Here is a 288,358-nt window from a genome sequence, read left to right as displayed (position 1 = left end):
AGGAAGGAATGCTGCTCTGCTGCTATGACTGCGTTCCCTGTGCAGAAGGAACAATGGCCCCTCAGGAAGGTGGGTGACACCAGCAGAAAGACCTGCCCTTGGGGAAGAGGACAAAGGACCTTTCTGGTGTCCGGGGTTTATTAAAGGGGAGCTCTAGAACTGATGCACTGCTACAACACAACTGGGCATTTTCCCTATTGGGTGTTCATACATGCTGTATTGACAGGATCAATGACAATTGGAAGCCTACACAAAATGGGAGAAAATCCTGAGATGTGGGAATTTAACAGCACTTGGGCTTTTAGCCAAACTTGGCACAAGAGGCACCATGAACTCCCAGATGATTGTCAGGCACAAATGTTTCATACAGTTGAGTCGAACAAGGTCCATTTTGAGTGTCATCTTAGAAGCTTTTGGCCTCGGGACCCTTATCCTAACATTGACATCCTTTCTGGAAAAGGGTTACCATGGCTTAGAATTCTTTTATTCCTGTCAGAAATATTATTGAGGGCCTTGTGATTCCCTTAGTATGGGGAATCCTCTCCCCATTGTTTTTACCAACAATTGAAGACATTCCAATTGCCTCGGGTTTTCCCTTTTTTATATAAAAAAATAATTTTTATTAACAGACCAATCAAATCAAATCAAATCACATTAATTCCAAATTACAGAGCCAAATTTTAAATTTTTGTTGGGGGTACCCATATTTCAAGTTCCGAAAAGGATCCGATCATCTTATTGCCGCTGCTGATTTAATATCCACAATTCTGTCCAAATGATGTTCACAGTTCTATCCAATCCTTTCTTGTTGTTTTCCAAATCTCTTCTTGTTGTTTTCGTATATTATTCCTTTCTCTTTGTGACCTCTGAAAATCTCCACAAGCGAGTTGAAAAGAGATATTTTTATAATCCTGTGTGGGTTTTTCCATTCGTCCAAGAGTCATATTCAGACGGCTGGCAAACTTCATCACTCCCAAAAACAAACAGTTTTACCGTCTACTCGTTAATCTTTGCAGGTCTGTCACTCCCTTTCTCACTCTTCTGAGGAGGTTCTGCTAGGAATCCAGTATGATAACGAGCCATAGCTTCCTCCTCCTCGAACATCAATCTTTCGATATCTTTCGACAAATCCTGCCAAGATGGCGACTCTCTTTTTATGACTGCGCCATTCCAAAAGCCCTTATTCTTTTCCAGATCTCCATACGTCAAACCTTTGGTTAATAATTTATTTCCACGCAACTTTTTATCATCCCGCTTATAGTCAATTATGCAACGGTTCTTTCTTGGGGAGGGGTTGTTAGGTAATCACATAGAGAAAAAAAGAAAAGTCCCCCCCCCCCTTCCAGTCCCGTTCCGACATACCAACACTTTGTTGTATCTTCTTCATGAATATTTTCCTGTTGAATCCAACCCGTTGCTCTACTTCACAGAGGTCACCTCAATTAGCAGTCTTAACTCCCGTTCTTCACTTGAAATATGTGCATTTGCTTCTCTCTAATTGTTTATTTTGAGCTCCTGCAACCAGTTTGTGCGATCAGAGACAGCGTCCTGGAGAGCTGTGCCACACGGGTGCTGTGCGCCTTTCAAACTCGCGGGTGATTTATGGCAACAGCAGGCGAGGCAGTATTACCCCACTCCCAGGGGTAACAAGGGAGGCTGCATACTCCCATATCAGCCTCTTAATTGCCCCGTGTGAGACAGAGAGATGGAATTGTCAGCCATCTTCCAATGCGCCCCTAGTGGCCCCCATTGCTTCAGGTTTTCCTGTCTCGTAATATCATTAATACCAATAAATACTCTCCCTATTTATATGCAGTGATTTTTATTGAATATAGTTAAGGTTCCTTTTAGTGGAGACCATTTGGTATTACTTTTTGTTAATGAAAAGCATTACAGTAAAGTTGATATTCTTTGTGTTCATTCCAGATGCAGAGCATTGCAACAGGTGTCCAGAAGATCAGCATCCAAACAAGGACAGAGATCAATGTTTCTACAAGATCATCACCTTCCTGGATTATGAAGAAGCTTTGGGGATTTTCCTAGCTTCCTTTGCCCTATTCTTATCCTTAACCACGTGTGTTGTGTTAGGAATATTCATTATATTCCGAGAAACTCCCATAGTCAAAGCCAACAACCGGAACCTCTCCTATAGCCTCCTCATCTCCCTCCTGCTTTCTTTTTTGTCCTCCTTGCTCTTCATTGGAAGGCCAAGGAAAGTGACCTGTCTTCTCCGACAAATGACCTTCAGCATCATCTTCTCAGTTGCCATCTCTTCCGTGTTGGCTAAAACCATCACTGTGGTGCTGGCCTTCCTGGCCACAAAACCAGGAAACACGATGAGGAGATGGCTGGGGAAGAGTCTGACCAACTCCATTGTCATTTCCTGTTCCAGTGTCCAAGTTGCCATCTGCATCATTTGGCTGGGAATCTCTCCACCCTTCCCAGAGTCTGACATGCATTCCCAGCCCAGAGAGATTATCCTGCAATGCAATGAAGGGTCTGTTGCCATTTTTTATTGTGTCCTTGGCTACATGGGCTTCCTGGCCTCCATCTGCTTCACAGTGGCTTTCTTAGCTAGGAAGCTGCCTGGGGCCTTCAATGAAGCCAAGCTGATCACCTTCAGCATGCTGGTCTTCTGCAGCGTTTGGGTCTCCTTTGTGCCCTCTTATCTGAGCACAAAGGGGAAATACATGGTGGCCGTGCAGATCTTCTCTATCTTGGCCTCCAGTGCTGGGCTTCTGGGCTGCATCTTCTTTCCCAAATGCTACATAATTGTACTCAGGCCTGATCTGAACACAAAGGAGCATCTGACAACAAAAGCTGGTTCTTAAATAACTCATTTTCAACAACTGTTGTCCAGCACAGTAATGTTGAAAAAAGCATACTTGACTTGCAAATGTAGCTTCTTAGATTTAAAAGCATGTTTATGGCTCCTTTTCTGATGGTTACTTTTCAAACCTTTAAGAAGTGTCTAAATGTTTACATTTTATTTTTAATTGTGCTATTTTAACTTGGAAAGCTGAATGTCTTTCTCTTAAAATTCAGGTTCTTTGGCATTTCCTGCATTTCAAAATATTGATTTAATAGGAAAATTGATTGGGACTGCTAAAACAAATAGAGGAGAAAAGTGTAATTCAGTAGTGAATTTCTTCCCCCCAGGAACAGTTAACAGAGGGCACAGAAGCAATACACAGACACACACACACACACACCACAATGGGAGGGTTCTTAGGAGGGGGGAATAAACATGGTAAGAATAATTTATTCCTTGTTGTAAAATGCCATTTAAAGCATGTTGAACTTTGAGATATTAATTGTTCTTCATTGTACATACAATTAATATCTGTATTTTCCTTCACAAACATTATGTTAAAAATACTGAGATAATTGTGCCCTGATAAATCTGTTGCTTTTCACCGTGTCTCAGGACTTATTTGCTTTTGAGCTGGCGAGAAAGAGTGCTGATTTGCTTCTTCTTCATTTCTGTTGGGAAATATCACGGCAATGATAGTTAAATGAAGGAAGTAGAAAGGAGAAAGGAAGATCATTTCTTCCAGAGAGCCCAATGCCCTTTGATAGTGACTTGATATCACTGCTCATGGTACACCCACTCATCCCATTTGCTTTGCATCTATTTTGCAGGCTTTGCAGTATATTCTAAAACGTCTTTGAGCAGAGGTAACAAGATGGGAAGGGCAGCCTCTCTAGTCTCAAAGCCACTGTCAGCTCCTTTGGGGGTGGGAATGCAAACCATATCCAGCATAAGTTCCTATTCCAGAGGAGGTTACCGGTATGCAAGCTCCGAGGACAGTGAGAGGGGCCAGCCTCTGTGGAGGGGGCTTGCAAACCAACACCAGCTGTAAGGCAGTTAGGCCTGCCCTGCCCCAAAGTGACTAGCAGTTCAAGTGAGGAGGGTTTGGTATCTCAGAGTAGGGAGCTAGAAAACTGGGAGTTTTCACGAACATCCCCCCCACTACGACCCCTGCACACGAATATCAATAAATTCTTGAGGATGTTGTAGAGCTACTGTTTGTTTCCTTTGTAATTATTAAAATCACAGTGGTTTTCCTACATCTTCTACTTTGATACTTGGGCCATGCCCACTGAAGGTTCAACATGGGTTTCTGTGGTTGTTCGTTAAAAAAAAATGGTTAGCCACCTCCTATTCAGCAGTGGTCTTTATTGGTGCAACATTTTACAGTGCAGAAGAATAGAAGTATGTGCTTTCGAGAGTTTACAACTATGGAAGGAGTATCATAAGAGGATTTATTGCAATCAGGTAGTATAGGAATTTCATCATAGCATTCAGTTTGTTAAACCAATCAAGTAAATTCACCATTCACCTTTTCCGTTTTCCATGCTGTGTTACCTGGAAGGTTGATATTTGTGGTGCTGCAACACCGAACATCCTGTTTCACGTCACCAGAAACATGCTATGCTAGTCGACTGAACTATCCTGCAGATCTCAACATTCACCATGGCAGAGATTGGGGGGAGGGAGTCCTCCTCTAAGAACTTGGGCTCTGATCCAAGTAGCGACATGCTGAATTGGGCTCAGTAGCTACAAAATTATATAAAATACCATAACAACTGGAAAGGTCCCCAAGAAGCTTTAAATATCAGATAACATAAAAAGATATATGGGAATGTGACTTTATCAACTGTTTGTGATGTATAATTTATGTTCTTGCCCAAAGTGTTAGGCTTAATGACTCCCAGCTAATAACGACTGAAAAAATATCTCTCTCTCTCTCTCTCTCTCTCTCTCTCTCTCTCTATGTTATGTGTTACAAAGTGAGAGTTAAATCTCTTCGTATTACCACCATACTTAAATATTTAATAGATTTGGAACAAATGTGGAACTGATAGTCCTTAAATGAATGGGTAAGTAAATTTTCACCTATAGGCACCAATCCCAATTTGTACCAGTTTATAGAGTTTTGTGAAGACATCTATCATCTGCACAAACAGGGAAGTAAAATGAGGTTTAGAAATCATCAGAATAATATCATCTGCATATGAAATCAATTTATATTTAACTGAATTGTGGACTACTCCATAGATCTCCCTATGTTGTCTAATAGCAGAAGCAAATATGAAAAAGCAAGGGTCAATTTGGACATGCTTGTCTAGTTCCTCTAAGTTGGGGTGCTCCAACTTCTTTGTTTCCTCCCAGAATCCAAGTGTAGGACATACAGAGTTTTTGCAAACATGTTTTTCTCCAGCCTGCACCTGCACATGAAGCCACATAAAGAGTTCAGGACATTTCAGTCGCCATGCTTGATCCCTTTATAATTATCAAAATCATCAAAATCATAGAGGGGTTTTTCTTTCATCTTCTTCTCAACAAAGCTCCAGAGATTTTGTCCAAAGATCACCTTTGAGTCCACTCAGGGAGATATCTGAATTGTCAACAATGTAAGGTAATTAAGATATATCATCAGAGCAGAGAGGAATTGGTGCATAAAAGCCTTCTGTATCACTGACAATTTGGGTTCAGATTTAGGACAGGCGAGTTGCAATACATGGGTGCAAGGCTGACTTCTATCCCTTCTAGGTGTGAAGTCTTGGTTGGATTCCATCAACATTATCTAATTATCTTCTAGTTCAGAGGAGCAGTCACAGACAAGGAAGGTGTTCCAAGCAGGCACAGAATGGTACTGCTTCTCCTGCTCTTCCTGCCTCATGCAGACTGTGGAGTGAAGGCAAAATGCCCCTTGACTTTGGAGAGAGACTGGATTGAGCCATTCAATTATTACAGGCCAGGAGACCAACTCATTAGTGGAATCATCTCTGCCACAGCTGCTGTATTAAATCCGTGGCACTTCAATGAGCGTCCCTCTACCAGCTTTAGTAGGTAAGTCAATTTAGGGGAATGGGGTTACTGCTGCTCCGTGTAATATAAATTTTTACTTATCATCCTTTTGGAGCTGTAGTGTATCTGTGTACTTTGGTCCTGCCAGGTTGTGGTGCTTTGGGGTATATATTTTTAATTCTTTATTTTCTTTCTTTTTTAATGTTTGCATTCTTTTTTAAAACAAATCAATAAAATTAATTAAATTAAATTAAATAACAGGCTTGAAAGGGACCAGAGCGGAAGGGAGGAGAGTATGAGAGAAGGGTAAAATAGATGTTCCATATTATTTAATGAGCCTCTAAAAACCTTTTCTATCCTATTATTCTTTGAAAGTCTGTGCCCGTCTAATTCCATCATGAAAAATTCACTCTATTTTAGTTTTGTTTTCCATAGGATAATGAGTATTGACTGAACAAGGCTTTCCCAACACTCATGCATCATTAAGTCAGGATTGGCTGTCAGACATCTGAACTTGGATCAGTGTTAGTATGATTAAATTCTAGAAATAGAATCCAGGACTTTAGATTATCCTTAGAAGCTTGTCAAAAAAAGCAAGAGTTGGAAGTGATATATTCACTGAATGCTGGAGCATAGGCTGTGATATGTACATTTTTTCAGGAAAATAGCAACAAAGTACTGGCTGCCCCTGTCCTTCTTCTTTGCCATTCAAGAGATTAACCAGAATCCCAGGCTCTTGCCCAACACCACTCTGGGCTACAATATCTATGAGAACTTTTTTCATGGAAGGGTGACGTATGATGCTTTGGTAGACCTGGTCTCTTCTAGACAGGAGAATGTTCCAAACTACAACTGCGGAGGACAGAATAACTTGATTGCTGTTCTGGAAGGGGCTGACTCTGACTCTGAGAACTCCATCCAGATTTCAAGCATGTTGAGCATCTATAAAATGCCACAGGTAGGAATGGAGATGGTGGGATCATCTGACTGTGGTTCTCAGCCATGAAGGTGTTGGGTAGTGTCAACACAGAATGAGGAAGACATAGGATGTCAAGGAATTGAAGAAAGGAGATAAGAAGTGGTCAGATGAATAGCTGTGCTCTTTTGGATATTACCTGTCCTTCCTCCCTTCCATTTGGGTCAAATGTGGATTTGTGTGTGTGTTTGTGTGTTTGTATGCCTGTGCATATAAAATGAGAAGGAAGGGAACTTCCCTCATACTAGTCACCATACCACTAAAAATTGAATAAAGCAGAAAGTTTTCCCCTGAGTGAAACTGTGAAACTTTGTTTATTAATTGAAAACTTTCATAACCCACTCAATGATTTAAAAACCTTTTAGTAGTGCACCACATAAAGCAGTAAGAAAATTGTTGAAATGTACAGTAGAATACTAATGTACAGTAGAATACCAGTAAAATTGAACGATAAAAGCTTATTTTAAAAGATGAAAACAGGAACTGAGGGACTTCATAAAGATAAAGATGGGGTGCAATCTTATGTTCCAAGGAAAGTCTTGGGAAAAAAAAGCAACGTGTCTTTATAAAGAAAATATATGTTATTGGGGGGTAAGAACTATTTCGGCTTTGATCCCAAACATTGCAAGCCAACAGTCCTTCTTTTCTTGCCAGGTCAGCTATGCTTTTGGCTCCCGTGTTCTGAATGACAAGAGACAGTTCCCCTTTTTCTATCGGACGGTCCCCAAAGAAGAGGCCGTTTACCCAGCGATTGTCAAGCTGCTCCATCACTTCAGATGGACGTTCATTGGTCTCATTGCTCCAGACACCGACAATGGAGAGAAGTTCATGAAGACATTGACACCTGTGCTATTAGAGAGTGGCATTTGCGTTGCCATCTCACTAAGCATCCCACAAATTTATACAAACCATGTGACAGTCAATGTTCCTCCATTAGAAAAGTGGGCACAAGTCCATGTATTTTTTTATTATGTAGAAACTACTTATTTCTTGGTGGGAATACGACTTGGAAAAATAATATTTGACCACCTGGTCAAATCCACAACAGGGAGAGTCTTCATCACAACATCTATGTGGGAATTGAGTGTAGATTTGATCGATAGTCTTTTAGATTTCCAGCACTTTCACAGTATTCTTTCTTTCTCTCTTGGGGCAAATAAATGGACAAAATATGATGATTTTTATGTCTTTTTCTTTGCAATCAAGCAGTTTTGGGAGGAAGCTTTTAATTGTTCCTATTCACAGAATACATTGTCAGTGAAAAGCTGGACAAGATGCAGAGAAAGGGAGGAACTGGAGATGTTGCCCCAAGACTATCTGGAAAGACTCTTATCTCTAAACAGCTACAGGATTTACAACACTGTCCAAGAAGTGGCCTGTTCCTTAAATGCTGCCTATTCCTCCAGATCAAAGTGGAGGTTGAAGGACAGTCTGGAAGTTCAAAGGCTGCAACCATGGCAGGTATTTCATTTCCCATCTTGGACATCTCAGCCAAACATGGCAATCAATTGTACAATTCCTGAATGGTTGCCTTGGAGATTGCTTGAGAACTTGGGGAATGTGGTGGGGAGGTGAGAAGCTCTATCCTTTGTCCAAAGACTGTGCATGTTGATGGAGCCTGTATCAAGTGTCTGAGTGACTCATCTTCTCATGACAATAGAGTCTGATACACAGTCATACTTCGGGTTACAGACGTTTCAAGTTGTGTTTTTTAAGGTTATAGACCCGCTGAAACCCGGAAGTTACTTCTGGGTTTCGGGTGTTGCGCATGCGCAGAAGCACTGAATCGCAACCCGTGTGTACGCTGACGCACCGCTGCAGGTTGCGAACGCTGCAGGTTGCGAACATGTATCCCACACCGATCACGTTCGCAACCTGAGCGTCCACTGCATACGGACATTTGTCATATTTCTGGCGTATTTTATTCTGATCCCATTAATATGCTTTGAACTAAATTTTCCATTTCATATAGAGAATCTTGAATATTTTTTATCTTGAACATTTTTATTGAGAGCAGATAATAGCTGAAGTCATCATCTGAGGCCTTTCTTCGTGTGCCGCCATCATGAGAAGTCTGGAGGGTGGCAACACGAGACTGCGCCTTTTCTGCAGTGGCTCCCCGTTTGGAGAATGCTGTCTCCAGGGAAGTCTGTCTGGCACCTTCATTGTACATCTTTTGGTGGCAGACTGGAGTAACATGCAGCTCGGAACACAGAGGCAGTCAATTGTTAACTATTTATTCAAGAAAACGGCATATGACTCAGCAACACTTCCCATATGGTCTTTTATCTTTTTTAAAGTTTTTGTTTATACTTTTAAAATGTATACATTTTATTAGTTATTACTGAAAACAGCAAAGAACTCAGCAACATTTCCCAAATGCTCTCTTCTTCTTCTTTATAGTTTTATTTATACTGTATTTTTCGCTCTATAAGAAGCACCAGACCACAAGACGCACCTAGTTTTCGGAGGAGGAAAAGAAGGAAAAAAAAATTCTGAATCTCAACAGCCGGAACAGCAAGAGGGATCACTGCCAGTGAAAGCAGCAATCCCTCTTGCTGTTCTGGCTTCTGGGACAGCTGCGCAGCCTGCATTTACTCCATAAGACGCACACACATTCCCCCTTACTTTTTAGGAAGGAAAAAGTGAGTCTTATAGAGCAAAAAATACAGTACTTTTCTAATTTATACATTTCATTAGTTTTACAATCATTTTAATATTTCAAAGACTGACTTCCTTCCTCCTCCTTCTATGCTTCCTTAAATTTACTTTTTAATATCTTCTGCATATCCAAATTCATTTAATCTGCTCTTTAAATTATCTGCTTTAAATATATATTCTTATGAAATTGCAGGATGTTACAATAATCCTGCCAATGTTTTTAGATATTTGAAATCTATCTGTAAATATTCAATAAACCATTTCAAAATTCATTTATAAAAAGTTTGTTATGATGGTTTCTTATTCTTCCGGTAAGTTTTATCATTTCTGCATATTGCAATAGATTTTGTATCCATTTTTCATTTGCAGGGACTTCTGCTTCTTTCCTTTTTTAGGAGATTAGCTGCTGTAGTTGCATACATAAAGAATTTTTTGTACAATTTAGATACTTCTGTCCTTATCATTCCCAAAAGGTCCTTGGATTCTCCAGCAGCCTCTTGAACCCTCTCCTCTGCTTCAGCCTCAGAGACTGAACTGCTCCCCATCACTGACTCTCCCTGCTCACTAAACCCTGTTGCCCCTTCAGCATCCAGCCCCTCATTGCAGTCTTCTTCCTCTGAGCTCTCCTCAGTGTCCCACCACCAATGCCCTGGCTTTGAGCCTTCCTCCCCTGGGGGTTCCCTGGCTGGTGCTTCCCACCAAACTGCCCAACCAGTCCCTGACACTCTGCAGCCAATCCCAAATGAGAGCAGATCCAAGCATGAAATGTGCAGAGTTGAATATTCAGTGTTGTTTCCCCTCTTCTATATGCGGCCCTTTTCTCTGCCATTCTAGCTCCACTCTTTCCTGGGAGACGCCCAGTTTTACAATTCTTCAATGGACGGAGTGTATTTGGATGAGAACGGGGAACTGGCAGCTGACTTGGACATCGTAAACTGGGTGGTGTTTCCAAATCAGACCCTCCTTAGAGAGAGGATTGGGAGCATAAATAAGCAGAAATCCCTAGACCTAAAGTGCTCCATCGACCAGAATGCCACTGTGTGTCCCAAATGGCTCAACAAGGTGGGGGAAATAATTTTATTTTATTAGATTTCCCATCCCATAAGTTCTAATCATGCCATCGTGTTTTGTGTCGCACTGCCTTCAAATGCTTCTTGTATTCCTTGAAAATCTAACTGTGGGTCCCTGTGAAACTCTGTATATGCATGAATCAGCTGCTATGGGAGTGTAATTTCAAGGTGGGTGTTTTAGTAACTAGATGATGTGGCCACTGGTTTTCCCCTTCCCCTGTCATATTTAAACCAATAAAAACTTAAAATCTGTAAGAGAGTGTGGCTTTTAGGAGCCTCAGTGCTGGCAATATTTCCTGAACTGCTCCTGTAAATCCATGTTCTATGCTGCAGTTTCCAGAAAAGTGTGCAATAGATTTGTTTGCCAGAAGAGATGGACTCCTAACTTGAACCCTTCTAGGAAATTTAACTATGGATCTCAAATGAATAAAGTTTAGCTACCTCTGATTAATACAGTGATCATGACACTTTATCATGTACAAGAGGGGAAACTGAAACAGAGCTGAGCAACAGGGGAAGGGAAGCAGAAGGAACTAGGGTTTGGATCAAACAGGAAACTGTTCTCATTAGAGGTTTTCCTGCAATCAAGCAGTCTATAAATGTGGTCAAAGATAATCAATTAATTAATACATTGCTCTCATCCTTAACACAGCAGCTTTAACACGTTTTCCTTGATGCCCCTTTATGCTCAGCCCCTGCCTACTTCCAGGTGTGTGGAAAGTTGCCAGCCTGGATTCTTCAAGGTAGTTCAGGAAGGAATGCTGCTCTGCTGCTATGACTGCGTTCCCTGTGCGGAAGGAACAATGGCCCCTCAGGAAGGTGGGTGACACCAGCAGAAAGACCTGCCCTTGGGAAGAGGACAAAGGACCTTTCTGGTGTCCGGGGTTTATTAAAGGGAGTTCTAGAACTGATGCACTGCTACAACACAACTGGGCATTTTCCCCATTGGGTGTTCATACATTCTGTATTGACACATCGAATGACAATTAGAAATCCTGAGATACGGGAATTTGACATTACTTTGACTGTTAGTCAAACTTGGCACAAGAGGCACCACGAACTCCCAGATGATTGTCAGGCACAAATGTTTCATATAGTTGAATCCAACAAGGTCCGTTTTGAGTGTCATTTTCCTATCCCGTAATATTATTAATACCAATAATTGCTCTCCCTGGTTGTACACAATGGTATTTTCTTTTAGTGGGGAACACTTTGGTATTACTTTTTGTTAAGGAAAAGCAGTTGTTATTCCTTGTGTTCTTTCCAGATGAAGAGAGTTGCACCAGGTGTCCAGAAGATCAGCATCCAAACACGGTCAGAGATCAATGTTTCTACAAGATCATCACTTTTCTGGCTTATGAAGAACCTTTGGGGATCTTCCTAGCTTCCTTTTCCCTATTCTTATCCCTAAGCATGTGTGTTGTGCTTGGAATATTCATTATTTTCCGGGAAACTCCCATAGTCAAAGCCAACAACCGGAACCTCTCCTATATCCTCCTCATCTCCCTCCTGCTTTCCTTTTTGTCCTCCTTCCTCTTCATTGGAAGGCCAAGGAAAGCGACCTGCCTTCTCCGACAAATGACCTTCAGCATCATCTTCTCAGTTGCTGTCTCCTCTGTGTTGGCAAAAACCATCACTGTGGTGCTGGCCTTCCTGGCCACAAAACCAGGAAACAAGGTGAAGAGATGGCTGGGAAAGAGTCTGACCAACTCCATTGTCATTTCCTGTTCCAGTGTCCAAGTTGCCATCTGCATCATTTGGCTGGGAATCTCTCCTCCCTTCCCAGAGTCTGACATGCATTCCCAGTCCAGAGAGATCATCCTGCAATGCAATGAAGGGTCTGTGGCCATGTTTTATGGTGTCCTTGGCTACATGGGCTTCCTGTCTACCATCTGCTTCACAGTGGCTTTCCTAGCCAGGAACCTGCCTGGGGCCTTCAATGAAGCCAAGCTGATCACCTTCAGCATGCTGGTCTTCTGCAGTGTTTGGGTCTCCTTTGTGCCCACCTACCTGAGCACAAAGGGGAAATACATGGTGGCCGTGCAGATCTTCTCTATCTTGGCTTCTAGTGCTGGGCTTCTGGGCTGCATCTTCTTTCCCAAGTGCTACATAATTGTACTCAGGCCTGATCTGAACACAAAGGAGCATCTGACAACAAAAGCTGGTTCTTAAATGACTCATTTTCAACAACTGTTGTCCAGCACAGTAATGCTGAAAAAGACATACTTGCCTTGCAAATGTAGCTTCTTAGCATGTTTATGGCTCCTTTTCTGATGGTTACTTTTCAAACTTTTAAGAAGTGTCTAAATGTTTAAATTTTATTTTTAATTGTACTATTTTAACTTGGAAAACTGAATGTCTTTCTCTTAAAATTCAGGTTCTTTGGCATTTTCTGCATTTCAAAATATTGATTTAATAGGAAAATTGATTGGGACTGCTAAAACAAATAGAGGAGAAAAGTGTAATTTATAGTGAATTTCTTCCCCCCAGGAACAGTTAACAGAGGGCACAGAAACATTATTTACATATATGGGAGGGTTCTTAGGAGGGGGGAATAAACATGGTAAGAAAAATGCCATTTAAAGCATGTTAAACTTTGAGATATGAATTGTTCTTCATTGTACATACAATTAATATCTGTATTTTCCTTCAAAAACATTAGGTTAAAAATACTGAGATAATTGTGCCCTGATAAATCTGTTGCTCTTCACGGTGTCTCAGAACTTAGTTGCTTTTGAGCTGGCGAGAAAGAGTGCTGATTTTTTTCCTTCTTCTTCATTTCTGTTGGGAAATATCACGACAATGATAGTTAGATGAAGGAAGTAATGGAGAAAGGAAGATCATTTCTTCCAGAGAGCCCAATGCCCTTTGACTTGAGATAACTGCTCATGGTACACCCACTCATCCCATTTGCTTTGCAACTATTTTGCAGGCTTTGCTATATATTCTAAAACCTCTTTGAGCAGAGGTAACAAGATGGGAAGTGAAGGCTCTCTAGTCTCAAAGCCACTGTCAGCTCCTTTGGGGGTGGGAATGCAAACCATATCCAGCATGCGTTCCTATTTGACTCTGGCTGGAGTTTCTGCTGTTGCTGCTCTTTTTCCACTACCATGATGAGTGGAAGGATTCTCCCCACTTCATCTGTGACATCTCAGATTCTCTGTAGCTGAAGACCTGTCTCCTGAATTCTTTAGACATGGCAGAACTTGTCATAGTGGAAGGAAATTCACCCTAGATCAGCTCCAGTTGTACCTCTGGCACATAAGAGGCAGGGGAGAACTGCTAAAATAAACACACAGAGACACATTTATTCTATAGATAACAAGTGGTGGGGAGACCTAGATTGTGGAGGGTGGGGGCAAGGTCACACTATCCGGGACACCCTCCTGCAAGGGGATCAAAAGAGATGCTCATTTGGACTCCCAGTGGAGCATGGCAAAGTGGAAAGACTCCATTGCTAGCTCATCTGCCAGCATGGATAAGTATTTGGTGATAAAAGGTGGTCGGAATATCTGCTAGGGTCAATGAGAGATTGATAGGCAAGCCTAAGAAGTTGAGAAGACACACTCTTATCAGGAGGAGTTTAAACCTCCAGAGACGGGGGGGGGGGGGTTTGTTCAGAACATGGAGTTACAGCAGCTCATACACCAAATAAGTGGTCTTAACTGTTAAAATAAACACAAACAAACACACTTTTAATCTATAGTGTGTGTGTGTGTGTGGGGGGGTTGAATTGTGACGGGTGGGAAAAGGTTGCACTGTCCAAGGGATCCTCCTGCAAGTGGGTCAAGAAAGATGCTCATTTGATGAGCTCCATTGTGACCCAAGGAAATGTCTTTGTAAAGCATGCTATGAAAATGTTCCAAATGCACGGAGAAAATGTCACCCTTTACTATGAACATCCTAGAAAGGTAGCTGACATGTCCCTCATTCCAGGACTAATCAAGGACCTCGATATTGTGTTGGCAGGCCTACTTACTATATAACCAAAGTGGTCTTTTTGCTACACCTCCTTCTGAAATGAATGACACCTCCTACTGGTTTTTACAGTTCTCCAGAACCACCCAAGGCTTATGTTTCTGCTGCTATGCCTTTGGGGCATGGAACTCCAAATGGATAGATTGGCACCATGTACAAGGCTACCAACTTAAAGGTTGGCTGGGAAATTATACACACTGCACCGATAGATTTTGGTTGCGGGGTTCCTTCAATACCACCTATCAAGGAAACACCACATCTTCAGATCTGTATCCATACTTTCCCCAATATACAGTCAATTTCACCGGACAGGGATCCATCTGTTCTGGATGGATGATCAAGGATCCAAATTTATGGTTCTTGTATAATGGACTTGCTACCAACTACCACCCTGGTAACTATCAGTGTGTGGGAATCATAGGTGCTGTTGGTGGAGGTTTTGTTAGTGTGCTAACGCTAAATATATTTCCAGGAGTTGTTTCTGAACAAAATCGTGAAGCCCTTTTTGCCTTAACGTGTAGGCTGCAGAAAACTATCAACGCCATGACCTATATACTCAGGCAGCTACAATCTGAAATCAAGGATTTACATCAGATAACTGCTGCTAGCCGAGGGAGCCGTAAAACATGGCAATAGACCCTACATTGTATTGCAAGGTGATCTCTCCAGCCTGGGAGCTGATGTCAGACTCTGGGAATGGTGGAGAGATTCCCAGCCAGATGATGCAGATGACAACTTGGACAAGAGAACAGGAAATGACAATGGAGTTGGCCAGACTCTTCCCCAGACATATCTTCCTTGAGTTTCCTGGCTTTGTGGCCACGAAGGCCAGCACCACAGTGATAGGTTTTGCCAATACGGCAGAGACAGCAACTGAAAAGATCTATTCTATGGTTAGCAGAACCAGATCCATTGAGTAACTGAGTTTGTAGGGAAGGGAGGGTTGTGGGAGTCATAAAGCCATGGCAGAGGTTTGTAAATACTGCAGGGTACCTCCGGACCTCATGACCAGCACTCTGAGCTTTACAATGTATTGGAATGTAATGATGGGGGCAATAAAAGCTTGACCGGATGAGGTAACATGAGATTGGCAAACGGCCATGCGGCTGGACAGAACAAAGGAGAATAAATCGGAGAAGGGCAGACAGAGGGGCTGCTCACTCTTACTATGGAAATAGTAAGCTTCTGTGTCTTTATTTTATACTAAACAACTGCCACTTGTGACGGCTGGCTCCAACAAGTGGTGCCCTCTTTGAGGCTCAATTAAAAGAAGAGGAAAACTTAAAAGAAAGCAGTGTGAGATAGACTTCAAAGAGAACCGTGAGAAGCAACTTAAAGGAAACAGTCTGAGGCAGACTAAGAGAATTTTAAGAGACACTGTGGGAGGACCTTCGATCCAAGCAGTGGATATCATCGGCTCACCACGTCCGGCAAGGATTTCAAAGCGCTTTTACATCTTTAAAAAAAGATCCCGGTGAGTTTGATCCCTTTTATATTGATTTTAGAAACATGGGCAGCTGTCTGACTACTCCCCAACAGAAATTTTTAAGAGATTTAAAATTTCTCCTCTCCTCCAACAAATTGGAAGTTCCAGAGGGTGATTTGATACAGCTTATTCTGTGCATTCATGAACATTGTCCCTGGTTCCCTTTGGATGGAACATGGGAAATAAAACATTGGGATAAGATCGGGACGCATTTTCATGGACATCCCAGCATAGGTATTCGAATTTTAAATGCTTGGTGCAAGATTCGTTATGCTATGGGCTCTTTATCACCAAAAAATATCTCCATGGCTGCATTGCCAACACAACCTTCAGCTTCTTTAATTCAGCCTGCTGTCCTGCCATGTGTTCCAGCACTTGTTTTGCCAGCACCCCCAGACCCCAAGCCTCCAGACTACAGTTCCTCACCAGAGGACCCAATCCTGCAAAAATACAGTGGTCTGGCTGGAAATGACCCTGCTTTTTCAGCGGCAGAACAAGCTACCCCTTTTCAACGTGCAGTCCTTGCCTGCTCCTTATCTCAGGATACCATGGCTTTCCCTGTTATTGTGCCCCCTGCTGGTGCTCCAGCAGGAACTCAAGCCCAGCACCAACCTTTTGACTTTAAAATCTTGAAAGAGCTCCAATTGTCAGTTAGGACAAATGGACTTCAAGCACCATTCACACAGGCTCTTTTAGAAGCCATATTAGCCCAGCTGTTGGTGCCAGATGACATCAAGCTTTTGGCACGTACGGTGTTACCCCCATCAGCAGGTGTATTGTTTGCCCATGAATGGGAAATCGCCTGTCGTGCTTATGCTCCTGCTTTACTGCAACAAGCAAGAGGGAATAATCCTAATCTTACCCTCGCAGATGTGATGGATGCTATGATGGGGCGTGGTCCCTTCGCTCAGGCTTCAGTGCAAGCCACACTGCTGCAAATCTTATTGAGGGATACTGCTCTTGCTGCTCAACAAGCAATGAGAAAAATCCCAGAACCCACCAGTATCCAGTCTAGGTGGGGTTCAATCAGACAAGAACCTAGAGAATCATATTCCTCCTTCATGGATAGGCTGCTTACAGCAGTGAGTCGCCAAATTGAAAATCCTGAAGCCAAACAAATAATTATCAAACAATTGGCCTTTGAAAATGCAAATGAGGATTGTAAGGTTGCGTTACAACCGATAATACACAATCCTGCCACAGACACAGCAGCTATGCTTCGCATTTGTCAGTCTGTAGGTACAGCAGCTCATCTGCTGGTAGCAGCGCAAAATAAAAACCAGCCTGTAGCCACCGATACAACATATTTTCAGTGTGGCAAACCAGGATCACCGATACCCCAGGGTGGGTAGAACAGCATCTACCAAAAGAAAAATCAGCAGCAGCAGCACCAATTTGTTTCTGAACAGCTTATTTCAGAACAATTGACTTTCGGCCACATTGAACTGTCTTCATCCCACTGGCTCCAGCAGACAGGAACGGTTTGCTTTTACATTGCCAGTATATAACAATTCGCAGCCCACCCAGCGATATCAGTGGGTTGTCCTGCCTCACAGCATGCGGAACTCCCCTACACTTTGTCAGCATTTTATGGATGAAGCATTGAAACCTTTCTGCATGCGCCACCTAGAGGTGCTGAACACCAGCTGCATCTGGCAGTGTTTGCTACACCATTGTTGCCAACAGGAATTTTATATACTCAGATGGACAAGAAGAAGACTATCTGCATTATAGAATGGTTACATTTACCACATACCCCTCCAAAGAACATTTATTCAGTAATTGAATCCACATCAGACATTGTGATTAAAGGACGTTCTCGCGCCATGGTCTTGAGCAGTTTTGATGTTGCATCAATTTATTTGCCTTTCTCATAGACTGAACAGCAGCATTTATTGATCACAAATGCTCCCGTGCAAATTGCTTTGGCTGATTTTATAGGTGTCACCATTTTTAACCTCCCAAAGGATGACCGTTTGACATTTTTGACACAGGTCACCTATGTTCTGGCTACCCCCTTGTCTCTCACACCTCTCCCCTCTGCACTAACCCTTTTCACAGATGGAACAAGAACTAGGGGGGTAGTGACATGGGAGGAGGGAGGAATATGGAAATGTTTATTTACCCCTCCACAGTCTTCTGCCCAGCGAGCTGAGCTAGCGGCTGTGATTCTTGCCTTTCAATCCTTTCCTACTCAAACTTTCAACCTTATTGTGGATACTCAATATGTATATCGCCTTTTTGCTATTTTACCAATATCTTATATAACTCCTTCCTTGGATTCTGACTTATTTTCCTTGTTTCTTGCCCTGCAGGCTTTACTTCAGAACAGAGAGTTCCCTTATTATGTTGCACATCTTCGCTTCTACACATCGCACCCAGGGTATTTAGCAGAGGGCAATGCAAGAGCAGATGCAGCGTTGAAGAACATTTCTGCCTTTTCTCTATTTTCTGATCCTATACTATGTCATAACACTTTTCATCTCCCTGCGAAAGCATTGGCTAAGCAGTTTTCTATTCCCTTGGCCCAAGCAAGGGATATAGTTTCCCAATGTGCTTCCTGTTCAAAATCTCAGCTGGCCGTTTCTTTTGATGCTGTGAATCCTAGGGGCACGTCTGCATTGGCGTGTTGGCAAGCCGCTGTCATCAGAATCCTACTCTGGCTGGCAGCATCCACGGCTCAGCCACTCTCGAACTATAAGAACAGCTTTGTTGAATAAGACTTTTAGGGGAGAAAATTGTCATAAGATATAGAAGTATAATATTTTTGTACAAGATATTATTATGTTTACCAGTTTATGGCATGCTTCTAGATGCTGGCTGTGTATGCACATGCCCCCTTTTGCCAGCCATTCAGGCTTAATGTTTCATGGTGTGCCTGTCAATGGATCTTTTCGATTTACAAATATTATATCCCCTAAGCAAACCTTTTGGCCTCCAGTACAATTGACCCTCCATGAGCCTACCCCCATTTGTTTTCAAATTAGAGAGGGGAAAGAATCATGGGGCATATATCCAAACTGTCAATATACATTGAAATTCATGTTTAATAGCTCTTGTTCTCTTACAGGAACATACAGTGACCAATCTCAGTGCTATAGGAGTGACATCAGTGCATGGCTAATAAACTAGAAAGGAAGCCTACCATGCAGCTTGGAATCAGAATTCTTATATTCTTGGCTTCCGGATGGAAGTTGGCTTCAACATTTATTGATTTTAGTGATTATTATAGTAGTTATTTGCATTATTTTGTGTTGCTATATACAATGTATTCCTTCTTTAATTTCTATGTGTACTGCATGGTTCTCCAGTCCGCGGCCCGCATCCGGTTTCACAAGACGCTTATCGCACTCGATATAACCATATTGGAATGGACATTTAGATTAATAAAATAAAGAAAGAGGGCATGTGGGAGTCATAAAGCCATGGCAGAGGTTTGTAAATACTGCAGGGTACCTCCGGACCTCGTGACCAGCACTCTGAGCTTTACAATGTATTGGAATGTAATGATGGGGGCAATAAAAACTTGACCGGATGAGGTAACATGAGATTGGCAAACGGCCATGCGGCTGGACAGAACAAAGGAGAATAAATCGGAGAAGGGCAGACAGAGGGGCTACTCACTCTTACTATGGAAATAGTAAGCTTCTGTGTCTTTATTTTATACTGAACAACTTCCAACTTGTGACGGCTGGCTCCAACAGAGGGTGAATGTTCAGGACATGGGTGTTGGTGTTGCAACTGGGGTGTTAGTTGCAAGTGTTTTTTGCTGATGTTTTGGAGGGCGTGTTTTTTTCGGCGGTTAAAGTTCTTTAGTTTAAAGTAAACTACTGGCTACTTCAGCTGCTCTAAATCTTGACTCAATATTTCTCTGACACAGGATCTTCTGTGCACCAGATTTCTCTCCCCAGGGCCCCAGCACAGTGTAATGAATGACACTGTGATGCTATTTATTCAGACGTTTGGACAATTACGAAAAATATCGCTTGAGTTCTGGGGAGAATAAATCACTATGATTCTGATAATTATGTGGAAAACAAAGTTCACACTACTTTGCTGGCATTTATGGAACATTAAAAGAGTATGTTGTCATTTAAAGGTCAAGCTGACCTTTGACCCTCCACAAGCTGACCCATGTAAAGACCAGGGAGCCATTTCTGTGAGTTCTTGTTCTCATGTTTTCCTCCAGGTCTGCACCTGTGCCTTGAGCCACACAGAGACTCAGGTGATGCATATCCCCCTTATAATTATTCTTCTTCTTGCCAAATCACCAGGGATTGAGACAAATCAGCCAAACATCAGAATCAAGGCTAAAGGGAGGTAATTTATTACACTGTGCCTGAAAAGTTTCTTGCAGAAAATATACCCTGTATAGATTATAGCCATTGGAAATGCCCTTTTATTTCTTCTGTCAATAATTTATTTTAGTATTTTAATAATGGTTGCCTTGACAGAGAAGTAGTATAGAAATGCAGTAAACAGGCAAATATTGTGCTGGAGAAGAGATATTCCTTCCTTGTTTGTATAGGAGCAGGATTTTAATCACACTTGTAATGTAACAAACACTATGGATAATATGGAAGGATACAAAATGTTATTATGGAATAATGTGAAGTTGTAAATGTTGGCAATAGGAACCATGGGGGGGTGTGAGGGGAAATCTCAAGATTCAGAGAAATCTCTTTATATGGGTATGTAATGTGATAACTTTTTAATTGTAAAATCAAATAATATATATTTTTTAAAAAATGTGTTGGTTTCCACATTCCCTTTCCAGAGCGCAGACTTGGAGTGTGACATTCCCCACGCCATGCTTAACCAGCAGAAGCCCTCTGTCCTCTTTCTCCAAGCCTGCGAGGAGCTGCTTCTCGAGAGGCATATACACGGAGGAGAGCTGCTCAGCTGAGTGAGAATAAGGAAGTGAAGCTATGGGGGCATTGTCTTGTCTGCTCAGAAGACATACTGAATTGTAATGAATTTTGGTTCCAGCTTCCCTGTGAGAGGGCAGCCCTCCTTCCAAGAACATGTCAAGTGTAAGGCAGTTAGGCCTGGCCTGCCCCAAAGTGACTAGCAGTTCATGTGAGGAGGGTTTAGTATCTCAGAGTTGGGAGCTAGATCTGGGAGTTTTCACAAACATCCCCCCCCCCCCACTACTACGCCTGCACATGAATATCCATAAATTCTTGAGGATGTTGTAGAGTTGCTGTTCGTTTCCTTTGTAATTATCAAAACCACAGTGGCTTCCATACGTCTTCTTCTACTTTGATACTTGGGCCATACCCACTGAAGGTTCAACATGGGTTTCTGTGGTCGTTCACTAAAAAAAATGGTTAGCCACCTCCTATTCGGCAGTGGTCTTTATTGGTGCAAGATTTTACAGGGCAGAAGAGTAGAAGTCTGTGCTTTCAAGAATTTACAACCATGGAAGCAGAATCATAAGAGGATTTATTACAATCAGGTAGTACAGAAATTTTGTCATAGCTTTCAGTTTGTTAAAGCAATCAAGTAAATTAGCCATTCGCCTTCTCTATTTTCCATGGTGTGCTACATGGAAGATTGATAAATGAATTTCCATATCTGTGGTGCTGCAACATGCTATGCTAATCAACTGAACTATCCTGCAGATCTCAACATTCACCATGGCATAGATTGGGGGGAGGGAGTCCTCCTCTAAGAACCTGGGCTCTGATCCAAGTAGCGACATGCTGAATTGGGCTCAGTAGCTACAAAATTATATAAAATACCATAACAACTGGAAAGGTCCTTAAGAACCTTTAAATATCAGATAACCTAAAAAGATATATGGGAATGTGACTTTATCAACTGTTTGTGATGTATAATTTATGTTCTTGCCCAAAGTGTAAGGCTTAATGACTCCCAGCTAATAACGTCTGAAAAAACCTCTCTCTCTCTCTCTCTCTCTCTCTCTCTCTGTATATATATATATATATATGTTACGTTGTACAAAGAGAGAGTTAAATCTCTTGGTATTACCATACTTAAATATTTAATAGATTTGGAACAAATGTGGAACTGATGGTCCTTAAATGAATGGGTAAGTAAATTTTCACCTGTAGGCACCAAATCCAATTTGTACCAGTTAATAGAGTATTGTGAAGACATCTATCATCTGCACAAACACGGAAATAGTAAAATGAGGTATAGATATCATCAGAAGAATATCATCTGCATATGAAATCAATTTATATTTAACTGAATTGTGGACTACTCCATAGATCTCTCTATGTTGTCTAATAGCAGAAGCAAATATGAAAAAAGCAAGGGTGAATTTGGACATGCTTGTCTAGTTCCTCTAAGTTGGGGTGCTCCAACTTCTTTGTTTCCTCCCATAATCCAAGTGTAGGACAGACAGAGGTTTTGCAAACATGTTTTTCTCCAGCCAGCACCTGCACATGAAGCCATGTAAAGAGTTCAGGACATTTCAGTCACCATGCTTGATCCCTTTATAATTATCAAAATCATCAAAATCATAGAGGGGTTTTCCATTCATCTCCTTCTCAACAAAGCTCCAGAGATTTGTCCAAAGATCAACTTTGAGTCCACTCAGGGAAATATCTGAATTGTCAACAACGTAGGGTAATGAAGATATATCATCAGAGCAGAGAGGAATTGGTGCATACAGGCCTTCTGTACCACTGACAATTTGGGTTCAGATTTAGGACAGGCGAGTTGCAGTTCATGGTGCAAGGCTGACTTCTATCCCTTCTAGGTGTGAAGTCTTGGTTGGATTCCATCAACATTATCTAATTATCTTCTAGTTCAGAGGAGCAGTCACAGACAAGGAAGGTGTTCCAAGCAGGCACAGAATGGTACTGCTTCTCCTGCTCTTCCTGCCTCATGCAGACTGTGGAGTGAAGGCAAAATGCCCCTTGACTTTGGAGAGAGATTGGCTAGAGCCATTCAATTATTACAGGCCAGGAGACCACCTCATTAGTGGAATCTTCTCTGCCACAGATGCTGTATTTAATCCACGGCACTTCAATGAGTCTCCCTCTACCACCTTTATCATGTAAGTCCATTTATGGTGATTTGGTTATTGCTGCTTCATTCAATATTTATCTTTATTCATCATCCTTTTGGAGTTGTGGTGTATCTGTGTACTTTAGACCTTCCAGGCTGTGATGCTTTTGGCTATAAATTTTTAATTCTTTATTTTATTTCTTTTTTACTGTCTGCACTTCTTTTTAAAAACAAATCAACAAAAATAATTATAAAAATAAAAGACTGGGGAGGGAGAGAGAGAGCAATAGATGTTCCATGTCATTTTATGAGCCTTTAAAAACCTTTTGTCTCTTATTGTTATTTTAAAGTCTGTGCACATCCAATTCCATCATGAAAAAATCAATCTATTTTAGTTTTCCCCCCAAGGGATAATGGGTATTGATTGAACAAGGCTTTCCCACCAGTCAGGCATCATTAAATGGGGATTGGCTGTCAAACTTCTGAATTTGGATCAGTGTTAGCATGATTAAATTCTAGAAATTGGATCCAGGACTTTAGATCATCCTTAGAAGCTTGTCAAAAAAAACAAGAGTTGGAAGTGATATATTCACTGAATGCTGGAGGATAGGCTCTGATATGTACATTTTTTCAGGAAAGCATCAACAAGGTACTGGCTGCCCCTGTCCTTCATCTTTGCCATTCAAGAGATTAACCAGAATCCCAGGCTCTTGCCCAACACCACTCTGGGCTACAATATCTATGAGACCTTTTTTCATGGAAGGGTGACGTATGAAGCTTTGGTAGACCTGGTCTCTTCTAGACAGGCGAATGTTCCAAACTACAACTGCGGAGGACAAAATAACTTGATTGCTGTTCTTGAAGGAACTGACTCTGACTCTGAGAACTCCATCCAGATTTCAAGCATGTTGAGCATCTATAAAATGCCACAGGTAGGAATGGAGATGGAGGGATCATCTGACTGTGGTTCTCAGCCATGAAAATTTTGGGTAGTGTCAACTCAGAATGAGGAAGACATTGGAGGTCAAGGCATTGAAGAAAGGAGATAAGGAATGGTCAGATTAATTGCTGTTTTCTTTTTGATACTACCTGTACTTCTTCCTTTCCCTTTGTGTCAAATGCTGATTTGTGTGTGTGTCTGTATGCCTGTGCATATAAAATGAGGAGGAAGGGAACTTTCCTCTTACTAGTGGCCATGCCACTAAAAATGGAATAAAGTAGAAAAGATTTCCCTGAGTGAAACTGTGATATTTTGTTTTTCGATTGAAAACAGTTATAACGCATTCAATAAATAAAAAACATTTTAGCATTGCACAACATAAAACAGTAACAAAATTGTTGAAACTTATGTACAGTATAATACTAGTAAATTAGAAGGATAAAAGCATATTTAAAAAGATGAAAACAGGAACTGAGGGAATACATAAACATAAAAATGGCATCGAGTTTTATGTGCCAAGGAAAGTTTGGGCAAAAAAGGTGTGTCTTTACAAAACAGATATATGTTATTGGGGGTAAGAATTATTTCAGCTTTGATCCCAAACACTGCAAGTCAACAGTCCTTATTTTCTTGCCAGGTCAGCTATGCTTTTGGCTCCCATGTTCTGAATAACAAGAGACAGTTCCCTTTTTTCTATCGAACAGTCCCCAAAGAAGAGGCCGTTTACCCAGCAATTGTCAAGCTGCTCCATCACTTCAGATGGACGTTCATTGGTCTCATTGCTCCAGACACTGAAAACGGAGAGAAGTTCATGAGGACATTGACTCCTGTGCTATTAGAGAGTGGAATTTGTGTTGCCATCTCAGTAAGCATTCCACAATTGAATGGATTAAGTTTGAGAGTCAAAATTCCTCAATTAGAAAAGTGGGGACAAGTCCATGTATTTCTTTATTATGTAGAATCTATTTATTTCTGGATGGGACTAAAAGTCACTGAAATGATATTTGACAAGGAGGTCAAACCCACTGTGGGGAAAGTCTTGATCACAACATCTATGTGGGATTTGAGTGTGGACTTAATTGAGTTAATCAACAGTGGTTTAGATTTCAAACATTTCCACAGTATTCTTTCTTTCTCTATTGGGGCAAAGAAATGGGCAAAATATGATGATTGGGATTCCTTTTACTTTGCAATTAAGCAGTTTTGGGAGGAAGCTTTTAATTGTTCCTATTTAGAGCACACATTGTCAGTGAAAAGCTGGACAAGATGCAGAGAAAGAGAAGAACTGGAGATGCTGCCCCAAGGCCATCGGGAAAGAATCCTCTCTTCAGACAGTCGCAGGATTTACAACACTGTCCAAGCAATGGCACGTTTCTTAAATGCTGCGTATTTGTCTAGATCTAAGTGGAGGTTGATGGACAGTCTGGAAGTTCAATGGCTACAACCATGGCAGGTATTTCCTTTCCCATCACTGACATCTCTGCCAAACATGACAATCAATAGTACAGTTCCTGAATGGTTGCCTTGGAGATTGTCTGAGAACTTGGGGAATGTATTGGGGAGGGGAAGTTTTGAAAACCCCTTTCTGAAGTGCCCTGAATTGGATCCTTTTTATCTCCTCTCAGACGATAGTCTCTCTGGTATCAGTTCCTACCACTGGCCTAATCGCTTCTTTGCCTTGCAGTGGCCCATTGACCCCCAGCCCCTCCGTAAGAATTCCCTGGGGCAGGGAAGATGGCATTGCACAGACTCTCTCTCCCAAAGCCTTCTTCTCTCCTGTTAGGGAGATACTTTGGCACCTACTGAGCTCCACTGAGCTCTATCCTTTGTCCAAAGATTGTGCGTGTGGATGGAGCCTGTATCAAGTGTCTGAGTGACTCATTTTCTCATTACGATAAGAGTTTGAGATATATGGACATTCATCATATTTCTGGTGTATTTTTATTCTGATTCCATTAATATGCAATGAGCTAAATTTTCCATTTCATATAGAATCTTGAATATTTTAATAGGGAGCAGATAATACCTGCAATCATCATCTGAGGCCTTTCTTCGTGTCCCTCCCTCATGAGAAGTCTGAAGGGTGGCAACACGAGAATGTGCCTTTTCTGCACTGGCTCCCTGTTTGGAGAATGCAGTCTCCAGGGAGGTTTGTCTGGCACCTTCATTATACATATTTTGGTGTCAGGCTGGAGTAACATGCAGCTCAGAACACAGAGGCAGTCAATTGTTAACTATTTACTCAAGAAAACCGGCATACAACTCAGCAACCCTTCCCATTCAGTCTGGCCCCTACAGAGCAGTTGCCAGAACTGAAGGGACCTGCCTTCTGCCCTTTCTAAGGCACCTCTGGTCCCTGTTCTGCCCTTTTCATTATCCTACATGTTCTTGGACACCAGGGAGGAGGGGAGCCTGTTACAGCAGGAGAGAATGAGTCCTTGGATTCTCCAGCAGCCTCTTACCCCTCTCCTCTGCTTCAGCCTCAGAGTCTGAACTGTTCCCCATCACTGACTCCCCCTGCTCACTAAAACCTGTTGCCCCTTCAGCATCTAGCCCCTCATCGCAATCTTCTTCCTCTGACCTCTCCTCAGTCCCCCACCACTAATCCCCTGGCTCTGAGCCTTCCTCCCATGGGGATTCTCTTGAGGGTTTGCTGCCTGGTGCTTCCCACAATTCCTCAAACTGACCAACCAGTCCCTGACACTCTGTAGGCAATCCCAAATGAGAGCAAATCCAAGCATGAAATGTACAGAGTTGAATAGCCAGTGTTGTTTCCCCTGTTCTATATGTGGCCCTTTTCTCTGCCATTCTAGCTCCACTCTTTCCTGGGAGACGCCCAGTTTTACAATTCTTCAATGGACGGAGTGTATTTGGATGAGAACGGGGAACTGGCAGCTGACTTGGACATTGTGAACTGGATGGTGTTTCCAAATCGGTCCCTTCTTAGAGAGAGTATTGGGAGCATAAATAAGCAGAAATCCCTAGACCTAAAGTGCTCCATCGACCAGAATGCCACTGTGTGTCCCAAATGGCTCAACAAGGTGGGGGAAATAATTTTATTTTATTAGATTTCCCATCCCATAAGTTCTAATCATGCCATCGTGTTTTGTGTCGCACTGCCTTCAAATGCTTCTTGTATTCCTTGAAAATCTAACTGTGGGTCCCTGTGAAACTCTGTATATGCATGAATCAGCTGCTATGGGAGTGTAATTTCAAGGTGGGTGTTTTAGTAACTAGATGATGTGGCCACTGGTTTTCCCCTTCCCCTGTCATATTTAAACCATTTAAAACTTAAAATCTGTAGGAGAGTGTGGCTTTTAGCAGCCTCAGTGCTGGCAATATTTCCTGAACTGCTCCTGTAAATCCATGTTCTATGCTGCAGTTTCCAGAAAAGTGTGCAATAGATTTGTTTGCCAGAAGAGGCGGCCTCCTAACTTGAACACTTCAAGGAAATTTAACCACCCCTCAACTTTTGCAGTTAGTTCCTCACCCAACATGTGGCACCTAGCACCCCTTAAAAACAAAAACAAAAAAACAAGCATTATTTTTTGAATATGGTTTTAGAGTGCTCCTGTTTGTCTGTGGCTGTAATGCTGTGATGCTAAAAGGTTTTGTAACCCCTTTCTCCTGGTCAAATATGTTTGTGCAAATACGTTTTTTTTAAACTGAAACTTACAATGAAATATAAAGTACTGGAAAAGAGGTGATGGGAAAACCTACTGGATGACAGACTTGAGAGCTGTGGTTCTCAATCAAGCCCACATTGATACTTTGGCCAAACCAGCAGAAGATTCCTCTTGGGTCACTATGGCCCTCAAATGAAAACAGTTTAGCTACCTCTGATTAATACAGTGATCATGACACTATATCAAGTCCAAGAGAGGAGGTCTATGCTTTGAGGATTTTACAAACCAAACTGAAACACAGCTGAGCAACAGGGGAAGGGAAGCGGAAGAATCTTGGGTTTTGATCAAACAGGGAAACATTCTCATGAGAGGTTTTGCTGCAATCAAGCAGTATATAAATTTGGCCAAAGATAATTAATTAAGTAATACATTGCTATCATCCTTAACAGATCAGCCTTAACACATTTTCCTTGATGCCCCTTTATGCTCAGCCCCTGCCTACTTCCAGGTGTGTGGAAAGTTGCCAGCCTGGATTCTTCAAGGTAGTTCAGGAAGGAATGCTGCTCTGCTGCTATGACTGCGTTCCCTGCGCGGAAGGAACAATGACCGCTCAGGAAGGTGGGTGACAGACCTGCCCTTGGGGAAGAGGGCAAAGGGCATTTTGGGTGTTTGGGGTTTATTAAAGGGGAGTTCTAGAACTGATGCAATGCTACAACACAACTGGGTATTTTCCCCACTGAGTGTTCATACATGCTGTATTGACACATTGAATGACAATTAGAAGCCTACACAGAGAGGGAGAAAATCCTGAGATACGGGAATTTGACATTACTTTGACTGTTAGTCTAACTTGGCACAAGAGGCACCATGAATTCTGGGATGGTTATCAGGCACTAATGTTTAATACAGTTGAGTCCAACAAGGTCCCTTTTGAGTGTCATATTAGAAGCTTTTGGCCTCAGGACCCTTATCCTACCATTGACATTCTTTTATTCCTACCAGAAATACTATTGAGGGCCTCCTGCATTGTGATTCCCTTAGCATGTGGAATCCTCTCACCAGTGTTTTTTACCACCAGTTGAAGAGTCTCCCTGGTTATATGCAATGATTTTTATTGAATATAGTTATGTTTTCTTTTAGAGGACACCAATTTGGTATTACTTTTTGTTAATGAAAAGCAGTACAGAAAGTGATAAAGTTGATATTCCTTGTGTTCTTTCCAGATGCAGAGCATTGCACCAGGTGTCCAGAAGATCAGCATCCAAACAAGGCCAAAGATCAATGTTTCTACAAAATCATCACTTTCCTGGCTTATAAAGAACCTATGGGGATCTTCCTAGCTTCCTTTGCCCTATTCTTATCCTTAACCACATGTGTTGTGCTAGGAATATTCATTATATTCCAAGAAACTCCCATAGTCAAAGCCAACAACCGGAACCTCTCCTATATCCTCCTCATCTCCCTCCTGCTTTCCTTTCTGTCCTCCTTCCTCTTCATTGGAAGGCCAAGGAAAGGGACCTGCCTTCTCCGACAAATGGCCTTCAGCATCATCTTCTCAGTTGCCATCTCTTCTGTGTTGGCAAAAACCATCACTGTGGTGCTGGCCTTCCTGGCCACAAAACCAGGAAACACGATGAGGAGATGGCTGGGAAAGAGTCTGGCCAACTCCATTGTCATTTCCTGTTCCATTGTCCAAGTTGCCATCTGCATCATCTGGCTGGGAATCTCTCCACCCTTCCCAGAGTCTGACATGCATTCCCAGTCCAGAGAGATCATCCTGCAATGCAATGAAGGGTCTGTGGCCATGTTTTATGGTGTCCTTGGCTACATGGGCTTCTTGTCTACCATCTGCTTCACAGTGGCTTTCCTAGCTAGGAAACTGCCTGGGGCCTTCAATGAAGCCAAGCTGATTACCTTCAGCATGCTGGTCTTCTGCAGTGTTTGGGTCTCCTTTGTGCCCACCTACCTGAGCACAAAGGGGAAATACATGGTAGCCGTGCAGATCTTCTCTATCTTGGCTTCTAGTGCTGGGCTTCTGGGCTGCATCTTCTTTCCCAAGTGCTACATAATTGTACTCAGGCCTGATCTGAACACAAAGGAGCATCTGACAACAAAAGCTGGTTCTTAAATTACTCATTTTTGACAACTGTTTTCCAGCACAGCAATGATGAAAAAGACATACTTGCCTTGCAAATGTAGCTTTAGATTTAAAGGCATGTTTATGGCTCCATTTCTGATGGTTACGTTTCAAACCTTTAAGAAGTGTCTAAATGTTTAAATTTTATTTTTAATTGTGCTATTTTAACTTGGAAAGCTGAATGTCTCTTAAAATTCAGGTTCTTTGGCACTTCCTGAATTTCAAAATATTGCTTTGATAGGAAAATTGATTAGGACTGCGAAAACAAATAAAGTAAAAAAGTGGATCTCAGAGTGAAATCTTTTGATTCAGGAACAGTTAACAAAGGGCATGGAAACATTATTTACAGATATATAGATATATAAACCACAATGGGAGGATTCTTAGGAGTGGTGAATAAACCTGGTAGGAATAATTTATTCCTTATTGCAAAGAGCCATTTAAAACTTTGAGGTATGGATTGCTCTCCATTGTAGATAGAATTAATATCTATATTTTCCTTCACAAACATTATGTTAAAAATACTGAGAAAATTGTGCCCTAATAAATCTGTTGCTCTTCAAGGTGCCTCAAGACTTAGTTCTTTTTGCGCTAGTGAGAAATATGAGAATGTTGTGGATATATTGATTAAGTATTATCCTTCCTTCACTCATGCTAGTGAGTGTTGTAGGAGAGCAGATTCCGCTCAGTATAGCACTCTTCAGCTGTTTCTGGGTGAGCCAACTTTTGTTACTGCGTCAACAGATCTCTTTTCTCTCTTGACGCAATAACAAAGTCTATTGTTTCAAGGACTTTTCTTTATTCTCCTTCTGATTCCCCTTGAGCCTTTATCTACGTTTCTCTCCTATAATCCCAACTTCCAGGTTCTGTGGCACAATAGTCATGACTTTTCCCCTAAGACCTTTCTTCCAAATTGACCCAAACAGTTTCAGCTGGTAAGAAGTATAAAATACCATAACAACTGGAAAGGTCCCCAAGAACCTTTAAATATCAGATAACCTAAAAAGATATATGGGAATGTGACTTTATCAACTGTTTATGATCTATAATTTATGTTCTTGCCCAAAGGCTTAATGGCACCCAACTAATAATGTCTGAAAAAATCTCGCTCGCTCTCGCTCTCCCGCATACTACTATTTGTTACAAATAGATTTGTAACAAATGTGGAACTGATAGTCCTTAAATGACCGGGTAAGTAAATTTTCACCTATAGGCATTAAATTGCACCAGTTAATATAGTATTGTGATATTTTAACAAAGACATCTATCATCTGCACAAACATGGGAATTGAAAAATGAGGTTTAGAAATAATCAGAAGACCATCATCTCCATATTAAATCAATTTTTATTCAACCAAATTACTCCATAGATATCCCAAAGTTGTCTAATAGCACAAGCTAAGGATTCCAAGCAAATGTGAAAAAGCAAGGGTGGAATTGGACAAGCGTAGGACAGATGGAGTTTTTGCAAACATGTTTTTCTCCAGCCTGCACCTGCGCTTGGAGCCAGGTAAAGAGTTCAGGACATTTCAGAGGCCATGCTTGTTCCCTTTATAATTATCAAAATCATAGACAGGTTTTTCTTTCATCTTCTTTTCAACAAAGCTCCAGAGATCTGTCCAAAGATCACCTTGGAGTCCACTCAAGGAGATATCAGAATTGACAACAACAATGAGGTTATTAATATATTTCACCAGAGACTGGTGCATAAATACCTTGTGTACCACTGAGAATTTGGGTTCAGATTTAGGAGAGGTGAGTTGCAATACAAGGTTGTAAGGCTGACCTCTATCTCTTCTAGATACCAAGTCTAGTATACCAACTCTGAGATGCCAGACCCTCCTCACTTGAACTGCTAGTCACTTTGGGGCATCCCATCAACATGATCTAATTATTTTCTAGTTCAGAGGAGCAGTGACAGGAAAGGAAGGTGTTCCAAGCAGGCACAGAATGGTACTGCTTCTCCTGCTCTTCCTGCCTCATACAGACTGTGGAGTGAAGACAAAATGCCCCTTGACTTTGGAGAGAGACTGGATTGAGCCATTCAATTATTACAGGCCAGGAGACCACATCATTAGTGGAGTCATCTCTGCCACAGGTGCTGCACTTAATCCACAGCACTTCAATGTGTCTCCCTCTACCAGCTTTATCATGCAAGTCCATTTATGGGGATGGGGTTACTGTTGCTCCAAGCAATATTGATTTTTACTTATCCTTTTGGAGCTGTAGTGTATCTGCGTATTTGGTCCTTCCAGGCTGTGATGCTCATTTATTTATTTATACATACATACATACATACATACATACGCCATCTGGCTGAGTTTCCCCAGCCACTCTGGGCGGCTTCCAACAAAGATTTAAAATACATTAAAACATCAGTCATTAAAACTTCCCTAAATACAGCTGCCTTCAGATGTCTTCTAAACATCAGATAGTTGACATTTGATGGGTTTAGGGTTTAAAATTGTACTTCTTCATTTCACTTCATTTTTAATGTTTCCATTTCTTTTTTAAAACAAATCAATAAAAAGTTTTTTAAAAATAACAGGCTTTGCAGGGACGGGGGGCGGCGGCGGAGAGTGAGAGAGAAAGAAAGAGAGAGCAATAGATTCCCCGTGTCATTTAATGAGCGTCTGAAAACCTTTTATCTCCTATTATTCTTTGGAAGTCTGTGCACGTCTAATTCCATCATGAAAAATTACTTCTGCTTTAGTTTTGTTTTCCAAGGGATTAGGGGTATCGAATAAACAAGGCTTTCCCAACACTCATGCATTATTATTTGGGGATTGGCTGAATTTGGATCAGTGTTAGATTGATTAAAGTCTAGAAATTGAATCCAGGACTTTATATTATCCTTAGAAGCTTGTCAAAAAAAGCAAGAGTTGGAAGTGATACAAGGTATTGGCTGCCCCTGTCCTCCTTCTTTGCCATTCAAGAGATTGTTGGGTGTAGTGAAGGGTTAACCTTCTGTGCCTTGAGCCTGAGAGGAGGCGCGTACAAGGGAAGTACGCCAGGATGTGACGAAAGCAGCTTGGAATGTTGTGAGCTGAGGGGAAAGCGAAAGCAGTTTCGTTGCGTCGCTGCAAGCTGAGAGAGAAGGACGCAGAAAAATGCAGCTACAGACTGATGGCTGTTATGGATTGTAAATATGCTGTTTTGTTCCCAATAAAGAGACTATAGAACAGAAGAAACGTTTGGGACTGATTTACTGCCCTTTCGACACACGACCGCTGTGCAACTTTGCTATCTGCTAATTGCTTTACGATCTACAGAGGCTCCCGGGGGAAGCGTGGCTGGGCGCCGAACAACAAAGCAATAAATCTACATTGAATAGAGATCAGCCAGGATCCCAGGCTCTTGCCCAACATCACTCTGGGCTACAATATCTATGAGAACTTTTTTCGTGCAAGGGTGACGTATGAAGCTTTGGTAGACCTGGTCTCTTCTAGACAGGCGAATGTTCCAAACTACAACTGCGGAGGACAGAATAATTTGATTGCTGTTCTGGAAGGGGCTGACTCTGACTCTGAGAACTCCATCCAGATTTCAAGCATGTTGGGCATCTATAAAATGCCACAGGTAGGAATGGAGATGGAGGAATTATCTGACTGCGGTTCTCCGGCATGAAAATTTTGGGTAGTGTCAACTCAGAATGGGGACATCAAGAGATTGAAGAAAGGTGATAAAGAATGGTCAGAAGAATTGCTGTGCTCTTGTTGATATTACCTTTCCTGTTGTTTCAAATGCTGATTCCTGTGTTGAAGGACAGTCTGGAAGTTCAAAGGCTACAGCCATGGCAGGTATTTCCTTTCCCATCACAGACATCACTGCCAAACATGACAATCAATTGTACAATTACTGAATGGTTGCCTTGGAGATTATCTGAGAATTTGGGGAATGTGGTGGGGAGGTGAGATTTTGCAAACCCCTTTGTGAAGTGCCCTGAATTGGATCCATTTATCTCCTCTCAGATGATAGTCTCTCTGGTAACACTTCCCACAACTGACCGAACCTCTTCTTTGCCTTGCAGTGGCCCATTTGACCCCCAGCCCTTCCGTAAGAATTCCCTTGGGCAGAGAAGAAGAACAGGCTCTCTCTCCCAAAGCCTTCTTCTCTCCTGTTTAGGGAGATACTTTGGCACCTACTGAGCTCCACTGAGCTCTATCCTTTGTCCAAAGATTGTGTGTGTTGATGGAGCCTGTATTAAATGCCTGAGCGACTCATGTTCTCATTACAATAGAGCTTAATATATATGTACATTGGTCATATTTCTGGTGTATTTATATTCTGTTTCTGTTACCATAAAGAAGCAATGCAGAAGCAAGCAGCAGCTACTTCAGCTGCTGGTGGCTGGAAAGCCAGACAGGATGTTTGTGACTGTTACCATGGCAAGAAAGGGGCAGTCCATTCTCCGTACTGAGCACCGGACGTTAGCTCAGTGTGTGTCATATGACCTGTACAGGATGTACATGGGTGGAGTAAAATTCTCTCTGCTGTTGTTGTAAAGAGTGCAGACATCTTTATCTGTATGGCTGCTAAAGACAGGAATAAAAGCATGTAAATACATCTCTGTCTGTCTGATTCCCCTCCCTGGGGGTAGCAGGGAGGAGAGAGAAGCAGTGGTGTGTTTTTCTCACGTCTGGGAAAAATCGCCGATACAGACCTCGCCTGTTTACCTGCCGGGAGTCGCAGGGGGAGGTCAAAAGGAATTCAGCCGGTGCCTGGAGAGGTAGGCACATTCCTCTGACCGAGGCAGAATTCCAACAGTTTCCATTAATATGCAAATATGCAAATTCCCACATTCCCCCCCACTTAGGATTGTACTCAACACTCTTTGTGAACTTAATGGACCTAGAGTCAGTCATCCATACTCTGTATGCACCTTTTTCGTACCCCATGAACAAACCTTGTGCCCCACGCTTCCCAAGCTTGTTGCTCTGTGGGGTGTGTACCCACATGTCAGAACCAAAGATTCTCATGTGCTTGATGTAAGGTTTCTTACCAAACATCTTCTCATAGGGAGTACAACCAATAGGTGATGACAGTCTCCTGTTATAGGAATAAACGAACGTATTCAAAGCCTCCCCCCAAAACTTCTCAGGGAGATTGGCATCATGCAACAAGGTTTTTAGGCCTTGAAGCAAAGTTTGGTTTGCTCGCTCAGCAAGTCCATTCATCCATGGCGATCTAGGCGTTGAGAGGTCATGTTGGATTCCCTTCTCAGTCAGGAAAGCTTCAAACTGCTGAGAAGTGAATTCCCTGCCTCGATCAGTAAACAAACAGCCGATATGTTTACTGTGAGCATTCTGCAACCATGCACAGAATGCCTTGAACCTAGAAAATGCTTCCGACTTCTGCTGGAGCATAAACACATGAATGTACCTGGAAAAGGAATCAATTAGAACCATGAAGTACCTTGCTCCACCCAAAGAGGGTGCAAGTGGACCAACCAGGTCTGCGTGGACTAGCTGGTAGGGTTTGGAAGCCTGCCTGCTAGACTCCTTGCCCTTTGGAGCAACCTTCACCTTGTTCTCTGCACAAGATACACATTTCATGTGAAACTTACAGGGCTTGATGTTCAAATGCAGAACCAATCCAGGCATCTTGGCCAGTGCCTGCCAAGACATGTGACCAAATCTTCTGTGTGCCTCGTGAATGCATCCTGCATGAAGAACTTTGTTAGTTTGTGCAACACAACAAGAATCAACATTAGACACAGCAACAGCATTTTCATCATGTTATACAGAATAAGCCATCTATAAACTTTGCATGCAAAATGTCCTCTTTGCCTTTCCTGATGACACAGACACTCCTCTTGAAGGAAATCTCATAGCCACGCCCAGTCAGCTGTGGGACACTGAGCAAATTGTCTGCAGAATCTGGAACATAAAGTACATCTTTGATGGTTGTGTGCAGACTTGCCAGTCTCACATTCCCAACTCCTGCAATTCGCAACGTCTTTCCATCAGCCTGGTGGATCTCACCATCTTGAGGCATGAAGGAGATGTTTAACGTTCGCCAAATGCCGTGTGGCTCCCGAATCTACAACAAATCTGGCTTTGGCCTTTGGAGCAGCTTTTCCAGCAAGCAAAACCTTGTCTTCCACTGGCTTGGGCTGCTGCTTGCCCCCCTGCTCCTGGCCATCAAACTTGCCTTCGGCTTTTGGAGAAGCAGTGCCTGCAAACAAAGCCTTGTTTTTCCCTGGCTTGGGCTTTCCACCCCCCTCTGCTTCTGGCCATCTGCTGGCTTCTTCCTTTGTTTATTTCCAGTCTTTGGACAAAACTTCTGAGTGTGACCTTGGGTCCCACAGTTCCAGCACTTCACAGCTGCCAACACTTTGGCTCCCCCTGGATGCTGTCCCACATTGCTCCCCCTGAAACATGCAAGGCGACTCAGCTGCATTCCTCCTATCATATTCATTTTGCAAGGTCGCCAAGACCTTTGTAGCAGTGAGGTCCTGTGCAGGAAGGGTCGCCAGCTGGCTTGCCACGGCATGATAGCTTTCATCCAGGGAGTCCAGGATAAGAATTGCAAACAGTGACTCAGGCATATTGAAACCTCTCTGAGTCAATTCCTGTCTGAGATGCTGCTAATGTAAAACGTGGGCTCTAAGGTCTCCCCCTGGCTCCAAATGCTTCCTGTGCAGCTTTCTGAAGTAAAGCAACACAGACCCAGCCTCTTGTCGGAGATGACAGGCTTTAAGCCCGTCCCACATCTCACGGGCACTGGCCTTGCCAGCCAGGGTGATTAACTCTTCAGGAGCTACTGAGAGAAAAATTATCCCCATGGCTCTTGAATCCTGTGCCTTCCATTCATCTGTCACAGGGGCTGGGGGGTCCTCAGAAATAGTATTCCACACACCAAGCCTTCTCATCTGGCCCTCACAGTACCTTGCCCAGGTCTGATAGTTGTGGCCATTTAGCTTCGGTGGACACGCAGCAGCTTCTGAGGATTGTAAAAGATCCATCTCAGCTATTCACTTGAGCCGTGAGCCTTTTTCACTTCAGAGGCTCCTTATCTTGGCTACTCATAAATCTCGAAGCCTGCTTGGCTCGACTCCCAGGCTAATTAGCTGGCCGGAGTTCAAAGTCTCTGCCGCGGCAACAGAAAAGCCTTACTTTCGCTTTTCCCCACATACCTCACAGCAGTCTGTCGCAGTCTTACTCTCCTGTAAGTGCCGTGAATCTGGGCCTGAAACCTGTTGTTGGGATACTGCCAGGGAGACAAAGGCCATCATGCCCCCACACTGTCTCCGGACGATCCATCAATCTCCCGTAGAAACGCAGTATCAGTCAATTAGCGACACAAGCCTCAGAAATAGCTTTCCACATTCCAAGGACTGGTGCACACTCTATCAGCAGAGTTCGCACAACGAAAGATGCACCCAGGAGAGCATTATTTACAACTTTATTCAGCGTTGGTCAAAACAATGAAAAAAACATGACTGCCTGCTTCGATGTCCAGGCACAGAGAGAGAACAAAAGCTATAAACAAACAGAAACTTCCTGTGAGCTGGAAGTATGCAGACTGTGACTCAAACAACAGCCTGCTCCCTGTTTAAGGTAGAATGGAAATATCCTAACAGAAATTCCTATACTACCTGATTGTAATAAATCCTCTTAGGATACTGCTTCCATGGTTGTAAACTCTCGAAAGCACATAATTCTGCTCTTTTGCACTGTAAAATGTTGTGCCAATAAACTGTTTAACCATTTTTTTAAACAAAAGACCACAGAAACGCATGTTGAACCTTCAGTGGTTATGACCCAAGTATCAAAGTAAAAGATGTATGAAAACCACTGTGATTGTAATAATTACAAAGGAAACAAACAGCAACTCTACAACATCCTCAATAATTTATGGATATTCATGTGCAGGGGTTGTGTGGGGGATGTTTGTGAAAACTCCCAGATCTAGCTCCCAACTCTGAGATGCCAGACCCTCCTCACTTGAACTGCTAGTCACTTTGGAGCAGGGCAGGCCTAACTGCCTAACAACTGACATTTTCTTCGAAGGAGGGCTGCCCTCTCACAGGGAAGCTGGGAAACAGACAAGACAATGCTCCCATAAATTCACTTCCTTATTCTCACTCAGCTGAGCAGTTCTCCTCCGTGTAAATGCTACCTGAGAAGCAGCTAATCAAAGGCAAGGAGGAGGAGGAGAGAGGGGTGTGGCTGGTTAAAGGAACCCCCTTCAGGAGTGCTGAATTAATTTTGAATTCCAAACATGGCTGAAAGTGAAACATGACATGGGGAATGTCACACTCCAAGTCTGCGCTCTGGAAAGGGAATGTGGAAACCAACACAAAGAACTTTTTTTTACAAGTAAAAAATTATCACATTACCAAATACATAACCATATAAAGAGATTTCTCTGAATGTCGAGACTTCTCCCCATCCCCTCCATGGTGCCTATGGTCAACATTTACAGCTGCATATTATTCCATAATCTACATTTTCTATCCTACCATATTATCCATAGTGGATGTTACAAGTCTGATTAAAATCCTGCTCCAACACAAAAAACTATTAACAAGGGAAGGTATATCTCTTCTCCAGCGCAAGATTTGCATGTTTACTGCCTTTCTATACTACTTCTCTGTCAAGGCAACCATCATTAAATCACTAAATGAAATTCTTGACAGAAGAGGACATTTCCAAAGGCTTATCCATACTTATCTTTGCCCCACACTTTCTAGGCACATGTCTGTCCTTTGAAGCAGGAGGAGGCCTGCATTGAATGGCTGCAGAAAGATCTAGTCCCCTTCTGAGATTTATGTTTGACTGGATTCACCTTGAATTGTGTATTGTGACCTGTCTACCCCACAATCAGATAACTCTAACACCCCCACAAAAAGGTTTTGAGTCTCAAACTTCCGTATGGGTCCTGAAAGGGTACAGGGAAAAAATACTTTCCCTCAGAATCATGGATGATGTAATTGGATCATGGAAAGGTTACAAGACATCCCAAAGCACAACAACAACAATTTATACCCCGCCCTGGCTGGGTTTCCCTAGCCACTCTGGGCAGATCCCTACAGAATATTATTATTATTATTATTAATAATAAAAGAGCAATAAAACATCAAACATTAAAAACTTCCCGATATAGGGCTACCTTCAGATGTCTTCTAAAAGTCATATGACTGTTTATTTTCTTGACATCTGATGGGACAGCTTTCCACAGGGTGGATGCCACTACTGAGAAGGCCCTTAGAGCTGGATGTCAGTGGCCAGGCTGAACAATGAGGGTGGAGCTGTACCTTCAGGTATACTGGGCTGAGGCCATTTATTCATCATAGGGACCCCTCAGGTTCGTCGTCGTTTAGTTGTTTAGTCGTGTCCGACTCTTAATGACCCCATGGACCAGAGCACGCCAGGCACTCCTGTCTTTCACTGCCTCCCGCAGTTTGGTCAAACTCATGCTGGTAGCTTCGAGAACACTGTCCAACCATCTCGTCCTCTGTCGTCCCCTACTCCTTGTGCCCTCCATTTTCCCCAACATCAGGGTCTTTTCCAGGGAGTCTTCTCTTCTCATGAGGTGGCCAAAGTATTGGCACGGCAGTTTCACGATCTGTCCTTCCAGTGAGCACTCAGGGCTGACTCAGGTTACTACAGTCCAATAGATGACAGACATGAAACCTGTTGTTTAGGACCAAGGCAATAGACTGCGCTCATAGAGAAGTTACATAACACCCCAAAAATATTTAGTTTCACTGGGCCTTTATATCGAAAATGCATTTCAGGGCCCACATGTAAGGTTAGGAGGAAGCCCAAACCCATTACTTCAGATCAGTTATGATGAGTCACTTAAATGCATCACAACCCACCAAAATCAACCTTTATGTTAAACGAGATCTTGAATCAAAATGAGGGTGCAGGGAGTGCATGAAAGATCAGTGAAAATCAAAACCCATTCTTTGTGTTCAGGATTAATGCAATGGTCACACAGAATGGTCACAACCAGCATTAAAAACAGGGTGATTTGACCTTTAAATGGCAACATACTCTTTTAATGTTCCACGAATGCCACCAAAGTAGTGTGAACCTTGTTTTCCTTAAATACCAAAATCATAGTGATGTATTCTCCCCAAACTCAAGCGGTATTTTTTGTAAATGTCCAAACCTATGGATAAATAGCAGCACAGAGTCATTCATTGCACTGTGCTGGGGCCCTAGGGAGAGAAATCTGGTGCACAGAAGATCCTGCATCAGAAAAATGTTGAGTCAAGATTTAGCCAGTAGTTTACATCAAACTAAATAACTTTAACAACAACAAGAAAATACATGCCCTCCAAAATATCATTAAAAAGCATTTGCAACTAATACACCAGTTCTAATACCAACAACCATGTCCGAACATTCACCCTCCCTTCCCTACAAGCTCAGTTACTCAATGGATCTGGTTCTGCTAACCATAGAATAGATGTAAGATCTTTACAATTGCTGTCTCACCTCTGTTGGCCAAAACCATCACTGTGGTGCTGGCCTTCCTGGCCACAAAGCCAGGAAACACAATGAGGAGATGGCTGAGAAAGAGTCTGGCCGACTCCATTGTCATTTCCTGTTCCATTGTCCAAGTTGCCATCTGCACCATTTGGCTGGGAATCTCTCCACCCTTCACAGAGTCTGACATGCATTCCCAGTCCAGAAAGATCATCCTGCAAAGCAATGAAGGGTATATTGCCATGTTTTATGGTGTCCTCGGCTACATGGGCTTCCTGGCCTCCATCTGCTTCACTGTGGCTTTCCTAGCAAGGAAGCTGCCTGGGGCCTTCAATGAAGCCAAGCTGATTACCTTCAGCATGCTGGTCTTCTGCAGCGTTTGGGTCTCCTTTGTGCCCTCCTACCTGAGCACAAAGAGAAAAATCTAACAGTGACTGAGAGAGAGGTTTCAGAAGGAGACAGGATTAACACTGGTTAAGAAAGTGAAATACCTAGGGGTTAATATGACTGCCAAGAATGTGAATTTATTTAAAGATAATTATGAAAAATTTTGGATGGAAGTGAAAAAGGATTTAGAAATATGGTCAAATCTGAAGCTATCATTGCTAGGCCGAATTGCTGTGATAAAAATGAATGTATCGCCAAGGATGCTGTTTTTGTTTCAAACATTGCAAATTTTGGATAAAATGGATTGTTTCAAGAAGTGGCAGAGAGATATTTCTAGATTTGTCTGGCAGGGCAAGAAGCCTTGAATAAAATTCAAGATATTAACTGATGCTAAAGAAAGAGGTGGATTTGCCCTGCCAGACCTTAAACTTTATTATGAATCAGCTGCATTTTGCTGGCTGAGAGAATGGCTGCTTCTTGAAAACACTGACATTCTGGACCTAGAAGGTTTTAATAATGTATTTGGGTGGCATGCATATTTGTGGTATGATAAGGTCAAAGCATATTAAAAACCATATTGTCAGGAAAGCACTGTTTAATGTCTGGATAAGATATAAGGATTTGCTTGAAAATAAAACTCCAAGGTGGTTGTCACCAATGGAAGCTAAGGCTCAGAAAAAGCTCAATATGGAGGCCAAATGGCCGAAATATTGGGAAATTTTGGAACAAGAGGGAGATAGATTAAAACTGCAGAGTTTTGAAAAACTAAAAAACAAAGTGCGAGACTGGCTCCACTATTACCAAATAATGGAGGCATACAATTTGGACAAAAAAATTGGCTTCCAGGTGGAAAAATCAAAATTGGAAACAGAACTGTTAGATCCTAAAACTAAGAACTTGTCAAGAACATACAACTTGCTGTTGAAATGGAATTCTCAGGATGAAACGGTGAAATCAGCTATGATTAAATGGGCACAAGATGTTGGACATAATATTATGATGGCTGACTGGGAACAGTTATGGACCACAGGTATGAAGTTCACTGCATGTAATGCCCTAAGAGAGAATATAATGAAAATGATTTACAGGTGGTACATGACACCTGTCAAGCTTGCAAAAATATATCATTTGCCTGATAATAAATTTTGGAAATGTAAAGAGACTGAAGGTACATTCTTTCACCTTTGGTGGACATGCCCAAGGATTAAAACTTTCTGGGAGATGATCTATAATGAAATGAAAAAGGTATTTAAATATACCTTTCTGAAGAAACCAGAGGCCTTTCTCCTGGGCATTGTCGGCCAATTGGTGTCAAAGAAAGATAGAACTTTTTTTATGTATGCTACAACAGCAGCAAGAATACTTATTGCAAAGTACTGGAAGACACAAGATCTACCCACCCGGGAAGAATGGCAGATGAAGGTGATGGACTACATGGAACTGGCGGAAATGACTGGCAGAATCCGAGACCAGGGAGAAGAGTCAGGGGAAGAAGATTGGAAGAAATTTAAAATTTATTTACAGAAACATTGTAAAATTAAGGAATGTTAGAAGGATGTTGGAATGAAATTATGTGGTTTTAGCAGAAATGTTATAAAGTATGAAGTAAAAATAGATTGTTAATTGGTGAGAATGTAAAGTTACATTATATTAAGATAAATTATAGGACAAAAACAAAGATGGAAAGGGTTTGCTGAAATAGCTAACTGAACTAGAATACAAAAAAGGGAGGTGTGAGGAGGTCAAGGAAACAAGCAAATGAAAGATAAGTTATGGGAAGGTTCGATTTGTTTTGTAATTGTTTTGATTTTTCTGTTTTTTTCTTTTTTCCTCTTTTTGTAACCTTTAAAACCTCAATAAATATTACCTTAAAAATAAAAGAGAATAAGGGACTTAAGTCATAGAAGCATACTCGTCTGCTCAAAAGATATACTAAGTTGGAATGAACTTTTTTCCAACTTCACTATGAGAGGAAAACACTTCCACCAGGAAAATTTCAAGTGTAAGGGAGTTGGGCAGTCGGGGTGGGCCTGGTATGGGCAAAAGTGACTTGTGGTTCAAGTAGTGGTGTTGACTTGGGCCCTGTACTGTGTGTGCCCAGCGTGTGCATGCAACGCCACAACATCATGACATCAAGCAGGCTCTGGTGCAGGCCCAGGGCCCAGCCCAGTTTCTAATGGGGCAATGGCCGTCGTTGTAGAGCCTGGCAGTGGCCGGCGTGCAACAGCAGCAGTAGGAGGTCGTGGCCGGACACCCACAGAAAAAAATAAATGTGGTTTTCTGGGCTCTCAGGATCCCCTGCAGTTGGTGCCTTGAGTTCAAGGGAGGAGGGTCTGGCATCTCAGAATTGGGAGCTAGATCGGAGAGTTTTCACAAACATGTTTTCCCCAACTACTACCCCTGCACATGAATATTCATAAACTGTTTAGGGTGTTGTAGAGCTGCTGTTTCTTTCTTTTGTAATTATCAAAATCAGAGTGATTTTCTTCTATCTTCTCAACTGAGCTCCAGAGACTTCTCCACGAAGCGCAGTTGAGTACACTGAAGTAAACATGAGAATCAAGAGCAATATGAGGCAACATCTTGCATTTGGAAAAGACTGGGGGTATAAATGCCTTTTGTTCCAATGAGAGTTTGGGTAGGAATTTAGGTCAGGAGAATTGGACGATGAAGGTGAGAGGTTGACTTCTATCCCCTTCAAATCTGAAGCTCCATCCACATTAGGAAAGCAAAGGAGTTTGGCTTCATCAAGTAATTCTCTGAGATGAGCAGTCACAAGGAAGGGAGCTGTTCCAGAATGGGATTGCTGCTGCTGCTGCTGCTGCCTTATGTGGAATGTGGAGTGAAGGTGAAATGCCCCTTGACCCTGGAGAGAGATGAGCTAGACCCATTCAGTTATTCCAGACCAGGAGACCACCTCATTGGTGGGGTCATCTCTGCCACAATGGCTATATTTATTCCACACACTTTCAAGGAGTCTCCCTCTACCAACTTTAGAGAGTAAGTCATTTTATGGAATGGGGTTAGAGATGTTCCTTTAGCTACCAAATGCATGAGTCCCAATTCCCAGGCTCTCTCCTACTTAGAGGCCTGTGGCTAAAGGGCTTCATTCTTGGTTTGCAAGTGGAGATGACCAGGGCACCGTCTGCATTGCTGCTCTTCGCTGTCCATGACCCTAAATTGCGACCAAATCTACTACAAACTTCAGCAACATGGTAGCCTGAAATATCTGAAGGAAACCGTTGTAAATATCTTCCGGATTTCCTCTATACTGAGCATTCAATCTGTTTATTTTTCTATTTGCTTTCTATTGAGCATTTGTACTGATTATTTGCATCCAACAACAAACCACAGGTACGGAAGGTTTCAAAAGATATGTTCCAAAGAAACGCTCCAATCTTATGACACTACAAAGTAAAAATAGGAAAGCGTGGAAATGGGGAAACTACAGAAAGGTCACCTTCATTTCTGTGGCAGACTTGCCCAACTCTCCTGTTTTGCTAAGCAGAGCTCTGTTCATGGATGGGCTCCTGTGGAAGGGAAAGGAGCTGAGTTTTCTCCACCACCACCAACAGAATTTCTGTCAGGAAGCTGCAAATTGTAGTTCTGGAAACAGTTTGAGGAAAGGGTCAGAAAGCTCTTGGGTTTCAAGGGGGATGTTGAAGGACCTGGGTCCCTACCTCCAAAAATGAATGGTGGAGCTGGATCAGTCAGAGGGCTAATGCTGTCAGACGTCTACTAAACTTCAGCCTGTATATATATATATATAGAAATAAACAATTGTTTTAAAAAAATGTAGCAAAATTCCAGGAACTTCCTTTTAGTGAAGAAAACTTGGGTGCATCTTAAGCAACAATATGAATGCTATGAAGGGCAAGGCTGCTGTGAAAGGACATCACTCAGACACAGACACAAGTGACTTTTCTTTTCATTTTTGATTTTTAAAAGTGAATGTTTTTGTTTTATTAACCTGGAAATTCTAGTGTGGCATTAGTTGTGTCTAAAGCTGTGATGAACCCTAGGTTTTACAGCATAAACTGTTGTAATCACTGATTTCAAATCAAGTGAAGAGAACCACACACTCAGAGGACCCCACAGAGAACATCAAGAGCACAAGGGGGGGGGGGAGAGAGACCTATAGATGTTCTATGTCATTAGTAAGCATTTTACAAATCTTTTCTCTCCTTTTTAAAATGAATTTTTATTGGTTTTACATAATTTTATACATTTTAACTTACAACATTTCAAAACATTACCAGTGTCATTTTATCCCTTCCAATGATTTTAACTGTTTACATAAAGAGTCTTTTATCTTCTTACAGTATCTCTTTACCTATTATACCTAACAGAAGAAATACTTTTAAGAAATACTTGATCTTCCTGCTTTCTGATCTTTCCCGTCAGTCTCGCCATTTCTGCGTATTCCATCAATTTAGTATGGCACTCTTCTCTGGTCAGCACGTCTCCCTCCTTCCATCTATGGACTAGAAGCATTCTTGCTGCCGTCGTTGCAGACATAAGGAGTCTTTTATCTTCTTATAGTATCTCTTCACCTATTATACCTAACAGAAAAGCTTTTAAAAAACATTTTCTTTAACTCATTATATATCATTTCACAGTAAGCTTTTACCACCCAACAAGACCACCACATATGAGAGAAGGTACCCTCTTTTCCTAAAAACCTTTTATCTCCTATGGTTCTTAGAAAGTCTCTGCATGTCTAATTCCATCATGAAAAATTCCCTCTACTTTAGTTTTGTTTTCCAAGGGGTAATGGGTAGTGATTGAACAAGGCTTTCCCACCACTCAAGCATCATTAAGTGGGGATTGGCTGAAAACCTCTGAATCTGGATCAGTGTTAGCATGATTAAATTCTAGAAATTGGATCCAGGACTTTATATTATCCTTAGAAGCTTGTCCAAAAAAAAGCAAGAGTTGGAAGTGATATATTCACTGAATGCTGGAGGATAGGATCTGATATGTACATTTTTGCAGGAAAGCAGCAGGATCAAGGTACTGGCTGCCCCTGTCGCTCATCTTTGCCATTCAAGAGATTAACCAGAATCCCAGGCTCTTGCCCAACATCACTCTGGGCTACAATATCTATGAGAACTTTTTTCATGGAAGGGTGACGTATGAAGCTTTGGTGGACCTGGTCTCTTCTAGACAGGTGAATGTTCCAAACTACAACTGCGGAGGACAGAATAACTTGATTGCTGTTCTGGAAGGGGCTGACTCTGACTCTGAGAACTCCATCCAGATTTCAAGCATGTTGAGCATCTATAAAATGCCACAGGTAGGAATGGAGATGGTGGGATCATCTGACTGTGGTTCTCAGCCATGAAAGTGTTGGGTAGTGTCAACTCAGAATGAGGAAGATATAGGAGGTCAAGGGATTGAAGAAAGGAGATAAGGAATGGTCAGATGAATTTCTGTGATCTTGTTGATACAACCTGTCTTTCCTCCTTTCCTGTTGTGTCAAATGCTGATTCCTGTGTGTGTGTGTGTGTGTGTGTGTGTGTGTGTATGCCTGTGCATATAAAATGGGAAGGAAGGGAACTTCACTTGTACCAGTGGCCATGCCACTAAAAATGGGATAAAGCAGCTAAGTTTCCCCTGAGAGAAACCGTGATATTTTGTTTATTAAATGAAAACATTTATAACCCACTCAATAAATAAAAAACCTTTTAGCATTGCACAATATAAAACAGTAACAAAATTGTTGAAATATATGTACCGTATAATACAATTAAATTATGATAAAAGCATATTTTAAAAGATGAAAACAGGAACTGAGAGAATACATAAACATAAAAATGGCATCAAGTTTTATGTGCCAAGGAAAGTTTGGGCAAAAAAGTGTGTCTTTACAAAACAGATATATGTTATTGGGGGTAAGAATTATTTCGGCTTTGATCCCAAACATTGCAAGCCAACAGTCCTTCTTTTCTTGCCAGGTCAGCTATGCTTTTGGCTCCCATCTTCTGAATGACAAGAGACAGTTCCCCTTTTTCTATCGGATGGTCCCCAAAGAAGACACCATATACCCAGCGATTGTCAAGCTGCTCCATCACTTCAGATGGACATTCATTGGTCTCATTGCTCCAGGCACTGAAAATGGAGAGATGTTCATGAAGACATTGCCACCCCTGCTATTAGAGAGTGGAATTTGTGTTGCCATCTCACTAAGCATTCCACAATTTGATAGATTAATTTTGACAGTCAATGTTCCTCAATTAGAAAGGTGGGGACAAGTCCATGTATTTCTTTATTATGTAGAAACTACTTATTTCTATGCGGGAATACAACTTGTAGAAAAAATATTTGAGACACTGGTCAAACCCACTGCAGGGAAAGTCTTGATCTCTACATCTGTGTGGGATTTGAGTGTAGATTTAACCCACAGTCTTTTCCACAGTATTCTTTCATTCTCTATTGGGCTGAATAAATGGGCAAAATATGATGATATTGATGCCTTTTACTTTGCACTTCAGCAGTTTTGGGAGGAAGCTTTTATTTGTTCCTATACAGAGCACACATTGTCAGTGAAACGATGGACAAGATGCAGAGAAAGGGAGGAACTGGAGATGCTGCCCCAAGACCATCTGGAAAGACTCTTATCTCTAAACAGCTACAGGATTTACAACACTGTCCAAGCTGTGGCCCGTTCCTTAAATGCTGCATATTCCTCCAGATCTAAGTGGAGGTTGAAGGACAGTCTGGAAGTTCAAAGGCTGCAGCCATGGCAGGTATTTCCTTTCCCATCACAGACATCTCTGCCAAACAGCACAATCAATTGTACAATTCCTGAATGGTTGTCTTGGAGATTGCCTGAGAACTTGGGGATTGTGGTGGGAAGGTGAGATCTTGAAAACCCCTTTGTGAAGTGCCCTGAATTGGATCCTTTTTATCTCTTCTCAGACGATAGTCTCTCTGGTAACAGTTCCTACCACTGGCCCAATCTCTTCTCTGCCTTGCAGTGGCCCATTGGACCCCCAGCCCCTCCATAAGAATTCCCTTGGGCAGGGAAGATGGCATTGCACAGACTCTCTCTCCCAAAGCCTTCTTCCCTCCTGTTTAGGATGATACTTTGGCACCTACTGAGCTCCACTGAGCTCTATCCTTTGTCCAAAGATTAATATAGTAAAGGTAAAGGTAAAGGTACCCCTGCCCGTACGGGCCAGTCTTGACAGACTCTGGGGTTGGTGCGCCCATCTCACTCAAGAGGCCGGGGGCCAGCGCTGTCCGGAGACACTTCCGGGTCACGTGGCCAGCGTGACAAAGCTGCATCTGGCGAGCCAGCGCAGCACATGGAAACGCCGTATACCTTCCCGCAAGTAAGCGGTCCCTATTTATCTACTTGCACCCGGAGGTGCTTTCGAACTGCTAGGTTGGCAGGCGCTGGGACCGAGCAGCGGGAGCGCACCCCGCCGCAGGGATTCGAACCGCCGACCTTTCGATTGGCAAGCCCTAGGTGCTGAGGCTTTTACCCACAGCGCCACCAACGTCCCATAAAAAAAAAGATTAATATACATTCAACTAAATATTACATTTTATATACAGTATCTTGAACAGAGCAGATAGTAGCTGCAATCATCATCTGAGGCCCTTCTTCAGGTGCCTCCTTCATGAGAAGTCTGGAGGGTGGCACAACGACTATGTGTCTTTTCTGGGGCTTCCTGTTTCCGGCAGTGAGAAATGGCTGGCTTTCACACGATCGGACTCCAGCCGTGCCGGTAATTCAGAGTTGATACAGGGGTAATTAGCCCTGGCAGACTCCCCAGGGTGGGGGTGGATTGTCTCGTAGACCTGCAGACCACCCAAGATTGTTAGCTTGCATCAAGGTGCAAGCGGCAGGACGGTAGGTCCAGAGCAAGACGCTGCTGGCACTCTCCAAAGTCACTCTCATAAGCCGGAAATATCTGTTTGATAAAATAATCAGATTTGGACAATAAACAGACATTGTCTGGACTGAAGAAGATTGAGAAAAACCTGCAGAACTGTACAGTCCCTGGTGTTTAAGCTTGGACTTCAAAGAGATTTTCATCATGGCGTTTGGATTACGGAGGTGATTGGTATGTCCTTTTTTCTCTTCTCAATATCTACAATTGGTTTTCTATGCCAAGCCTCATCAGAAAACCTTTTTTTTTTTTTTTAATTACAGATGGACTTCTATTTATAATTAAGTATTTAATTGTGCTGCTGGAGGAGCCCTGAGTGCTTACTGGAAGGACAGATCGTGAAGCTGAGGCTCCAATACTTTGGCCACCTCATGAGAAGTCCCATGGACTGCAAGAAGACAAGCCGGTTTGCTGCTACGCTTGTGTTCTGTGTGCGGAAGGGACCATATCTACGCAGGAAGGTGGGTGACGCCACAGGAAATGGATTTGGTTGGGAGAATATGAATAGAGCAACATATTATTCAGACACTTTCTGTGAAGAGTCTAAAGACATATTTGGATGCAGATCCAAATGTCTAGCAACCCCCCTTTTAGGGCCCAGAGGGGGGGATTGTGTGGTCTCCGGGAAGGCTGATTGATCTTCAAATGACTTATATCTGTGGAATACGGTTCATTTACATTGCAACATTGCAAACAGTATGCTCAACAATTTAACAATTAACAACGTGGAAGTTAAAACTTCAAATGATAGACTTGGACAACAACCCAGATTGGAATATTGGAATGAAGTCAGGAAAAGCTGCGCTGGCAAATAGACAGTTGAAAATATATACATACACAAACAAAGCTGTACTCGATGGATGGATATATGATTTCTGACATGACTGAGAATCGCATAGCCAGGAACGGAGAACTTTAAAGCGTTAAGATCGGAATGTGGAAAATATGAGAACAACAAGAAGAAGGCAGGAACGAAAATATTGAAGATATACTTCAGAGGTCCAGACTATGGGAAGCCTGGGGGGGGGGGGGAATTAATATTTTGGACTGTAGTTGGGTTGTTTTTTATATTACTTTATTGTTCTTAATTGAAATATAATTGGATTATGATTATGATTTGATGGATATGTTAACTGGCTGTTTTTATTGGAAAATTAATAAAAATGATTTTTAAAAAGAGAGAGAGAGAATGTGCCTTTTCTGCAATGGCTCCCCGTTTGGAGAATGCTGTCTCCAGGGAGGTTTGTCTGGCACCTTCATTATACATCTTTTGGTGCCAGACTGGAGTCACATGCAGCTCAGAACAAAGAGGCAGGCAGTTGTTCATTCATTCAAGGAAACGGCATACAACACAGCAACACTTCCCAATCGGCCTTTTTAAAGTTTTTATTTATACTTTTAAAATGTATATATTTCATTAGTTTTACAATCATTTTAGAATTTCAAAGTTTGACTTCCTCCCCCCTCTTTCTGAGGTTCCTTAAATTTATTTATTTATATCATCTGCATATCCAAATTCATTTAATTTGCTCCTTTAATTATCTACTTTAAATATATATTCTTATGAAACTGCAGGTTATTACCATAATCCTGCCAATGTTTTTAGATGTTTGCAATTTATCTGAAAATATTCAATAAACTATTTCAAAATTCTTTTATGAAAGTTTGTTATAATGATTTCTTATTCTTCTAGTAACTTTTGCCATTTCTGTATATTCCATTAGATTTTGCATCCATTCTTCCTTTGCAGGGACTTCTGCTTCATTCCTTTTTTTAGGAGAGTACCTGCTGCAGTTGCAGACATAAATCAGTTTCTGTATAATTTAGATACTTCTGTCCCTATCATTCCCAAAAGGTCCTTGGATTCTCCAGCAGCCTCTTCACCCTTCTCCTCTACTTCAGCCTCACAGTCTGTACTGCTCCCCGTCACCAACTCTCCCTGCTCACTAAACCCTGTTGCCCCTTCAGCATCCAGTGCCTCATCACGATCTTCTTCCTCTGACCTCTCCTCAGTGTCCCACCACCAATCCCCTGGCTCTGAGCCTTCATCCCCTGGGGGTTCCCTGACTAGTGCTTCCCACAATTCCTCAGACTGCCCAACCAGTCCCTGACACTCTGTAGCCAATCCCAAATGAGAGCAGATCCAAGCATGAAATGCTCAGAGTGGAATAGTCAGTGTTGTTTCCCCTGTTCCCTTTTCTCTGCCATTCTAGCTCCACTCTTTCCTGGGAGACGCCCAGTTTTACAATTCTTCAATGGACGGAGTGTATTTGGATGAGAATGGGGACCTGGCAGCTGAATTGGACATTGTGAACTGGGTGGTGTTTCCCAATCATTCCATCCTTAGAGAGAGGATTGGGAGCATCAAGAGACAGAGATCTCTGGACATGAAGTGCAACATCGACCACTGTGCCACTGTGTCCCCCAAGTGGCACAACCAGGTGGGGGAAATAACTTATTTTATTAGATTTCCCATCCAATAAGTTCCAATCATGTTGCCATGTTTTGTGTTGCACTGCCTTCAAATGCTGTCTGCATTTCTTGAAGATCCCTGTGGGTCCCTGTGAAATTCTGTATATGTGTGAATCAGCTGCTATGGGAGTGCAATTTCAAGGTGGTTGCTTATTTTGGTAACTAGAAGAGGTGGCCAATGGTTTCCCCCATCCCCTGACATATTTAAATCATAAGAAATCTAAAACATGTAGGAGAATGTGGCTTATAGCAGCCTCAGTGCTGGCAATATTTCCTGAGATGCTCCTGTAAATCCATGTTCTATGGAACAACTTCCAGGAAAATGTTGAAAGATTTGTTTGCTAGAAGAGATGGCCTCCTAATCTGAACTCTTCCAAGGAAATTTAACCATCCCTCAACTTTTGCACTTAGATCCTTTTCTAACCCTTTTAATGAATGAAAAAATATTTTTTGAAAATACTGTCCCAGCTCCTGTTCAAACACAGGTTGTAGGGAGAGGAACCACTTTACCAGCTAATTATTTTTCCTACCAGGGGCAGCTAATATCTGGACCTTCTTCCCTCATATTCTATATGGTACCTACCACTCCCTCCAGATCAAATATGTTTGTGCAAATTTTTTTTAAACTAAATCCTATTATGAAATATAATGTAGTGGAAAATAGCTGATGGGACAACCTACTGGGTGGCAGTTGGTTTGAAAGCTGTGGTTCTCAATCATGCCCACTTTGAAACTTTGGCCAAACCAACAGAAGGTTCCACTTGGGTCACTATGGCCCTCAAATGAAAACAGTTCAGCTTCCTCTGATTAATACAGTGATCATGAAACTTTATCATGCACAAGAGGCGAAACTGAAACAGAGCTGAGCAACAGGGGAAGGGAAGTGGAAGAATCTTGGGGTTTGATCAAATAGGGAAACATTCTCATGAGAGGTTTTGCTGCAATAAAGCAGTCTATAAATGTGGCCAAAGATCATTAATTAAGTAATACATTGTTATCATCCTTAACACAGCAGCCTTAACACGTTTTCCTTGATGCCCCTTTATGCTCAGCCCCTGCCTACTGCCAGGTGTGTGGAAAGTTGCCAGTCTGGATTCTTCAAGGTAGTTCAGGAAGGAATGCTGCTCTGCTGCTATGACTGCGTTCCCTGTGCGGAAGGAACAATGGCCTCTCAGGAAGGTGGGTGACACCAGCAGAAAGACCTGCCCTTGGGGAAGAGGACAAAGGATCTTTCTGGTGTTTGGGGTTTATTAAAGGGGAGTTCTAGAACTGATGCACTGCTACAACACAACTGGGCATTTTCCTCATTGGGTGTTCATACATGCTGTATTGACAGGATCAATGACAATTGGAAGCCTACACAAAATGGGAGAAAATCCTGAGATGTGGGAATTTAACAGCACTTGGGCTGTTAGTCAAACTTGGCACAAGAGGCACCATGAACTCCCAGATGATTGTCAGGCACAAATGTTTCATACAGTTGAGTCGAACAAGGTCCATTTTGAGTGTCATCTTAGAAGCTTTTGGCCTCAGGACCCTTATCCTAACATTGACATCCTTTCTGGAAAAGGGTTACCATGGCTCAGAATTCTTTTATTCCTGTCAGAAATATTATTGAGGGCCTTGTGATTCCCTTAGTATGGGGAATCCTCTCCCCGGTGTTTTTACCACCAATTGAAGACATTCAAATTGCCTCAGGTTTTCCTCTCCCGTAATATTATTAATACCAATAAATGCTCTCTTATATGTAATTATTTTTTATTGAATATGGTTAGGGTTTTTTTTAGTGGAGACCACTTTGGTATTACTTTTTGTTAATGAAAAAGAGTACATAAGGCAATAAAGTTGATATTCTTTGTGTTCATTCCAGATGCAGAGCATTGCACCAGGTGTCCAGAAGATCAGCATCCAAACAAGGCCAGAGATCAATGTTTCTACAAGATCATCACCTTCGTGGCTTATGAAGAACCTTTGGGGATCTTCCTAGCTTCCTTTGCGCTGTTCTTATCCTTAACAACGTGTGTTGTGCTAGGAATATTCATTATCTTCCGAGAAACTCCCATAGTCAAAGCCAATAACAGGGACCTCTCCTATATCCTCCTCATCTCCCTCCTGCTTTCCTTTCTGTCCTCCTTCCTCTTCATTGGAAGGCCAAGGAAAGGGACCTGTCTTCTCCGACAAATGGCCTTCAGTATCATCTTCTCAGTTGCCATCTCTTCTGTGTTGGCAAAAACCATCACTGTGGTGCTGGCCTTCCTGGCCACAAAGCCAGGAAACACGATGAGGAGATGGCTGGGAAAGAGTCTGGCCAACTCCATTGTCATTTCCTGTTCCATTGTCCAAGTTGCCATCTGCATCATCTGGCTGGGAATCTCTCCACCCTTCCCAGAGTCTGACATGCATTCCCAGCCCAGAGAGATCATCCTGCAATGCAATGAAGGGTCTGTTGCCATGTTTTATGGTGTCCTTGGCTACATGGGCTTCTTGTCTACCATCTGTTTCACAGTGGCTTTCTTAGCTAGGAAGCTGCCTGGGGCCTTCAATGAAGCCAAGCTGATTACCTTCAGTATGCTGGTCTTCTGCAGTGTTTGGGTCTCCTTTGTGCCCTCCTACCTGAGCACAAAGGGGAAATACATGGTGGCCGTGCAGATCTTCTCTATCTTGGCCTCCAGTTCTGGGCTTCTGGGCTGCATCTTCTTTCCCAAGTGCTACATAATTGTACTCAGGCCCGAGCTGAACACAAAGGAGCATCTGACAACAAAAGCTGGTTCTTAAATTACTCATTTTTGACAACTGTTGTCCAGCACAGCAATGATGAAAAAGACATACTTGCCTTGCAAATGTTGCTTTAGATTTAAAGGCATGTTTATGGCTCTATTTCTGATGGTTACATTTCAAACCTTTAAGAAGTGTCTAAATGTATCAATTTTATTTTTAATTATGCAATTTTTACTTGGAAAGTAGAGTGACTTCTTCTTAAAATTCATACTCTTTGGCAGCTCCTGCATTTCAAAATATTGTTGTCAGGGGTTCAGAAGGAGAGACACAGGAGGGGGAGCAAATGGAGAGTGAGGAGGAGGAGTACGAGGGGGGCGCAGGCAGTGACAGTGGCCAGAGTTATTCCACAAGCCTCTCTAGCGAATCGGAGGACTCACAGAAGGGAGCGCCGGTGGCCAGAGCAAGGGAGATTCCAAGGGAGAAACCTCAAGAGGGAGGGGCCAGCGGGGAGTCCCTGAGCAGCAGCTGGAGATCAGGACCAGCGTCTCCACCAGAGCGCAGTGGGGAGGGGGAGTCCCAGGAGTCGGGACCAGTGTCCTCACCACCAGAGGGAGGAGAGGAGTCAGGTTTGGCAACACCCACATCAGGAAGCGGGGAAACGGTCAGAAGGAAAGTCACCGGCTGGGCGCGCGCGCCAAGTTCAAATGTACAGGAGCGCGGCACAGCGGGGAACCCGGGAAGGGAGCCAGGTCCTAAAGCCCGCCGGAGGGAGGGGCAAGACTCAGGAGGCTCCGCGTCAGAGGAGTCCAGGAAGCAGGGAACCCCAGAGGGCAGAAGGACCCAACGCAGGAAAGAGCAGCGCAAGAGGTGGAGCCGGGCTAGAATCTTAAACTGGTGTGGGTGGAGCAGTGAGTCAGAGGGGACTTAGCCGGTCTAGCGTTAAGACGTGGGTCTGCGCGCCCAGAGCTTGGAAATGGAAACTAAACTTCAATAAAGACTTTTGTATATAATATCCACTGGGCGTTGGTCCTCTGTGAGGTGGGACCTAGCGGCAGTCCTGACAGTAAGTCCCCTCTCCATTTTCACCAATTTTGCAACCTCGTGGAGTGCGGGAAAGCAGCGAGGGGTGAAGATTGGTGCTTTGCGAGCTCACGAAAAACAGGGAAATGACTACGGAAGAGAAGATAGCGAGTTTGCAAAACGCAGTGACGCAGTTGACTGCAGAAATTGCGGCTTCCAGAAAGAAAGAACAGGAAGCAGCTGCTGCCTGCCAGGATCTGCGAACCAGGTTAGAAGTGCTAAGTACACAGAGGCTACCGGCCACCAGACCAGAAGGGATTGGGCTGGGGAACAGAGGAGGGAGCCTGGTATCTCACTTCAATGGGGACCTGCAGGAGTATCCTAACTTCAGAGCAGATGTAATTTATGCACTGCAGCTGCTTGACAAAGACTTTAAAAATGAGGAAGAGAGAGTGGGATTTATTATTTCGCATTTACGGGGGGAGGCGAAATCGTGGCTGCGCAATCTATGGAGAGACAAGGATCCAGCCCTCCAAAATGCGGCTGCCTTCATTAAAGTGATGGATGCGTGTTTTTTATCTGAGATTGATGTGGATATCGCTAGGAAGGAGATTCACGGACTAAGACAAGGTAGAGCCACTGTGAGGCAATATCATTCACGTTTTTTCGCATTGGTGAATGTGCTAGCCTGGGAGAAAGAATCGCCTGCCGTCAGAGACCTGTTCTGGGAGGGGTTGAGCGGAGCTGTGAAAGACGAGATCGCAAGGGGGGGAAGACCCCAAACCACCAAGGACGTGGTGGAACGGGCACTCTCCATTGGGGTTCGGTTGGAAGGACGCCCTTGGGGCAAGGAGGAAGGGCATTTGGGACGCACACCAGCGAGAGGACTGCCTCCCTTCCCCAAGGAGGCGGCGCGCGCTCGATCCATGCCTCCGCTGGGAGGGGGAGAGGAGCCGATGGAGATAGGTGGTGCTAAGGCTCACTCCACAGTCGGAGCCCTAACTCCGGGAGCAGTCAAGATGAAGCCTCCTAGAGGAACCAGGAAGTCCTACATCTGCGACAGTGCTCAGCATATGGCAAAAGAGTGTCCCCAGCGGTTTCACAAGCATACTGCAGCCGCAGCGACAGTAACAGACGCAATTCAGCAGAGGGAGTCGCAGCAGGAAAACTCCACTGTCTGGCTGGAGATGGCGTCTCTGGGGACCAGCCAGACAAGTCAGTGAAGCAATCCCCAGGGATCTTACAGCCCACCGACCCCCTCCCACCCAAACCAGTAGTGCAGCTCACCGCATCCCTTCAGCTCCCCAATGGGCTACTTGTGGAAATTCCCATCACCATAGACTCGGGGAGCAATGCAGACTTTATAGACATGCAGTTCATCCAGCAACATGGCATAGCCCTTCTGCCAGCGGCGGTACCTCTGAAAGTCGTCACAGTGGACGGCAGGGAGCTACTGGGAGGGCAAGTGCTACAGCAGACGCCGCCAATGGTGATGCGCATTGGAAACCACCGTGAGGTCATCAGCTTCAACGTCACCCGCCTGTCAGACACGCCCATAGTGTTGGGAATGAGTTGGCTGGATAGGCACAGCCCGGCATTAGCTTGGTACCAGCGGCAACTGACCTTCGGCTCCTCTTACTGCGCAGAACACTGCATCCTGGCGGACTTGGAAGATGAGGGGCACGAGGATGGACCACAGCTGAACTTGGGCATGTTGCAAGCGGTGCCTAACAAATACAAGGAGTTTTTGGAGGTCTTCTGCGAGAAAGAGGCGGATAAGCTGCCTCCCCACAGACCCTACGACTGCAAGATCGACCTCCTGCCCGGGGCGACGCTCCCGACGGGGAAACTGTACTCCATGTCGGAGGATGAATTGCAAGAGCTCAGGGAGTTCATAGATCACAACCTGAAGCGGGGATTCATCCGGGAGTCCAAGGCGGCAGGAGGCAGTCCCGTGTTCTTTGTAAAGAAGAGGGATACGCCCCAGAAGAGGCTGGTCGTTGATTTCCGCGTCTTGAACCTCAAGACCAAGCCCTCAGCCTTCCCTATGCCCAAGATCGATGACCTGCTGGCGACGGTGAGGAAGGGTCGCATCTTTACCAAGTTGGATCTGCGCGGAGCGTACAATCTCATTCGCGTACGGGAAGGCGACGAGTGGAAAACGACCATGTTTACGCCGCTGGGCACTTATGAATACAGAGTTATGCCTTTTGGATTAAAAAATGGTTCCCACTGCTTTCAAGCCTTCATGCATCATGTCTTGGCGGGTCTCCTCTACAAGAAGTGCGTCTGCTTCCTGGACGACATCCTGATCTTCTCGGAATCGCCGGAGGTTCACGAGAGAGATGTTAGGGAAGTTCTGCAGAGGCTGCGGGAGCACAGGCTGTACGCCAAGCTGGAGAAGTGCCAGTTCGACAAGACGGAGGTGGATTTCTTGGGCTACAAACTGTCCGACAAGGGACTGGCTATGGACGGTGCCAAGGTACGTGCAGTACTGGACTGGAAGAGCCCACGCAATAGGAAGGAAGTACAGAGGTTTGTCGGTTTTGCCAACTTTTATCGCAAGTTCATCAAGGGTTTCGCCATGCAGACAGCGGCCATCACCGACACCCTCAGTTCCAAGAAGAAGAGGTTCATCTGGACGGAGCAGGCGGAGCAGTCCTTTCAGAAGCTCAAGCAGCTCTTCGCTTCCGAGGAGAACCTACTGCACGTAAATCCCAGCAGGCCCATGAGAGTGGAGACGGACGCCTCAGACAGGGCCGTGGGAGCCGTTCTGTTGCAGCAAGACCACCAGGGGGACTGGAGGCCGTGCGCTTTCTACTCCAGAAAACTCAGCAAAGCGGAGCAGAACTACACCATCTGGGACAGGGAGTTGCTGGCCATACATGCAGCCTTCAAGGCGTGGCGGCACTTCCTCGTCGGAGCCAAGCACACGGTGCAGGTCCGCACAGACCATAAGAACTTGGAGTACTGGCGCACGGCGAGGTTCCTGAACCAGCGACACATCCGCTGGGCGGAGTTCTTTGCAGATTTCGACTTCAGAATTGAGTACATCCCAGGAAACAGCAACGTCTTGGCGGACGCGCTGTCCAGAAAACCGCAGTATCTGGAGGCAGAGGCACCGGCGGCGGCCAAGCACATTTTCACACCACAGGCGTGGGCATGCGCGTCAGCCACGGTGGACCTGGACGCGGTGCGCCGCGCGCTGCAAACGGACTCGTTCGCCCGAGCCAAGATGGAGGAGGTGTGCAGCGGCAAGGCGAGGGGCGACGAATTCCAAGTGCGCGACGGCCTGCTCCTACGCAAGGGAGTCCTCTACGTACCAGGAGACAGCCTCCGCGCGAAGGTCCTGCAACAGCTGCACGACGCGCCCAGCGGGGGCACTTCGGCAAGGAGAAGACGGTGGACTTAGTAGCCAGAGACTTTTGGTGGCCTAAGATGCGGGGGGATGTCGCGGACTATGTCAATAGGTGCGACACCTGCCAAAGGGCTAAGCCTGTGCACCAGCCGCCGGCGGGCCTGTTGGAACCGCTACAGACACCGTTCGTACCGTGGGAGAGGGTGGCCCTGGACTTTGTCACAGATCTACCCAGCTCGAGGGGCAAGACGGCAGTGCTCGTGGTAGTGGACCTGTTCACCAAGATGGCCCACTTCATTCCGTGCGCGAAGGTGGCCACGGCCGAGCAGACCGCTAAGATGTTTATAGACCACGTGTTCAAGGTGCACGGCCTACCACGGTCTATTTTGTCCGACCGGGGGCGCCAGTTCATCTCCAACTTCTGGCAAAAGCTGATGGGATTCCTGAACGTCAAGGTCAGCCTGGCGTCGGCGAGACACCCGCAAACTAACGGGCAGGCGGAAAGGGTCAACGCCATCATGCAGCAGTACCTGAGATGCTACGCGAACCAGCAGCCATCGACCTGGGTGGACTATCTACCGTTGGCCGAGTTTGCCTACAACAACACGAAGCACGGGTCCACGGGGGTGACACCATTTTTCGCAACTACGGGAGGCATCCCAGAACCTTCCCGGGTTTGGACACAGTGCGGGAGGGGGAGCCACAGGGAGCAGAGGACGTGGCAGCGGAGTTGCAGGAGATCCACGAGCAGCTCAGGAGGCAGTTAGAGTTGGCAAAACAGGCTTACAAAGTGCAGGCAGATCGACACAGGAGGGTTGGGGAGGACATCCAGGTGGGAGACTGGGTCTGGTTGGCAGCACAAGCAGTTCCAGCCAGATCGTTAGCCAAGAAGAAACTAGGGCACAAGCAGCTAGGGCCTTACCAAGTAGAGGCGCAGATCAACCCAGTGGCCTTCCGGTTGACACTCCCGGAGGGTTCCAGAATGCACCCGGTCTTTCATAGATCAGTGCTCACGCCCTACAGAGAGCCCCACAGGTTTCAAGCACCGGGGAAGGCGCCAGACCCGCTCAGAGAAGCGCCCAAAAAAGGGGGGTCGCCGAAAGGGGAGCCACTTAATGAAGCCACTGAGATTTTAGACTCAAGGTGGGGGGAGGACGGGATTGAATATCTTCTCGCCACAGAGGACACCCCGGCCAGCGCCAACAGGTGGGTGCCGGATTACGCAGTGGAAGAGCAGTTGCTCAAGGAAGAATTCCACACACTTTTCCCGCACAAGCCTATGCCGGTGGGCTTTTTCGAGGATTGTTTGTTCACACCCACACTCTCGGCCAGCACTTTCCGGGGTTTCTCGTCAGCTGAGGACTCGGCTCCGGGAGGCAGCTCCCCGGAGGGATCGCTTTCAGGTTTTGGCACGGGGGGATCTTATTGGTGGGAGGACCAACCCGAAGTGGGCTGGCGCAGAGACATGCCGAAGGGACCCTGGGAGGTGGACCCCCATCAAGCAACAGGGGGAGGAGGGCTCTTGGGTGATTTGGGGTCGAGCTCAGATTTCGAGCACACCGCGCAGGAGATGGAAGCGGAGGAGGTCGTCGTCGACGAGCCCATGGGGGACTTCCCGGACTTATCTCGATGGTTGCAAGCCTCAGGGGACGAGCTGTATCCTGGACTCACCCCTACAACAATGGAGCACCCGGAACCCGCACCAGAAGAGGGGGAGGGGGGAAGGGGGGGCTTCGAGGGGGGGATGGATGTCAGGGGTTCAGAAGGAGAGACACAGGAGGGGGAGCAAATGGAGAGTGAGGAGGAGGAGTACGAGGGGGGCGCAGGCAGTGACAGTGGCCAGAGTTATTCCACAAGCCTCTCTAGCGAATCGGAGGACTCACAGAAGGGAGCGCCGGTGGCCAGAGCAAGGGAGATTCCAAGGGAGAAACCTCAAGAGGGAGGGGCCAGCGGGGAGTCCCTGAGCAGCAGCTGGAGATCAGGACCAGCGTCTCCACCAGAGCGCAGTGGGGAGGGGGAGTCCCAGGAGTCGGGACCAGTGTCCTCACCACCAGAGGGAGGAGAGGAGTCAGGTTTGGCAACACCCACATCAGGAAGCGGGGAAACGGTCAGAAGGAAAGTCACCGGCTGGGCGCGCGCGCCAAGTTCAAATGTACAGGAGCGCGGCACAGCGGGGAGCCCGGGAAGGGAGCCAGGTCCTAAAGCCCGCCGGAGGGAGGGGCAAGACTCAGGAGGCTCCGCGTCAGAGGAGTCCAGGAAGGAGGGAACCCCAGAGGGCAGAAGGACCCAACGCAGGAAAGAGCAGCGCAAGAGGTGGAGCCGGGCTAGAATCTTAAACTGGTGTGGGTGGAGCAGTGAGTCAGAGGGGACTTAGCCGGTCTAGCGTTAAGACGTGGGTCTGCGCGCCCAGAGCTTGGAAATGGAAACTAAACTTCAATAAAGACTTTTGTATATAATATCCACTGGGCGTTGGTCCTCTGTGAGCTGGGACCTAGCGGCAGTCCTGACAATTGTTTTAATAGGAAAATTGATTAGGACTGCTAAAACAAATAGAGTAAAAAAGTGGATTTCAGAGTGAAATCTTTTGATTCAGGAACAGTTAACAAAGGGCATGGAAACATTATTTACAGATATATAGATATATAAACCACAATGGGAGGATTCTTAGGAGTGGTGAATAAACATGGTGGGAATAATTTATTCGTTATTGCAAAGAGCCATTTAAAACATGTTAAACTTTGAGGTATGGATTGCTCTTCATTGTAGATAGAATTAATATCTGTATTTTCCTTCACAAACATTATGTTTAAAATACTGAGAAAACTGTGCCCTAATAAATCTGTTGCTCTTCAAGGTGCCTCAAGACTTAGTTCCTTTTGAGCTAGTGAGAAATGCGAGAATTTTATGGATATTAGGAAAGGATATATTGATTAAGGATCATCCTTCCTTCACTCATGCTAGTGAGTGTTGTAGGAGAGCAGATTCCGCTCAGTATAGCAGGAAGCAAGTTTGCAGATTCGTTTGAATTTCTTCAGTTACATAATCCAATCTGACTTGCCCTGATGGATTATTCCTGGTGTTCCCTTTTATCCCTCTTAAAAGAATAAAGACACATGAGTCTTTCCTTAAAAGTAACAAGAAGATTACTCACCTTCAGTTCTATTCGATCCCTGAAAGGTAAGCTTTAGCTAGTAGTTACATAACAAACTGTGAGTTCATCTCATATGGAGATTGAGTTCATGTGATGGCTGGCTGAGAGCCAGCAGACAGCAAAAATACATTAATGTAACAAAATGGCTGCAGGAGAGCAGCATGGCAGCGAGAGAGAGACAAAATGGCTGCAGGTACTGGATGAGCGTCTGACCTGTGGTTCCAGGACCGCATAAGCTTCCTCATCCTCCTCCAACGGAGGAGTAAAATATAGCAAAAATACATTAAGAGAACAAAATGGCTGCAGGAGAGCAGCATAGCAGCAGGAGACAGACAAAATGGCTGCATGATTCGGCTCATGGAGTCAGACAGGGCCACGCCCATCTCCCAGGTCACATGCAGGGGGAGGATGCTCCAGACCAGTGGAACAGGAAGTTATACTGACTGGAGTAACATCCCCCTGCCTGTGCCCAATCTAGGGAAACAAGGAATGTTGTATTTGACTGCTCCAATGGATTACATCCCACAAGAAAGAGTGCTAGGTTTTTTGGCTTCATTTCTGTTTGGAATGATCTCGGCAAGCCTTGAGGCAGAAGAAAGGAAGATTATTTCTACCAGAGAGCCAAAAGCCCTTTGATACTGACTTGAGATAACTGCTTATGGTACATCCACTCATCCCATTTGCTTTGCATCTATTTTGCAGGCTTTGCCATATATTCTAAAACTTCTTTGAGCAGAGGTAACATGGGAAGTGCAGCCTCTCTAGTCTCAAAGCCACTGTCAGCTCCTTTGGGGGGGAAATGCAGACTATCTCCAGCATGAGCTCCTAATTGACTCTTGCTCAGTTTCCTGCTACTGTTTTTCCACTATCATGATGAGTGGAGGGATTATTCCCCCTTCATCTGGGCTGGCTCAGATTCTGTGTAGCTGAAGCCCTGTCTCCTGACTTCTTAGATATGGCAGAACTTGTCACAGTGGAAGAGAATCAGCCCAAGATCAGCTCCAGTTGTCCCTCTGGCACATAAGGGGCAGGGCAGAACTGTTAAAATAAACACACAGAGACATTTAACCCATAGATAACAGGTGGGGGAAACCTGCATTGTGAAGGGTAGAAACAACATCACACTGTCCAGGGGCCCCTCCTGCAAGTGTGTCAAGAGAGATGTTCATTTGAGGACAGGTGAGATGAGAGGTCACCTTGGGAAGAGATCTGGAAAGGGAATATTCCAAAGGATGTGACTAAAGGACCCAAACACTGTAGAAGACCAGCATACTGAAGGTGATCGGCTCGGCTTCACTGGAGGCCCCAGGCAGCTTCCTGGTCAGTTGGAAGACCTTTCTTCCAAATTGGTCCAAACAGTATCAGCTGGTAAGAAGTATAGAATACACACCCTACACCACAAATGAGAAGTGATTGGTTCCTGTCTTCATTTTCACTGGAAGCCCTGTCCATACTTTGGATCATGTTTATCTATAGGATTCCCCAAACTGAATATTTTAGGGTCTCACAAGAAACATTTGGGGGGTCAGATTGTAGCCACTCTAAGCAACTGTTTCACTCTAAGCAACTCGAACCGTCTCCCTCAGGAAGTTGTGGACCCTCCTTCCTTGGGTGTTTATAAGCAGAGGTTGGAAGTTGCTCAATAATGTATTTTGAAGGTATGATCCCACTAATAAAGAAGTTTCCAGGCCAGTTGCAACTGCGTGCTTTATTCTGATCCCTGATCAGATTCATGGGGCATTTGGCCTTCAGGTTCCCATAGACTCCATGGGGCATATTTGCAGCAGAAGCAACAGAAGCAGCAGGGATCTCTTTCTGTCTCTGCCTTCTACATCTCTTGTCAGTAGCTCCTCTCACCTCCAGAACCAGCACAGCAGAAGTCAAAAGCTCTTGCAAGACCCAAGCTGCAGTGGCTCTCCCAGTCTGGGTGGGGTTCAGCTAAGGCAGAATTAAATGCCATGCAGGCATCTCCTGCTCCCGTCCCATCCTTTACCTGCTCTGAATCTCAGCTCCGTCTGACTCCTACACAGGAAATATTATCTGCACCAAATTGTTTTTCAGGCAAAGTACAATGAATAACACCTTGCTCTTGTTAATTCTGATGCTTAGGTCATGTCCAGAGTTTTCTGAAGAATATATTACTATGATTTTCATAATTATACGTGGTAAAAGTTTAGTCTCTGCAACAACGGGAGCAGGAGAAGGAGAAGCGAGCTGGCGCAAGGCAGGAAGCAGGAGCGGTGAAGAGGGCAGAGGAATATGCAGAAGGAGAGGCCAGGCGGGACTACAATTCCCAGCATGCCGTGAGAGACAAAGAGAGACTAGCTCTTCAGAGAGAGAAAGGGCTGGTTTAGGTTTACTCAAATGGAAGGGGTAGGTTGGATCCAGGGGAAAGAGCTTCTACAGGTTTCATCCAGTTCTTAAGGTGGTGCTTGAAGGCTGCAGCTCAGTTTACCCAAGTTCTGTTTCAAACTATGGGGGAAACCATTGTGGTTGACATGTGCCGCTGACTCATTAGAAAAACAGCAAGAGTCCTGGAGATTTTATTTCGGGAATCTGAATCCCTAATACAGACAAGAAATCTGAAGGTAAGAGCAACAGAGATCAAGATAAACAGACACATGCAAAACAGCAAATACACTTCCAGAGAGGCCGATTCTGTCCAGATGTAGTGATTTCTGAGGAGGAGACAACCTCTTGGCATAAAAACACCAGCTTCTATACTTTCCATTTGCTTTTGCCAAGCATAGTTTCTGATGTCAAATTGTTCACGTTCCCTTTGGTGAGCATAAATACCAGGACATGTCTACATGCAGTGCTATTTTTCTAGAAAGAGAGGTGCTGGAACTCACCCTTCTTTCTCTTAGAATGGCAATGGTGCCCACCTGAGAGGTGCCAGAACTGAGTTCCTGTGAGTTCCAGCTGAAAAAAGCCCTGCTTACATGAGGTAAAGTTCCCCTTTCTTCATGTCTGACAACTTTAAAGGTAAAGGTAAAGGTTCCCCTGCCCGTACGGGCCAGTCTTGACAGACTCTGGGGTTGTGCGCCCATCTCACTTAAGAGGCCAGGGGCCAGCGCTGTCCGGAGACACTTCCGGGTCACGTGGCCAGCGTGACGAAGCTGCTCTGGCGAGCCAGAGCCGCACACGGAAACGCCGTTTACCTTCCCGCTGGTAAGCGGTCCCTATTTATCTACTTGCACCCGGAGGTGCTTTCGAACTGCTAGGTTGGCAGGCACTGGGACCGAGCAACGGGAGCACACCCCGCCGCAGGGATTCGAACCGCCGATCTTTCGATCAACAAGTCCTAGGCGCTGAGGCTTTAACCCACAGTGCCACCTGCGTCCCTACTTTACTTCTCCAACTTTACTTCTCCAAAAAACACCCATCTCCTCCCTGACTACCTAAAATGAATGTCACTGTCCTGTCCTGAACAAAACCAAAATTTCCAATAATGTCCTTCCATGTACTAACTTTTCTTGTAGCAGTTTTGCATCTCACCAAGACTCATTAGCGGAAAATATTTCTCTTCTACAAACTCTTCATAAATGTGTAGATTCCCATCAGACTTTTTAACTATTTTCTTGATTCTATGATATCCTTAGAGTTAAGTGTCAAAGGTCATGTTAAGTTTTTTCTTGTCAGATGCTCTCTCATGTTCAGATCTGGCCTCAGCACAAGAATGTAGCACTTGGGAATGAAGATGCAGCCCAGAAGCCCAGAACTAGAGGCCAAGATAGAGAAGATCTGCACGGCTACCATGTATTTCCCCTTTGTGCTCAGGTAGGAGGGCACAAAGGAGACCCAAACGCTGCAGAAGACCAGCATGCTGAAGGTGATCAGCTTGGCTTCATTGAAGGCCCCAGGCAGCTTCCTGGCCAGGAAAGCCACCGTGAAGCAGACGGCAGCCAGGAAGCCCATGTAACCCAGGGCAGCATAGAACATGGCAACAGACCCTTCATTGCATTGCAGGGTGATCTCTCCAGCCTGGGAATGCTTGTCAGAGTCTGGGAATGGGGGAGAGATACACAGCCAAATGATGCAAATGACCATTTGGACACTGGAGCAGGAAAGGACAATGGAGTTGGCCAGACTTTTCCCTAACCATCTCCTCACCCTGTTCCCTGGCTTTGTGGCCAGGAAGGCCAGCACCACCATGATGGTTTTGGACAGCAAAGAAGATACAGCAACTGAGAAGATGGTGCTGAAGGCCGTTTGTCGAAGGAGGCAGGTGACTTTCCTGGGACGGCCAATGAAGAGGAAGGAGGACAAGAAGGACAGCAGGAGGGAGACAAGGAGGATGTAGGAGAGGTCCCTGTTGTTGGCTTTGACTATGGGCGTTTCCTTGTATTTAATGAAGATCCCTGCAACAAAACCTGTGGTTAAGGATAAGAAGAGAGAAAGGGAAGCTAGAAGGCTCCCCAAATATTCCTCATAGGACAGGAAGGTGATCACTTTGGGGACACATTGATCTCGGTCCTCACTTGGATGCTGATCTTCTGGACAATTGGTGCATTCATCAGCATCTGCAGAGGAAAACACACTTCAGTAACTTAATATCAGTCACACACCTACAATGTTCTTTCGTTGTTTTAATACTGAGGAAAGGTGGGCATATGGGAGAAATCAGGAAAGAACATGGTTTTGTTAGGAAAAAGAGAGGGTATTTCATTCATGAGGTGCCATTAGCAACATCATGTTTGGAGTGGCTCGGAAATTAGCCCTCCTATCAAAGGTCCTTTCCTCTGATATCCTCCCCTACCTTCCTGAGTGGAGATGGTCCCTTCTGAGCAGGGAGCACAATCATAGCAGCACGGCGGCTTCCCTTCCTGAACCTTTTTGGCATATCCAGGGAGACAACTTTCTGTGCATCTTGAACGAGGCACTGTCTAGTCATAAAGAGATTGAGCACCAAGGAGAAAGTGTCAGTAGCATTTTGCCTTTGGATGAAATTTTATCCACGTTTACTCAAAAGCAGGTCCCATTAATCTCAGCAGGACTTAGCTCCAGAGAAGTGACCATAAGATTGCAGTCCAAGCCTTATATGTACTATTCGAAATGTTGTTAGAGCATAGCAGATGTAATAGGGAATCAAATAACAAATATAATTTCTCCTACCTTCTTAAATAGATTGGGCCATACAATTGCTTCCGGATTAATGGTGAACCTCATATTTGAGGACCCCTGTCTCTCTATTCTCCCAATCTTCACTCTAGCAAGAGAGTTGTTAGGAAACTGTACCCAATTCACGATATTAAAGTCAGCGGCCACTGCCCCATCCTCATCCAAGTACTGTCCATCAGCTGAAGTATTAGTATAGAAGTGGACTTCTTTCAAGAAAGGATGAAGCTAAAATAACAGGAAACTCCAGCATTAAGAGAACATAAAACCACAATGGGGACCCTGGAAGGATTTCTGCCAGCAGGTGAAAACAATGTGATTGGATTATTTTATCATTCTTTCCTATTTATGTTCATTGCATTCTTATGGAAACCACCCTGGGATCACGTTGATGTGATGAGATGAGATGAAGAAAGGTGGTTTAAGAATTTGTAGAAATAAATCAACACAAGTCATTGCTGCAATGTTTGACTCTGAATGCAGAATGATGGGGGAAGAGGCCCAGTTGGTAGAACATTTGCCTTGCACCCAGAAGGTCCTAGATTCAATCCCCAGTTGGATCTCTGGGCAGAGCTTGGAAAGTTTCCCTTCCAAAAACTGTGGAGAACCACTGCTGTTCTCTCAAGGTAGACAATAGTAAGCTAACTAGACCAATAGTCTGGCTCAGTGCAAGGCAGATTCCTGTGATCCTAGCATGGTAATTCCTGAGCAGAGACAATGAACTGCAGTTTGCAAGAGAGAAGGGACATACCATACTTTTCCGTGTGTAAGACTATGTTTTTCTACTCTAAAATAATGTTCAAAATCAGGACTCACCTTATACACATATATCTTTCCCCCCACTTTCTTAAATCAGAGTCCTTAAAAATAGGGACGTCTTATACATGGGGAAGTGCTATACACAGAAAAATACGGTACCTGCCATGCCCCTAGCCTTTGAAGTTCCAACCTGCCTCCTCCTCCTCCCACAATTGAAATCCGCTTTGATCTGGATGAATATGCTGCATTTAAGGCCTGAGCCACAGTTTGGATACTCAAGTAATTGACGTAGCTGTCTTGTGACTGGATTCTCTCAATGTCTTCTTGGGGCAGCAACTTCAGACTCTCCTGCTCCCTGCATTTTGTCAAACCCCTCACAGACAATTCCTGCATTGAATATGAACAATCAAATAGTTCTTCTGAGCAGTTTAGACTAAGTGAGGTCACTGGCCCATAATAGTCCTTGTTCATCTTTTTTTTGGTCTTCATTACAAAGGACAAAGAGCCATGCACAAATGGGAAGCAGTCAGTATCACATAATGAGAATTTGTTCTGAAGACCTGTGATTATCCAGACTTTCCCCTCGCTTTGTAGCCTTTGAAGTAAAGATTCCACTTCTATGATGATAAATAGTCCATATTGAGAGTCTGTAGAGTAAACAAATACATTGACTTCTCTCCACATGGCAGGTAGTTCATGGGGTATCCAGAGCCAAGTCTTATGTACAACTCTTTCTGTGAAGGCAATACAAATTTCCTTTTTGATCATCAGAGGCGTCAAGGTACTCAGGGACCTTTCTCCGTTGTCATTGTCTGGAGCAAAGAGGCCGACCCACGTCCACCGGAAATGCAGGAGGAGTTGGACCACCCCCTGGTGCTGAGTGTCTTGCTTTGGAGTCATCCAGTAGACAAAAGGGAACTGGGCTTTATCATTAAGAACAAAGCCATAACTGAGCTGGTGAGGAAAGAAAAAGAGACTGGTATTCTTTTCCCCCCGGACTAAGAGTGGATACTTCTAAGTGAAAGAGGAGGGCAAATCGAATTGGAGCAAACCTTACAGAGTTTTTAAAAATAAATTTAATAATATTATCTTTTAAATTTAATCTTTTTTTATAACTCTTAACTGCAATAGTCTCTAAATATGGCTCTTCATGAAAGACAATTTTTCAAAGCTGTGTACAATGTAAAGTCATAACAATAACAACAATAACAATGACTATAACAATAATAATTTATTATTTATACCCTGCCGATCTGGCTGCGTTTCCCCAGCCTCTCTGGGCAGCTTCCAATACAATAATTCATCAAATATTAAAAGCTTCCCTAAACAGGGCTGCCTTCAGATAACTTCTAAAAGTCAGATAGTTGTTAATTTCTTTGACATCTGATGGAAGGGCATTCCACAGGGCAGGCGCCACTACCGAGAAGGCTCTCTGCCTGGATGCCTGGAACTGCCAGAAGGTGTTGCTATCAAAGGGTTAAAGGGTAGCAGAAACGCTCTAATCACTGAGCAGCTGGAGGTCATTAGGCTTCCAGGAACATGAGTTTGTATAAATAGTCTCCTGTGTGTTTGTTCTTCCCTTTTCCCTTTTTGGGCGTGTTTGCTGAGATGTGTGGTTCTTCGCCAGGGTTGTTTTTTGTTTTGTAAATAAACCTTATCTTTGAGTTACAAACCGCATGCTCCAAGACTCCTCTTTGAAAAGATACTGCCTCTCCTGCTCTTCAACTGCTGTGCAAAATACTCTGCTGTAGTGGGACTTGTGACGATGGAAGCGCACTGGGCATTTACATTAAACTAATTAAAGTTTAATGGGACAGGTTATGGGTGTTTGTACGTCAAGAAGGAGCTAAGGAGTGCAGTTCAGAGTGATTTATGAAAGGACTGGAGCGAAGACAGAAGCGGTTGCCGACAACGAAAGCCTTCAAAGCAGCTTGAGTCCTGCAACGTGCTTAGAAAAGTTTTAAACAGGCACTGCGCAGTTTGTACTCGCTGGAAGACGTCTTATTCTTCAAGGAGCCACCTCAGCAGCTGGGAGACGGTCTACAGGTGTGTGAGTATCGTTCCTAAGCCCCAGGGAGGATGGCAGAGTCCCAGGAAAGTTTTTCTGTCCCGTTTACGCGACTCAATGGGAAAAATTGGCAAGATTGGAAGGCTAGAGTAAGGGTTTGGTTGCAAGCAAAAGAGTTGTGGAGTTGTACTGAAGCACCGCCTTTACAGGCAGCTGCAGACGCGTCTGCAGAAGACAAAGCAACAGCAGCAGCTTCACAGAAACGTGACAGGAAAGCCCAAGGTCTACTAGTTTTGGCAGTGGGACCAGAGCAAATGCCTTACGTTTCTGAGTTAAAGAACACGCATGAGGTCTGGACGGTTCTGCAGCGGCTAAATTCCAGAAACACTGCGGGGGCCAAGATCCATGCTACAAGATGTTTGTTTGATTTACGTCTCCAACCGGGAGCGTGTGTGAAAGAACATATTGCCAAAATGGTGTCTGCCTTTAATCAACTAAGACAGCTGGGCATTCCTTTCTCTATGGAGCAGCAGTCATACATATTGTTGTCTTCTCTTGATAAAAGCTATGAGACTCTAGCTCTAACTTTGGAAGCTATGCCTTCAACTGAATTAACCCTTGAATACATTTCATCTCGGCTTGCAGATGAACAGGATAAGAGGCAAAGAGAAAGAGGTTTGTCTTTAAAGGGGAGTTATGCTGTGCCTAAGAGTGTTGATGCTGAGTTTGAGCACACAGTAAATGCTTTTGCAGCTAGACACTGTTTTCGCTGTGGTTCCCCTTCCCATTTAATTAGGAATTGCACACGTGAACCTGGTCAAGACAGCACCAAGGCCGTTACCCCTAGTTACCAGACAAGGAGTTCCAGGGGACGTCGAAGAAGAGGAGGAGGTCGTGGCTACTCCCACAGCACACAGCACATGGCTTCAGTAATGGCGTTGATGCAAGGGCGTGGCCAAGGCAGCAATCTACGCTGGTTGATCGACAGTGGTGCATCTCACCACCTGGTGGCGCCATCTAGTGTCCGTTTCCAGAATTGCAGACATTTGCAAACCCTTAAAGTTGTGACAATGGCAGATTCAACTAAACGTTCCTTAGAGACCGTAGGCACAGTGTTCTTGAAATGTTTGCAAACAGAAATTGATGCCTACGTGCTAAAGGGATTGAAGGGGTGTATTTTGTCTGTGTCAGAACTTGATAGAAATGGGTTTAAAACTGTGTTTGAAAATGGGGTTTGCACTATTTCAAAGAATAACGTATCTCTTTTGCAGGTGGAATGCAGAGATGGGTTATATTATTTTGAGACAAGTCCAGATGAAGTTGAACAGGTTCATGCTGGTTGTGTGAACACGCCTACCCATAATTCTTGTGTCCATTTATGGCACCGCCGTCTGGGACATATTAATTTTCAGTATGTTAAAAGGCAACCTGAATTATCAGAAGGGTGCAAAATGAACAAATGTACTAAGTATTTGGATTGTACTGCATGCAAAAGGGCGAAGGTTCATAGATGCAGCTATCCCAGTTCAGATAGGAAATCTGACAAAGTATTCCAACTTGTGCATATGGACCTATGTGGCCCAATGCCTGTTGCTAGCATGGGAGGTTCGAGGTATGCACTGTGTCTCTCGGATGACAAAACAAAGGTTACATGGTTTTTTCCTCTGAAAACAAAAGCAGATACTGCAGAAACAGTTAAAAATTGGGTACATGCAGTAGAACTTGAATTCGGTACTAGAGTACTTGCTTTTCAGACAGACAGAGGGTCAGAATTTACCGGGTCTGTGTTGCAGAATTTCTTTAAGAAAAAGGGAATTAAGCATCGTCTGTCTACACCTTATTCCCCCCAAGAAGGAGGCGTGGCCGAACGTAAAAATAGGGTTCTGCAAGAGTTGGCAAACTCTATGTTGTTTGATGCTAAACTCCCTCAAAGTTACTGGGCGGAAGCCTGGCAGGCGGCTACTCATATTTTGAACCGAGTATATAATTCTGTAATTGGCACCACCCCTTATTTTGCTTTATATGGGAAGAAGCCCAAAATTAATTACTTTCGGGTGTTTGGATGTCCAGCCTATGTACTTATCCCAAAAGCGTTAAGGAAAAAGGGAGGTCCAAGGGCTAGGAAACTCATCTTTTGTGGGTACGAACCACACGCCAAATCTTGGAGGTTCGTGAACCCAAATGGGGATACTACAAGAGTGGTCCTCAGTAGGAGCGCTGAATTTTGTGAGCAGTCCGGATGGACTCACTTACATGCTAACCCTGACATTTTGAGAGATGATTTAGGCATTTATGCTGAGAATGAAAGTCCAGAGAGTAGTGAGCCAGAAGAGGATGGTGCACATGGTTCAGATGCAGATTCTGACCAGGCACAAGGTTCTTCTCCTAAGGTAGAAAAGCCAGAATCTAGGAGTGTTCCAACATCGCCAGTCAGTAGGCCTAGCAGACAGCAAAAGCGAAGCAGGTCGCCTGCAACACCAAGCCCAAGGGAGGTATCTAAACGGAGGTCTTTATCCCTAGAGGCACATCCAGGTATAAAGTCTGAGACAAATTCTGACAGCCAACGGTCAGAGGGGGCACAAGAGGAACAATTGCGCAGGTCAAATCGTGCCACAAAGGGCAAGCCACCAGAGCGGTTTAAGGTGACAAGTGTATACGTAAATATGGCACAGTGTGAGCCAGATAGCTATATGGAGGTACAACAGCTTCCAAGCTCAGAAGCCGTTAAGTGGCAGGAAGCAATGGAAAAAGAGATGGCTTCAATGAAGTCTCTCGGTGTGTTTACAAGTACAGAGCTTCCGAAAGGGCAACAAGCTGTAGGTTGTCGATGGGTATATCGTTTAAAGCCCACAACTACTGAAGAGTTGCAATATAAAGCCCGACTAGTTGCAAAAGGGTTTTCGCAGCGCAAAGGTGTTCACTATTCTCAAATCTATGCCCCAACTTCAAGATCGGAGTCATTAAGAATGCTTTTAGCCTCTTCAGCTAAGAAGGGAAATAAGCTGTTTCATTTTGATGTCAATGTGGCTTATTTAAATGCAGACTTACAGGAGGAAGTCTATATGACACCACCACCAGGTTTTGAAGGAGACAAGCCAAACCAGGTCTGGCGCCTACACAAATCCATTTATGGGTTGAAACAGTCTGCCCGTAATTGGAATTCCTGCTTAAACGATGCTCTAGAGAGCATGGGGTTCAGAAAGAGCGCAGCAGATGCGTGTCTTTATCTAAAAGGCTCGGGATGTGAACAAGAAGCAGTCTTGATATTCGTTGACGATTTATTATACAGTGGAAAGGATGATAAACTTGCACAACAATTTGCCACAAAGCTTGGAGAAAGGTTTCAGATAAAATCACTAGGCAATGTATCTGTTTATCTAGGAGTTAAAATTCAGCAAGATGAAAATGGGAACTATTGGCTCAGCCAAGAAGCTAAGATCCAGCAGTTGCTGGAAAGGTTTAAAATGGACAACTGTGCTGGTGTTAAAACCCCAATGGAGCTAAGTTACATAAAGGATGCTCAAGCCGAGCAACAGACAGAGTTCAGTAATCCCGGGGTTTACCAGTCAGCGATAGGCAGTCTACTCCACATTGCACAGTGGACTCGGCCCGATATAACATATGCTGTCAACATGCTGTGTAGACAAGCTGAAAAACCATCAATGCATGCTTGGCAAGGAGTAAAAAGAGTTTTAAGGTATCTCCAAACTACCAAAAGGTTTCGCTTAAAACTATCAGCAGAGGGCAGCACACAACTTGAATGTTGGGCCGACAGCAGTTGGGCAGATGCTGGACCAGATAGAAAATCAGTGTCAGGAATGGCGATAAAATTTGGAAATGCACTAATTGGTTGGAGATCAAGAAAGCAGTCACTTATAGCTTTAAGTTCAACTGAATCTGAGTTCAATGCATTATCAGATATATGTAGAGAACTGGAATTTTATAAGCAACTGGTACAAGAATTGTTTGGAGAATGTTCCCTACCTATCAGAGTGTGGGAAGACAATCAACCTTGTATTAAACTAGCTAAATCAGGTCAATTCAAGGCACACACAAAACACTTGGATATCCGTTATCAAAATGTATGCCAAAGTGTAAAACAAGGTTTAATTGAACTAAAGTATTGTCCAAGCCAAGAAAATCTCGCAGACGGTTTTACGAAAGCTTTGGGTCCGCAATCTCATAAATGTTTCTGTTCAGGTTTAAATTTGAATTAAGGTTGGTACAGCTCAGTGTTACGAGCGAGAGGGGGTGTTGCTATCAAAGGGTTAAAGGGTAGCAGAAACGCTCTAATCACTGAGCAGCTGGAGGTCATTAGGCTTCCAGGAACATGAGTTTGTATAAATAGTCTCCTGTGTGTTTGTTCTTCCCTTTTCCCTTTTTGGGCGTGTTTGCTGAGATGTGTGGTTCTTCGCCAGGGTTGTTTTTTGTTTTGTAAATAAACCTTATCTTTGAGTTACAAACCGCATGCTCCAAGACTCCTCTTTGAAAAGATACTGCCTCTCCTGCTCTTCAACTGCTGTGCAAAATACTCTGCTGTAGTGGGACTTGTGACGATGGAAGCGCACTGGGCATTTACATTAAACTAATTAAAGTTTAATGGGACAGAAGGCCCTTGGCGCTGGACTGAAGTGTCTGGGCAGAACACTGGTGTAAAATCAGTTACATTATCCTAAGTTTTCCTTACAGTCTGACTAGGTGGCATATGTTGCTTGGTGTGTTGGACCTGCACCCAGTTCTTACCTGTGGGATCTTGTAGATGCCCAACATGCTTGCAATGTGTGTGGAGATGTCGGATTCACCCGCTTCAAGAACAGCCAACAGCTTTTTCTGTCTTCCACACCTGTAGTTTGGAATATTGATTTTCCCACCAGCAAACAGGTCTATCAGGGCATCGGAAGTCATTCCTCCCTGAAAACAGGTATCATACATGCTGTAGCCGAGGGTGATGTTTGGCAAGAGCCTGGGATTGTCATTGATATCCTGAACAGCAAGAGCGAATGAAAGAACATGTGCGCTCCTCCCATCCACCCAGCTGCAAAAATAGTGTGTCACACAGTTACCCTCAATTCAGTGAAAATGAAAGTCACATTCTTTTTTGCATTAATCAAAGCAAACAGGAAAGGAGGCCAGATGACAGGGGAAAGTGTACCAGTATCTTTATCTGCAGTATCTTTGCAAGGAGGAGAAGAAGAGGAGTTTGGATTTCATATCCCACTTTATCACTACCCGAAGGAGTCTCAAAGCAGCTAACAATCTCCTTTCCCTTCCCCCCCCCACAACAAACACTCTGTGAAGTGAGTGAGGCTGAGAGACTTCAGAGAAGTGTGACTGGCCCAAGGTCACCCAGCAGCTGCATGTGGAGGAGTGGGGAAGCGAACCCGGTTCACCAGATTACGAGTCCACTGCTCTTAACCACTACACCACACTGGCTCTCCAGGAGGAGAAAGGAGGCAAAACCAGAACACAAATCTATCCCTTTTCTGGAGACCTTGCCCCCCCCCAACCCCCCTCCAGGTCGAGTGGTTAGCAACTGTTACTGTATCAAACAACCTCCCAGGCAATGTCTCACAAAACAGGTTCCCAAATAATGATTTGCATATTTCTAATGGGGACATGGGAAGAGCAGCCCCACAGAGCAGCCAAGAAGTCTTAGCTATGTTGGGCTGTGCTGGGCGCCAGAGGAAAAGGTCCTGGAACCAAACTGAGCCCACAAGCTGCTTTGCATGTGACTAAGCACAGTAGACATTTCCAATTTGCAGCTCCATAGATTTTGTTGTGCATGGGTGAAATAATTGTGTAGTTCCAATGTTGCTTACCACAGAATACCTGCAGCTCAAACACATCTAACAGCATTTCATACACTTCAGAGAACAAGTTATTCTTTGGAGAGCAACACACATCAAAACTACAACCAGTTACTTAAATTGCATTATAAAATGCTTTGAAACACTGTTTTTCAAAAAGGCATACGAAAATATTTAAACAAAGTAAAGTAAGGCAACAGACATTCTTGTTTCAACCCCCAGAAAAGACCCACGACAGCTTCAGCTAGTTACATATTATAGGTTTATAAGCAAAGGGAGTGTTTGTTGCATTGGTGTAACATATTGCTAGCCAGATATCCCAATTGTATTGCATCCCACTGAATGAGGTGTTTCTTCAACAAAAAAGAGGGACCAGTGATTTATCAGGGCTACCAGAAAACAGGGTTAGCTCAGGTACATCAAGCAAACTGGAGAGTAGCTAGGAAGCAGAAATATATCCCATCAATACATCATTACTTACTGCTCAATTCTGTTGAAGGGGTTGCTGGAAAAGGTGAAGGAATGTTGATTTTCAAAGAACCTTGGAGATATGATTCCACCAATAAGGTGGTCTGCTGGCTGGTAAAAATTCACAGCAGAAAGTGCATCGCTGATCACAATCGGTAGGCACTTTTCACTCTGCTGCATCCCGTAGGTTACGAGAGACATCACCAGAAACAGTGTTATCATTCTGGGTCTCTCAGCTACCCTTTGCTTGTGACTGTTCCTTTCCACACTTGCCACTGTTCAGAAGAAGCTCCACATTCTTGCAAATCTGAAGCTGCAGCTAATTTACAAATACAGGGAAGTGTCTGGCTCTGGCCTCAGGGTCAAAGGGGGATTGAGGGGAAGGGCCAAAGATTCAACAGACAAGCATCTGTTTTCCCCCCAGAAGGTGTGAAGTGCAATCCTGACTCACCTCTCCAGGTAGTGCTGAGGATGTCCCCTTCCTGGAAAGCTGCTGCCAGTCAGCAGATAGCACAGATCTCAAAGGCAACTTCCTATGTCCTGATTAAGCTCCGCACAAACTTAGCTTCCCTCTTCACCTGCCCTATATATTGGCCCCAAGGACTCTGTGGCACACGGGACAAGTGGAACAGACACAGTGGAATAAATAAACCACCAGCTGCCCTTAATTGTGATGTTACTTCATTGTTCCCAAATGCAATATTTGAGGGCGGATTGTGTGAGGATCCCTTGGACTCTGTAAATAATCAGAAGAGATCACAGTGGTTCAGAGAAGTCTAGAGGGAAGAGAGGAATCCTCTGGAACTTCAAAAGAGCAGGTGCAGAGCAAGAGAAAAACATGTTTACTGAATAGACTGACATGGGTCAAGGGAGGAGAAAGATGAGTTTGACTGATCTTTATTGCCTGCTTAAGAGCCCTAGAGCTGAACAGGCCAAAAACCCTTCAAGTCCAGCATCCTGTAATCACAATGGCCAACGAGTTGCCCCAAAGGGAAGCCCACAAGCAGGAGATGAGCACAGCATAACTTTCCCTACATGTGGTTTCCAAAACCAATTACACAGGTGCCTCCTCCTTCCACCCATGTTCAGTTGAATTTGACTGGAGTTTCCCTGCACTCACATTTGAGCTCTCTCTCAGTTTGGTTTCCTCACCCTAAGCTCTGGAGTATACCAAGGAGACCAGTGTGCTCCATGAAATGAAAGAGGGGGCTCAGGGTCATGGGAGTGATTCATGCTCTTATTGCTTCATACTTTCTGGATGTCCCGTGGTCCAAGCTTTGTTTTGTGTTACGATGTTCAAAATTAGCCAGCCTCCAGGCACATTTTGCACTTAGCTACTGGCCACTTGCGACCAAGTGAAGATTCCTGGGTGCCAGGAACCAAAAGGTGTCAAGATTAGATTTAAATCAAAATCTAATCTTGACAGGTTATGGCAGGCAGTTATGGATGGCAGTTACTGCAATTAGAGGAAGCTGTTTTGAAGCCTGCTTTGAAATGCTAGCTGCTGGTTTTTGCTGCCAGAAAAAAGACCTGCTTTGAGGCTTTGCCTGGGAGAAAGCAGAGAGACTGGCTGCAATGCTGTGTGCTGCAAAGAGCCACTGGAGGCCTCTCCTTTGAAGCTGGCTGGTACGCGTGAGTACTTCAAAGCCCCAATGGGAGCACTGGGGGAGGAGATGGCTGAGCTCCAGGACTTTTATGATGTCCCATTTGAAAAACTCACAACCCAGTCCTGGGATATCTGGGTTAGAAGAGTAAGGGGGTGGTTTTTGGCCACAGGGCTCTGGAGTATAGCCCAGAAGGAGCCGGCCCCACCCATGGCAGTTGCTGCTGAAGATGGCGCAGCAGGCCTGGAGGCTGTTTTGCTGGAAGACAGAGAGCAGAGAATGCAAAGAGAGCTCTGCATGTTGAAAGCAAGCGTGGACGCTTTGCTGTTGCCCTACCTGGAGGGCGTTGAGTCGGCTCAGGCCGCCTGGCAGGTGCTGAGGAGTCTGTGTGAAAGTTCAGCAGGAGCCCAGGGCCGGGAGAAAGCCGAGAGCAGGGAGGAAGCTGAGAGCCCAGAGGGGGCTGCTGGCCATGTTCCTGAAGTTACAGCTGGGAGTAGCTGCTTTGTCTCCAAGGGGCCGTGTGATGTTAAGGCCTACAACCAGAGTGCTGGGGAGCATGCAGGCCCAGGCTGTGCACCCAAAGGTGGGGGTGCTGGCAACAAAGGAATGGCTGAAGAGGGAGCTGTGAGAGCTGTTGCTACGCATCGCCACTGTTATCGCTGTGGCTCCCCCTCCCATCTGGGGAGAGACTGTCCAGTTGAGGCACAGGAACAGCCGAAGGCCGTCTCCCGTAGCAACCAGATAAAGGCCACGCTTGCTTTCAACAAAAGGTTGTATTGAAAATATGACTTTTGAGTCATCTGGCCCCCCAAGGGCCAGTAGACATCAGACATGACCTAGAGCTGTGGTTCCAATAACAAGTCCTGCCTCCAGATATGAAGTCAGATAGGAAGGCCATTCACATTTCCATGTCAGCTCGCATACCAGCTTGTAACCTGGACATGATAGAAATGGCTTCTTACACCCTTCACGGCATCTCAAAGCCATTGCACAAATGCCCTATCCAGGGAAATGACCGTAAGTGCAAAAACATAATGACCAATGAGCTCATAGAGCTGATGCAGTGTACATAAATCAGAAAGCTTGTCTACTGGCAACCTGGAGCACTGGGCAACTGTATAGAATTCTATTCCTAAAAAGGTTAGTTTAGTGGCTGGCCCTTCAGACTTTTCCAGGGTCAGTGGGTCACCCAAATAGTTTGTTAGGGCAGAGAAGATGTCGGTTAACTGTTGGCACAAGTAATTCTGTGATGCTATAAATGAATAATCATCTAAATAATGTACAAAACAAAAAATTCCTTCCAGTAGCACCTTAAAGACCAACTAAGTTAGTTCTAGGTATGAGCTTTCGTGTGCATGCACACTTCTTCAGATACACTGAAACAGAAGTCACCAGACCCTTCTATATAGTGAGAAGGTGGGGAGGGGTATTACTCAGAAGGGTGGTGGGAATGGGTGATTGGCAGATAGCTGTGATGAGCCTGTTGACGACTCTTAACGACTGCAATAGGTCTTACAGGAAAAAGCAAGGGGTGAGAAGGTGAAAAATGGCTTTGTCATGTATAATGAGATAAGAATCCAATGTCTTTGTTCAGACCAGGTCTCTCCATGGTTTTAAGTTTGGTAATAAGTTGCAATTCAGCAGCTTCTCTTTCCAGTCTATTTCTGAAATTCCTACACCCTCCAGCACAGTGTGATATGTATAACCTCAGGCTTCCTTGGCTTCTGATGTTTGGGCAATTGCCAGAGCTCGCTCTTGAGCTTAGGGAAAAATAAATCACTATCATTTTTATAATTATAAGGGGCAGAAAGTTCCTGGGATCTCTACATGGTTCAAGGGGCAGGGGCAGAGCTGGTGGAAAATATGTTTACACCAAATCAGAGATGTGGCTTCAAACTGCAACATGAGTCACTTGCATTTCAGGGATGAGTTTGGCTTGAACTTTGCTAAGAACAGCCCTGCTGGGTTACTCCAAAGTCCCATCTAGTCCTGCAACACAGTGGACAATCAGACATTGCTGAGAAGCTCACAAGCAGGGCATGAAAGCAATGGGCCTTGCCAGGCACAGGTCACCAGCAACTGGCATTTGGGGGAAGTAACTATGTACTGCATGATTCAATATTTTGTTTGCTCTCAATCTCCCAACCTTCCAATTCATTGGATGTCTATGAGTGCTGGTGCTATACAAGAGAGGGAAACAAAAAGGATGGATCCTGCCCTTTTCCAGCAGCTCAGTGCAAATAAGTGAGAGGTCTGCTCCATGGGAGTGGAGAGTGGGGACTACCCCACCAATCTCAACCGGCCTTCATGCCACCACCACTCACCTGCCTTCTTACTTACAAGTGGTGGTTCTTGTCCATCATTGTCTCTGGCTCCAGCTATCGTGGTGCCCCTCTCACTCCCACCAAACTGACAGCTGTCACATTCATTTGTTGATGCTGACCTTGAAAACCCTATATGACATTGGCCCTGAATATCTAAAGGAGTGACTTCACACACATCGTCCAGATCAGATACTGAGGTCTCGCTCCAAGGGCCTAAAGAAGGTTCCCTCAAGCATTAATACACTCAAATGAGATTCCGTTTTTCAGTTGCTGTTTTTAATACTAGAAGCAGAATTTCAAGTTACACTAAGTTATTATTTAGGCTTAGGTTATGAACTCAGGAAGAAACGAAGGTTGGTCATGTCAAAGTACAAACTGAATATGGTAGAGAACGATAATTACCGTATTTTTTGCTCTATAACACGCACCCGACCATAACACGCACGTAGTTTTTAGAGGAGGAAAATCTGTAGGCATGCCACCTGTAGGCATTCCCTCCATAACACGCACAGACATTTCCCTTTACTTTTTAGGAGGAAAAAAGTGAGTGTTATGGTGCAAAAAATACGGTATGTATGAAAAGGGAGGCTGCACTCCAGGAGACTCTACAGGTAGGGTTATCCCTAAAAATTTTGAAGGTCCAGACACTCTCCGGGCATGTGATTCAATGATTACCTTTCATCATTCAAGAGAATGAAAAATGAGGAGCAAACTTTATCTAAAGAGATGCATTCATTCCCAAGGCAACTCTGTGTGTTTCATTACAACTGTGGTGGGAAACGGTTATAAATATGTTAAGAATCAGGTAACAACTTTAGGTTTTGTGGCCAGGTGTTCCTTTGTGTTCAGATCAGGCCTCAGCACAAGAATGTAGCATTTGGGAATGAAGATGCAGCCCAGAAGCCCAGCACTAGAAGCCAAGATAGAGAAGATCTGCACGGCTACCATGTATTTCCCCTTTGTGCTCAGGTAGGTGGGCACAAAGGAGACCCAAACGCTGCAGAAGACCAGCATGCTGAAGGTGATCAGCTTGGCTTCATTGAAGGCCCCAGGCAGCTTCCTGGCCAGGAAAGCCACCGTGAAGCAGATGGCAGCCAGGAAGCCCATGTAACCCAGGGCAGCATAGAACATGGCAACAGACCCTTCATTGCATTGCAGGGTGGTCTCTCCAGCCTGGGAATGCTTGTCAGAGTCTGGGAATGGGGGAGAGATGCCCAGCCAAATGATGCAAATGACCATTTGGACACTGGAGCAGGAAAGGACAATGGAGTTGGCCAGACCTTTCCCTAACCATCTCCTCACCCTGTTCCCTGGCTTTGTGGCCAGGAAGGCCAGCACCACCATGATGGTTTTGGACAGCAAAGAAGATACAGCAACTGAGAAGATGGTGCTGAAGGCCGTTTGTCGAAGGAGGCAGGTGACTTTCCTGGGACGGCCAATGAAGAGGAAGGAGGACAAGAAGGACAGCAGGAGGGAGACAAGGAGGATGTAGGAGAGGTCCCTGTTGTTGGCTTTGACTATGGGCGTTTCCTTGTATTTAATGAAGATCCCGACAACAAAGCCTGTGGTTAAGGACAGGAAGAGAGCCAAAGAAGTAAGGAGAATCCCCAAATATTCTTTATATGATAGGAAGGAGATAATCCTCGGAATGCAGTGATCTCGGTCCTTGTTTGGATATTGTTCTTCTGGACATTTGGTGCAACACTCTGCATCTGAGGAGGAGAAAAGGAATGGCTTTGGCTTTGCTTACAGACACTATCTATTACATGTTGAGAAATGCACTCATGTGGGAGATATCAGAAAATGAGAATGTATTGTAAGAAAGGGAAGCTTTTTTGGTGCGTTTCCTTATGCGATAGTTTTCGGGCAGTAACACTACTTCATTTCCATATTTCATTTCACTTTTAATTTGTATACTGCCTTTCTATATTGCTATGCAGAAGGAGGGTTACAAGCTGAAGAAACAACAAAATAGATAGCAAAGATCACAGGCATAACACACACACAAAAAGTCATAATAAAAGAGGGGAGGATTGTAATAGTCAAAATATCACTAGAGGGGGAACCAATGGTAGAGGGAATTTATGGATCAAATAACAGAAAATCAGAATTCTATGTTAAAGTAAGATCATTATTAATGAGAATTATTGTGTTAGAGGTTTTAAATGGAGTAATGGAACCAGAATTGGACAGATTGCAGAAGAAGAGAGGGGGAAATGAAGGGAAGCTGCCAAAAAGCTTTGTGGAAAAGGTAAGAATTTTTGATTTAGTGGAAATATGGAGATATAAATATCCTGTCGAAAAGGAGTTCCCATATTTCTCAGAACCAAAAATTTCGTATAGTTGAATCGACAATATATGGATTATTAAGGATATGACAATTAAAGCAAAGAATGCCGAAATATTACCAAAACACTTACAGATCACAATCCAGTATCATTAATTCCTAAAGGAAAAGAGGAGAAGGGGGGGGAGTTGGAGAATGAATGTTTTCCTATTAAAAAACCAAAAAGTAATACAAGGAGCCAGAAAGTTGATGAAGGAATATTTTGAAAACAATTGGAGGAAAGGGACAGATGTAAAAACAGTGTGGGATGCTGGGAAGGCAGTTGTTAGGGGATATTTCATACAACAAAACTCAATAGCATATAAAAATAAAGAAAAAAAGGAAAGGGAGTTTTTAGAAGAATTTAAAAGGAATTTAAATCAAGAAATTAAATTACTGAGAGTAGAATACAATAAAATTATAGAACAGGAGGTAGAACAACAAATCAAATTTTGGAAATATAAAAATTTTGAATTATTGAAGAAACAATTGAAAAATTAATAAATACGATAAAAGTAGAAGAGAGGACAATAAGGGATATTAAAGAAATTTAAAAAGAATTTGAAAAATATTCTAAAAAATTATATCAAAAAGATGAAGTGTCAATAGAAGAAATAGAGGAATATATAAAGAAAAATAAATTAATAGAGATAGCAGAAGAAGACCATAAATTATTAAATGAACCAATATCAACCATAGAAATTAAGGAATCAATTCAAAAATTAAAAATAGGGAAATCCCCAGGTGCAGATGGCATACCAGCAGAATACCATAAAGAAATGTTAAATGAATTAATCAACCCACTAAAAGAAGTAATAGAGGAAGCGGTAGAGAAGGGGAATATTCCAGACTCTTGGACTCAAGCGTATATAACGCTCCTGCCAAAACAAGGTACGGACTTGGAATCTGTCTCAAATTATAGACTCATTTTGTTAAATTTGGATTATAAAATTTATGCAGGATTATTGGCTAACAGGTTGAAAAAATAGTAGGAAAAATAGTACATAAAAATCAGGCTGGATTTGTGGAAGGAAGACAAATAAAGGATAATATTAGAAATATAATAGACATAATGGAATATCTACAAGTAAGAAGAGATAACCTGATGTTGGGAAAGATGGAGGGCACAAGGAGAAGGGGACGGCAGAGGACGAGATGGTTGGATAGTGTTTTCGAGGTTACCAGCATGAGTTTGAGCAAACTGCGGGAGGCAGTGGAGGACAGAGGTGCCTGGCGTTCTCTGGTCCATGGGGTCACGAAGAGTCGGACACGACTAAACGACTAAACAACAACAACAAGAAGAGATAAACAAGCAGCCCTGATTTCGATCGATGCAGAGAAGGCTTTTGATAAAATCTCATGGGAATTTATGAAAAACAATTAAAAGAATTGTGTCTAGGTGAAAAATTCCAAAAAGGTATAAATGCAATTAATAACCAACAGAAAGCAAAAATCATTATTAATGGAGAGTTTGGAGAAGAAATCAAAATCTTTAAAGGAGATATAAATACAAGGATGCCCCCTATCCCCAATGTTGTTTATAATAGTATTAGAGGTTCTATTAAAGCAAATAAGGCAGGACAACCAAATAAGAGGAATAGTAGTTGGTGAAAAAAAGATATAAGTTAAGAGCCTTTGCAGATGATGTTATGATCACAGCAGAAAATCCCCTACAATGTACACCTAGAATATTGGAATGTATGAACGAATACGGCAGATTAGCAGGATTCAAATTAAACTATGGGAAAACCAAAATACTAGTGAAAAATATGGAAGAAAAAGATAAAGTGAAATTACAGGATTGGAAATTAAAAAGAAAATAAGGAATCTTGGAATAAATTTCACAACAAATATTATAGATTTAAGTAATGAGAACTATGGGAAAACATGGAATGAAATAAAAAATGATTTGCAAGTATGGGGGAAATTAAATCTTTCCTTAGTAGGAAAATATCGGTAATAAAGATGAACATATTACCACAGATGATGTTTTTATTTCAAAGTATCCCAATACTAGGAGGAGGTAAATGTTTTTAATAATTGGAAAAGAGACTCGGCCAAATTTGTGTGGTCAGGGGAAAAACCAAGAATAAAACATAAAATAATGATAGACAAGAAGGAGAGAGGAGGATTTGGCCTCCCGGATATGGAGTTATATCACGATGCGGTGGGTCTTTCCTGGCTAAAAGAATGGATCAAATTAGATGACTCGGATGTATTGGATTTAGAGGGAGTAGAGACGAGATTTGGATGGCATGCCTATCTAATAGATGAAAAAGTCAAAGTACATAAAGGCTTCCTAGGGTATATTGTCAGAAAGTCTATATATAAAATATGGGAGAAATATAAAAGACTCCTAGAACCCAAAACTCCTTGGTGCGCATCGCCGGAAGAAATTGTCACAGTGAAAAAATTAAATATGAAAGAAAATTGGGCTACCTATAAAAGTGTATTAAAGGAAGAAAACGGAGAATTGGAATTAAAGGATTATACAGAAATTAAGGATGCGGGTGGCGATGTGGGTTAAACCACAGTGCCTAGGACTTGCCGATCAGAAGGTCGGCGGTTTGTATCCCCACAACGGGGTGGGCTCCCGTTGCTCGGTCTCTGCTCCTCCAACCTAGCAGTTCAAAAGCAGGTCAAAGTGCAAGTAGATAAATAGGTACCACTCTGGCGGAAAAGGTAAACGGCGTTTCCGTGCGCTGCTCTGGTTCACCAGAAGCGGCTTAGTCATGCTGGCCACATGATCACCAAAGAATTGATGCTTTTGAATTATGGTGCTGGAGGAGACTCTTGAGAGTCCCATGGACTGCAAGAAGATCAAACCTTTCCATTCTGAAGGAAATCAGTCCTGAGTGCTCACTGGAAGGACAGATCCTGAAGCTGAGGCTCCAATACTTTGGCCACCTCATGAGAAGAGAAGACTCCCTGGAAAAGACCCTGAAGTTGGGAAAGATGGAGGGCCCAAGGAGTAGGAGACGACGAGATGGTTGGATAGTGCTCTCGAAGCTACCAGCATGAGTGTGACTAAACTGCAGGAGGCAGTGGAAGACAGAAGTGCCTGGGGTGCTCTGATCCATGGGGTCACAAAGAGTTGGACACGACTAAACGAATAAACAACAAACAACAACAACATGCATGAACATTTTTAAGGATTATATGAAATTTATGTTTGTACGCTTGTATATTCGCAATATGTGTGTATTAATGCTGAATTATTTTAACAATAAAACCTTTTCAAAAAAAAGTCATAATCAAAGAATAACTTTAAAATAAAAAACATATCAAATAAAGCAATATTCAATAATATTCAATCATAATGTTCAGGAATAGTAAACAGTAAAATTTAATATCAGCAAATGATAAACAGCTTACACTTGTCATGTACAATAAAGAATTACTAATGTATAATCAATTAAAAAACAGCAAGTCACAATGACTAAAATACCACAAAACATACAAACCATGTAAAAGGATCAAACTGAGAAACAAGGACACAAAACTTGTGATTTATTTATTTTTAATATTCTTGCTTCCAAGCTGCTATAGCTGTTCTCAAACTCCTTGTCTGAGATATCCAATAACTTCCTGCTGAAATGCCATAATTTTTAATTGTTCTACAATGCAATGGAATGGAATGTTCACATAATTTTTATTATTATTGTGCATCATGCTTTCTCTCTTTTAAATAAATATTTGCTATTTTCACTATTTCTTGTTTATTTTAATGACATTTTAAATTCCTTTTTGAGGGTGGTTCTGGTTCTCTGATCCTAGAAGGCTTGGCACAAAATAGCCAAAGCTGTGCCTTATGGGCAGGGCAGGCTGAACCCAATTTGCATCCCAGAGATTGCTTCCTGCAAGTCATTTCTTTCAAATAAATTCCTGGAAGGGGGTTAAAAATGAAGAAATCAAGAAAGGATCTGCATCCAAATATATCTTTAGAATCTTCACAGAAAGTGTCTGACTGATATGTTGCCCTATTCATATTCTCCCAACAAATTCCATCTCCTGTGGCATCACCCACCTTCCTGTGTAGATATGGTCCCTTCCGCACACGGAACACAAGCATAGCAGCAAACCGGCTTTCCTTCTTGAACCACCTTGGCATATCCTGGGCGACACCTTTTGGTACACCTGGCGTGAGGCACAGTCTAGCCATAAAGAAAAGATGCACATTAAAGGAGAAGTGTCGGCAATATTTGTGCATATGGAACTCAGAGTCTGGAAAGAACCCAACAGGGGACCCAGGTAAGCCGCATTACACATAATCGATGCCCATCAAGTTTATGGGGCCGCAGTACCCTCTAATATTTTATTGCGGGGGCCAATAGGAGTTCCTAGGAGTTGGCTATATGCTTGATGTAGAACGGAAACCTTCCTACTGTGTTTGCTTTTTAAACAATAAGAATAATAATTTATTTATACCCCACCCATCTGGGTGGGTTTCCCCAGCCACTCTGGGCGGCTTCCAACAAAAGATTAGAAATACATTAAAACATCAATCATTAAGAGGGCTGCCTTCAGATGTCTTCTAAAAGTCACAACACATAATCGATGCCCACCAACTTTATGGGGCCCCAGCCACCTCAAATATTTTAATGTGGGGGCTAAAGCCCCCACAGCTCCTAGGAGTCGGCTCCTATGCTTTATGTAAATGGCCTCGGCCCAGTATACCTGAAGGAGCGTCTCCACCCCCATCGTTCTGCCCAGACACTAAGGTCCAGCGCCGAGGGCCTTCTGGCGGTTCTCTCATTGCGAGAAGCAAAGCTACAGGGAACCAGGCAGAGGGCCTTTTCGGGAGTGGCGCCCGCCCTGTGGAACGCCCTCCCATCAGATGTCAAAGCGATAAACAACTACCTGACAGGGAAGTTTTTAATGTGTGACATTTTAGTGTATTTTTGGACTCTGTGGAAGCCTCCCAGAGTGGCTTGGGAAGCCAAGCCAGATGGGCGAGGTACAAATAATAAATTACTATTATTATTATTATGTAGAATGGAAGCCTCCCTGCTGTGTTTGCTTTTTAAATAATAATAATAACAATAACAATTTATTTATACCCCACCCATCTGGCTGGGTTTCCACAGCCTCTCTGGGAGGCTGCCCACAAAAGATTAGGAATACATTACAACATCAATCATTAAGAACTTCCCTGAACATGGCTACCTTCAGATGTCTTATAAAAGTCAGGTAGTTGTTTATTTCCTTGACATCTGATGTGAGGGCGTACCATGGTGCAGGCACCACTACCAAGAAGGCCCTCTGCCTGGTTCCCTGTAACCTCACTTCATGCAGGAAGGGAACCGCCAGAAGGCCCTCGAAGCTGGACCTCAGTGTCTGGGCTGAACGTTGGGGGTGGAGACGCTTCTTCAGATATATTGGGCTGAGGCGGTTTAGGGCTTTACAGGTCAGCACCAACACTTTGAAGTGTGCTCGGAAATGTACTGAAAAGAGTATTATTACATAGGTCTTTGAACTACTGGACTGAGGCACAGTCTAATAATAATAAAAAAGAAGGTACATACAGGGGAAGTATTTGTTTGCCACGAGTATTTGTGTCAATGGAGTTGATTCATAGAGTTTGGAAACAACCCAACAAGTTCTCTAGGCACAGGGCAAAAGATGCAGAAACAAAACAAAAGAAAAGAAAGGAAAAATCCCATCCCAGAACAGCAGCAATAAAACACTCTGGTGAAGAGCAGTATTTAAATATAGAGTATGATCACATCTTATGCAGGAGTTACATTCCGGGGAAGGAGCAGTATATGCCAAAATGTATATGCAGTGGTACCTTGGTTCCTGAATGGCTTGGCTCCCAAACATATCAGCTCCCGAACGCTGCAAACCTGGAAGCAAGTGTTCTGGTTTGTGAACATTTTTCGGAAGCCAAATGTCCAACACAGCTTTCAATTGAGTGCAGGAAGTTCCTGCAGCCAATTGGAAACCGTTCCTTGGTTTTCGAATAGTTTGGAGAGTTGAGCCGACTTCTGGAATGGATTAACTTCAAGAACCAAAATTCCACTGCACTGGAATGAGCCCCTTGGAACGGCTCCTGCACAACCATCCTGACCTTCCGGAACTGGCATGCCAAGTAGGCCTTACTGCCAAGCTCTCTGATTTGCTCACTGGGCTCCAGGATGCTCTTGCGTGGGCTCTGCGATGTTCTCATGAGATCTCGCAGGGCCGGGCTGGATTAGCCATTAAGCAGAATAAGCACGTGCTTAGGGCATCCTGGGAAGGAGGGGACCACAGGAATTTTTTCTGTTGCTGGATTTGCCATGGACCATATTGTGCAGCTCAATCAGGTTCCACAAAAAAGGCTCCCCCAATATATGAAAAAATTACATACAAACATACATACATACATACATAGTTACATGTGTGTGTGTATCTGCACATGAAGAGCATTATACACATTTAATAATTTACTTAATTAATTATAATGAAAGCATCAGCCAAACTTCCAAAAGATTATACTTGAATTCCTCTTGGAAATATTTAACAGATTACTAGATCTTCATGCGTATCATGTGGAATAAAGGGGCTCTTACCTGGTTGAACCACTTGGGCCACACAATAGCTTCTGGGTTAATGGCGAGCTTGAAGTCAGTGGATGCCTCTCTCTCTATACTCCCAATTTTCACTCTAACACAAGACTCATTGGGAAGCACCGCCCAATTCTCAATATCAAACATGATTGGCAGCTCCCCATTCTCACCCAAATACAGTCCGCCCATGGAAGTGTTCAACAACCGGGTTTCTCTTAAGAAAGGGTGGAGCTGGAATGACAGGGAAAACACCAGCATTTCAAACCATTTTGGAAATCTCATCCCTTCTCCCTTTGAGCTCCAAAGTCCTGGCATACCTGGCCTTGTTGGAATCTACAGAGGACTTAACAGAAAGCATTTTAGATGCCTCATCTCTGCTTCCTTGGAACTCAAAACTCCTGTTGTGCCACAACTTCTCCTACTGGCAAGACTAAACAGACACCCTTCAGGTGGAGGGATGTCTGCTTTTAACTTGTTTTGGCTACTTACGGTTTTATTATATGGTCTTAGGTTTTTTATTGCAGTAGACCACCTTGATATTTTATGAAATACACAATATATATATATATATATATATATATATATATGCAGGTTTTGGTGTCCTCGGGTGTCTTCCCGTGTAAAAGTTGGGGTGTCTAGGCGACGTTTCGACGAGGTCTCACTCGTCATCTTCAGGCTGGTGCTTTCGGCTTCTTGTTACTGGAACAGAGCGGGATCTCAATGTTTGAGTTCCTATAAATACTGTAGAGGGGGTGTGGTGTCTAGCCTCCAATGTTCTGGGCAGAGAGGAAGTTCCCAGGCTAGTGTGCCTTTTCTTCTTTTGTTCCTTAATTACTTGAGAGATACCTTGAGTGATTTCTTGAGTGATATCCTGAGTACCACTTAGGTGGGTCATTAGGTGTGGATTAGTTGCTAAAGTCTTTGTGTCTTGACCTCTTGAACTTTGTGAAGAGTTTACCTGAGAAGATGGCTGTATTGCACTTAGTTGTGCTTTGGCTTGGCTTCGTGTATAGGGGCGAGCTGTGGTTTTGTGGCTTGTGTCAGCCAGATCTGTGTAGGGATTGCAGGGGGGTGCAGCATCCGGAGGTGCCACCATGGATTGGCTACTGGATGGTGTCAGTAATTCATCTGTGGAGAGGGTCTGGGTTTGGGTCTGGTGTGGTTGATTGGTGTTGGCGTTCTGTGTGCCTCTGGATCTGGTGTCAGTTTTTGTGGGGAGGGCTAATTTCCAGATGTCTGGCAAGCGGGATGTGTCGTCACGCTTGTTCATGTTGTGAGGGTGTTTCTCTATCTCGATGGCTTCCATGATTATTCTCTTGTGGTGATGTTCCGTGTTAAAGAGCAATTTGGAATCTGCAAAATTAATTTCGTGTCCTGTTTCTTTCATGTGTTGGAAAAGAGAGGAAGTTTTTTCTTCTTTTTTGACGGCATTCTTGTGTTCTGCGATACGTGCATTTATTCGTCTGTTTGTTTGTCCAATGTACGTGGCTGGGCAGACTTTGCAGGGTATTTCATAGATCCCTTGGTTTTCCAACTGGATTTTATCCTTGGGGTTTCTGAGGATATTGGCTATTTTTTGGTTGGTGCAAAAGGCTGTTTTGATATTGTGTTTATGGAGGATTTTGCTAATTTTATCTGTAGTGCCCTTGATATAAGGAAGGAGGGCCATGCCATTGTTTTCTTCTGTGTCTTGGTTTTTGGGGGGTGTTTCCTTTTGGATTAGCTTCGTAATCCTGTTTTGCTGGTATCCATTGGCAATTAACACATTTGAGAGATTCTGTAACTCAGTTGTCAAGTGGTCTTTGTCAGCCAGGCGTTTGGTTCTGGAGATGAGAGTCTTGGCTACGGAGTTTATTTGTGCAGGGTGGTGGTGTGATTGTGCATGTAAGTAGCGGTTGGTGTGTGTTTTTTTCTGGTAGATAGTGTGTCCTAGGGAGCCATCAGGTTTTTTGTAGATTAGGACGTCAAGGAAGGGAAGTTGGTTGTTGGCTTCTATTTCCATAGTGAATTTTATTTTGGGGTGTAAGTTGTTGAGATGTGTGAGGAAGCTATCCAGTTTTTCCTTCCCGTGTGGCCAAATTACAAAGGTGTCGTCAACATATCTGAGCCAAAGTTTGGGTTTGTGTTCTGACTTGTCTAAAGCATTGGTTTCAAAGTGTTCCATGTACAGGTTTGCGATGACCGGTGAGAGGGGTGATCCCATAGGTGCTCCTTCTATCTGTTTGTATCTTTGTCCATTGTGGATGAAGTACGTGTTGGTTAGGCAGTGGTTGGTCAGGTCCAAGATGTATTCGGGGGGATTGTATTTGTTTTGAATAGCTGTCAAGGCTTCATTAATGGGCACTTGTGTGAAGAGAGATACAACATCGAAGCTTTTCAACACATGAAAGAAACAGGACACGAAATTAATTTTGCAGATTCCAAATTGCTCTTTAACACGGAACATCACCACAAGAGAATAATCATGGAAGCCATCGAGATAGAGAAACACCCTCACAACATGAACAAGCGTGACGACACATCCCGCTTGCCAGACATCTGGAAATTAGCCCTCCCCACAAAAACTGACACCAGATCCAGAGGCACACAGAACGCCAACACCAATCAACCACACCAGACCCAAACCCAGACCCTCTCCACAGATGAATTACTGACACCATCCAGTAGCCAATCCATGGTGGCACCTCCGGATGCTGCACCCCCCTGCAATCCCTACACAGATCTGGCTGACACAAGCCACAAAACCACAGCTCGCCCCTATACACGAAGCCAAGCCAAAGCACAACTAAGTGCAATACAGCCATCTTCTCAGGTAAACTCTTCACAAAGTTCAAGAGGTCAAGACACAAAGACTTTAGCAACTAATCCACACCTAATGACCCACCTAAGTGGTACTCAGGATATCACTCAAGAAATCACTCAAGGTATCTCTCAAGTAATTAAGGAACAAAAGAAGAAAAGGCACACTAGCCTGGGAACTTCCTCTCTGCCCAGAACATTGGAGGCTAGACACCACACCCCCTCTACAGTATTTATAGGAACTCAAACATTGAGATCCCGCTCTGTTCCAGTAACAAGAAGCCGAAAGCACCAGCCTGAAGATGACGAGTGAGACCTCGTCGAAACGTCGCCTAGACACCCCAACTTTTACACGGGAAGACACCCGAGGACACCAAAACCTGCATTCCTGTACCCGTGAAAATCTACGAAAGCAAATATATATATCAACACCAATCAACCACACCAGACCCAAACCCAGACCCTCTCCACAGATGAATTACTGACACCATCCAGTAGCCAGTCCATGGTGGCACCTCCGGATGCTGCACCCCCCTGCAATCCCTACACAGATCTGGCTGACACAAGCCACAAAACCACAGCTCGCCCCTATACACGAAGCCAAGCCAAAGCACAACTAAGTGCAATACAGCCATCTTCTCAGGAAAACTCTTCACAAAGTTCAAGAGGTCAAGACACAAAGACTTTAGCAACTAATCCACACCTAATGACCCACCTAAGTGGTACTCAGGATATCACTCAAGAAATCACTCAAGGTATCTCTCAAGTAATTAAGGAACAAAAGAAGAAAAGGCACACTAGCCTGGGAACTTCCTCTCTGCCCAGAACATTGGAGGCTAGACACCACACCCCCTCTACAGTATTTATAGGAACTCAAACATTGAGATCCCGCTCTGTTCCAGTAACAAGAAGCCGAAAGCACCAGCCTGAAGATGACGAGTGAGACCTCGTCGAAACGTCGCCTAGACACCCCAACTTTTACACGGGAAGACACCCGAGGACACCAAAACCTGCATATATATATATATATATATATTCCAGCTGGAGCCTAAAGATAGAATCTAAATCTAAATAAATAAAACAAAAACCTTTTCCTCACTGTTGCATTTGTGTCTAAATCAATGAGAATGATTATTGTAGAGTTGGTCGAAAGCATTTTAGATGCCTCATCCCTGCTTCCTTGGAACTCAAAACTCCTGTTGTGCCACAACGTATCTTACTGGCAAGTAGGGATGTCTGCTTTTAACTTGTTTTCGCTTCTTATTCTTTTATTATATGGTCTTAGGCTTTTTATTGCAGTAGACCACCTTGATATTGCATTCGTGTCTAAATCAATGAGAATGATTATTGTAGAGCTGGTAGAAAGAACTTTGTTTTCTAGAAAGGGAAAGGAAATACCTGCCATGGCTGTAGCCTTTGACATGCCAACTGGTCTCCTCCACCCGCCATCAACATCTGCTTTGATCTGGATGAACAGGCAACATTTAAAGCATGTGCCATGATTTGGAGACTGAAGTATGTTCTGTGGCTGTCTTGAGACAGAACAGTCTGCAGGTCCTCTTCAGACGGCACCTCCGGATTCTCCACATCTCTGCATCTTGTCCAACCTCTCACAGCGAGGACGTGCTTTGAGTATGAACAACTAAATGCTTTTTGCCGAAAAAGATAAAGAAGATGGGACTCTTTTTTACAGCAGTCTCGTTTGCTGCTCATTTTGGTCTTCATTACAAAGGAGAATGAACCATGGATATACTTCAAGGACTTGGGAAAGAAAAATAAATTCATGTTCATGTCTTGAAAAGCTGTTGTGAGCCATACTTTTGGCCCAATTTGTTTCTCGAGTTCTTGTTGTAGTGTCATGATGAAACCCAGTGCCGTCTGAATGTTTACATAGTAAAGGAATACATTGGTTTGTCTCCATAGGGCAATAAATTCAATTTGTGTGAACATCTTAGGTTCATTCTTTTCTGGTATTCTTACTGAAAAGGCAACACAAATTCCGTTGCTGGCCATCAGAGATGTCAAGGCACTCAAGAACCTTTCTCCATTCTCATTCTCTGGAGCAAAGAGGCCGATCCACGTCCATCCGAAATGCTGGAGCATCTTTACAATCCCCAAGTACTGAACTTCTTCATTGGGGACCGTATGGTAGACAAAAGGGACTTTGGTGTTCTCATCAACAACCCCAGATACAAAGCCATAACTGATCTGGAGTGGGGAAGAAAAAGTACAGTGTTTCATTTTCAAAGAACAGGATTAGCATGAAATACTTAATACCTAACAAATATTGTGCTGACTGGGGCTGATAGTTTTATTTGGAAACTTTGGGAGGCTGCAACCCTAACAAAGTCTCCCTGTTAATAATAATTTATTATTTATACCCCACTCATCTGGCTGGGTTTCCCCAGCCACTCTGGGCGGCTTCCAACAGAACACTAAAATTAAACATTAAAAGCTTCCCTAGCAGGGAAGAATCATAGAATCGTAGAGTTGGAAGCAACCCTGAGGTTCATCTTGGCCTCCCCCCTGCAATGCAGCTGTCCCATACGGGGATCAAGCCTGCAAGCTTGACATTGGCAGCACCACACTCTAACCAACTGAGCTATCTAGTTACAGATAGGTAGCCGTGTTGGTCTGCCATAGTCAAGACAAAATAAAAAAATTCCTTCCAGTAGCACCTTAAAGACCAACTAAGTTAGTTCTAGGTATGAGCTTTCGTGTGCATGCACACTTCTTCAGATACCTAGCTATCTAGCTTAACATAGCTCAGGATTTTCTCCCTCTTTGATGCCTCTTTTTGACTCTGCTGACGATAATGAGAATTTATTTTGCTGCTGAACCTCTTTTGTGTCCCTCCATGCCCCACCCTTCATACCTGTGGGATTTTGTACATGCCTGACGTGGCTGAAATCACTTTGGAGATGATGGAATTGGCTCCTTCAAGAACAGCCAAGATATTATTCCATTTTCCACAGCGATAGTTTGGAATATTGCTTTCCCCACCTGCAAGCAAGTATAGCATGGCATCAGAAGTGATCCTTGCATTGTCATAGTTCTCATAGAGGCTGTAGCCCAGAGTGATGTTGGGTAAGAGCCTGGGATCCCGGTTGATCTCTTGGATGGTGAACAAGAAGGACAAGATGTGCCAGTAGAACCTAAATGGCGCTCTGTATGAAATCAATCAAATAAAAAGTGTCAAACCATTCACCATTTAATGAAAATAAATCATGATCAGGCTCATTTATGCACTTGTTTTCTTCAGCAAACATCACAGCGGCACAGAAGGTAAAAATAGAGCACGTCTGGGAACATGCAACCCACTAGCTGCTGCGAAACTCAAGTTTCCTTCAGCCCCTGCCAGCATGGCCAGTGATCAGGGGTGATGGGAGCTGCAGTCCCGCAATATCTGGAAGACCACAGAGTCCTCACCCCTAAAATGGAGACTATTTCCCTAGAAAACAGGAGCCATTGGGGTGCAGTAGAAAAATGTGACATCCTTCTGCATATAATTACTTACTCATATTTAAACCTGGTTAATGGGGGCTGCAAAAAGATGTATGGAAGTTGTAGACCAAACACATTTGGAGATATTATCCCACCAATGAGGAAGTCGCCAGTCTGGAAATAATTCTGTGCTTTGATTCCTTCCCGGATTGGATTCAAGGGGCATTTTGCCTTCAGGTTTGTACAGGATTCAAGCAAAATGAGCAGCATCAGCATCTGGGATCTCATTCTGACTGACTGCTACACCTCTCTTGTGAGTGTTCCTCTCTCCCCCATAGCCAGCTACATCAAAAGAAGCCAAAAAACTCTTATTTAACCAATATGGGTGGTGGTCAGCTATACCTTCAGAGCCATTAAACCTCACACAGATACATCCCACCCTTCTTACTCTCAGTCATGATTCAGTCTGTCTCTGATCTTCTGTGCACCAACCTTTCCCTCAGGAACAAGGCAGAATAAATCATGATGATTTTGATAATTATTAGGGGAAGGACGTTCATCTCTGCAACAACCTGAAGTTTCTGTGTGGCTTGAGGGGCAGGAGCAGAGTTGGAGATAAACATGGTTGCGAGGAATCAAAGTCGCTGCCCCAAAGTTTGACATGGGTCACTTGTGGTGCGTGAGAATTTGATAAAATCAAACTGAGGTGTCTGGCTTAGCTCGTTTCTGACTACCTAATATCAAGTTTCAGTCATGTCCTTCCATGTACTAAGTTTTCTTTTTTTTATAATATTTTATTGCTTTTACACAAAAAAAGAACAACACAAAAAACAAATTTCCATAAACATTACAAGAAAAGAAAAAAAAGACATAGACAAAAAAGAAAAAGAAAAAAAAGATTTTAACATGAAAAGTAGACTCACTTTCCAATTTATAACCTTCAAAACCTTATTTTCCTTACTTCCACCCGCCTCCCGATCTTGTATTCTATGTAGTAATTAGTTCAGCAAGATCATTCCCTTTACATTTTAATTCTTAGTCCCTCCCTTTATATTCTTATTTAACTCAGTCACTAGAACCCCTTCTTTTCCTTTTCAATGTCCTCAACATTCAAAAATTTTACAGTGTTTTTGTAAATAGACTTTAAATTTCTTCCAGTCCTCTTCCACCTGCTTTTCTCCTTGATCTCGAATTCTGCCGGTCATTTCAGCCAGTTCCATGTAGTCTATTACTTGCATTTGCCATTCTTCCAGAGTGGGTAGATCTTGCGTCTTCCAATGCTTTGCGATGAGTACTCTTGCTGCTGCTGTCGCATACATAAAAAAAGTTCTATCCTTCTTTGGCACCAATTGGCCGACCATGCCCAGGAGAAAGGCCTCTGGTTTCTTCAAGAAGGTATACTTAAATACCTTTTTCAGTTCATTATATATCGTCTCCCAGAAAGCCTTAATCCTTGGGCACGTCCACCAAAGGTGAAAGAATGTCCCTTCAGTTTCTTTACATTTCCAGCATTTATTATCGGGCAAATGGTAGATTTTTGCAAGTTTGACTGGGGTCATGTACCACCTATATATCATTTTCATAATATTCTCTCTTAAGGCATTACATGCCGTGAATTTCATACTGGTGGTCCACAACTGTTCCCAGTCAACAAACATAATATTATGACCAACATCTTGTGCCCATTTTATCATAGCCGATTTTACCATTTCATCTTCAGTATTCCATTTCAACAGCAGATTATACATTCTCGACAATATCTTAGCATTGGGTTCTAACAATTCTGTTTCCAACTTTGATTTTTCCACCTGGAAACCGATTTTCCTGTCCAAATGATAGGCCTCTCTTACTTGAAAGTAATGTAACCAATCTCGCACCTTATCCTTAAGTTTCTCATAACTCTGCAATTTCACTTTGTCTCCCTCCTGCTCCAAAATTTCCCAATATTTTGGCCAGTTAGATTCCATATTAAGCTTTTTCAGGGCCTTTGCTTCCATAGGTGAAAGCCACCTTGGAGTTTTATTTTCCAATAAATCTTTATATTTCGTCCAGACATTAAACAATGCTTTCCTGACAATATGGTTTTTAAATGCTTTATAAACTTTAGCCTTACCGTACCACAGATATGCATGCTACCCAAAAACATTATCATATCCTTCCAAATCTAGAGTGTCCATGTCTTCAAAAAGTAGCCAATCCTTCAGCCAGCAGAAAGCTGCTGCTTCATAGTATAACTTAAAGTCCGGCACTGTACTAAGTTTTCTCCTAGTCTTGTACTTTTGATCCTCATCAAAACTCACGTGCCAAAATAGTTTAATGTCCCTTTTCTTCTAATTTAGCTAAGTTCATTTTGCACTTTAGCAATTCAGTTGACAATGTCTTAAGCAGCTTTAAGAGGTCTACTGTCAATTATCTGCTCTGCATCACAAGTGAGCTAAGGGAACTTTGACAACGATGCTTTTGGACCTTTCCCTCGCCACACACAGGGTTAGCTGGAATTGCAGTGAGAGGAAACTGCTTGCCTATGCAGTGGGGGTGGGGTTATTGGGGCATTGTTTTTCGAGTATGTATTTTGTGGTTTCATAGTTATACTTTGATATTGTTCTGTGAACTGCCCTGAGACCCCCCGGTATAGGTTGGTATATAAATTCAATAAATAATGATAATAATAATGTTTGTGGAGTTTACTGCAGCCCTCAGAAATATACTATCTGGGATCCAGATTATTTTTTAATCCCACCAACAATATGCTGTGGTTCCACTCAAGATTCAGAGGGGTGGGGACATTCAACTCTACAATTCTACAACTGTACAAAGGCCTCAGTTTATTTATAGCATCATTATCTTGCTCTTTGGCCAATCACCCACTGTAGCTTACAAATATCATTCCTAAGACTGCCTAGAACCTCTAGTTTATAATTTTAAGACATGGGTGATAGTAATAATAATAATAATAATAATAATAATAATAATAATAATAATTTATTTATATCCCGCCCTCCCCAGCCGAAGCCGGGCTCAGAGTGCCTAACAACAACAAAAGTAGCACAGCATTCTAAAATCATTTCATTTTCATATCAATTGAAATCAAATTAATGGCAACCACTGGGCTAGAGTTTTGTGATGATTACGAGGGGGGGGGGGACAGACTGTGCATTGGCCAAAGGCCTGGTGGAACAGCTCTGTCTTGCAGGCCCTGCGGAAAGATGTCCCACAGGGTCCTAGTCTCTTGTGACAGGTTGTTCCACCAGATTGGGGCCACAGCCGAAAAAGCCCTGGCTCTGGTTGAGGCCAGTCTAACCTCCCTGTGGCCCGGGACCTCCAATATGTTTTTATTTGAAGACCAAAAGGAGTAAAAGGAAAAGAGATTAGAAACTGCCCTCAGCCTTGGCCTCCAGAAACAGTGATCAGGATGATAGGAGCCGGAGTCCAGCAGCGCCTGAAACTATTTCCCTGTTAAAGGGAACCATTGAAGTGGTGATGGAGAAGCATGGTATCCTTGATGTATTTAATTATTTACACTTTAAGCTTGGTTACTGGGGGCTGGGAAAAGTTATATGGAAGTTGCTCAGCAAAGGTTCTTGGAGATGTGATTCCGCTAATGAGGAAATCTCCAGGCCGGGAGTAACACTGCTGCTCCATTTTCTTCCCTCATCAAATTTAAGGAGCACTTTGCTTTCAGCTTCCCACAGACTTGTCATGTGACAAAGACACATGAGAGCAGAAGCAGCAAAGCAGGCTGGGAAGTGCTGGGACTGCACAGTCATTTGGGCCTACTAAAGTTATTCAGGCCTAACTGCTAACTGTTGAGTCACTCTGACATGTGACAAAGTAGCCAGTTTCTCTTTTGTTTTTTTGTGTTTTTTTAATAATTTTTTATTAGTTTTCCAATTTTATCAACAAAACAACACCAAACAATACAAACAGCAACAAACACAAACAAAAACATAAATTTTGATTTCTTAACCTCATTTTCATAAGCCTCTTTTCCCGGACTTCCCCATACCTTCCCCTTTTTGCATCCTAGTTTTAGAATTTTTCAGCAACTTTTTTAGCCAATTAAAATTTAACTTATTCTCCTTTTCAATATCGCATTAAATAAAAAAAAAAAGTAAATCTAGCTGTAATTATACATCTTCCTTTCCCTTAACACTTTAACACTCCTCCATTTTGTAGTGGTTTTTCAAATATACTTTAAACTTCTTCCAATCTTCCTCCACAGTTTCTTTCTCCTGGTCACGGATTCTGCCAGTCATTTCTGCCAGTCCCATAAAGTCGATCACTTTGCAATTTGTAATGTCTGAAACAAAAATAACATTCTAGGCAAAACATTCATTTTAATCACTGCAATTCGTCCTAGCAAGGTAAGCTTCAGGTTCGACCATATTTCTAGATCTTTCTTAATCTCAGTCCAGCATTTATCATAATTGTCTTTAAATAGATTCACATTTTTAGATGTCATATTAATTCCCAGATATTTCACTTTTTTTGCCATAATTAGTCCAGTCTCCTCTTGAAACCTCTCTCTTTCCACATTTGTTAATTTTTTTTCCCAAAACCTTGGTTTTTTGTTTATTCAACTTAAATCCTGCAACCTGGCCAAAAACTCAAATTAATTCTAAAACTCTTTTTGTACTAGTATCTGGCTCCTGTAGGGTCAAAACTAAGTCATCTGCAAACGCCTTCAGTTTATACTCTCTAGCTCCGACCTGAACCCCTTTCACCAGCTGGTCTCCCCTTATCATGTTTAACAAAACCTCCAGGACTAATATAAAAAGTAACGGGGAGATTGGGCATCCCTGCCGTGTCCCTTTTTCTATAAGAAGTTCATTCGTAACCACATTATTTACAATTAATTTTGCCTTTTGTTCCGAATATATTGCACCTATACCATTTTCAAATCTTTGGCCTACCCCCATCCCATGGAGATTCTTCTTCATAAAATTCCAAGAAATATTGTCAAAGGCTTTCTCCGCATCCACAAAGATCAAAACTGCCTTTGTATTGCTATTAACTGTCAGCATTTCTATTATGTCAATTATGTTCCTTACATTATCCGATAGGTGTCTACCCGGGAGAAAGCCTGCCTGGTCCTTATGAATCTCCTCCACCAGATAGATAGATAGATAGATAGATAGATAGATAGATTCTTTATTGTCATTACACAAGTGCAACATTGCACAAGTGCAACGAAATTGGATGCCATCCCTTAAAAACAACAAAAGCAACACAACAACAACAACCAAACAAACCACATTCCAGCCACACCCACACCCACACCCATCAAACTCCCAGGTCACACTATCGAGTTACTGCATTTAAGAAGGCCACAGCTCTTGGATAGAAACTATTTTTCAGTCTATTTGTCCTTGACTTGATGTTTCTGTATCTCCTGCCAGAAGGCAGTAGTACAAACAGACTGTGTCCCGGGTGAGATGTATCCTGCAGGATATTATTTGCTTTCCTAAGACAACGGGAACCGTACAGTTCTTCCAAAGATGGGAGGGGATGACCAATAATCCTTTGGGCTGTGGTTATGACCTTCTGGAGCACCTTCCTCTTCCTAGCTGTACAGCTGGAGAACCAGGCACAAATACAGTATGTGAGAATGCTCTCTATGGAGCCTCGGTAGAAGGACACCAGCAGTCTCTCACTCAGATTGTTCTTCTTTAAAAGTCTGAGGAAATAAATTCTCTGCTGGGCCTTCTTCACCAGAGCAGTGGTATTTGCGCTCCAAGTCATGCCCTGATCGATAGTCACTCCCAAAAACCTGAATTCCGCCACCCTCTCCACCCGTTCCCCGTTGATATACAAGGGCTGAATGTCCGCCTTTTTTTTCCTGTAATCCACCACCAATTCCTTGGTCTTAGTCGTATTAAGAGCCAGATTGTTCTCTCCACACCAAGCACAAAGCCGCTCCACCTCGTCCCGATAGGCGGACTCATCCCCTCCTGAAATGAGCCCCACCACCGTAGTGTCATCAGCAAACTTGATGATTTTGTTGCTGGAATAAATGGCTGTACAATCATACGTATAGAGAGTATAGAGCAGGGGACTCAACACACAACCCTGTGGTGAGCCAGTGTTAAGGCTAAGGGCTGTGGACATATGTGACCCTACTCTAACCCTCTGAGAACGTTCTGACAAAAAGTCCAAAACCCAGAGACAGGTGGAGTTGGAGAGTCCAGTCGCCTCTAGCTTGGACACCAGTCTATGGGGGAGGATAGTGTTAAAAGCAGAGCTAAAATCCACAAACAGCAGCCTCACATAACTCCCCGGCTGCTCCAGATGGAACAGAGCAGCATGGAGAGTGGTAGTGATAGCGTCTTCCGTGGATCTATTTGCCCTGTATGCAAACTGGTAGTTGTCAAAAGTTGATGGAAGACAGGAAATAATGTGACGGCGCACCAGTTTCTCAAAACACTTCATGATGATTGGAGTCAGTGCAACTGGTCTGTAGTCGTTCAGACTACTGATTGTGGATTTTTTAGGCAGAGGAACAATAGTTGACGACTTCAGGCAGGGTGGGACAATAGACTGGTGTAAGGACTTGTTGAAGATCTTAGTAAAGACCCTCGCCAGCTGATCCGCACAGCCCTTCAACACCTTTCCCGTGATGCCATCAGGTCCAGCAGCCTTCCTCGGATTCACCATCCTCAATACCTGTCTCACCTCATGCTCCTCTACAGTGAATGAGGGGCCCCTATGGGCTGGTGGCTGTAATACCGGCGTCTCAGGTGGCTCCTTCTCGAAGCGAGCAAAGAAGAAGTTAAGCTCCTCCGCCAGCAAAGGGTCACCGTCGACAGCACCAAGGTTAGGTTTGTAGTTGGTAATATGCTGAATCCCCTGCCACATCTGTCTTGTGTTGTTACTCCTTAAATTATCCTCAATCCTCTGCCTATAGACCAGTTTTGCCCGTCGAATACCCCTCTTCAAGTTTGCTCTTGCCACACTGTAAAGCTGCACCTCGCCCGACCTAAAAGCCCTGTTCCTTTCCCGCAACAGGCACTGGACCTCTCTATTCATCCAGGGTTTCTGATTGGGGTAAAACCGGATGGATTTATTTACTGTGACAGTGTCTGTGCAGTGATTGATATAGCACAGAACTGCCGCCGTGTGCTCCTCCAGGTCTGAACGATCAAAAATGTCCCAATTGGTTCTCTCAAAACAGTCCTGCAGCTGATGGATGGCACCTTCAGGCCAGATTTTAACAGTCCTTGATATTGTGGGAGCCCGTTTCCTGAGTGGGATATATGCTGGTACCAGGAACAGAGACATATGGTCGGACTGGCCCAAATGTGGCAGCTGTAAAGCCCTATAGCCGTGATTTACATTCGAATAAACTTTGTCCAGTGTCTTGTCCCCTCTTGTGGGACATTTCACATGCTGATAGAGCGTTGGGAGCACTTTTTTAAGTTCAACATGATTAAAGTCTCCCGCAATGATGTGCACAGCTTCAGGATGCTTGTCTTGCTGGCTGCTGATAAGGCTCTGCAGGCATCCCAGCGCCAAGTTGGCATTGGCATCTGGTGGCACGTACACACCAGTTAGCATAACAGCTGTAAACTCCCTAGGGAGATAGGCTGGTCTACATTTAACAGCCACATATTCCAAATCCGGTGAACAGTAACTGCCAACAGTCTTAGAATTATTGGACCAGCATTTGTTCACATATACACACAGCCCCCCTCCTCTGGTTTTTCCGAAGTCCATGCCTCGGTCATGACGATGTACCACACAGCCTTCCAACTGAATAGCCGTGTCTGGTATGGACGGTTGAAGCCATGTCTCAATGACAAATAAAACGCAGCAATCTTTTACAAGACTGTTCTTTGCCGCCAGCAGCCTCAATTCATCCATCTTGTTGGCAAGAGATCTCACATTAGCAAGAAATATGCTAGGGAGTGGTGGTTTAGATGGACTCCTCTGCAATCTTACCAGGACGCCGGCCCGACAACCCCGCCTTTGCCTCCTGTCTCTACGCCGCCTTCGCCTCCTCCCTGGCGGCATAGTAATCCATGGAGAACCCGGTGGCCTGGCTACTCCCACAGGAGCGTTATCTAGGCGAAAATAATCAGCTCTCACAGCTTGTTCACACTGTAACCCGACCTTCAGGAGTTCCTGCCTGCTATAAATCTTTCTTGCCCGGCCAAACATACTCAGAACAAGTAAAAATAAAAAACAAAGAACAAGTAAAAATAAAAAACAAAAGGAGAGCACTGAGCCGCAGCGTCTCTGCGCGCCGCCATCTTAACTAGAGAAAGCCTGCCTGGTCCTTATGAATCTCCTCCACCAACACTTTCTTCAATCTTTTTGCCAAAATGTCTGCAAATATTTTGTAATCCACATTCAATAAGGATATAGGGCGGTAGTTCTTGATCTGTTTTTTATCAACCTCAGTCTTTGGTATAAGTGTAATAAAGGCTTCTTTCCACGATTCAGGTGCCTTCCTCCCCTCTAATATTTCATTACAAACCTCCTTAAACGGCTGTATTAACCATTCCTTTAACGCTTTGTAGTATCTGGAGGTTAGTCCATCTGGTCCTGGAGATTTCCCTAGTTTCATATTCTGAATGGCACCCTCTATTTCTTGCTCAGTTATTTTCTCATTCAAGATCTGCACACTCTGTTGCGAAATTTTTTGTAATCCATATTTCTTAAGGAAATCTTCCATTTCTCCTTCATTTTCTGGCCCTTGTGCATACAGTCTTCTGAAATAACTCTGGAAGCAGTTGCTAATCTCATTTGGCTTAGAGATGTTCTTTTCATCCACCTCCAAGCTTGTAACAGTGTTTAATTTCTGTCTCTTCTTCAATTGCCATGATAGGAGTTTCCCACATTTGTCTGCTGATTCAAATGTCCTTTGTCTCATTTGCTTTATCTTCCATTCTATCTCCTGATTCATCAGTTCCATATATTGCATCTGATAAAACTTAATTTCTCTCAAAATCTCATGAGACTTTGGTTTAGACCTCAATTTCTTTTCACCTTCTTTTATTTTTTCCAAAATCTTATCTTTCTTCTCATTTTGTTTCCTCTTTTTTAAAGAGTTCTGCTGTATTAGGAAACCTCGCACCACGGCCTTGCTTGCGTCCCAGATCACTCTTTTCTCCACTTCTGTCCTCAGATTTATCTCAAAATAGTCCTTCAAGGTTTTTTGGGCCTTTTTGTAAACTTCTGGATCTCTAAATAGGGTGTCATTCATTCTCCATCTAAAGGAACCAGCTGTTGTTACCTTCATTTCCATCTTTACCGCGTTATGGTCGGAGCGTGTCTTTGGGCAGATTTCCACTTTTTTTTATCATTGGAGCCATTCCACTAGTAATCCATATTTGGTCTATTCTTGTCCATGTCATCTGGGACTCTGAAAAGAATGTACCCTCTCTCTCGAGAGGGTTTCTTAATCTCCAAATGTCTATCAAGTCCATGTTGTCGGTCATTTCGAAAAAAGTCTTAGGTAGTCTCCCATCCTTAGAAATCACCTGTCTTTGTGCTTTGTCCATATATGTAGAAACAACGCCGTTCATATCTCCTAAGAGAATCACCTTATAATCCAGGTAGTCCATCAATGTCTCATGCAATTTCTTGTAAAATTCTGCCTTCCCTTCATTTGGTGCATATATGCCGACTGTCAGAAACTTTTCTCCTTGGATTTGTATTTCAATTGCCAATATTCTTCCATGTTCATCTTTAAAAATCAATTTAGGGGCCAATTTCTCCTTTGCATAAATCACCACTCCTCTTTTTTTAACTTTATCCGATGAAATAAATTCCTGTCCTAACCTTTTGTTTATAAGCAATTTTCTATGTATTCTTGTTATGTGGGTCTCTTGTAAACAAATCAAATCCAATTGTTCTCTTTTTAAAATATGGAAAACTTCACGTCTTTTTCTGGGAAGGTTCAAACCGTTGCAATTCCAGCTTAGGAATCACAGAGACATTGTTGGTTAGTTTCCTCCAGCCGCACCCTGCGGCGGTTCTCCTTCTGTAGGTGATTTAAGTCCAAATGTCAAATTTCCAAAATCTGTATCCGATGTCGAGTCCAGCACTCCTTTCACCAAGTCCTCTTCGTATCTGTCCAAAAATTGCTCTTTATCTTGTACTGTTCTTATCTTGACTTTCTTTCCTTTAAAATTAAAGGACAGGCCTTGTGGATATTCCCACCTGAAGGGAATATAAATCAACAGAAATTACAAATCATTCCCTAGAGTTCTCTTTCTGCCATCTAAGGGAAGCTCAACCCTGTACACTTACTCCTGGTCTACTCCCCACTTGGGGAAATGAGAGAATTGTGTAACACTTACATACTGTTTCTACTGATTGAGAGAGACTACTAAATATAGCTGCTTGTACTATGAAGGCTGTTAAAACTTTCCTTTTTAATCCAGCCTTTGAGCCTTCCTGAGTATTTCAGCTGCTTTGAGTTTTGTTGTGATTTCTTCCTATTGGCTTTACTGTTTTTAAGGTGCACTGATCTGATCCCCTTAGGAATGAAGAGTAGGACAGAAATAAATAAAGATTGCTGCCAGCCAATATTTGGCACCCCCAACAGCAGAAGGAATGGAGCAATAGCCAGGTCTACTGCAAAGCTGGTAATTTTTATTTATTTTTTACCATCTTCCAGCTCTCCTGAAGGGAGAGGAGAGATGCTGGACCATCCCTGAGGACACTGGACCCACCCACCACAGGCCTTGACACAAGACCTCTTGGTGGGATGGGGAAAACATTGGTTTGATGTGAATGATTTTTGGACTAGAGGGAGGTTGAGGTTTCGTTTGTTTGCTAATTAGCGGTTCAGATTGTCACTTTGCTTATTCTTTGAGGATCACTAATGTTGTTTGCTACAATTTATATGGCTGGCTTTTTTTGTTGTTTTGTTTTTCCATGGATGTTATGTTAGATGAAATATTAATGTATTATATGATTTTTTCCCCCTTTCCCCCTGGTGGCATTATGTACTGTATATTTTTCTTTGCTGTAAGTCACTTGGAGACCTTTGGGTGACAAGCAACTAACAAGTTTAATTAATAATAATAAATAATAATGTGAGAGATCGTAATGACTTTGGGAGATATAATAATGTGAGAGATCGTAATGACTTTGTATTCAGGAGCTCTCACAATAACTTCATGTTGAAAAGTTTGTGGACTTTACAGATTCGACTCCCCATTGTGGAGATGCATACCTAAGCACTTTAGGCTACAACTAAACGAGAAAGCGCAGAAAACTAACATGGACTAGTCTATGTTTGTTTAAATATTCCCAACAGGATCATCAAAATACTATGAAATCTCAGAGTTCAACCCTGCATGCCTCTTCCATCAGGAGGTGGTTGGGTCGTTAAAGAGAATAAGAAAACCTGGCTCATCTCTGAAGTAGCAATAAAACTGTTGTTTCCCCTAGATTTTTCTAATGACAGTGGCACATTCATTTCCTCATTAACCCCTTCTTTCTAGCCGCGAGCGCCCCCTTGTGCCAATAAATGTGCCCTGCAGTACTCTAGTGGCTGCTTTCTGTTCCTCTGGACGGCAAAGGCTGTCCGCTGACTTGGTGTGCTCAGAAAAGGATAGGTACCTTGTGTCAGTTCTTTCCTTCCTTGCTGCACTCTCCACTCTCTCCTGCAGTTTAAATGGCAGCTAAGTGAGGGGAGGGCAATGCTGGAACACTGGCACTGACTGACATCCTATTTTTTCAGCCTGACCATGTTTATATCTGATGAATGCACAGCAGATGCCATTCTCAGCTACCACCCAGCACTCCATAGATACAACATTATAATACTTGCTATGATTGGTAGCTTTCTGTAAGTTTATGTATAAAGATAGATGCAGAGCTATATACATTTGTGTTCAACTTAAAACTTCATAATTAGGAAGTAAAATTATACAGCTTAGGACATGCTACTGAATGTTTCATTCCTATATTTTGCTGCTGGACATTTATGTTAATTAGTTTTAGTCCAGAGGCAGAACAAATAATTTCTAAAAAAGAATCAAAGGCCCTTTGCTGTTGGAGCTGTGAATTATGAACAAAGTGACTCTGCCAGTTTCTCTTTTGTGCTCTCTGTAAGAAATCAGAGTCTGTCTGCTTCAGTTGTGAGCAGAATCAGTATGAAATCTCAGTCAAACTGTTTGGAACCATGTTGTTTATGAAGAAGTTTATTTTAACGTAGTAAAGCTTTTATTCTTTAAAACTCTGCATTATTAATTTCCGCTGCGCATCAAGACTTGATGGGGCATTAGAAGCAGAGGCGGCAGCAGAAGCCGCAGCAGGGAGGTCATTCTGGCTTGGCCTCCTACACCTCCATTTTGACCTCTCCTTTCTCCCCCACAGCCAGGTAAGCAGAAGAAGGCAACACCCTCCAGCACAGTGTAATACGTATAACCTCAGGCTTCCTTGGCTTCTGATGTTTGGGCATTTGCCAGAGCTCTCTCTTGAGCTTAGGGAAGAATAAATCACTATCATTTTTATAATTATAAGGGGCAGAAAGTTCCTGGGATCTCTACATGGTTCAAGGGGGAGGGACAGAGCTGGTGGAAAATATGTTTAGACCAAATCACAGATGTGGCTTCAAACTGCAACATAAGTCACTTGCATTTCAGGGATGAGTTTGGCTTGAACTTTGCTAAGAACAGCCCTGCTGGGTTACTCCAAACTCCCATCTAGTCCTGCAACACAGTGGCCTATCAGACATTGCTGAGAAGCTCACAAGCAGGGCATGAAAGCAATGGGCCTTGCGAAGAACTGGTCACCAGCGACTAGCATTTGGGGGAAGAAACTATCTACTGCATGATTCAATATTTTGTTTGCTCTCAATCTCCCAAATTTCCAATTCATTGGATGTTTATGAGTGCTGGTGCTATACAAGAGAGGGAGACAAAAGGGGTGCATCCTGCCCTTTTTAGCAGCTCAGGGCAAATAAGTGAGAGGTCTGCTTCATGGGGGTGAATGGGGACTACCCCACCAATCTCAACCGGCCTTCATGCCAACACCACTCATCTGCCTTCTTACGTACAAGTGGTGGTTCTTCTCCATCATTGTCTCTGGCTCCAGCTATCGTGGTGCCCCTCTCACTCCCACCAAACAGACTGCTGTCACATTCATTTGTTGATGCCAACCTTAAAAACCCTAAATGACATTGGCCCTGAATATCTAAAGGAGTGTCTTCACACCCATCGTCCAGACCAGATACTGAGGTCCAGCTCCAAGTGCCTTAAGAAGGTTCATTCAAGCATTAATACACTCAAGTGAGATTCTGTTTTTCAGTTGCTGTTTATAATACTAGAAGCAGAATTTCAAGTTACACTAATTTATTATTAAGGCTTAAGTTATGAACTCAGGAAGAAAGGAAGGTGGGTCATGTCAAAGTACAAACTGGATACGGTAGAGAACGATAATTATGTTTGAAGAGGGAAGCTGCACTCCGTGTAACTCTACAGGTATGGTTATCCCTAAATGTTGTACAGTGGTGCCTCGCAAGACGAAATAAATCCGTTCCGTGAGTCTCTTCGTCTAGCGGTTTTTTCGTCTTGCAAAGCACCCCTATTAGCGGCTTAGTGGATTAGCGCTATTAGCGGCTTAGCGGCTATTAAAGGCTTAGGGGCTTAGCAGCTAAGCGGCTTAGAAAAAGGGGGGGCGAAAAAAATCGCAAGACGTTTTTGTCTTGCGAAGCAAGCCCATAGGGAAATTCGTCTTGCGAAGCGCCTCGAAAAACGGAAAACCCTTTCGTCTAGCGGGTTTTTCGTCTTGCGACGCATTCGTCTTGCGGGGCACCACTGTATGTCCAGACACTCTCCAGGCATGTGATTCAATGACTCCCTTTCATCATTCAAGATGAATGAAAAATGAGGAGCAAACTTTATCTAAGGAGATGCATTCATTCCCAAGGCAAGTCTGTGTGCTTCATTACTACTGTGGTGGGAAACGGTTATAAATATGTTAAGAATCAGGCAACAACTTTAGTTTTTTGTGGCCAGGTGTTCCTTTGTGTTCAGATCAGGCCTCAGCACAAGAATGTAGCATTTGGGAATGAAGATGCAGCCCAGAAGCCCAGCACTAGAAGCCAAGATAGAGAAGATCTGCACGGCCACCATGTATTTCCCCTTTGTGCTCAGGTAGGTGGGCACAAAGGAGACCCAAACGCTGCAGAAGACCAGCATGCTGAAGGTGATCAGCTTGGCTTCATTGAAGGCCCCAGGCAGCTTCCTGGCCAGGAAAGCCACCGTGAAGCAGACGGCAGCCAGGAAGCCCATGTAACCCAGGGCAGCATAAAACATGGCAACAGACCCTTCATTGCATTGCAGGGTGATCTCTCCAGCCTGGGAATGCTTGTCAGAGTCTAGGAATGGGGGAGAGATGCCCAGCCAAATGATGCAAATGACCATTTGGACACTGGAGCAGGAAAGGACAATGGAGTTGGCCAGACTTTTCCCTAACCATCTCCTCACCCTGTTCCCTGGCTTTGTGGCCAGGAAGGCCAGCACCACCATGATGGTTTTGGACAGCAAAGAAGATACAGCAACTGAGAAGATGGTGCTGAAGGCCGTTTGTCGAAGGAGGCAGGTGACTTTCCTGGGACGGCCAAGGAAGAGGAAGGAGGACAAGAAGGACAGCAGGAGGGAGACAAGGAGGATGTAGGAGAGGTCCCTGTTGTTGGCTTTGACTATGGGAGTTTCCCTGTATTTCATGAAGATCCCTACCACAAAGCCTGTGGTTAAGGACAGGAAGAGAGCCAAAGAAGTCAGGATAATCCCCAAATATTCTTTATATGATAGGAAGGTGATAATCCTCGGAATGCAGTGATCTTGGTCCTTGTTTGGATATTGTTCTTCTGGACCTTTGGTGCAACGCTCTGCATCTGAGGAGGAGAAAAGGAATGGCTTTGGCTTTGCTTACAGACACTATCTATTACATGTTGAGAAATGCACTCATGTGGGAGATATCAGAAAATGAGAATGTATTGTAAGAAATGGAAGCTTTGGTGCATTTCCTTATGCAATAGTTTTCGGGCAGTAACACTACTTCATTTCCATATTCCATTTCGCTTTAATTTGTATACTGCCTTTCTATATTGCTATGCAGAAGGAGGGTTACAAGCTTTAAAAAACTACGAAATAGACAGCAAAGATCACAGACGTAATACACACACAAAAAGTCATAATAAAAGCATAACTTTAAAATAAACAACATATCAAATAAAGCAAAATTCAATAATATTCAATAATAATACTAAGGAATAGTAAACAGTAAAATCTAATATCAGCAAATGCTAAACAGCTTACACTTATCATGTACAATAAAGAATTACCAATCAATAATCAATAAAAAACAGCAAGTCACAATGAACGAAATACCACAAAACATACAAACCATGTAAAAGGATCAAACTGAGAAACAAGGACACACAACTTATAATTTATTTATTTTTAATATCCTTGAACTCCTCTCTTCCAAGCTGCTACAGCTGTTCTCAAACTCCTTGTCTGGGATATCCAATAACTTCCTGCTGAAATCCCATAATTTATAATTGTTCTACAATGCAATGGAATGGAATGTTCACATAATTTTTATTATTATTGTGCATCATGCTTTCTCTCTTTTAAATAAATATTTGCAATTTTCACTATTTCTCGTTTATTTTAAAGACATTTTTAATTCACTTTTGTGAGGGTGGTTCTGGTTGTCTGATCCGAGAAGGCTTGCTATAAAATAGCCAAAGCTGTGCCTTATGGGCAGGGCAGGCTGAACCCAATTTGCATCCGAGAGATTGCTTCCTGCAAGTCGTTTCTTTCAAATAACTTCCTGGAAGGGGATTAAAAATGCATCCAAATAGGTCTTTAGAATCTCCACAGAAAATTTCTGACTGATATTCATATTCTCCCAACAAATTCCATCTCCTGTGGCGTCACCCACCTTCCTGTGTAGATATGGTCCCTTCCGCACATGGAACACAAGCATAGCAGCAAACTGGCTTTCCTTCTTGAACCACCTTGGCATATCCTGGGCGACACATTTTGGTACACCGGGCGTGAGGCACAGTCTAGCCATAAAGAAAAGATGACACATTAAAGGGGAAGTGTCAGCAATATTTGTGCATATGGAACTCACTCAGAGAGTCTGGAAAGAACCCAGTAGGGTCTCCAGTCCCACAAGAAAGCACCCTTGATATCAGGGGTGCCAATTTGAATAAAATATTGTGGGGGCCCAGGAAAGCCGCACAACACATAATCGATGCCCATCAACTTTATGTGGCCCCAGCCCCCTCAAATATTTTATTGTGAGAGCCGAAGCCCCCACAGCTCCTAGGAGTTTGCTCCTATGCTTGATGTAGAATGGAAGCCTCCCTGTTGTGTTTGCTTTTAAAACAATAACAATACTAATTTATTTATACCCCACCCATCTGGCTGGGTTTCCCCAGCTGTGCTGGGCAGCTTCCAACAAAACATTAGGAATACCTTAAAATATCAATCATTAAGAACATCCCTAAACAGTTCTACCTTCAGATTTCATATAAAAGTCAGGTAGTTGTTTATTTCCTTGACATCTGATGGGAGGGCATTCCACAGGGCAGGCACCACTACCGAGAAGGCCCTCTGCCTGGTTCCCTGTAACCTCACTTCTTGCAGGAAGGGAACCGCCAGAAGGCCCTCGGAGCTGGACCTCAGTGTCTGGGCTGAACGATGGGGGTGGAGACGCTCCTTCAGATATATTGGGCTGAGGCGGTTTAGGGCTTTTCAGGTCAGCACCAACACTTTGAATTGTGCTCGGAAATGTACTGAAAAAAGTATTAATACTTTGAACAACAGGACTAAGGCACAGTCTAATAATAATAAAAAAGAAGGTACATTCAAGGGAAGTATTTGTGTGCCACGAGTATTTGTGTCAATGGAGTTGATTCATAGAGTTTGGAAACAACCCAACAAGTTCTCTAGGCACAGAGCAAAAGATGCAGAAACAAAAGAAAAGAAAAGAAAAATCCCATCCCAGAACAGCAGCAATAAAACACTCTGATGAAGAGCAGTATTTAAAAATAGAGTATGATCACATCTTATGCAGGAGTTACATTCCGGGGAAGGAGTAGTATATGCAAAAATGTATATACAGCGGTACCTTGATTCCTGAATGGCTGGGCTCCCAAACAAATCAGCTGCTGAACGCTGCAAACCCGGAAGCAAGTGGCTTTCAGTTGAGTGCGGGAACCTCCCGCAGCCAATTGGAAGCTGTTCCTTGGTTTTCGAACAGTTTGGAGAGCTGAGCCGACTTCTGGAATGGATTAAGTTCCAGAACCAAAATTCCATTGTACTCGAATTCGGCCCTTGGAACGGCTCCTGCACAACCACCCTGACCTTCGGGAGCTGACATGCCAAGCAGACCTTACTCCCAAGCTCTCTGTTTTGCTCACTGGGCTCCAGGATGCTCTTGCGTGGGCTCTGCGATGTTCTCATGAGATCTCGCAGGGCCGGGCTGGATTAACCATTAAGCAGAATAAGCACGTGCTTAGGGCATCCAGGGAAGGTGGGGACCACAGGAATTTTTTCTGTTGCTGGATTTGCCATGGACCATATTGTGCAGCTCAATCAGGTTCCACAAAAAAGGCTCCCACAATATATGAAAAAATTACATACAAACATACATACATGCATACATAGTTACATGTGTGTGTGTATCTGCACATGAAGAGCATTATACACATTTAATAATTTACTTAATTAATTATAATGAAAGCATCAGCCAAACTTCCAAAAGATTATACCTGAATTCCTCTTGGAAATATTCAACAGAATACTAGATCTTCATGTGTATCATGTGGAATAAAGGGGATCTTACCTGGTTGAACCACTTGGGCCACACAATAGCTTCTGGGTTAATGGCGAGCTTGAAGTCAGTGGATGCCTCTCTCTCTATACTCCCAATTTTCACTCTAACACAAGACTCATTGGGAAGCACCACCCAATTCTCAATATCAAACATGATTGGCAGCTCCCCATTCTCACCCAAATACAGTCCGCCCATGGAAGTGTTCAACAACCGGGATTCTCTTAAGAAAGGGTGAAGCTGGAATGACAGGGGAAACACCAGCATTTCAAAGCATTTTGGACATCTCATCCCTTCTCCCTTTGAACTCCAAAGTCCTGGCATACCTGGCCTTGTTGGAATCTACAGAGGACTTAACACCAGAACTTAGAAAGCATTTTAGATGCTTCATCCCTGCTCCCTTGGAACTCAAAACTCCTCTTGTGCCACAACTTATCCTACTGGCAAGACTAAACAGACACCCTCCAGGTGGAGGGACGTCTGCTTTTAACTTGTTTTCACTTCTTACGCTTTTATTATATGGTCTTAGGACCACCTTGATATTGCATTTGTGTCATTTGCCCTAAAACCTGCTCCGACCACAATGCTGTGAAGATGGAAATGATACTAATACCAATTGGTTCCTTTAGATGGAGGATGAATGACTCTCTGTTTAGAAACGAGGAAATGACTAAAAAGGCCCCAAAAAACTGTAGAGACTATTTTGAGATAAATATGAACACCACTACTGAAAAAAGAGTAATTTGGGATGCAAGTAAAGCAGTTATGAGAGGGTTTTTGATACAACAAAATGCAATTAAGAAGAGAGCTCAAAATGAAAAAAAATTTGGACAAAATAAAGGAAGGAGAAAAGAGACTGAGGGTAAAACCGAAATCACAGGAGATCCTGAAAGAGATAAAGCTACATCAAGTACAATTTATGAAATTGATGAATCAGGAAATAGAATGGAAGATTAAACAGATGAGACAAAAGACATTTGAATCGGCAAATAAATGTGGGAAACTGCTGGCTTGGCAAATGAAAAAAAGGCAGAAACTTAACACTATCACTAATTTGGTAGTGGAGAGAAGGAATATACAGAATCCTGTGGAGATTAGGAAGTGTTTTCAGAAGTATTTTAAACAGCTATATACACAGGAGACCCAGAAAGAAATGGATATTGACCGATTTTTGAAAATAAATGGATTACAAAAAATCTCTCAAGAGAATAAATTAATGCTAAATTATAAAATAACAGACCAAGAGGTGGAAGGAGCCATTCAGAATATGAAATTTGGCAAATCTCCAGGGCCGGATGGCTTGACTGCAAGATATTATAGATCTTTGAAAGAATGGTTAGTACAGCCTTTAAAGGAAGTTTGTAATGAAATACTGGAGGGAAAAAGGCACCAGAGTCGTGGAACGAAGCCTGCATTACACTTATACCGAAAACAGAATCGGAGAAGACACAGCTTAAGAACTACCATCCCATATCTTTGCTCAATGTGGATTATAAATTTTTTGCTGAAATTATGGCTAAAAGATTAAAAAAGGTACTGGTAGAAGAAATTCATAAAGACCAAGCGGGCTTTCTCCCAGGGAGACACTTGTCAGATAACACAAGGAATATAATTAATATTCTAGAAAAATTACAAGTGAATATAAACACTAAGGCAGTTTTGATATTTGTGGACACGGAGAAAGCCTTTGATAATATTTCTTGGAGTTTCATGAAGAAAAACCTACAGGGAATGGGGGTAGGCCAAGGTTTTGAAAACGGTATAGGTGCAATTTATTCAGAACAAAAAGCTAAGTTAATTGTGAATAATGTAGTAACAGAAGAGTTTAAGATTGAGAAAGGAACACGACAGGGTTGCCCAATCTCTCCATTGCTTTTTATATCGATCCTGGAGGTTTTGCTTAATATGATTAGAAAGGACCAATTGGTTAAAGGCATACAACTCGGAGCTAAACAGTATAAATTGAAAGCTTTTGCTGATGATTTAGTCTTGCAGGAGCCAGAATCTAGCACTAAAAGAGTATTGCAATTAATTCAAGAATTTGGTCAGGTTGCGGGATTTAAGTTGAATAAGCTGAAAACTAAGGTGTTAGAGAAAAAATTAACAGTGATTGAGAAAGAGAGGTTTCAGAAGGAGACAGGATTAACATTGGTTAAGAAAGTGAAATACCTGGGGGTTAATATGACTGCTAAGAATGTGAATTTATTTAAAGATAATTATGAAAAATGTTGGATGGAAGTGAAAAAGGATCTAGAAGTATGGTCAAATTTGAAGCTATCATTGCTGGGCCGAATTGCTGCGATAAAGATGAATGTATTGCCTAGGATGCTGTTTTTGTTTCAAACATTGCAAATTCTGGACAAGACGGACTGTTTCAAGAAATGGCAAAGAGATATTTCTAGATTTGTCTGGCAGGGCAAGAAACCACGAATAAAATTTAAGATTTTAACTGATGCTAAAGAAAGAGGTGGATTTGCCCTGCCAGACCTGAAGCTTTATTATGAATCAGGCGCTTTTTGCTGGCTGAGAGAATGGCTGCTTCTTGAAAACACGGATATCTTGGATTTAGAAGGTTTCAATAATGTTTTCGGGTGGCATGCATATTTGTGGTATGATAAGGTCAAAGCACATAAAGCTTTTAAAAACCATATTGTCAGGAAAGCACTGTTTAATGTTTGGATAAGATATAAGGACTTGCTTGAAAGTAAAACGCCAAGGTGGTTGTCACCAATGGAGGCTAAGGCTCTGAAAAAACTCAATATGGAGGCAAATTGGCCGAAATATTGGGAAATCTTGGAACAAGAAGGAGATAGATTAAAACGGCAGAGCTTTGACAAACTAAAAAATAAAGTACGAGATTGGCTTCATTATTATCAAATAAAGGAGGTTTATAATTTGGACAAGAAAATTGGTTTTCAGGTGGAAAAATCAAAATTGGAAACAGAATTGTTAGATCCTAAAACTAAGAATTTGTCAAGAATGTATAACTTGCTGTTGAAATGGAATACACAGGATGAAATGGTTAAATCTGTTATGATTAAATGGGCACAAGATGTTGGACATAACATTATGATGGCTGACTGGGAAAAATTATGGACCACAGGTATGAAGTTTACGGCATGTAATGCGTTAGAGAGAATATAATGAAAATGATTTACAGGTGGTACTTGACACCAGTCAAGCTTGCAAAAATTTATCATATGCCCGATAATAAATTTTGGAAACGTAAAGAGATTGAAGGTACATTCTTTCACCTTTGGTGGACATGCCCAAAGATTAAGACCTTCTGGGAGATGATCTATAACGAAATGAAAAGGATATTTAAATATACCTTTCAGAAGAAACCAGAGGCCTTTCTCCTGGGCATGGTCGGCCAATTGGTGCCAAAAAAGGACAGAACTTGCAACAACAGCAGCAAGAATACTCATCGCAGAGTATTGGAAGACACAAGATCTACCCACCCGGGAAGAATGGCAGATGAAGGTGATGGACTATATAGAACTGGCAGAATCCGGGACTAAGGAGAAGAGTTGGTAGAAGAAGATTGGAAAAAATTCAAAGTTTATCTTCAAAAATATTGCAAAATTAAGGATTGCTAGAAAGATGTTGGAAAAAGAAAATTATGTGGTTTTAGTAGAAATGACATAAAGGATAAAGTAAAAATGAGTTTATGTAAAAATTATGAGAAATTTAGAGAAAATGTAAAATTATGGTATATATTAAGACAAATTATTCAGATAAAAACAAGGTTGGAAGGATTTGCTGAAATAATAATTTGAATTAGAATACAAAGATGGGAGGTATGAGGAGGTCAAGGAAATAAGTAAAGGAAAGAAAGCTATGTAAAGGTTCGATTTGTTCTTTTTTTAATTGATTGTGTTTTTTCTGTCATTTTTATTTTTATTTTTTCTCTTTTTTCTTTTTGTAACCTTTAAAATTTGAATAAATATTATTTTAAAAAAATTTAAAAAGATATTGCATTTGTGTCTAAATCAATGAGAATGATTATTGTAGAGTTGGTCGAAAGCATTTTAGATGCCTCATCCCTGCTTCCTTGGAACTCAAAACTCCTGTTGTGCCACAACGTATCTTACTGGCAAGTAGGGATGTCTGCTTTTAACTTGTTTTCGCTTCTTATTCTTTTATTATATGGTCTTAGGCTTTTTATTGCAGTAGACCACCTTGATATTGCATTCGTGTCTAAATCAATGAGAATGATTATTGCAGAGTTGGTAGAAAGAACTTTGATTTCTAGAAAGGGAAAGGAAATACCTGCCATGGCTGTAGCCTTTGACATGCCAACTGGTCTCCTCCACCCGCCATCAACATCTGCTTTGATCTAGATGAACAGGCAACATTTAAAGCATGTGCCATGATTTGGACACTGAAGTATGTTCTGTGGCTGTCTTGAGACAGAACAGTCTGCAGCTCCTCTTCAGACGGCACCTCCCGATCCTCCACATCTCTGCATCTTGTCCAACCTCTCACAGCGAGGACGTGCTTTGAGTATGAACAACTAAATGCTTTTTGCCGAAACAGATTAAAAAGATGGGACTCTGATTTACAGCAGTCACGTTTGCTCCTTATTTTGGTCTTCATTAGAAAGGAGAATGAACCATGGATATACTTCAAGGACTTGGGACCATAAAGCAAATTCATGTCAATGTCTTGAAAAGCTGTTGTGAGCCATACTTTGGACGCAAGTTCTTGTTTCCAAAGTACTTGTTCTAGTGTCATGAGGGTAAGCAGTGCTATATGACTTTTTAAATAGTAAAGGAATACATTGGTCTGTCTCCGTAGGGCAATTATTTCACTTACTGTGAACCTCCCAGGTTCCTTCCTTTCTGGTATTGTTACTGAAAAGGCAACACAAATTCCATTGCTGGCCATCAGAGATGTCAAGGCACTCAAGAACCTTTCTCCATTCTCATTCTCTGGAGCAAAGAGGCTGATCCACGTCCATCCAAAATGCTGGAGCATCTTTACAATCCCCAAGTACTGAACTTCTTCATTGGGGACCGTATGGTAGACAAAAGGGACTTTGGTGTTCTCATCAACAACCCCAGGTACAAAGCCATAACTAATCTGAAGTGGGGAAGAAAAAATGTAGTGTTTTATTTTCAGAGCAAAGTACAGGATTAGCCTGAAATATTTAATACCTAACAAATATTGTGCTGACTGGGGCTGATAGTTTTATTTGGAAACTTTGGGAGGCTGCAACACTAGCAAAGTCTCTGTGTTAAGAATAATAATAATAATAATAATAATAATTTATTATTTATACCCCGCCCATCTGGCTGGGTTTCCCCAGCCACTCTGGGCGGCTTCCAACAGAACACAAAAATGCAATAATTGATTAAACATATCATAGAATCGTAGAGTTGGAAGCGACCCTGAGGTTCATCTTGTCCTCCCCCCTGCAATGCAGCTGTCCCATACGGGGATCAAGCCTGCAACCTTGACATTGGCAGCACCACACTCTAACCAACTGAGCTATCTAGCTTAACATAGCTCAGGATTTTCTGCCTCTTTGATGCCTCTTTTTGCTGACAATAAAGTGAATTTATTTTGCTGCTGAATCTCTTTTGTGTCCCACCCTTCATACCTGTGGGATTTTGTACATGCCTGCCGTGGTTGAAATCACTTTGGAGATGATGGAATTGGTTCCTTCAAGAACAGCCAAGATATTATTCCATTTTCCACAGCGATAGTTTGGAATATTGCTTTCCCCACCTGCAAGCAGGTCTAGCATGGCATCAGAAGTGATCCTTGCATTGTAATAGTTCTCATAGAGGCTGTAGCCCAGAGTGATGTTGGGTAAGAGCCTGGGATCCCGGTTGATCTCTTGGATGGTGAACAAGAAGGACAAGATGTGCCAGTAGAACCTAAATGGCGCTCTGTATGAAATCAATCAAATAAAATGTGTCAAACCATTCACCACTTAATGAAAATAAACAGTATTTGATTCTCAAATAATGGTCTGCATTAGGGCTGCCATACACACATAGCATGAAGATAGCAGTTGGAAACAGTGTGGGTGGAAATCACTGGAATTTCCTTTAAAATAACTCAAAATAACTTAACATGAACAGCAAACACAACACTTAGAGTATATGTTATTGGAAGTAACCTTAAGGTACATACATAATAGGCTCACTGGTTAATTAGAGCTTTCAATAGAGATACATGTGTTATAGGGGGTTGCAATAATTGTGCTGGCTTCTTAATGTGATCTGTAAAGAACAACCACATGCTTAAAAATTTGGCTTTATTTTCCGGTCCATTAAAAGCTCTGCTGCATTGGGTCAAGTGTTCAGAAAGTGCTATTTCCCATACACCTGCATACCAGGAACACAAAGTAGGATTTTCTCCAGTGTCCCACTCATCTCACGAATACGGGTGTGATCATTCAGTGAATCATTTTGATGCCTGATCAGGCTCATTTATACACTTGTGTTCTTCAGCAAGCAACACAGCAGCACAGAAGGTAAAAATAGAGCACGTCTGGGAACATGCAACCCACTAGCTGCTGCGAAATTCAAGTTCCCTTCAGCCCCTGCCAGCGTGACAAGCTGCATCTGGCAAGCCAGCGCAGCACACGGAAACGCCGTTTACCTTCCCACCAGTAAGCGGTCCCTATTTATCTACTTGCACCCGGAGGTGCTTTCGAACTGCTAGGTTGGCAGGCGCCGGGACCGAGCAGCGGGAGCGCACCCCGCCGCAGGGATTCGAACCGCCGACCTTTCGATCGGCAAGTCCTAGGCGCTGAGGCTTTAACCCACAGCGCCACCTGCGTCCCCAATACGCCAAAGGATAAACGGACATAAATCTGACATCAGGAATCACAAGACAGAGAAACCAGTAGGAGAACACTTCAATCTCCCAGGACATTCTATACAAGATCTCAAAGTAGCCGTTCTATTACAAAGGAATTTCAGAAATAGACTGGAAAAAGAAGCTGCTGAATTGCAACTCATTACCAAACTTAAAACCATGGAGAGACCTGGTCTGAACAAAGACATTGGATTCTGATCTCATTATACATGACAAAGCCATTTTTCACCTTCTCACCCCTTGCTTTTTCCTGTAAGACCTATTGCAGTCGTTAAGAGTCGTCAACAGGCTCATCACAGCTATCTGCCAATCACCCATTCCCACCACCCTTCTGAGTAATACCCCTCCCCACCTTCTCACTATATAGAAGGGTCTGGTGACTTCTGTTTCAGTGTATCTGAAGAAGTCATGCTAGACTTGCTTGCAGGTGGGGAAAGCAATATTCCAAACTATCGCTGTGGAAAATGGAATAATATCTTGGCTGTTCTTGAAGGAGCCAATTCCATCATCTCCAAAGTGATTTCAACCACGTCAGGCATGTACAAAATCCCACAGGTATGAAGGGTGGGGCATGGAGGGACACAAAAGAGGTTCAGCAGCAAAATAAATTCTCATTATCGTCAGCAGAGTCAAAAAGAGGCATCAAAGAGGGAGAAAATCCTGAGCTATGTTAAGCTAGATAGCTAGGTATCTGAAGAAGTGTGCATGCACACGAAAGCTCATACCTAGAACTAACTTAGTTGGTCTTTAAGGTGCTACTGGAAGGAATTTTTTGTTTTGACTATGGCAGACCAACACGGCTACCTATCTGTAAATAATGTACAGTTATGGAGTCGCCTGCAATGAGTGACCCACTCAAGAAATGAACAAAAGGTCTCCCCAAAGGCTACTGAACAACAGCCCTTATGCTTGAATGGCTCCTCTCCACTGACTAGACATAGCAGGACCTCAGGTTCTGCTATGGATACCTCCAACTGCAGTACCAAGTGTTGCCTTTTGGCCGCATTTCAGCACTGAGAGTGTTCACAAAGTGAACACCCAAGGAATATGGGTCCATCCTTATTTAGACGACATTCTTGTATGAACACTGGTGAGAAACAAATGGAAGAGAGACATTGAAACAACACTGAGTTGCCTCCAGAGGCTCGAGTTCAAAGTGAACATGGAAAAGATCAGGATGATGTTGATGTCAGCATATGAGCTCATCGCAGCTGCAGACATTTAGCTTGTTGATATCATGTGATGGAGCTGACTGTGGGAAACAGCGTTCCAATCAGTTCACAGGTCAGTTCACCGGAATTTGCTCAGAGTGTAATATGAGACCTTCCTCTTGTGATTGTACAGGAAGTCTTACTCACTTGTTTGCCGATGTTTGAAGAGAGCAGACATGTTTTCTGTAATGCTGAAGAGTCAGAAATAAAACCATGTAAATAGACGTTTCTGACTATTTCTTATCCCTGCCGGGGGAGCAGGAAAGAGTGGGTGTGCTCTTCACACGCTGGGAAGGGTCGCCTATAGAGACCTAGCCTGCGTTTGCTGGGGAATGTAGCCAGGAAGGTCACCGGAGATCAAGCCGGGAGTTGCCAGCTTCTCCCGATAAAGGCTTGATTCCCAACAGTTATAACACATACTTGCTGTCTCCTGCATTGTTTTTACTGCATTATTACTGTGACCTCCCTAGTGTGCAAGCCTCGACTGTGTGTATAAAAATATTTGAGGGACCCCACCCAAGTTGAAGGGCATTGCCATCTAAATGGTGTTTGTGTGCCACATCTTGTCTCCAAACAGAACAATGGTGTTTGTTTTCTGGTTAAATTCACGACTTTGGGACTACAGTGATTATTTCACAAAATTTATATACAGCTCAAAGCAGTTTACAAAAAAAATACATAATTAGGGGGATTCTGGCATTATTTCTACCAAAGTGTGATGGCCTGGGAATCTGATTCAGAGGCTGAACCGGAGGAATCCCAGCCTGCACAGGAGTCCCTGCCTCCAGGGCCGGCTGAGCCGGGTCAGGGGCTTGAATCTGAAGGGCCCGCACCTGTGCCGGATCCTCAGGAGCAGACACCAGATGAATCCACTCTGGCTCTGGAGGTGACTGAGGACCCATTGCCTGCAGGTGCTCCTCTCCCAGCCCTGTCAGGGGGAGGTGAGGCTGCCTCTGGGTCCAGTAACCCTCCAGCCTCTCCAGAGCTGCAGACGCTCAGGGCAGAGAGGCGGAAGGAACTGGTTTCTCCAAGGAGGAGTGCTCGCCTTAAGGCCAGGAGAGGCGAGTCACCTGTGGGCCAGGAGCACCCTAGGCCCCAGAGGAGATAAAGGCCAGTCAGCCCAGTCCCAGGTTGCGGGAGCAACATCGCTGGAAACCCGTTCCTGCTAGCACCCTGACCTGCTCTTCTGGAGTTCCTGACCACGCCCAGCTCCTTGCCTTGGACCCCGCTTCGCTCATGATGGACAGCCTCCAGACCCTCGACCCAGGACCGGACTCAGACCTCGCTGCACGGTAACCCCCCCCCCCAGCACACAAAGAACAGGCTGCAGCTAAGATGGCTCGTCCTCGGTGATTTAAACACAAATTCCAGCATACATTTTACCCCTCTGTGCTCAGTGTAAGTGCCTGATATAAAGGCAGCAAGTGTGATTCAGAATGTATTTGAATTACATCTATTCTATGGTTAGCAGAACCAGATCCATTGAATCATAGAATCATAGAATCATAGAATCATAGAGTTGGAAGAGACCACAAGGGCCATCGAGTCCAACCCCCTGCCAAGCAGGAAACGCCATCACAGTACTCCTGACATATGGTCGTCAAGCCTCTGCTTAAAGACCTCCAAAGAAGGAGACTCCACCACACTCCTTGGCAGCAAATTTCACTGTCGAACAGCTCTCACTGTCAGGAAGTTCCTCCTAATGTTTAGGTGGAATCTTTTTTCTTGTTGTTTTTCTCTGCCTTGGTCGCGCTGGTTGATGACCTCCGGCGGGCTAGGGACAAAGGTGAGAGCTGTTTCCTAGTTCTGCTGGATCTCTCAGCGGCCTTTGACACCATCGACCATAACATCCTTCTGGACCGTCTAAAGGGGCTGGGAGCTGGGGGCACTGTCATACAGTGGTTCCGCTCCTTCCTCCTGGGCTGTGTCCAGAAAGTGGTGGTGGGGGTGAGTGTTCAGACCCCTGGGCTCTCACTTGTGGGGTGCCTCAGGGTTCTGTCCTCTCCCCCATGCTTTTTAATATCTATATGAAGCCGCTGGGAGAGATCATCAGGGGGTTTGGACTGGGTGTTCATCAGTATGCAGATGACACCCAGCTCTACCTCTCCTTTAAATCAGAACCAGTGAAGGCGGTGAAGGTCCTGTGTGAGTGCCTGGAGGCGGTTGGAGGTTGGATGGCGGCTAACAGATTGAGGTTGAATCCTGACAAGACAGAAGTACTGTTTTTGGGGGACAGGAGGCGGGCAGGTGTGGAGGATTCCCTGGTCCTGAATGGGGTAACTGTGCCCCTGAAGGACCAGGTGCGCAGCCTGGGAGTCATTTTGGACTCACAGCTGTCCATGGAGGCGCAGATTAACTCTGTGTCCAGGGCAGCTGTCTACCAGCTCCACCTGGTACGCAGGCTAAGACCCTACCTCCCCGCGGACTGTCTCGCCAGAGTGGTGCATGCTCTAGTTATCTCACGCTTGGACTACTGCAACGCGCTCTACGTGGGGCTACCTTTGAAGGTGACCCGGAAACTGCAATTAATCCAGAATGCGGCAGCGAGACTGGTGACTGGGAGTGGCCGCCGGGACCACATAACACCGGTTCTGAGAGATCTGCATTGGCTCCCAGTACGTTTCCGAGCACGATTCAAAGTGTTGGTGCTGACCTTTAAAGCCCTAAACGGCCTCGGTCCTGTATACCTGAAGGAGCGTCTCCACCCCCATCGTTCAGCCCGGACTCTGAGATCCAGCGCCGAGGGCCTTCTGGCGGTTCCCTCATTGCGAGAAGTGAGGCTACAGGGAACCAGACAGAGGGCCTTTTCGGTAGCGGCGCCCGCCCTGTGGAACGCCCTCCCATCAGATGTCAAAGAGATAAAGAATTACCTGACGTTCAGAAGACATCTTAAGGCAGCCCTGTTCAGGGAAGTTTTTAATATGTAATGCTGTACGGTTTTTAACACTGATTGGGAGCCGCCCAGAGTGGCTGGGGAAAACTCAGCCAGATGGGCGGGGTATAAATAATAAATTATTATTATTATTATTATTATTATTAGTTTGGAACCATTGCTCCGTGTCCGCTTCTCTGGAGCAGCAGAAAACAACCTTTCTCCCTCCTCTATGTGACATCCTTTTATATATTTGAACATGGCTATCATGTCACCCCTTAACCTCTTCTCCAGGCTAAACATGCCCAGCTCCTTTAGCCGTTCCTCATAAGGCATCGTTTCCAGGCCTTTGACCATTTTGGTTGCCCTCCAACCAAATTGAGCTTGAGTAACTGAGCTTGTAGGGAAGGGAGGGTGAATGTTCAGAACGTGGGTGTTGGTGTTGCAACTGGGCTGTTAGTTGCAAGTGCTCTTTTGCTGATATTTTGGAAGACATGTATTTTCTTGTTGTTAAAGTTATTTAGTTTGAAGTGAACTACTGGCTAAATCTTGAGTCAGCATTGCTCTGACGCAGGATCTTCTGTGCACCAGATTTCTCTCCCCAGGGCCCCAGCACAGTGCAATGAATGACACTGTGCTGCTATTTATTCAGAGGTTTGGACAATTATTAAAAATACCACTTGAGTTCTGGGGAGAATAAAACACTATGATTCTGATATGGAAAATAAGGTTCACACTACTTTGCTGCCATTTATGGAACATTAAAAGAGTATGTCATTTAAAGGTCAAGCTGACCTTTGACCCTCCACAAGCTGACCCATGTAAACAACAGGGAGCCATTTCTGTGCGTTCTTGTTCTCATGTTTTCCTCCAGGTCTGCACCTGTGCCTTGAGCCACACAGGGACTCAGGAGATGCATCTCCCCCTTATAATTATTCTTATTCTTGCCAAATCACCAGGGATTTAGCCAAAGACAAATCAGCCAAACATCAGAATCAAGGCTAAAGTGAGGTAATTTATTACACTGTGCTTGAAAAGTTTCTTGCATAAAATATACCCTGTGCTATGGACCACTTTTCTTGTCCAATTCTCAGGGCTCGGATTAATCATGAGATTGTAACAGCACCTGAGGGCCAGCCATTGAGTTTTTAATATACTTCTTCGGGTGTTTCTGAGTGAGCCTAGCAGTTCAAAAGCACCCCCGGGTGCAAGTAGATAAATAGGGACCGCTTACCAGCGGGAAGGTAAACGGCGTTTCCGTGTGCTGTGCTGGCTCACCAGATGTAGCTTGTCACACTGGCCATGTGACCCGGAAGTGTCTTCGAACAGCGCTGGCCCCCGGCCTCTTAAGCGAGATGGGCGTGCAACCCCAGAGTCGGACACGACTGGCCCATATGGGCAGGGGTACCTTTACCTTTACCTTTATTCTGAGTAAAGTTTAGTTGAATACCATCCTGAGTCTTCCTAAGCACCATAGGAGGTACTGTTGACCCACAAAGGTTTGAAAAGTAACGATCAGAAAAGGAGCCATGCCTTTAAATCTAAGAAGCTACATTTGCAAAGCAGGAATGTCTTTTTCATCATTGCTGTACTGGACAACAGTTGTCAAAAATCAGTAATTTAAGAACCAGCTTTTGTTGTCAGATGCTCCTTTGTATTCAGATCAGGCCTGAGTACAATTATGTAGCACTTGGGAAAGAAAATGCAGCCCAGAAGCCCAGCACTGGAGGCCAAGATAGAGAAGACCTGCACAGCCACCATGTATTTCCCCTTTGTGCTCAGATAGGAGGGCACAAAGGAGACCCAAACGCTGCAGAAGACCAGCATGCTGAAGGTGATCAGCTTGGCTTCATTGAAGGCCCCAGGCAGCTTCCTGGCCAGGAAAGCAACCGTGAAGCAGACGGCAGCCAGGAAGCCCATGTAACCCAGGGCAGCGTAAAACATGGCAATAGACCCTTCATTGCACTGTAGGATGATCTCTCCAGCCTGGGAGCTCATGTCAGACTCTGGGAAGGGTGGAGAGATTCCCAGCCAGATGGTGCAGATGGCAACTTGGACACTGGAACAGGAAATGACAATGGAGTTGGCCAGACTCTTCCCCAGCCATCTCCTCATTGTGTTTCCTGGTTTTGTGGCCAGGAAGGCCAGCACCACAGTGATGGTTTTTGCCAACACAGAAGAGACAGCAACTGAAAAGATGATGCTGAAGGCCATTTGTCGGAAAAGGCAGGTGGCTTTCCTTGGCTGGCCAATAAAAAGGAAGGAGGACAGAAAGGAAAGCAAGAGGGAAACAAGGAGGAGATAAGAGAGGTCCCTGTTATTGGCTTTGACTATGGGAGTTTCCTTGTACTTAATGAGGATTCCTAACACAAAGCCTGCAGTTAGGGATAAAAAGATGGTCAAGGAAGCCAGGAGAACCCCCAAATATTCTTCATAAGTCAGGAAGGTGATAGTCTTGGGGAGACATTGATCTCTGGCCTTGTTCGGGTGTTGATCTTCTGGACACCTGGTACAATGTTCAGCATCTGGAAAGAACAAGCATAACATCAACCATACATCCTCTGTACTGCATTTCCAGTTACAGTTTCCAGTTGCATTTCCTTGTTCTGAAGAAGTGTGCATGCACACGAAAGCTCATACCTAGAACTAACTTAGTTGGTCTTTAAGGTGCTACTGGAAGGAATTTTTTGTTTTGACTGCATTTCCAGACAGTGATACCAAAGCAATTCCCACTAGAAGAACATATAAATATATCCAATAAAAATAATTGTATATGACTCAGGAAATCAGAAATCAATATTAATAATGTCAATGATAATGGACTACTTGAGGCAACTTGTAAGCCATCCATTGGTGGGGAAAACAATGGGGGGAGCATGGCCTAAGGGTCATCTAATCCACCCCCTTGCAATGCAGGAATCTTAACTAAAGCATCCAGGGCAGAGGCCATCCAACATCTGCTTAATAACCACCAAGGAAGGAGAGTCCATCATTTTAGAGGGAGTTTTTCCTGATGTTTAGTCAGAATCTCCTTTCTTGTAACTTGAAGACATTGGTTCGGGTCCTACCCACTGGAACAGGAGAAAACAATGTGACAGCCCTTTAGATATTTGAAGATGGCTATAACAGGCTTCCCGTTTCTTGTGCGCCAGGGGATAGATGTCTCTCCCAACACCGCGGAGAAAGACAGATGGAGATAATCAGAGACTGATGGCTGAACTGCATTTTCTGCATTCCTCTTCGGTTGGAAGAGGAACCTGGCTCTCCCCCACAGTTTGCCTGGCAGTCTGGCACTCACTTCTCCATGGAATGCGAAGATAGGCAAAGGCTTGGGGTTTATGTAGCAACCTGGCTGCCGTGACCCCCCCAATCCTGTCCCTGGAAGCACAGGTTATCCTGCTAATTGGCTTTTTTAATTGGAGTAAACTACAGGCATGTGCTAGAGATGATGAGATAAGAAGCTACAAAAATAAACTCAGCTACCAGGATTTAAAAGGTTTGGATTGAGAGACGGTTTCATTCGGTCAAAGAGATGATGGGGGGGAGGGGACACTAGACTTCTGTTGATGCAGCCTAGAAAAACATGAGCTGTTTTTGCTTGTGCATCACACTGTTGATTCCTGTTAAGCTAGTGATCTACTAAAACCCCTAGATCCTTTTCATGTGTACTAATGGCAAGCCAGGTGTTCCCCATCTTACAGCTGGTTATTCATGCCAAAGTGCAGAACTTTATATTCCCTCCATTGAAATTTATTTGGTTAATGTGGGCCCACTTCTCCAATCTGTATTGGAGTTATCATCAGTTCTAAATTTCCCCCTGCATATTGGAATGAAGCGATTTCCTCATCCTCAAGGGCAGCCCTTTCTGCTGGCATTACCCACCTTCCTGACTGGAGATGGTCCCTTCTGCACAGGGAACGCAATCATAGCAGCAGAGTGGCATTCCTTCCTGAACACGTTTGACTAATCCAGGGCTGCAACTTTCCACACACTTGGAAGGAGGCAAGGTCTACACAGCAAGCAGCAAAGAAATTGTGTTAGTCCTCTATTTTTTTTCCTATGGAAATGAGACAGAGGCTTGGGAAGGCCCAGGATTCTCACGTGGACCTTGCAACTGAGCATAAGGCTGAAAAGACAACAACAATTGCGTAGTTGTTTGAGGTCCAGGTGGCCCAAGTGGTACTGAATGTGCATTTCTAGCTTTGGCCCATTGGCTACCCAAGGATGTTCCTGGTTAGGATTAGGCTGCTCTTAGTTATCCATGCTCTGCTAACCTTCAGGTTCTACTATTGTGGGGCTACTCATGAAGAAAATCTGGAAGCTGCAGCTGGTGTGAAGTGAAACAGCCAGGCTGTACAGTGTCCGGGCAGCCAAGTGGGATCGATGCAGAAATGTGCGAAATGACTCACTATCACAATCTTTCATGCACACCAGGATGGAACGCAAACAGGATGCCCAGTTTTAGTTATTTTCTCACTAGGATGGGCAAGGTGAGAAATATGCAGGACTTCTTCACTTCAAAGCCCTTTCCCTTCTCTATGAAGAAGACTCCTATTAAAAATCCCAAATTTCCCAGTAGGCAATTGGCTCTGTTAGTAGTCAGTTGGCACTACAATCTCCAACAGAACTTATCCAGCATTCTCAAGGACCAAAATACAGGTGCTTGAGGACAGTTATACTCTTCCAGTTCCATTGTTCCTTGTGGGTTTCTGTGAGGAAATTGGCAAGCTCACTTTCCTACAGGCTTTTAAAAAACCGTTAGGTATTTCTGTTGCTGTTTAGATCGAGGTGTTTATCTTTTTCGTGAGTTGCTGCCTGCTTAAAGTGTAATTTTGCTGCCTGAATCATTCAAAAATATCCACATATGTGGAACAGAACTGAATATCTGTCACTTTTGTTCCATATAATAAACCCAACTTTGTTTATTCCTTTGGTGCGAGAACTTCTTGTGGGCTTTATGATAAAAGTGGACATGTATTCATAACAAGCCCATGTCTGGGCTCCAGCAAAAGACCCTAATCCTCTCTTTATTGTGTGCTAGATTGTCAAACTGTTGATGCTGACAGGCTAAACCTTTCTTAAGTGTGAGTATGAATGCATGTGGGTTCGTGACAATTTAAATATGGTAATGGCTGGGAAAAACATCGGCTACTACAATAGCAACCGCCTGGAAATTGCACTCCAGAAGTTGAATCCTACTTATACACAGCTTGACAGAGATTCCATGCTAGGTTGTCAAAATGTTCAAAGCTGATGTTGACAGGCATTTGAAGGCACCCCCACAGGCAGCAGGAGACCACAATTAGAGACTAGATAAAATGCAATAGACGGTATCTCCCACCTTGTTGAGCCTTTTGGGCAACACATCTGCATCAACTGTGCACTTTAGGTCTGAGGATCCCTGTCTCTTGATGCTCCCAAATCTCATTCTAAGGTAGGTCCGATTGGGAAACAGTACCCAGTTCACGATGTCCCAGTCAGCTCCCACTTCCCCGTTCTCATCTAAATACACTCCGTCCATGGAAGAATTGTAAAACTGGGCATTTCCCAGGAAAGGGTGGAGCTAGAATGGCAGAGAAAAGGGCAGTGTTTGGAATATGGGAAACAATGGCTATCCAACTCTGACCTTTCAATCCCTGACACTCCTCTGACTTGGATCTGGTGCAGACTCAAGTAGCTCTGAGTGTGGGCTACACTGAAATTTAGAGAGACGCGGGTGGCATTGTGTTCTAAACCACTGAGCCTCTTAGGCTTACCGATTCTAAGGTGGGGCGGTTCAAATCCCCACTGCTCTGTCCCAGCTCCTGCCAACCTAGCAGTTCAAAAGCACGCTGGTGCAAGTAGATAAATAGGTACCACTGCGATGGGAAAATAAACAGTGTTTCCATGTGCTCTGGTTTCCATCTGGTGTCCTGTTGCACCAGAAGCGGTTTAGTCCTGCTGGCCACATGACCTGGAAAGCTGTCTGTGGACAAACGCCTGCTCCCTCGGCCCGAAAGCGAAAGGAGCACCACAACCATATAGTCACCTTTGACTAGACTTAACTATCCAGATGTCTTTTACCTTCACCTTTTTACATGGAAATTTATGCCGGGTATATTTGCTTAGGGACACAGTTCGAAAGCACGTCAAAGTGCAAGTAGATAAATAGGTACCGCTCCGGCAGAAAGGTAAAAGGCGTTTCCATGCGCTGCTCTGGTTTGCCAGAAGTGGCTTAGTCATGCTGGCCACATGACCCGGAAAAACTGTCTGTGGATAAATGTCAGCTCCCTTGGCCAGTAAAGCAAGATGAGCGCCGCAACCCCAGAGTCATTCACGACTGGGCTTAACTGTCAGGGGTCCTTTACCTTTACCTAGAGACTAGGAGCTTGGAGGATGAGGAAATGGGGGGAACAAGCAGGCACCCCAGCACAGAGCACAGACAGGAATCAGACATGGCAGCTTCACCACAGAGTACATCAGCCCACCCCCCCTGTCCCAAAACAAGGTGTCTGATGCATATCACAGAGAAGGGAGCCAGGAAGAAACAGAAAGGGTCCCTAGGGGCTCCCCATAGACAGAGGGAGGTGCCTGGCACAGAGGGAATGTGGGGAAGTGGGAGGTGCAAGACCGTCTGAGCAATTGCTTGCTAAAGTGGAGCATCTCTCAGAGGTCTCTGCTTGTTTTCTGCTCTGCTTCCTTAATAATGGGGAGGAAGGGAGTTGCTGGGGTCTGTAAGGTGGCCCAGGAAAGGGGGGACAATGGTGTAATAGGGCAGGTGTAGGGCTTGAAGAAAATGTAAATAGACATTGTGACTCTTCAGGGGGGAGATGTGGACGGTCGTGGGGGCTGACGGCTGCTGTGGCTCCTGGGATCTGGGCTGCTGCCACTGTGGTTCCTACTGCCTGCTGGGGGAAGGGAGGAAGGGAAGGAAGAGAGAGAGAAAGAGAGCAAGGGGAGAGGGGAGGGGAAGAAAAAGGAAGAGGGAGAGGAAGGAAAAGGAGGTGAAGAAAGCAGTGGCACACGGTGCAGGAAGCCAACCCATTTGCCCTTGGGGGACAGGCAGGTCTTGGCCTGGGGAAGCGGCGCCAGTGACAGGCAAGCGGAATGGAGGGAGGGAGGGAAGCTGGTGTTGCCCGCAGCTCCCCTGACAACCCTCCAAGGCACCCAAGGGAGCCACAGCTCACTGGCTGAAAACCGCTGCCATGTGGTGATAGGGAGCCTGCAACACCATCTCTCTTGCCAAACGGAATTCTTACATTGGGGGTTAGGGGTCGTGCTCCAAATGGGACACTGCAGCCAAGGGGGAAGGATTAGTGTCCATTACCAGAGGGGCCTCTTGAGAGTCCCATGGACTGCAAGAAGATCAAACCCATCCATTCTGAAGGAAATCAGCCCTGAGTGCTCACTGGAAGGAGAGATCGTGAAGCTGAGGCTCCAAGACTTTGGCCACCTCATGAGAAGAGAAGACTCCCTGGAAAAGACCCTGATGTTGGGAAAGATGGAGGGCACAAGGAGAAGGGGACGACAGAGGACGAGATGGTTGGACAGTGCTCTCGAAGCTACCAGCATGAGCTCTGGTCCAGGAAGAGTTGGACACGACTAAACGACTAAACAACAACAACAACCAGAGGGGCAGTGCCCTCTGAGGGACTTTTGTGTATGGGGGGGCACAAAGAGGATCCAATTCAGGGCACTTCAAAAAGCAGTTTGATAAACCCACTACATTCCCCAAGTTCTCAGACCTTCTCCAAGATGATAATTCTAGACCATCATATTTGGCAGAGATGTCAGTGATGGGAAAGGAAATACCTGCCATGGCTGTAACCTTTGAACTTCCAGACTGTCCTTCAACCTCCACTTAGATCTGGAGGAATATGCAGCATGTAAGGAATGCGCCACAGCTTGGACAGTGTTGTAAATCCTGTGACTGTCTGAAGAGAGGATTCTTTCCAAATCGTCTTGAGGAAGCATCTCCAGAGCTTCTCTCTCTCTGCATCGTGTCCGGCCTTTCATTGACAATGCATGCTTTGCATAGGAACAATGAAAGCTATCCTCCCAAAACCTCTTGATAAAGAAATAGCGACTAAAGTCATTCTGTTGCGCCCAACTATTTTTCCCCACAAAAAAAGAAAAAATACCTGGGATGTGTTGGTAATCTAAACCACTGAATATTAAGTTCAAGGAGATGTCCCACATCGCTGTTGTGATCAAGACTTTTCCTGCAGTGGATTTTTTAAAAACGGGGATCAACTCTTTCACAATTGTCAGCCCCACTGCTAAATAAATATTTTCTACGTAGTAAAGAAATACATTGACTTGTCCCCACTCAATGAATTGAGAACTACTGAAGGTCAATGTGTTAATGCCTAGTTTTAGGATGAAGCCTTGTGAGAAGGCAACGCAAATGCCGCTCTTTGTAAGCAGAGGCGTCAAGGTCTTCACGAATCTCTCCCCGTTGTCGGTGTCTTGAGCCAGAAGACCAATGAATGTCCAGTTGAAGTGAAGGAGCAGCTTGACAATTCCAGGGTACAGGGCATCTTCTTGGGGGACCATCCTGTAGAAAAAGGGAAACTCCCTCTTGTCATTCAGAACTCGGGAAACAAAAGCATAATTGACCTGGCAAGAAGAGGAAGATTGTTAGGTTGTTTTTATTTTGGATCAAAGCTGAAATATTTGGATCAAACAGATAACAAATAATTTTATTGGGAAGATAAATATTTTCCCCTGGGCTTTCCTTGACACATAACATTGGACACTGGACTCTGTTTCTGTCTCTAGAAATATTTTAAAGCAGTTTCTTAATTTGTTATTATACTACTGCCTTCCTCATTTTCTTTTTTATATCTTGCATCATTGATGTGTTACTGTTTTTGCTGTACTCCACAACAAGATTTTTAAACTCTAAGGTGAGTTGTTTATGTTTTGAATTAATAAACAAAATACCAGTGTTTTGCTCACAAAAAATGTTTCCACTTACTCCAATTTCTAGTAGCATGGCTACCAGCATAATGGGCGTGAAGTGCATAGAATCACCATTTGACACACACGGAAGGAAAGTAAAGGTGGTATGAAAACAAGCTAGACCCCTCTCCATTCTTACCTGTGGGATTTTATAGATGCCCAACATGGTGGAAATCAGGATGGAGTTTTGAGAGTCACAGTCAGCCCCTTCAAGAACAGCGAGCGGCTGATTCTGTTCCCCGCAGTTGAAGTTTGGGACATTCACCTGCCCAGAAGAGAGCAGGTCTGCCAAAGCTTCATACGTCACCCTTCCACGGAAAAAGTTATCATAGATGCTGTAGCCTAGTGTGATGTTGGGCAAGAGCCTGGGATTCTGGTTGATCTCTTGAATGGCAAACAAAAAGGACAGGAATAGCCAGTAACTTGTTCCTGCTTTCCTGCAAAAATGTACATAGCACACAATCATTATCCAGCATTCTACCAATATATCACATTCAGTTCTGACTTTTTGACAAGTTTTTTAAAGATAATAGTGTTTCTCGCAAGATCCCAGGGGTTCCAAACACTTCAGTTTTATGACGTGTGGGTGGCTGGATAATCTTTTCAACCAACAGTTTTTATCTTTTGGACAACAGAACAGATGCAGATGGTCATTCTAGTGAGGGAATTAGTCATGTCCAGCCCTGCAATGAACAATGGCTGACAGAAAGATTTAATGGAAGCCAAATCCCAAAACTCAACAGCTGATCCTCATTTAAAGAACAAGAGCAGATACAATATTTTAAAGCTTCATTAAATGACAGGACACATTTACTGTTGTCTCCCTGCCCTCCCCCTTCTTTCATGAATTAAAGGTGAGAATTAGAGTGACTTCATTTGAATCACAGTGTCTTGTGCTCTTGATGTTCTCTGGGGGGTCTTCTGAGTGTGTGGTTCTCTTCACTTGATTTGAAATCAGTGATAACAACCACTTATGTGGTAAATCCTAGGGTTCATCACAGCTTTAGACACAACTAACCCCACCCTAAAGTTTCCAGGATAATAATAAAACAAAAATATTAAGTTTTAAAAAGCAAAAAAGAAAAGTCACTTATGCCATGACTGTGTCTGAGTGATGTGCTTTCACAGCAGCCTTTTCTTCTTAGCATTCATATTGTTGTTGAAGAAGTTTTCTTCACTGAAAGGAAGTTCATGGAAGTTTGCAACATTTTTTTTGGACAAATTGTTTATTTCTATATACAGTTTTATATACAGGCTGAACTTTAGTAGAAGTCTGACAGCATTAGCCCTCTGACTGATCTTGCTCCACCATTCATTTTTGGAGGTAGGGACCCAAGTCCTTCAACATCCAAGAGCTTTCTGACCCTTTTCTCAAACTGTTTCCAAAGCTACAACTCACAGCTTCCTCACAAAGGAGGAGGAAACTCTGCTCCTTTCCCTTCCACAGGACCCCATCCGTGGACAGATCTATGCTTAGCAAAACAGGAGAGGTGGGCAAGTCTGCCAGAGAAATGAAGAAAACATTTCTGTATTTTCCACATTTTCATGGTTTCCTATTTTTATTTTGTTCACTATTTTGTAGTGAAAGGGTTACTTTGGAACATATCTTTTGAAACCTTTCCTTCCTGTGGTTTGTTGTTGGATGCAAATAATCAGTACAAATGCTCAATAGAAAGCAAATAGAAAAATAATCAGACTGAATGCTCAGTATAGAGGAAATCCAGAATATATTTACAACGGTTTCTTTCATATATTTAAGGCTATTGGATTACTGAAGTTCGTAGTGGATTTGGTTGCACTTTAGGCTCTTGGACAGAGAAGATCAGCCAGTCTGTTCACCCTCTTGGTGCAGCTGCGTTGTGAGACGGCAGAGGCTTTCCTGGGACCCTGATGAGGGAACTAGAACTCCAGTGACCTTCCTGATATGTGGTGGGGGGCATTAGCTAATTTAAGCAGCATGTATGTGGGGCACTGCCTGTTCATTCCTTCGCTGGGTTTCTCTGGCCACCCTCCCTCGGTTCAAGCTGATAGTCTATGACTTGGCTGTGGCTATGGTGGTCGCTGTTCTTTATCAGTCCGGGTAGGAATTTGCCCACCAGGCTAATTGGCTCTTACCTGGTGGTTTTGCCTACCTCACAGCTATCATCCCAACTGGTTGGGCATTGGGGCAATCCTGTGTTTTGGATGGAAGGGAAGCGGTAGTCTCTGCCTGCCCCTCCAAATACTGGGGTATCCTGTTAAAGGGATCCAGGGGGAGTGTCCATGTCTGTGTGCTCAGGGCCAAAGGCACTCCCCCACACGGTGTTCACTGCAGGGGTCACCCTATTTGATGTAAGCCTTAGGAACCCCCACCAAGATTGACCACACGTCACTTGTGGCAGGCAGGCTGGAAATATTTAGATTGCCCCATGCCCAAGCCAACTCTCTTAAATCTGTATTCAATAAAGTTGTGGTATGTTTTGACCCAAAACCAGTCTTCTTGGTCTCTTATTTATATGGGCTGGGGCATGGGGAGCCCGATGCCTGGTCCTGCAATGCAGAAGGTGTCCATGCCCTTTCCACTTGTGTAACCAAGAATGAACCACTTAAGCCTGGGATTTGGGACTCATGAATTTGGTGGCTAAAGGAACATCTGTAACCCCATTCCATAAAATGACTTACTCTCTAAAGTTGGTAGAGGGAGACGTCTTGAAAGTGTGTGGAATAAATGTAGCCATTGTGGCAGAGATGAGCCCGCTCATGAGGTGGTCTCCTGGTCTGGAATAACTGAATGGGTCTAGTTCATCTCTCTCCAGAGTCAAGGGGCATTTCACCTTCACTCCACATTCCACATAAGGCAGAAGCAGCAGCAGCAACAACAACAGCAGTAGCAATCCCATTCTGGAACAGCTCCCTTCCTTGTGACTGCTCATCTCAGAGAATTATTTGATGAAGCCCAACTCTTTTTGCTTTCCTAATGTGGATGGAGTCCAACTACAGCTTCAGTTTTGAAGGGAATGGAAGTCAACCTCACATGTGCAACATCCAACTCACCTAACCTAACTTCCTACCCAAATTCTCATTGGAACAAAACGCATTTATACCCCCAGTCTTTTCCAAATGCAAGATGTTGCCTCATATTGCTCTTGATTCTCATGTTTACTTCAGTGCACTCAACTGCGATCTGTGAAGTCTCTGGAGCTTACTTGAGAAGATGAAAGAAAATCACTATGATTTTGATAATTACAAAGGAAAGAAGCAGCAGCTCTACAACATCCTAAACAGTTAATTAATATTCATGTGCAAGGGAAGTAGTTGGGAGAAAAACAGGTTTGTGAAAACTCCCAGTTCTAGCTGCCAATTCTGAGACACCAGACCCTCTTCACTTGAACTCAGGGGCACCAACTTTAGGAGACCCTGGGAGCCCAGAAAACCACATTTTTTGTTCTGTGGATGCTTGACCTCCACCCCGTACTGCTATCACCACGTGCCTTCCACGGCCGTCCACTGCCAATTAACTTCTGGCACTCCGGTGCCCCAGTAGCAACTGGGTTGGGGTCTGTGCCTGTGCTAAAGCCTGTATGATGTCATCATAATCATAATCAATTTTATTTATACCCCGCCCTCCCTGGCCAATGATGTTGTGGCATTGTACACGTGCTGGGCACCCACAGTATAGGGCCCAGGTCGGCACCGCTGCTTGAACCTCGAGTCACTTTTACTCTGGTCAGGCCCACCCCGAATGCCTTACATTTGAAATTTTCCCTAGAGGGACAGCTAAGTTGGAAGAAAGTTCATTCCAACTCAGAATGAGTATGCTCCCATGACTTCAGGCCCCTATTCTCTCTAACCAGAGCAGCTCTGTGTAAACTCCGCTCAAGAAGCAGTTCCTCAAGGATTGGGCCAGAAGAGAAGGGGGAGGAAGAGCAAGAGGTGTAGCTGGTGAAAGCAAGTGTGGTGGGAAGAGAATGCTGAATTAATTTTGAATTCCAAACATGGCTGAAAGTGAAGCATGACGTGGGAAAGTCACACTCCATGTCTGCACTCTGGAAAGGGAGTTTGGAAGTCAATGCATGCAACTTTTTGAAAAAGAAACCTTTGGACATCTCCAATGGCTTAGCCATGCTTACCCCTTGCCCCATGTTTCCTGGGCACATGTGTGTGCTTTAAAGCTCAAAGTGGTGTGGTTTTTTTGCTGTTTATTCTTAAATATGCCTTTGTATTCAAATCAGACCTCAGCACCATAATGTTGCACTTGGGCATGAAGATGCAGCCTAAAAGCCCAGGACTGGAGGCCAAGATGGGAGCTGACAGTGGCTTTGAGACTAGAGAGGCTGCACTTCCCATGCTGCTACCTCTGCTCAAAGATGTTTTGGAAGAGGTCCTAATCCATTTTCCTATTAAACTAATATTTCTAAATACAGGAACTGCCAAAGAGTATGATTTTTAAATACAGGAACTGCCAAAGAGTATGAGTAAGAAGAGTAAGAAGAAGACACTCAAATGAATGAATGAATTTATTATTACGGTCACAGACCAGTTCCAGCCCACATACAATATAAAGGAAGTCAATTAAAGGTAAAGCTCAATCACTTGGACACGTTTTGAATCCATCAGAAAAGGAGGCTTAAAAATGATTTTCTGCAAGTTGAACTCAGGTGTGCACTAGCTGCATACAAAGTAGTATTCTTTCACTGAGGCATATGGATTCTACATTTGTCAGATTCAAACAAGAAATCTGAAGGCAAGAGCAACAGAGAGCAATATAAACTGAAACATGCAAAACAGCAAATACATTTCAAGAGAGGCCGATTCTGTCCAGATGTAGCCATTTCTGAGGAGGAGACAACCTCTTGGCATAAAAACACCAGCTTCTATACTTTCCATTTGCTTTTGCCAAGCATAGTTTCTGATGTCAAATTGTTCACGTTCCCTTTGGTGAGCATAAATACCAGGACATGCCTACATACAGTGCTATTTGTCTAGAAAGAGAGGTGCTGGAACTCACCCTTCTTTCTCCTAAAATGGCAATGGCTCCCATCTGAGAGGTGCCGGAATTCAGTTCCTCTAAGTTCCAACTGAAAAAAGCCCTGTCTACACGAGGTCCTCACATGCATCCAACTGTTCCCCTTTCTTTATGTCTGAGTCTGACAGCTTTACTCCTCCAAAGACCACACATCTCCTTCCTGACTACCTAAAATCAACATCATTGTCCTGTCCAAAGCCAAAACTTCCAGCAGTGTCCTTCCATGTGCTAACTTTTCTTGTAGAACTTTTTACTTCATTCTGTGATAGTCTTGCAGCTAAGAATCAAATGTCCTGCTTAGGTTTTTTCTTGTCAGGTGCTCTCTCAGGTTCAGATGTGGCCTCAGTATAATAATGTAGCACTTGGGAATGAAGATGCAGCCCAGAAGGCCAGCACTGGAAGCCAAGATAGAGAAGATCTGCACAGCCACCATGTATTTCCCCTTTGTGCTCAGATAGGAGGGCACAAAGGAGACCCAAACACTGCAGAAGACCAGCATGCTGAAGGTAATCAGCTTGGCTTCATTGAAGGCCCCAGGCAGCTTCCTGGCTAGGAAAGCCACTGTGAAGCAGATGGAGGCCAGGAAGCCCATGTAGCCAAGGGCAGCATAAAACATGGCAACAGACCCTTCATTGCATTGCAGGATGATCTCTCTGGAATGGGAATGCATGTCAGACTTTGGGAATGGTGGGGAGGCCCCCAGCCAGATGGTGCAGATGACAACTTGGACACTGGAACAGGAAATGATAATGGAGTTGGTTAGACTCTTTCCCAGCCACCTCTTCACCCTGTTTCCTGGCTTTGTTGCCAGGAAGGCCAGCACCACAGTGATGGTTTTTGCCAACAAAGAAGAGATGCCTACTGAAAAGATGATGCTGAAGGCCATCTGCTGGAGAAGACAGGTCACTTTCCTTGGCCTTCCAATGAAGAGCAAGGAGGACAGAAAGGAAAGCAGGAGGGAGTTGAGGAGGATATAGGAGAGGTTCCGGTTGTTGGCTTTGACTATGGGAGTTTCTCGGAATATAATGAATATTCCTAGCACAACACATGTGGTTAAGGATAAGAATAGGGCAAAGGAAGCTAGGAAAATCCCCAAAGGTTCTTTATAAGCCAGGAAGGTGATGATCTTGTAGAAACATTGATCTCTGGCCTTGTTTGGATGCTGATCTTCTGGACACCTGGTGCAACACTCTGCATCTGGAATGAACACAAGGAATATCAACTTTATTGCCTTCTGTACTGCTTTTCTTTAACAAAAAGTAATACCAAAGTGGTCTCCACTAAAAGAAAGCATAACTATATTAAATAAAAATCATTACATATAACCAGGGAGAGCATTTATTGGTATTAATGATATTATGGGACAGGAAAACCTGAGGCAAGTGGAATGTCTGCAATTGGTGGTCAAAACACTGGGGAGTGGATTCCACATACTAAGGGAATCACAATGCAGGAGGCCCTCAATAATATTTCCGAAAGGAATAAAAGAATTCTAAGCCATGCTGGCCCCTTTCCTGAAATCATGTCAATGTTAGGATAAGGGTCCTGAGGCCAAAAGCTTCTAATATGACAGACAAAAGGCACCTTGTTGGACACAACTGTATGAAACATTTGTGACTGATAATCACCCCATGGTGCCTCTTGCGCCAAGTTTGACTAACCGTCAAATTACTGTCAATTTCCCACATCTCAGGATTTTCTCCCACTCCCTGTGTAGGCTTCCAATTGTCATTCAATGTGTCAATACAGCATGTATGAACACCCAATGGGGGAAATGCCCAGTTGTGTTGTAGCAGTGTGTTAGGGTTCCAAGGGGTTGCTCGAGAGCAAGCAGGCAAATGCCTCCCTGCTCGGCTGTGAAGCCTTGCTTTTGATGCCAAAATAAACTTTATCTGTCCACAGCGCCACTCTCCCGTGGCTGGCTCATTCACTGGCAGAATCCGTGAGTGGGTGGTCCTTAAACCTTCCCCTGCAAAGTAGTTTCTTGACACCCAGTCTGTGCCTCCCCTCTCAGCACGAAAGCTTACTGCACAAGGAGGGCGTGGGTAACGGAGGACCTCTCTCCTCCCCACTTTGCCCAGGCAAGGTGTACTGGCACCGCCTCGCCTCCTCCGTGTCCTGAAGCCAGTGTGGTGTAGTGGTTAAGAGCGGTAGTCTCGTAATCTGGGGAACTGGGTTCGCGTCTCCGCTCCTCCACATGCAGCTGCTGGGTGACTTTGGGCTAGTCACACTTCTCTGAAGTCTCTCAGCCCCACTCACCTCACAGACTGTTTGTTGTGGGGGAGGAAGGGAAAGGAGAATGTGAGCCGCTTTGAGACTCCTGAAAGGGAGTGAAAGGCGGGATATCAAATCCAAACTCTTCTTCTTCTTCTTCTGAAGCTCCTCTCCACTGGAGGTGTGGTTACTCTCCTCTGCTGAGGAGGACCTGCTTCCCACGATCTTTGGGGGCTCTCTGTAATCCATCCGGCTTTTCCCTCCCCCACCTGAGCTGATGGCAGTTCCCTGACACAGTGCATCAGTTCTAGAACTCCCCTTTAATAAACCCCGGACACCAGAAAGATCCTTTGTCCTCTTCCCCAAGGGCAGGTCTTTCTCCTAGTGTCACCCACCTTCCTGAGCGGTCATTGTTCCTTCTGCACAGGGAACGCAGTCATAGCAGCAGAGCAGCATTCCTTCCTGAACTACCTTGAAGAATCCAGGCTGGCAACTTTCCACACACCTGGAAGTAGGCAGGGGCTAAGCATAAAGGGGCATCAAGGAAAACGTGTTAAGGCTGATAATGTATTACTTGATTAATTATCTTCAACCGCATTTATGTACTGCTTGATTGCAGCAAAAACTCTAACAATAATGTTTCCCTCTTTGATCAAACCTCTAGTTCCTTCCGCTTCCTTTCTCCTGCTGCTCAGCTGTATTTCAGTTTGGTTTGTTAAAGCATAGACTTGTACTTGATATAATGTCATGATCACTGTATTAATCAGAGGTAGCTAAACTTTATTCATTTGAGGTCCATAGGGATCCAAATGGAATCTTCTGTTGGTTTGGCCAAAGTGTCAACCACAGCTCTCAAGTCTGCCATACAGTAGGTTTGCCCATCACTTCTTTTCCAGTACTTTATATTTCATTGTACACAATTCAGTTTTAAAACATATTTGCACAAACATATTTGATCAGGAGGGAGGCATCACAAAACCTTTTAGCATCACAGCATTAGAGCTGCAGACATACAGGAATGCAGTAAAACCATATTCAGAAAATAATGCTCGTTTTTTGTTTGTTTTTAAAAGGGTGCTAGGTGCCACATGTTGGGGGAGGAACTAACTGCAAAAGTTGAGGGGTTGTTGAATTTCCTTGAAGGGTTCAAGTTAGGAGGCCATGTCTTCTGGCAAACAAATCTATTGCACACTTTTCTGGAAATTGCAGCATAGAACATGGATTTACAGGAGCATTTCAGGAAATATTGCCAGCACTAAGACTGCTAAAAGCCACACTCTCCTACAGATTTTAAGTTTTTAGTGGTTTAAATATGACAGGGGAAGAGGAAAACCAGTGGCCACATCATCTAGTTACTAAAACACCCACCTTGAAATTGCACTCCCATAGCAGCTGATTCACACATATACAGAGTTTCACAGGGACCCACAAGGATCTTCAAGAAATGCAGACAGCATTTGAAGGCAGTGCAACACAAAACATGGTGGCATGATTGGAACTTATCGGATGGGAAATCTAATAAAATGAAACAAATTATTTCCCCCACCTTGTTGAGCCATTTGGGGCACACAGTGGCATTCTGGTCCGTGGTGCACTTTAGGTCTAGGGATTTCTGCCTATTGATGCTCCCAATCCTCTCTCTAAGGAGGGACCGATTTGGAAACACCATCCAATTCACAATGTCCAAGTCAGCTGCCAGTTCCCCGTTCTCATCCAAATACACTCCGTCCATTGAAGAATTGTAAAACTGGGCGTCTCCCAGGAAAGAGTGGAACTAGAATGGCAGAGAAAGGGGCCGCGTATGGAACAGGGGAAACAACACTGACTATTCAACTCTGCACATTTCATGCTTGGATCTGCTCTCATTTGGGATTGGCTACAGAGTGTCAGGGACTGGTTGGGCAGTCTGAGGAATTGTGGGAAGCAGTAGCCAGGGCACTGTCAAGGGAAACACCAGAGGAGGAAGGCTCAAAGCCAAGCAATTGGTGGTGGGAGACTGAGGAGAGGTCAGAGGAAGAAGATTGTGATGAGGGGCTGGATGCTGAAGGGGCAACAGGGTTTAGTGAGCAGGGAGAGTCAGTGACGGGGGAAAGTTCAGACTCTGAGGCTGAAGCAGAGGAGAGGGGTCAAGAGGCTGCTGGAGAATCCAAGGACTCATTCTCTCCTGCTGAGACAGGCTCCCCTCCTCCCTGGTGTCCAAGAACGTGCAGGATAATGAAAAGGGCAGAACAGAGACCAGAGGTGCCTTAGAAAGGGCAGAAGGCAGGTCCCTTCAGTTCTGGCAACTGCTCTGTAGGGGCCAGACCGAATGGGAAGGGTTGCTGAGTTGCTGGCTCCAAAAGATGTATAATGAAGGTGCCAGACAAACCTCCCTGGAGACAGCATTCTCCAACCGGGGAGCCACTGCAGAAAAGGCACATCCTCGTGTTGCCACCCTCCAGACTTCTCATGAAAGAGGGACATGAAGAAAAGCCTCAGATGATGATTGCAGCTGTTATCTGCTCTGTATTAAGAATATTCAAGATTCTATATAAAATGGAAAATTTAGTTCATTGCATATTAATGGAATCAGAATATAAATACGCCAGAAATATGATGAATGTCCATATATCTTAAACTCTTATTGTAATGAGAACATGAGTCACTCAGGCACTTAATACAGGGTCCATTAACACACACAATCTTTGGACAAAGGATAGAGCTCAGTAGAGCTCAGCAGTTGCCAAAGTATCTCCCTAAACAGGAGGGAAGAAGGCTTTGGGAGAGAGAGTCTGTGCAATGCCATCTTCCCTGCCCAAGGGAATTCTTATGGAGGGGCTGGGGGTCCAATGGGCCACTGCAAGGCAAAGAAGAGATTAGGCCAGTGGTAGGAACTGTTACCAGAGAGACTATCGTCTGAGAAGAGATAAAAAGGATCCAATTCAGGGCACTTCACAAAGGGGTTTGCAAAATCTAACCTTCCCACCACATTCCCCAAGTTTTCAGGCAATCTCCAAGACAACCATTCAGGAATTGTACAATTGATTGTCATGTTTGGCTGAGATGTCCAAGATGGGAAATGAAATACCTGCCATGGCTGTAGCCTTTGAACTTCCAGACTGTCCTTCAACCTCCACTTTGATCTGGAGGAATAGGCAGCATTTAAGGAACGGGCCACAGCTTGGACAGTGTTGTAAATCCTGTAGCTGTTTAGAGATAAGAGTCTTTCCAGATATTCTTGGGGCAGCATCTCCAGTTCTTCTCTTTCTTGGCATCTGGTCCATCTTTTCACCGACAATGTATGCTCTGTATAGGAACAAGTAAAAGCTTCCTCCCAAAACTGCTGAAGTGCAAAGAAAAAGGCATCCATATCATCATATTTTGCCCATTTCTTGGCCCCAATAGAGAATGAAAGAATACTGTGAAAATGACTCTGGTCTAAATCTACACTGAAATCCCACATAGATGTTGTAATCAAGACTTCCCCTGCAGTAGGTTTGCCCAGCATGTCAAACATCATTTCTGCAATCTGCATTCCGACCAAGAAATAAGTCGTTTCTACATAATAAAGAAATACATGGACTTGTCCCCACTTTTCTGATGCAGGAACATTGACTGTCAAATTTAATGTATTCAATTGTGGAATGCTTAGTGAGACGGCAACACAAATTCCACTCTCTAATAGCACAGGTGTCAATGTCTTCCTGAACCTCTCTCCATTGTCGGTGTCTGGAGCAATGAGACCAATGAACGTCCATCTGAAGTGATGGAGCAGCTTGACAATCGCTGGGTAAACAGCGTCTTCTTTGGGAACCGTCCGATAGAAAAAGGGGAACTGCCTTTTGTCATTCAGAACACGGGAGCCAAAGGCGTAGCTGACCTGGCAAGAAAAGAAGGACTGTTGGCTTGCATTGTTTGGGATCAAAGTTGAAATAGTTCTTACCCCAAATAACATATATCTGTTTTGTAGAGAAATGTGGTGCCCCCCCCACCAGATTTTCTATGGCACATAAGACTGGACCCCATTTTTATCTTTATGAATTCCCTCAGTTCCTGTTTTCATCTTTTAAAATACGCTTTTATATTTCTATTTTACTGGTATTATACTGTACATACGTTTCAACAATTTTGTTACTATTTTATGTTGTGCAATGCTAAAATGTTTTTTATTTATTGAATGCGTTTTTAAATGTTTTCATTTGAAATAAAAAAAAAAACAGTTTCACTCAGGGAAATCTTTTCGACTTTATCCCATTTTCAGTGGCATGGCCACTAGTACGAGGGAAGTTCCCTTCCTTCCCATTTTATATGAACAGGCATACAAACACACAGAGGGAAAAATCAGCATTTGACACAACAGGAAGGGAAGAAGTACAGGTAGTATCCAAAAGAGAACAGCAATTCTTCTGACCATACCTTATCTCCATTCTTCAATTCCTTAACATCAAATGTCTTCCTCATTCTGAGTTGACACTACCCAAAATTTTCATGGCTGAGAACCACAGTCAGATGATCCCTCCATCTCCATTCTTACCTGTGGCATTTTATAGATGCTCAACATGCTTGAAATCTGGATGGAGTTCTCAGAGTCAGAGTCAGCCCCTTCCAGAACAGCAATCAAGTTATTCTGTCCTCCGCAATTGTAGTTTGGAACATTCTCCTGTCTACAAGAGACCAGGTCTACCAAAGCATCATACGTCACCCTTCCATGAAAAAAGTTCTCATAGATATTGTAGCCCAGAGTGATGTTGGGCAAGAGCCTGGGATTCTGGTTGATCTCTTGAATGGCAAAGATGAAGGACAGGGGCAGCCAATACCTCGTTCCTTCTTTGCTGCAAAAAATACCACATCATTTCCTCCAGCATTCAGTGAATATATCACTTCCAACTCTTTCTTTTTTTGGACAAGCTTCTAAGGATAATCTAAAGTCCTGGATCCAATTTCTAGAATTTAATCCTCCTAACACTGATCCAAATTCAGAAGTTTGACAGCCAATCCCCATTTAATGATGCCTGACTGGTGGGAAAGCCTTGTTCAATCAATACCCATTATCCCTTGGAAAACAAAACTAAAATAGAGTGAATTTTTCACGATGGAATTAGACGGGCACAGACTTTCAAGTAACAATAAGAGACAAAAGATTTTTAAAATGACACGGAACATCTATTGCTCTCTCTCTCTCTCTCTCTCTCTCTCTCTCTCTCTCTCCAGTCTCCCCCAAGCTTTTTATTTTTATAATTTTTTTATTGAATTGTGAAGTGAATCAGTAAAGAAGTGAATCAGTAAAAAAGAAAGAAAATAAAGAATTAAAAATTTATAGCCTAAAGCATCACAGCCTGGAAGGTCTAAAGTACACAGAAACACCACAGCTCCAAAAGGATGATGAATAAAGATAAATATTGAATGAAGCAGCAATAACCAAATCACCATAAATGGACTTACATGATAAAACTGGTAGAGGGAGACTCATTGAAGTGCCGTGGATTTAATACAGCAGCTGTGGCAGAGAAGATTCCACTAATGAGGTGGTCTCCTGGCCTGTAATAATTGAATGGCTCAATCCAGTCTCTCTCCAAAGTCAAGGGGCATTTTGCCTTCACTCCACTGTCTGTATGAGGCAGGAAGAGCAGGAGAAGCAGTACCATTCTGTGCCTGCTCGGAACACCTTCCTTGTCTGTGACTGCTCCCCTGAACTAGAAAATAATTAGATAATGTTGATGGAATCCAACCAAGGCTTCACATCTAGAAGGAATAGAAGTCAGCCTTCCACCCTAGTATTACAACTCGTCTGTCCTAAATCTGAACCCAAACTGTCAGTGGTACAGAAGGCCTTTATGCACCAATTCCTCTCTGCTCTGATGATATATCTTCATTACCCTACGTTGTTGACAATTCAGATATCTCCCTGAGTGGACTCAAAGGTGATCTTTGGACAAAATCTCTGGAGCTTTGTTGAGAAGAAGATGAAAGAAAAACCCCTCTATGATTTTGATGATTTTGATAACTATAAAGGGAACAAGCATGGCCTCTGAAATGTTCTGAACTCTTTACGTGGGTTCATGCGCAGGTGCAGGCTGAAGAAAAACATGTTTGCAAAACCTCTGTCTGTCCTACACTTGGATTCTGGGAGGAAACAAAGAAGTTGGAGCACCCCAACTTAGAGGAACTAAACAAACATGTCCAAATTCACCCTTGCTTTTTCATATTTGCTTCTGCTATTAGACAACATAGGGAGATTTATGGAGTAGTCCACAATTCAGTTAAACATAAATTGATTTCATATGCAGATGATATTCTTCTGATGATTTCTAAACCTTTTACTATTTCCATGTTTGTGCAGATGATAGATGTCTTCACAATACTCTATTAACTGGTGCAAATTGCGTTTGGAGCCTATAGATGAAATTTTACTTACCCATTCATTTAAGGACTATCAGTTTCACACTTGTCCCAAATCTATTAAATATTTAAGTATGGTAATACCAAGAGATTTAACTCTCACTTAGTATAACGTAACATATATGTATATATATATATAGAGAGAGAGAGAGAGGGAGATTTTTTCAGACGTCATTAGCTGGGAGTCATTATGTCTTACACTTTGGGCAAGAACATAAATTATACATCATAAACAGTTGATAAAGTCACATTCGCATATATCTTTTTAGGTTATCTGATATTTAAAGGTTCTTAAGGACCTTTCCAGTTGTTATGGTATTTTATATAATTTTGTAGCTACTGAGCTCAATTCAGCATTTTGGTACTTGGATCAGAGCCCAAGTTCTTAGAGGAGGACTCCCTCCCCCCAATCTTTGCCATGGTGAATGTTGAGATCAGTATGATCGTTCAGTCAATTAGCACAGCATGTAGCAGCACCACAGATATGGAAATTCATTTATCAATCTTCCATGTAACACACCATGGAAAATAGAGAAGGTGAATGGAGAATTTAATTGATTGCTTTAACAAACTGAAAGCGACGACAAAATTTCAAGAATTTTACTGGCAAAAAAAATGGAAGCAAGAAGAATTACTGACAAAAGAAGAGTGGAGGATGAAATTGATGGACTATGCAGAACTGGACAAACTAACGGGAAAAATTGGAAACTGGCGGGACCAGAGATTTACAGAAGATTGGCGTAAATTTACGGACTATATGAAAAGTAACTGTGATGATTCGATTACATTTGTAGGTTTGCAGGAAGTTTTGTAAGGGGAATAATTTGAATTATTGCCTTATTGAATGAAAAGGAGGACACTGGTTATGAGGTTAAAGGTAATATAAATTTAAGAAATGCAGGAGAAATCTTAAAGATGGGAGATCATCAGAGAAGCTGACGGAAGTCCAAAAGATTGTATAAGAGATTGAAATTTGTAAAATGTATGACAATATAAATGTTTTTAAAATGAATAAAAAAAATTTATATGAAAGCTATGACAAAATTTATGTACAACCTGATTGTAATAAATCCTCTTATGATTCTGCTTCCATGGTTGTAAACTCTCTAAAGCACATACTTCTACTCTTCTGCCCTGTAAAATGTTGCACCAATAAAGACCACTGCTGAATAGGAGGTGGCTAACCATTTATATTTTTTAATGAACGACCACAGAAACCCATGTTGAACCTTCAGTGGGTATAGCCCAAGTATCAAAGTAGAAGAAGATGTATGAAAACCACTGTGGTTTTAATAATTACAAAGGAAACAAGCAGCAACTCTACAACATCCTCAAGAATTTATGGAAATTCATGTGCAGGGGTAGTAGTGGGGGGGGGGATGTTTGTGAAAACTCCCAGATCTAGCTCCCAACTCTGAGATGCTAAACCCTCCTCACTTGAACTGCTAGTCACTTTGGGGCAGGGCAGGCCTAACTGCCTTACACATGACATTTTCTTGGAGGGAGGGCTGCCCTCTCACAGGGAAGCTGGAACCAAAATTCATTGCAATTCAGTATGTCTTCTGAGCAGACAAGACAATGCTCCCATAACTTCACTTCCTTATTCTCCCTCAGCTGAGCAGCTCTCCTCCGTGTAAATGCCTCTCGAGAAGCAGCTCCTCACAGGCTTGGAGAAAGAGGACAGAGGGCTTCTGCTGGTTAAGCATGGCGTGGGGAATGTCACACTCCAAGTCTGCGCTCTGGAAAGGGAATGTGGAAACCAACACATTTTTTTTAAAAAATATATTATTTGATTTTACAATTAAAAAGTTATCACATTACATACCCATATAAAGAGATTTCTCTGAATCTTGAGATTCCCCCCCCCATGGTTCCTATTGCCAACATTTACAACTTCACATTATTCCATAATAACATTTTGTATCCTTCCATATTATCCATAGTGTTTGTTACATTACAAGTGTGATTAAAATCCTGCTCCTATACAAACAAGTAAGGAATATCTCTTCTCCAGCACAATATTTGCCTGTTTACTGCATTTCTATACTACTTCTCTGTCAAGGCAACCATTATTAAAATACTAAAATAAATTATTGACAGAAGAAATAAAAGGGCATTTCCAATGGCTATAATCTATACAGGGTATATTTTCTGCAAGAAACTTTTCAGGCACAGTGTAATAAATTACCTCCCTTTAGCCTTGATTCTGATGTTTGGCTGATTTGTCTCAATCCCTGGTGATTTGGCAAGAAGAAGAATAATTATAAGGGGGAGATGCATCACCTGAGTCTCTGTGTGGCTCAAGGCACAGGTGCAGACCTGGAGGAAAACATGAGAACAAGAACTCACAGAAATGGCTCCCTGGTCTTTACATGGGTCAGCTTGTGGAGGGTCAAAGGTCAGCTTGACCTTTAAATGACAACATACTCTTTTAATGTTCCATAAATGCCAGCAAAGTAGTGTGAACTTTGTTTTCCACATAATTATCAGAATCATAGTGATTTATTCTCCCCAGAACTCAAGCGATATTTTTCGTAATTGTCCAAACGTCTGAATAAATAGCATCACAATGTCATTCATTACACTGTGCTGGGGCCCTGGGGAGAGAAATCTGGTGCACAGAAGATCCTGTGTCAGAGAAATATTGAGTCAAGATTTAGAGCAGCTGAAGTAGCCAGTAGTTTACTTTAAACTAAAGAACTTTAACCGCCGAAAAAAACACGCCCTCCAAAACATCAGCAAAAAACACTTGCAACTAACACCCCAGTTGCAACACCAACACCCATGTCCTGAACATTCACCCTCTGTTGGAGCCAGCCATCACAAGTGGCAGTTGTTTAGTATAAAATAAAGACACAGAAGCTTACTATTTCCATAGTAAGAGTGAGCAGCCCCTCTGTCTGCCCTTCTCCAATTTATTCTCCTTTGTTCTGTCCAGCCGCATGGCCGTTTGCCAATCTCATGTTACCTCATCCGGTCAAGCTTTTATTGCCCCCATCATTACATTCCAATACATTGTAAAGCTCAGAGTGCTGGTCACGAGGTCCGGAGGTACCCTGCAGTATTTACAAACCTCTGCCATGGCTTTATGACTCCCACATGCCCTCTTTCTTTATTTTATTAATCTAAATGTCCGTTCCAATATGGTTATATCGAGTGCGATAAGCGACTTGTGAAACCAGATGCGGGCCGCGGACTGGAGAACCATGCAGTACACATAGAAATTAAAGAAGGAATACATTGTATATAGCAACACAAAATAATGCAAATAACTACTATAATAACTAAAATCAATAAATGTTGAAGCCAACTTCCATCCGGAAGCCAAGAATATAAGAATTCTGATTCCAAGCTGCATGGTAGGCTTCCTTTCTAGTTTATTAGCCATGCACTGATGTCACTCCTATAGCACTGAGATTGGTCACTGTATGTTCCTGTAAGAGAACAAGAGCTATTAAACATGAATTTCAATGTATATTGACAGTTTGGATATATGCCCCATGATTCTTTCCCCTCTCTAATTTGAAAACAAATGGGGGTAGGCTCATGGAGGGTCAATTGTACTGGAGGCCAAAAGGTTTGCTTAGGGGATATAATATTTGTAAATCGAAAAGGTCCATTGACAGGCACACCATGAAACATTAAGCCTGAATGGCTGACAAAAGGGGGCATGTGCATACACAGCCAGCATCTAGAAGCATGCAATAAACTGGTAAACATAATCATATCTTGTACAAAAATATTATGCCTCCATATCTTATGACAATTTTCTCCCCTAAAAGTCTTATTCAACAAAGCTGTTCTTATAGTTCGGGAGTGGCTGAGCCGTGGATGCTGCCAGCCAGAGTAGGATTCTGATGACAGCGGCTTGCCAACACGCCAATGCAGACGTGCCCCTAGGATTGACAGCATCAAAAGAAACGGCCAGCTGAGATTTTGAACAGGAAGCACATTGGGAAACTATATCCCTTGCTTGGGCCAAGGGAATAGAAAACTGCTTAGCCAATGCTTTCGCAGGGAGATGAAAAGTGTTATGACATAGTATAGGATCAGAAAATAGAGAAAAGGCAGAAATGTTCTTCAACGCTGCATCTGCTCTTGCATTGCCCTCTGCTAAATACCCTGGGTGCGATGTGTAGAAGCGAAGATGTGCAACATAATAAGGGAACTCTCTGTTCTGAAGTAAAGCCTGCAGGGCAAGAAACAAGGAAAATAAGTCAGAATCCAAGGAAGGAGTTATATAAGATATTGGTAAAATAGCAAAAAGGCGATATACATATTGAGTATCCACAATAAGGTTGAAAGTTTGAGTAGGAAAGGATTGAAAGGCAAGAATCACAGCCGCTAGCTCAGCTCGCTGGGCAGAAGACTGTGGAGGGGTAAATAAACATTTCCATATTCCTCCCTCCTCCCATGTCACTACCCCCCTAGTTCTTGTTCCATCTGTGAAAAGGGTTAGTGCAGAGGGGAGAGGTGTGAGAGACAAGGGGGTAGCCAGAACATAGGTGACCTGTGTCAAAAATGTCAAACGGTCATCCTTTGGGGGGTTAAAAATGGTGACACCTATAAAATCAGCCAAAGCAATTTGCACGGCAGCATTTGTGATCAATAAATGCTGCTGTTCAGTCTATGAGAAAGGCAAATAAATTGATGCAACATCAAAACTGCTCAAGACCATGGCGCGAGAACGTCCTTTAATCACAATGTCTGATGTGGATTCAATTACTGAATAAATGTTCTTTGGAGGGGTATGTGGTAAATGTAACCATTCTATAATGCAGATAGTCTTCTTCTTGTCTGTCTGAGTATATAAAATTCCTGTTGGCAACAATGGTGTAGCAAACACTGCCAGATGCAGCTGGTGTTCAGCACCTCTAGGTGGCGCATGCAGAAAGGTTTCAATGCTTCATCCATAAAATGCTGACAAAGTGTAGGGGAGTTCCGCATGCTGTGAGGCAGGACAACCCACTGATATCGCTGGGTGGGCTGCGAATTGTTATATACTGGCAATGTAAAAGCAAACTGTTCCTTTCTGCTGGAGCCAGTGGGATGAAGACAGTTCAATGTGGCCGAAAGTCAATTGTTCTGAAATAAGCTGTTCAGAAACAAATTGGTGCTGCTGCTGCTGATTTTTCTTTTGGTAGATGCTGTTCTACCCACCCTGGGGTATCGGTGATCCTGGTTTGCCACACTGAAAATATGTTGTATCGGTGGCTACAGGCTGGTTTTTATTTTGCGCTGCTACCAGCAGATGAGCTGCTGTACCTACAGACTGACAAATGCGAAGCATAGCTGCTGTGTCTGTGGCAGGATTGTGTATTATCGGTTGTAACGCAACCTTACAATCCTCATTTGCATTTTCAAAGGCCAATTGTTTGATAATTATTTGTTTGGCTTCAGGATTTTCAATTTGGCGACTCACTGCTGTAAGCAGCCTATCCATGAAGGAGGAATATGATTCTCTAGGTTCTTGTCTGATTGAACCCCACCTAGACTGGATACTGGTGGGTTCTGGGATTTTTCTCATTGCTTGTTGAGCAGCAAGAGCAGTGTCCCTCAATAAGATTTGCAGCAGTGTGGCTTGCACTGAAGCCTGAGCGAAGGGACCACGCCCCATCATAGCATCCATCACATCTGCGAGGGTAAGATTAGGATTATTCCCTCTTGCTTGTTGCAGTAAAGCAGGAGCATAAGCATGACAGGCGATTTCCCATTCATGGGCAAACAATACATCTGCTGATGGGGGTAACACTGTACGTGCCAAAAGCTTGATGTCATCTGGCACCAACAGCTGGGCTAATGTGGCTTCTAAAAGAGCCTGTGTGAATGGTGCTTGAAGTCCATTTGTCCTAACTGACAATTGGAGCTCTTTCAAGATTTTAAAGTCAAAAGGTTGGTGCTGGGCTTGAGTTCCTGCTGGAGCACCAGCAGGGGGCACAATAACAGGGAAAGCCATGGTATCCTGAGATAAGGAGCAGGCAAGGACTGCACGTTGAAAAGGGGTAGCTTGTTCTGCCGCTGAAAAAGCAGGGTCATTTCCAGCCAGACCACTGTATTTTTGCAGGATTGGGTCCTCTGGCGAGGAACTGTAGTCTGGAGGCTTGGGGTCTGGGGGTGCTGGCAAAACAAGTGCTGGAACACATGGCAGGACAGCAGGCTGAATTAAAGAAGCTGAAGGTTGTGTTGGCAATGCAGCCATGGAGATATTTTTTGGTGATAAAGAGCCAATAGCATAACGAATCTTGCACCAAGCATTTAAAATTCGAATACCTATGCTGGGATGTCCATGAAAATGCGTCCCGATCTTATCCCAATGTTTTATTTCCCATGTTCCATCCAAAGGGAACCAGGGACAATGTTCATGAATGCACAGAATAAGCTGTATCAAATCACCCTCTGGAACTTCCAATTTGTTGGAGGAGAGGAGAAATTTTAAATTTCTTAAAAATTTCTGTTGGGGAGTAGTCAGACAGCTGCCCATGTTTCTAAAATCAATATAAAAGGGATCAAACTCACGGGATCTTTTTTTAAAGATGTAAAAGCGCTTTGAAATCCTTGCCGGACGTGGTGAGCCGATGATATCCACTGCTTGGATTGAAAGTCCTCCCACAGTGTCTGTTAAAATCCTCTTAGTCTGCCTCAGACTGTTTCCTTTAAGTTGCTTCTCACGGTTCTCTTTGAAGTCTGTCTCACACTGCTTTCTTTTAAGTTTTCCTCTTCTTTTAATTGAGCCTCAAAGAGGGCACCACTTGTTGGAGCCAGCCGTCACAAGTGGCAGTTGTTTAGTATAAAATAAAGACACAGAAGCTTACTATTTCCATAGTAAGAGTGAGCAGCCCCTCTGTCTGCCCTTCTCCGATTTATTCTCCTTTGTTCTGTCCAGCCGCATGGCCATTTGCCAATCTCATGTTACCTCATCCGGTCAAGCTTTTATTGCCCCCATCATTACATTCCAATATATTGTAAAGCTCAGAGTGCTGGTCACGAGGTCCGGAGGTACCCTGCAGTATTTACAAACCTCTGCCATGGCTTTATGACTCCCACAACCCTCCCTTCCCTACAAACTCAGTTACTCAATGGATCTGGTTCTGCTAACCATAGAATAGATCTTTTCCGTTGCTGTCTCTGCCATATTGGCAAAACCTATCACTGTGGTGCTGGCCTTCGTGGCCACAAAGCCAGGAAACTCAAGGAAGATATGTCTGGGGAAGAATCTGGCCAACTCCATTGTCATTTCCTGTTCTCTTGTCCAAGTTGTCATCTGCATCATCTGGCTGGGAATCTCTCCACCATTCCCAGAGTCTGACATCAGCTCCCAGGCTGGAGAGATCACCTTGCAATACAATGTAGGGTCTATTGCCATGTTTTACGGCTCCCTCGGTTAGCAGCAGTTATCTGATGTAAATCCTTGATTTCAGATTGTAGCTGCCTGAGTATATAGGTCATGGCGTTGATAGTTTTCTGCAGCCTACACGTTAAGGCAAAAAGGGCTTCACGATTTTGTTCAGAAACAACTCCCGGAAATATATTTAGCGTTAGCACACTAACAAAACCTCCACCAACAGCACCTATGATTCCCACACACTGATAGTTACCAGGGTGGTAGTTGGTAGCAAGTCCATTATACAAGAACCATAAATTTGGATCCTTGATCATCCATCCAGAACAGATGGATCCCTGTCCGGTGAAATTGACTGTATATTGGGGAAAGTATGGATACAGATCTGAAGATGTGGTGTTTCCTTGATAAGTGGTATTGAAGGAACCCCGCAACCAAAATCTATCAGTGCAGTGTGTATAATTTCCCAGCCAACCTTTACGTTGGTAGCCTTGTACATGGTGCCAATCTATTCATTTGGAGTTCCATGCCCCAGAGGCATAGCAGCAGAAACATAAGCCTTGGGTGGTTCTGGAGAACTGTAAAAACCAGTAGGAGGTGTCATTCATTTCAGAAGGAGGTGTAGCAAAAAGACCACTTTGGTTATATAGTAAGTAGGCCTGCCAACACAATATCGAGGTCCTTGATTAGTCCTGGAATGAGGGACATGTCAGCTACCTTTCTAGGATGTTCATAGTAAAGGGTGACATTTTCTCCGTGTATTTGGAACATTTTCATAGCATGCTTTACAAAGACATTTCCTTGGGTCACAATGGAGCTCATCAAATGAGCCTCTTTCTTGACCCACTTGCAGGAGGATCCCTTGGACAGTGCAACCTTTTCCCACCCATCACAATTCAACCCCCCCCCCCACACACTATAGATTAAATGTGTGTTTGTTTGTATTTATTTTAACAGTTAAGACCACTTATTTGGTGTATGAGCTGCTGTAACTCCATGTTCTGAACACCCCCCCCCCCTTCTCTGGAGGTTTAAACTCCTCCTGATAAGAGTGTGTCTTCTCAACTTCTTAGGCTTGCCTATCAATCTCTCATTGACCCTAGCAGATATTCCGACCACCTTTTATCACCAAATACTTATCCATGCTGGCAGATGAGCTAGCAATGGAGTCTTTCCACTTTGCCATGCTCCACTGGGAGGAGGGTGTCCCGGATAGTGTGACCTTGCCCCCACCCTCCACAATCTAGGTCTCCCCACCACTTGTTATCTATAGATTAAATGTGTCTCTGTGTGTTTATTTTAGCAGTTCTCCCCTGCCTCTTATGTGCCAGAGGTACAACTGGAGCTGATCTAGGGTGAATTTCCTTCCACTATGACAAGTTCTGCCATGTCTAAAGAATTCAGGAGACAGAGCTTCAGCTACAGAGAATCTGAGATGTCACAGATGAAGTGGGGAGAATCCTTCCACTCATCATGGTAGTGGAAAAAGAGCAGCAACAGCAGAAACTCCAGCCAGAGTCAAATAGGAACGCATGCTGGATATGGTTTGCATTCTCCACCTCCAAAGGAGCTGACAGTGGCTTTGAGACTAGAGAGGCTGCACTTCCCATCTTGTTACCTCTGCTCAAAGAAGTTTTAGAATATATAGCAAAAACTGCAAAATAGATGCAAAGCAAATGGGATGAGTGGGGGTACCATGAGCAGTGATCTCAAGTCAAAGGGCATTGGGCTCTCTGGAAGAAATGATCTTCCTTTCTCCATTACTTCCTTCATCTAACTATCATTGCCGTGATATTTCCCAACAGAAATGAAGAAGAAGGAAAAAAATCAGCACTCTTTCTCGCCAGCTCAAAAGCAACTAAGTTCTGAGACACCGTGAAGAGCAACAGATTTATCAGGGCACAATTATCTCAGTATTTTTAACCTAATGTTTTTGAAGGAAAATACAGATATTAATTGTATGTACAATGAAGAACAATTCATATCTCAAAGTTTAACATGCTTTAAATGGCATTTTTCTTACCATGTTTATTCCCCCCTCCTAAGAACCCTCCCATATATGTAAATAATGTTTCTGTGCCCTCTGTTAACTATTCCTGGGGGGAAGAAATTCACTACTCAATTACACTTTTCTCCTCTATTTGTTTTAGCAGTCCCAATCAATTTTCCTATTAAATCAATATTTTGAAATGCCGGAAATGCCAAAGAACCTGAATTTTAAGAGAAAGACATTCAGCTTTCCAAGTTAAAATAGTACAATTAAAAATAAAATTTAAACATTTAGACACTTCTTAAAAGTTTGAAAAGTAACCATCAGAAAAGGAGCCATAAACATGCTAAGAAGCTACATTTGCAAGGCAAGTATGTCTTTTTCAACATTACTGTGCTGGACAACAGTTGTTGAAAATGAGTTATTTAAGAACCAGCTTTTGTTGTCAGATGCTCCTTTGTATTCAAATCAGGCCTGAGTACAATTATGTAGCACTTGGGAAAGAAGATGCAGCCCAGAAGCCCAGCACTGGAGGCCAAGATAGAGAAGATCTGCACGGCTACCATGTATTTCCCCTTTGTGCTCAGATAGGAGGGCACAAAGGAGACCCAAACGCTGCAGAAGACCAACATGCTGAAGGTGATCAGCTTGGCTTCATTGAAGGCCCCAGGCAGCTTCCTAGCTAAGAAAGCCACTGTGAAACAGATGGAGGCCAGGAAGCCCATGTAGCCAAGGACACCATAAAACATGGCAATAGACCCTTCATTGCATTGCAGAATGATCTCTCTGGACTGGGAATGCATGTCAGACTCTGTGAAGGGTGGAGAGATTCCCAGCCAGATGATGCAGATGGCAACTTGGACACTGGAACAGGAAATGACAATGGAGTTGGTCAGACTCTTTCCCAGCCATCTCCTCATCGTGTTTCCTGGTTTTGTGGCCAGGAAGGCCAGCACCACAGTGATGGTTTTTGCCAACACAGAGGAGACAGCAACTGAAAAGATGATGCTGAAGGCCATTTGTCGGAGAAGGCAGGTCACTTTCCTTGGCCTTCCAATGAAGAGGAAGGAGGACAAAAAGGAAAGCAGGAGGGAGATGAGGAGGATATAGGAGAGGTTCCGGTTGTTGGCTTTGACTATGGGAGTTTCCCGGAAAATAATGAATAGTCCAAGCACAACACACATGCTTAGGGATAAGAATAGGGAAAAGGAAGCTAGGAAGATTCCCAAAGGTTCTTCATAAGCCAGAAAAGTGATGATCTTGTAGAAACATTGATCTCTGGCCTTGTTTGGATGCTGATCTTCTGGACACCTGGTGCAACGCTCTGCATCTGGAAAGAACACAAGGAATAACAACTTTACTGCTTTTCCTTAATAAAAAGTAATACCAAAGTGCTCCCCACTAAAAGAAAATAGAAAAACCATTGTGTACAACCAGGGAGAGCAATTATTGGTATTAATAATATTACGGGATAGGAAAATGACACTCAAAAGGGACCTTGTTGGACTCAACTATATGAAACATTTGTGCCTGACAATCATCTGGGAGTTCATGGTATCTTTTGTGCCAAGTTTGACTAACAGTCAAAGTAATGTCAAATTCCCGTATCTCAGGATTTCTAATTGTCATTCGATGTGTCAATACAGAATGTATGAACACTCAGTGGGGGAAATGCCCAGTTGTGTTGTAGCAGTGCATCAGTTGTAGAACTCCCCTTTAATAAACCCCGGACACCAGAAAGATCCTTTGTCCTCTTCCCCAAGGGCAGGTCTTTCTGCTGGTGTCACCCACCTTCCTGAGGGGCCATTGTTCCTTCCGCACAGGGAACGCAGTCATAGCAGCAGAGCAGCATTCCTTCCTGAACTACCTTGAAGAATCCAGGCTGGCAACTTTCCACACACCTGGAAGTAGGCAGGGGCTGAGCATAAAGGGGCATCAAGGAAAACGTGTTAAGGCTGCTGTGTTAAGGATGAGAGCAATGTATTACTTAATTGATTATCTTTGACCACATTTATATACTGCTTGTTTGCAGGAAAACCTCTCATGAGAATGTTTCCCTGTTTGATCCAAACCCCAGTTCCTTCTGCTTCCCTTCCCCTGTTGCTCAGCTCTCTTTCAGTTTCCCCTCTTGTACATGATAAAGTGTCATGATCACTGTATTAATCAGAGGTAGCTAAACTTTATTCATTTGAGATCCAAAGTTAAGTTTCCTAGAAGGGTTCAAGTTAGGAGGCCATCTCTTCTGGCAAACAAATCTATTGCACACTTTTCTGGAAACTGCAGCATAGAACATGGATTTACAGGAGCAGTTCAGGAAATATTGCCAGCACTGAGGCTGCTAAAAGCCATACTCTCTTACAGATTTTAAGTTTTTAGTGGTTTAAATATGACAGGGGAAGAGGAAAACCAGTGGCCACATCATCTAGTTACTAAAACACCGACCTTGAAATTACACTCCCATAGCAGCTGATTCATGCATATACAGAGTTTCACAGGGACCCACTGTTAGATTTTCAAGGAATGCAGGAGGCATTTGAAGGCAGTGTGACACAAATCATGGGGGCATGATTTGAACTTATCGGACGGGAAATCTAATAAAATGAAACAAATTATTTTCCCCACCTTGTTGAGCCATTTGGGGCACACAGTGGCATTCTGGTCGATGGAGCACTTTAGGTCTAGGGATTTCTGCTTATTTATGCTCCCAATCCCCTCTCTAAGGAGGGTCTGATTTGGAAACACCACCCAGTTTACGATGTCCAAGTCAGCTGCCAGTTCCCCGTTCTCATCCAAATACACTCCGTCCATTGAAGAATTGTAAAACTGGGCGTCTCCCAGAAAAGAGTGCAGCTAGAATGGCAGAGAAAAGGGCCGCATATAGAAGAGGGGAAACAACACTGAATATTCAACTCTGCACATTTCATGCTTGGATCTGCTCTCATTTGGGATTGGCTGCAGAGTGTCAGGGACTGGTTGGGCAGTTTGGTGGGAAGCACCAGCCAGGGAACCCCCAGGGGAGGAAGGCTCAAAGCCAGGGCATTGGTGGTGGGACACTGAGGAGAGCTCAGAGGAAGAAGACTGCAATGAGGGGCTGGATGCTGAAGGGGCAACAGGGTTTAGTGAGCAGGGAGAGTCAGTGATGGGGAGCAGTTCAGTCTCTGAGGCTGAAGCAGAGGAGAGGGTTCAAGAGGCTGCTGGAGAATCCAAGGACCTTTTGGGAATGATAAGGACAGAAGTATCTAAATTGTACAAAAAATTCTTTATGTATGCAACTACAGCAGCTAATCTCCTAAAAAAGGAAAGAAGCAGAAGTCCCTGCAAATGAAAAATGGATACAAAATCTATTGCAATATGCAGAAATGATAAAACTTACCGGAAGAATAAGAAACCATCATAACAAACTTTTTATAAATGAATTTTGAAATGGTTTATTGAATATTTACAGATAGATTTCAAATATCTAAAAACATTGGCAGGATTATTGTAACATCCTGCAATTTCATAAGAATATATATTTAAAGCAGATAATTTAAAGAGCAGATTAAATGAATTTGGATATGCAGAAGATATTAAAAAGTAAATTTAAGGAACCATAGAAGGAGGAGGAAGGAAGTCAGTCTTTGAAATATTAAAATGATTGTAAAACTAATGAAATGTATAAATTAGAAAAGTACCGTATTTTTTGCTCTATAAGACTCACTTTTTCCTTCCTAAAAAGTAAGGGGGAATGTGTGTGCGTCTTATGGAGCAAATGCAGGCTGCGCAGCTATCCCAGAAGCCAGAACATCAAGAGGGATTGCTGCTTTCACTGGCGCAGCGATCCCTCTTGCTGTTCTGGCTTCTGAGATTCAGAAAAAAAAATTCTTCTTTTCCTCCTCCGAAAACTAGGTGCGTCTTGTGGTCTGGTGCTTCTTATAGAGCGAAAAATACGGTATAAATAAAACTATAAAGAAGAAGAAAAGACCATTTGGGAAATGTTGCTGAGTTCTTTGCTGTTTTCTGTAATAACTAATAAAATGTATACATTTTAAAAGTATAAACAAAAACTTTAAAAAAGATAAAAGACCATATGGGAAGTGTTGCTGAGTCATATGCTGTTTTCTTGAATAAATAGTTAAGAACTGCCTGCCTCTGTGTTCTGACCTCCATGTGACTCCAGTCTGGCACCAAAAGATGTACAATGAAGGTGCCAGACAAACCTCCCTGGAGACAGCATTCTCCAAACGGGGAGCCACTGCAGAAAAGGAGCAGTCTCGTGTTGCCACCCTCCAGACTTCTCATGATGGTGGTACACGGAGAAAGGCCTCAGATGATGACTTCAGCTATTATCTGCTCTCAATAAAAATATTCAAGATAAAAAATATTCTAGATACTCTATATGAAATGGAAAATTTAGTTCAAAGCATATTAATGGGATCCGAATATAAATATGCCAGAAATATGACAAATGTCCGTATGCAGTGGACGCTCAGGTTGCGAACGTGATCGGTGCGGGATGCATGTTCGCAACCTGCAGCGTTCACAACCTGCAGCGGTGCCTCAGCGCACACGCGGGTTGCGATTCAGCACTTCTGCACATGAGCAACACCCGAAACCCAGAAGTAACCCATTCCAGAACTTCCGGGTTTCAGCGGGTCTATAACCTGAAAAAACACACCCTGAAGTGTCTATAACCCAAAGTATGACTGTGTCTCAGACTCTATTGTAATGAGAAGATGAGTCACTCAGACACTTGATACAGGCTCCATCAACATGCACAATCTTTGGACAAAGGATAGAGCTCAGTGGAGTTCAGTAGGTACCAAGGTATCACCCTAAACAGGAGGGAAGAAGGCTTTGGGAGAGAGAGTCTGTGCAGTGCCATCTTCCCTGCCCCAGGGAATTCTTATGGAGGGGCTGGGGGTCAAATGGGCCACTGCAAGGCAGAGAAGAGATTAGGCCAGTGGTAGGAACTGTTCCCAGAGAGACTATCGTCTGAGAAGAGATAAAAAGGATTCAATTCAGGGCACTTCACAAAGGGGTTTTCAAGATCTCACCTTCCCACCACATTCCCCAAGTTCTCAGGCAATCTCCAAGACAACCATTCAGGAATTGTACAATTGATTGTGCTGTTTGGCAGAGATGTCTGTGATGGGAAAGGAAATACCTGCCATGGCTGCAGCCTTTGAACTTCCAGACTGTCCTTCAACCTCCACTTTGATCTGGAGGAATATGCAGCATTTAAGGAACGGGCCACAGCTTGGACAGTGTTGTAAATCCTGTAGCTGTTTAGAGATAAGAGTCTTTCCAGATATTCTTGGGGCAGCATCTCCAGTTCCTCTCTTTTTTGGCATCTTGTCCATCGTTTCACTGACAATGTGTGCTTTAAATAGGAACAAGTAAAAGCTTCCTGCCAAAACTGCTTAATTGCAAAGAAAAAGGCATAAAAATCACCATATTTTGCCCATTTATTTGCCCCAATAGGGAAAGAAAGAATACTGTGAAAGTGCTGGAAATGTAAACCACTCTTGATTAACCCAATTAAGTCTACACTCAAATCCCACATAGGTGTGAAGATCAAGACTTTCCCCACAGTAGGTTTGACGAGCTGGTCAAATATCATTTCTGCAAGTTTAATTCCTAGAAAGAAATAAGTAGATTCTACGTAATATAAGAATACATGGACTTGTCCCCACTTTTCTGATGGAGCAAGTTTGAAACTCATGGATGGATTAAGTGGTGGAATGCTTTGTGAGACAGCAACACAAATGCCACTCTCTTCAAGCATAGGTGGCAATGTCTTCATGAACATCTCTCCGTTTTCAGTGTCTGGAGCAATGAGACCAATGAATGTCCATCTGAAGTGATGGAGCAGCTTGACAATCGCTGGGTAAACGGCCTCTTCTTTGGGGACCATCCAATAGAAAAAGGGGAACTGCCTCTTGTCATTCAGAACATGGGAGACAAAGGCGTAGTTGACCTGGCAAGAAATGATCGACTGTTGGCTTGCATTGTTTGGGATCAAAGCTGAAATCATTCTTACCCCAAATAACATATATTTTCTTTATAAAGACACATTGCTTTTTTTGCCCAGACTTTCCTTGGCACATAAGATTGCATCCCATCTTTATCTTTATGAAGTCCTTCAGTTCCTTTTTTCATCTTTTAAAATAAGCTTTTATCCTTCTATTTTATTGGTATTCTACTGTACATTGCAACAATTTTCTTACTGCCTTATGTGGTGCACTACTAAAAGGTTTTTAAATTATTGAATAAACAAAAAAAATTCCTTCCAGTAGCACCTTAAAGACCAACTAAGTTATCTGAAGATACCTGAAGAAGTGTGTATGCACACGAAAGCTCATACCAAGAACTAACTTAGTTGGTCTTTAAGGTGCTACTGGAAGGAATTTTTTTGTTTTGACTATGGCAGACCAACACGGCTACCTATCTGTAAATTATTGAGTGGGTTATGAAAGTTTTCAGTTAATAAACAAAATATCACAGTTTCATTCAGGGGAAACTTTTCTGCTTTATTCAGAATTTAGTGGTATGGTGACTAGTATGAGGGAAGTTCCCTTCCTTCTCATTTTATATGCGCAGGCATACAAACACACACACACACACACACACACACACACACACACACACACACACACACACATTTGACACAAATGGAAGGGAGGAAGGATAGGAAATATCCAAAAGAGCACAGCAATTCATCTGACCATTCCTTATCTCCTTTCTTCAATACCTTGACATCCAATATCTTCCTCATTCTGGGTTGACACTAGCCAACACTTTCATGGCTGAGAACCACAGTCAGATGATCCCACCATCTCCATTCCTACCTGTGGCATTTTATAGATGCTCAACATGCTTGAAATCTGGATGGAGTTCTCAGAGTCAGAGTCAGCCCCTTCAAGAACAGCAATCAAGTTATTCTGTCCTCCGCAGTAGTAGTTTGGAACATTCGCCTGTCTAGAAGAGACCAGGTCTACCAAAGCTTCACATGTTATCCTTTCTTGAAAAAAGTTCTCATAGATATTGTAGCCCAGAGTGATGTTGGGCAAGAGCCTGGGATTCTGGTTGATCTCTTGAATGGCAAAGATGAAGGACAGGGGCACCCAGTACTTTGTTCCTGCTTTCCTGAAAAAATGTACATATCACAGCCTATAATCCAGCATTCAGTGAATATATCACTTCCAACTTGCTTTTTTTGACAAGCTTCTAACGATAATCTAAAGTCCTGGATTCTATTTCTAGAATTTAATCATACTAACACTGATTCAGACTGCCAATCCTCACTTAATGATGCATGAGTGTTGGGAAAGCCTTGTTCAGTTAATACTCATTATCCTATGGAAAACAAAACTAAAATAGAGTGAATTTTTCATGATGGAATTAGACGGGCACAGACTTTCAAAGAATAATAGGAGAGAAAATGTTTTTAGAGGCTCATTAAATAACACGGAACATCTATTTTCCCCCTCTCTCACACTCTCCTCCCTTCCCCTCGGGTCCCTTCCAAGCCTCTTATTTTTATAAGTAATTTTATTGATTTGTTTTTAAAAAGAATGCGAACATTAAAAAAGAAAGAAAATAAAGAATTAAAAATATAGACCCCAAAGCACCACATTCTGGCAGGACCAAAGTACACAGAAATACTACAGCTCCAAAAGGATGATAAGTAAAAATCGATATTACACGGCGCAGCAGTAACCCCATTCCCCATAAATAGACTTACTTACGAAAGCTGGTAGAGGGAGGCTCATTGAACTGCCACAGATTTAATACAGCAGGTGTGGCAGAGAAGATTCCACTAATGAGGTGGTCTCCTGTCCTGTAATAATTGAATGGCTCAATCCAGTCTCTCTCCAAAGTCAAGGGGCATTTTGCCTTCGCTCCACAGTCTGCATGAGGCACCAAGAGCAGGAGAAGCAGTACCATTCTGTGCCTGCTTGGAACACCTTCCTTTCCTGTGACTGCTCCCTTGAACTAGAAAATAATTAGATAATGTTGATGGGATGCAACCAAGACTTCACACCTAGAAGGAATAGAGGCGAGCCTTGCACCCTTGTATAGCAATATGCCTGTCCTAAATCTGAACCCAAATTGTCAGTGGTATACAGAAGGCCTTTATGCACCAATCCTTTTCTGCTCTGATGATATGTCTTAATGACTGTATGTTGTTGTCAATTCAGATATCTCTTTAAGTGGACTTTGGAGAAAACTCTGGAGCTTTGTTGAGAAGAAGATGAAAGAAAAACCCCTCTATGATTTTGATAATTACAAAGGGAAGAAGCATGGCCTCTGAAATCTCCTGAACTCTTTACGTGGCTTCATGCGCAGGTGCAGGCTGGTGAAAAACATGTTTGCAAAAACTCCCACATGTGCCTTCAAACTCTGAGAGGCATAACAGAATGGGCAACTGAAAAGTCTAACTTTGGTGAAAGAAGCTCATTCCACACCCTCCAGCATTCCTCTGATGTAAATAGGGAGGCACATATTTTGGTGCCCTGCTCCCACGGGAGCCTGCTGACCTGTGTGACAGTGCGGCACCACTGCAAGCTTGAGCAGGGTCAGGCCTGGGATATGGAAGGCTGAAGGTTTAGAAGGGTCGTGCTCTGTATCACAAGGGCTGACAGGGAAGTGCCGGGCCATTGCAGGTCAAGAAGAGGCTGGGGAGACAGCGAGGTCATCCTGGCTTGACTCCTTCAGCTCGAGAAGTTGCAGGAAACTGAGCTCCAGGCCCACCTTTCCCCTCTAGCTTCTCACTCTGGAGCCCTTCCCAACAGACGGAGACTGCGACATGGGGGTGAGCTCCTCCCCTGGGTCTGTCTGTCAACATGTAGGACTCTTCTAGATCAAGGTGTGAGAGGAGGAGAGCCAGCAGGACTGAGACTGTTCTGCTGTGGGATGGCAGGTGTACCCCCGATTCCTCCCTGTCTGTGTCTCTGCTCACATTGAGACACTTCGCCTCTGGCCTTTTCCTGGAAGGTCCTCCACCTTCTGACACCCCCCTTGATTCCAGTTCCTCCCAGCTCAACCCTTCCCCCTTGTCCCACCACCAGGACCCAGGGGTTCAGTCCTCATCTTCCCTGTCTTCCTAGAGGGGCTCTTGGATAGGAGGCTCCCCCACTCCTCCTCATCCAGCCAGTCCGTGATACTTGAATATGGACCATGTTGAGACACAGGTCAACTGAGGTGACCCACCCCCAGTCACTGCAGGAAGCTCTATGGTCTGCAGGCCCCACACTTGGCTTCTGGAAGGAGAGAAAGGTCTTGAGGGCTGCATGCAGCCCTTGGGCTGTGCATTGGAGCAGCCCAACTTAGAGGAACTAGACAAGCATGTCTGATTTCACCCTTGCTTTTTCATATTTGCTTCTGCTATTAGACAACATAGGGAGATCCACAATTCAGTTGAATATAAATTGAATTCATATGCAGATGATATTCTTCTGATTGTTTCTAAACCTCATTTTACAGTCCCCATGTTTATGGTGATAGATGTCTTTGGTTAAAGATCACAATACTCTTAACTGGTGCAAATTGGAATTGGTGCCTACAATTGAAAATTTACTTACCCATTCATTTAAGGAGTATCATTTCCACATTCACTTATAATTCACTTTGTAACATGTAATATTATATATATATATATATATATATATATATATATATATATATATATATATGAGAGCGCGCGATAGCGATAGCGCTTCCTTCAGACATTATTAGTTGGGAGTCATTAAGCCTTCCTCTTTGGGCAAGAACATTAATAATACATCGTAAACAGTTGATAAAGTCACAGTCCGGTATATCTTTTTAAGTTAGCCGATATTTAAAGCATCCTGGGGACATTTTCACCCTGTTATGATTTTTTATATTATTTTGTAGCCCTTAGCAACTATTGTCCCTGGGTGCTGTTTAATGGGCAAATAGGGAGCCCAGTGAACTTTTCTTTCCAATCTTTTTTAAAAGCCAAAGAATAATGATGTAAACTTGAATCCCTAATTGAAGGACAATTATTCAGTGTATGAGCTGCTGTAACCCCATGTTCTGAACAAGACCCCTCCCCCTATGTCTTCAGAGGTTTAATCTTCATCTTGATAATGATGGACGAGTGTCTTTCCAGAACTTCTGAGACCTGCCTATTAATCTCTCATTGACCCTAGGAGAGAAATTCTTGGCAGTCAGATATTCTGACCACCTTTTATCACCAAATAATTATCCATGCTGGCAGATGAGCAAGCAATGGACTCTTTCCAGTTTGCCATGCTCCACTGGGAGTCCAAATGAGCAACTTTTTTCATCCCTTGCAGGAGGGTGCCCTGGATAGTGTGACCTTGTCCCCACCCTCCACAATCTAGGTATTCCCACCACCTGTTATCTATGGATTAAATGTGTCTCTGAGTGTTTATTTTAGCAGTTCTGCCCTGCCTCTTATATGCCAGAGGGCCAGCTGGAGCTAATCTTGGGTGGATTGACTTCCATTATGACAAGTTCTGCCATATCTAAAGAAGTCAGGAGACAGAGCTTCAGCTACAGAGAATCAGAGATAGCCCAGATGAAAGAGGGAGAATGTCTCCACTTATCATGGTAGTGGAAAAGCAGCAGCAGCAACCACAACTCCAGTCAGAGTCAAATAGGAGTTCATGCTAGCAATACTCAAGCAATTTTTATTTCAAGAAGCTTACCATGGCTTTGAGACTAGAGAGGCTGCACTTCCCTTGTTGCTACCTCTGCTCAAAGATGTATTGGAAGCAGTCCTAATCCGTTTTCTTTTAAATTAGTATTTTAAAGTACAGGAACAGCCAAAGAGTATGATTTTTAAGAAGACAACATTCAAATGATGTCATGTTTACAGCACAATGAAAAGTAAAGCTTAATTGTTTAGACATATTTTAAATCCATCAGACAAGGAGGCATAAACATTGTTTCCTGCAAGTTGAACCCAGGTGTGCACTAGCTGCATAGAAAGTAGTATTCTTTCGCTGAAACATGATGGATTCGCCATTTGCCAGATTCAGAATCTGATAGAACACTAGCTCTAGATCATCAAACCATCACAGAACAAGATCACATACCACCCTTTGATTTCATCATTAAATCCTCCTTTGTATTCAAATCAGGCCTGAGTACAATTATGTAGCACTTGGGAAAGAAGATGCAGCCCAGAAGCCCAGCACTGGAAGCCAAGATAGAGAAGATCTGCACGGCTACCATGTATTTCCCCTTGGTGCTCAGGTAGGTGGGCACAAAGGAGACCCAAACGCTGCAGAAGACCAGCATGCTGAAGGTAATCAGCTTGGCTTCATTGAAGGCCCCAGGCAGCTTCCTAGCTAAGAAAGCCACTGTGAAGCAGATGGAGGCCAGGAAGCCCATGTAGCCAAGGGCAGCATAAAACATGGCAACAGACCCTTCATTGCATTGGAGGATGATCTCTCTGGGCTGGGAGCTCATGTCAGACTCTGGGAAGGGTGGAGAGATTCCTAGCCAGATGATGCAGATGACAACTTGGACACTGGAACAGGAAATGACAATGGAGTTGGCCAGACTCTTCCCCAGCCATCTCTTCACTCTGTTTCCTGGTTTTGTGGCCAGGAAGGCCAGCACCACAGTGATGGTTTTTGCCAACACAGAAGAGACGGCAACTGAGAAGATGATGCTGAAGGCCATTTGTCGGAGAAGACAAGTCACTTTCCTTGGCCTTCCAATGAAGAGGAAGGAGGACAGAAAGGAAAGCAAGAGGGAAACAAGGAGGATATAGGAGAGGTCCCTGTTATTGGCTTTGACTATGGGAGTTTCATTATACTTAATGAATATTCCTAGCACAAAGGCTGCACTTAGGGTTAAAACGATGGTCAAGGAAGCCAGGAGAACCCCCAAATATTCTTCATAAGCCAGGAAGTTGACGCTCTTGTGGAGACATTGATCTCTGGCCTCATTTGGATGTTGATCTTCTGGACACTTGGTGCAATGTTCAGCATCTGGAAAGAACAAGACCAAGTTTATATCCTTCTGTATTGCTTTTAATGTGCAGACTGTGATATCAAAGTAGTTCCCACTAGAAGACACATAACTAAATCCAGTAAAAAATAATTGCATATGACCCAGGAAATCAGAAATTGGGACTCAGTATCAATAACATCAAGGATGATGGACTGCTTGAGGCAACAGGTATGCCATCCACTGGTGGTGAAAACAATGGGTAGCATGACCTAAGGGTCATCTAGTCCACCCCCTTGAATCTCAATGAAAGCTTCCATGACAGGTGGCTGTCCAACCACTGCTTAACAACCTACAAGGAAGGAGAGTATATCACTTTCTGAGGGAGACTTGCCATCAAGCCTTACCATCAAAACATTCCTCCTGATGTTTAGTCGGAATCTCCTTTCTTGTAACGTGAAGACAGTTTTTCAGGTCCTACTCATTGGGGCAGGAGAAAACAATGTGATGGCCCTTTAGATATTTGAAGATGGCTAAACTATGTCCTTTCAGTTCCCTCTTATCCAGGCCAAACATACCCAGCTCCTTGAACTATTGCTCCTAAGACTTCGTTTCCAGATCCTTTATCTTCTTGGTCGGCCTTCCCTGCACAAGTTCCAGATTGTCCATACCTTTCTTATATTTTGACACACAGAACTGGACACAATATTCCAGGTGGGGTCTGACCAAGGCAGAATGAAGCAGTGCTATGGTTTTCCTTGATCTGGAAACTAGACTTCTGTTGATGCAGCTTAGAACAGCATGAACTGTTTTTGCTTATGCATCACACTATTGACTCCTGTTAAACATGTGGTCTACTAATTCCCTAGATCCTTTTCAGGGGTACTAATGGCAAGCCAGGTGTTCCCCATCTTACATTTGTACAGCTGGTTATTCATGCCAAAGTGCATAACCTTATATCCCCCCCCCCCTTATTGAAATTTATTTGGTTTATGTGGGCCCACTTCTCCAATCTGTATTGGAGTTATCATCACTTCTAAATTTCCCCCTGTATATTGGAATGAAGTGATTTCCTCATCCTTAAGGGCAGCCCTTTCTGCTGGCATTACCCACCTTCCTGACTGGAGATGGTCCCTTCTGCACAGGGAACACAATCATAGCAGCAGAGTGGCATTCCTTCCTGAACACGTTTGACCAATCCAGGGCTGCAACTTTCCACACACTTGGAAGTAGGGAAGGTCTAAGCAGCAAAGAAATTGTGTTAGGCCTATTTATTTTTCCCTATGTAAATGAGACATCAGTTTGGGAAGGCCCAGGATTCTCATGTGAACCCTGCAATTAAGGCTCAGTGGCATTGAGTGTGCATTCCTATCTCGGGCAGGTTCACTAGCCATGCATGTTCCTGGTTGGGGTTAGGCTGGCCTCAGTTCTACATGCTCTGCTAACCTTCTGGTTCTCCTATTGTGGGGCTACACATGAAGAAACCTGGAAGCTGCAAATAGTGTGAAGTGAAACAGCCAGGCTGCTCAGTGTGGGAGCAGCCAAGTGGGACAGAGGTAGAAATGTGGAAAACAGAACAAGAGATTACTAGAACCACACTGGCTGTGTGTTTGCTACTGAGCCCAATTTAGCATGTCGCTACTTGGATCAGAGCCTAAGTTCTTACAGGAAGACCCGACCATCCCCCCTCCCAAATATCTGCCATGGTGAATGGTGAGATCTGCAGGATAGTTCAGTCAATTAGCACAGCATGTTGCAGCACCACAGATAGGGAAATTCATTTATCAATCTTCCATGTAGCACACCATGGAAAATAGAGAAGGTGAATGGCGAATTTACTTGATTGCTTTAACAAACTGAAAGCTATGACGAAATTTCTGTACTACCTGATTGTAATAAATCATCTTATGATACTGCTTCCATGGTTGTAAACCCTTGAAAGCACATACTTCTACTCTTCTGCCCTGTAAAATGTTGCACCAATAAAGACCACTGCTGAATCGGAGGTGGCTAACCATATTTTTTAAAGAAGGACCACAGAAACCTTCAATGGGTGTGGCCCAAGCATCAAAGCGGACATGGAGACAACTGCAGTTCTCAAGGCTGCTATCCAGTAGGCTTTTCCACCAGCTATTCTCCAGTGCTTTCGATAACTTTTCTAATTGATTTTAAAATAGAGTTTTTAAAAGAAGAAATATATTTGATAGGTGGGCAGTCAGGTTTTTTTTTGGGGGGGGTATGACAGTATCACAGCAGAGACATATGGGAGAAGTCAGTAAAAACATATTTTACAAATAATTTAATTTAATTTGGCTTGGATAATCTATGCAAACTCCTTATTTGGGAGGGGCATCAAGGTGATGGTGGGACAATGGTCGGGTTCAGTTAATGGCTCAACATCACAGTCTTTCTCACACACTAGGGTGGGAAGGAAATAGGATGGCCAGCTTTAGCCATTTCCTCACTAGGAAGGGCAAGGAGAGAAATGGGCAGGACTTGTTCATTTCAAAGCCCTTTCCCTTCCCTAAGAGGAAGATCACAGTTTAAAAACCCTGATTTTCTGCGATCTCCAATAGAACTCATCCACAATTCTCAAGGACCAACATACAGATGCTTAAGGACAGTTATACTCTTCCCTTTGCATTTCTGCCTTTTTATTAAGTGTGGGTTTCTGTGGGGAAATGGCCAAGCTCACTCTTCTACAAGTTGTTTGAATGCAGGTGTGAACTTCCGTTGGACATTAGGATAAGGTAAACACATATTCATAACAGGCACATGTCAGAACTCAAGCAAAAGATCCTAAACCTCCCTTTAGTGTGTGTATGAATACAGATGAGTGCAAACTCACATGTAGACTCTTGACATAGTAGCACGCCTCTGGGTTTGGGGTTGGTTTCTTTTACAGCTTAAATATGGCAGGGGTTGCGGTAAACCTTGACCACCTCATCTAATTACTAAGATAAACAAGCCCCTGGAAATTGCACTCCAAAACAGTTGAATCCTACATATACACAGTTTGACAGAGACACCATGCTAGGTTGTAAAAAAAAAAAGTTGAATGTTGATGTTGCCAGGCAAGTGAAAGTAGCCTCACCCTAAGCAAGAAACCATAATTAGAGCTGCAACAGGATGGGAAAAGCAATAAAATGAAAGGGATGATTTTGCCCACCTGGTTAAGCCATGTGTGCCATGCAGTGGAAATTTGGGTTAATGTGACCTTTAGGTCTGGGGACCCCTGTCGCTTGATGGTGCCAAAATCCAATCTAAAGACAGACTTGTTGGGGAACTTCACCCAGTTCACAACTTCCAAGACAGCTCCCACTTCTCCATTCTCATCCAAATACACTCCATCCATGGAAGAATTGTGAAACCAGACATTTCCCAGGAAAGGGTGGAGCTGGAATGGCAGAGAAAAGGGCAGTGTTTGGAATATGGGAAACAATCATGACTACCCAACTCTGACCTTTTCCAGCTTGAATTTCCTTTGATTTGAAGATGGGTGCAGACTCAAGTTGCTGAGAGGCCTCCAAAATGTGGGCTACATGTAAGTTCGCTGTCAGGATCTGATTCAATACTCGGCGTAATTAGGCAGCCAGTTGACTCCTCCAGTGTTAAAGCAATTTATTATGTAGAACAAGTCACGTTCCGAGCTGTTAACAGTCACCGGTTCCTTTCAAGACACTGCAGCGCCTGGGCTGGGACTACTCCTCCAATAGGATCGCTCAGGGGAGCAATGTCTCTGACATTGGCCCAGACTGTCAACCCATATACTTATTTGGGGGCATGCCTCATTCAATTTAATAAAAACAGTTTGGGGCTGACTTTTAAAGCCCTAAATGGCCTTGGCTCAGTCTATCTGCAGGAGTGTCTCCACCTCCATCGTTCAGCCCAGAAACTGAGGTCCAGCTCCGGGGGTCTTCTGGCGGTTCCCTCCCTGTGAGAAGTGAGGTTACAGGGAACCAGGCAGAAGGCCTTCTCAGTAGTGGCACCCACCCTGTGGAACAGCCTCTCATCAGATGTCAAAGAAATAAACAACTATTTTAGAAGACATCTGAAGGCAACCCTGTTTAGGGAAGTTTTTAATGTTTGATGTTTTATCATGTTTTTAACATTCTGTTAAACATCCCCCAGAGTGGCTGGCGAAACCCAGCCAGAATATATCCACCTCTCTCCTAATAAGTAAATGAGACACTCAGGCAGTACAGGTTCCCGTCCCTTGAAAAAAGGCTGGAGTTTTGTGGAGCTCAGTTGGTTCTGACATAGCACCCCAGTCAGGAGGGAAGAAGCTTTAGGGAGAGAGATCTGGTGCAAGACCATTTCGCTTGCCCAAGGGAATTCTTACATGGGGGGTGTTTACTCAGCTGAATAGGAGGGAGTTAAGCCAGTGTGGGGTGCTTTACCAGAGGGGCTGTGTCCTCTATGCGGGCCTAAAAAGGAACCCATTCAGTTCACGGCACAAAGGGGTCTGCAAAATTTCATCTCCCCACTACATTCCATAAGTTCTTAGACAATCTCCAAGACAGTTATTCTGGAATAGTACGATTGAAGGTCATGTAAGAGATGTCAGTGATGGGAAAGGAAATACCTGCCATGGTTGTAGCCTTTGAACTTCCAGACCATTTTTCACCTTCCACTTAGATCTAGAGGAATATGCAGCATTTAAGGCATGCGCCGCAGCTTGGACCGTGTTGTAAATCCTGCGACTGTCTAGAGAGAGGGTTCTTTCCAAATCATCTTGGGCCAGCATCTCCAGGTTCTCTCTCTCTGTGCATCTTGTCTGGCCTTTCACTGACAATGCATGCTTTACATAGGAACAATTAAAGCTATCCTCCCAAAACTTCTTGATAGCAGAGTAATACTCTTGAAAACCATCATATTTTGCCCTTTCACTTTTCCCAACAAGGAAAGAAAAAAGAACATGGATATGCTGGAAATCTAAAGCACCATGAGTGAGTTCGAAGGAGATGTCCCACATCACTGTTGTGATCAAGATTTTCCCAGCAGTGGGTTTTTTAAACATATTGATTAAATATTCCATAATTGATATTCCGAATTCGAAATAAATCATTTCTACATAGTAGATAAATACATTGACTTGTCTCCACTCAATGAATTGAGAAAGACTGACTAACACTATCTTACGGCCTTGTTGTATGAGAAAGCTTTCTGAAATGGCAACACAAATGCCACTCTCTATGAGCAGAGGCGGCAAAGACCTCATGAACCTCTCTCCGTTTTTGGATTCTGGAGCAATGAGACCAATGAATGTCCATTTGAAGTGATGGAGCAGCTTGACAATTGCTGGGTATATGGCGTCTTCTTTGGGAACCGTCCGATAGAAAAAGGGGAACTGCCTCTTGTCATTCAGAAGATGGGAGCCCAAAGCATAGCTGAGCTGGCAAAAAATGGAAGACTGTTGGCTTCTTTTGTATCAAAGTTGAAATATTTCTTTCAGTGCATAACAAATAATTATACAATAAATATGTCCCACCCCCAAGGCTTTCCTTGACACCTAACATTGGGCTCAGTTTTAATCTCCATACCTGTAAATAACTTACACCAGTTTTTATTTGTTTATAATTTAGATTGTATACTTGGGTTGTAAATGTTTTAAATTAATAAACACACCAACACTGTTTCACTCGGGATAAACCTTTCTACTTTCCTGTATTTTTATTGACATGGCCACTGGCATTGTGGACATTCTTTTCCATTCCTCATTCACACACACACACACAAACACACACAGAGAAAGACAGACAGAGAGAGAGAGAGATTAGAATCACTATTTGACACACTATCCGACCATTTCTGATCTACTTTATTCCATGTGTTGATGTCCAAAGTCTTTTTCATTTTGATGAGGATAGCATTCTGCCACCCTCTTGAGCTCTCCAGAATTAAGCCCAGCCAGAAAAATGACACACCCCTCACCATTCCTACCTGTGGGATTTTGTAGAGGCCCAACATGGTAGAAATCTGGATGGAGTTTTGAGAGTCAGAGTCAGCCCCTTCAAGAACAGCAAGCAGCTTATTCTGTTCCCCGCAGTTGAAGTTTGGAACAGTCACTTGCCCAGCAGAGAGCAGGTCTGCCAAAGTTTCACACGTCACCCTTCCATCATTAAAGTTGTCATGGATGCTGTAACCTAGTGAGATGTTGGGCAAGAGCCTGGGATTCTGGTTGATATGCCGAATGGCCAACAGAAAGGACAGGAATAGCCAGTACCTTCTTAAACATTTGCTGCAAAAATGTACATAGTACATCATCATTCTCCAGCATTCCATCAATATTTTAGATTCAATTCAGCCTTTTAAAGATAATAGTGTTGCATACAAGATTCCAGGGGTTCCAAACACTCACAAAGAGTTCAGTTTACTTGGAATGAGGCAAATCAGACACTGCGTTGTCTTTATGATACATAATTTATTTACACATACAGCAATATATATATATAATAAAGGAACATCGGTGGCGCTGTGGGTTAAACCACAGAGCCTAGGACTTGCCATTCAGATGGTCGGCAGTTTGAATCCCTGCGACGGGGTGAGCTCCCGTTGCTTGGTTCCTGCTCCTGCCCACCTAGCAGTTTGAAAGCACATCAAAGTGCAAGTAGATAAATAGGTACCACTCTGGCAGGAAGGTAAACGGCATTTCCATGCGCTGCTCTGGTTTGCCAGAAGCAACTTAGTCACGCTGGCCACATGACCCGGAAGCTGTTTCTAGAACTTTACTTATGCTTATCTTGATCCAAAGCAAAAACTGGAAGCTCAACAACCAATCCTCATTTAATGATTTGCAGGTGGCTGAATAGTGTTGATCAGCCAATAGCTATTATCCTATAGCTATTATTAGGGTGCCCTGGACTTTTCCACTTGCAAAACCAAGAACAGACCCCTTTAGCCACAAGCTTGTGAGTAGGAGAGAACCTGGAATTGGGACTTATGAATTTTGTAGCTAAAGGAGCATTTGCAACCCTAGAAATCTACTTACTGGGCGAAGTTGGTAGAGGGAGACTCTTTGAAGGTGTGTGGCTTAAAAAAAACCATTGTGCCAGAGATGACCCCACTAATGAGGTGGTCTCCTGGTCTGTAGAAACTGAATGGGTCTGTCTCATCTCTCTCCAGAGTCAAGGGGCATTTCATCTTCACTCCACAATCCACATAAGGCAGAAGCAGCAGTAACAACAGCAGCAGCAGCAGCAGCAGCAGCAGCAGTGCCATTCTCTGTCTACTTGGAACAGCTCCCTTCCTTGTGACTAGAGAATTATTAGAGGTAGTCAAACACTTTTTGTGACATTCAGCGGCTTTCCTAATGTTGATGGATCCCAGCCACGGCTTCACTTTTAAAGGGGATGGAAGTCAACCTCACACCGTCATCGTCCAACTTACCTGTCCTAAATTCCAGCCCAAAGTCTCATTGAAACAAAAGGCATTTATACACCGGTCTTTCCCACCTCACAAGCAAGATTCTCTCTTGATCCTCATGTTTACTTCAGAGCACTCAAATGTGATGTTTGGGCAGGTCTCTGGAGCCCTCGTGAGCAGAAGATGTGTGGAAACCTCTGTGATTTTGATAATTACAAAGGAAACATCCTCAAGAATTTATGGATATCCATGTGTGTGGGTAGTAGTAGGGGTGGGGAATATTTGTGAAAACTCCCAGATCTAGCTCCCAACTCTGAGATACTAAACCCTCCTCACTTGAACTGCTAGTCACTTTGGGGCAGGCCAGGCCTAACTGCCTTAAAATTGACATTTTCTTGGAAGGAGGGCTGCCCTCTCACAGGGAAGCTGGGAAAAAATTAATTTCAATTCAAAATAAAAAAAATCCTTCCAGTAGCACCTTAGAGACCAACTAAGTTTGTTATTGGTATGAGCTTTCGTGTGCATGAACACTTCTTCAGATATGCACACGAAACCTCATACCAATAGCAAACTTAGTTGGTCTCTAAGGTGCTACTAGAATGATTTTTTTTTTTTTACATTGATACCTCAGGTGAAGAACTTAATTTGTTCTGGAGGTCTGTTCTTAACCTGAAACTGTTCTTAACCTGAGGTACCACTTTAGCTAATAGGGCCTCCTGCTGCTGCCATGCCACCGCCGCACGATTTCTGTTCTCATCTTGAAGCAAAGTTCTTAACCTGAAGTACTACTTCCAGGTTACCGGAGTCTGTAACCTGAAGCGTTTGTAACCTGAAGCGTCTGTAACCCAAGATACCAGTGTATTTTGTTTCGCCTATGGCAGACCAACATGGCTACCTACCTGTAATTTCAATTCAGTATGTCTTCTGAGAAGACAAGTCAAGATTCCCATAACTTCACTTCCTTATTCGCCACTGGGCCCATCACCTCCTGGCAAATAGAAGGGGAAGAAATGGAGGCAGTGAGAGATTTTACTTTCTTGGGCTCCATGATGGTGACAGTAGATGGTGACAGCAGTCACGAAATTAAAAGACCCCTGCTCCTTGGGAGAAAGGTGATGGCAAAGCTAGACAGCATCTTAAAAAGCAGAGACATCACCTTGTCAACAAAGGTCCATATAGTTAAAGCCATGGTTTTCCCAGTAGTGATGTATGGAAGTGAGAGCTGGACCATAAAGAAGGCTGATCGCCGAAGAATTGATGCTTTTGAATTATGGTGCTGGAGGAGACTCTTGAGAGTCCCATGGACTGCAAGAAGATCAAACGCATCCATTCTTAAGGAAATCAGCCCTGAGTGCTCACTGGAAGGACAGATCGTGAAGCTGAGGCTCCAATACTTTGGCCACCTCATGAGAAGAGAAGACTCCCTGGAGAAGACCCAGATGTTGGGAAAGATTGAGGGCAAAAGAAGAAGGGTACAACAGAGAACGAGATGGATGGACAGTGTCCTCGAAGCAACAAACATGAGTCTGACCAAACTGCGGGCGGCAGTGGAAGACAGGAGTGCCTGGCGTGCTCTGGTCCACGGGGTCACGAAAAGACGGACACGACTAAACGACAACAACATTCTCACTCAGCTGAGCAGCTCTCCTCCGTGTAAATGCCTCTTGAGAAGCAGCTCCTCACAGGCTTGGAGGAGGAGGAGGAGGAAGAGGAGGAGCTGGTTAAAGGAAGGCTGTGTGTGAGTGCTGAATTAATTTTGAATTCAAAGCATGTCTGAAAATGAAGCATGGCATGGGGAAATGTCCCACTCTGAGTCGGCGCTCTGGATAGGGAATGTGGAAACCAACACAAACAACCTTTATTACAACAAGGGAAGGAATATCTCTTCTCCAACTCAAGATGTGCATGTTTCGTGTCTTTCTATGCAACTTCTCTGTCAAGGCAACCATTATTAAAATACAAAAAGAAATGGATTGGATTGATCTTTATTACGGTCATTGGCCCGTCACACGACAGTTTCCCATACCAACATATTATACTTAGACCTCCAGATTTAAAATCGCCTAAACTTACAAAAGACAAACAGGAACCGAAGCAAAACAAAAACAAGGACGACCATCATACATTACAATAAATTTGTAACCTATGCATCGGACAAAAAGAAATGATTGATAGAAGAACCAAAGGACATTTCCAAAGGCTTATCCATACTTATATTTGCCCCACACTTTCTAGGCACACGTCTGTCCTTTGAAGCAGGATGAGGCCTGCATTGAATGGCTGCAGAAAGATCTAGTCACCTTCTGAGATTTAGGTTGAGTGGATTTGCACTGAATTGTGTATTGTGACCTGTCTACCCCACCATCAGATAACTCTAACACCCCCACAAAAAGGTTTTGAGTCTCAAACTTCCATATGGGTCCTGAAAGGGTGCAGAGAAAAAATCATTTCCCTCAGAATCATGGATGATGGAATTGGATCATGGAGAGGTTACAATACACCCTAAAGCAATATATTCATCATAGGGGCCACTCCACAAATATTTAGTTTCACTGGGCCTTTATATCGAAAATGCATTTCAGGGCCCACATGTAAGGTTAGGAGGAAGCCCAAACCGATTACTTCAGATCAGTTAAGATGAGTCACTTAAATGCATCACAACCCACCAAAACTAATACTTTTGCTAAATGTGCTCTTGAACCAAAATGAGGGTGCAGGGACTGCATGAAAGATCAGTGAAAATCAAAACCCATTCTTTATGTTCAGAATTGTTGCAGTGGTCACACAGAATGGTCACAACCAGCCCTAAAAACAGGGTGATTGGGCCCCGACATGGAAAGGGAAGTAAAAGGGGCCACACAGAAGGTCAGGGAAACTCTGACAATGGGACAGCGACAGAGGCATAACATAACCTACCCCAAATACAATCTTCACATTCATTGGACTGTTGAACGAAAATAGGAGTTATGGGGTCTCATTTAATGTCCCGGGGGGGGGGGAATAATCCATTACTTAGGACAGGAGGAGAATCATAGAATTATAGAACTGGAAGGGACCCAAGGGGCATCTAGCCCAACCCCCTGCAATGAAGGAATCTTAGCTAAAGCATCCATGAAAGGTGGCCACCCAACCTCTGCTAATAAACACCCAAGGAAGGAGGGTCCACAACCTCCTGAGGGAGACTGTTCCAGTTGCTTAGAATGGCCACAATTTCTCTCTCTCTCTCTCTCTCTCTCTCTCTCACACACACACACACACACACACCATGTTTGTAGTGAAACCCTAAAATATTCAATTTGGGGGATCCTATAGCTAAACATGATCCAGAGTTTGGGCAGGGCTTCCAGTGAAAATGAAGACAGGAACCAGTCACTCTCATTTGTGGTGTAGGGTGTGTATTCCATACCAGCTGAAACTGTTTAGGACAATTTGGAAGAAAGCTCTTATGGCAAAAGCCATGACTACTGTGCCACAGGGCCTGAAAGTTGGGCTTGTAGGAGAAAAAACTTGGATAAAGGCTCAAGGGGAATCAGAAGGAGAATAAAGAAAAGTCCTTGAAACAATAGACTTTGTTATTGCATCAACAGAGAAAAGAGATCTGTTGATGCACTAACAAAAGTTGGCTTACCCAGAAACAGCTGAAAAGGTATATTAAAAACTCATTGGCTGGCCCTCAGGTGCTCTTACAATCTCATGATTAATCCGAGCCCCTGAGAATTGGACAAGAAAAGTGGTCCATGGCACACGGTATATTTTCTGCAAGAAACTTTTCAGACACAGTGTAATAGCCTTGATTCTGATGTTTGGTTGATTTGGCTAAATCCCTGGTGATTTGGCAAGAATAAGAATAATTATAATGAGAAGATGCATCACCTGAGTCTCTGTGTGGCTCAAGGCACAGGTGCAGACCTGGAGGAAAACATGAGAACAAGAATGCACAGAAATGGCTCCCTGGTCTTTACATGGGTCAGCTTATGGGGGGGTCAAAGGTCAGCTTGACCTTTAAATGACATACTCTTTTTATGTTCCATAAATGCCAGCAAAGTAGGGTGAACCTTGTTTTCCTTAATTATCAGAATCGTACTGATTTATTCTCCCCAGAACTCAAGCGATATTTTTCATAATTGTCAGACGTCCGAATAAATAGCAGCACAGTGTCATTCATTGCACTGTGCTGGGGCCCGGGGGAGAGAAATCTGGTGCACAGAAGATCCTGTGTCAGAGAAATATTGAGTCAAGATTTAGAGCAGCTGACGTAGTTAGTAGTTTACTTCAAATTAAAAAACTTTAACCCCCGGAAAATACACGCCCTCCAAAATATCAGCAAAAAAGCACCTGCAAATAACACTCCAGTTGTAACACCAACACCCATGTCCTGAACATTCACCCTCCCTTCCCTACAAGCTGAGTTACTCAATGAATCTAGTTCTGCTAACCATAGAATAGATGAGAGATCTTTTCAGTTGCTGTCTCTTCTGTATAGGCAAAACCTATGACTGTGGTGCTGGCTTTCGTGGCCACAAAGCCAGGAAACACAATCAAGAGATGTCTGGGGAAGAGTCTGGCCAACTTCATTGTCATTTCCTGTTCTCTTGTCCACGTTGTCATCTGCATCATCTGGCTGGGAATCTCTCCACCATTCCCAGAAACTAACATGCACTCCCAGCCTACAGAGATTATCCTGCAATGCAAAGTGGGGTCTTCTGCCATGTTTTATGGTGCCCTGGGCTACATGGGCTTCCTGGCTGCCATCTGCTTCACGGTTGCTTTCCTGGCCAGGAAGCTCCCTGGGGCCTTCAATGAAGCCAAGCTGATCACCTTCAGCATGCTGGTCTTCTGCAGCGTTTGGGTCTCCTTTGTGCCCACCTACCTGAGCACAAAGGGGAAATAGATGGTGACCGTACAGATCTTCTCTATCTTGGCCTCCCGTGCTGGGCTTCTGGGCTGCATCTTCTTTCCCAAGTGCTACATAATTGTATTCAGGCCTGATCTCAATTCAAAGGAGGATCGAATGACCAAATCATAGGATGGTGTATGATCTTGTTCTATGAAACTGATTTGATGATTAGCATCTAGTGTCTGACAACAAAAGCTGATTCTTAAATTACTCATTTTCGACAACTGTCATCCAGCACAGACATACTTGCAAATGTAGCTTCTTAAGATTTCAATCTTTCATCCTGTCAAATAAATCATGAATGTTGAAATTGAAGTCATAATAGCTTTGCAATGGTCATAGATCCTTTTGGCATAAGCTTGTACATCGCTTCATCACAGGCTTATCCCGCTATATTATTGACCAACCATACTAGTCTTTATGCTGCTCATATTTACCTGGGGGTCACAAATAACCAGTCACACTTATTTGTCTGTTCAAACTGTTGGTAGTCAGACATTTTCCTCTTCTTCTTAAATGCCTTTCTTTTGTGCTGCATAAATTATTTGATCTACAGCAAGCCTCTTTGTTCTTATCACTATCAAAAGGATTGTTATTTGAAAAGAGAACCATTTTCTCTGCATTTGTAGCTTCAGGTTTTTTCCTGACACACCTCATTGTTATCCTGTCCGGTGAAATTGACTGTATATTGGGGAAAGTATGGATACAGTTCTGAAGATGTGGTGTTTCCTTGATAGGTCCAGTTACAGATAGGTAGCCGTGTTGGTCTGCCATAGTCAAAACAAAAAAAATTCCTTCCAGTAGCACCTTAAAGACCAACTAAGTCAGTTCTTGGTATGAGCTTTCGTGTGCATGCACACTTCTTCAGATACACACTGAATCTGTGTATCTGAAGAAGTGTGCATGCACACGAAAGCTCATACCAAGAACTGACTTAGTTGGTCTTTAAGGTGCTACTGGAAGGAATTTTTTTTCCTTGATAGGTGGTATTGAAGGAACCCCGCAACCAAAATCTATCGGTGAAATGTGTATAATTCCCCGGCCAACCTTTACGTTGGTGGTGTTGTACATGGTGCCAATCTATTCATTTGGAGTTCCATGCCCCAGCGGAATAGAACAGAAACATAAGCCTTGGGTGGTTCTGGAGAACTGGAAAAACCGGTAGGAGGTGTCATTCATTTCAGAAGGAGGTGTAGCAAAAAAGGCCACTAGTAAGTATAGTAAGTAGGCCTGCCAACACAATGTTGGGGTCCTTGATTAGTCCTGGAATGAGGGACATGTCAGCTACCTTTTGTGCTGGTCCAGGGGGGAGGTTACCGTGGGGCGAGGTCCAGGACCTGAGTTGAGGGTCAGCAGACAGTCCTCCTCGGGCAAAGCGGGTTCCACAACGGGAAGCATCTTTCTTGACCCACTTGCAGGAGGAGCCCTTGGACAGTGCGACCTTTTCCCACCCGTCACAATTCAAGCCCCCCCATAGATTAAAATTATGTTTGTTTGTCTTTATTCGGTGTATGAGCTGCTGTAACTCCATGTTTTGAACAAAGCCCCCCCCCCCCCATGTCTCTGGAGGTTTAAACTCCTCTTGATAATGATGGGAAAGTATCTCTTCAGAACTACTTAGGCTTGCCTATCAATCTCTCATTGACCCTAGCAGATATTCTGACCACCTTTTTGTTGTTGATAAGCAGTGTCCAGTGCACAGCGGAATGATGAGAAGTACGTGCCAACATACTCTATATTGCTTTATTTACAGTTCAAAGCTGGTAAGTTACAGAAAAACATCTTCTCTCTGCCGGAGCAGAGAAAGCGTCATCCTCTCTCCTCTAAAGCACGGAGAGAATCACACTGAACTGCAAAAGAACAGTGAAAAACAGGAAACCAGTGTACGTCACATCCAGTCTCCCTTTCCCATGGGAAACTCCAACAGTACAGACTGCAAAATGTAAACACCTGTCTTGTGACAAGCACTTCCGCTGCTCAGTGAATGAAGCAGAAACCAACATCCTCCCCCTTTCTGTGAACATCACTGGGCAGCGTGTTCGTACAATATCAGTACAAACCCAACTTCTGCACATAGGTACAGTGTTGATCCCTTGACACAATCTTGGACAATACATCAGCAGGAATTTCATTACCTGGCATATAGGACACCGTTACGAGTCCCTTCTGAATACGTTCCCTAGCATGTTGCACCTTCAATTGCAAGTGCTTCGTGCTTTGCTTACAACCTTCAGAATTCAGCAAAGCCAAACATGCTTTGTTGTCCTGGTAAACCTGGATTGGACATTTGACAGGAATTTTCATGTCTTTGCACAATTGTAACAACCATTCACAATCCTTAAGTGAATAAGACAGTGCATTCAGTTCAGCTTCACAAGTACTTAAGCTAACTGTTGTTTGCTTCTTGCATGACCAATCAAATAGACCCTGATTGTACTTATAGCAAACTCCAGACGTACTTTTCCTGTCTGTAGTGTCACTTCCAAAACTTGCATCTGCAAATATCTCAAGACCACCAGACTTCTGATTGTTAAATCTCAGTCTGTAATGCATAGTGCCTTTCAAATACCGCGCTATGCGTTTCAGAGCTTTCCAATCCTTCACAGTAGGATTGTTGACTTGTCTGCTTAGCAAATTACAGCTAACAGCAATGTCTGGTCTTGAACATCTGGCAATGAAGTTTAGCTTGCCTAGCACACTTCTGTACAGTGTAGTGTCAGAAAATGCTTCTTCAGTGTCATCTACCTGATAACCTGTTATCATTGGTGTGTCCACAGGGTTAGCATCCATCAGGTTTAGTTTGCTTAACACATCAGCAATTTTCCGTGACTGGTGTACTAGAATGTTACCATCTTGATCTCTCTCTATTTCCAGAGATAGGTAGTTGTTTACCTCACCAAGATCTTTCATGTCAAAGTGTTCTTTCAGTTGAGCTAGGGCGTTATTGTACATTGTGACATCCTTCCAAAAGAATAAAAGATCATCAACATAAAACAAACAATACAGTTTCTTTTGCCCCTCCTCTTTGACAAATACACATGGATCAGATTTCCCTTGCTTAAAACCTAGAGAAAACAATACTTCAGTGAGTTTTGTGTGCCAACACCGTGCACTTTGTTTGAGACCATAAATTGACTTCTTCAGAGCACAAACATATCCCTGTTTTACCTGTACGCCATCAGGTGGAAGCATATAAAGTGATTCACTCAGAGATCCGTACAGAAAAGCTTTATTGACATCATGGTGACTAATGTGTAGATTCTCCTCTGCAGCTAGCTTGAGCATAAGCCTAATGCTCTCATATCTCACTGTGGGTGAGTAGGTCTCGTGATAGTCTTCACCTGGTACCTGTGCAAATCCTCTGGCTACCAATCTGGCTTTGTGTCTGACTATCTTGCCATTTTGATCAGTCTTCGCTTTGAAGACCCATTTGCTTCCAAGCAATTTCATTCCTGGAACCACTGGAACAAGTTCCCATGTTTTGTTCCTTTCCAAGGAATCAAGCTCAGCCTTCATGGCATTTAACCATGGCTCAGCTTCCTTTGAATCCACATCCTGGATTTCTTGGAAACTTGAAGGTTCAAAAACCTTCTTGGAGCTTTTAACAGCTGTTACTGCTATCTTAGCAAACTCATCAGCAAATCTCTTTGGAGGTCTGCCTTTTGTGGCTCTCTGTGACCTGCGAATTAGCCTTAAGTCTTCAACACTTTCCTCTTCCTTCTTAGGAGAAAAGTGACCTATTGTGAACAATGGTTCCTCCAATTCTTGATCAGAGCTTTCAGAGGGTCGCATAGAGGCTTTCGCACTCTTGAAATCCTCTGAATCACCCGATTCAGTTTCAGACTCAGAATCAGAACCTTCATCAGTGGGTGTGGGCTGTTGCAGTTGCTTTTGACTATCCTCAGTCTCATCACTGTCATCAGGATAACATTGGAAAATTCCCACATTCTCCCCCCACTTGGCATTGTACTCAACACTTCTTGTGAGCTTAATTTCCTTAGAGTCAGTCATCATTATTCTGTAAGACCCTTTCTGATAACCTAGAAAGATACCATGCAATCCACGCTTGTCTAACTTGGAGTTTTGTGGTGAGTGAACCCACATGTCAGAACCAAAAATTTTCATGTGCTTGATGTATGGCTTCTTGCCAAACATCTTCTCATAGGGGGTACAACCAATCGCTGAAGATAACCTGCGATTATAACTGTAAACAAAACACGAGAGAGCTTCGGCCCAATAACTCTCTGGAAGATTTGCATCATGCAGCAAGGTTTTTAACCCTTGAAGCAACGTCTGATTTGCCCGTTCTGCAAGTCCATTCTGCCATGGCGAGTGAGGACTAGACAAATCGTGTTGAATTCCTCTCTCAGCCAGAAAAGCTTCAAACTGCTGAGAAGTGAATTCTCCCCCCCGGTCGGTGAAAAGAATCTTTATCTTCTTACCATGCACATTTCCCAACCAAGCACAGAATTCCTTGAACCTTGGAAAAGCTTCTGATTTCTGCTTGAGATTGTACACATAAATATATCTGGAAAATGCATCAATGAGAACCATGAAGTACCTATTCCCACCCAAAGAGGGCGCTAGTGGTCCAACCAAATCAGCATGAATAATCTGGTATGGTTCTGTAGCTTGCCTACTAGACACCTTACCTTTCGCAGCCATTTTCACCTTGTTTGCTGCGCATGCCTTGCACTTCATGTGGTACCTGCAGGGTTTAATAGTCATACCTTCAACCAAGGCAGGCATTTTAGATACTGCCTCAAAATGCAAATGTCCAAATTTTCTGTGAAAATCATGAATACATTCTGCATGCAAACTTTTGTTAGAACCTGCAATGCAACAAGTGTCATCCTGCACAACATCATCATAATACAAAACAAACAAACGACCAACAAATTCAGCATACAATGATAATCATTTTTCTTTGTGATGATGCATCTATTGTTCTTAAAGGAAACGTCAATTTTCCGCTCCATCAGCTGTCCAACGCTAAGTAGATTATGTTTCGCGTCCGGCACATAAAGCATGTCCTGTATCGATAAGTCCAAACTGTGAAGAACAACAGTTCCGTAGCCTTTACTGGGGATTGTGTGGTCATCCGCCTGGTGAATCACACCTTCCTGCGGTGTAAAAGACACGAACAGTCTCTTATCGTTGCACATGTGGTGCGTTGCAGCCGAATCAACAACGAAGAAAGATCTAGACGTCTTCTGGACCTCTGCAACCTTTGGAGCGAAGCGTGAGACCATTGCCTTGTGCTGCGTTGTCCTGGACACCGGACCTTTGCCTTTGCTCTGGCCTTTTCCACGTGATGAGCTTCCACTGCGCTGCTCTGTCTTGGCCCTGGGATATTTGCATTCCCTCTTCATATGGCCTAGACGTCCACATGAGTAGCATTTCACTGCCTTCAAAGCTTTGGCGCCATCTGGTGGTTCCACTGCACTATGGGATGACATCTGTAAAGTCTCCCCATTTCCCATGCAGCTAGCACCCCGCCGATCTGCTTCATTCTGAATCATGGCAGTATCACAAGCTACTGTGAGTTGAGCATTTGGCTGATCAGTGGTATCAAATTCCCCACTTGCCTCATCCAGCCTTCTGCAGCTAGCCATCATGACTCTGGCATTTGCCTCCTGCATCATCTCTGCTGCTTTAAATCAGGCTGCTTTATACATGCTGCATCTGTTTACAGCTGCCTCAATCCAAAGGCAAATTCAAAACAGCCTCTGCCTTTGAGCCTGCTCTCCTGCTTTGTGCTGCTCTCCTGCTTCGCTTTGTTTATCTGCAGCTGCTTCAAACTGCATTCCAAAGGCAAGTTCAAAAGCGAAAGTCCCCAAGTGCTTTCTCTATGCTGTGCTAAATTCTTGCTGCGCCACTGAGTTCTGCAGCTGCACTTTACTTTCGTTTTCCCCCAGCATAGTGTCCCTTTTAGCCTTCTGCCTGTGCCACGGCAAAACCGGCTATAAAAGTTCAAAGTCCAGCCATAAAGCCATTAATTAGAAGCTGGCAGGCTTCCCGGAGCAGTAGCACATACCTTCATCAATCATTTTGACGCGCAGAGCAGATAGCGTGCGATCCGTCCCTCTGCATTCCGATCCTTTGCCGGCACTCCATTTCATTGCTCCTTTGTTCCTCTGCCAGGAGCCCGACTTCTGGAGTCCATTATCAAAACACTGCGTTTTTCTGGGCCCGTAACCAAATGTTGTTGATAAGCAGTGTCCAGTGCACAGCAGAATGATGAGAAGTACGTGCCAACATACTCTATATTGCTTTATTTACTGTTCAAAGCTGGTAAGTTACAGAAAAACATCTTCTCTCTGCCGGAGCAGAGAAAGCGTCATCCTCTCTCCTCTAAAGCACGGAGAGAATCACACTGAACTGCAAAAGAACAGTGAAAAACAGGAAACCAGTGTACGTCACATCCAGTCTCCCTTTCCCGTGGGAAACTCCAATAGTACAGACTGCAAAATGTAAACACCTGTCTTGTGACAAGCACTTCCGCTGCTCAGTGAATGAAGCAGAAACCAACACCTTTATCACCAAATAATTATCCATGCTGGCAGATGAGCTAGCAATGGACTCTTTCCAGTTTGCCATGCTCCACTGGGAGTCCAAATGAGCATCTCTTTTGATCCCCTTGCAGGAGGGTGTTCCGGATAGTGTGACCTTGTCCCCACCCTCCACAATCTAGGTCTCCCCACCACTTGTTATCTATAGATTAAACGTGTCTCTGTGTGTTTATTTTAGCAGTTCTCCCCTGCCTCTTATGTGCCAGAGGGACAACTGGAGCTGATCTAGGGTGAATTTCCTTCCACTATGACAAGTTCTGCCATGTCTAAAGAAGTCGGGAGACAGAGCTTCAGCTACAGAGAATCTGAGATCTCACAGATGAAGTGGGGAGAATCCTTCCACTCATCATGGTAGTGGAAAAAGAGCAGCAACAGCAGAAACTCCAGCCAGAGTCAAATAGGAACGCATGCTGGATATGGTTTGCATTCTCCACCCCCCAAGGAGCTGATAGTGGCTTTGAGACTAGAGAGGCTGCACTTCCCATCTTGTTACCTCTGCTCAAAGAAGCAAAAACTGCAAAATAGATGCAAAGCAAATGGGATGAGTGGGTGTACCATGAGCAGTTATCTCAAGTCAAAGGGCATTGAGCTCTCTGGAATAAATGATCTTCCTTTCTCCATTACTTCCTTCATCTAACTATCATTGCCGTGATATTTCCCAACAGAAATGAAGAAGAAGAAAAAAATCAGCACTCTTTCTCGCCGGCTCAAAAGCAACTAAGTCCTGAGATACCGTGAAGAGCAACAGATTTATCAGGGCACAATTATCTCAGTATTTTTAACATAATGTTTATGAAGGAAAATACAGATATTAATTGTATGTACAATGAAGAAAAATTCATATCTTAAAGTTCAACATGCTTTAAATGGCATTTTACAATAAGGAATAAATTATTCTTACCATATTTATTCCCCCCTCCCTAGAACCCCCCCCCCCATTGTGTTAACTATTCCTGAAACAAAACATTTCACTACTCAATTACACTTTTCTTCTCGATTTGTTTTAGCAGTCCCAATCAATTTTCCTATTAAATCAATATATTGAAATGCAGGAAGTGCCAAAGAACCTGAATTTTAGGAGAAAAACATTCAGCTTTCCAAGTTAAAATAGTACAATTAAAAATAAAATTTAAACATTTAGACACTTCTTATAAGTTTGAAAAGTAACCATCAGAAAAGGAGCCATAAACATGATAAGAAGCTACATTTGCAAGGCAAGTATATCTTTTTCAACATTACTGTGCTGGACAACAGTTGTCGAAAATGAGTCATTTAAGAACCAGCTTTTGTTGTCAGATGCTCCTTTGTATTCAAATCAGGCCTGAGTACAATTATGTAGCATTTGGGAAAGAAAATGCAGCCCAGAAGCCCAGCACTGGAAGCCAAGATAGAGAAGATCTGCACAGCCACCATGTATTTCCCCTTTGTGCTCAGATAGGAGGGCACAAAGGAGACCCAAACACTGCAGAAGACTAGCATGCTGAAGGTGATCAGCTTGGCTTCATTGAAGGCCCCAGGCAGCTTCCTAGCTAAGAAAGCCACTGTGAAGTAGATGGAGGCCAGGAAGCCCATGTAGCCAAGGACACCATAAAACATCGCCACAGACCCTTCATTGCATTGCAGGATGATCTCTCTGGACTGGGAATGCATGTCAGACTCTGGGAAGGGAGGAGAGATTCCCAGCCAGATGATGCAGATGACAACTTGGACACTGGAACAGGAAATGACAATGGAGTTGGCCAGACTCTTTCCGAGCCATCTCCTCATCGTGTTTCCTGGCTTTGTGGCCAGGAAGGCCAGCACCACAGTGATGGTTTTTGCCAACACAGAGGAGACAGCAACTGAAAAGATGATGCTGAAGGCCATTTGTCGGAGAAGGCAGGTCACTTTCCTTGGCCTTCCAATGAAGAGGAAGGAGGACAGAAAGGAAAGCAGGAGGGAGATGAGGAGGATATAGGAGAGGTTCCGGTTGTTGGCTTTGACTATGGGAGTTTCCCGGAAAATAATGAATATTCCAAGCACAACACACATGCTTAGGGATAAGAACAGGGAAAAGGAAGCTAGGAAGATCCCCAAAGGTTCTTCATAAGCCAGAAAAGTGAAGTTCTTGTACAAACATTGATCTCTGTCCTTGTTTGGATGCTGATCTTCTGGACACCTGGTGCAACGCTCTGCATCTGGAAAGAACACAAGGAATAACAACTTTACTGCTTTTCCTTAACAAAAAGGAATACCAAAGTGCTCCCCACTAAAAGAAAATATAAAAACCATTGTGCACAACCAGGGAGAGCAATTATTGGTATTAATAATATTACGGGATAGGAAAATGACACTCAAAAGGGACCTTGTTGGACTCAACTATATGAAGCATTTGTGCCTGACAATCATCTGGGAGTTCATGGTATCTTTTGTGCCAAGTTTGACTAACAGTCAAAGTAATGTCAAATTCCTATATCTCAGGATTTTCTCCCTCTCTGTGTAGGCTTCTAATTGTCATTCAATGTGTCAATACAGCATGTATGAACACTCAGTGGGGGAAATGCCCAGTTGTGTTGTAGCAGTGCATCAGTTCTAGAGCTCCCCTTTAATAACCCCCGGACACCAGAAAGGTCCTTTGTCCTCTTCCCCAAGGGCAGGTCTTTCTGCTTGTGTCACCCACCTTCCTGAGGGGCCATTGTTCCTTCCGCACAGGGAACGCAGTCATAGCAGCAGAGCAACATTCCTTCCTGAACTACCTTGAAGAATCCAGGCTGGCAACTTTCCACACACCTGGAAGTAGGCAGGGGCTAAGCATAAAGGGGCATCAAGGACAACGTGTTAAGGCTGCTGTGTTAAGGATGATAGCAATGTATTACTGAATTGATTATCTTTAACCACATTTATATACTGCTTGATTGCAGGAAAACCTCTCATGAGAATGTTTCCCTCTTTGATCCAAACCCTAGTTCCTTCTGCTTCCCTTCCCCTGTTGCTCAGCTCTGTTTCAGTTTCCCCTCTTGTACATGATAAAGTGTCATGATCACTGTATTAATCAGAGGTAGCTAAACTTTATTCATTTGAGATCCATAGTTAAATTTCCTAGAAGGGTTCAAGTTAGGAGTCCATCTCTTCTGGCAAACAAATCTATTGCACACTTTTCTGGAAACTGCAGCATAGAACATGGATTTACAGGAGCATTTCAGGAAATATTGCCAGCACTGAGGCTGCTGAAAGCCACACTCTCTTACAGATTTTAAGTTTTTAGTGGTTTAAATATGACAGGGGAAGAGGAAAACCAGTGGCCACATCATCTAGTTACTAAAACACCCTCCTTGAAATTACACTCCCATAGCAGCTGATTCATGCATATACAGAGTTTCACAGGGACCCACTGTTAGATTTTCAAGGAATGCAGGAGGCATTTGAAGGCAGTGTGACACAAAACATGGTGGCATGATTTGAACTTATCGGATGGGAAATCTAATAAAATGAAACAAATTATTTTGCCCACCTTGTTGAGCCATATGGGGCACACAGTGGCATTCTGGTCGATGGAGCACTTTAGGTCTAGGGATTTCTGCTTATTTATGCTCCCAATCCTCTCTCTATGGAGGGTCTGATTTGGAAACACCACCCAGTTTACGATTTCCAAGTCAGCTGCCAGTTCCCCGTTCTCATCCAAATACACTCCGTCCATTGAAGAATTGTAAAACTGTGCGTCTCCCAGGAAAGAGTGGAGCTAGAATGGCAGTGAAAAGGGCTACATATAGAATAGGGGAAACAACACTGAATATTCAACTCTGAGCATTTCATGCTTGGATCTGCTCTCATTTGGGATTGGCTACAGAGTGTCAGGGGCTGGTTGGGCAGTTTGGTGGGAAGCACCAGCCAGGGAACCCCCAGGAGAGGAGGCTCAGAGCCAGGGCATTGGTGGTGGGACACTGAGGAGAGGTCAGAGGAAGAAGTCTGCAATGAGGGGCTGGATGCTGAAGGGGCAACAGGGTTTAGTGAGCAGGGAGAGTCGGTGATGGGGAGCAGTTCAGACTCTGAGGCTGAAGCAGAGGAGAGGGTTCAAGAGGCTGCTGGGGAATCCAAGGACCTTTTGGGAATGATAAGGACAGAAGTATCTAAATTGTACAAAAATTATTTATGTATGCAACTACAGCAGCTAATCTCCTAAAAAAGGAAAGAAGCAGAAGTCCCTGCAAAGGAAGAATGGATACAAACTCTAATGCAATATGCAGAAAACGGTAAAACTTACCGGAAGAATAAGAAACCATCATAACAAAGTTTTTATAAAAGATTTTTGAAATGGTTTATTGAATATTTACAGATAAATTTCAAACATCTAAAAACATTGGCAGGATTATTGTAACATCCTGCAATTTCATAAGAATATATATTTAAAGTAGATCATTTAAAGAGCAGATTAAATGAATTTGGATATGCAGAATATATTAAAAAGTAAATTTAAGGAACCATAGAAGGAGGAGGAAGCAAGTCAGTCTTTGAAATATTAAAATGATTGTAAAACTAATGAAATGTATAAATTAGAAAAGTACCGTATTTTTTGCTCTATAAGACTCACTTCTTCCTTCCTAAAAAGTAAGGGGGAATGTGTGTGCGTCTTATGGAGCGAATGCAGGCTGCACAGCTATCCCAGAAGCCAGAACAGCAAGAGGGATTGCTGCTTTCACTGGCGCAGCGATCCCTCTTGCTGTTCTGGCTTCTGAGATTCAGAAAAAAATAATTCTTCTTTTCCTCCTCCGAAAACTAGGTGCGTCTTGTGGTCTGGTGCTTCTTATAGAGCGAAAAATACGGTATAAATAAAACTATAAAGAAGAAGAAAAGACCATTTGGGAAATGTTGCTGAGTTCTTTGCTGTTTTCTGTAATAACTAATAAAATGTATACATTTTAAAAGTATAAACAAAAACTTTAAAAAAGATAAAAGACCATATGGAAAGTGTTGCTGAGTCATATGCTGTTTTCTTGAATAAATAGTTAAGAAGTGCCTTCCTCTGTGTTCTGACCTGCATGTGACTCCGGTCTGGCACCAAAAGATGTACAATGAAGGTGCCAGACAAACCTTCCTGGAGACAGCATTCTCCCAACGGGGAGCCACTGCAGAAAAGGCGCAGTCTTGTGTTGCCACCCTCCAGACTTCTCATGATGGCGGCACACGGAGAAAGGCCTCAGATGATGATTGCAGCTATTATCTGCTCTCAATAAAAATATTCAAGATAAAAAATATTCTAGATACTCTATATGAAATGGAAAATTTAGTTCAAAGCATATTAATGGGATCAGAATATAAATACGCCAGAAATACGACAAATGTCCGTATGCAGTGGACGCTCAGGTTGCGAACATGATATGTGCGGGATGCATGTTCGTAACCTGCAGCGTTCACAACCTGCAGCGGTGCGTTAGCGCACACGCGTGTTGCGATTCAGCGCTTCTTCGCATGCGCAACACCCGAAACCCAGAAGTAACCCGTTCTGGAACTTCCGGGTTTCAGCGGGTCTATAACCTTAAAAAACACAACTTGAAACGTCTGTAACCCGAAGTATGACTGTGTTTCAGGCTCTATTGTAATGAGAACATGAGTCACTCAGACACTTGATACAGGCTCCATCAACACACACAATCTTTGGGCAAAGGATAGAGCTCAGTGGAGCTCAGTAGGTGCCAAAGTATCACCCTAAACAGGAGGGAAGAAGGCTTTGGGAGAGAGAGCCTGTGCAATGCCATCTTCCCTGCCCAAGGGAATTATTATGGAGGGGGTGGGGGTCAAATGGGCCACCGCAAGGCAGAGAAGAGATTAGGCCAGTGGTAGGAACTGTTCCCAGAGAGACTATCACCTGAGAAGAGATAAAAAGGATCCAATTCAGGGCACTTCACAAAGGGGTTTTCAAGATCTCACCTTCCCACCACATTCCCCAAGTTCTCAGGCAATCTCCAAGACAACAATTCAGGAATTGTACGATTGATTGTGCTGTTTGGCTGAGATGTCATTGATGGGAAAGGAAATACCTGCCATGGTTGTAGTCTTTGAATTTCCAGACTGTCCTTCAACCTCCACTTTGATCTAGACAAATACGCAGCATTTAAGGAACGGGCCACAGCTTGGACAGTGTTGTAAATCCTGTAGCTGTTTAGAGAGAAGAGTCTTTCCAGATATTCTTGGGGCAGCATCTCCAGTTCCTCTCTTTCTCGGCATCTTGTCCATCGTTTCACTGACAATGTGTGCTTTAAATAGGAACAAGTAAAAGTTTCCTGCCAAAACTGCTTAATTGCAAAGAAAAAGGCATAAAAATCACCATATTTTGCCCATTTATTTGCCCCAATAGGGAAAGAAAGAATACTGTGAAAGTGCTGGAAATGTAAACCACTCTTGATTAACCCAATTAAGTCTACACTCAAATCCCACATAGGTGTGAAGATCAAGACTTTCCCCACAGTAGGTTTGACGAGCTGGTCAAATATCATTTCTGCAAGTTTAATTCCTAGAAAGAAATAAGTAGATTCTACGTAATATAAGAATACATGGACTTGTCCCCACTTTTCTGATGGAGCAAGTTTGAAACTCATGGATGGATTAAGTGGTGGAATGCTTTGTGAGACAGCAACACAAATGCCACTCTCTTCAAGCATAGGTGGCAATGTCTTCATGAACATCTCTCCGTTTTCAGTGTCTGGAGCAATGAGACCAATGAATGTCCATCTGAAGTGATGGAGCAGCTTGACAATCGCTGGGTAAACGGCCTCTTCTTTGGGGACCATCCGATAGAAAAAGGGGAACTGCCTCTTGTCATTCAGAACATGGGAGCCAAAGGCGTAGTTGACCTGGCAAGAAAAGATTGACTGTTGGCTTGCATTGTTTGGGATCAACGCTGAAATCATTCTTACCCCAAATAACATATTTTTTTTATAAAGACACGTTGCTTCTTTTGCCCAGACTTTCCTTGGCACATAAGATTGCATCCCATCTTTATCTTTATGAAGTCCCTCAGTTCCTGTTTTCATCTTTTAAAATAAGCTTTTATCCTTCTATTTTATTGGTATTCTACTGTACATTGCAACAATTTTCTTACGGCCTTATGTGGTGCACTACTAAAAGGTTTTTAAATTATTGAATCAACAAAAAAAATTCCTTCCAGTAGCACCTTAAAGACCAACTAAGTTATCTGAAGATACCTGAAGAAGTGTGTATGCACACGAAAGCTCATACCAAGAACTAACTTAGTTGGTCTTTAAGGTGCTACTGGAAGGATTTTTTTTTTTACTATGGCAGACCAACACGGCTACCTATCTGTAACTTTAAATTATTGAGTGGGTTATGAAAGTTTTCAGTTAATAAACAAAATATCACAGTTTCATTCAGGGGAAACTTTTCTGCTTTATTCAGATTTTAGTGGTATGGTGACTAGTATGAGGGAAGTTCCCTTCCTTCTCATTTTATATGCGCAGGCATACAAACACACACACACACACACACACACACACACACACACACACACACACACACATTTGACACAAATGCAAGGGAGGAAGGACAGTTAATATCCAAAAGAGCACAGCAATTCATCTGACCATTCCTTATCTCCTTTCTTCAATACCTTGACATCCAATGTCTTCCTCATTCTGAGTTGACACTACCCAACACTTTCATGGCTGAGAACCACAGTCAGATGATCCCACCATCTCCATTCCTACCTGTGGCATTTTATAGATGCTCAACATGCTTGAAATCTGGAAGGAGTTCTCAGAGTCAGAGTCAGCCCCTTCAAGAACAGCAATCAAGTTATTCTGTCCTCCACAGTAGTAGTTTGGAACATTCGCCTGTTTAGAAGAGACCAGATCTACCAAAGCTTCACATGTTATCCTTTCTTGAAAAAAGTTCTCATAGATATTGTAGCCCAGAGTGATGTTGGGCAAGAGCCTGGGATTCTGGTTAATCTCTTGAATGGTAAAGATGAAGGACAGGGGCACCCAGTACTTTGTTCCTGCTTTCCTGAAAAAATGTACATATCACAGCCTATGCTCCAGCATTCAGTGACTATATCACTTCCAACTCTTGCTTCTTCTTTTTTTTTGACAAGCTTCTAAGGATGATCTAAAGTCCTGGATTCTATTTCTAGAATTTAATCATACTAAGACTGATTCAGACTGCCAATCCTGACTTAATGATGCAGGAGTGTTGGGAAAGCCTTGTTCAGTTAATACTCATTATCCTATGGAAAACAAAACTAAAAAAGAGTGAATTTTTCATGATGGAATTAGACGGGCACAGACTTTCAAAGAATAATAGGAGAGAAAAGGTTTTTAGAGGCTCATTAAATAACACGGAACATTTATTTTTCCCCTCTCTCTCACTCTCCTCCCTTCTCCTCTGGTCCCTTCCAAGCCTCTTATTTTTATAAGTAATTTTATTGATTTGTTTTTAAAAAGAATGCAAACATTAAAAAAGAAAGAAAATAAAGAATTAAAAATATAGACCCCAAAGCACCACAATCTGGCAGGACCAAAGTACACAGAAATACTACAGCTCCAAAAGGATGATAAGTAAAAATCGATATTACACGGCGCAGCAGTAACCCCATTCCCCATAAATTGACTTACTTACGAAAGCTGGTAGAGGGAGGCTTATTGAAATGCCACAGATTTAATACAGCAGCTGTGGCAGAGAAGATTCCACTAATGAGGTGGTCTCCTGGCCTGTAATAATTGAATGGCTCTAGCCAATCTCTCTCCAAAGTCAAGGGGCATTTTGCCTTCGCTCCACAGTCTGCATAAGGCAGGAAGATCAGGAGAAGCAGTACCATTCTGTGCCTGCTTGGAACACCTTCCTTTCCTGTGACTGCTCCTCTGAACTAGAAAATAATTAGATAATGTTGATGGGATGCAACCAAGACTTCACACCTAGAAGGAATAGAGGCGAGCCTTGCACCCTTGTATAGCAATATGCCTGTCCTAAATCTGAACCCAAATTGTCAGTGGTATACAGAAGGCCTTTATGCACCAATCCTTTTCTGCTCTGATGATATGTCTTAATGACTGTATGTTGTTGTCAATTCTGATATCTCCTTGGTTGGACTCAAAGGTGATCTTTGGAGAAATCTCTGGAGCTTTGTTGAGAAGAAGATGAAAGAAAAACCCCTCTATGATTTTGATAATTACAAAGGGAAGAAGTATGGCCTCTGAAATGCCCTCAGTTCTTTACGTGGCTTCATGCGCAGGTGCAGGCTGGTGAAAAACATGTTTGCATAAACTCCCACATGTGCCTTCAAACTCTGAGATGCATAACAGAATGGGAAGCTGAAAAGTCTAACTTTGGTGAAAGAAGCTCATTCCACACCCTCCAACATTCCTCTGATGTAAATCGGGGTGCACATATTTCGGTGCCGTGCTCCCGCGGGAGCCTGCTGACTTGCGTGAGATTGTGGCACCACTGCAAGCTTGAGCAGGGTCAGGCCTGGGATATGGAAGGCTGAAGGTTCAGAAGGGTCGTGCTCTGTATCACAAGGGCTGACAGGGAAGTGCCGGGCCATTGCAGGTCAAGAAGAGGCTGGGGAGACAGCGAGGTCATCCTGGCTTGACTCCTTCAGCTCGAGAAGTTGCAGGAAACTGAGCTCCAGGCCCGCCTTTCCCCTCTAGCTTCTCACTCTGGAGCCCTTCCCAATAGACGGAGACTGCGACATGGGGATGAGCTCCTCCCCTGGGTCTGTCTGTCAACATGTAGGACTCTTCTAGATCAAGGTGTGAGAGGAGGAGAGCCAGCAGGACTGAGACTGTTCTGCTGTGGGATGGCAGGTGTACCCCCGATTCCTCCCTGTCTGTGTCTCTGCTCACATTGAGACACTTAGCCTCTGGCCTTTTCCTGGAAGGTCCTCCACCTTCTGACACCCCCCTTGATTCCAGCACCTCCCAGCTCAACCCTTCCCCCTTGTCCCACCACCAGGACCCAGGGGTTCAGTCCTCATCTTCCCTGTCTTCCTTGAAGGGCTCTTGGATGGGAGGCTCCCCCACTCTTCCTCATCCAGCCAGTACTTGAATATGGACCATGTTGAGAAACAGGTCAACTGAGGTGACCCACCCCCAGCCACTGCAGGAAGCTCTATGGTCTGCAGGCCCCACACTTGGCTTCTGGAAGGAGAGAAAGGTCTTGAGGGCTGCATGCAGCCCTTGGGCTGTGCATTGGAGCAGCCCAACTTAGAGGAACTAGACAAGCATGTCTGATTTCACCCTTGCTTTTTCATATTTGCTTCTGCTATTAGACAACATAGGGAGATCCACAATTCAGTTGAATATAAATTGAATTCATATGCAGATGATATTCTTCTGATTGTTTCTAAACCTCATTTTACAGTCCCCATGTTTATGGTGATAGATGTCTTTGGTTAAAGATCACAATACTCTTAACTGGTGCAAATTGGAATTGGTGCCTACAATTGAAAATTTACTTACCCATTCATTTAAGGAGTATCATTTCCACATTCACTTATAATTCACTTTGTAACATGTAATATTATATATATATATATATATATATGAGAGCGCGCGATAGCGATAGCGCTTCCTTCAGACATTATTAGTTGGGAGTCATTAAGCCTTCCTCTTTGGGCAAGAACATTAATAATACATCGTAAACGGTTGATAAAGTCACAGTCCGGTATATCTTTTTAAGTTAGCCGATATTTAAAGCATCCTGGGGACATTTTCACCCTGTTATGATTTTTTATATTATTTTGTAGCCCTTAGCAACTATTGTCCCTGGGTGCTGTTTAATGGGCAAATAGGGAGCCCAGTGAACTTTTCTTTCCAATCTTTTTTAAAAGCCAAAGAATAATGATGTAAACTTGAATCCCTAATTGAAGGACAATTATTCAGTGTATGAGCTGCTGTAACCCCATGTTCTGAACAAGACCCCTCCCCCTATGTCTTCAGAGGTTTAATCTTCATCTTGATAATGATGGACGAGTGTCTTTCCAGAACTTCTGAGACCTGCCTATTAATCTCTCATTGACCCTAGGAGAGAAATTCTTGGCAGTCAGATATTCTGACCACCTTTTATCACCAAATAATTATCCATGCTGGCAGATGAGCAAGCAATGGACTCTTTCCAGTTTGCCATGCTCCACTGGGAGTCCAAATGAGCATCTTTTTTGATCCCTTTGTGGGAGGGTGCCCTGGATAGTGTGACCTTGTCCCCACCCTCCACAATCTAGGTATTCCCACCACCTGTTATCTATGGATTAAATGTGTCTCAGTGTGTTTATTTTAGCAGTTCTGCCCTGCCTCTTATATGCCAGAGGGCCAGCTGGAGCTAATCTTGGGTGGATTGACTTCCATTATGACAAGTTCTGCCATATCTAAAGAAGTCAGGAGACAGAGCTTCAGCTACAGAGAATCAGAGATAGCCCAGATGAAAGAGGGAGAATGTCTCCACTTATCATGGTAGTGGAAAAGCAGCAGCAGCAACCGCAACTCCAGTCAGAGTCAAATAGGAGTTCATGCTAGCAATACTCAAGCAATTTTTATTTCAAGGAGCTGACCGTGGCTTTGAGACTAGAGAGGCTGCACTTCCCTTGTTGCTACCTCTGCTCAAAGATGTATTGGAAGCAGTCCTAATCCATTTTCTTTTAAATTAGTATTTTAAAGTACAGGAACAGCCAAAGAGTATGATTTTTAAGAAGACAACACTCAAATGATGTCATGTTTACAGCACAATGAAAAGTAAAGCTTAATCGTTTAGACATATTTTAAATCCATCAGACAAGGAGGCATAAACATTGTTTCCTGCAAGTTGAACCCAGGTGTGCACTAGCTGCATAGAAAGTAGTATTCTTTCCCTGAAACATGATGGATTCGCCATTTGCCAGATTCAGAATCTGATAGAACACTAGCTCTAGATCATCAAACCATCACAGAACAAGATCACATAGCACCCTTTGATTTCATCATTAAATCCTCCTTTGTATTCAAATCAGGCCTGAGTACAATTATGTAGCACTTGGGAAAGAAAATGCAGGCCAGAAGCCCAGCACTGGAGGCCAAGATAGAGAAGATCTGCACGGCTACCATGTATTTCCCCTTTGTGCTCAGGTAGGTGGGCACAAAGGAGACCCAAACACTGCAGAAGACCAGCATGCTGAAGGTGATCAGCTTGGCTTCATTGAAGGTCCCAGGCAGCTTCCTAGCTAAAAAAGCCACTGTGAAGCAGATGGAGGCCAGGAAGCCCATGTAGCCAAGGACACCATAAAACATGGCAACAGACCCTTCATTGCATTGGAGGATGATCTCTCTGGGTTGGGAGCTCATGTCAGACTCTGGGAAGGGTGGAGAGATTCCTAGCCAGATGATGCAGATGGCAACTTGGACACTGGAACAGGAAATGACAATGGAGTTGGCCAGACTCTTCCCCAGCCATCTCTTCACTCTGTTTCCTGGTTTTGTGGCCAGGAAGGCCAGCACCACAGTGATGGTTTTTGCCAACACAGAAGAGACGGCAACTGAGAAGATGATGCTGAAGGCCATTTGTCGGAGAAGACAAGTCACTTTCCTTGGCCTTCCAATGAAGAGGAAGGAGGACAGAAAGGAAAGCAAGAGGGAAACAAGGAGGATATAGGAGAGGTCCCTGTTATTGGCTTTGACTATGGGAGTTTCATTATACTTAATGAATATTCCTAGCACAAAGGCTGCACTTAGGGTTAAAACGATGGTCAAGGAAGCCAGGAGAACCCCCAAATATTCTTCATAAGCCAGGAAGTTGACGCTCTTGTGGAGACATTGATCTCTGGCCTCATTTGGATGTTGATCTTCTGGACACTTGGTGCAATGTTCAGCATCTGGAAAGAACAAGACCAACTTTATATCCTTCTGTATTGCTTTTAATGTGCAGACTGTGATATCAAAGTAGTTCCCACTAGAAGACACATAACTAGATCCAGTAAAAAATAATTGCATATGACCCAGGAAATCAGAAATTAGGACTCAGTATCAATAACATCAAGGATGATGGACTGCTTGAGGCAACAGGTATGCCATCCACTGGTGGTGAAAACAATGGGTAGCATGACCTAAGGGTCATCTAGTCCACCCCCTTGAATCTCAATGAAAGCTTCCATAACAGGTGGCTGTCCAACCACTGCTTAACAACCTACAAGGAAGGAGAGTCCATCACTTTCTGAGGGAGACATGCCATCAAGCCTTACCATCAAAACGTTCCTCCTGATGTTTAGTCGGAATCTCCTTTCTTGTAACGTGAAGACAGTTTTTCAGGGCCTACTCATTGGGGCAGGAGAAAACAATGTGATGGCCCTTTAGATATTTGAAGATGGCTAAACTATGTCCTTTCAGTTCCCTCTTATCCAGGCCAAACATACCCAGCTCCTTCAACTATTGCTCCTAAGACTTCGTTTCCAGATCCTTTATCTTCTTGGTCGGCCTTCCCTGCACAAGTTCCAGATTGTCCATACCTTTCTTATATTTTGACACACAGAACTGGACACAATATTCCAGGTGGGGTCTGACCAAGGCAGAATGAAGCAGTGCTATGGTTTTCCTTGATCTGGAAACTAGACTTCTGTTGATGCAGCTTAGAACAGCATGAACTGTTTTTGCTTATGCATCACACTATTGACTACTGTTAAACATGTGGTCTACTAATTCCCTAGATCCTTTTCAGGGGTACTAATGGCAAGCCAGGTGTTCCCCATCTTACATTTGTACAGCTGGTTATTCATGCCAAAGTGCATAACCTTATATCCCCCCCCCCCTTATTGAAATTTATTTGGTTTATGTGGGCCCACTTCTCCAATCTGTATTGGAGTTATCATCACTTCTAAATTTCCCCCTGTATATTGGAATGAAGCGATTTCCTCATCCTTAAGGGCAGCCCTTTCTGCTGGCATTACCCACCTTCCTGACTGGAGATGGTCCCTTCTGCACAGGGAACACAATCATAGCAGCAGAGTGGCATTCCTTCCTGAACACGTTTGACCAATCCAGGGCTGCAACTTTCCACACACTTGGAAGTAGGGAAGGTCTAAGCAGCAAAGAAATTGTGTTAGGCCTATTTATTTTTCCCTATGTAAATGAGACATCAGTTTGGGAAGGCCCAGGATTCTCATGTGAACCCTGCAATTAAGGCTTAGTGGCATTGAGTGTGCATTCCTATCTCGGGCAGGTTCACTAGCCATGCATGTTCCTGGTTGGGGTTAGGCTGGCCTCAGTTCTACATGCTCTGCTAACCTTCTGGTTCTCCTATTGTGGGGCTACACATGAAGAAACCTGGAAGCTGCAAATAGTGTGAAGTGAAACAGCCAGGCTGCTCAGTGTGGGAGCAGCCAAGTGGGACAGAGGTAGAAATGTGGAAAACAGAACAAGAGATTACTAGAACCACACTGGCTGTGTGTTTGCTACTGAGCCCAATTTAGCATGTCGCTACTTGGATCAGAGCCTAAGTTCTTACAGGAAGACCCGACCATCCCCCCTCCCAAATATCTGCCATGGTGAATGGTGAGATCTGCAGGATAGTTCAGTCAATTAGCACAGCATGTTGCAGCACCACAGATAGGGAAATTCATTTATCAATCTTCCATGTTGCACACCATGGAAAATAGAGAAGGTGAATGGCGAATTTACTTGATTGCTTTAACAAACTGAAAGCTATGACGAAATTTCTGTACTACCTGATTGGTAATAAATCATCTTATGACACTGCTTCCATGGTTGTAAACTCTTGAAAGCACATACTTCTACTCTTCTGCCCTGTAAAATGTTGCACCAATAAAGACCACTGCTGAATCGGAGGTGGCTAACCATATTTTTTAAAGAGGGACCACAGAAACCTTCAATGGGTGTGGCCCAAGCATCAAAGCAGACATGGAGACAACTGCAGTTCTCAAGGCTGCCATTCAGTAGGCTTTTCCACCAGCTATTCTCCAGTGCTTTCGATAACTTTTCTAATTGATTTTAAAATAGAGTTTTTTAAAAAAGAAATACATTTGATAGGTGGGCAGTCAGGTTTTTTAGGGGGGTATGACAGTATCACAGCAGAGACATATGGGAGCAGTCAGTAAAAACATATTTTACAAATAATTTAATTTAATTTGGCATAGATAATCTATGCAAACTCCTTATTTGGGAGGGGCATCAAGGTGATGGTGGGACAATGGTCGGGTTCAGTTAATGGCTCACCATCACAGTCTTTCTCACACACTAGGGTGGGAAGGAAATAGGATGGCCAGCTTTAGACATTTCCTCACTAGGAAGGGCAAGGAGAGAAATGGGCAGGACTTGTTCATTTCAAAGCCCTTTCCCTTCCCTAAGAGGAAGATCACAGTTTTAAAACCCTGATTTTCCAGTAGGCATTTGGCTTTGCTAGTAGTCAGTTGGCTCTGCGATCTCCAATAGAACTCATCCACAACTCTCAAGGACCAACATACAGATGCTTAAGGACAGTTATACTCTTCCCTTTGCATTTCTGCCTTTTTATTAAGTGTGGGTTTCTGTGGGGAAATGGCCAAGCTCACTTTTCTACAAGTTGTTTGAATGCAGGTGTGAACTTCCGTTGGACATTAGGATAAGGTAAACACATATTCATAACAGGCACATGTCAGAACTCCAGCAAAAGATCCTAAACCTCCCTTTAGTGTAAACAAAAAATTCCTTCCAGTAGCACCTTAAAGACCAACTAAGTTAGTTCTAGGAATGAGCTCATACCTAGAACTAACTTAGTTGGTCTTTAAGGTGCTACTGGAAGGATTTTTTTTTTTTTGACTATGGCAGACCAACACGGCTACCTATCTGTAACTCCCTTTAGTGTGTGTATGAATACAGATGAGTGCTAACTCACATGTAGACTCATGACATAGTAGCACGCCTCTGGGTTTTGGGTTGGTTTCTTTTACAGTTTAAATATGGCAGGGGTTGCGGTAAACCTTGACCACCTCATCTAATTACTAAGATAAACAAACCCCTGGAAATTGCACTCCAAAACAGTTGAATCCTACATATACACAGTTTGACAGAGACACCATGCTAGATTGTAAAAAAATGTTGAATGTTGATGTTGCCAGGCAAGCGAAAGTAACCTCACCCTAAGCAGGAAACCATAATTAGAGCTGCAACAGGATGGGAAATGCGATAAAATGAAAGGGGTGATTTTGCCCACCTGATTAAGCCATGTGTGCCATGCAGTGGAAACTTGGGCTAATGTGACCTTTAGGTCTGGGGACCACTGTCGCTTGATGGTGCCAAAATCCAATCTAACGACAGTCTTGTTGGGAAACTTCACCCAGTTCACAACTTCCAAGACAGCTCCCACTTCTCCATTCTCATCCAAATACACTCCATCCATGGAAGAATTGTGAAACCAGACATTTCCCAGGAAAGGGTGGAGCTGGAATGGCAGAGAAAAGGGCAGTGTTTGGAATATGGGAAACAATCATGACTACCCAAATCTGACCTTTTCCAGCTTGAATTTCCTTTGATTTGAAGCTGGGTGCAGACTCAAGTTGCTGAGAGGCCTCCAGAATGTGGGCTACATGTAAGTTCGCTGTCAGGATCTGATTCACTACTCGGCGTAATTAGGCAGCCAGTTGACTCCTCCAGTGTTAAAGCAATTTATTATGTAGAACAAGTCACGTTCCGAGCCGTTAACAGTCACCGGTTCCTTTCAAGACATTGCAGCGCCTGGGCTGGGACTACTCCTCCAATAGGATCGCTCAGGGGAGCAATGTCTCTGACATTGGCCCAGACTGTCAACCCATATACTTATTTGGGGGCATGCCTCATTCAATTTAATAAAAAAAGTTTGGGGCTGACTTTTAAAGCCCTAAATGGCCTTGGCTCAGTCTATCTGCAGGAGTGTCTCCACCTCCATCGTTCAGCCCAGAAACTGAGGTCCAGCTCCGGGGGTCTTCTGGCGGTTCCCTCCCTGTGAGAAGTGAGGCTACAGGGAACCAGGCAGAAGGCCTTCTCAGTAGTGGCACCCACCCTGTGGAACACCCTCTCATCAGATGTCAAAGAAATAAACAACTATTTTAGAAGACATCTGAAGGCAACCCTGTTTAGGGAAGACTTTAATGTTTGATGTTTTATCATGTTTTTAACATTCTGTTAAACATCCCCCAGAGTGGCTGGCGAAACCCAGCCAGAATATATCCACCTCTCTCCTAATATGTAAATGAGACACTCAGACAATACAGGTTCCTGCCCCTTGAAAAAAGGCTGGAGTTTTGTGGAGCTCAGTTGGTTCTGACATAGCACCCCAGTCAGGAGGGAAGAAGCTTTAGGGAGAGAGACCTTGTGCAAGACCATTTCGCTTGCCCAAGGGAATTCTTACATGGGGGGTGTTTACTCAGCTGAATAGGAGGGAGTTAAGCCAGTGTGGGGTGCTTTACCAGAGGGGCTGTGTCCTCTAAAAGGTAAAGGTAAAGGTACCCCTGCCCGTACGGGCCAGTCTTGACAGACTCTGGGGTTGTGCGCCCATCTCACTTAAGAAGCCAGGGGCCAGCGCTGTCCGGAGACACCTCCGGGTCACGTGGCCAGCGTGACATCGCTGCTCTGGCGAGCCAGAGCCGCACACTGAAACGCCGTTTACCTTCCCGCTGGTAAGCGGTCCCTATTTATCTACTTGCACCCGGAGGTGCTTTTGAACTGCTAGGTTGGCAGGCGCTGGGACCGAGCAGCGGGAGCGCACCCCGCCGCAGGGATTCGAACCGCCGACCTTTCGATCGGCAAGTCCTAGGCGCTGAGGCTTTAACCCACAGCGCCACCTGCGTGTCCTCTATGCGGGCCTAAAAAGGAACCCATTCAGTTCACAGCACAAAGGGGTCTGCAAAATTTCATCTCCCCACTACATTCCATAAGTTCTTAGACAATCTCCAAGACAGTTATTCTGGAATAGTACGATTGAAGGTCATGTAAGAGATGTCAGTGATGGGAAAGGAAATACCTGCCATGGTTGTAGCCTTTGAACTTCCAGACCATTTTTCACCTTCCACTTAGATCTAGAGGAATATGCAGCATTTAAGGCATGCGCCGCAGCTTGGACCGTGTTGTAAATCCTGCGGCTGTCTAGAGAGAGGGTTCTTTCCAAATCATCTTGGGCCAGCATCTCCAGGTTCTCTCTCTCTGTGCATCTTGTCTGGCCTTTCACTGACAATGCATGCTTTACATAGGAACAATTAAAGCTATCCTCCCAAAACTTCTTGATAGCAGAGTAATACTCTGGAAAACCATCATATTTTGCCATTTCACTTTTCCCAACAAGGAAAGAAAAAAGAACATGGATATGTTGGAAATCTGAAGCACCATGAGTGAGTTCGAAGGAGATGTCCCACATCACTGTTGTGATCAAGATTTTCCCAGCAGTGGGTTTTTTAAACATATTGATTAAATATTCCATAACTGTTATTCCGAATTCGAAATAAATGGTTTCTACATAGTAGATAAATACATTGACTTGTCTCCACTCAATGAATTGAGAAAAACTGAATGTCACTACTTCATTGAATAGTTGTGGGAGGAAGCTTTCTGAGATGGCAACACAAATGCCACTCTCTATGAGCAGAGGCAGCAAAGTCCTCATGAACCTCTCTCCGTTTTCAGTTTCTGGAGCAAAGAGACCAATGAATGTCCATTTGAAGTGATGGAGCAGCTTGACAATTGCTGGGCATATGGCGTCTTCTTTGGGAACCGTCCGATAGAAAAAGGGGAACTGCCTCTTGTCATTCAGAAGATGGGAGCCCAAAGCATAGCTGAGCTGGCAAAAAATGGAAGACTGTTGGCTTCTTTTGTATCAAAGTTGAAATATTTCTTTCAGTGCATAACAAATAATTATACAATAAATATGTCCCACCCCCAAGGCTTTCCTTGACACCTAACATTGGGCTTAGTTTTAATCTCCATACCTGTAAATAACTTAAACCAGTTTTTATTTGTTTATAATTTAGACTGTATACATGGGTTGTAAATGTTTTAAATTAATAAACATACCGACACTGTTTCACTCGGGATAAACTTTTCTACTTTCCTGTATTTTTATTGACATGGCCACTGGCATTGTGGACATTCTTTTCCATTCCTCATTCACACACACACACACACACACACACACACACAGAGAGAGAGAGAGAGAGAGAGAGAGAGAGAGATTAGAATCACCATTTGACACACTACCTGAACATTTCTGATCTACTTTATTCAATGCGTTGATGTCCAAAGTCTTTTTCATTTTGATGAGGATAACATTGTGCCACCCTCTTGAGTTCTCTAGAATTAAGCCCAGCCAGAAAAATGACACACCCCTCACCATTCCTACCTGTGGGATTTTATAGAGGCCCAACATGGTAGAAATCTGGATGGAGTTATGAGAGTCAGAGTCAGTCCCTTCAAGAACAGCGAGCGGCTGATTCTGTTCCCCGCAGTTGAAGTTTGGAACAGTCACCTGCCCAGCAGAGAGCAGGTCTGCCAAAGTTTCACACGTCACCCTTCCATGATAAAAGTTATCATGGATGCTGTAACCTAGTGAGATGTTGGGCAAGAGCCTGGGATTCTGGTTGATATGCTGAATGGCCAACAGAAAGGACAGGAATAGCCAGTACCTTGATATACATTTCCTGCAAAAATGTACATAGTACATCATCATTCTCCAGCATTCCATCAATATTTTAGATTCAATTCTGCTTTTTTTTTTACTGCTTTTTAAAGCTAATAGTGTTGCATTCAAGATTCCAGGGGTTCCAAACACTCACGAAGAGTTCAGTTTACTTGGAACGAGGCAAATCAGACACTGTGTTGACTTTATGATACATAATTTATTTACACATACAGTAAATAAATTATATATCATAAAGGGACACCGGTGGCGCTGTGGGTTAAACCACAGAGCCTAGGACTTGCCAATCAGAAGGTTGGCAGTTCGAATCCCAGCGACGGGGTGAGCTCCCGTTGCTTGGTCCCTGCTCCTGCCCACCTAGCAGTTCGAAAGCACGTCAAAGTGCAAGTAGATAAATAGGTACCGCTCTGGCAGGAAGGTAAATGGCATTTCCATGCGCTGCTCTGGTTTGCCAGAAGCAACTTAGTCATGCTGGCCACATGACCTGGAAGCAGTACGCCGGCTCCCTCGGCCAATAAAGCGAGATGAGCACCGCAACCCCAGAGTTGGCCACGAGTGGACCTAATGGTCAGGGGTCCCCTTTACCATTACAGTACAACCCAAGCCTACGATGCAGGGGCTCACAGCATTAACACCCCAGAAAGTCTTCTTTCTCCCATAGCTACATACAAGCTTGCATGCAAGCAGAAATCAAACATTAGCAAGAAGCTGGCCTGGCTACTTCAGCAATGGATTTCCCCAAACTCACAACAATATAAACTTCTGAATTCAGTTTCTAGAACTTTACTTATGCTTATCTTGATCCAGAGCAAATACTGGAAGCTCAACAACCAATCCTCATCTAATAATTTGCAGGTGGCTCAATAGTGTTCTTCAGCCAATAGCTATTATCCTTTGGCAAGCAAAAGTGATACAGATGATAATTCGAGTGATGGAATTAGTCATAGAATCATAGAATCATAGAGTTGGAAGAGACCACAAGGGCCATCGAGTCCAACCCCCTGCCAAGCAGGAAACACCATCAGAGCACTCCTGACATATGGTTGTCAAGCCTCTGCTTAAAGACCTCCAAAGAAGGAGACTCCACCACACTCCTTGCACAGCCCTTCAAAGAATTATGACTGATAGAAAGGTTTAAGGGAAGCTAAAGCCTAAAACTCAACAGCTGACCCTCACTCCAAAAACAATAGCAGATAAAATACTTTAAAGGTTCATTAAATGGTAGGACACATTTGCTGCTTGACAGCATTAGCCCCTGACTGTGGTTGCTCCGCCATTCATTTGTGGAGGGAGGGTGCCCTGGACTTTTCCACTTGCAAAACCAAGAACAGACCCCTTTAGCCACAAGCATGTGAGAAGGAGAGAACCTGGAATTGGGACTTACGAATTCTGTAGCTAAAGGAGCATTTGCAACCCTAGAAATTTACTTACTGGCTGAAGTTGGTAGAGGGAGACTCTTTGAAGGTGTGCAGCTTTAAAATAGCCATTGTGGCAGAGATGACCCCACTAATGAGGTGGTCTCCTGGTCTGTAGAAACTGAATGGATCTATCTCATCTCTTTCCAGAGTCAAGAGGCATTTCACCTTCACTCCACATTCCACATAAGGCAGCAGCAGCAGCAGCAGCAGCAGCAGCAACAGCAGTAACAATCCCATTCTGGAACAGCTCCCTTCCTTGTGACTGCTCCTCTCAACTAGAGAATTATTAGAGGTAGTCAAACACTTTTTGTGACATTCCTATGTCACAAATGTCACAGCTTTCCTAATGTTGATGGAGCCCAGCCACGGCTTCACTTTTAAAGGGGATGGAAGTCAACCTCACACCGTCATCGTCCAACTTACCTGTCCTAAATTCCAGCCCAAAGTCTCATTGAAACAAAAGGCATTTATACACCGGTCTTTCCCACCTCACATGCAAGATTCTCTCTTGATCCTCATGTTTACTTCAGAGCACTCAAATGTGATGTTTGGGCAGGTCTCTGGAGCTCTCGTGAGCAGAAGATGTGTGGAAAACTCTGTGATTTTGATAATTACAAAGGAAACATCCTCAAGAATTTATGGATGTCCATGTGTGTGGGTAGTAGTAGGGGGTGGGGAATGTTTGTGAAAACTCCCAGATCTAGTTCCCAACTCTGAGATACTAAACCCTCCTCACTTGAACTGCTAGTCACTTTGGGGCAGCCCAGGCCTAACTGCCTTAAAATTGACATTTTCTTGGAAGGAGGGCTGCCCTCTCACAGGGAAGCTGGAAAATTTTTTAATTTCAATTCAATTCAAAAAAAATCCTTCCAGTAGCACCTTAGAGACCAACTAAGTTTGTTATTGGTATGAGCTTTTGTGTGCATGCACACTTCTTCAGATATGCACACGAAACCTCATACCAATAGCAAACTTAGTTGGTCTCTAAGGTGCTACTGGAAGGATTTTTTTTTACAGTGGTACCTCAGGTGAAGAACTTAATTTGTTCTGGAGGTCTGTTCTTAACCTGAAACTGTTCTTAACCTGAGGTACCACTTTAGCTAATAGGGCCTCCTGCTGCTGCCATGCCACCGCCGCACGATTTCTGTTCTCATCTTGAAGCAAAGTTCTTAACCTGAAGTACTACTTCCAGGTTACCGGAGTCTGTAACCTGAAGCATTTGTAATCTGAAGCGTCTGTAACCCAAGGTACCAGTGTATTTTGTTTCACCTATGGCAGACCAACATGGCTACCTACCTGTAATTTCAATTCAGTATGTCTTCTGAGAAGACAAGTCAAGGCTCCCATAACCACTTCCTTATTCGCCACTGGGCCCATCACCTCCTGGCAAATAGAAGGGGAAGAAATGGAGGCAGTGAGAGATTTTACTTTCTTGGGCTCCATGATGGTGACAGCAGGTGGTGACAGCAGTCACGAAATTAAAAGACCCCTGCTCCTTGGGAGAAAGGTGATGGCAAAGCTAGACAGCATCTTAAAAAGCAGAGACATCACCTTGCCAACAAAGGTCCGTATAGTTAAAGCCATGGTTTTCCCAGTAGTGATGTATGGAAGTGAGAGCTGGACCATAAAGAAGGCTGATCACCGAAGAATTGATGCTTTTGAATTATGGTGCTGGAGGAGACTCTTGAGAGTCCCATGGACTGCAAGAAGATCAAACGCATCCATTCTTAAGGAAATCAGCCCTGAGTGCTCACTGGAAGGACAGATCGTGAAGCTGAGGCTCCAATACTTTGGCCATCTCATGAGAAGAGAAAACTCCCTGGAGAAGACCCTGATGTTGGGAAAGATTGAGGGCAAAAGAAGAAGGGTACGACAGAGAACGAGATGGATGGACAGTGTCCTCGAAGCAACAAACATGAGTCTGACCAAACTGCGGGGGGCAGTGGAAGACAGGAGTGCCTGGCATGCTCTGGTCCACGGGGTCACGAAAAGTCGGACACGACTAAACGACCAAACAACAACAACATTCTCACTCAGCTGAGCAGCTCTCCTCCGTGTAAATGCCTCTTGAGAAGCAGCTCCTCACAGGCTTGGAGGAGGAGGAGGAGGAAGAGGAGGAGCTGGTTAAAGGAAGGCTGTGTGTGAGTGCTGAATTAATTTTGAATTCAAAGCATGTCTGAAAATGAAGCATGGCATGGGGAAATGTCCCACTCCGAGTCGGCGCTCTGGAAAGGGAATGTGGAAACCAACACAAACAACCTTTATTACAACAAGGGAAGGAATATCTCTTCTCCAACTCAAGATGTGCATGTTTCGTGTCTTTCTATACAACTTCTCTGTCAAGGCAACCATTATTAAAATACAAAAAGAAATGGATTGGATTGATCTTTATTACGGCCATTGGCCCGTCACATGACAGTTTCCCATACCAACATATTATACTTAGACCTCCAGATTTAAAATCGCCTAAACTTACAAAAGACAAACAGGAACCGAAGCAAAACAAAAACAAGGACGACCATCATACATTACAATAAATTTGTAACCTATACATCGGACAAAAAGAAATGATTGATAGAAGAACCAAAGGACATTTCCAAAGGCTTATCCATACTTATATTTGCCCCACACTTTCTAGGCACACGTCTGTCCTTTGAAGCAGGATGAGGCCTGCATTGAATGGCTGCAGAAAGATCTAGTCACCTTCTGAGATTTAGGTTGAGTGGATTTGCACTGAATTGTGTATTGTGACCTGTCTACCCCACCATCAGATAACTCTAACACCCCCACAAAAAGGTTTTGAGTCTCAAACATCCATATGGGTCCTGAAAGGGTACAGAGAAAAAATCATTTCCCTCAGAATCATGGATGATGGAATTGGATCATGGAGAGGTTACAATACACCCTAAAGCAATATATTCATCATAGGGGCCACTCCAAAAATATTTAGTTTCACTGGGCCTTTATATCGAAAATGCATTTCAGGGCCCACATGTAAGGTTAGGAGGAAGCCCAAACTGATTACTTCAGATCAGTTAAGATGAGTCACTTAAATGCATCACAACCCACCAAAACTAATCTTTTTGCTAAATGTGCTCTTGAACCAAAATGAGGGTGCAGGGACTGCATGAAAGATCAGTGAAAATCAAAACCTATTCTTTATGTTCAGAATTGATGCAATGGTCACACAGAATGGCCACAACAAGCCCTAAAAACAGGGTGGTTAGGCCCTTACATGGAAAGGGGAAAAGAAGGGGCCACACAGAAGGTCAGAGAAACTCTGAACTTTATACTCAAGAACAATGAGACGGTGACAGAGGCATCACATAACATACCCCAAATACAATCTTCACATTCATTGGGCTGTTGACCAAAAATAGGAATCACGGGATCTCATTTAATTTAAAATAGGAATAGGGGTCTCATTTAATTTTGGGGGGAACAAGAATCGATTACTTAGGACTGCAGGAGAATCACAGAATTATAGAACTGGAAGGGACCCCAAGGAGCATCTAGTCCAACCCCCTGCAATGAAGGAATCTTAGCTAAAGCATCCATGAAAGGTGGCCACCCAACCTCTGCTTATAAACACCCAAGGAAGGAGAGTCCACAACCTCCTGAGGGAGACTGTTCCAGTTGCTTAGAGTGACCACAATCTCTCTCTCTCTCTCTCTCTCTCTCTCTCTCTCTCTCTCTCTCACACACACACACACACACACACACACACACCATGTTTGTAGTGAGACCCTAAAATATTCAATTTGGGGGATCCTATAGCTAAACATGATCCAGATTTTGGGTAGGGCTTCCAGTGAAAATGAAGACAGGAACCAGTCACTCTCATTTGTGGTATAGGGTGTGTATTCTATACTTCTTGCCAGCTGAAACTGTTTAGGGCAATTTGGAAGAAAGCTCATATGGGAAAAGCCATGACTACTGTGCCACAGGGCCTGAAAGTTGGGCTTGTAGGAGAGAAAACTTAGATAAAGGCTCAAGGGGAATCAGAAGGAGAATAAAGAAAAGTCCTTGAAACAATAGACTTTGTTATTGCATCAACAGAGAAAAGAGATCTGTTGATGAACTAACAAAAGTTGGCTCACCCAGAAAGAGCTGAAAGGGTATCTTAAAAACTCATTGGCTGGCCCTCAGGTTCTCTTACAATCTCATGATTAATCCGAGCCTTGAGAATTGGACAAGAAAAGTGGTCCATGGCACACGGTATATTTTCTGCAAGAAACATTTCAGGCACAGTGTAATAGCCTTGATTCTGATGTTTGGTTGATTTGGCTAAATCCCTGGTGATTTGGCAAGAATAAGAATAATTATAAGGGGGAGATGCATCACCTGTGTCTCTGTGTGGCTCAAGGCACAGGTGCAGACCTGGAGGAAAACATGAGAACAAGAATGCACAGAAATGGCTCCCTGGTGTTTATCTGGGTTGGCTTGGGGGGGTCAAAGGTCAGCTTGACCTTTAAATGACATACTCTTTTTATGTTCCATGAATGCCACCAAAGTAGGGTGAACCTTGTTTTCCTTAATTATCAGAATCGTACTGATTTATTCTTCCCAGAACTCAAGCGATATTTTTCATAATTGTCAGACGTCCGAATAAATAGCAGCACAGTGTCATTCATTGCACTGTGCTGGGGCCCGGGGGAGAGAAATCTGGTGCACAGAAGATCCTGTGTCAGAGAAATATTGAGTCAAGATTTAGAGCAGCTGAAGTAGTTAGTAGTTTACTTCAAATTAAAAAACTTTAACCCCCGAAAAATACACGCCCTCCAAAATATCAGCAAAAAAGCACTTGCAAATAACACTCCAGTTGTAACACCAACACCCACGTCCTGAACATTCACCCTCCCTTCCCTACAAGCTGAGTTACTCAATGAATCTAGTTCTGCTAACCATAGAATAGATGAGAAATCTTTTCAGTTGCTGTCTCTTCTGTATAGGCAAAACCTATGACTGTGGTGCTGGCTTTCGTGGCCACAAAGCCAGGAAACACAATCAAGAGATGTCTGGGGAAGAGTCTGGCCAACTTCATTGTCATTTCCTGTTCTCTTGTCCAAGTTGTCATCTGCATCATCTGGCTGGGAATCTTTCCCCCATTCCCAGAAACTAACATGCACTCCCAGCCTACAGAGATTATCCTGCAATGCAATGTGGGGTCTTCTGACATGTTTTATGGTGTCCTTGGCTACATGGGCTTCCTGGCTGCCATCTGCTTCACGGTTGCTTTCCTGGCCAGGAAGCTGCCTGGGGCCTTCAATGAAGCCAAGCTGATCACCTTCAGCATGCTGGTCTTCTGCAGCGTTTGGGTCTCCTTTGTGCCCTCCTACCTGAGCACAAAGGGGAAATACATGGTGTCCGTGCAGATCTTCTCTATCTTGGCCTCCAGTGCTGGGCTTCTGGGCTGCATCTTCATTCCAAAGTGCTACATAATTGTACTCAGGCCTGATCTGAATACAAAGGAGGATCTAATGACCAAATCAAAGGATGGTGTATCATCTTGTGCTATGCAACTGATTTGATGATTAATATCTAGTGTCTGACAACAAAAGCTTAAATTACTCATTTTCGACAACTGTCATCCAGCATAGACATACTTGCAAATGTAGCTTCTTAGATTTAAATCTTTCTTCCTGTCAAATAAATCATGAATGTTGAAATTGAAGTCATTAAAGCTTTGCAATGGCCATAGGTCCTTTGGGCATAAGCTTGTACATTGCTTCATCACAGGCTTATCCCGCTATATTATTGACCAACCATACTAGTCTTTATGCTGCTCATATTTACCTGGGGGTCACAAATAACCAGTCACACTTATTTGTCTATTCAAACGGTTGGTAGACAGACATTTTCCTCTTCTTTGCCTTTCTTTTGTGCTGCATAAATTATTTGATCTACAGCAAGCCTCTTTGCTCTTATCACTATCAAAAGGATTGTTATTTGAAAAGAGAACCATTTTCTCTGCATTTGTAGCTTCAGGTTTTTTCCTGACACACCGCATTGTTATCCTGTCTGGTGAAATTGACTGTATATTGGGGAAAGTATGGATACAGATCTGAAGATGTGGTGTTTCCTTGATAGGTGGTATTGAAGGAACCCCACAACTAAAATCTATCGGTGCAATGTGTATAATTCCCCAGCCAACCTTTACGTTGGTGGTGTTGTACATGGTGCCAATCTATTCATTTGGAGTTCCATGCCCCAGAGGAATAGCAGCAGAAACGTAAGCCTTGGGTGGTTCTGGAGAACTGGAAAAACCGGTAGGAGGTGTCATTCATTTCAGAAGGAGGTGTAGCAAAAAGGCCACTTTTTGTATAGTAAGTAGGCCTGCCAACACAATATTGGGGTCCTTGATTAGTCCTGGAATGAGGGACATGTCAGCTACCTTTTGTGCTGGTCCAGGGGGGAGGTTACCGTGGGGTGAGGTCCAGGACCTGAGTTGAGGGTCGGCAGACAGTCCCCCTCGGGCAAAGCAGGGTCCACAGCGAGAATCCGGGTAAGGACAGGAACTCTGGGGGAACAGGAGTGGATGCTGGCCAAAACAGCTCTTCAACGACGTTGCTCCCGCAACCTGGGACCGGGCTGACTGGCCTTTATCTTCTCTGAGGCCAGGGGCGGTCCCAGCCCCCAGGAGACCCGCCTCTCCTGGCCTTAAGGCGAGCACTCCTCCTGGGAGAAACCAGTTCCCTTCGCCTCTCTGCCCTTCGCCTCTGTAGTTCAGGAAAGACTGAAGGGTTACTGGACCCAGGGGGAGACTCACCTGTAGGCACTGAGTTCTCAACCACCTCCAGAGCCAGAGTGGATTCACCTGGTGCCTGCTCCTGAGGATCCGGCACAGGCACTTCAGAATCAAGGCCCTGCCCCAGTTCAGCCGGCCCTGGAGGCGGGGAGTCCTGAGCAGGCTGGGATTCCTCCGGTTCAGCCTCTGAATCGGATTCCCAGGCCATCACACCTTTCTAGGATGTTTATAGTAAAGGGTGACATTTTCTCCATGTATTTGGAACATTTTCTTAGCATGCTTTACAAAGACATTTCCTTGGGTCACAATGGGGCTCATCAAATGAGCATCTTTCTTGACCCACTTGCAGGAGGAGCCCTTGGACAGTGCGACCTTTTCCCACCCGTCACAATTCAAGCCCCCCCCCAATAGATTAAAAGTATGTTTGTTTGTGTTTATTCGGTGTATGAGCTGCTGTATCTCCATGTTTTGAACAAAGCCCCCCCCCCCAATGTCTCTGGAGGTTTATTTTTTTTTATATAATAATTTTTATTAAGGTTTTCCAAATTAAAACAAATTAAAACAAATTAAATCCAATTTATAAACTTTTTGCCAATAACCAGGACTTCCCCTCCCTACCCCCTCTTGTGTTCCAAATCTTCCAAATAAGCAATTAAATTCAACAAGTTCTTATCCCCAAATTACACTCATCATCAGTAACCCAATTTATCCACATTCCCATCCCCTAAGATCGATCTATTCCCTTCCACGAGTTCCCCCCTTTCAAACATAGTACAGATGGAAATAAAATAAATATGAGTAGTGATTTTACAACCTTTGGATTCCAACTTTCCCTCCCCTCTTTCCCCTTTGCGTTTCACCTATCCCTCTACTTCTAATATCTTCCTGGAGTTCCCACATTACACTATGTCCCTCAGGTTCTTTGCCAGTCTTTAATTACGAGTGTCCAATCATAGAAGGAGTCTATCAAAAAGAGGGGCCCATTTCTTCTATCCAGGTTTTTATATCCAGGAGTAAAAACTCCAATTTTGTTTCCATAAGCTTGTCAAACCTGGATGTCCCAAATGTTCCCTCTCCCAGTTCTGTCTAGTTCTTGTTGTTTCCTTGTTCTTGTCAATCATTCTCCTCCTTTTTGTTTCTCTGTTCTCCCACAGAAATGTTCTTTTTCCAAAAGTTTCTAGTGTCTCTGCAGAGGCTTGTTAGACCTCTGTAGACAAAATAATGTTCCATTCCTGCAGTTTCCCAGGAGATTAAAAGTTCCATTCAACTGTTCAAGTTTCCTGTCAAAAACACATGCAATATCCCTCAGCTCCTCTAGATGGATTACAATAGCAAAGTTCCCTTCCAGAATCACATCCACCAGTCCAAGTAGCTTATTAGCCCATATTTGAAACAGTTTATGTTCAATTTATAACAAATGTAACCGGCAAAGTCCTCATAACAAAGTCTCTATTTTAATCTTCCTTTTTGACAGCTCTTTGACAGCTGTCAAAACCTCCATTGCTTTTCTCCAGGCAGTTTCACGAATCGCTCCAGGGATTCGGGGGGGGGGGTTGCTTTTTTAAAACAATTCCACTTTTCTCCTCCAGCTCAATCTTATAATTTTCCCTCGCGAAGTTGCTAATTCGGCGAAATAAGGTTACACTCGATCTTAGTTGTCCAGTCCTTTGTTTTGGCTCTTCTACAATTTAGGGGTGGGCTGACTTCCTTTTTTCCGCCTCCCCCGTTCGCTCCAAATTTTAAAAATTTATCCCTTTCTTTTTAGTCCATATTCCAATTACTCACGGGTTCTTCTTTAGATCCAAATTTTCAATAGAAGAAGTCAGCGCTCTCCGCCGGATGGCATGCGGCTGCGCTCGGCAGGGATAGCAGAGAACTCAAAGCACCACGCTTCTCCCCGGCACCCGATCCGTAGCCTTTAAAAAGGCTCCTTCACGAGTCGGGAGAGCGCTAACGGTGCCAGCCGAGTCTCCATGTCCACGGCCTCCTCTGGCCGTGGTTTTTAAGGGTCCCCGCATCGCCGGTGCGGTAGGACCCAGCCCCTGCCAAGCTGGCTCCCTCCGGAGCTCGGAGGGAGTCCGCCATTCGGCGATGGCGCCGACCCGGAAGTCCAATGTCTCTGGAGGTTTAAACTCCTCTTGATAATGATGGGAGAGTATCTTTTCAGAACTACTTAGGCTTGCCTATAAATCTCTCATTGACCCTAGCAGATATTCTGACCACCTTTTATCACCAAATAATTATCCATGCTGGCAGATGAGCAAGCAATGGACTTTTTCCAGTTTGTCATGCTCCACTGGGAGTCCAAATGAGCATCTCTTTTGATCCCCTTGCAGGATGGTGTCCCGGATAGTGTGACCTTGTCCCCACCCTCCACAATCTAGGTCTCCCCACCACTTGTTATCTATAGATTAAATGTGTCTCTGTGTTGTTTATTTTAGCAGTTCTCCCCTGCCTCTTATGTGCCAGAGGGACAACTGGAGCTGATCTAGGGTGGATTTCCTTCCACTATGACAAGTTCTGCCATGTCTAAAGAAGTCAGGAGACAGATCTTCAGTGACAGAGAATCTGAGACATCACAGATGAAGGGGGGAGAATCCTTCCACTCATCAGGATAGTGGAAAAAGAGCAGCAGCAGCAGAAACTCCAGCCAGAATCAAATAGGAGCTCATGCTGGATATGGTTTGCATTCTCCACCTCCAAAGGAGCTGACAGTGGCTTTGAGACTAGAGAGGCTTCACTTCCCATCTTGTTACCTCTGCTCAAAGAATATATAGCAAAAACTGCAAAATAGATGCAAAGCAAATGGGATGAGTGGGTGTACCATGAGCAGTTATCTCAAGTCAAAGGGCATTGGGCTCTCTGGAAGAAATGATCTTCCTTTCTCCATTACTTCCTTCATTTAACTATCATTGCCGTGATATTTCCCAACAGAAATGAAGAAGAAGAAGAAAATCAGCACTCTTTCTCGCCAGCTCAAAAGCAACTAAGTCCTGAGACACCGTGAAGAGCAACAGATTTATCAGGGCACAATTATCTCAGTATTTTTAACCTAATGTTTTTGAAGGAAAATACAGATATTAATTGTATGTACAATGAAGAACAATTCATATCTCAAAGTTCAGCATGCTTTAAATGACGTTTTACAGTAAGGAATAAATTACTCCTACCATGTTTATTCCCCCCTCCTAAGAACCCTCCCATTATGGTGTGTGTGTGTGTGTGTGTGTGTGTGTGTGTGTGTGTGTATAATGTTTCTCTGCCCTCTGTTAACTGTTCCTGAAACAAAATATTTCACTACTCAATTACACTTTTCTCCTCTATTTGTTTTAGCAGTCCCAATCAATTTTCCTATTAAATTAATATATGCAGGAAGTGCCAAAGAACCTGAATTTTAAGAGAAAGACATTCAGCTGTCCAAGTTAAAATAGCACAATTAAAAATAAAATTTAAACATTTAGACACTTCTTAAAGGTTTGAAAAGTAACCATCAGAAAAGGAGCCATAAACATGTTTTAAATCTAAGAAGCTACATTTGCAAGGCAAGTATGTCTTTTTCATCATTGCTGTGCTGGACAACAGTTGTCAAAAATGAGTCATTTAAGAACCAGCTTTTGTTGTCAGATACTCCTTTGTATTCAAATCAGGCCTGAGTACAATTATGTAGCACTTGGGAAAGAAGATGCAGCCCAGAAGCCCAGAACTGGAAGCCAAAATAGAGAAGATCTGCACAGCCACCATGTATTTCCCCTTTGTGCTCAGGTAGGTGGGCACAAAGGAGACCCAAACACTGCAGAAGACCAGCATGCTGAAGGTGATCAGCTTGGCTTCATTGAAGGCCCCAGGCAGCTTCCTGGCCACGAAAGCCACCGTGAAGCAGATGGCAGCCAGGAAGCCCATGTAGCCAAGGACACCATAAAACATGGCCACAGACCCTTCATTGCATTGCAGGATGATCTCTCTGGACTGGGAATGCATGTCAGACTCTGGGAAGGGTGGAGAGATTCCCAGCCAGATGGTGCAGATGACAACTTGGACACTGGAACAGGAAATGACAATGGAGTTGGCCAGACTCTTCCCCAGCCATCTCCTCATCGTGTTTCCTGGCTTAGTGGCCAGGAAGGCCAGCACCACAGTGATGGTTTTTGCCAACACAGAGGAGACAGCAACTGAAAAGATTATGCTGAAGGCCATTTGTCGAAGAAGGCAGGTCCCTTTCCTTGGCCTTCCAATGAAGAGGAAGGAGGACAAAAAGGAAAGCAGGAGGGAGATGAGGAGGATATAGGAGAGGTTCCGGTTGTTGGCTTTGACTATGGGAGTTTCCCGGAATATAATGAATATTCCTAGCACAACACACGTGGTTAAGGATAAGAACAGGGCAAAGGAAGCTAGGAAGATCCCCAAAGGTTCTTCATAAGCCAGAAAAGTGATGATCTTGTAGAAACATTGATCTCTGGCCTTGTTTGGATGCTGATCTTCTGGACACCTGGTGCAACGCTCTGCATCTGGAATGAACACAAGGAATAACAACTTTACTGCTTTTCCTTAACAAAAAGTAATACCAAAGTGCTCCCCACTAAAAGAAAATTTAAAAACCATTGTGTACAACCAGGGAGAGCAATTATTGGTATTAATAATATTACGGGATAGGAAAATGACACTCAAAAGGGACATTGTTGGACTCAACTATATAAAGCATTTGTGCCTGACAATCATCTGGGAGTTCATGGTGTCTCTTGTGCCAAGCTTGACTAACAGTCAAAGTAATGTCAAATTCCCATATCTCAGGATTTTCTCCCTCTCTGTGTAGGCTTCTAATTGTCATTCAATGTGTCAATACAGAATGTATGAACACTCAGTGGGGGAAATGCCCAGTTGTGTTGTAGCAGTGCATCAGTTCTAGAACTCCCCTTTAATAAACCCCAGACACCAGAAAGGTCCTTTGTCCTCTTCCCCAGGTCCTTCTGCTGGTGTCACCCACCTTCCTGAGGGGCCATTGTTCCTTCCGCACAGGGAACGCAGTCATAGCAGCAGAGCAGCATTCCTTCCTGAACTACCTTGAAGAATCCAGGCTGGCAACTTTCCACACACCTGGAAGTAGGCATGGGCTGGGCATAAAGGGGCATCAAGGAAAACATGTTAAGGCTGATGTGTTAAGGATGATAGCAATGTATTACTTAATTGATTATCTTTGGCCACATTTATAGACTGCTTGATTGCAGGAAAACCTCTAATGAGAACAGTTTCCTGTTTGATCCAAACCCCAGTTCCTTCTGCTTCCCTTCCTCTGTTGCTCAGCTCTGTTTCAGTTTCCCCTCTTGTACATGATAAAGTGTCATGATCACTGTATTAATCAGAGGTAGCTAAACTTTATTCATTTGAGATTCATAGTTAAGTTTCCTAGAAGGAACAAAACAAAAAAATTCCTTCCAGTAGCACCTTAAAGACCAACTAAGTCAGTTCTTGGTATGAGCTTTTGTGTGCATGCACACTACCAAGAACTGACTTAGTTGGTCTTTAAGGTGCTACTGGAAGGAATTTTTTTGTTTTGACTATGGCAGACCAACACGGCTAACTATCTGTTTCCTAGAAGGGTTCAAGTTAGGAGGCCATCTCTTCTATCAAACAAATCTATTGCACACTTTTCTGGAAGTTGGTCCATAGAACATGGATTTACGGGAGCATTTCAGAAAATATTGCCAGCACTGAGGCTGCTAAAAGCCACACTCTCTTACCAGTGGCCACATCATCTAGTTACTAAAACACCCTCCTTGAAATTACACTCCCATAGCAGCTGATTCATGTATATACAGAGTTTCACAGGGACCCACTGTTAGATTTTCAAGGAATGCAGGAGGCATTTGAAAGGCAGTGCAACACAAAACATGGTGGCATGATTTGAACTTATCGGATGGGAAATCTAATAAAATGAAACAAATTATTTCCCCCACCTTGTTGAGCCATTTGGGGCACACAGTGGCATTCTGGTCCGTGGTGCACTTTAGGTCTAGGGATTTCTGCCTATTGATGCTCCCAATGATCTCTCTAAGAAGGGACCGATTTGGAAACACCACCCAGTTCACAATGTCCAAGTCAGCTGCCAGTTCCCCGTTCTCATCCAAATACACTCCGTCCATTGAAGAATTGTAAAACTGGGCGTCTCCCAGGAAAGAGTGGAGCTAGAATGGCAGAGAAAAGGGCCACATATAGAACAGGGGAAACAACACTGAATATTCAACTCTGCACATTTCATGCTTGGATCTGCTCTCATTTGGGATTGGCTACAGAGTGTCAGGGACTGGTTGGGCAGTTTGGTGGGAAGCACCAGCCAGGGAACCCCCAGGGGAGGAAGGCTCAGAGCCAGGGGATTGGTGGTGGGACACTGAGGAGAGGTCAGAGGAAGAAGATTGTGATGAGAGGCTGGATGCTGAAGGGGCAACAGGGTTTAGTGAGCAGGGACAGTCAGTGACTGGGAGCACAGGAGAGGGGTCAAGAGGCTGCTGGAGAATCCAAGGACTCTCTCTCCTGCTGAGACAGGCTCCCCTCCTCCCTGGTCTCTAAGAAGATGCAGGAGAATGAAGAGGGTGGAACAGAGACCAGAGGTGCCTTAGAAAGGGCAGAAGGCAGGTCCCTTCAGTTCTGGCAACTGCCCTATAGGGGCCAGACTGATTGGGAGGTGCTGCTGAGTTGTATGCCATTTTCTTGAATAAACTTCCTGCCTCTGCATATTAATGGAATCAGAATATAAATAAGCCAGAAATATGACAATTGTACACATGTATTAAACTCTATCGTAATGAGAACATGAGTTGCTCAGTTACAGATAGGTAGCCGTGTTGGTCTGCCATAGTCAAAACAAAAAATTCCTTCCAGTAGCACCTTAAAGACCAACTAAGTTAGTTCTAGGTATGAGCTTTCGTGTGCATGCACACTTCTTCAGATACACATATCTGAAGTATCTGAAGTGTATCTGAAGAAGTGTGCATGCACACGAAAGCTCATACCTAGAACTAATTTAGTTGGTCTTTAAGGTGCTACTGGAAGGAATTTTTTGTTATGAGTTGCTCAGGCACTTAATACACGCTCCAGCAACACACATAATCTTTGGACAAAGGATAGAGCTTAGTGGAGCTGAGTTGGTGCCGAAATATGACAATAAACAGGAGGGAAGAAGGCTATGGGAGAGAGATTCAGTGCAATGCCATCTTCCCTGCCCAAGGGAATTCTTATGTAGGAGGTGGGGGTCAAATGGGCCACTGCAAGGCAGTGGAACTGTAGTAGGAACAGTAGTAGGAACTGTTACCAGAGAGACTATCATCTGAGAGGAGATGAAAAGGATCCAATTCAGGACACTTCACAAAGGGGTTTGCAAAATCTCACCTCCCCACTACATTCCTCAAGTTCTCCAAGACTAAATTGTACAATTGATTGTCACGTTTGGCAGAGATGTCAGTGATGGGAAAGGAAATACCTGCCATGGCTGTAACCTTTGAACTTCCAGACTGTCCTTCAACCTCCACTTAGATCTGGAGGAATATGCAGCATTTAAGGAACGGGCCACAGCTTGGACAGTGTTGTAAATCCTGTAGCTGTTTAGAGATAAGAGTCTTTCCAGATGGTCTTGGGGCAGCATCTCCAGTTCCTCTCTTTCTCTGCATCTTGTCCAGCTTTTCACTGACAATGTATTCTGTAAATGGGAACAATTAAAAGCTGTCTCCCAAAACTGCTTGCTTGCAAAGAAAAAGGCATCAAAATTGTCATATTTTGTCCATTTATTTGCCCCAATAGAGAAAGAAAGAATACTGTGGAAATGCTGGAAATCAAAACCATGGTTGATGAAGCTGATGAAGTCTATACTCAAATCCCACATAGCTGTTGTGATGAAGACTCTCCCTGCTGTAGGTTTGACCAGCTGGTCAAATATTATTTTTCCAAGTCGTATTCCCAGCGAGAAATAAGTAGTTTCTACATAATAAAAAAATACATGGACTTGTCCCCACTTTTTAAATGGAGGAACACTGAACCTCACACTGTATGTATTAAGCTGTGGAATGATTAGTGAGACGGCAACACAAATGCCACTCTCTATGAGCCCAGGTGTCAATGTCTTCATGAACCTCTCTCCGTTTTCAGTGTCTGGAGCAATGAGACCAATGAACGTCCATCTGAAGTGATGGAGCAGCTTGACAATTGCTGGGTATATGGTGTCCTCTTTGGGGACCGTCCGATAGAAAAGGGGGAACTGCCTCTTGTCATTCAGAACATGGGAGCCAAAAGCATGGTTGACCTGGCAAGCAAAGAAGAACTGTTGGTTTGCATTGTTTGGGATCAAAGCCGAAATAGTTATTTTCCCAAATAACATATATCTGTTTTGTAAAGAAACGTGGTCCTCCCCCCCAGATTTTCTATGGCACATAAGACTGGACCCCATTTTTATCTTTATGAATTCCCTCAGTTCCTGTTTTCATCTTTTAAAATATGCTTTTATATTTCTAATTTACTGGTATTATACTGTACATTTGTTTCAACAATTTTGTTACTATTTTATGTTATGCAATGCTAAAATGTTTTTTATTTATTGAATGCGTTATAACTGTTTTCAATTGAAAAACAAAATATCAGTTTCACTCAGGGAAATCTTTTCTACTTTATTCCATTTTTAGTGGCATGGCCACTAGTACGATGGAAGTTCCCTCCCTCCTCATTTTATATGCACAGGCATACACACACACACACACACACACACACACACACACAAAAACATCAGCATTTGACACAACAGGAAGGGAGGAAGTACAGGTAGTATCAAAACGAGAACAACAATTCTTCTGACCATTCCTTATCTCCTTTCTTCAACACCTTTACATCCAATGTCTTCCTCATTCTGAGTTGACACTACCCGAAATTTTCATGCCTGAGAAGCTCAGTCAGATAATCCCTCCATCTCCATTCCTACCTGTGGCATTTTATAGATGCTCAACATGCTTGAAATCTGGATGGAGTTCTCAGAGTCAGAGTCAGCCCCTTCCAGAACAGCAATCAAGTTATTCTGTCCTCCGCAGTTGTAGTTTGGAACATTCGCCTGTCTAGAAGAGACCAGATCTACCAAAGCTTCATACGTTATCCTTCCATGAAAAAAGTTATTATAAATATTGTAGCCCAGAGTGATGTTGGGCAAGAGCCTGGGATTCTGGTTAATCTCTTGAATGGCAAAGATGAAGGACAGGGGCAGCCAATACCTAGTTCCTTCTTTCCTGCAAAAAATACCACATCATATCCTCCAGCATTCAGTGAATATATCACTCTTTCTTTTTTTGGACAAGCTTCTAAGGATAATCTAAAGTCCTGGATTCAATTTCTAGAATTTAATCCTCCTAACACTGATCCAAGTTCAGATTTTGACAGCCAATCCCCATTTAATGATGCCTGAGTGGTGGAAAAGCCTTGTTCAATCAAGACCCATTATCCCTTGGAAAACAAAACTAAAATAGAGTGAATTTTTCATGATGGAATTAGACGGGCACAGACTTTCAAATAACAATAAGAGACAAAAGGTTTTTAAAGGCTCATAAAATGACACGGAACATCTATTGCGCTCTCTCTCCCCGGTCTCCCCCAACCCTTTAATTTTTAAAATTATTTTTATTGATTTGTTTTTAAGAAGAAGTGCAAACAGTAAAAAAGAAAGAAAATAAAGATTTAAAAATTTATAGCCTAAAGCATCACAGCCTGGAAGGTCTAAAGTGCACAGATACACCACAGTTCCAGAAGGATGATGGATAAAGATAAATATTGAATGAAGCAGCAATAACCAAATCGCCATAAATGGACTTACATGATAAAGGTGGTAGAGGGAGACTCATTGAAGTGCTGTGGATTAAATATCGCACCTGCGGCAGAGATGACTCCACTAATGAGGTGGTCTCCTGGCCTGTAATAATTGAATGGCTCTAGCCAATCTCTCTCCAAAGTCAAGGGGCATTTTGCCTTTGCTCCACTGTCTGCATGAGGCAGGAAGAGCAGGAGAAGCAGTACCATTCTGTGCCTGCTTGGAACACCTTCCTTGTCTGTGACTGCTCCTCTGAACTAGAAGATAATTAGATAATGTTGATGGAATCCAACCAAGACTTCACACCTAGAAGGGATAGAAGTCAGCCTTCCACCCTAGTATTACAACTCGCCTGCCCTAAATCTGAACCCAAAATGTCAGTGGTACAGAAGGCCTTTATGCACCAATTCCTCTCTGCTCTAATGATATATCTTAATTATCTTATGTTGTTGACAATTCAGATATCTCCCTGAGTGGACTCAAAGGTGATCTTTGGGCAAATCTCTGGAGCTTTATTGAGAAGAGGATGAAAGAAAAACCCCTCTATGATTTTGATGATTTTGATAATTATAAAGGGATCAAGCATGGCCTCTGAAATGTCCTGAACTCTTTACGTGGCTTCATGCGCAGGTGCAGGCTGGAGAAAAACATGTTTGCATAAACTCTGTCTGTCCTACACTTGGATTCTGGGAGGAAACAAAGAAGTTGGAGCACCCCAAGTTAGAGGAATTAGACAAGCATGTCCAAATTCATCCTTGCTTTTTCATATTTGCTTCTGCTATTAGACAGCATAGGGAGATCTATGGAGTAGTCCATAATTCATTTAAATATAAATTGATTTCATATGCAGATGATATTCTTCTGATGATTTCTAAAGCTCATTTTACTATTTCCATGTTTGTACAGATGATAGATGTCTTCACAATACTCTATTAACTGGTACAAATTGGGATTGGTGCCTATAGGTGAAAATTTACTTACCCATTCATTTAAGGACTATCAGTTCCATATTTGTGGTTCGAGGACCCGACCCCGCGAAGTGAAATGAAGACACAAGGACACGTGATATAAGGTTAATGGGCTAGAAAAGGCCACAACTTTATTGATTACAGCAATGAAAAGGTATTGGCTTAGGCATTGGATCGAAACAAGTGGGTTTATTCACCAGTAGGTGGAGCCAGTTGATGCTGATCCAACTATAGGCTCACCTCCTGCTGTCACCGAGGGTCGTGCCATGGCCTCCCGCCAAGCAGGCATCGGACAGAATACACGACCGCCAGATTCCTTTAACGGAATACCCCTAAACATTGAAGGCATAGGCGATGGCCACACCTAGCACTTCGACACACCACAACACATTATTCCAATGCCTAACCTACCCACCAATACCACAAAAAGTTGTGACGATTGCTACGAGGTAGGCGAAAAAACCAAAAAGCCTAATGCCAAATGGAAAAACTCCTACCAGGCCCCCCGGACAACCAGGGCGACCAACCTAAGGTCCATAGCAAGGCCAATGACCTAGGCCCTAACTAAAAGGGAGTGGAGGGTGGGTGACTCGCCACGGGACGACGATGAGGAATGAGGCCAGGGAGAGGCTAGTGCTGCAGCAAAAGGCTGCTGAACACGCCCCCTCTGTGGCACCTGGTTGGATGGCCACAGGAGGGGGTGTGAGCACCAGCCAGGTGAGCTGGAGGCAGGGGGCAAATGCCCCCCTGCTGGGCGGTGCTCGGGCTCCCGCCCACAACCACTCCCCTCTCTTTCAGGGAGGAGAGTCTTTGTTCCAAATCTATTAAATATTTAAGTATGGTAATATGAAGATATTTAACTCTCACTTTGTAACACGTAACACACATAGAGAGAGAGAGAGAGAGAGAGAGAGAGAGAGAGAGAGAGAGAGAGAGAGAGATTTTTTCAGACGTTATTAGCTGGGAGTCATTAAGCCTTACACTTTGGGCAAGAACATAAATTATACCTCATAAACAGTTGATAAAGTCACATTCTCATATATCTTTTTAGGTTATCTGATATTAAATGACCACAGAAACCCATGTTGAATGTTCAGTGGGTATGGCCCAAGTATCAAAGTAGAAGAAGATGTATGGAAACCACTGTGGTTTTGATAATTACAAAGGAAACAAACAGCAACTCTACAACATCCTCAAGAATTTATGGAAATTCATGTGCAGGCGTAGTAGTGTGTGTGTGGGGGGGTGTTTGTGAAAACTCCCAGATCTAGTTCCCAACTCTGAGATACTAAACCCTCCTCACATGAACTGCTAGTCACTTTGGGGCAGGCCAGGCCTAACTGCCTTACACTTGACATTTTCTTGGAAGGAGGGCTGCCCTGTCACAGGGAAGCAGGAACCAAAATTCATTGCAATTCAGTATGTCTTCTGAGCAGACAAGACAATGCTCCCATAACTTCACTTCCTTATTCTCAGTCAGCTGAGCAGCTCTCCTCCGTGTAAATGCCTCTCGAGAAGCAGCTCCTCACAGGCTTGGAGGAGGAGGAGGAGGAGGAGGAGAGAGGGGTGCAGCTGGTTAAAGGAAGGGTGTGTGTGAGTGCTGAATTAATTTTGAATTCAAAGCATGTCTGAAAATGAAGCATGACATGGGGAATGTCACACTCTGAGTCTGTGCTCTGGAAAGGGATTGTGGAAACCAACACAAACAACTTTTTTCATTAAAAAAAATTTGATTTTACAAGTAAAAAATTATCACACTACATAACCATACAAAGAGATTTCTCTGAATCTTGAGATATCCCCCCATCCCCTCCATGGGTCCTATTGCCAACATTTACAACTGCATATTATTCCATAATAACATTTTGTATCCTTCCATATTATCCATAGTGTTTGTTACATTACAAGTGTGATTAAAATCCTGCTCCTACACAAACAGCAACAAGGAAGGAATATCTCTTCTCTAGCACAATATTTGTCTGTTTACTGCATTTCTATACTACTTCTATACTACTGTCATTATTAAAATACTAAAATAAATTATTGACAGAAGAAGTAAAAGGGCATTTCCAATGGCTTATCTATACAGTGGTTCCTCGGGTTACATACGCTTCACGTTACATACGCTTCAGGTTACTGTCTCCGCTAACCCAGAAATAGTACCTCGGGTTAAGAACTTTGCTTCAGGATGAGAACAGAAATCGTGCTCCGGTGGCGTGGCAGCAGCAGGAGGCCCCATTAGCTAAAGTGGTGCTTCAGGTTAAGAACAGTTTCAGGTTCGAAACGGATCTCCAGAATGAATTAAGTACTTAACTAGAGGTACCACTGTACTTATATTTGCCCCACAATTTCTAGGCACACGTCTGACCTTTGAAGCAGGATGAGACCTGCATTGAATGGCTGCAGAAATATCTAGTCACCTTCTGAGAATTATGGTTGAGTGGATTGCACTGAATTGTGTATTGTGACCTGTCTACCCCACCATCAGATACCTCCCAACACTCCCCCAAAATGTTTTGAGTCTCAAACTTCCATATGGGTCCTGAAAGGGTACAGAGAAAAAATCCTTTCCCTCAGAATCATGGATGATGGAATTGGATCATGGAGAGGTTACAATACACCCTAAAGCAATATATTCATCATAAGGGCGCCTCAGGTTTCCAGGGCCCCATAGATGACTTGAGAGAAATAAATCTGTTGTTTAGGACCAAGGAAATAGTCTGGGCTCATAGAAAAGTTACATGACACTCCAAAAATATTTAGTTATGGTGAGTCACTTAAATGCAGCACAACCCCGCTACTACAGCAGCAAGGATTCTCATCGCAAAGTATTGGAAGACACCATATCTACCCACTCTGGAAGAATGGCAGATGAAGATGACAGAATACATGGGACTGGCAGAGATGACTGGCAGAATCCGAGATCAGGACAAAGAGACAGTGGAAGAAGACTGGAAGAAGTTTAAAGACTATCTTAATAAACATTACAAAATTAATGAAGGCTAAAAAGATATGGGCTTAAAAATTAGTGGTTTGCAGGGGAATTGATTTAAGGGGAAAGAATAGAATTAATGAAAACTAGGGAAATGTGGGAATGGATTTGCTGATAAAATAAATGAGATTAGAATACAGAAGGGGGAGGTGTGAGGAGGTTGGTGAAATTAGGATTAGAAATTATGGTTTGAACTTATACTTGTTTTTGATTTGTTTGTTTGTTTGTTTATGTTTTTATTGTCTTTTGTGTTTATATGTGTTACATAAAACTTTAATAAATATCATTAAAAAAAAATAAAAATAAATGCAGCACAACCCACCAAGACTAAGATTTTCGTTAAATGGGCTCTTGAACCAAAATGAGGGTGCAGGGCCTGCATGAGAGATCAGTGAAAATCAAAACCTATTCTTTATGTTCAGAATTGTTGCAATGGTCACACAGAATGGTCACAACCAGCACTAAAAACAGGGTGATTGGGCCCCTACATGGAAAGGGAAGTAAAAGGGGCCACACAGAAGGAAACTCTGAACTTTATGATCAAGAACAATGAGAGGTATAGCACAACCTACCCCAAGTATAATCTTCACATTCATTGGACTGTTGAACAAAAATAGGAGTTATGGGGTCACATTTAATGTTGGGGGGAACTCTAATCCATTACTTAGGATTGCAAGGTTATCATAGAATCATAGAATTATAGAACTGGATGGGACCCCAAGGGGCATCTAGTCCAACCCCCTGCAATGAAGGAATTTTAGCTAAAGCATCCATGAAAGGTGGCCACCCAACCTCTGCTTATAAACACCCAAGGAAGGAGAGTCCACAACCTCCTGAGGGAGACCGTTCCAGTTGCTTAGAGTGGCCACAATCTCTCTCTCTCTCTCTCACACACACACACCATGTTTGCAGTGAGACCCTAAAATATTCAATTTGGGGAATCCTATAGCTAAACATGATCCAGAGTGTGGGCAGGGCTTCCAGTGAAAATTAAGTTGGGCTTGTAGGAGAGAAAACTTAGATAAAGGCTCAAGGGGAACCAGAAGGAGAATAAAGAAAAGTCCTTGAAACAATAGACTTTGTTGTTGCATCAACAGAGAAGAGAGATCTGTTGATGCACTAACAAAAGTTGGCTCACCCAGAAACAGCTGAAAAGGTATATTAAAAACTCAATGGATGGACTTTGGGTGCTATTACAATTTCATGATTAATCCGAGCCCTGAAGATTGGACAAGAAAAGTGGTCCATGGCACAGGGTATATTTTCTGCAAGAAACATTTCAGGCACAGTGTAATAAATTACCTCACTTTAGCTTTGATTCTGATGTTTGGCTGATTTGTCTAAATACCTGGTGATTTGGCAAGAATAAGAATAATTATAAGGGGGAGATGCATCTCCTGAGTCTCTGTGTGGCTCAAGGCACAGGTGCAGACCTGGAGGAAAACATGAGAACAAGAATGCACAGAAATGGCTCCCTGGTCTTTACCTGGGTTGGCTTGGCTTGGGGGGGGGGTCAAAGGTCAGCTTGACCTTTATATGACAACATACTCTTTTAATGTTCCATAAATGCCAGCAAAGTAGGGTGAACCTTGTTTTCCTTAATTATCAGAATCATAGTAATTTATCCTCCCCAGAACTCAAGCGATATTTTTCTTAATTGTCCAAACGTTGGAATAAATAGCAGCACAGTGTCATTCATTGCACTGTGCAGGTGCCTGGGGGAGAGAAATCTGGTGCACAGAAAATCCTGTATCAGATAAATACTGAGTCAAGATTCAGAGCAGCTGAAGTAGCTTTAACAAAAAAGAATATTTACCCTCCAAAATATCAGCAAAAGAGCACTTGCAATTAACACCCCAGGTATAACACCAACATCCATGTCCGAACATTCACGCTCCCTTCCCTACAAGCTCAGTTACTCAATGGATCTGGTTCTGCTAACCATAGAATAGATGTAATTCAAATACATTCTGAATTACACTTGCTGCCTTTATGTCAGGCACTTACACTGAGCACAGAGGGGTAAAATGTGTGCTGAAATTTGTGTTTAGATCACCAAGGAAGAGCCTGTTTTAAATCTATACGGCCTTCCTTTTCCTCCTCCTTGGAAGGGTCAGGATGGGTTGGCTGTCTCCACGATTTCTCTTCTGTGTAGTCCCTGATAGTAGTAGTAGTAGTAGTAGTAGTAGTAGAAGAAGAAGAAGAAGAAGAAGAGTTTGGACTTGATATCCTGCCTTTCACTCCCTTTAAGGAGTCTCAAAGCGGCTAACAATCTCCTTTCCCTCTCTCCCCCACAACAAACACTCTGTGAGGTGAGTGGGGCCAAGAGATTTCAAAGAAGTGTGACTGGCCCAAGGTCACCCAGCAGCTGCATGTGGAGGAGCAGAGACACAAACCCGGTTCAGCAGATTACGAGACTACCGCTCTTAACCACTACACTACACTAGTAGGTGTGCCACCAGGGCAACTAGGACTTTGCTGAACACTCTCAGTGCAGAAATGAGGCCAAAAGGCAACACTTGGTGTTGCAGGTGGAGGTGTCCATAGCAGAACCTGAGGTCCTGCTATGTCCGGTCAGTGGAGAGGAGCCATTCAAGCATAAGGGCTGTTGTTCAGTAGCCTTTGGGGAAACCTTTTGTTCATTTCTTGAGTGGGTCACTCATTGCAGGCCACTCCATAACTACACTATTAAGATGATTATTTATTTATAGGATCACAGAATTGCTAGTGCCAGCAGTCAATCGACACCTTCTCTACCCTAACAAACTGTTTGGGTGCCCCATTGACCTTGGCCAATAGCTAAGTGCAAAATGTGCCTGGAGCCTGGCTAATTTTGAACACTGTAACACAGAACAAAGCTAAGGCCATGGGACATTCAGAAAGTATGAAGCAATTCAGCTACATAAGAGCATGAATCACTCCCATGACCCTGAGCCCCCTCCTTCACTTCATGGAGCACACTGGGCTCCTTGGTATACTCCAGAGCTTAGGGTGAGGAAACTAAACTGGGAGACAGCTCAAATGTGAGTGCAGGGAAACTCCAGTAAATGTAACTGAGCGTGGGTGGAAGGAGATGGCACCTGTGCGATGGGTTTTAGAAATCACATGTAGGGAAAGTTCTGCTGCGCTCATCTTCAGCTTGTGGGCTTCTCTTTGGGGCAACCCATTGGCCATTGTGATTACAGGATGCTGGACTTGATGAGCCTTTGGCCTGATCAGCTCCAAGCCTCTTAAGAGGGCAATAAAGATCAGTCAAACTTGTTTCTCTCTCTCTTAGAACCACGTCAGTCTATTCAGTAAACATGTTTTTCTCTTGCTCTGCACCTGCTCTTCTGAAGTTCCAGAGGAATCCTCTCTTCTCTTTACACTTCTCTGAACCACCATGATCTCTTCTGATCCTCTAAGGGATCCTCAAACCCTCCGCTCTCAAATATTGCATTTGGGAACAATGAAGTAACATCACAATTAAGGGCAGCTGGTGGTTTATTTATTCCACTGTGTGTGTTCCACTTGTCCCGTGTGCCACAGAGGCCTTGGGGCCAATATAGAGGGCAGGTGAAGAGGGAAGCCAAGTTTGTGTGAAGCTTAATCAGGACATAGGAAGCTGCCTTTTTGATCTGTACTATTTGCTGACTGGTAGTAGCTTTCCAGGAAGGGGACATCCTCAGCACTACCTGGAGCGGTGAGTCAGGATTGCACTTCTCACCTTCTGGGTGCAAAACAGATGCTTGTCCATTGAATTTCTGGCCCTTCCCCTCAATCCCCCTTTGACATACAAATACGCTTCCCTGTATTTGTAAAGTCGCTGCAGCTTCAGATTTGCAAGAATGTGGAGATTCTTCTGAACAGCAGTTAGTGGGAGGAGGAACAGGCACAAGCCAAGTGTAGCCAAGAGACCCAGAATGATAACATTATTTCTGGTGATGTCTCTCGCAAACTATGGGCTGCAGCAGAGGATAAAGTGCCCACCGACTGAGATCACCGATGTACTTTCTGCTGTGAATTTTTACCGGCCAGCAGACCACCTCATTAGTGGAATCATATCTCCAAGATTCTTTGAAAAGACACATTACTTCACCTTTTCCAGAAACCCCTTCATCAGAATTCATAGGTAAGTATTATATGCCTGTTGTTTGTGTCCATGAAGTTTTCTTGGCAGGGATACTGGAGTAGCTTGTTGGTTCCTGCTCCAGGTGGATCACGTTTGGTCAAAGCTCTCCACTATGACCTGTCCATCTGGGGTGGCCCTGCATGGCATAGCTCATAGCTTCTCTGAGTTATTCAAGCCCCTTTGCCATGGCAAGGCAGTGATCCATGAAGGGTGTTCTTGAAGCTACCAGCATGAGTCTGACCAAACTGTGGGAGGCAGTGGAAGACGGGAGTGCCTGGCGTACTCTGGTCCATGGGGTCACAAAGAGTCAGACACGACTAAACAACCACACAACAACAATGATGATGTAAATTATTTCTGCTTCCTTCCCATTCTCCAATTCTCTTGAAGTACCTGGGTCACCCCCGTTTTTGGTAGCCCTGATAAATCATTGGCTCCTCTTTTGTTGTTGAGGAAGCATCTCATTCAGTGGGATGCAATACAACTGGGAGATCTGGGTAGGAAGATAATGTTACACAAAAGCACCTTTTGCTTATAAACCTATAATATGTAAATAGCTGAAGCAGTCATGGGTCCTTCCTATTAGATTTTTTTTACAAATTTCTCTTTTACAAATTATTCAAACATTACCATATTTGCCAAATTACAAATTTTTGACTTCCACCAGCTCCTCCCACAATCCTCATATTTTATATTTGTTACGCATTTCCTTTATAATATATTGCCAGTTAATAATATCCTTTCATCTCGTTTTCTTTTACAATACCCTTTCTCATCACAAAGCCTCTTTAAAACCGACTAGCGTTGTCTGTTCATCACAGATATTTTCCAGATAAATCGTAAACTTTCTCCAGTCCTCAGTGAACTTGTGATCTTTCTGGTATCTAATTTTCCCAGTCATTTTATCTAGTTCTGCAAAGTCCATAAGTTTCATTCTCCACTCTTCCACTGTCGGTAATTCCTCTTGTTTCCATTTTTGGGCCATTAAAATTCTTGCCACAGTCACTGCATATTGAAAAAGTTTGTAGTCACTTCTATTAATTTCTCTTCCTGTAATTCCTAACAAAAAAGCTTCTGGTTTCTTTACAAATGTATATTTAAATATCTTTTTCAACTCGTTATATATCATTTCCCAGAAGCCTTCCTACACTCCCACCACATATGGAAAAAAGACCCTTCCTTTTCTTTATATTTCCAACACTTATTACATGTTTTGAACATTTTTGCAAGCTTAACCGGGGTGATATACCATCTATATACCATTTTCATAATGTTTTCCTTTATCGTCATACATGCAGTGAATTTCATATTTTCATTCCATACTTTTTCCCAGTCTACTAATTGTATATTGTGGTCATGGGTCCTTCCTGGGGGTTGAAACAAGCATGGTTGTTAATATACTTTACTGTATTTATTTAAATATTTTTGTATCTCTGTTCACTTGGTGAAAAGCAGTGTTTCAAAGAATTTTATAATGCAATTTAAGTAATTGGTAGTAGTTTTGATGTGTGCTGCTCTCCAAAGAATAACTTGTTCTCTGAAATGTAGGAAATGCTGTGCAATGTGTTTGAACTGCAGGTCTTCTGTAGTAAGTGACGTTGGAACTGCACAATTATTTCACCCACGCACAACAAAATCTATGCAGCTCCAAATTGTAAATGACTGCTGTGCTTCGTCATGTGCAAAGCAGCCTGTGGGCTCAGTTTGGCTCCAGGACCATTTTCTCTGGCTCCCAGCACAGCCCAACATAGCTAAGACTTCTTGGCTGCTCTGTGGGGCTGCTCTTCCCATGTCCCCATTAGAAATATGCAGATCATTATTTGGGAAACCGTTGTGAGACATTGCCTGGGAGGTCGTTTGATACAGTGATGGCTGCAAACCACTGGACCTGAAGGGCATCTGAGATCAACAGAAAAGGGGCTGATTTGTGTTCCGGTTTCCCCTCCTCTCTCCCCCTTCCTTTGATTATTACAAAAAAGAATGCGACTTTCATTTTCACGGAATTGATGGTAACTGTGTGACACACTATTTTTGCAGCTGGGTGGATGGGAGGAGCGCACATGTTCTTTCATTCTCCCTTGCTGTTCAGGAAATAAATAATAACCCCAGACTCCTACCAAACATCACCCTTGGCTACAGCATTTATGATACCAGTTTTCAGGGCGTAATGACTTCCGATGCCCTGATAGACCTGTTTGCTGGTGGGGAAATCAATATTCCAAACTACAGGTGTGGAAGACAGAAAAAGCTGTTGGCTGTTCTTGAAGCGGGTGAATCTGACATCTCCACACACATTGCAAGCATGTTGGGCATCTACAAGATCCCACAGGTAAGAACTGGGTTCAGGTCCTCCTCAGATGCCAACCCTGCTACAACATACATTGTTTCCAGGTTCTGCATAGCAGTGTTTAAAATTCGATGGATGGTGACCTGTGCCATAAACTAGATTTAATGAACATCCATATAGGCCTCATTGAGGGGCAGTATTTCAATATGAGTAGGAAAATGAGAGTACCCCTAGACATTTTTTTTTAAAAAAAAAGCACTGGCCATTTCTGTTTATATATCAACCCTTTACGCTCTTCATTTTTTTTTTAATACTCTCAACCCTTCTTTTAGATTCTTTTAGGCTTTTTTAGATTCTTATATATATACCTTCTGTTTTAATAATTTTAGCTTTCCAAAATGTTTTACAGGTTTTAAATATTTGTTCCCCACCCTACTTATGCTGGTCTATGACTGTAATAAAGATTGGATTGGGTTCAGGTCCAACACACCTGGCAACATACGCCACCTAGTCAGACAGTAGGGAAAACTTAGGATGATGTAACAGATTTTACATTGTAAAGGTAAAGGGACCCCTGAGCATTAGGTCCAGTCGTGGCGGCGCTCATCTCACTTTATTGGCCGAGGGAGCCAGTGTACAGCTTCCGAGTCATGTGGCCAGCATGACTAAGCTGCTTCTGGCGAACCAGAGCAGCACAGGGAAACGCCGTTTACCTTCCCGCCGGAGCGGTACCTATTTATCTACTTGCACTTTGATGTGCTTTCGAACTGCTAGGTGGGCAGGAGCAGGGACTGAGCAATGGGAGCTCACCCCATCATGGGTATTCAAACTGCCGACCTTCTGATTGGCAAGTCCTAGGCTCTGTGGTTTAACCCACAGTGCCACCCGCGTCCCACTTTACATTGTACGATGCTTTAAATTATTGTTTTTCATGAAGTGAGGAACCATATTTAGAGATTATTGCAATTAAGAGTTATAAAAATTGATTATTATTTTTTTAAAAAATACTATATTAAAACACACACACACACCATGTGAGGTTTGCTCCAATTAAATTTGCCCTCCTCTTTCACATAGAAGTATCCACTCTTAGTCCTGAAAATCAACCACCAGTCTCTTTCTTTCCTCACCAGCTCAGTTATGGCTTTGTTCTTAATGATAAAGTCCAGTTCCCTTTTATCTACTGGATGACTCCAAAGCAAGAAACTCAGTACCAGGGGGTGGTCCAACTCCTCCTGCATTTCCGGTGGACGTGGGTTGGCCTCTTTGCTCCAGACAATGACAACGGAGAAAGGTCCCGGAGTACCTTGACGCCTCTGATGATCAAAAAGGAAATTTGTATTGCCTTCACCGAAAGAGTACAACATAAGACTTGGCTCTGGATACCCCATGAACTACCTGCCATATGGAGAGAAGTCAATGTATTTGTTTACACTGCAGATTCTCAGTATGGACTTTTTATCATCATAGAGGTGGAATCCTTACTTCAAAGGGAACAGTGTGGAGGAGGGAAAGTCTGGATAACCACAGGTCTTCAGAACAAACTTGGATCATGCAGTACCGACTGCTTCCGATATGCCCATGGCTCTTTGTCCTTTGTAATGAAGACCAAAAAAAAGACGAACAAGGATTACTATGGCCCAGTGACCTCACTTAGTATAAGCTGCTCAGAGAAAATATTTGATTGCTCATATTCAAGGCAGGAATTGTCTGTGAGGGGTTTGACAAAATGCAGGGAGCAGGAGAGTCTGAAGTTGCTGCCCCAGGAAGAGATTGAGAGAATCCAGTCGCAAGACAGCTACGTCAATTACTTGAGTATCCAAACTGTGGTTCGGGCCTTAAATGCAGCATGTTCATCCAGATCAAAGCGGATTTCAATTACGGGAGGAAGAGGCAGGTTGGAACTTCAAAGGCTATGGTCATGGCAGGTATGTTCATTCAATATTACAAAATGCAGTTCATTGTCCCAGCTCTGGAATCACTATGCTAGGACCACAGGAAGCGGCCTCTAACTGAGCCATACCATTGTTCTACCTAGCTGAGTATTGTCTACCTTGACACACCAGCAGTTGTTCTGCACAGTTTTTAGAAGGGAGACTTTTCCAGCTCTGCCTGGAGATGAAATAGATTGAATTTGGGACTTTTTGAGAGCAAAGCAGATGCTCTTCATATAGCAAATTTATAAGCCACCTTTCATCACATCAGTGTATCCCTGGGTGGTTTCCATAAGAATGCAATGAAGGAAAAATAGAAATGAAATTAAAATTAATCCAATCACATTGTTTTCACCTGCTGGCAGAAATCCATTCAGAGTCCCAGTTGTGGTTTTATGTTCTCTCAATGGTGGAGTTTCCTCTGTCATTCCAGCTTCATCCTTTCTTGAAGGAAGTCCGCTTCTATACTAATACTTCAGCTGATGAACAGTACTTGGATGAAGATGGAGCAGTGGCCGCTGACTTCGATATCGTGAATCTGGTGCTGTTTCCCAACAGTTCTCTTGCTAGAGTGAAGATTGGGAGAATAGAGAGACAGGGGTCCTCAAATATGAAGTTCACTATTAATCCGGAATCAATTGTATGGCCCAATCTATTTAAGAAGGTAGGGGAAATTATATCTGTCATTTTATTAACTATGGCATCTGCCACGCTCTAACAACATTTTAAATAATACATATGATGCTTGGACTGCAATCCTGTGCTCACTTCTCTGCAGCTAAGCCCCAATGAGATTAATGGGACCTGCTCTTGAGTAAACAGGTATAACCTTTAATCCAAAGGCACAATTGCTACTGACACTTTCTCCTTGGTGCTAAATCTCTTTATGTCTAGACGGTGCCTCGTTCAAGATGCACAGAAAGTTGTCTCCCAGGATTTGCCAAAAAGGTTCGGGAAGGGAAGCCGCCGTGCTGCTATGATTGTGCTTCCTGCTCAGAAGGAACCATCTCCACTCAGGAAGGTAGGGGAGGATCTCAGAGGAAAGGACCTTTGATAGGAGGATGGGGCTAATTTCTGAGTCACTCCAAACATGATGTTCGTAATGGCACCTCATGAATGAAATACCCTCTTCAGGGAGAGCTCCCCTATTGCCACCCCTAGCACCAGGAAATTTTATTTGCCCATGTGGTCAAGCATGTAGAATTAACCTGTATTTAATGATGGTAGCTTTTCTACAAAATTTTGATTTGTGGTTTTTATATAGTTATTTTCTCATTTCTCATATTGGCTTCTACTACATAACCCGTATAATTTTAGAGATCTTTGAAATCCACCCATTCATCACTAAAGATTAACTCATATGAAACCTCAACGATATAAGTACTGCTCAATAAAATCAAAGCCTCCTGTTCTAAGAGAAGCTTGTGGGAATGAGTTGATGGATTGAGACTTTTCTAGTTGTGAATGTTTGCCTTTCTCCTTCCCTACAAAACAATCTTCTTTCCTGATTTCTCCCATATTTCCACCTTTCCTCAGAATTGAAACAGCATAAGACCATTGAGAGCCAGTGTGGTGTAGTGGTTAAGAGCGGTAGTCTCGTAATCTGGGGAACCGGGTTCGCGTCTCCGCTCCTCCACATGCAGCTGCTGGGTGACCTTGGGCCAGTCACACTTCTCTGAAGTCTCTCAGCCCCACTCACCTCACATAGTGTTTGTTGTGGGGGAGGAAGGGAAAGGAGAATGTTAGCCGCTTTGAGACTCCTTAAAGGGAGTGAAAGGCGGGATATCAAATCCAAACTCTTCTTCTTCTTCTTCATTGTAGGTGTGTGACTGATGTTAGGATACTGAAGTGTCTTTTCCTCTATGCAGATGCTGATGAATGCACCAATTGTCCAGAAGATCAGCATCCAAGTGAGGACCGAGATCAATGTGTCCCCAAAGCGATCGTCTTCCTGTCCTATGAGGAATATTTGGGGAGCCTCCTAGCTTCCCTTTCTCTCTTCTTATCCTTAACCACAGGCTTTGTGTTAGGAATCTTCATTAAATACAAAGAAACTCCCATAGTCAAAGCCAACAACAGGGACCTCTCCTACATCCTCCTCATCTCTCTCCTGCTTTCCTTTTTGTCCTCCTTCCTCTTCATTGGAAGGCCAAGGAAAGCCACCTGCCTTCTTCGTCAAACAGCATTCAGCAATATCTTCTCAGTTGCTGTCTCTTCTGTGCTAGCAAAAACCATCACTGTGGTTCTGGCCTTCCTGGCCACAAAACCAGGAAACACGATGAGGAGATGGCTGGGGAAGAGTCTGGCCAACTCCATTGTCATTTCCTGTTCCAGTGTCCAAGTTCTCATCTGCACCATCTGGCTGGGAGCTTCTCCTCCATTCCCAGATTCTGACATGCATTCCCAGCTTGGAGAGATCATCCTGCAATGCAATGAAGGGTCTGTGTTCATGTTTTATGGCTCCCTCAGCTACATGGGCTTCCTGGCTGCCATCTGCTTCATGGTGGCTTTCCTGGCCAGGAAGCTGCCTGGAAATTTCAATGAAGCCAAGCTGATCACCTTCAGCATGCTAGTAGTCTGCAGTGTTTGGGTCTCGTTTGTGCCCACCTACCTGAGCACAAAGGGGAAATTCATGGTAGCCGTGCAGATCTTCTCTATCTTGGCCTCCAGTGCTGGGCTCCTGGGCTGCATCTTCATTCCCAAGTGCTACATTATTATACTGAGGCCAGATCTGAACATGAGAGAGCATCTGACAAGAAAAAACTGAGCATGATATTTGATTCTTAACTCTAAGGGTATCGTAGAATTGTAGCATTTGAAGTTCACACCGGAATCTCGACTGGAACCACAGCTTGTTGTTGGGATTAAGGATTGTTGTTGTTAAGGATGTAATAGAATCAAGAAAATAGTTAAAAAGTCTCATGGGAATCTACACATTTATGAATAGTTTGGAGAAGAGAAATATTTTCTGCTAATGAGTCTTGATGAGGGGCAAAAGCGCTACAAGAAAAGTTAGTACATGGAAGAACATTAATTGAAGTTTTGGTTTGGGTCATTGAGTTTTGGTAGTCAGGAAGGAGATGGGTGGTCTTTGGAGAAGTAAAGTTGTCAGACTCAGACATGAAGAAAGGGGAACTTTACCTCATGTAAGCAGGGCTTTTTTCAGCTGGAACTCACAGGAACTCAGTTCTGGCACCTCTCAGGTGGGCACCATTGCCATTCTAAGAGAAAGAAGGGTGAGTTCCAGCACTAATCTTTCTAGAAAAATAGCACTGCATGTAGACATGTCCTGGTATTTATGCTAACCAAAGGGAACTTGAACAATTTGACATCAGAAACTATGCTTGGCAAAAGCAAATGGAAAGTATAGAAGCTGGTGTTTTTATGCCAAGAGGTTGTCTCCTCCTCAGAAATAGCTACATCTGGACAGAATCGGCCTCTCTGGAAGTGTATTTGCTGTTTTGCATGTGTCTGTTTATCTTGATCTCTGTTGCTCTTACCTTCAGATTTCTTGTCTGTATTAGGGATTCAGATTCCCGAAATAAAATCTCCTTTTATCACCTATTTCTGGTGTCTTCCTGTATGGTCCTAATAGCTGGCAAACCCCTCACCAGTCAGTTTAGAATCTTTGCCATCAGTGGAAGAAACTGTCTGCAGTCAGACATCTCAGTTTGATTATGTGCCAATACAAATGACACCCTTTTTTTGCTAGGATGTATGTATGTAAGTATGTGGATGCGGGTGGTGCTGTGGGTTAAACCACAGAGCCTAGGACTTGTCAGTCAGAATGTTGGCGGTTCAAATCCCCACAACGGGGTGAGCTTCCGTTGCTCGGTCCCTGCTCCTGCCAACCTAGCAGTTCGAAAGCACGTCAGAGTGCAAGTAGATAAATAGGTACCGCTCCAGCGGGAAGGTAAACGGCATTTCCAGAAGTGGCTTAGTCATGCTGGCCACATGACCCAGAAGCTGTACGCCGGCTCCCTCGGCCAGTAAAGCGAGATGAGCACCACAACCTTAGAGTCGGCCACAACTGGACCTAATGGTCAGGGGTCCCTTTACCTGTATGTATGTATGTATGTAGACACAGACACAGTCAAAGGATCATATTCCCCCTTTGAACTAAATGCTTAAGGACTTCCGGGTTGGCGCCTCCGGCAATGGCTGAATTCCTCTGATCGGGAGGAATTTGCTTCGTGAAAATCAGGGTCTGCCCGCCACAGTGAAGGCGGAGACCCACTAAAAATCACAGGCGGGAGAAGCCTGTGAATGTGGGATTTGGCTGGCACCTTTTGCGCCTCCCCTACTCACGGGAAAACCCGGTTTCGGGGATCCGGAGCGATGTGGGTTGAGTAGCGCGGTGCTTTGAATTGACTGCTTCTTTCATGGAGTGAAGCCGCATTGCTGTTGCTGGAGAGCGCTGACTTTTTCCTGTGGACAATTTGATCTGAAAACAACTACCCGTGAGTAGAACGGAAAATTGGATTTTTAAACGTCTTAATTTGGCACCAAAACGGGGAGGTTTCAAACAGGAAGTCCGCCTCCACCTTTTGTAAATAGACTGAAGCAAAGAGGCTGCAAGCTAAAGTCTTGGAAAGCCTTTCGTAAAGGATTAAACTCCCATCGGCTAAAATCATTAAACCCCCCTTGGAAGCAGGAGAAGAGGGGGGAAATTTTGGATCGTGTAAGCCTGCAGGAGAGAGTGAAGAAAGTTAAATTACCACCGCTCTGAACCTGGAAACGGGCTGCTAGTAAGACTGACGTTTTGGAAATGCTCATTGATTGTGAATAGAGCGTTCGTTGACAGTTAGTTAAATAAGAGAAATACATTGTTTCCATTGTCTCCTTCTGCGTTTAAAAAGGAGTAAAAGTAACTGAAAATTGAAACTAACTTTATTGCCTGAACTGTGCTTAAAAGGATTGATACAAATAGAAACTGTTTCCCTCTAGAGGAAGCCTTTGAAACTGTTACAAGAGCTGAGCTGGGGGAATTTCCAGCTGCAGATAAAAAACTGTGAGAATCTGGGACTGACCTTGGATCGGTTAAGAATGTTGAGAGAAGAAGCCTTAGTGGTTGCATTATGTAAGATAAATGATTCATTGGAACAGCTCCACAAGAAGACGGATGTGATGACTATCAAAATTGATAACTTGGGACAAAAAGTGACAAATTTGGGACAAAAAGTGAACATTAATACAGAAACTATTCAGGAATCGATACAGGAATCTACTTTGACATTGCAAATTGTGGAGAAGGCGAGGGAGAAAGTCGTTGTTGTTGAACCTAAAGTAGCACAAGTGGAGAGGGAGAGAGCCCCAGCCTTACAGATGCAATTTGATGACTATAAGTTGATGCCTTCTTTGATTGAATTTAGAGAAAGTCAGATTTTGAGGATTGGAGCCCTGCTTGGACTGGAGAAGGAAAGTTGGATAGATCCTTTCATGCAGGGATTTACTGACCTTGGGGTCTTAGACTTGGGTCAGGAGGAGACTGGAGTTGTGGGGTCTTTCAGATTTGGAGGAATTTTGAAACACTTCCTGAAATATCTTTTGGATCGTAGGTTTAACTATGGGGATTTGGCTGACCTGTCGAGAAGGAATAAAAACATTGCTAGGTAGGAGTTTCCCCGAGATCTACTCTTCAGCATCAAAGGAAGGAAAATAAGATCAAGATCAGTAGAAGACAAAGTAAAGTGCATGTATAAATATGAAGAAGACTTGCAGAAGGGACTTGGAAAAGAGTTAAGAGCCTCCGACAAGATCACCAGGTTGATGGACTATATGGAATTGATGGAAATGACTGGCAGAATCCGAGACCAGGGAGAAGAGACGGTGGAAGAAGATTGGAAAAAGTTTAAAGTCTATCTATGGAAATACTGTAAAATTAATGAGTGTTAGAAAAATGTTGAAATGAAATTATATGGCTTTAGTAGAAATGTTATAAGGAATTAAGCATAAATAAGTATTATAGTATTAATGGAAAATAAGGTTAAAATATGTTAAGATAATTATATGACAGAAAATAGAGAAAGATGGAAAGGATTTACAGAAACAATTAATAGAAATGGAATACAAAAAGGGAGGTGAGAGGAGGTTGATGAAACAAGGGAATGAAAGAGAGGGTATTGAAATGGTATGATGTGTGTTTTTGAATTGTTTTTGCTCTGTCTTGTTTTGTTTAATGTGTTAATGTTGTGCTGTGTATTGTTTATATATTGTACTGTATTGTTTTTTCTTTCTTTTTCTTTTTCTTTTTTCTTTTCTTTTTTCTTTTTTGTAAAGTTTAAAAGTAATAAATATTATTTTTTTAAAAAATGAACTAAATGCTTGAAAAAAAATAATTCCTCAGTGGTTTTAAGTACTTCCATTAAATAAAATAAATTGTATAGACCATTAAAAAAACACCTCTAAGTTGTTTCCATGAAATAAACAACTTGTTTGCAAGTTCTGCCCTGCCTGTGACCTTCCCAGAAGTGTCTGATACACCAATGGGAAATAAAGGTAAAGGTAAAGGGACCCCCAACCATTAGGTCCAGTCGTGGCCGACTCTGGGGTTGCGGTGCTCATCTCACTTTATTGGCTGAGGGAGCCAATACAGCTTCCGGGTCATGTGGCCAGCAGGACTAAGCCACTTCTGGCGAACCAGAGCAGCGCACAAAAACACTGCTTACCTTCCCGCCTGGAGTGGTACCTATTTATCTACTTGCACTTTGACATGCTTTCGAACTGCTAGGTGGGCAGGAGCTGTGACCGAGCAACGGGAGCTCACTCCATCATGGGGATTCGAACCGCCGACCTTCTGATCGGCATGTCCTATGCTCTGTGGTTTAACCCACAGCACCACCCGCTGGATGCTTAAATAGATGGTCTAATCCACTTGCAGGGCTCTCCATAGGTTCTTGTGGGCAAAGTTCAGGCCCAACTCCCCACCCCTTGACTCCTGTCAAACTTTGAAAATGCACACAGCAAACATGTATGAGCCATGCAAAGACTCCAGGAAGTTGCAGAGACTAATATTCTACTACATATAATTATCAAAATCATAGTGATTTATTCTCCAGAAAGCTCAAGAGATATTTTTGGAGATGACCTAAGCATCAGAATCAACAAGAGCAAGATGTTATTCATTGTACTCTGCCTGAAAAACAATTTGGTGCAGATAATATTTCCTGTGTTGGAGTCAGACGGAGCTGAGATTCAGAGCAGGTAAAGGGTGGGACGGGAGCAGGAGATGCCTGCATGGCATTTAATTCTGCCTTAGCTGAACCCCACCCAGACTGGGAGAGCCACTGCAGCTTGGGTCTTGCAAGAGCTTTTGACTTCTGCTGTGCTGGCTCTGGAGGTGAGAGGAGCTACTGACAAGAGATGTAGAAGGCAGAGGCAGAATGAGATCCCTGCTGCTTCTGTTGCTGCTTCTGCTGCTAATGATGCCCCACGGAGTCTATGGGAACCTGAAGACCAAATGCCCCTTGAATCTGATCAGGGATCAGAATAAAGCACGCAGTTACTACCGGCCTGGAAATTTCCTTATTAGTGGGATCATACCTTCAAAATATATTCTTGGGCAACTTCCATATGTTTTTACCCAGACCCCCTCCACCAAGATTGAGAGGTAAGTAATTAAATGCAGGTGGTTGTTGTGTTTGTCCACCTCCACCCCAATAGCTCCTGTTTCTCAGGGCAATAGCACCAGTTACAGGGGTTTGAAGCCTGTAGCAACACACTAGAATGGAAATGAACCTAACCAGATATCCTAAGGTGGCATTAAATTATTTCACGTGTAGGAGGGAGGTGAGGATGTCATGAGATCCAGGTGGTTTCCAAGATGCTGTGATTTTATTTTATTTTTATTTGCACAATTTATATACAGCTTAATGAAAATCATCTCTAAGGAATGCAGCAGTAAACCAACAGCAGTTCATGTTGAAACTTCTCTTAGGTATATTAAAGTTTTCCTCCTCCATCCCAATCCACTTCCCTTTTGTGCCGTGTCTTCTTCAATTATATGCCTGAGGCTAGAGACTGTCTTAAAAAAGAAATGCTAAATTGCTCTGGGTGATTTAGATAAAATAAAACAGGTCAGAGGACTTCCTGATTAGTGGATTAAGGTCTCCAAAATATTCAAATCTCTCTCTTTCTCTTTCACACACCTTCAACCCACCAGGATTTTTTCGTAAGTGATCATGACACCAGTGGTCAGTCTGGGAGAAAGACTCTCCCACCTTGAACCCTGTATTGCCTTTTGAAAAATAGTTGAACAATTTACACAGACCTTCCTTTGAAGCAACCCTTCGGAAGCTGCCATGACCACTGAAGGAAATGCAGCCTTTCCTGCAATTTCCCAGCATTTCACAAACTTTTCAGAGGAAATTGTTTTTAACTAATACTTATTTGAAGATGACCTGGCCACATGACCCGGAAGCTGTACGCCGGCTCCTTCAGCCAGTAAAGCGAGATGAGCGCCGCAACCCCAGAGTCGGCCACGACTGGACCTAATGGTCAGGGGTCCCTTTACCTTTTTATTTGAAGATGAAGTGCTTCTATACTCCTGAAATGGAGCATAAACCTCCCAATATTTATATACCTGTAATAATTTGTGGATCAGATAATGTTTTTGTTCATTTGTTAATAAATTGTGAATAGCAGTTTATTTTTTTTTAATTGGTATATTTTTTGCAGTGTCTCACCTATGTTCTACTGGCACATATTGTCCTACTTGTTCACCATCCAGGAGATAAACCAAGATCTCAGGCTCTTACCTAACATCACCCTGGGCTACAATATTTTTGAGAACCACTTTGATGGAAGGTTGACTTCTGACGCCATGCTAGACCTTCTTGCAGGTGGGGGAAGCAATGTCCCAAACTATAACTGCAGGAAATGGAATAACCTTCTGGCTGTTCTTGAACAAGCCAATTCTGTCATCTCAAAGGAGATTTCAGATATGTCAAGAATCTACAAAATACCACAGGTAGGAATGGTGGCTCCATGGAGGGACAGAGGAGAATTTCAACCACAGTGCAGTTGGGAAGGGGCAATAAAACATGAGAAAATCCTGAGCTATAATGGCTCCTTTTTCAAAATTTAGCTTTAACCAACCTGTCACCCTCCCCTCGGACATTTCAGACTACAATCAGCCACAGCCAGCACAAATCTTGTTAGATATTTATCATTTCAGGTTAATAAAAATCTGTTCCTGAGAACAAAGCAGACAACTTATCTCTTTCTTTTCTCAATAGGTCAGTTATGCCTTCATTGCTCAGGTTCTTGAAGATAAAATCCAGTTTCCTTTTGTCTACCGGATGGTCCCCAAAGAAGAAGCTCAGCACCAGGGCATTCTCAAGTTGCTCCTGCATTTTGGATGGACGTGGATTGGTCTCCTTGCTCCAGACAATGACGGCGCAGAAAGATTTGTGAGTGCCTTGACACCTCTGCTGATCAGCAGTGGAATTTGCATTGCCTTGTCAAAAAGATTTCCAGAAAAGGATGTATTTAAAATGTTCAGCCCAAATGAGCCTTTTGCCATCTGGAGACAAGCCAGAGTATTTGTTTGCTACATAACAACTCAAGTGGGACTTGGTATAATCTTTTCAGTACAAGAAGCACTTGAGAAACAAATTGGGCCAAAAGTCTGGATCACAACGGCTTTTCAAGACATCAACTTTATCTTTTCTTTACATCCTTTTTTCTTCAAGTACATCCATGGCTCTTTGTCCTTTGTAATGAAGACCAAAATAATGAGCACCAAACATATCTACTATGAACCAAGGTCCCATTTCCTTAACCAGTTTTGGGAGGAAGCTTTTCATTGTTCCTATTTGAAGCACGCGTTGTCTATGAAAGGCCGGACAAGATGCAGAGAAGAGGAGAAACTGGAGCCTTTGCCCAGAGAAGAGCTGGAAAGAGTCCTGTCTCAAGACAGCTACGGCACTTACTTCAATGTCCAAGCTGTGGCGCATGCCTTAAATGTTGCATATTCATCTAAATCAAGGTGGATGGTGATGGCAGGTGGAAAAAAGGAAGAGGAATTTCTGAGGCTGCAACCATGGCAGGTATTATTTTTCCTTGCAATCCATTGACACAGCTGTAGAATCCAATTTAGTAGCAAGACATGTTGCGGTGAATGTAAGTGTTCATTTCTTCCAGAACTAACTGTTTACTAGAACTTCAGCAGATGAACTATGTACAGTGGTACCTTGGTACTTGAATGGCTTGGCTCCTGAACAAATCAGCTCCCAAACTCCACAAACCTGGAAATGAGTGTTCCAGTTTGTGAATGTTTTTCGGAAGCCAAACATCCAACACAGCTCCCGCTTGAGTGCAGGAAGCTCCTGCAGCCAATCGGAAGCCGTGCCTTGGTTTTCAAATGGTTTCAGGAGTTGAATGGCCTCCCAGAATGGATCAAGTTCAAGAACCAAGGTACCACTGTAAATGGAAACAGTTAAGCTTTTACAACCTGGCAGTAAAGTTGTTTTTCTGTATTTAATTGCCTCGCTCCTGAATCGCTTTGATGTTGAGTGTTGCTCTGCCGATTTACTGGCACTGAGGAAGTGTGCTGGGCGCCACAGAATGCACTCAAGAAGCTTGGCAAAGTGGCATGTCCCAAACACACGCTGGTGTTCACTATGGATAGCCACGTCAAGGACTTAACTGGATTGGCCCCCAGAAGTGTAGAATAATCTTCACTAGAGAGTGTGTGGATCCCTTCCAACTCCAAGATTCTATTATTCTAAGGGCATTCCTGAGCACTGATTCTAAGGGCATTCCTGAGCACTGATTTTTAGGACTACTTTGGTTAAACACTTTGAATATCTATAGTCCTCGTAGGTTAAAAAAAATATTTTATTGTCTTTGTATTGATCTTATTCTGCTCAGCTCCTAGTTGTTTTATATAAAAGGTGGTCTATAAATGTTTTAATTGATAACATAGAGTTCTTCAAGAGGGCTTATAGTCTACACAAGATGTTCACTGCCCACAATTCATAAGAGCTCAATGGGAATAAGACTAAGATCTCCAACATGGTTCCATGCTTCCTTAATGCTGCTGGTTTCTCCTGTCATTCCAGCTTCACCCTTTCTTGAAAGAAGTCCAATGCTTAAATACTTCTCTGGGCACACTGTGTTTGGATAAGAATGGGGAGCTGCCAACCGACATTCATATTGAGAACTGGGTGATGTTTCCTAATCAGTCTCGTGTTAGAGTGAAGATTGGGAGTCTAGAGAGAGAGGTGTCGACTGGCATAAAGTTTAGCATCAACCCAGAAACCATTGAGTGGCCCAAGCCATTTAAGAAGGTAGGGGATATAACAAAGGGGGGAGGCTAGGAGAGCGTGCTTAACACTTGTCCTTGTGAGAATGACCGCTCCTCACATCAAATGGGGGGCGCCTTTTGCGTGGCCATGCGCAGCCCCCTGGATCCCAGTACAGTTCTCAGTAGTACGGGCTGGCTTCACCCTCCCCAGGCTGGATACCTGCCTGGGGAGGTGTTGCCAGGTAGGGGGAGGGACCGCCCTGCCCACACAACGGAAGGTGAATCTTACCTGCGAAGCGAGAATGCTGCAAAACAGCAAGATCCTGAAACTAGAAACAATGTGTTTCCCAGACACTTTCCCCCAGCTACTGCTACAGTTTTCTTATTGCTGTTATTATGTTTTGGGGTGTGTGTGTGTGTGTGTGTGTGTGTGTGTGTGTGTGTATCCCTTCTTTGCTGTTTCCAAGTGTTTCCCATAAAACAGTGGGTGGAATCAGCTGGACTAGGGATGTTGTTGCGTCCTTACCAGATTCTCTGAGTGAATTCCATTGTCAAAAATGCTACTAACACTCTCTCCTTAATGTACCTTCTTTTCTTAATGGTTAGACTGTGCCTCGCTCCAAGTGCACCAAAAGCTGCCACTCTGGGTATGCCAAGGTGGTTCAAGAAGGAAAGGTGGTTTGCTGCTATGCTTGTGCTCCCTGTGCAGAAGGGACGATCTCCACTCAGAGAGGTAGGTGACTCAAAGGGAGAGGAGATTCCTTGGGAGAATAAGGACAGTGAGTTCATTTAGTTATTTTACCATGTGCTCTCAGTTATCAAAGAACAAGAACAATGCCTGTCAGGGGCTGGACTTAGGAGGAATGGTGGGGACCGCCCACCCCCCTTCCCCAGAACCTTCCAGAGAAGAGGAGAGAGTATAGATTTAGAACAGTGGCTTGCGGAAGGGCATAGTTCAGAAGCTGCAGAGAGGAGAGGCTTGGAAATATTGGAAGAGGAACAGCAGGAAGAAGCAGTACCAGGGGAGAGACAGCTGACAGACTCAGTGTCTTTGGAAAGCATTAATGACTCCCCCCCCCCCCCAGGACCAGACATGCATTAAAAGTAGTAGAACAGAAAGCTCCGAGGCTCAGATTAGCCAACACAAGGGTGACGTAGAATAGGAGAGACGGAAGGGGTGGGAATTTACTTGGAAAACACCGGGGTTTTTTGTTTGTTTTTTAATTTATTATTTATACCCCACCCATCTGGCTGGGTTTTCCCAGCCACTCTGGGCGGCTTCCAGCAAAACACTAAAATACAATAACATTAAAAGCTTCCCTAAACAGGGCTGCCTTCAGATGTCTTCTATCCTAGATAGATTGCATTCCTTCGTCTCTCTCTCTCTGCGTAGTGAATAAATTACTTGGTAAGAACTGTTTTTTGGTTTATCTGCTTCTTGGCTGCCACCATGGGAGGGATTGAATTCCCTGAAGCCTGACAATGCCGAAAAGAAACAATTTTTTTTTATTTAATAAAATGTTTAGAAAACCCTGAAAAAATAGTGAAGAATAACAAATTTTAAACACAATGAAAGCACAATATGAAATAAAGAATAGGAAAATGATTACAATATGAATAATTTTGAGGGGAATAATATGAGCATTTAATGGAAGAAATTTGAAAGTATTTCTATTAGCTACTGTATTAAAGGTATAACAAGAAATCATATGTAAAAAGTGAAGCATGAGAAGGCAATTATCTTTTTAACACTCTTCCACCAGTCCAGCTTACATAAAAGTTATCCAAGATGAAGGAGAAATACATTATACACCTCACAGGTTTGCTGTGAGGATGAAAAGGGGAGAACCATGCATGCCATCTCCAGCTCCTTGGCAGAAAGGCGGGAGTGAAATGGAGGAAATAAATAATCAAATAAAAAACAAACTGTCAAAGGTCAAGTTGAAGAGAGGCATCTTCAGCATCAGCCAAAACTGTACAACGCAAGACGAAGATGCCAGAAATGCTTCTGTGGGGAGGTTGTTGCCCCTCAGCTTTAACCTACAAGATTGTTTGGCAATAAAAAGTGGGAGGAAATCCATGTGTGCCACCTCCAACTCCTTGCAGGAAAGGCAGGATGCAAGTGTAAACATCAAATAAGCAAATGAAAAATTGTTTGCCTCTCCTTACTTACTCCACATTCTTATTTCCTGACCTCTCTCATATTGGTATCTTTCTCCAAAACGCAATAGAACAAAGGTGGCTGATGGAATTAAGTAGTGCTGAAGCCACTCTTTTTCTCCTCCTCAGATGCAGAACATTGCAACAAATGTCCAGAAGACCAATATCCAAACCAGGACCGAGATCAATGCATTCCCAAGATTATCACCTTCCTATCATATAAAGAACATTTGGGGATCCTCCTGACTTCCTTGGCCCTCTTTCTGTCCTTAATCACAGGTTTTGTTGCAGGGATCTTCATTAAATACAAGGAAACTCCCATAGTCAAAGCCAACAACAGGGACCTCTCCTATATCCTCCTTGTCTCCCTCCTGCTGTCCTTTTTGTCCTCCTTCCTCTTTATTGGCTGTCCCACGAAATTCACCTGCCTCCTTCAACAAACGGCCTTCAGCACCATCTTCTCTGTTGCCATATCTTCTGTCTTGGCTAAAACCATTATGGTGGTGCTGGCCTTTCTGGCCACAAAGCCAGGAAACACTATGAGGAGATGGCTTGGGAAGAGTCTGACCAACTCCATTGTCATTTCTTGTTCCAGTGTCCAAATGGTCATTTGCATCATCTGGCTAGGGATCTCTCCCCCATTTCCAGACTCTGACAAGCACTCCCAGGTTGGAGAGATCATCCTGCAGTGCAATGAAGGATCTGTGTTCATGTTTTATGGTTCCCTTAGCTACATGGGCTTCTTATCTACCATCTGCTTCATGGTAGCTTTCCTGGCGAGGAAGCTGCCTGGAGCCTTCAATGAAGCCAAGCTGATCACCTTCAGCATGCTGGTCTTCTGCAGTGTTTGGGTGTCCTTTGTGCCCACCTACCTAAGCACAAAGGGAAAATACATGGTGGCCGTGCAGATCTTCTCTATCTTGGCCTCTAGTTCTGGGCTTCTGGGCTGCATCTTCATGCCTAAGTGCTACATTATTATGCTGAGGCCTGTTCTGAATACAAAGGAGCACCTGACAACAAAAACTAAGAATGGTATCTGATTCTTAAATTAATCAATGCTGACAATGGCCAGCCCTGTAGAAATTAAACATACATAATTGTTTCTGGATTAAAGCTTCATAAACTTTGACTCTCTCTCTTCATTCTGCATAAATCTTGAATGATGGAAAGGAATGTTTGGACTTAGACCTTCCAACCACTTTGGTCTTTATGCTGCTCGTGTTCACCTGGCTCACCCTAGTTTTGCACAGTCTTGTTTTCTAAATAATATTGTGCATTGCTGGCATGTTTACGTCATCATTATAGTATCTTCCAGTTATGCCATGATTCCCACTCCAAAGCTTGCAAGCCAAGGCTCTTGTAAGAACGAAATAGATCTTTATCCTGGCAGATGGTGATAGAAGCTAAGCAGCAGAACCAGCACTCAGGTGCCATGGTTTAGGAGCTCAAGAGCAGAGTGAGAAGTTCAGAACTGTATAGAAAAAGCTTTTTAAGATGGAAAACTCAGCTGGAAATGGGAGATCACTCCTCTAACTCTGGTTTCTAGCCTTGAGGCCCCCAAAATAAAAAATAAAACTAGATGGGCAAATAAGAATAAACTGAACAGCTTTTGATAATAAGCCCTAAATTGCATGCTCCTAAAGCTATCACCAGTCTAAACTAGTGGAAAGCGTGGGTGGCGCTGTGGGTTAAACCACAGAGCCTAGGACTTGCCGATCAGAAGGTCGGCGGTTCAAATCTCTTTGATGGGGTGAGCTCCTGTTGCTCAGTCCCTGCTCCTACCAACCTAGCAGTTCAAAAGCACGTCAAAGTGCAAGTAGATAAATAGGTACCGCTCTAGCGGGAAAGTAAACAGCATTTCCGTGTGCTGCTCTGGTTTGCCAGAAGCGGCTTAGTCATGCTGGCCACATGACCTGGAAGCTGTACGCCGGCTCCCTCAGCCAATAAAGCTAGATGAGCACCACAACCCCAGAGTCGGTCACGACTGGACCTAAAGATCAGGTGTCCCTTTAACGCTTTCACCAGTCTAAACTAGTGGAAAGCTTAGTAAATTCCCTGCACCACAGCAATTTGACCTAATGGTTTACAGTGGTACCTCAGGTTAAGTACTTAATTCATTCCGGAGGTCCATTCTTAACCTGAAACTATTCTTAACTTGAAGCACCACTTTAGCTAATGGGGCCTCCCGCTGCCGCCATGCTGCCAGAGTGCGATTTCTGTTCTCGTCCTGAAGCAAAGTTCTTAACCCAAGGTACTATTTCTGGGTTAGCGGAGTTTGTAACCTGAAGCGTATGTAACCTGAAGCGTATGTAACCCGAGGTACCACTGTATTGGTGTAGGAGAGATTTGCACCTCTAGCAGGACACGAGCACAACAGCACCCCATCCTTCCTTAGCTGCAGAGCATAGCCATCATAACTCATAGTCATTGATAGTTTTAATACACACAAACCAAATTCCTTGAGAAATTGTGACCAGCTCCATTGGGAACTTCCAGCCTTGCTTGTGAACTTCCCAGAGCCACCTGATTCACCACTGTGTGATATAGTGGGGTGGACTGGATGGGACTTTGGTTTAACCCAGTTGAGCAAAGTTCAAGCCAAACTCTCCTACTCAGGTAGGCGATGCATATCACAAACATGTTTTTCTCCAGCTCTGCCCCTGCCCCTTGAGCCATTCATTCCAGACTCCAATAAGCCTCAGAGACAAAACCTCTTCCACTTGTCATTATCAAAATCATAGTGATTTATTATTGTAAGAGCTCAAGAGGTATTTCTGGAGACGGCCTAAACATCAGAATCAAAAACAGCATGATGTTATTCATTGCACTGTGCCTGGAAAGCAAAGTTGGTGCAGAGAATATTTTTATTGTGTCTGACACAGACTGAATCAAGATTTAGAGCAGGTGAAAAGCTGGCCAGAGGAGGGAGAGATATGCCTGTGTAAAGTTAGCAGCTCTGAAGCTACAGCTGAACACCTCCCAGATCAGTAAAGACACTGCTGCTTCGGCCTTGGAAGAGATTTCCTCTTCTTCTGATCTCCTGGCACTGGAGGTGGGAAGAGCCAACTGGGGCATATAGAAGGCAGAGTCAGAATGATCTTACTGCTCCTTTCACTACTCCTGCTGCTAATCATTCCCCATGAAGTCTGGGGGAGCCTGGAGGCAAAATGCCCCTTGAACCTGATCAAGGATCAAAGTGATGCAAACAACTACCACCGGTCTGGAGACTTCCTCATTAGTGGGATTATATCTCCAAACGTTTTTAAAGAGCAGCATCCTTATGTCTTTTCCCAGACCCCAGTGTTCAGGATTAACGAGTAAGTAATTATTAAGGGACGTGGGTGGTGCTGTGGGTAAAACCTCAGTGCCTAGGACTTGCCGATCGTCAGGTCGGTGGTTCGAATCCCCGCGGCGGGGTGCACTCCAGTCGTTCGGTCCCAGCTCCTGCCCACCTAGCAGTTCGAAAGCACCCCTAAGTGCAAGTAGATAAATAGGTACTGCTTTATAGCAGGAAGGTAAACGGTGTTTCCGTGTGCTGCGCTGGCTCGCCAGATGCAGTTTCGTCACGCTGGCCATGTGACCCAGAAGTGTCTTCAGACAGCGCTGGCCCCCGGCCTCTTAAGCGAGATGGGCGAGCAACCCCAGAGTCGGACACGACTGGCCCGTACGGGCAGGGGTACCTTTACCTTTACCTAATTATCTGCAGGTGTCTGTCATGTTCCTCCACCCCTATTCCAGTGGTTCCTATTTACCCACACATTTCTGAACTACAGTGTCCATCATTCATGATCCTTGCTGGTTGGGGCTGATGGGATTGAGAGTCCAGCAAAAGGTTCTCAAGCACACTTGTCCTATTTACAGCTTCCCTGTAAAATTATCTATTCTTATTCTTATCTGGCTGGGTAACCCCAGACACCCTGGGCAGCTTCCAGCAAATTAAAAACATTAGGACACCAAACATTAAAAATCTATACAGGTCTCATTGGTGGAGTCAGATGTCCAAAATATGAAAAACCTCTCCCTCTATCTTCCTCCCCCACACCTCCCTCCCTCTCTCCCTCTCTCCTATCTCTCTCTCTCTCTCTCTCTCTCTCTCTCTCACACACACACACACACACACACACACACACACACACACTCCGTCAACCTGCTAGGCTTCATTCATAAGTAAAGATTTATTGTTGCACTTGGAACTTCCCGATCTGCGCTCAAGCTGATCCCAATTACCATGGAGATACTCTGTTTTCTTGTCCCCAGTCCAGTGGTCATCCTTGGCAATACACTTCCCCTACTTAGAATCATAGAGGTTTAGAGTTGGAAGGGTCCATGGCGGTCATCTAGTCCAACCCCCTGCAATACAGGAATATTTTGCCCAATGATGGGCTCTCACCCATGACCCTAGGATTAAGCGTCTCATGCTCTACCAAGTGAGCTATCATGCTTAACCCAAACTTTGGAGAGAATTTTTTTTTTACTCAGTTTTGTTCTTTGAAGATGGTGTGCTTCTACACTTCTGCATTGCAGGAGCATGCATGACCCCATTTATTTTATTTTATTTCATTTGTATAATAGGCATGCACCCCATTATTTGTGGATGTTCAATTTTGTTGCATGGTTTGACACTTTTTTATTCTATTTATTTCTTGCAGATTTAGTGTGAGGTACAGTTGGCACATCATGTCCTTCTTGTTGACCATTCAGGAGATTAACCAGGATCCCTGGATCATACCCAACATCACCCTGGGCTACAACCTCTATGAGAACTATCATGATGCGAGGATGACTTCCGATGCCATGCTAGACCTGCTTGCAGGAGGGGAAGGCAACGTTCCAAACTACCAATGTGGGAAACAGAGTCACATGCTGGTTGTTCTTGAACATGAAAATTCTGCTATCTCAAAAGAGATTTCAGCCATGTCAGGCATCTACAAAATCCCACAGGTATGAAGGGTGGCAGCATGGAGAGACAGAGGGGAATGCCAGCTACATCACATGCCTTTTTGTCTCCAGGGCAGTTAAGAAGGGACATTAAAAAAATGAGAAAATCCTGAGCTATGGATCTGAGGCTCTTTTCCCAAAACTCAGGAACTCCCATCAGCCTCAACTAGCAGATATTTTGTTACATATTAATCAGTTCAGGTAAATAAATAACCTGTTTCTTATCCTGAAAGCAAAACAAAACACCAATCTCTTCCTTTCCTTGCTAGATCAGTTATGGCTTTATGGCCCAGGTTCTTGAAGATAAAACCCAGTTCCCTTTCGTCTACCGGATGGTCCCCAAAGAAGAAACTCTGTACCAGGGGATTATCAAGCTGCTCCTGCATTTTGGATGGACGTGGATTGGTCTCCTTGCTCCAAGCAATGATGATGGAGAAAGATTTGTGAGTGCCTTGACACCTCTGATGATCAGCAGTGGGATTTGCATTGCCATATCAAAAAGAATACCAGAAAAAAACGCACACGAAATATTAGGATCAGATGAATATGTCAGCTGGAATCAAGTGTGTGTGTTTGTTTCCTTTGTAACCACTCAAGTGGGATGGGCTATCATCTTTTCGTTACAGAGTGAGAAACAGATTGGTCCCAAAGTCTGGATTACAACAGCTTTTCAGGACATCGACTTGAGTTTGTTTTATCCTCCTTATATATTCCAGCACTTCCATGGTTCCTTCTCCTTTGTAATGAAGACAAAATTAAGGAGCACCAGAAATATCTCCTCCGCACCAGGCTCCCATTTCCTTCAGCAGTTTTGGCGCGAAGCATTTCATTGTTCATATTCAAAACATGTACTGTCTGTGAGGGGCTGGACAAGGTGTGCAGAGGAGGAGAAACTGCAGGATCTGCCCCAGGAGGAGCTGGAGATAACCTTGTCGCAAGACAACTACATCACTTACTTCAGCATCCAAGCCATGGCTCAAGCCTTGAATGCTGCCTATTCAGCAAGATCAAAGCAGCGGTTTAGGGTGGGTGGAGGAGACAACTTGGAATTTCAAAGGCTGCATCCATGGCAGGTATTTCCTTTCTTGGGGTGTGTGTGTGTGTGTGTGTGTGTGTTTGTTTGTTTGTTTTAAATGCTATCCATTGTAACATGTCCAGAGGAGGGCAACCAAAATGGTCAAAGGCCTGGAAACGATGCCTTATGAGGAACGGCTAAGGGAGCTGGGCATGTTTAGCCTGGAGAAGAGGAGGTTAAGGGGTGATATGATAGCCATGTTCAAATATATAAAAGGATGTCACATAGAGGAGGGAGAAAGGTTGTTTTCTGCTGCTCCAGAGAAGCAGACACGGAGCAATGGTTCCAAACTACAAGAAAAAGATTCCACCTAAACATTAGGAAGCACTTCCTGAGAGTAAGAGCTGTTCGATAGTGGAATTTGCTGCCAAGGAGTGTGGTGGAGTCTCCTTCTTTGGAGGTCTTTAAGCAGAGGCTTGACAACCATATGTCAGGAGTGCTCTGATGGTGTTTCCTGCTTGGCAGGGGGTTGGACTCGATGGGCCTTGTGGTCTCTTCCAACTCTATGATTCTATGATTCTATGAATATTGCATTTTTGATAAGACATTTTTTACGCATATGGCCTCTGAAGATTCCTAGAAGTCTTTTCTTTTCTTTCTATAGCTCTTATTCTGCAAGGCACCTAGTTATTTTATAACATGAAAGGTGGGCTAGCTTTTTAATAATAAAATAGAATGCCTGAAATGTGCAACAGCCCCAGTTCATAAGAGCTTAAAGTAAACAAGACCAAGATATCCAACATGGTTTCCTGCTTTCTTAATGCTGGTGTTTCCCATGTCATTCCAGCTTCACCATTTTTTAAAAGAAATCCAGTGCTCAAATACTTCCATAGGAGGACTGTGTTTGGATGAGAATGGAGAGCTGCCCATTGACTTTTCTATTGAGAACTGGGTGATGTTCCCTAATAAGTCTCGTGTTAGAGTGAAGATTGGGAGCTTAGCGAAAGAGGCACCCACTGGCGTAAAGTTCTCTATTAACTCAGAGGCTATTGAGTGGCCCAAGCAGTTTAACAAGGTATGGGAAAAAGAAACAGTGCCAACAAAAAAGGAATGGCAAGACAAACTGGTAGAGTATATTGAACACCCTAGATTAACAGAGGCAACTGGAGATCACACTAGACAAGAGTTTCAAAAAGAATGGGGAAAATCAGAGAATACTTCACTAAAGAATTACCAAAGGAGGGGGGTCAGACTGTGCCTTGGCCAAAGGCCTGGTGGAACAGCTCTGTTTTGCAGGCCCTGCGGAAAGATGTCAAGTCCCGCAGTGCCCTAGTCTCATGTCACAGAGCGTTCCACCAGATTGGGGCCACAGCCAAAAAAGCCCTGGCTCTGGTTGAGACCAGCCTAACCTCTCTGTGGCGTGGGACCTCCAAGATGTTTTTGTTTGAAGATCGTAAGTTCCTCTGTGGGACATACAAGGAGAGGCGGTCTTGTAGGTACAAGGGTCCTAGGCCGTATAGGGCTTTAAAGGTTAAAACCAGCACCTTAAACCTGATCCTGTACTCCACCGGGAGCCAGTGCAGCTGGTATAGCACCGGATGAATGTGATCTCGCAGTGAGGATCCCGTAAGGAGTCTCGCCGCGGCATTCTGCACCCGCTGGAGTTTCTGGGTCAGTCTCAAGGGCAGCCCCATGTAGAGCGAGTTACAATAATCCAGTCTGGAGGTGACAAATGTGCATCCAAGATGTGCCCTTTTTGACCTCTATGCATGAATTCCATAGCCAGAAATACTCCTAGTGGTTTCCTTCTGATGCACCTTCTCTTTATGGTTAGACCGTGCCTCGCTCGAGATGTACGGAAAGATGTCGACCAGGATATGCCAAAAGGGTTCAGGAAGGAAAGCCAGTTTGCTGTTGTTTGTGTGTTCTGTGTGCGGAAGGGACAATCTCCACTCAGGAAGGTGAGTGACTCCAAGGGTTCCCTGGGAGAATAAAAACAGAGCAGAGATTCACTCAGCGACACTTTCCGTGAAGATTCCAAAGACATTTTTTGAATGTGGATCCTTTCTCACCTTTGCTATTTTTACTCACCTTCACCACTTCCAGGAAGTGAGTAGAATTATTATTATTAGTAGTAGTAGCAGTAGTGGTAGTAGTAGTATATCTGTATGACACCCATCCGACTGGCTTTCCCCAGTCACTCTGAGCAGCTCCTAACAGAATATTACAAACACGATAAAACACCAAACATTAAAAACTTCCCTGATGTCTTCAAAAAGCCAGATAGTTGTTTGCATCCTTGACATCTGTTGGGAGGGCATTCCACAGGGTGGGGGCCACTATTGAGAAGGCCCTCTGCCTGGTTCCCTGTAACCTCATTTCTCAGTAGAAGGAAGCAACCTCTGGGGTACAAAGTGGGGAGTAGGGAGAGCCTCAGCATACATTGCACATAGTCAGTTATTCAGGTATTTTGTACTATGCTTTCAATGAACCAAATCTGAGAACCAACAACAAAAAGATAGTTTTAAAAATCATTTTGAATAACTGAGAAATTGCCAAAAAAAAGTAAATACTTAATGCAGTGAAAGCACAATATAAAGTGAACCATACATTATGTTAATATGATTACAATACAACAGCCAATAAAAATGTTATCTTTATAATAGGGAAAAACCACACAATGAAGATGCCAGATGTATATATCTGGGGTGGCCAGAGATCTCTCAGATTTGTCCAGTATTGTATGGTTATTTCAGTGATTAAAAAGTAAGAAAAACTTTGTGCACCACCTCTGTCATCTTGGAGTAAGGGCAGAATGCAAGTATAAGATTTAAAGAAGCAAATGAGCCAATTCTGCCTAACTTTTGCTATTGCACATTCTAATTTTTTCACCTACAAAACATCAGCATCCGTCTTCAAAATGTACAAGAATGCAGAGGGTTATGGATATAAATGGTGTTGAAACTATTCTTTTTCTCCTCAGATGCAGAACATTGTACAAAATGCTCAGAAGATCAGCATCCGAATAAGGAACGAGATCAGTGTGTCCCCAAAATTATTACTTTCTTGTCTTATGAAGAACATTTGGGGATGATCATACTCTCCATTTGCCTATTCTTGTCCTTAGCAACAGGAATCGTGTTAGGAATCTTCGTTAAATATAAAGAAACCCCCATAGTCAAAGCCAACAACAGGGACCTCTCCTATATGCTCCTTGTCTCCCTCCAGCTTTCATTTTTATCATCCTTCCTCTTCATCGGCCAGCCAAGGAAGTTCACCTGCCTTCTTCGACAAGCAACCTTCTTCATCATCTTCTCTGTTGCCATCTCCTCTGTGTTGGCAAAAACCATCATGGTGGTGCTGGCCTTCCTGGCCACAAAACCAGGGAACAGGGTGAGGAGATGGCTGGGGAAGAGTCTGGCCAACTCCATTGTCATTTTCTGTTCCAGTGTCCAAATTGTCATCTGTACCATCTGGCTGGGCATCTCTCCCCCATTCCCAGACTCTGACAAGCATTCCCAGACTGCAGAGATCACCCTGCAGTGCAACGAAGGGTCTGTGGCCATGTTTTATGCTGCCTTGGGTTACATGGGCTTCCTGGCCTCCATCTGCTTCACGGTGGCTTTTCTGGCCAGGAAGCTGCCTGGGGCCTTCAATGAAGCCAAGCTGATCACCTTCAGCATGCTAGTCTTCTGTAGTGTTTGGGTCTCCTTCGTGCCCACCTACTTGAGCACAAAGGGGAAATACATGGTGGCTGTGCAGATCTTCTCTATCTTGGCCTCCAGTGCTGGGCTTCTGGGCTGCATCTTCATTCCCAAGTGCTACATTATTGTACTGAGGCCAGATCTGAACATGAGAGAACATCTGACAAGAAAAAGCTAAACATGACATTTGATTCTTAGCTCTATGGCTACCATAGAATCATAGAATTATAGAGCTGAACGTCTCCATCAGAATCTTGATTGGTACCACAACTTGTTGTTGGGATTAAAAAAAATATTTCTGGATCCCTGATAGCATTTTCCAGAGGGTTCCAGTAAACCCCACAAATACGTGCACGTGCGTGCATGCGTACATATTATTCTTATTATTTATTTTGGAGGTCTTGGGGTGGTTCACAGAATAAAATCAAAGTATAAAACCACAAAATATATAATCAAAATAAAACAACATCCCAATAAACCTCCCCCCACAGCATATTCATTGTTGTGTTGAGACCTGATCTTAATACAAAGGAGCATCTGACAACAAAAACATAGGGTTTTTCTGTCAGGATTCTGGCAATCCTGTGTTATGCTTATCAAGAACCTGGAGTGTTGTGTTTCATACTTGGGCAAATGGGGGGGGGGGGTTTTGAGAAAACTTTGGTTCACTTGTAGGTGAGGTTTCTGAGTAAACTCTAGGTCCCCAATAATGTAGTCCTTTCTCTTAGTGATTGCTTGCTGCTGAGACTTATGGCTTCTTTCCTTGAGACAGAGGCACAATGAGAAGCTGGGCTTTCTAGGAAATTTCCAGTGACATTGCCTAAGGGTACACAAGGCTGGTACTCAGTAAAAATGTGCAAGAACCACCTGCTTTGTAGAATCTGCTCTCTGCTCTGCCTTAGACCAGTCCCTAAACCAGTGCAATCAAACCATTTGTCTCTGGGTCCACAGAGTAAACAAACAACGGCTTACAAAAAGGAGAGAGAGGGAAGATAACAAAATATTTATTATATCTTGGTGGACCACAAGCTTAACATGAGTCAACAGTGTGATGCAGCAGCTAAAGCTATTCTAGGCTGCATCAACAGAAGTCTAGTTTCCAGATCAAGGGAAGTAATAGTAGCACTCTATTCTGCCTTGGTCAGACCACATCTGAAATACCCTGTCCAGTTCTGGGCACCACAATTTAAGAAGGCCGTTGACAAGCCGGAATGCGTGCAGAGGAGGGCAATCAAGATGATCAAGGGTCTGGAAACCAAGCCTTAGGAGGAGCGCTTGAATGTTTAACCTGGGTATGTTTAACCTGGAAAAGAGGAAACTGATGGGAGATATGATAAAAAGGTAAAGGTAAAGGTACCCCTGCCTGTAAGGGCCAGTCATGTCCGACTCTAGGGTTGCTCGCCCATCTCACTAAAGAGGCCGGGGGCCAACGCTGTCCGGAAACACTTCCGGGTCACATGGCCAGCGTGACGAAGCTGCTCTGGTGAGCCGGCACCAGCGCAGCACACAGAAACGCCGTTTACCTTCCCGCTAGAAAGCGGTCCCTATTTATCTACTTGCACTTAGGGGTGCTTTTGAACTGCTAGGTGGGCAGGAGCTGGGACCGAACGACGGGAGCTCACCCCACCGCGGAGATTTGAACCACCGACCATACGATCGGCAAGTCCTAGGCACTGAGGTTTTACCCACAGCGCCACCCACGTCCCTGGGAGATATGATAGCCATCTTCAAATATCTTAAGGGCTGTTGCATGGGAGATGGTGCAAGCTTGATTTCTCCTGCTCTGGGTGGTAGGACTAGAACCAATGGTTTCAAGTTGCAAGAAAGGAGATTCCAACTAAACATTTAAAAAAAACCCTCTCTGGCAGTAAGAGCTGTTCAGCAGTGGAACAGACTCCCATGAGAGGTGGTGGACTCTCCTTCTTTGGAGGTTTTTAAAGAGAGGATGGAGGGTCATCGGTCATGGATGCTTTAGCTGGGATTCCTGCATTGCAGGGGGTTGGACTAGATGACCCCCAGAGTCCCTTTCAACTCTAAGATTCTATGATTTCAGTATGCATGCTGCTTTTTCACATAAATGTAACCAACACACCTCACAACATGACAGCAATATAAATATATAACAATACATCATTACAAGCATATTAATTCATGCCAACACTTACTATCTAAATATAAGCAACTTGAAACTCTCACACATTTAATTTGTGTGCATTCAGCTATACATGCTTGGCAATAAATAAAGAAATAAAGAAATAAACAAACAAACAAACAAACAAACAAGGAGGTAGAAAGGGGGCAGGCGTCCAGGGGAAAAAACCGTTTGGCAATCCTGTGTTGGATTTTGTGGAATCCAGTGTGTTTTGACCATATGTGATTTTGGCTTTATGCACTATTCCTGGAACATAACCCAAGCATAAGTTGAGAATCACCTGTAATTCCTTTTGATAATGTGGCTATGGTGGCGCTTTCAATTCATCATGAAATAAACTATCAAGCATTGAAGCACTTTCATTGATATTAAACAGTGTGGTGTGTGGTGGAGTCTCCTTCTTTGGAGGTCTTTAAGCAGAGGCTTCACAACCATATGTCAGGAGTGCTCTGATGGTGTTTCCTGCTTGGCAGGGGGTTGGACTCGATGGCCCTTGTGGTCTCTTCTATGATTCTATGATTCTATGAATCCCTCCAATGCAGTCAGATATTAGCAATGATATAACCAGATCATCTCCCTACCAGGGCTTCCTGGAGAGCCAGTGTGGTGTAGTGGTTAAGAGCGGTAGTCACGTAATCTGGGGAACCGGGTTCGCGTCTCCGCTCCTCCATATGCAGCTGCTGGGTGACCTTGGGCCAGTCACACTTCTTTGAAGTCTCTCAGCCCCACTCACCTCACAGAGTGTTTGTTGTGGGGGAGGAAGGGAAAGGAGATTGTTAGCCGCTTTGAGACTCTTGAAGGGGAGTGAAGGCGGGATATCAAATCCAAACTACTACTACTACTACTCTTCTTCTTCTTCTTCTTCTTCTTCTTCTTCTTCTTCTTCTTCTTCTTCTTCTTCTTCTCCTCCTCCTCCTCCTCCTCCTCCTTCTCCTCCTTCTTCTTCTTCCTGGGTCCTCCTCCTATGCCCTTTCTCCCAGGTGCAACTTGGGGTTTCAGACTTGGGGTGCAATTGCATTGCAGGCAGGCAGGACTGGCAAACAGCTACTAACATGTTTGAAAGAAGTGTGTCTGGCTCTGCATTGCTTGCCTTCCATAAGAGCCAACTCCAGGGGGCCGTGGGTGCTTGGGCAGCCACAATAATATAATTGTGGGGGCAGGGAACCCACAAAGTCAATGAGAAAAGCCGGCAGGCGGCAGCAGAGAGAAGCAGTTCAGCTCTGCACTCTGCAGCCAGCGAGCAAAGCATCCTTTTCCAGGGGTCTCAGAGTCTCTCCACTTCTGAGTCTGAGCCTCTCCCTGTGGAAAAGGGTGCCTCACTGGCACACTATTAAGCCTTCACGGCCTAGGACCCTCGTACCTACGGGACCACCTCTCCCGGTATGCCCCAAGGAAGACCTTAAGGTCTACAAATAGCACCACCTTAGAGGTCCCGGGCCCTAAGGAAGTTACATTAGCTTCAACCAGAGCCAGGGCCTTCTCAACACTGGCTCCGGCCTGGTGGAATGCTCTGCCTCATGAGACCAGGGCCCTGCAGGATCTGATTTCTTTCCACAGGGCCTGTAAGACAGAGTTGTTCCGCCTGGACTTTGGCTTAGAATCAGTTTGATTCCCTCCCCCTCTTTCTTTCTTTTTTCCTTTCTCCTCCTGTGAAGAGGCTGCATTTTAATGTTTTAATGTTGTATTTTAATCTTGCTTTTAAGTTGTATTTTGATCAATTTGTTTTTACAATTGGTTGTTATCTGTCCTGAGCCCGGTCTTGGCTTGGGAGGGCGGGGTATAAATAAAATTTTATTATTATTATTATTATTATTATTATTATTAAATTAGATAAATAAGAGCAGCTAACACTTTTGTATTCTAAAAACAAACAAACAAAAACAAACAAACAAACAAACTATTAAGTTCCAAAAAGTCAATACAAATAATGCCTGCTTTCTTGGATAGCTGCCAGTTACACTATAAGGCGCCATTTTTCAGCTGGGCTTCCTGCCTGCATGATTCAGAGGAGAGGCTACAGGCTTAACCTGGGCATTTATGCAGGCCAAGTGAATGGTTCAATAATTGGCTCTAAGTGGTTCCACACTATGAAGGAAATAGTTTCTGTAAGGTGACAGTCTCTTCTAGCCAATTTCTTCTGAACATATGACAATAATCTAGTATGGCTAGGGCAACCCACTCAGATGGGCAGGGTGCAAATTTGTTGCTGCTGCTGCTGCTGTTGTATTACTTTTGCTTGAGTTTTCAAATTCTACACATGGGGTGCCCCCAATTTTGGTCCCCTGGGTCTGTTCTTCTCCAGCACATTGATATACAATAACAAAGCAGGAAATAGGGAAATAAAACCAGGGGTGAGGTGGGGGTAGATTTCAGCCATCAAAGAAGTTCTACTGCAGATTATTTGGAGGATGCTACATTTTTTTATCCCAGCACAAGCGCATCACCTGGGAAATGGTGAGGGTTTTTTAAAAATACCATCCTGTTTTGTTTTGGTATAACTTCAGTTTAGTTTAAGCTACTAAAACATGCATTGTTTTGTGCAATGTTTTTAGCTTGAACTGTCGGATTTGTTTCCTCATTAATATTGTGATTTCTTCTGGTTGTTTCTAATATTTTTTTGGAATTATTATTTGCCATTTGATATGTTGTGATCCAGTTTGGGCGCAGTTTTAGGGCAAGTTAGCCATATAAACAAACAGATGTGTCAAACCAGTCACAGTGATCCCCAGGGGAGCATGAAGATTATGGCAAGATGGTTGATCAAGAATCTGAGGGGAATCAGGCTGTGGTACAGCAAGGCACAGAAAATTATAATCTCATAGTGCCTGTAGCCACTGCAGTCTTTAGGCATTCATTGTCATCACTCATAATTTATGCAAAATGAAGAGAGGTTTGTACCTAAGAAGATATGGCTGGGTATCAACTGTCAAAACTGAATATTTAAGCATCAGGTGCCAGCTTTAGCTTTTGCAGTCAAATGTTCCTTTGTGTTCAGATCTGGCCTCAGTATAATTATGTAGCACTTGGGAATGAAGATGCAGCCAAGAAGCCCAGCACTAGAAGCCAAGATAGAGAAGATCTGCACGGCTACCATGTATTTCCCCTTTGTGCTCAAGTAGGTGGGCACAAAGGAGACCCAAACGCTGCAGAAGACCAGCATGCTGAAGGTGATCAGCTTGGCTTCATTGAAGGCCCCAGGCAGCTTCCTGGCCACAAAAGCCACCGTGAAGCAGATGGCAGCCAGGAAGCCCATGTAACCCAGGGCAGCATAAAACATGGCAACAGACCCTTCATTGCATTGCAGGGTGATCTCTCCAGCCTGGGAGCGCGTGTCAGACTCTGGGAAGGGAGGAGAGATTCCCAGCCAGATGGTACAGATGACAATTTGGACACTGGAACAAGAAATGACAATGGAGTTGGCCAAACTCTTCCCCAGCCATCTCCTCACCCTGTTCCCTGGTTTTGTGGCCAGGAAGGCCAGCACCACAGTGATGGTTTTTGCCAACACAGAGGAAACAGCAACTGAGAATATAATACTAAAGGCTGCTTGTTGGAGAAGGCAGATCACATTCCCTGGCTGGCCGATGAAAAGGAAGGAGGACAAAAAAGAAAGCAAGAGGGAGATGAGGAGGATGTAGGAGAGGTCCCGGTTGTTGGCTTTGACTATGGGAGTTTTCATGTATTTAATGAAGATTCCTAAAACGAAACTTAATGACAAGAAAAGGGCAACAGGTTAATGACAAGAAAAGGGCAACAGAAACCAGAAGGATCCCCAAAGATTCTTCTTAATGACAAGAAAAGGGCAAAAGGTTAATGACAAGAAAAGGGCAACAGAAACCAGAAGGATCCCCAAAGATTCTTCATAGGCCAGGAAGGTGATAATCTTGGGAATACATTGATCCTGGTCCTTGTTTGGATGGTGATCTTCTGGGCATTTGGTGCAATGGTCTGCATCTGAGGAGGAGAAAAAGTGTTTTCATCTCCATCACTTATATCTCTAACTCTCTGTGTCATGCTGCATTTTGGGAGAAGATGATAACGTGGAGGAGGTAACAAAATTAGAATTTGCAACAAAGGAGGAAAATGTTAATTGATTTATTTAACATGTGTATACATGTGTATCCAAAAGAGATAGATGTGACACTTTTCAATTTTTGTTTCCAAAATAACCTTGTGATGTAGGTAACATTGACAGACAAAGACCTCCCCACAGAGGTGCATCTGGTGTCTTCATTGTGCAGTTTTTGCTGTGCATGGAAGACATACCTGTTTACCTGGACTTTTGGATAATTGCTTTCAACTATTTTAGATATAATTGTTATATCCTAGGTAGTAAATGTAATTGGATTTATATTTCTTTTGTGTAATGCTCACAATAGGCCCGTTGTTATTTTATATAGTTACAGTTTATATAGTTTATACAGTGGTACCTCTGGTTAAGTACTTAATTCGTTCTGGAGGTCTGTACTTAACCTGAAACTGTTCTTAACCTGAAGCACCACTTTAGCTAATGGGTCCTTCTGCTGCTGCTGCACCACCGCCACGCGATTTCTGTTCTCATCCTGAAGCAAAGTTCTTCACCCGAGGTACTATTCCTGGGTTAGTGGAGTGTGTCACCTGAAGCGTATGTAACCCGAGGTACCACTGTATAGTTATAGTTTGATCTGTTTATGGTTAACTGTTATAGTTTAATCGTTTTCATACAATTTCTTGTTTATTCTGTATCCTGCTATCATAATTATAAATGAACATTTTTAAAAAAATCACTGCTGGTAAATTATTCTTAATATTTTTTTTTAATTCACTTTCTTTTGGGTGTGCTTTGGTTCTTTGATCACTGAAGATGTGGTTGGAAATAGCAACAGGAACACATAGTGCATGTGCTGAGCACTCTCCCTGCTCCCTGCTTTGTACCCCAGATATAACTTCATTTCTGTCGTTCCTTTAAACTCACTTTCAGTAACTAACTAATTAATGAAGGTGAATAATAATGTAGACACCAGGAAAGGATCCAGATTCAAAAATGCCATCAGAATCTTCACAGAAGGAGCCTCTGAGTAAATCTCTGACCTGTTCTTATTCTCCCAAGGAATGCCCTCTCCCTCGGAGTCAGGTAAAGGAAAGGGACCCCTGGACGGTTAAGTCCAGTCAAATTCAGGTATAGGGTGCGGTGCTGGTCTCCACTTTCAGGCCGAGGGAGCCGGCATTTGTCCACAACAGACAACTTTCCGGGTTATGTGGCCAGCATGAATAAACTGCTTTTGGCACAATGGGACACCGTGATGGAAACCAGAGCACACGGAAACGCTGATTACCTTTCCGCCACAGCGGTACCTATTTATCTATTTATCTTTACCTTTTTTACCTATTTATCTATGTGTGCTGATATGCTTTCAAACTGCTAGGTTGACAGGAGCTGGTATGGAGCAACAGGAGCTCACCCCATCACGGGGATTTGAACCGCCGCCCTAACAATCAGCAAGCACAAAAGGCTCAGTGAATACTGAATTTTATTATTTTGGTCACAGACCAGTTCCAGCCCACATACAATATCAAGGAAGTCATAAAACACAATAGGGATACATTTGAATTTGCAATTAGGGATATCAGTCCCTGCTCCTGCCAACCTAGCAGTTTGAAAGAACACCAAAGTGCAAGTAGAGAAATAGGTACTGCTCCGGCGGGAAGGTAAACGGCGTTTCCGTGCGCTGCTCTGGTTCGCCAGAAGCGGCTTAGTCATGCTGGCCACATGACCCGGAAGCTGTATGCCAGCTCCCTCCGCCAATAAAGCAAGATGAGTGCCGCATCTCCAGAGTCAGCCACGACTGGACCTAATGGTGAGGGGTCCCTTTACCTTTAACAGGGACAATACAGATATAGCAACAGTTTAAAAATATATAAACTATTCTAGTCACTAACATATAACCTAAAATTATCATTTAAAACCTTAATCATTATGATAGCACAGCTTGTTCCCTAAGTTTTATGGCAATCGCACAGAAGTTGGCTACCCTTAACGTGATCTCAGGATCCTTGTCAGTGGTTTAGACCACAGAGTCACCCTCGCCACCCCGCCCTTGGAATCACCCACCTTCCTGAGTGGAGATTGTCCCTTCCGCACATGGAACACAAGAGTAGCAGCAAACTGGATCTCCTTCTTGAACTACCTTGGCATATCCAGGGTGGCAGCTTTCGGTACACCTGGAGCGAGGCACAGTCTAATAATCAAGACAAGGTATATCAAGCAGAAAATGTTAGGAGCACCTGTGCCGATGGAATTATTTCATAGAGTTTGCAAAGCATCCAGCAAGATCCCTAGTCCCACTGACCCTGTCCATTTATTTCTGGGGAAGCACTTTATTTATTTATTTTTTTAAGAAAAGGGCATGGCAGGGAAAACCGTTTGGTGTGTTTGCTTCTTTGCTTCAACTTTGTTATCTCTACCTTCTATACAGAGGACAAAATAAGGCAAAAACAAATCCAGAATAACAGCAGTAAGAAAATAGTGGCAACAAACCACACTGATGCAATGCAGCAATTGTACATGCAATATCCTGAAGACAAGAACGTTAAAAATGACTCCTGGATTATTACGTTTTCAAAGGTGCTCTGAGGACTGGCAAAGAAGGAGGGATATCAACCTCTTTTCAGTATTCTGCTTTGTCCATTTTCCTTCCTTCTAATCTGAATAGATCTTCATACCAATTGCCTCTTGGAGTCTGAAATGTGGATTTGCTAAATGTAAGGATTTGAGCCATCTGCCATGTTCCTAACTGCTGGGTGCAATCTCCTGGGGATACAATTTGGGTGTTAGAGAAAAGTGGTCTACTCTGTTTCCTGGGAGAAAGAAAGAGAGAAATGCTGGTTTTCCTCCCCAGATGAACAGAGAGGAACCTGGCTGGGAAATGCTGCTTATCTTCTCTCAGAATCCTGGGGCTCCAGTATTTCCTTGAGCGCCCCAGATTTCCCTCTGGTCTATCTGGCAGCATTTACTGGGTTCTTAAGACATAGTTGGTCCACCAAAGAAGAAGAAGAAGAAGAAGAAGAAGAAGAAGAAGAAGAAGAAGAAGAAGAAGAATAGTAGTAGTTTGGATTTGATATCCCGTTTTATCACTACCCGAAGGAGTCTCAAAGCAGCTAACATTCTCCTTTCCCTTCCTCCACCACAACAAACACTCTGTGTGGTGAGTGGGACTAAGAGACTTCAGAGATGTGTGACTAGCCCAAGGTCACCCAGCAGCTGCATGTGGAGGAGCGGAGACGCGAACCCGGTTCACCAGATTACGAGTCCACTGCTCTTAACCACTACACCACACTGGCTCTTAAAGTTACAAGGCTGTTGTGCAGCAGTTGCACTATGAAGAGTGTAATCAGGCTCTCCTAGCCTCATCCCTCTGTTATATCCCCATACCTTGTTAAACTGCTTGGGCCACTTAATGGCTTCTGGATTAATGGCGAACTTTAGGCCAGTAGAAGTCACTCTCTCCAGACTCCCAATTTTCACTCTAACACAGGACCCGTTAGGGTACATCACCCAGTTATCAATATCAAAGTCAGCTGGCAGCTCCCCATTCTCATCCAAACATAGTCTGCCCATGGAAGTATTTGAACACTGGATTTCTCTTAAGAAATGGTGAAGCTGGAATGACAGGGGGAACATCAGCATTAAGAAAGCAGTGTGGAAGACTGTGACCAGGAGATCTGTGTGCCCGCTCAGTCTACATTCCAGGTGCTTAACTGTTGATGGGCAGCTTAAACACCCAGCGGATTGGGATATGAGATTTCATACCTGATGAAGAAACCTGTATCTAACTCCAAGTAGACTTGCTAAGATATATAAGACTGAATCAGATAAGTGTTGGAGATGTAATGAGACTGAGGGTACTTTCTATCATATGTGGTGGACCTGTAAAAGGGTAAAAGAGTATTGGGGAATAATTCATAATGAACTGGGGGGAAATGTTTAAAAGTACTTTAAAAAAAAACAACAGTCCTTTTTGTTGGGGATAACTCAGGCGGAAATTCCCAGATGTCAAAAAAGATTATTTATGTATGCCACTACTGCAGACCGTGTTTTGTTAGCCCCCAAATGGAAAACGAGCGAGGTCTCAACTAAAGAAGAATGCCAACTTAAGTTGATAGAAAATGCGCAGCTTGCAGAATTAACATACAGAATAAGAGAACAAGAACAACATACATTTAGAGAAGATTGGAAAACGTTTATTGAATACCATATTTTTTGCTCTATAGGACGCACTTTTCCCCCTCCAAAAAATGAAGGGGAAATGTGTGTGCGTCCTATGGAGCGAATGCAAGCTTTCGCTGAAGCCTGGAGAGAGAGAGAGGGCTCGGTGCGCACCGACCCCTCTCGCTCTCTAGGCTTCAGGCAGCTATCCGCAAGCCTTCTGAGCGCGGCAGGAGTTCCCGCCAGGCTCCGAAGTCTTGCGGATAGCAGCCTGTTCTGGGGGCTGGGGTCGGGGGAAGCTCAGGCTTTTTCTTTCTTCCCCCCCCCCCCTTAAAACTAGGTGCGCCCTATGGTCCGGTGCGCCCTATGGAGCGAAAAATGCGGTATATGGGGGGAAATTGTCTTTACTTGAAAATGTTGGCAGCATTAAGATATATTCGACAGTGTAAATGATTTTTGATGGATTTAATAATGGAATACTGAATGCTTTAGTTTATATAAAATATGCAGGGATTTATGTTGTGCAAAATGAACCATGGAAAGAGAGGAAGGAAAGTCACTGATATTTTAAGGTTGTTTAAGTGAATTTTCTAAAATGTAATACAGAAATTTAATAAAAATCATTATAAAAAAAACAGAAATCTGGATATGGAAGTGTCTCATATGACATAACCAAAGCAAGCCAAAATGTTCACCTTAACCAGAACCCTTACAAATTGAATTTCCTTCAGAAACGGGCAAGGAAAAATCTCGGTTGTAAATTTGGTTCCATCATTGGGACAATGGATAGTTTGCAAAAAAGAAAAGGAAAAGGAAATACCTGCCATTGCCATAACCTTTGATGTTCCACTGTGTCTCCTCCATTCACCATTAACATCCACCTGGATCTAGATGAATATGCTGCATTTAAGGCCTGAGCCACAGCTTGAATATGGAGGTAAGCGCTGTAGCTGTCTTGAGACAGGGCACTCTGGAGCTCCTCTTGGGGCAGATCCTGCAGTTTCTCCTCCTCTGCACATCTTGTCCAGCCTCTCACAGACAGCACATGCTTTGAATATGAACAATGAAAAGCTTCCTCCCAAAATTGCTGAAGAAGATGGGAGCCTGGTATGGAATAGGCCCTTCTGCTGCTACTGATCTTGGTTTTCATTACAAAGGATAAAGAACCGTGAAAGTGCTGGAAGATAAAAGGAGGATAAGACAAATTCAAGTCGATGTCCTGAAAAGCTGTTGTGATCCAGACTTTTGGCCCAATTTGTTTCCCACGTGCTGCTTGAATTGCAATAATTATATTTGAGCCCATTTGAGTGGGTATGTAGCAAACACATACATCGACTTGTCTCCAGGTTCCATATGGTTCATTTGAGCTGAACATTTTAATTAGATCCTTTTCTGGAAATCTTTTGGACAAGGCAATGCAAATCCCACTGCCAATCAGCAGAGGCGTTAAGTCACTCACAAATCTTCCTCCAGCATCATTGTCCGGAGCAAGGAGGCCGATCCACGTCCACCCAAAATGCAGGAGCAACTTGACAATGCCCCGATATTGAGCTTCTTCTTTGGGGACCATCCGGTAGACAAATGGGGACTGGGTTTTATCTTCAAGAACCTGAGCCATGAAGGCAAAATTGATCTATTGAGAAAAGAAAGAATTAAAATCGTAGAATTTTGAGGGTCATCTAGTCCTGCGATGCAGAAATCTCAACAAGATCATAATAGAAACTGATAGTGATTTGCTTTACTTCCAGGAACATATCCTTGTTAATCTGAAGTGATTAATATCTAAGAAAATTTGTGCTGGCTGTGACTGGGATAGGTCAATAAGTAGAGCATGAGACTCTTAATCTCAAGTCTGCTGCATTATAGGGGGGTGGACTAAATTAGCTTTCCAACTCTCCAACTGGATGTAGGATGGTATTGTGGTCTGAAACATCTGGAAGGTGCTAGGTTGGTGGAGGCTGAAGTTTGAAAAAAAAAAAGCAGTTTTCTCGTTTATAATGCCCTCTATTGACTTCTCTGGAAAGAAAGGTGTAAAAAAAAAAAGTGGAATTTTATTTGTCCCTCCATGCTGCCACCCTACCTACCTGTGGGATTTTGTAGATGCCTAACATGGATGAAATCTGCTTTGAGATTGCAGAATTTCCCCCTTCAAGAACAGCCAGCAGGTTATTCTGTTTCCCACAGTTATAGTTCGGAATATTGCTTTCCACACCTGCAAGCAGATCTATCGTGGCATCAGAAGTTATCCTTTCATCTAAATGGTTCTCATAGAGATTGTAACCCAGGGTGATGTTGGGTAAGATCCTGGGATCACTGTTGATCTCCTGGATGGTGAACAAGAAGGACAAGATTCGCCAGTACCTGCTGGCAGACAAACTGCAATAAATCAACCAATTTTGAAGCGTTAAACTGCTATTCACCATTTAACAAAAACAAACATATTTGTTCTGCAAATAATAGCTTGTATGTATGCATGCATTTTATTTCTTGAATTTATATCCAGAGATCTCTGCATTCTCCAATAATAGTTGGGGGATATGTGCTCCATTGCAGGAGCTTAGAAGTGCACATGGTCTTCAAAGAACAAAACTGACTAAAAATGAACCCCACCCCCAACCCCAAAGTTTGTAAAAGACTGGGAAGTGCAGCAATGCTACTTGCATGGTTTTGGCTGCTTCAGAGAATGTCTGCATAGATTCCCCAACTGTTTTTCAAAAGTCAACACAGGGGTCAAGCAAGGGCAAGTCCTTTGCCAATGATGACCACTAAGTTAGGGACTAGGAAACAGGGTGTCTCCCTGGTCATTAGAAACCATTTGAGTTCAGGGGTACCAAACACATCAACCAGTAGTAGTAGTAGTAGTAGTAGTAGTAGTAGTAGTAGTAATAATAATAATAATAATAATAATAATAATTTACTATTTATACCCCACCCATCTGGCTGGGTTTCCCCAGCCACTCTGGGCGGCTTCCAACAAAAGATTAGGAATACATTAAAATATCAGTCATTAAAAGCTTCCCTAAACAGGGCTGCCTTCAGAAGTCTTCTAAAAGGCTGGTAGTAGTTTTTCTCTTTGACATCCGGTGGGAGGGCGTTCCACAGGGCAGGTGCCACTACCGAGAAGACACTCTGCCTGGTTCCCTGTAACTTGGCTTCTCACAGTGAGGGAACCGCCAGAAGGCCCTTGGAGCTGGACCTCAGGGTCTGGGCAGAACAATGGGGGTGGAGATGCTCCTTCAGGTATACTGGACTGAGGCCGTTTAGGGCTTTAAAGGTCAGCACCAACACTTTGAATTGTGCTCGGAAACGTACTGGGAGCCAGTGTAAGTCTTTCAAGACCAGTGTTATGTGGTCTCGGCAGCTGCTCCCAGTCACCAGTCTAGCTGCCGCATTCTGGATTAGTTGCAGTTACGGGTCACCTTCAAAGGTAGCCCCACATAGAGCGCATTGCAGTAGTTATGAATGAAATTTGGTCAGCTGAAGGGGTGTGTGAGAAAAAGTTGAATGATTATTTTTCATATTTTGGACATCCAACTCCCCTAATGAGGAAGTCTCCTGCTCTGTATTTGTTTTATTTAAAGCCTATTTCTCTTTCTTTTCAGCCAAAAAATGTCACTCAGTGTATTAATTTTCTTAAGACAGTCTGTCAGGCTCATAATTCAAAAACATATGACACGAAAGGGAAAAGGTGGAGATGGAGAAGGAAAGCATTAATTTAGCAAAGAGGAATTTTCACATGGTCTACTGTTGCACTCCTGGCAGATTATTGTAATTATGTGGTATAGTGTCAAAATAAAATAAAAGTAAAATAAATAGAAACTTTGCACTTTAGAAATTGCCTGAATTTGGTGTCGCCCGCACCTATCTACCCAAATTGGAATAATGTTATGCCTCATTTTGATCCCTGATCATTTGCATTATGGTGTTGCCACTTTCCTGCAAGACCCAGGGAAGCTGAAAATGGAATGGATGGCTGGGAATCTATTGCTGGACTCCAACTCCCACCAGTACCAGCCCAGCCAGCAAGGGATGATGGGAGCTTTAATCCAACAATGTCTGGAGGGTCACAGGTTCTGGAGCTTTGAATAGGGGCTATTTGCCTGGTTTAAAAAGCAGCCATTGGAGAGGTCTGCATAGAATTACTTACCCCTTATCCCTGGTTAAGGGGGTCTGGGAAAAGTTGTATGGAAGCTTTCCGAAAAAATATTTTGGAGATACAATCCCACTAATGAGGAAGTTTCCAGGCTGGTAGTAACTGAGTGCTTCATGCTGGTCCTTGATCAGATTCAAGGGGCATTTTGCTTTCAGGTTCCTAAAGACTCCATGGGGCATCATTAGCAGCAGAGGCAGCAACAGAAGCAGCAGGGATCTCATTCTGGCTCTGCCTTCTACATCTCTCATATCAGTGGCTCCTCTCACCTCCAGTGAAAGCAGATCAGAAGAAGCAAACAGCTCTTCCAAGACCAAAGTCGCAGTGAGTGGCTTTACTGTTGTTCTGCTGTGACTTCAGAATTATGTAACATCACACATGCATATCCCCTGTCCCCTCCTGCTTCAGATCTTGACTCAGTCTCAGGAAATATTCTCTGCACTGTCTTTGCTTTCCAGCCACAGTGCAATTAATGGCATTGCTATCAACACTCTTGTTGATTCTGATGCCTAGGCCATCTCCAAAAAATATCTCTCTAGGTCTTGCAAGAATAAATCACTATGATTTTAATAATTATAAGTTGAAGAAGTTTCACATCAACAACTCCCCGGAGTCTTATATGGCTTAAGGGGCAAGTGTACAGCTGGAGAAAAGCGTGTTTGTGATATGCACCTCCAAAGTTTTGATCTGAGTCAAGGAAAGGGGATAGGGAGAGTTTGACCTGAATTTTGCTCACAAGTACCTAGGAAGAGCCCTGCAGCCAGAGCAGACCAAAGGACAATTGTGTCCAGGACCCTGTATCTCCCAGTAGTGAATCAGACAGCTCTGGGAAGCTCAAAAGCAGGGCAAGAAGGGGCTCAGTGTTCATCAGTATGTGTATGATACCCAGCTCTACCTCTCTTTTAAATCAGAACCAGTGAAGGCGGTGAAGGTCCTGTGTGAGTGTCTGGAGGTGGTTGGAGGATGGATGGCGGCTAACAGATTGAGGTTGAATCCTGACAAGACAGAAGTACTGTTTGTGGGGGGGGGGGCAGGGGACAGGGGGAGGGCAGGTGTGGGGGACTCTCTGGTCCTGAATCTGGTAACTGTGCCCCTGAAGGACCAGGTGCGCAGCCTGGGAGTCATTTTGGACTCACAGCTGTCCATGGAGACACAGGTCAATTCTGTGTCCAGGGCAGCTGTCTACCAGCTCCATCTGGTACACAGCCTGAGACCCTACCTGCCCACAGACTGTCTCGCCAGAATGGTGCATGCTCTAGTTATCTCCCACTTGGACGACTGCAATGCGCTCTACGTGGGGCTACCTTTGAAAGTGACCTGGAAACTACAACTAATGCAGCAGCTAGACTGGTGACTGGGAGTGGCTGCCAGGACCATATAACGCTGGTCCTAAAGGATCTCCACTAGCTCCCAGTACGTTTCTGAGCACAATTCAAAGTGTTGGTGCTGACCTTTAAAGCCCTAATTAGCCTCCGCCCAGTATACCTGAAGGAGCATCCTCACCCCCATCATTCAGCCCAGACACTGAGGTCCAACAAAGTAAACCCTAATTTAAATGGATCTAGAAAATCAGTTTCCTGTGAGAGTGCCTGGATCTGGCCTGCAACCACCTGCTCAATAGCATTCCCCAATTACCAATATCAAAGTCAGCTAAACAATGCCTAAACTGTCAAAGTTGTGACAATTGCTATGAAGTGACAGGGCTGGTGCAAAAATAAGCCGCCACCCCTGTCTCCATGCTTGAGCAACTCCAGCACATGGGCAGAAAATAGCAGAGCATCCCTGTAAGAAAAGTGTGTACTTAGTTAAGAGTACTGGGAACTGTAGCTCTGTGGGGGGTAAACTACAGCTCCCAGTATTCATTGGGGGTCACATGCTGTGTCTCAAATGTCTGATGTGTATGCAGCCCACTGGCCCATCCAGCTAAGTATTATCCCCTCTAACTGGCAGGATCTCAGAATGAAAGTGGCTTTTCCTGGTCCTGCTTCTTCATGCTTTAAACTGGAGATGTTGGGCATAGAACTTGGCTGGAACAAGCTCTGCCTCTCAGATACACACACACACACCCGGAGACAAAACTGGTTCTGCTTCAGATTCTGTTGTAATTACACAAAACAAAATAAATCACCGTGGAAACCCCTGAAATGAGAAGTAATCGACTATAGAATAACAAAAATCAAAAAATAAACTAGAATTAAACAAAGACTTTATGAGATGCCGGCTACAAAACTCGTTTCACTGAACTAATCAGTTTCCTCAGAAGGAAATAAAGAAATTATAAGATTTAAAGTGATATCAAACAAGCTCAAGAGCAGGGCTGAAAATGCTTCCTCGAGTGTACAAAAAAGGTATGAAAACCTCAATGACAAGTTTTAAACATAACCCTATTTAAGAGAACCAAGCAGTAGTAATAAGAAATTGAGGTCTGAAGTTTCAAACAAACTCAAAAACAGGGCAGAGACTCAAAAACAGGGCTGAGGCGCTCCTGGCTGCTGATGTTAAAGAAAGGTATGTTTTTGAGTCTCTGCCCTGTTTTTGAGTTTGTTTTTGAGTTTGTACTGTAAGCAGAATCTGTCCCTATACATAGTACTCAAGATCAGATGCCTTCTTTAGTTTTTATTGTCAGGTATTCCTTTGTAGTTAGGTCAGGCCTCAGTATAAAAATGTAGCACTTGGGAATGAAGATGCAGCCCAGAAGCCCAGCACTGGAAGCCAAAATAGAGAAGATCTGCACGGCTACCATGTATTTCCCCTTTGTGCTCATGTAGGTGGGCACAAAGGACACCCAAACGCTGCAGAAGACCAGCATGCTGAAGGTGATCAGCTTGGCTTCATTGAAGGCCCCAGGCAGCTTCCTGGCCAGGAAAGCAACCGTGAAGCAGATGGCAGCCAGGAAGCCCATGTAACCCAGGGCAGCATAAAACATGGCAACAGACCCTTCATTGCATTGCAGGGTGATCTCTCCGGAATGGGAATGCTTGTCAGAGTCTGGGAATGGGGGAGAGATGCCCAGCCAAATGATGCAAATGACCATTTGGACACTGGAGCAGGAAAGGACAATGGAGTTGGCCAGACTCTTCCCCAGCTATCTTTTCACCCTGTTCTCTGGCTTTGTGGCCAGGAAGGACAGCACCACAGTGATGCTTTTAGCCAACACAGAGGAGACAGCAATCGAGAAGATGATGCTGAAGGCCATTTGTCGGAGAAGGCAGGTCACTCTCCTTGGCCTTCCAATGAAGAGGAAGGAGGACAAAAAGGAAAGCAAGAGGGAGATGAGGAGGATGAAGGAGAGGTCCCGGTTGTTGGCTTTGGCTATTGGAGTCTCTTTATATTTAATGAAGATTCCTAATACTATGCCTGTTGTTAAAAACAAGAATAGCGTAATAGAAGCTAAGATTATCCCCAAATATTCTTCATAAACCAGGAATATGATGATCTCAGGAATATATTGATTCTCGTGCTTGTTTGAATGTCGATCTTCTGGACATTTGTGGCTATGATCTGCATCTGAGGATGAGAAGAGTGGCTTGGGCATCACTTACATGCATAACTATCTGTGTTCTATTACATTTTGGGGGGAAACGAGGTAGCAGAATAAGCCTATGTAGTAGGGAAGGAGAGACAAAGATGCGTCCGTCCATTGCACTATTTAAATTTTTTTTTTGTTTCTATGGAAGCCGCCCAGAGTGGCTGGGGAAACCCAGCCAGATGGGCGGGGTACAAATATATTATTATTATTATTATTATTATTATTATTATTATTATTATTATTATTATTATTATTATTATTATATTACATTTTTATCCCGCAGATGTAGACAGACGTAGTGCACTTTTTGTCACCAAAACATCAGTGTTACATAGGATGAAGCTGAGATGGAACAACGTCCCCAAATGAGTGTCTCTTGCATTATTATTTATTGAATTGATTTGTCGTCTTTTCCACAGCAACTCAAAGCAATGTATGATTATATTAAACAAAGAAACAAAAACATACCTTAAAACCTGCATTAAAAAAATTAAATCTACTTTTAAAAGCTAGATTGGAACACCCCACCCACTTAAAAAGACCCTAATAATTAAAAGCCAGACGCCTTATGAAAGACGACTGTTTTTGCCTGGTGACTACAGATATGTAATGATGGCGAGAGCGCTTCGCATTGTGCAGCTTTTGCTCTATGCTGAAGACACGCCTCTTTATGTGGACCTTCCTTTACATGTTTTGTTTTTTAAATATGATTTCTTGTGATACCTTAAGTTGTTCAAGCAAACAGTTCTGTGTTTCTTAAATGTAATACTCATAGTAGACCCACTGTAATTCCTCGTCTATTATATGGTTCTGCACTGTCTCCCTATCCCTGAAATAAGAACTATTTCCCTGTTAAAGAGAACCATTGAAGTGGTGGTGGAGAAGCATGATATTCATGATGTATTTAATTATTTACACTTTAAGCTTAGTTGCTGGGGGCTGGAAAAAGTTATATGGGAGTTGCTCAGCAAAGCTTCTTGGAGATATGATTCCCCTAATGAGGAAGTCTCCAGACTGGGAGTAACTCTGCGCTCCATTTTCTTCCCTCGTCAAATTTAAGGAGCACTTTGCTTTCAGCTTCCCACAGACTTGTCATGTGACAAAGACACATGAGAGCAGAAGCAGCAAAGCAGGCTGGGAAGTGCTGGGACTGCACAGTCATTTGGGCCTCCTAAAGTTATTCAGGCCTAACTGCTAACTGTTGGGTCACTCTGACATGTGACAAAGTAGCCAGTTTCTCTTTTGTGCTTTCTGTAAGAAATCAGAGTCTGTCTGCTTCGGTTGTGAGCTGCGTTAGTATGTAATCTCAGTCAAACTGTTTGGAACCATGTTGTTTATGAAGAAGTTTATTTTAACTTAGTAAAGGATTTATTCTTTAAAACTCTGCATTATTAATTTACGCTGTGTGTCAAGACTTGATAGTGCATTAGAAGCAGAGGCAGCAGCAGAAGCCGCAACAGGGAGGTCGTTCTGGCTTGGCCTCCTACGCCTCCATTTTGACCTCTCCTTTCTCCCCCACAGCCAGGTAAGCAGAAGAAGGCAACACCCTCCAGCACAGTGTGATATGTATAACCTCAGGCTTCCTTGGCTTCTGATGTTTGGGCAATTGCCAGAGATCTCTCTTGAGCTTTGGGAAGAATAAACCACTATCATTTTTATAATTATAAGTGGAAGAAAGTTCCCGGGATCTCTACATGGTTCAAGGGGCAGGGACAGAGCTGGAAAAATATGATTACACCAAATCACAGGTGTGGCTTCAAACTGCAACATGAGTAACTTGCATTTTGGGGATGAGTTTGGCTTGACCTTTGCTAAGAACAGCCCTGCTGGATTAGGCCAAACTCCCATCTAGTCCTGCAACACAGTGGCCAATCAGACATTGCTGAGAAGCTCACAAGCAGGGCATGAAACCAATGGGCCTTGCCAGGCACAGGTCACCAGCGACTGGCATTAGGGGGAAATAACTATGCACTGCATGATTCAATATTTTATTTGCTCTCAATCTCCCAACCTTCAGATTCACTGAATGTCTATGAGTGCTGGTGCTATATAAGAGAGGGAGACAAAAAGGATGCATCCTGCCCTTCTCCAGAAGCTCAATGCAAATAAGTGAGAGGTCTGCTCCATGGGGGTGAGTGGGGACTACCCCACCGATCTCAACCGCCCTTCATGCCCCCACCACTCACCTGCCTTCTTACTTACAAGTGGTGGTTCTTGTCCATCATTGTCTCTGGTTCCAGCTATTGTGGTGCCCCTTTCACACCCACCAAATAGACAGCTGTCACATTCATTTGTTGATGCCGACCTTGAAAACCCTAAATGACATTGGCCCTGTATATCTAAAGGAGCGTCTCCACACCCATCGTCCAGACCAGATACTTAGGTCCAGCTCCAAGGGCCTTAGGAAGGTTTATTCAAGCATTAATACACTCAAATGAGATTCCGCTTTTCAGTTGCTGTTTTTAATAATAGAAGCAGAATTTCAAGTTACGCTAAGCTATTATTTAGGCTTAAGTTATGAACTCGGGAAGAAAGGAAGGTGGGTCATGTCAAAGTACAAACTGGATATGGTAAAGAACGATTATTATGTTTGAAGAGGGAGGGTGCACTCCAGGAGACTCTACAGGTAGGGTTATCCCTAAAAGTTGTAAGTCCAGACACTCTCCAGGCATGTGATTCAATGATTACCTTTCATCATTCAAGATGAATGAAAAATGAGCAAACTTTATCTGAAGAGATGCATTCATTCCCAAGGCAAGTCTGTGTGCTTCATTACTACTGTGGTGGGAAACGGTTATAAATATGTTAAGAATCAGGCAACAACTTTAGTTTTTTGTGGCCAGGTGTTCCTTTGTGTTCAGATCAGGCCTCAGAACAATAATGTAGCATTTGGGAATGAAGATGCAGCCCAGAAGCCCAGCACTAGAAGCCAAGATAGAGAAGATCTGCACAGCTACCATGTATTTCCCCTTTGTGCTCAGGTAGGTGGGCACAAAGGAGACCCAAACGCTGCAGAAGACCAGCATGCTGAAGGTGATCAGCTTGGCTTCATTGAAGGCCCCAGGCAGCTTCCTGGCCACGAAAGCCACCGTGAAGCAGATGGCAGCCAGGAAGCCCATGTAACCCAGGGCAGCATAAAACATGGCAACAGACCCTTCATTGCATTGCAGGGTGATCTCTCCAGCCTGGGAATGCTTGTCAGAGTCTAGGAATGGGGGAGAGATGCCCAGCCAAATGATGCAAATGACCATTTGGACACTTGAGCAGGAAATGACAATGGAGTTGGCCAGACTTTTCCCTAACCATCTCCTCACCCTGTTCCCTGGCTTTGTGGCCAGGAAGGCCAGCACCACCATGATGGTTTTGGACAGCAAAGAAGCTACAGCAACTGAGAAGATGGTGCTGAAGGCCGTTTGTCGAAGGAGGCAGGTGACTTTCCTGGGACGGCCAATGAAGAGGAAGGAGGACAAGAAGGACAGCAGGAGGGAGACAAGGAGGATGTAGGAGAGGTCCCTGTTGTTGGCTTTGACTATGGGCGTTTCCTTGTATTTAATGAAGATCCCTACAACAAAGCCTGTGGTTAAGGAAAGGAAGAGAGCCAAAGAAGTAAGGAGAATCCCCAAATATTGTTTATATGATAGGAAGGTGATAATCCTCGGAATGCAGTGATCTCGGTCCTGGTTTGGATATTGTTCTTCTGGACATTTGGTGCAATGCTCTGCATCTGAGGAGGAGAAAAGGAATGGCTTTGGCTTTGCTTACAGACATTTCTATTACATGTCAATAAATGCACTCATATGGGAGATATCAGAAAATGAGAATGTATTGTAAGAAAGGGAAGCTTTTTTCGTGCATTTCCTTATGCGATAGTTTTCGGGCAGTAACACTACTTCATTTCCATATTTCATTTCGCTTTTAATTTGTATACTGCCTTTCTATATTGCTATGCAGAAGGAGGGTTACAAGCTGAAAAAACTACCAAATAGACAGCAAAGATCACAGACGTAATACACACACAAAATGTCATAATAAAAGCATGACTTTAAAATAAACAACATATGAAATATAGCAAAATTCAATAATATTCAATAATAATACTAAGGTATAGTAAACAGTAAAATCTAATATCAGCAAGTCACAATGAACGAAATACCACAAAACATGCAAACCATGTAAAAGGATCAAACTGAGAAACAAGAACACACAACCTATAATTTATATATTTATAATATCCTTGAACTCCTCTCTTCCAAGCTGCCACAGCTGTTCTCAAACTCCTTGTCTGGGATATCCAATAACTTCCTGCTGAATTCCCATAATATTTACTTGTACTACAATGCAATGGAATGGAATGTTCACCTATTTTTTTTATTATTGTGCATCATGCTTTCTCTCTTTTAAATGAATTGCGATTTTCTATTTCTCGTTTATTTTAAATACATTTTTAATTCACTTTTGTGAGGGTGGTTCCGGTTGTCTGATCCGAGAAGGCTTGCTATAAAATAACCAAAGCTGTGCCTTTTGGGCAGGGCAGGCTGAACCCAATTTACATCCCAGAGATTGCTTCCTGCGAGTCATTTCTTTCAAATTACTTCCCGGGAGGGGATTAAAAATCAAGAAAGGATCTGCATCCAAATATGTCTTTAGAATCTTCCCAGAATGTTTCTGACTAATATGTTGCCCTATTCATATTCTCCCAACAAATTCCATCTCCTGTGGCGTCACCCACCTTCCTGTGTAGATATGGTCCCTTCCCCACACGGAACACAAGCGTAGCAGCAAACCGGCTTTCCTTCTTGAACCACCTTGGCATATCCTGGGCGACACCTTTTGGTACACCTGGCGTGAGGAACAGTCTAGCCATAAAGAAAAGATGCACATTAAAGGGGAAGTGTCGGCAATACTTGTGCATATGGAACTCAGAGAGTCTGGAAAGAACCCAATAGGGTCTCCAGTCCCTCAAGAAAGCACCCTTGATGTAAGGGGTGCGAACTTGAGTAAAATATTGTGGGGACCCAGGTAAGCCGCATAACACATAATCGATGCCCATCAAGTTTATGGGGCCACAGTCCCCTCTAATATTTTATTGCAGGGGCCAATAAGAGTTCCTAGGAGTTGGCTATATGCTTGATGTAGAACGGAAACCTCCCTACTGTGTTTGCTTTTTAAACAATAAGAATAATAATTTATTTATACCCCACCCATCTGGCTGGGTTTCCCCAGCCACTCTGGGCGGCTTCCAACAAAAGATTAGAAATACATTAAAACATCAATCAGGGCTGCCTTCAGATGTCTTCTAAAAGTCACAACACATAATCGATGCCCATCAACTTTATGGGGCCCCAGTCCCCTCAAATATTTTAATGTGGGGGCCAAAGCCCCCACAGCTCCTAGAAGTTGGCTCCTATGCTTGATGTAAATGGCCTCGGCCCAGTATACCTGAAGGAGCGTCTCCACCCCCATCGTTCTGCCCGGACACTGAGGTCCAGCGCTGAGGGCCTTCTGGCGGTTCTCTCATTGCGAGAAGCAAAGCTACAGGGAACCAGGCAGAGGGTCTTCTCAGTAGTGGCACCTGCCTTGTGGAACGCCCTCCCATCAGATGTCAAAGCGATAAACAACTACCTGACATTCAGAAGACATCTTGAGGCAGCCCTGTTCAGGGAAGTTTTTAATGTGTGACATTTTAGTGTATTTTTGGACTCTGTGGAAGCCTCCCAAAGTGGCTGGGGAGGCCCAGCCAGATGGGGGGAGGTACAAATAATAAATTATTATTACTATTATTATTATGTAGAATGGAAGCCTCCCTGTTGTGTTTGCTATTTAAATAATAACAACAACAAATTTTTTATACCCCACCCATCTGGCTGGGTTTCCACAGCCACTCTGGGAGGCTGCCCACAAAAGATTGGGAATACATTACAACATCAATCATTAAGAACTTCGCTGAACATGGCTACCTTCAGATGTCTTATAAAAGTCAGGTAGTTGTTTATTTCCTTGACATCTGATGTGAGGGCGTACCACGGGGCAGGCACCACTACCGAGAAGGACCTCTGCCTGGTTCCCTGTAACCTCACTTCTTGCAGGGAGTAAACCGCCAGAAAGCTCTCGGAGCTGGACCTCAGTATTCGGGCTGAACGATGGGGGTAGAGATGCACCTTCAGATATATTGGGCTGATGCGGTTTAGGGCTTTACAGGTCAGCACCAACACTTTGTATTGTGCTCGGAAATGTACTGAAAAGAGTATTAATACATAGGTCTTTGAACTACTGGACTGAGGCACAGTCTAATAATAATAGAAAAGAAGGTACATACAGGGGAAGTATTTGTTTGCCACAAGTATTTGTGTCAATGGAGTTGATTCATAGAGTTTGGAAACAACCCAACAAGTTCTCTAGGCACAGAGCAAAAGATGCAGAAACAAAAGAAAAGAAAAGAAAAATCCCATCCCAGAACAGCAGCAATAAAACACTCTGATGAAGAGCAGTATTTAAACATAGAGTATGATGACATCTTATGCAGGGGTTACATTCCGGGGAAGGAGTAGTAAATGCAAAAATGTATATGCAGTGGTACCTTGGTTCCTGAATGGCTTGGCTCCCAAACAAATTAGCTACTAAATGCTGCAAACCCGGAACATTTTTCAGAAGCCAAACGTCCAACGCGGCTTTCAGTTGAGTGCATGAAGCTCCCGCAGCTAATTGGAAGCAGTTCCTTGGTTTTCAAACAGTTTGGGGAGCTGCGCCGACTTCTGGAATAGATTAAGTTCAAGAACCAAAATCCCACTGCACTCGAATGAGCCCCTTGGAACGGCTCCTGCACAACCACCCTGACCTTCCGGAGCTGGCATGCCAAGCAGGCCTCACTCCCAAGCTCTCTCTTTTGCTCCCTGGGCTCCAGGATGCTCTTGCGTGGGCTCTGCGATGTTCTCATGAGATCTCGCAGGGCCGGGCTGGATTAACCATTAAGCAGAATAAGCACGTGCTTAGGGCATCCAGGGAAGGCGGGGACCACAGGAATTTATCTGTTGCTGGATTTACTATGGACCATATTGTGCAGCTCAAGCAGGTTCCACAAAAAAGGCTCCCACAATATATGAAAAAATTACATACATACAAACATACATACATACATACTTACATGTGTGTGTGTATCTGCACATGAAGAGCATTATACACATTTAATAATTTACTTAATTAATTATAATGAAAGCATCAGCCAAACTTCCAAAAGATTATACCTGAATTCCTCTTGGAAATATTCAACAGAATACTAGATCTTCATGTGTATCATGTGGAATAAACGGGCTCTTACCTGGTTGAACCACTTGGGCCACACAATAGCTTCTGGGTTAATGGCGAGCTTGAAGTCAGTGGATGCCTCTCTCTCTATACTCCCAATTTTCACTCTAGCACAAGACTCATTGGGAAGCACCGCCCAATTCTCAATATCAAACATGATTGGCAGCTCCCCATTCTCACCCAAATACAGTCCGCCCATGGAAGTGTTCAACAACCGGGTTTCTCTTAAGAAAGGGTGAAGCTGGAATGACAGGGAAAATACCAGCATTTCAAAGCATTTTGGACATCTCATCCCTTCTTCCTTTGAGCTCCCAAGTCCTGGCATACCTGACCTCGTGGGAATTTACAGAGGACTAAACACACGAACTTAGAAAGCATTTTAGATGCCTCATCCCTGCTTCCTTGGAACTCAAAACTCCTGTTGTGCCACAACTTTATTATATGGTCTTATGTTTTTTATTGCAGTAGACCACCTTGATATTTTATGAAATACACATTGTACATATATCTTCCAGCAGGAGCCTAAAAAAAGAATCTAAATCTAAATAAATAAAACAAAAACCTTTTCCTCACTGTTACATTCGTGTCTAAATCAATAAGAATGATTATTGTAGAGCTGGTAGAAAGAACTTCAATTTCTAGAAAGGCAAAGGAAATACCTGCCATGGCTGTAGCCTTTGACATGCCAACTGGTCTCCTCCACCCGCCATCAACATCTGCTTTGATCTGGATGAACAGGCAACATTTAAAGCATGTGCCATGATTTGGAGACTGAAGTATGTTCTGTGGCTGTCTTGAGACAGAACACTATGCAGCTCCTCTTCAGATGGCACCTCCGGATTCTCCACATCTCTGCATCTTGTCCAACCTCTCACAGCGAGTACGTGCTTTGAGTATGAACAACTAAATGCTTTCTGCTGAAAGAAATTAAGAAGATGGGACTCTTGTTTACAGCAGTCACTTTTGCTCCTCATTTTGGTCTTCGTTACAAAGGAGAATGAACCATGGATATACTTCAAGTACTTGGGACCAAAAGACAAATTTGTGTCAATGTCTTGAAAAGCTGTTGTGAGCCATACTTTTGGCCCAATTTGTTTCTCGAGTTCTTGTTGGAGTGTCATGATGAAACCCAGTGCCGTCTGAATGTTTACATAGTAAAGGAATACACTGGTTTGTCTCCATAGGGCAATAAATTCACTTTGTGTGAACATCTTAGGTTCATTATTTTCTGGTATTCTTACTGAAAAGGCAACACAAATTCCATTGCTGGCCATCAGAGATGTCAAGGCACTCAAGAACCTTTCTCCATTCTCATTCTCTGGAGCAAAGAGGCCGATCCACGTCCATCCAAAATGCCGGAGGAACTTTACAATCCCCAGGTACTGAACTTCTTCATTGGGGACCACGCGGTAGACAAAAGGAACTTTGGTGTTCTCATCAACAACCCCAGATACAAAGCCATAACTGATCTGAAGTGGGGAAGAAAAAGTATAGTGTTTCATTTTCAAAGAGCAGGATTAGTCTGAAATATTTAATATCTAACAAATATTGTGCTGGCCTGGGCTGATAGTTCTATTTTGAAACTTTGGGCAGTTGTTAAAGAGTTATAGAATCATAGAGTTGGAAGCTACCCTGAGGTTCATCTTGGCCTCCCCCCTGCAATGCAGCTGTCCCATACGGGGATCAAGCCTGCAACCTTGACATTGGCAGCACCACACTCTAACCAACTGAGCTATCTAGCTTAACATAGCTCAGGATTTTCTCCCTCTTTGATGCCTCTTTTTGACTCTGCTGACGATAATGAGGATTGATTTTGCTGCTGAACCTCTTTTGTGTCCCTCCATGCCCCACCCTTCATACCTGTGGGATTTTGTACATGCCTGCCGTGGTTGAAATCACTTTGGAGATGATGGAATTGGCTCCTTCAAGAACAGCCAATATATTATTCCATTTTCCACAGCGATAGTTTGGAATATTGCTTTCCCCACCTGCAAGCAGGTCTAGCATGGCATCAGAAGTGATCCTTGCATTGTCATAGTTCTCATAGAGGCTGTAGCCCAGAGTGATGTTGGGTAAGAGCCTGAGATTCCTGTTGATCTCTTGAATGGTGAACAAGAAGGACAAGATATGCCAGTAGAACCTAAATGGCAATCTGTATGAAATAAATCAAATAAAAAGTGTCAAATCATTCACCATTTAATGAAAATAAATCATGATCAGGCTCATTTATACACTTGTGTTCTTTAACAAGCAGCACAGCAGGTAAAAATAGAGCATGGCTGGGAACATGCAACACACTAGCTGCTGCGAAATTCAAGCTCCCTTCAGCCCCTGCCAGCATGGCCAGTGATCAGGGGTGATGGGAGCTGCAGTCCCGCAACATCTGGAAGACCACAGAGTCCTCACCCCTAAAATGGAGACTATTTCCCTAGTAAACAGGAACCATTGGGGTGCAGTAGAAAAACGTGACGTCCTTCTGCATATAATTACTTACTCATATTTAAACCTGGTTAATGGGGGCTGCGAAAAGATGTATGGAAGTTGTAGACCAAACACATTTGGAGATATTATCCCACCAATGAGGAAGTCGCCAGTCTGGAAATAATTCTGTGCTTTGATTCCTTCCCGGATTGGATTCAAGGGGCATTTTGCCTTCAGGTTTCCACAGGATTCAAGCAAAATGAGCAGGATCAGCATCTGGGATCTCATTCTGACTGATTGCTACACCTCTCTTGTGAGTGTTCCTCTCTCCCCCATAGCCAGCTACATCAGAAGAAGCCCAAAAACTCCTATTTATCCAATATGGGTAGTGGTCAGCTATGCCTTCAGACGCACTAAACCTCACACAGATACATCCCACCCCTCTTACTCTCAGTCATGTTTCGTCTGTCTCTGATCTTCTGTGCACCAACCTTTCCCTCAGGAACAAGGCAGAATAAATCATGATGATTTTGATAATTATTAGGGGAAGGAAGTTCATCTCTGCAACAACCTGAAGTTTCTGTGTGGCTTGAGGGGCAGGAGCAGAGTTGCAGATAAACATGGTTGCGAGGAATCAAAGTCGCTGCCCCAAAGTTTGACATGGGTCTCTTGTGATGCATGAGAGTTTGGCACGAACTTTGCTGCTGACAAGAACATTTGAAAAGTCCTGCTGCTGGTTCAGTTCAAAGCTTAATCCAATCCAGTATCCTGTTGCACCCAGTGGCCAACCCAGGTTGATGGCAACAGCTCTTTCCTGGAGTTGATTTCAGCAACTGGCATTCAGAGATATGCAGCCTCTGATCCTGGCAGTCATGTGATAGCCTTTTAAATGTGTCTCAGTAAGCAGCTGAAACAAGATAAAAAATAATTCCTTCCAGTAGGGCTGGACCCTACAAAGTTGATGGGTATTGCCTTCCAAATGGTGTGTGCGCACTGCATCATGTGATCATTTCTGTGGGGCCTGGCTTACCTGGGTCCCCACACTATTTTATTCAAGTTGGCACCCCTGACATCAAGGGTGCTTTCTTGAGGGACTGGAGACCCTGCACTCCAGGGAGGTTCGGCTGGTACCTTCATTGTACACCTTCAGGTGCCAAGTGAAAACGTTCCTTTTTAACCAGGCCTTTGGCTGATTGACATCCAATGCCCTTTTATATGTCTTCTGGGTGGAGGGATTATTGGTTAGTTTAAGTTCTTTTTTATTATGTATTTTGTCTTTTTTATATTGTATTTTTATGTTGTGAACCACCCTGACATCTGGTCCAAAAGCATGGTCGTCAAAGTTCCCTTAGCTCACTTGTGATGCGGAAGAGATAGATAATTGACAGTAGACCTCTTAAAGCTTCTGATTCCCAATTCTTCACTAATAGCAATTGTGGAGTTGCCCACTGTTGCTTGAAATCATTCCTGTACCAGGCTCTTCGATCTTGAGTTAGACTGCATATTACTCATAGCTGAATTTCCTAAGCCTCTTAAGACGTTGTTCACTGAGTTACTTAATAATGATAATAATAATGTTTGTGTAGTTTACCTCAGCACTCGGAAAAATACTATCTGGGATCCAGATTATTTTTTAACCCCAACAACAAGCTGTGGTTCCATTCAAGATTCAGAGGGGTGGGGACATTCAACTCTACAATTCTACAACTGAAAGGCCTCAGTTTATTTATAGCATCATTATCTTGCTCTTTGGCCAATCACCCACTGTAGTATACAAATATCATTCCTAAGACTGCCTATGACTTCCAGTTTATAATTTTAAAAGACATGGATAATAATAATAATAATAATAATAATAATAATAATAATAATAATTTATTTACATCCCACCCTCCCCAGCCGAATCCGGGCTCAGAGCAGCTAACAACAATAAAAGTAGCACGGCATTCTAAAATCATTTCAATTCA

General features: G+C 43.5%; 13 protein-coding genes and 1 long non-coding RNA gene across 18 annotated transcripts; 4 read left to right on the top strand and 10 right to left on the bottom strand.

Annotated features, from left to right (window-relative positions):
- Nucleotides 1–8,090: 8,090 nt before the first annotated feature.
- Nucleotides 8,091–12,720, top strand: LOC310835924 (vomeronasal type-2 receptor 26-like; the record flags this gene model as incomplete). Its single annotated transcript, XM_083720869.1, has 4 exons — nucleotides 8,091–8,252; nucleotides 10,287–10,514; nucleotides 11,215–11,341; nucleotides 11,790–12,720. The coding sequence occupies 4 exons, from the start codon at nucleotides 8,091–8,093 to the stop codon at nucleotides 12,692–12,694; spliced, it is 1,422 nt and encodes a 473-aa protein (XP_083576995.1). The 3' UTR covers nucleotides 12,695–12,720.
- Nucleotides 12,721–15,998: 3,278 nt separating this feature from the next.
- On the bottom strand, nucleotides 15,999–17,357 carry LOC310838225. The gene is made up of 2 exons (XR_014560825.1): nucleotides 16,815–17,357; nucleotides 15,999–16,580 (listed from the first exon to the last, which is right to left on the bottom strand). It is a non-coding gene; the product is annotated as an uncharacterized lncRNA (long non-coding RNA).
- Nucleotides 17,358–64,740: 47,383 nt separating this feature from the next.
- Nucleotides 64,741–75,462, bottom strand: LOC310835908 (vomeronasal type-2 receptor 26-like; the record flags this gene model as incomplete). The annotated part of the gene is made up of 6 exons (XM_083720867.1): nucleotides 64,741–65,645; nucleotides 65,882–66,008; nucleotides 66,238–66,468; nucleotides 67,159–67,953; nucleotides 73,751–74,042; nucleotides 75,296–75,462. 6 exons carry the CDS (start codon nucleotides 75,460–75,462, stop codon nucleotides 64,741–64,743), a joined length of 2,517 nt encoding a protein of 838 aa, XP_083576993.1.
- A 4,430-nt stretch (nucleotides 75,463–79,892) lies between these two features.
- LOC310837274 (vomeronasal type-2 receptor 26-like) lies at nucleotides 79,893–286,771 on the bottom strand. Of its 4 annotated transcripts, none has more exons than XM_083723564.1 (7): nucleotides 286,465–286,771; nucleotides 285,831–286,122; nucleotides 284,630–285,439; nucleotides 283,984–284,211; nucleotides 281,398–281,524; nucleotides 279,445–280,392; nucleotides 79,893–79,957 (listed from the first exon to the last, which is right to left on the bottom strand). In XM_083723564.1, the coding sequence occupies exons 1-6, from the start codon at nucleotides 286,677–286,679 to the stop codon at nucleotides 279,494–279,496; spliced, it is 2,571 nt and encodes an 856-aa protein (XP_083579690.1). In that variant the 5' UTR covers nucleotides 286,680–286,771; the 3' UTR covers nucleotides 79,893–79,957; nucleotides 279,445–279,493. The 4 variants fall into 4 exon arrangements, with proteins under 4 accessions (XP_083579690.1, XP_083579692.1, XP_083579691.1 ...); XM_083723566.1 differs by lacking the exons at nucleotides 79,893–79,957; nucleotides 279,445–280,392 and adding an exon at nucleotides 108,110–109,184 and having other exon boundaries at nucleotides 284,630–284,887; nucleotides 285,212–285,439; XM_083723565.1 differs by lacking the exon at nucleotides 79,893–79,957 and having other exon boundaries at nucleotides 279,149–280,392; nucleotides 284,630–284,887; nucleotides 285,212–285,439.
- Nucleotides 79,961–94,964, bottom strand: LOC310837270 (vomeronasal type-2 receptor 26-like). Of its 2 annotated transcripts, XM_083723541.1 has the most exons (6): nucleotides 94,401–94,964; nucleotides 93,759–94,050; nucleotides 92,282–93,091; nucleotides 88,088–88,315; nucleotides 85,564–85,690; nucleotides 79,961–80,922 (listed from the first exon to the last, which is right to left on the bottom strand). In XM_083723541.1, exons 1-6 carry the CDS (start codon nucleotides 94,613–94,615, stop codon nucleotides 80,012–80,014), a joined length of 2,583 nt encoding a protein of 860 aa, XP_083579667.1. In that variant the 5' UTR covers nucleotides 94,616–94,964; the 3' UTR covers nucleotides 79,961–80,011. The 2 variants fall into 2 exon arrangements, with proteins under 2 accessions (XP_083579667.1, XP_083579668.1); XM_083723542.1 differs by lacking the exon at nucleotides 88,088–88,315 and having other exon boundaries at nucleotides 94,401–94,963.
- On the bottom strand, nucleotides 124,573–128,579 carry LOC310839523 (vomeronasal type-2 receptor 26-like; the record flags this gene model as incomplete). The annotated part of the gene is made up of 3 exons (XM_083728160.1): nucleotides 124,573–125,583; nucleotides 126,941–127,067; nucleotides 128,400–128,579. The coding sequence occupies 3 exons, from the start codon at nucleotides 128,577–128,579 to the stop codon at nucleotides 124,679–124,681; spliced, it is 1,212 nt and encodes a 403-aa protein (XP_083584286.1). The 3' UTR covers nucleotides 124,573–124,678.
- LOC310839522 (vomeronasal type-2 receptor 26-like) lies at nucleotides 155,338–163,570 on the bottom strand (the record flags this gene model as incomplete). Its single annotated transcript, XM_083728159.1, has 5 exons — nucleotides 155,338–156,257; nucleotides 156,719–156,845; nucleotides 161,758–162,055; nucleotides 162,654–162,819; nucleotides 163,450–163,570. 5 exons carry the CDS (start codon nucleotides 163,568–163,570, stop codon nucleotides 155,353–155,355), a joined length of 1,617 nt encoding a protein of 538 aa, XP_083584285.1. The 3' UTR covers nucleotides 155,338–155,352.
- Nucleotides 165,881–174,235, bottom strand: LOC310839521 (vomeronasal type-2 receptor 26-like; the record flags this gene model as incomplete). The annotated part of the gene is made up of 6 exons (XM_083728158.1): nucleotides 165,881–166,899; nucleotides 167,972–168,098; nucleotides 170,151–170,255; nucleotides 171,444–172,253; nucleotides 172,802–173,035; nucleotides 174,230–174,235. The coding sequence occupies 6 exons, from the start codon at nucleotides 174,233–174,235 to the stop codon at nucleotides 165,989–165,991; spliced, it is 2,193 nt and encodes a 730-aa protein (XP_083584284.1). The 3' UTR covers nucleotides 165,881–165,988.
- Nucleotides 186,965–195,224, bottom strand: LOC310839520 (vomeronasal type-2 receptor 26-like; the record flags this gene model as incomplete). Its single annotated transcript, XM_083728157.1, has 6 exons — nucleotides 186,965–187,869; nucleotides 188,352–188,478; nucleotides 189,183–189,410; nucleotides 191,707–192,519; nucleotides 193,390–193,634; nucleotides 195,104–195,224. 6 exons carry the CDS (start codon nucleotides 195,222–195,224, stop codon nucleotides 186,965–186,967), a joined length of 2,439 nt encoding a protein of 812 aa, XP_083584283.1.
- On the top strand, nucleotides 195,373–238,373 carry LOC310839518 (vomeronasal type-2 receptor 26-like; the record flags this gene model as incomplete). Its single annotated transcript, XM_083728155.1, has 7 exons — nucleotides 195,373–195,411; nucleotides 197,736–197,778; nucleotides 233,556–233,695; nucleotides 234,787–235,581; nucleotides 236,021–236,251; nucleotides 236,482–236,608; nucleotides 237,456–238,373. The coding sequence occupies 7 exons, from the start codon at nucleotides 195,373–195,375 to the stop codon at nucleotides 238,352–238,354; spliced, it is 2,274 nt and encodes a 757-aa protein (XP_083584281.1). The 3' UTR covers nucleotides 238,355–238,373.
- On the bottom strand, nucleotides 217,067–223,504 carry LOC310839519 (vomeronasal type-2 receptor 26-like; the record flags this gene model as incomplete). Its single annotated transcript, XM_083728156.1, has 6 exons — nucleotides 217,067–217,971; nucleotides 218,448–218,574; nucleotides 219,418–219,645; nucleotides 221,496–221,753; nucleotides 222,423–222,552; nucleotides 223,302–223,504. The coding sequence occupies 6 exons, from the start codon at nucleotides 223,502–223,504 to the stop codon at nucleotides 217,067–217,069; spliced, it is 1,851 nt and encodes a 616-aa protein (XP_083584282.1).
- On the top strand, nucleotides 243,012–250,035 carry LOC310839517 (vomeronasal type-2 receptor 26-like; the record flags this gene model as incomplete). Its single annotated transcript, XM_083728154.1, has 6 exons — nucleotides 243,012–243,196; nucleotides 244,264–244,555; nucleotides 244,824–245,636; nucleotides 246,651–246,878; nucleotides 247,442–247,568; nucleotides 249,125–250,035. 6 exons carry the CDS (start codon nucleotides 243,012–243,014, stop codon nucleotides 250,033–250,035), a joined length of 2,556 nt encoding a protein of 851 aa, XP_083584280.1.
- LOC310839516 (vomeronasal type-2 receptor 26-like) lies at nucleotides 252,089–258,849 on the top strand (the record flags this gene model as incomplete). Its single annotated transcript, XM_083728153.1, has 6 exons — nucleotides 252,089–252,312; nucleotides 253,645–253,936; nucleotides 254,203–255,006; nucleotides 255,796–256,023; nucleotides 256,783–256,909; nucleotides 257,932–258,849. The coding sequence occupies 6 exons, from the start codon at nucleotides 252,089–252,091 to the stop codon at nucleotides 258,828–258,830; spliced, it is 2,574 nt and encodes an 857-aa protein (XP_083584279.1). The 3' UTR covers nucleotides 258,831–258,849.
- Nucleotides 263,752–273,321, bottom strand: LOC310839515 (vomeronasal type-2 receptor 26-like; the record flags this gene model as incomplete). The annotated part of the gene is made up of 7 exons (XM_083728152.1): nucleotides 263,752–264,516; nucleotides 264,598–264,758; nucleotides 266,896–267,022; nucleotides 268,216–268,443; nucleotides 269,810–270,622; nucleotides 271,074–271,365; nucleotides 273,137–273,321. 7 exons carry the CDS (start codon nucleotides 273,319–273,321, stop codon nucleotides 263,752–263,754), a joined length of 2,571 nt encoding a protein of 856 aa, XP_083584278.1.
- Nucleotides 286,772–288,358: the final 1,587 nt, after the last annotated feature.

Source organism: Podarcis gaigeae (assembly GCF_964106915.1).
Source record: "Podarcis gaigeae genome assembly, chromosome: 2".
NCBI classification, from domain to species: Eukaryota; Metazoa; Chordata; class Lepidosauria; order Squamata; family Lacertidae; genus Podarcis; species Podarcis gaigeae.
The sequence above is the reverse complement of the archived record's forward strand: the minus strand, read 5'-3'. Positions and strand labels throughout refer to the sequence as shown.

Bases quoted from the DNA above. Each gene is read 5' to 3' on its own strand.
- LOC310837270 (XM_083723541.1), bottom strand. From the start codon at position 94,615: ATGAGATCCCAGATGCTGATGCTGCTCATTTTGCTTGAATCCTGTACA. The intron at 94,051-94,400 runs GTAAGTAATTAT...GATTTCATACAG, and splicing joins TTAACCAGGTTTAAATATGA to AGCGCCATTTAGGTTCTACT. The intron at 88,316-92,281 runs GTATTTCCTTTC...CTGTCATTCCAG, and splicing joins AAAGGCTACAGCCATGGCAG to CTCCACCCTTTCTTAAGAGA.
- LOC310837274 (XM_083723564.1), bottom strand. From the start codon at position 286,679: ATGAGATCCCAGATGCTGATCCTGCTCATTTTGCTTGAATCCTGTGGA. The intron at 285,440-285,830 runs GTATGAAGGGTG...TCCCCACTTCAG, and splicing joins GCATGTACAAAATCCCACAG to ATCAGTTATGGCTTTGTATC. The intron at 284,212-284,629 runs GTATTTCCTTTG...CTGTCATTCCAG, and splicing joins AAAGGCTACAGCCATGGCAG to CTTCACCCTTTCTTAAGAGA.